At 49.2% G+C, this 233,542-nt stretch overlaps 5 protein-coding genes and 1 pseudogene across 16 annotated transcripts; 3 read left to right on the top strand and 3 right to left on the bottom strand.

Annotated features, from left to right (window-relative positions):
- Nucleotides 1-215: 215 nt before the first annotated feature.
- PCNT (pericentrin) lies at nt 216-144,403 on the bottom strand. Of its 6 annotated transcripts, none has more exons than XM_057505615.1 (43): nt 144,127-144,385; nt 141,439-141,654; nt 125,966-126,070; nt 124,585-124,819; nt 122,839-122,894; nt 121,562-121,736; nt 120,519-120,643; nt 119,113-119,224; nt 117,337-117,580; nt 116,779-116,863; nt 108,993-109,453; nt 100,533-101,073; nt 70,622-70,773; nt 68,513-68,640; nt 68,150-68,388; nt 66,056-66,218; nt 65,357-65,566; nt 62,507-62,539; nt 60,911-61,140; nt 60,394-60,486; nt 60,270-60,296; nt 59,395-59,601; nt 57,310-57,465; nt 54,895-54,975; nt 50,793-51,623; nt 43,033-43,755; nt 42,599-42,680; nt 39,731-39,885; nt 36,258-36,422; nt 35,500-35,673; nt 34,708-34,891; nt 33,364-33,586; nt 33,070-33,220; nt 32,039-32,425; nt 20,877-21,085; nt 20,037-20,139; nt 19,080-19,229; nt 6,431-6,526; nt 5,295-5,527; nt 3,789-3,865; nt 2,827-2,956; nt 1,105-1,232; nt 216-650 (listed from the first exon to the last, which is right to left on the bottom strand). In XM_057505615.1, the coding sequence occupies exons 1-43, from the start codon at nt 144,178-144,180 to the stop codon at nt 607-609; spliced, it is 8,373 nt and encodes a 2,790-aa protein (XP_057361598.1). In that variant the 5' UTR covers nt 144,181-144,385; the 3' UTR covers nt 216-606. The 6 variants fall into 6 exon arrangements, with proteins under 6 accessions (XP_057361598.1, XP_057361596.1, XP_057361607.1 ...); XM_057505613.1 differs by having other exon boundaries at nt 19,080-19,232; nt 144,127-144,383; XM_057505624.1 differs by having other exon boundaries at nt 19,080-19,232; nt 43,033-43,392; nt 144,127-144,383.
- LOC130684545 (twinfilin-1-like) lies at nt 91,812-94,086 on the bottom strand (annotated as a pseudogene).
- Nucleotides 144,404-149,367: 4,964 nt separating the features above from the next.
- C1H21orf58 (chromosome 1 C21orf58 homolog) lies at nt 149,368-161,947 on the top strand. Of its 4 annotated transcripts, none has more exons than XM_036919365.2 (9): nt 149,368-149,695; nt 150,501-150,561; nt 151,745-151,815; nt 152,508-152,654; nt 154,641-154,752; nt 159,260-159,399; nt 159,803-160,023; nt 160,444-160,507; nt 161,042-161,947. In XM_036919365.2, the coding sequence occupies exons 1-8, from the start codon at nt 149,636-149,638 to the stop codon at nt 160,487-160,489; spliced, it is 858 nt and encodes a 285-aa protein (XP_036775260.1). In that variant the 5' UTR covers nt 149,368-149,635; the 3' UTR covers nt 160,490-160,507; nt 161,042-161,947. The 4 variants fall into 4 exon arrangements, with proteins under 4 accessions (XP_036775260.1, XP_036775261.1, XP_036775264.1 ...); XM_036919366.2 differs by lacking the exon at nt 161,042-161,947 and having other exon boundaries at nt 149,368-149,532; nt 149,634-149,695; nt 160,444-160,668; XM_036919369.2 differs by lacking the exons at nt 151,745-151,815; nt 161,042-161,947 and having other exon boundaries at nt 149,368-149,532; nt 149,634-149,695; nt 160,444-160,668.
- On the top strand, nt 161,525-168,369 carry LOC130679578 (collagen alpha-1(I) chain-like). Its single transcript, XM_057488755.1, has 5 exons — nt 161,525-161,541; nt 162,053-162,660; nt 162,796-163,011; nt 163,285-163,526; nt 167,368-168,369. The coding sequence occupies exons 1-5, from the start codon at nt 161,525-161,527 to the stop codon at nt 167,572-167,574; spliced, it is 1,290 nt and encodes a 429-aa protein (XP_057344738.1). The 3' UTR covers nt 167,575-168,369.
- A 5,251-nt stretch (nt 168,370-173,620) lies between these two features.
- On the bottom strand, nt 173,621-178,273 carry YBEY (ybeY metalloendoribonuclease). The gene is made up of 5 exons (XM_036919364.2): nt 178,143-178,273; nt 177,780-178,024; nt 176,718-176,846; nt 175,548-175,616; nt 173,621-174,399 (listed from the first exon to the last, which is right to left on the bottom strand). The coding sequence occupies exons 2-5, from the start codon at nt 177,987-177,989 to the stop codon at nt 174,313-174,315; spliced, it is 495 nt and encodes a 164-aa protein (XP_036775259.1). The 5' UTR covers nt 177,990-178,024; nt 178,143-178,273; the 3' UTR covers nt 173,621-174,312.
- Nucleotides 178,274-178,276: 3 nt separating this feature from the next.
- Nucleotides 178,277-229,797, top strand: MCM3AP (minichromosome maintenance complex component 3 associated protein). 4 transcript variants are annotated; one of them, XM_057505573.1, is made up of 29 exons: nt 178,277-178,407; nt 179,259-180,584; nt 180,827-181,050; nt 183,185-183,263; nt 183,496-183,640; nt 184,676-184,866; nt 187,421-187,560; nt 188,788-188,985; nt 189,282-189,550; nt 190,618-190,780; nt 192,519-192,679; nt 193,429-193,667; nt 193,958-194,160; nt 195,094-195,194; nt 195,658-195,771; nt 196,094-196,207; nt 197,357-197,509; nt 198,592-198,789; nt 199,677-199,745; nt 199,824-199,952; nt 201,467-201,620; nt 220,958-221,216; nt 221,419-221,516; nt 222,314-222,704; nt 223,697-223,954; nt 224,404-224,533; nt 226,016-226,246; nt 228,232-228,382; nt 229,503-229,797. In XM_057505573.1, the coding sequence occupies exons 2-29, from the start codon at nt 179,366-179,368 to the stop codon at nt 229,659-229,661; spliced, it is 5,940 nt and encodes a 1,979-aa protein (XP_057361556.1). In that variant the 5' UTR covers nt 178,277-178,407; nt 179,259-179,365; the 3' UTR covers nt 229,662-229,797. The 4 variants fall into 4 exon arrangements, with proteins under 4 accessions (XP_057361556.1, XP_057361561.1, XP_057361550.1 ...); XM_057505578.1 differs by having other exon boundaries at nt 195,658-195,789; nt 226,040-226,246; XM_057505567.1 differs by having other exon boundaries at nt 195,658-195,789.
- Nucleotides 229,798-233,542: the final 3,745 nt, after the last annotated feature.

Genomic DNA, 233,542 nt, shown 5'->3' with positions numbered 1-233,542 from the left:
ACAGGGCAGGGGTCACAGCCCCGGGGGCAGCTTGGCCAAGGCGCCACCTCAGGAATAAAACACACAGCAGGGTGGGGCAAGATTAAGCAACAGGCAGGTGGCCTTTTGTCCCTCTTGGTGATGAGAGCTTCAAGTGTCATTGAAAAGCCTTCCACCCAGGAGTTGAACGTGAGCTCTGTGTATTTCTGCCACTGACCAAACAATGGACTACAGCAGAAGGGCCACTCACACGGAGCAGCTTTAGCTTTATTCTCTCTGTGCTTTTGTTTTAAGCCAGGTTCCCATCTGTGCACTGACGGCCACTCTCTTTCCTGGCTTGGAGGCAGGAAGGGTGGCCCTGCCAGCATGACCGAGCCGGGCCTGTGGCATGTAAAGCACACATCACCTCGTGACGGAGAGGGGCAGACGTGCACCGAGGCCACAAAGGAACTACTCCATTTGGCTTTGTGGCAATGCAGAGAGGCGGGACTCTGATGCGCGGCACGCAGGCTGGCACTATGGGGCGGCTCAGCATGCATGCACAAAACAAGCTCTCCTTGCAAAAAGGGGAAAAACAAGTCTTTTTCTCAAACAGAATTGTCAGAGGTAGGAGCCACAGGATTTTATTCATTGTTTAATCTTCTGGTGGCAGGAGTGCTTTGAAGTGGAATCTAAATATAAATAAAAATTAATTGGTTAGAAGTCCTCCCGTGACTTTTAAGAAGAATTTCACAATTTCAAAACACTACCACTGAAATAATCTTATTTTAGGTAAAAATAGGAATTACAATTAAAATACACCATGGTTTAAATCATGATGGTTAAGAAACACTAGACAAATTATATCCTAGTTGAAAGACAATCTTTCTGTTCCCTACGAGTGGGAGACGGAGGCGCTGAAGGCCCAGCCTACGATCCAGTCAAACAGACCCAGCACGAGGAAGCACGCTGCTCACACGTCCAAGGAGCCCTCAAGGACGGCCTCCTCCTAATACTCCACTGGAGCTCCTTACCGGGCAGGCTCACCACGCTCATGGCGCCCAGGACCGACAGTTGGCAGTCAGGCACACTCCCAGCGCACAGCTACGTCACTTCAAAGAACAGTCGGAGAAGGACCTTCATTACCTGGCGGGACCACCCCGAGCCTCTGCTGGATCATCTCTAAGTGTTGGATGTACTCTGTCAAGGAACGTTCCGGATCTTGAGAAGCAGTCAGGGACCTTTCTGATCTTGAATTCAGGGATGGATCAGCTCTTTAGGCAAACAAACAGACCAAGAAAGAAACAAAAGCGAGCTGCTCGTGTGGCGGTGTGTGTGGTGAGTGCGTAGGCGGGAGACAGCAGAGGATCCTGTCGCCCGTCGGCCGGGGGACAAGGGGAGCCAGGTGGCCGGCTGCCTCCTCGTGTTCATCCTTTAGCACAGAGGCAAAGTGCTCCATAGGGTCCCAAACACCAGCTTCCGTGGTGTCCCAGGGTGCAAGCGAGTGCACATTTATTCATTCCACGTCATCTCACCTTCGCCCCACGGGCTCACGCACCGCACTCCCCAGTGGCCTCTCCCTGATGCCCCAGCCAGCCCTTTGCTTGGGACAGGCCCGCCATCCAGTCCCTGCCCCCAGAGCCAACGCTGGTCACCTCTTCCACAGGGTGTCCCTACATGACTTTCCCACCCTGTGCCAGCCACAAAGGAGGTCTCGCCCCTCATTTCCTCTGTGAACAGGTATTACCAACCTGGACGCAGGACACCGTGGCCTCCAGACTGGGACTCTGCCCTGCCTGAACACAACTGGACCTCACAGACTCACTGGTGGGCTCCCCGCCTGGCTCTGGGATTGGGCCAAAACCTTCAGAACACATGCACTACGGTGCATCACCAGCAGAGGGGACTGGAGCCTGTCACAGACGGGCCCCCATCCGTGCTGGGCTGCCTTGCATGGCCGAACAGTGACACGTGCTGTGACATGCAACACAGCACTTCCTAAAGGGCAGGTCGCAGAGGCCTCATCCAGGGGCCCCGGAGCGAAAGGGCACACGCGGTTCGTCCCCACTAACCGGAGGCTGTGCTACGCAGTTGACGGGGGCACAGGTCGTACACTGGGAAGGCACTAACCGGAGGCTGTGCTATGCAGTTGATGGGGGCACAGGTCGTACACTGGGAAGGCACGTGTGTGTCTATAGCCATAGACACATGCAGCCTTTCTATACACTTCATGGGTATGTTCCAAACATTGGTAAGGCCTTAGTTGAAAGAGTTAAGTGACTCATAAGCTGGAATTCGTCACTCCAGCACCTGCATGGGATCATTCCACCACCCAACCTGGAGAATTTCCTAATGAGCATCTGCACGAGAAGCACTGGGGTTGGGAGAGCTGTGAACCACGCAGAGAGGATCAAGGCCACCAGACACACTCTGAGGCCACATGCCACCTCGGCCCCGACAGGGCCTCAAGGAGACCAGTGCACGTGACCATGGCTCAAGCCACCACAGCCACAAGGGAGCCTTGTTCACTTTCATTTTTAAACAAAATCGCATTCTATAATCAAACCACAAGACCTCTTAATGATCTTTTTAATTGGAAAGGTTTTTCCCCAAATAACTTACTTCACTACGTCTAACATTGCCGCTGTGGCACTTCCTCTGTCTGCTGCACGGTCAGCATGAAGAGGCCCAGTGCGTGCAGAACGCCCCAGTCCCACAGAAAGGAGGGGCCGCACGCCATCTGAGGCTGTGTGCACATGGGCGTGCAGTGGGGCTCTCCTGTGACAGGCGGGCCTGGGCACCCATGCAAACCTCCATGCAGAGGGTTACAGCCCAGGCCCTGCTGAGCGCCCGAGCTCCGTGACTCACCTCTCCCGCCTGCGTGGGGAGGCTCTCGGCACGGGGCCCCTGACATGGCTGGGGGACACGTCCCGGGTCGGCGGGGATTTGCTGGTCTTGGGTGGAGACAGCTGCCGCTGTGGCATCAGGAACCCTTCCCCTATAATCAGCAGAGGGTTAGGAAAAGAGATGGACGCATTTTATCAGGAAGGCCTATCCACTAAAATTTATAATTTATAAGCTTTTAAGAGTCTGTACAGCAACTTCAAAACATTTAAGAAGTGCCCAGGTTATAAGTATCGCATTTCTAAAAGCTACAGAAGAAGCCTGAGTTTTGACCTGTATTTCACCCCTGCAAGACCCCCGGTGTCCAAGTGGGCAGTGTCCCTGGAGGGTTGCTCGGGGCCCTGAAGGAGCCGGCAGGGATCAGCTCGGGGGAGGGCGGGCATCAGCTCCGGGGGCCACGAGGGACTCCAGGAGGGGAAAACTGAAGGCTGGCAGGCTGAAAAGCACTTTGATCTCAGGAAGTAACGATTAATGTGTGGCAACCAAAGCCTCCTGGCACCACAGGGACGCCCATGGCAGGGCAGAGCTGGGGGCTGCCTGCAGGGCCTTCACCCCACGGACTGGGGCTGCATCCTAGGCTGGGGGAAAAGTTTTGTGCACACGTTTACACTCAGGGCAGGGACGCATCTGTGCGGGCAGTCGCTCAGACAGGTGTGACTGAGCCCAGAGCAGCAGCAGTCACACCTGTCTTGACCTGAGAATAAAAAGACCCTTTATAACCCCCGCTGCCCCTGCCCCACCCTCTGCACCACTTTACTGCACACCAACAGCACAAACCGCTTGCTCCTAGCCCAAGAACCACATCCCCTGAGCCATCCCGCCGGGCCGGCAGTGGCACTGGCTGGGCCTGGGGCCCTGACCACGCATGGCCACGTCCCCGGTGAGCCCGCACTCGGAAGGGCAGGCCTGAGAGGGACGGGTCCCACCTGGGCGGGAGGCTCGGCTGAGCACGAGAGCACCTTTCCGGTCCACTTCTTGCCATTTCTTAACCAAAAATCGCAACCTACAAGGAAAAGAAGGGGAAAAAACATTGAAACCCAGAGCAGAACAAGAGTGAAAGAGTGATGGGAAGGCAGATGTGGGTGACTGCACATGGGTGGAGGCCCAGCTGGGCCCACAGCCCCACCACCTGGATGGCTGTGCCCAGGCGCCCCCAGAACCCCCACCCCCACCCCCACCAGCTCAGGTCAGAGACCCCAGTTCGAGGCCAGGATAAAGACCCCCACCCACACGCACTTTTTCAGACTGGGACCAGCACAGGGGTCCCCACCCCTCTCCAAGGACAGCCTCTCATGTCCACACTACCCCCCTCCGAGCTGGGTGGATCTGATTCTCCAGCCGAGGCCCCTCCGACTGCCCTACAATCACTAGGGTGACTGGAGGCTGGGTTTTGATCTGTTTACGGCCTCTCCCAGCATCTACAATGCTTCCTGGCACAGCACACTCTCTCTGAACCATAGCTCGGAAACATAGATGGACAGAGCAGCAGACACATGGGTGGGTGGACGGTTCATAGCCAAACAAGCCAGAGCAGGGCACTGAGGCTTCAGGACAACAGCGCAGTCCCACAGGAGGCCCCCCGCAGGTGTTGGCCTCGGCCCGACCCAGCTGGCGTGAGGCTGGGCCTGAGAGGAGCGGGACGCCCCCTGCACTTCGCAGCACTGTCCCTGTGCCGGTGGCCACAGGCAGAGATGAGCATGGCCCAGAGGAGGCGCCTCCGTGGGCACCAGAGCAGACACAGCCGCCTGATTCTTAGTGGGGAAAACATTTTAGAAATTCAGCCAATTTTAAAATCGTAAAATAATGGGTCCTCATGACCAGTACTTTTGGAATGGTCAGACTCCCCAGTCACACCAGGGAGCTACATCCCTGCCCCCAGAAATGATGCTCAGCACTAAACAGCTGCTGATGGGGTTGGGGGCGGTTGTGGTACCTTCTGATTGGGTGATGGGCAGGCCTGGGCCAGACGGACATTTGGGGGCAGGTCAGAATAGAGGTGGGGATGGCGGCTGCCTGGTACCCTGCTGCTAGGCACCCCCCTCCTGAGAGTGGGGCTCCCACCACACCTGCAGGTAGGCAGGAAAGTGCCTGCACCACAAAAGGCCTCTTTTTGAGACATAAATTTGACTGGAGTAGAGGAAACTGGAGTCAGAAGAATGAAGTGCAGTTTAAACTTGATCAGATGCGACTACAGTCCCTCAGGAAGAACCTGTGAGGGGACAGGGCGTCGTCGTATGATGAAAAGGCACCCCTAGATGTTTCTGTTTTTGCATGACATGATTTCTTGAAGACAAGCATCATGTGTATTTTCTTTAAGGCCCCACATAACATTCATCTCATAAGAGAATACACTATGGAGTCTCAAAGAGGAAAGCCACCTCAAACCACCATGCGCCCCCGTTCGCGGGACAGCAGCGCATGCTGAGTGTCACCTTAATGTTGCAGTCACCACCCTAACAGCAGTTCGGAACTTCGTAAGAGGCCGAGATGTGGCAGTTTTCTTATCTGCTTTGGAAGGAAATACTCCCAGGTGAGCGATCATTGAGAGTGTTTCTTGTTCAGAGTCCTGGAATCCACCAATCAATAGTAAAAGGTACTTCTTTTGGTAAATCAGAGCTTTTCTAAAGCTCTCTGCTCTCAAATAATGCAGGTACAATTTTTCCACCTAAAAGAAAAAAGAAGTAACACTTAATCATAAAAAAGATATCTTGCTGGCCAACCTCACATACACACATAGTCCACTTACCTCAGCCCTAAGCAGGGCACCCCCACCTCTACTCAGCTTCTCCCAAGGCAGCTGTGCCCAAAGAGGCCCTGGAGAAGGCTCGTGAATCTGACTGCTAAGCAAGGTAGTAACCAGAGGGGGCTGGGGCCTCACCTCGGGGCCCAAAGATCACAGCAGGGGCACTGTGGGGACCCCTGAGCAGCCCACAGCTTGCACCTCGTCGACAAAAATGACGGCCAGCACATTGCAGGTCTGGGGCTTTGCTTGGCTGCAGAGACTGTCCTGTGAGCACCGCACCCTTCCCTTCAGCCCTTATGAGCACGGAATCATGGCATTTGGGTACAACCAGACCAAAGTCTGCACTCTTAAACTGCCCTTGTTTGTAATGGCGTGACCGCCAGAGCCAGGGTGTCTTCTTACTGTAAACAAGCCCACGCTGGACACGCGTGCTGACAGTCATGCCCAGGCCGGGGGCCCACGGCCACGAGGAACCTTCGGCCTGCATCAGTGAGCAAACCTAGGATTGTAAAAAGCACTGCCTCGTGGGGGTGTGGAGAGGAGGGAACGAGCAGTGGGTGTTCAGGGCGGACCACACGGTGGCTACACGTCATTATATACTTGTCTGAACCCACAGAACGCCTGACACCAGGGGCCTGGCTGTGAGCCACGGTGTGGGACAGACACGGCCACACAGGGTCACCAAGCAGGGGGACATGTGGGAAATCCTGTTCCCTCCCCTTAGTGTTGCTGTGACCCTAAAAGTGCTCTGGAGACAATCTTAGAGACAAACGGAGCCCCAGCAAGGCTCCCCTCAGCACAGAGCCATCCCACGCCCAGGTTCACCTTGATACCGCCGGTGCTGGCCTCCTCACTCACGGCCAGTGTGGACCGCCCGGGCTCAGGGTGCCGGGGGCTCCGCGGGGCTGTCCTGTCCGGCCTCTGCAACAGACCAGACCCGCGGGGCTGTGATCAGGCCAGAGCCCGGGAAGCCCGTGCTCCTGCCCGGGGATGCCAGATCCGCACATGACACTGTCACCCAGATAATTAATGCTCTGCACGGAAGGTACATTTTCATTAAAACAAAAAACTAAGTATTCATGAAACAACCCCAGATTCAAGGCTTTAAGCCTATTAAGTGCCCTCCTTTCCTCGGCTCCTAGCGGATGGGAGCGCAGAGCTCCGGCCAGCGCGAGCTGGTCAGTCGCACAGCCCCAAGTTTCCCCAAGGCCCCTTGGGAGCTACGCCCACCAAAGACGGGCGCCGTGTGTGGGACACGGAAGGCCCGCGGTCCCAGAGGGGACAGAGGCGCCACCCCGCAGATGCCCACGATCGCCTGCCGCTGAGGCCGCGGGGGGCCCGAGGCGCTCACGAGGCCCACGTGTTCATGGTGTCTGCTCAGCAGTTTGCCCACAATTCCAGGGCCAGTGGAAAAGGGGAGGAGGGGGGGCGCATGAGGGCCGAAGTTCCTCAAAAGGCAGGGGGAGAAGACCGAGCCCCTGGGGCAGCTTGGTAAGAAGGCCCTGGGGGCAGCAGTCATCTCTGACGTGGAGGACAGAGCCCTCCCAGCTCCCTGTCAGCCAACCCTGACACGCTCATGAAAGCTTCCACTCCCTCCAAGCAAAGCAAAAACAAGTGGGACCACGTGTGACTGAAAGGCCCCTGCCCAGAGAGGGAGCCGCCACCACCACAGAGGTGGCGGGCTGAGAGGGGGCATTCGGGAACGGCTATTTCTGGAGGGGTTGGCATCTGAAATACATAAAGAACCCATAAAACTGAGTATCAAAAACAATCTGATGCACAGAGCACCTCAAGAGACATTTCTCCAAAGAAGACAGACGGCCAATGGCACGTGAAGAGATGCTCCACACGGCTGATCACCCAGGAGATGCAGACCCAGGCCACATGGAGGGATCCCCCCAGCGGTCGGAACGGCTATCAGCAACATGATTAGAGAGGAGGGCTGGTGAAGAGAGGAGAAAAGGGGGCCCCGGGCCCTGCTGCTGGGATTCCAACTGGGGCAGCCACTGTGGAAAGCACATGGAAGAGGTTCCTCAAAAAAATTAAAAACAGAAATGTCATACAATCCAGTAATTCTACTTCTGGGTAGTTATTTGAAGAAAATGGAGACACTAATTCAAAAAGATATCTGTACCCCTATATTCACTGCAGCATTATTTACAACAGCCAAGATGTGGAAACAAACCCAGTGCCCATTAACAGATGATGGAATAAAGAAGAGGCATTTTACACACACACACACACACACACACAGTGAAATATTACTCAGCCAATTAAAAAGAATGAAATCTTGTGGAAAGTAGTATGGAGGTTCCTCAAAATGCTCAAAATAGAAATACCATTTGACCCAGGAATCCCACTTCTAGGAATTTACCCTAAGAATGCAAAAGTCCAATTTGAAAAAGACAGATGTACCACTATGTTTATCGCAGCACTATTTACAATAGCCAACAAATGGAAGCAACCTAAGTGTCCATCAGTAGATGAATGGATAAAGATGAGGTGGTACATATACACAATGGAATACTATTCAGCCATAAGAAGAAAACAAATCCTACCATTTGCAACAACAGGGATGGAGCTAGAGGGTATTATGCTCAGTGAAATAAGCCAGGCGGAGAAAGACAAGTACCAAATGATTTCACTCATCTGTGGAGTATAAGAACAAAGAAAAACTGAAGGAACAAAACAGCAGCAGAATCACAGAACCCGAGAATGGACTAACAGTTACCAAAGGGAAAGGGACTGGGGAGGTGGGAAGGGAGGGATAAGGGTGGGAAAAAAGAAAGGAGGCCTTACGATTAGCATGTATAGTGTGGAGGGGCATGGGGAGGGCTGTGCAACACAGAGAAGACAAGTAGTGATTTTACAGCATCTTACTACGCAGATGGACAGTGACTGTGAAGGGGTATGTGGGGGGGCCTTGGTGAAGGGGGAGCCTAGTTAACATAATGTTCTTCAGGTAATTGTAGATTAATTATACCAAAAAAAAAAAAAAAAAGCCAGATGGCTCCTGACGTATGACTGTGGATTACAGAGAACTGAATAAAGTCATACCCCCTATGAAAAAAAAACAATGAAATCTTGCCATTTGTGACAACATGGATGGAACTTTAAGGGTGTGTGGATAAAATGAGAATTCCTGTGGCCAGGATCCTCACCTGGCCCTGGTTGACTAGCTCACTGCACACCTGTGGGCAATACATGGCTGTTAACTCTTTAAAAAGAGCTCCGCCCAGTGCTCTGGGCACAACACAGTGGCAGGGCTTCAAGCCTGCAGGAGAGCAGAGCAGAGGCTGGAGTGGTGGCAGCGCCGAGGACAGAGGCCCAGAGGACGGCTGTGTGGAGCAGCTGTGCAGGCAGAGGGGCCCAGAGGCAGAGATCAGCTTGCCGCCTGCAGACTTGCTCTGACTGAACGGGATTTTACTGACTGACCTGCCACCTGGAAATAAAGTTGGGTATAAGTCTTTCACCCCAAGAATGTTTTGCTGTCAATTTCTTTGGTCACATTGAATCCATAGTGAACTTGCCTGGGGCTGAAACCCATTGGCAAGACAGAGTGTGAAGCTAAGTCAGAGAAAGACAAATACTGTATGATTCCACTTATATATGGAATCTAAAAAACAAAATAAATGAAAAACAAAAAACAAAAACCGGCTCATAACAGAGAACAAACCAGTGGTTGTGTAGAGCAGTGGGGAGAAGAGGACCAAGGGGGACAAACTCCCAATCACAAAATAAGTAAGCAGCAGGCATGGATGTAGAGCGTGGGGCACACAGTTGGTGACACTGCGGCATTCTTGTACCAGGACAGTGGCCATGCTTACGCGCTGAGCCTTTAGTGATATGCCTAACCAACCAACTGCTGTGACCACACCTGAAACTAACAGGATATCGTATGTCAATTACCTTCAGTGAGAAAACATTTCACTTCCTGGTTTCTTTAACTTTCATACAGAGGATAAAAGTGGTTAAAAAAAAAAAGGCTACAACCCACCCAGGCCCAACAGGTACCCCCCACCAGGAGCCTCCACACACGTTGTGTGCAGGTCCCAGAGCAGCAGGCAGGCCTGGGGACGCATAGACGGCAGCCGCCCTGAGAGGAGGGGTGGCGCCTCTCTGACTTCTCATCAGAGGACAGAGGTCGTAGGTCTGCTCGCAGCCGGACCCAACTTCACGGGCACAGACGTTTCTCTGCCACTGCAGCAGAGCTTCAAAGGAGACAGAGCAGAGCCACGCAGATCAGAGAGGAGGCACAGCAGATATATCAGTTCTGTGCAGACACAGACGCTCTCCTCTACCGAAATGGCCCCAAAGATCACATGGGCCCTGAGCACCATCAGCCACCAGAGAGACCCACTGACCTGGGGAAGGAACACATGCTCCCCAGCACCAGAACCATCATCCCCGTCATGGAAAACCTGCTGTAGAAGAAAACCCTGGACCCCAGACGGTTTGGCTGGTGAGCTTCAACAAATATTCAAGCAAGAAATAAATACCAGCCCTATATAATCTCTCTCAGAAGACAGAGAGGAACAGTTCCCAATTTATCCTGTGAGGCTAAAACCAGACAGACAATACAAGAGCCTCCAGGCTGACAGCCCTCATGGACCCAGATAGAAAAATGTTGACAATATACTAGCAAAGAGAACCCTGCAGACCTAACAATAGTCCATCATGATGAAGTGGGATTTTCCCTAGGACACAAGGTACAGTCAACATTCAAAAATAACATAATCTCCCCATGGTAATGGAAAGCCACATCCTTATAACAACAGATGCAGAGGAAGCATGACAAATGTCAACATCCATTCATGATAAAAGGCCTCAGCAAACTAGGGAACTTCCTCAAGCAGATGAAGCGCCCCCACAGGCTTCATGCGGAAGACGGAAGTCCCACTCTGACGGGGGCCAGGCGAGGACAGGCCCTCACCAGACCTGTGCACACGTCCTGGGAGTCCCAGCCAGAGCAGCAGGCAAGAAAGAGGGACAGAAGGCATTCACATGGCAGAGCGGCAGAAAGTATGCAGATGGCACAACTGTCTAGGTGGAAAATCCTACAACAGGGCTCGGAGCTGACAGGGAGGAGAGTCCGACTCAGGGCCAAGTTCAACCTATGACAGAATGTTTGACAAGTGCCAAACGACATCCCCCTGGGAAATGAAATAATTGGGTATAAATCTAACAAAGTGTTTACATATCTGAATGCTGACAGCTACAATACATCTAATAAAGACACGTTAAAAGATTTAAATACATGCAGATAAGAAGATTCAATAAAGTTCAAACATGATTATAGTCAAGATGTCAATGCTTGACCTAAATTGTTATGATAGCTTTATTAAGATATAATTCATGGACCATAATATATATCCTTTTAAAGCACACAATGCGAGTGATTTTTAGCATATTCACAGGGTTGTGCAACCATCAACACCAAAATGTCTAACTTGAGAATTTCATGAGCCCCAGAGCCCGCGTCTTGAGCGCTCACCCCCGGCCCCCAGTCATCTACGTCCTGGACGCTTCCCGTAAGCGGGATCATACAGTACACAGCCCCTTGTGCCTGGCATCTTTCACTTAGCACACTTTCAAGGCTCATCCATGCTGCAGTGCAACTGGTCCTTTATTATTATTATTTTTTTATCATTAATCTACAATTACATGAAGAACATTATGTTTACTAGGCTCCCCCCTTCACCAAGTCCCCCCCACACACCCCATTACAGTAACTGTCCATCATCGTAGTAAGATGCTATAGAATCACTACTTGTTTTCTCTGTGTTGCACAGCCCTCCCTATGCGCCCCCCACATTATACATGCTAATCATAATGCCCCCTTTCTTTTTCCCCACCCTTCCCACCCATCCTCCCCAGTCCCTTTCCCTTTGGTAACTGTTAGTCCATTCTTGGGTTCTGTGATTCTGCTGCTGTTTTGTTCCTTCAGGTTTTTTTGTTCTTATACTTCACATATGAGTGAAATCATTTGATACTTGTCTTTCTGTGCCTGGTTTATTTCACTGAGCATAATATCCTCTAGCTTCATCCATGTTGTTGAAAATGGTAGGATTTGTTTTCTTCTTATGGCTGAATAGTATTCCATTGTGTATATGTACCACATCTTCTTTATCCATTCATCTACTGATGGACACTTAGGTTGCTTCCATTTCGTGGCTATTGTAAATAGTGCTGTGATAAACATAGGGGTGCATCTGTCTTTTTCAAACTGGGCTGCTGCATTCTTGGGGTAAATTCCTAAAAGTGGAATTGCTGCGTCAAGTGGTATTTCTATTTTGAGCTTTTTGAGGAACCTCTATACTGCTTTCCAAAGTGGTGGAACTAATTTACACTCCCACTAGCAGTGTAGTGTACACTCCCTTTCTCCACAACCTCACCAACATTTGTTTTTGTTTGTCTTTTGGATGGTAGCAATCCTTACTGGTGTGAGGTGATATCTCATTGTGGTTTTAATTTGCATTTCTCTGATAACTAGCGATGTGGAGCATCTTTTCATGTGTCTGTTGGCTATCTGAATTTCTTCTTTGGAGAACTGTCTGTTCAGCTCCTCTGCCCATTTTTTAATTGGATTATTTGCTTTTTGTTTGTTGAGGTGCGTGAGCTCTTTATATATTTTGGATGTGAACCCTTTATTGGATCTGTCATTTATGAATATATCCTCCCATACTGTAGGGCGCCTTTTTGTTCAATTGATGGTGTCCTTTGCTGTATAGAAGCTTTTCAGTTTGATGTAGTCCCACTTGTTCATTTTTGCTTTTGTTTCCCTTGCCTGGTGAGATATGTTCATGAAGAAGTTCACTCATGTTTATGTCCATGAGATTTTTGCCTATGTTTTTTCCTAAGAGTTTTATGGTTTCATGACTTACATTCAGGTCTTTGATCCATTTCGAATTTACTTTTGTGTATGGGGTTAGACAGTGATCCAGTTTCATTCTCTTACATGTAGCTGTCCAGTTTTGCCAACAACATCTGTTGAAGAGGCTGTCACTTCCCCATTGTATGTCCATGGCTCCTTTATCGTATATTAATTGACCATATATGTTAGGATTAATGTCTGGAGTCTCTATTCTGTTCCACTGGTCTGTGGCTCTGTTCTTGTGCCAGTACCAAATTGTCTTGATTACTGTGGCTTTGTAGTAGAGCTTGAAGTTGGGGAGTGAGATCCCCCCTGCTTTATTCTTCCTTCTCAGGATTGCTTTGGCTATTCAGGGTCTTTGGTGTTTCCACATGAATTTTTGAACTATTTGTTCCAGTTTGTTGAAGAATGCTGTTGGTAATTTGATAGGGATTGCATCAAATCTGTATATTGCTTTGGGCAGGATGGCCATTTTGACGATATTAATTCTTCCTAGACAAGAGCATGGGAGGAGTTTCCATTTGTTAGTGTCCTCTTTAATTCCTCTTTAGAGTGTCTTATATTTAAGTTTTCAGGGTATAGGTCATTCACTTTTTTGGTTAGGTTTATTCCTAGGTATTTTATTCTTTTTGATGCAATTGTGAATGGAATTGTTTTCCTGATTTCTCTTTCTACTGGCTCATTGGTAGTGTATAGGAAAGCCACAGATTTCTGTGTGTTAATTTTGTATCCTGCAACGTTGCTGAATTTCGACATTAGTTCTAGTAGTTTTGGAGTGGAGTCTTTAGGTTTTTTAGGTACAATATCATGTCATCTGCAAATAGTGACAGTTTAACTTCTTCTTTACCGATCTGGATTCCTTGTATTTCATTGTTTTGTCTGATTGCCGTGGCTAGAACCTCCAGTACTATGTTGAATAACAGTGGGGAGAGTGGGCATCCCTGTCTTGTTCCCAATCTCAGAGGAAAAGCTTTCAGCTTCTCGCTGTTCAGTATGATGTTAGCTGTGGGTTTATCATAGATGGCCTTTATTATGTTGAGGTACTTGCTCTCTATACCCATTTTGTTGAGAGTTTTTATCATGAATGGATGCTGAATTTTGTGGAATGCTTTTTCAGCATCTATGGAGATGATCATGTGGTTTTTGTCCTTCTTTTTGTTGATGTGGTAGATGATGTTGATGGATTTTTGAATATCGTACCATCCTTGCATCCCTGGGATGAATCCCAATTGGTCATGGTGTATTATACTTTTGATGTATTTTTGAATGCAGTTTGCTAATATTTTGTTGAGTATTTTTGCATCTACGTTCATCAGGATTATTGGTCTGTAGTTTTCTTTTTTGGTGGGGTCTTTGCCTGGTTTTGGTATTAGGGTGATGTTGGCTTCATAGAATGAGTTTGGGAGTATTCCCTCCTCTTCTATTTTTTGGAAAACTTTAAGGAGAATGGGTATTACGTCTTCTCTGTATGTCTGATAAAATTCCGAGGTAAATCTGTCTGGTCTGGGGGTTTGGTTCTTGGGTAGTTTTTTGAGTACCGCTTCAGTTTCTTTGCTTGTAATTGGTTTGTTTAAATTTTGTGTTTCTTCCTTGGTCAGTCTTGGAAGGCTGTATTTTTCTAGGAAGTTGTCCATTTCTTCTGTGTTTTCCAGCTTGTTAGCATATAGGTTTTCATAGTATTCTCTAATAATTCTTTGTATTTCTGTGGTATCCATTGTGATTTTTCCTTTCTCATTTCTGATTCTGTTGATGTGTGTTGATTCTATTTTTCTCTTAATAAGTTTGGCTAGAGGCTTATCTATTTTATTTTCTCAAAGAACCAGCTCTTGGTTTCATTGATTTTTTTAGTTGTTTTATTCTTCTCAATTTTATTTATTTCTTCTCTGATCTTTATTATGTCCCTCCTTCTGCTGACTTTAGGCATCATCTGTTCTTCTTTTTCCAATTTCAATAATTGCGACGTTAGACTATTCATTTGGGATTGTATGCCTGGATTGCTATTACTTTCCTCTTAAGACTGCTTTTGCTGTGTCCCACAGAAGTTGGGGCTTTGTGTTGTTGTTGTCATTTGTTTCCATATATTCCTTGATCTCTATTTTAATTTGGTCGTTGATCCATTGATTATTTAGGAGCATGTTGTTAAGCCTCCATGTGTTTGTGAGACTTTTTGTTTTTTTTGTACAATTTACAAATAAAACTAGAGTTTTGTACCTTTGGGGTCTGAAAGGTTGGTTGGTAGAATTTTAATCTTTTGGAATTTACTGAGGCTCTTTTTGTGGCTAGGTATGTGGTCTGTTCTGGAGAATGTTCCATGTGCACTTGAGAAGAATGTGTATCCTGTTGCTTTTGAATGTAGGGTTCTATAGATGTCTGTTAGGTCCTTCTGTTATAGTGTGTTGTTCAGTGCCTCTATGTCCTTACTTATTTTCTGTCTGGTGGATCTATCCTTTGGAGTGAGTGGCATGTTGAGGTCTCCTAGAATGAATGCATTGCATTCTATTTCCTCCTTTAGTTCTGTTAGTATTTGTTTCACATATGCTGGTGCTCCTGTGTTGGGTGCATATATATTTATAATGGTTATATCCTCTTGTTGGCCTGAGCCCTTTATCATTATATAATGTCCTTCTTTATCTCGTTACTTTCTTTGTTTTGAAGTCTATTTTGTCTGATTCTAGTACTGCAACACCTTCTTTTTTCTCCCTGTTGTTTGCATGAAATATCTTTTTCCATCCCTTGACTTTTAGTCTGTGCATGTCTTTGGGTTTGAGGTGGGTCTCTTGTAAGCAGCATATAGATGGGTCTTGTTTTTATATCCATTCAGTGACTCTATGTCTTTTGATTGGTGCATTCAGTCCATTTACATTTAGGGTGATTATTGAAAGATATGTACTTATTGCCATTGCAGGCTTTAGATTTGTGGTTACCAAAGGTTCAAAGTTAGCTTCTTTAGTATCTTACTGTCTAACTTAAGTTGCTTATTGAGCTATTGTAAACACTGTCTGGTGATTCTTTATTTCTCTCCCTTCTTAATCCTCCTCCTCCATTCTTTATATATTGGTTGTTTTATTCTGTGCTCTTTTGTTTCCTTTAACTGCTTTTGTGGGTAGTTGATTTTATTTTTTGCCTTTAGTTAGTATTTGGTTGGTCTGCTTTCTTTGCTGTGATTTTATTTTCTCTGGAGACATCTATTTAGTCTTAGGAGTGCTCCCATGTAGAACAGTCCCTCTAAAATACCCTGTAGGTGTGGTTTGTGGGAGGCAAATTCCCTCAACTTTTGCTTCTCTGGGAATTGTTTAATCCCTCCTTCATATTTAAATGATTATCGTGCTGGATACAGTATCCTTGGTTCAAGGCCCTTCTGTTTCATTGCATTAAATATATCATGCCATTCTCTTCCGGCCTGTAAGGTTTCTGTTGAGAAGTGTGATGATAGCCTGATGGGTTTTCCTTTGTAGGTGACCTTTTTCCTCTCTCTAGCTGCCTTTAAAACTCTGTCCTTGTCCTTGGTCTTTGCCATTTTATTTGTTATGTGTCTTGGTGTTGTCCTCCTTGGGTCCCTTCTGTTGGGAGTTCTGTGTACTTCCGTGGTCTGATCGATTATTTCCTCCCCCAGTTTGGGGTAGTTTTCAGCAATTATTTATTCAAATACACTTTCCATCCCTTTTCCTCTCTCTTCTTCTTCTGGTACCCCTATAACACTGATATTTTTCCTTTTGATTGGTCACACAGTTCTCTTAATATTGTTTCATTCCTAGAGATCATTTTATTTCTCTCTGCATCAGCTTCTCTGTGTTCCTGTTCTCTGATTTCTATTTCATTAACGGCCTCTTGCACCTCATCCAGTCTGCTCTTAAGTCATTCCAGAGATTGTCTCCTTTATGTAAACTCCCTCCGGACATCATCCCTTAACTCTTGCATATTTCTCTGAAGATCCATCAGCATGGTTATGACCTTTATTTTGAATTCTTTTTCAGGGAGACTGGTTAGGTCTATCTCCCCAGATTCCTTCTCAGGGGAGGATGTCTGGGTTAGTCTGGTTTGTATCAAATTCTTCTGCCTTTTCATGGCGATAGAGGCAGTTGTCGGGAGCTGGCGCGTTTGTCGGCTGGGAGAACGTCCCTTCTTGCTGGTTTGTGGCCTTCCTCTCCTGGGAGAACAGTGACCCCTAGTAGCTTGTGCTGGGCAGCTGCACGCAGACACTGCCTCTGATTCTTGCCCGGTTGCTGTGGAGTAAGCTCCGTGGTTGCTGTGGGCACGGCCTGCCTCAGGCTGCTGCTCCCAATATGGCAGTGTGGCGTTGGAGGGGAAACGGGCAGGAGACTGTTTATCTCCGTGAGGGGCCTCCGAGCTGCGCTGCCGCCCAGGAGGTTAGGGCACCTGGAATTCCCCAGGATTCCCAGCAGCTGGGCTGTGTCCCGGGACGCTTCTGTCCAGCTGTGGGGTCCCTGTCCCTTTAAGACTTTCAAGAAGCACTTGCTTTTTTTTGTCCCGGGTGCGCCAGCTGCGGGGACCTGCTCACAGGTCTTACTGTCCTGTTTCCCTAGTGTCCAGCACCCCACGCACTGTGTCTGTGCTCCAGTGTGGATGGCTAGGGCTGGGTGTTTAGCAGCCCTGGGCTCCCTCTCCCTCCCCGTTCTGACTCCTCTCCTCCCGCTGGGAGCTGGGGTGAGGGGAGCTTGGGTCCTGCCGGGCCGCGGCTTGTATCTTACCCCCTTTGCAAGGTGCTGGGTTCTCACAGGTGTAGATGTAGCCTGGCTGTTGTCCTGTATCTTCTGTTCTCTCTTTTAGGGAGAGTTGTATTTGTTGTATTTTCAAAAATATATATGGTTTTGGGAGATTTCCACTGCTCTACTCATGCCGCCATCTCGGCTTCTCCCTCTCTACTCTTTTTTTATTGCTGAATAATATTCCATTGAAGGTATGTCATGTTTTATTTTTCCATTCATCAATTAATGCACATTGGGGTTATTTCCATTTCTCACTATGATCAATAGGGTGATAGAAAAATTTGTGAACAAGTTTTTGTGGACATATATTTTCACTTCTCCTGGGTAAATACTTAGCAGTGGAATTGCTGGCTTAAGACAGTGGTTCTATGTTTAACTTGGAGGAAGTTCCTGACTGTTAGAATCTCCCCAGTTCTTCCTACATTGATCTACGGATTTAACACAATCCCAGTCTACATAACCAGCAAAATTCTGTAATTTATATCAGAGGAAGAGGAACTAGAACAGCCAAATAATTTAAGAAGAAAAAATCATAGCATTCCTAAGACCTGATATGACGATATAACATGAATTTGCATTAATCAGGCAGCTGTTCAAGGACAGACAGACAAGTGGAGCCACAGAGAGGGTCTAGGCATATGTGCACCAGTCCTGGTGCCCGGCTTTGACACAGGTGCACAGTTCAAGGAGAAAGGACAATCTTTTCAACAAAGTGAGCCAGAATAACTGGCATCGACATGAATAAAAATAATCCTCAACCTACCCACAGACCATGAACAGAAATTAACTCAAAATGGATCTTAGACCTAAGTGTAAAAAGGGAAAACTATAAAATTCTTGGTGTGATCTGTAAACAGACCAACTGATACAAAGGATTTCATCAGAATTAAAAATTGGTGCTTTTCAAATCATACAGAGAAGGAGAGAACATTGCTGAGAAAATATTTGCAAATCACCTATCTGACCCAGGAGTTATATTTGAAATATATGAAGAGCTCTCAAAACTCAACAAGAAAACAAACCAACCTAAAAATGGGCAAAAGATTGAGAATACTTCACCAAAGAAGCCCCATGAATGCCACATCACTCACCCCTCTCCAAATGCTAAAGGAACGCTGAGAACCCTGGACTCAAGGACACGAGCAGCTACCCTCTCACTGTGCCAAGGCTGCGCCATGTGGCGCACAGAATCTCCACAGAACCCTCACGGGACCCAGCAGCCCCGCTCCTGGGTGTTTACACCTGAGTAAAGGGCTCTGCACACAAATTACTCCCAGGAATCAAAAATGGGAAAAAGCATCCTTGGGCTGCTCAGGTCCATCGACGCCCATGAGGACTCAGACACACCATGACAGGAGGGAAGGGCCCTTCAAAAGGTCACACGCTGCACATTCCTCTTACTTGGACAACATACAACAGAAGCAGAGACGGGGGAGGGGCCTGCCCGCCCGCAGGGGTCAGGTGTGGCCACACAGCTGGTCACATGCCTACACAAGCATGAAAACTTGGTATGTCACCCCAACAAGTGCCAGATTTTACTGCATATCAATCAAAAAATGATTTTTAAGAAGTTTTCATTGTAAAAAAAGTAAAGCAAATCACTGACACAAAATAACCTATGTGTAAAGAGAAAGAATTAGGCATTCCACAAAAAAAGTCTGTCAGACTACAGAATCAGGAAAATTATCAATCATTAGGTAAAAGTAAAAAAAACTGAGTCAAAATTTCCTTTCACGGACAAGAATCACATTTCACCTCACGGCGAGGGTCAGCATGTCCCAGTGTGAACAGAGCAGAGAATCCACTAAAACGTTAAGACACCCGACACCTGGTGCAGCCGGGGAGGTGGAGCCCGCAGGGCATGGGCACCTACGCGCATTGCCTGCAGGGTCTCTTCGGGCCTGGACGCAGCCCCGCGTGGCCCAGCCTTCCCCCGGCTCCCTGCGCCCAGCCTCCTCCTGAGGGAGTCATTGTCCTGTAGCAGCGTGTCCACCAGCCGGACCTGGAGCTCTGCTGTCATTTCCTTCTTGAAAAGGAGAAGACAAAAATAAACAAGAAAGAATTTTATTGTTAAAAGGCACACAAGCTGCTTGTGTCTTTATTGTTGGTTACTGCAGGGTCATGATTTTAGGCGTATTTGGGGTTCAGTGGGAAGATTGTGGGGCTGGGTAGGACCGTCCGTCTAGGACAGCAAATAATAAAAACCTAACGAATCACGTTTCTCTTCAATCTTCTGTAAACAGACCTGCAAAACACCAGGCTGCCTGAAGGATGTACATCTGTACCAACAGCCAGACGGCCCCACGAACAGGGCACACACACTTGAACAGGGGACACTGTGTGTTCTCCGGAGGGGCCAATGGAAAAGGCCCACAAATGCCCATCATCCCATCATCGGTGCCACTCTGGCTGGGTCAGGGTGGGGCCGTGAGATCAGCACAGACAAGAGGGGCGGCACCAGCCCCAACTGGTCCAGCTCGGTGGGTGGGCGGGGGCACAGATCAGCTCTCCTGCTGCCCAACATGCATGCTGCTGTCATGATCAGCGTCCTATTTGCTAATGGTCACAAAACCAGGGCTTTGAACAGGGAGCTCAGCATCCCGGGGCCGGGCCGAGAGTGTTCCTCTAGCTCAGGTTCAGCCCCGGCATTCCTGGGGGAGCTGCTGGGCTGGCACAGGGCTGGGGGACACGGGAGGGGCATGGCTGCCCTGACCTGGGAGGGCCTGGCGGTCATGCAGCTGGGGGGCTTCATCCTCCACCCACCCAGCACACGGGAGAAGGGGGGGGAGGAAGTGGGGGAGGCAGCCAAGTGCAGGCTGCACCTTCCCACCTGTGAGGAGTCTGTGGCACTCAGTTCAGACTTGAGTTCCTCTAATGTTCTCAGCAAAGATGCCACTGCTTTCTCGTTGGATGATGTCCAATCATTGATTGTCCTGTAAGAATAAATGGACATTTAAAGACTCACATGGATGCCGACAGTCGTCCAAAGCCTCCAAGGACTCTGGAGAGACAGTGAGGGGGTTGGTGCGGCACCGGGAGGACACACGTGTGGACCGCTGGTGAACACACGTGTGAGCTGCTTCATCAAGTTGTGTTCTGTCCATAAGCGGGGGCTGGGAGCCTCTTGGATGACGGGGACAGCTGTGAGGTGGTGCAGCCCCGAGGATACAGCCTGAAGCCCAGAGGTTTGGGGGGCCTCCTTCTCCTTCCCACTGGGCTCCCGAGTCTGCTGCTCAGCACTGTCAGGAGGAAACTGCCCAGAGGCGATGCTGCTAAGACAGATCTGACCACAGACGGGAGAACTGTATTTTCTGAGTTGCTGTGTTCACAGAAAAGGGCAAGCAGGAATCTTTCTGGTTGTACAAAATGCCAGGGTCCCGGCTCCTTGACCATGCGGACGCATCCTGGTCATGGCCCCTCAGGGGGCAGACGCAGGACCCAGGGGCACCCCAAGCTTGGGCAGGAAGGGGCAGGCATCGGGCTGGACCCCCAGGGTAACGTGTATAAAGGCACAGGAAGAGCTTGGGCTTCTGTCACAGGACACCACTGCCACCCACCATGCAAACCCGTGGGGAAGAAGCAGTCTTGTTAGAGCAGGGACCTGACCAGACACAACTAGACCCGAGAGCGTCCACTGCCCTGGGGTGCGCCTGTGCTCTGAGGGACTTGCCTGTCTACAGCCTGGCTGATAAAGCTGGTCAGAAGCCCAGCCACCCAGAGCAGCTGCTGCCGAGTCTTCTCCAGGCCCTGCTGCTGCTCTCGGATGTGCTCGGACTCTGGGGAGGCACGGGCCTCTGCGCTGGCCTGCAGGTCCCTCACCGTCCGCTGCAGCTGCCGGATCCTATGCTCATCTCTCTGGCGCTGTAACTCGAGTTCTCGCTGGTGTTGGTGGCAAGCAACAGAGAAGTCCCTCACAGTCACACTCCAAGAGCCAAAGACCAGAAACCTTGCAGAGACACAGAGGCCCCTCCCCAGCACCGGCCCTTGGCTCAGGGGGCTGTCTGCACACAGCCCTCCACCGGGAGCCAGGACTTTACCCCCCAACACTACACACTGCACCTCCCACCACACGGGGTCAGGACAGCCCCTGCTCAGGGACACAGAATCATACTCCAGAGATTCCACAGTAAAGGCCCACCTTTCACGTTGGTGCACTATTAGGCCTCACCAGGCTCAGGTTAAGTAAGTAATCCTACCCCCAACCCAGGAAGAGGAGGTCTGGGACTCAAAAACAACAGGACGCTCCACAGGCCTGTTAGAGTCTCCCCAACACACACCCGCATGCAAACACATGTGTACTTACACAAAACATATACACTGACACATGGATAAGCATAAACAGAGCCGTGTGAGCATGAGCACAAATGCATGAGACACACACACGCATAGCATGGAGCCGGGGGCCTGAGCTCAGGGCCCTTTGGCCTCTAGGCTGGACCCAAGGAGCAGACACCTCCACAAGAGCATCACCCCCACCCTCGGGGGGGTCAATGAAGATGGCAGGACAAGAGCCCCACGCCTGGGGACACTTGGACAAGCTTGCCAAGCTGGGGAGCACCTTAGAGCCCAGAGCCAAGGGAACCCATGGCCACTCCTCCACGCCCTGTCCGCTTCCCCAGACTTCCACTGATGAAACTCTACAGCTACTTTGATGGCTATTCACCAGCACGCTACAACATGGACAGACCCTGAGAATGTTGTGAAAGGCCAGCGGGTATGTGGTTCCACATCCATCCAGGCCCACCGTGGGGAAGCTCCACAGGAACGAACAGGCATGTGGCCGCTGGGGGCTGGGCGGGGAGACGGGCGCCCGCTGGGGGTACAGGTCCATATCAGGGTGATGACCGTGTTCTAAAATCGGCAGTAGTGAGTGCGGCACAACTCTGAATACCCTAAAAACCACTGAATTGTTCAATTTAAATTGAACTCAATGGTATGTGAATTTTACCTGGGTAAAGCTGATGAGAAATATCAATCACATTCCTCATGTGAACTTACAAAGCTGATTTTGTAGCATTTTGGAATCTGATTTATCCTTGTAACATTTAGAAATCTAGTTTTGTTCTTAGAAAGAAATACTCATTTCTCAACTGTTTCATTCAAGTAAACCATTAAAAAGGCCAGCCCATTGGTTTTCCTTGTATGTTTTAAAAAACTTATTTGTATTTTCATGAAACACAAAAACACCAGATGTAAAGGTATTTTCTTACAGCTTTTAAAAAATATTTTTAAAAAGGGCAGAATAAATGTCAAACCATGAGAAGATTCAGGACATAATTTCCTCAGAAAGAAAGGCTTTTGGATACAGGGTGGGGCGGAAGATGGCGGCGTGAGTAGAGCAGCGGAAATCTCCTCCCAAAACAACATATATCTATGAAAATATAACAAAGACAACCCTTCCTAGAATAAAGACCAGAGGACACAGGACAATATCCAGACCACATCCACACCTGAGAGAACCCAGCGCCTCGCGAAGGGGGTAAGATACAAGCCCCGGCCCCGCGGGAGCCGAGCGCCCCTCCCCCCAGCTCCCGGCGGGAGAAGAGCAGGCAGAGCGGGAGGGAGACGGAGCCCAGGACTGCCGAACACCCAGCCCCAGCCATCCGGGCCAGAGTGTAGGGCCCTCGATACTGGGAAAACAGGGCAGCAAGAACAGTGAGCAGGCACTGGAGGCTGGGCGACAGAGGACATAAGAAAAGCGCGCGACCATTTTTTTTTTTTTGCTTTTTTGCTGCTTTGTTTTGGCGAGCGCTGTTTGGAAGTCTTAAAGGGACAGGGACCCCAATATTAGGGAAACAGGGCAGAAAGACCGGTGAGCAGAGGCCTGAGGCTGGCACCGGAGAATAAAGAAAAACGAACGACCACCTTTTTTTTTTTTTAAATAAAATTTTTTTTTTTTTTTTAATTAAAAAAATTTTTTTTCTTGTTTTTTTTTGTGGTCGTTGTTTTGTTTTGGCGGGTGCTTTTTGGAAGTCTTAAAGGGGCAGGGCGGGCCACTTAATTCAGAGGTAGGGAATCCGGGACCTCTGGGCACCCTAACCCCTGGGCTGCAGGGAGCAGGGAGGCCCCTTGCGGAGATAAATAGCCTCCCAGCAGCTCCTGCTCCAACGCGACTCCACCATTTTGGAGTAGCTGCCCGAGCCAGGCCATGCCCACAGCAACAGCGGAGATTAACTCCATAGCAGCCGGGCAGGAAGCAGAAACCCTGTCTGCGCGCAGCTGCGCAGCACAAGCCACTAGAGGCCGCTGTTCTCCCAGGAGAGGAGGGCCACAAACCAACAAGAAAGGAAGTCCTTCCAGCCGTCACTCGTCCCAGTTCTGCAGACTATTCCTATCACCATGAAAAGGCAAAGCTACAGGCAGACAAAGATCACAGAGACAACACCAGAGAAGGAGACAGACCTAACCAGTCTTCCTGACAAAGAATTCAAAATAAGAATCATAAACATGCTGACAGAGATGCAGAGAAATACGCAAGAAAAATGGGATGAAGTCCGGAAAGAGATCACAGATGCCAGAAAGGAGATCGCAGAAATGAAACAAACTCTGGAAGGGTTTATAAGCAGAATGGATAGAATGCAAGAGGCCATTGATGGAATTGAAATCAGAGAACAGGAACGCATGGAAGCTGACATAGAGAGAGACAAAAGGATCTCCAGGAATGAAACAATATTAAGAGAACTGTGTGACCAATCTAAAAGGAGCAATATCCGTATTATAGGGGTCCCAGAAGAAGAAGAGAGAGGCAAAGAGATGGAAAGTATCTTAGAAGAAATAATTGCTGAAAACTTCCCCACACTGGGGGAGGAAGTAATCAAACAGACCACGGAAATACACAGAACCCCCAACAGAAAGGATCCAAGAAGGGCAACACCAAGACACATAATAATTAAAATGGCAAAGATCAAGGACAAGGAAAGAGTGTTAAAGGCAGCTAGAGAGAAAAAGGTCACCTATAAAGGAAAACCCATCAGGCTAACGTCAGATTTCTCAACAGAAACCCTACAGGCCAGAAGAGAATGGCATGATATATTTAATACAATGAAACAGAAGGGCCTTGAACCAAGGATAATGTATCCAGCACGACTATCATTCAAATATGACGGTGGGATTAAACAATTCCCAGACAAACAAAAGCTGAGGGAATTTGCTTTCCACAAACCACCTCTACAGAACATCTTACAGGGACTGCTCTAGATGGGAGCACTCCTAGAAGGAGCACAGCACAAAACACCCAACATATGAAGAATCGAGGAGGAGGAACAAGAAGGGAGAGAAGAAAAGAATCTCCAGACAGTGTATATAACAGCTCAATAAGCGAGCTAAGTTAGGCAGTAAGATACTAAAGAGGCTAACCTTGAACCTTTGGTAACCACGAATTTAAAGCCTGCAATGGCAATAAGTACATATCTTTCAATAGTCACCCTAAATGTTAATGGGTTGAATGCACCAATCAAAAGACACAGAGTAACAGAATGGATAAAAAAGCAAGACCCATCTATATGCTGCTTACAAGAAACTCACCTCAAACCCAAAGACATGTACAGACTAAAAGTCAAGGGATGGAAAAACATATTTCAAGCAAACAACAGTGAGAAGAAAGCAGGGGTTGCAGTACTAATATCAGACAAAATAGACTTCAAAACAAAGAAAGTAACAAGAGATAAAGAAGGACACTACATAATGATAAAGGGCTCAGTCAAACAAGAGGATATAACCATTCTAAATATATATGCACCCAACACAGGAGCACCAGCATATGTGAAACAAATACTAACAGAACTAAAGGGGGATATAGACTGCAATGCATTCATTCTAGGAGACTTCAACACACCACTCACCCCAAAGGATAGATCCACTGGGCAGAAAATAAGTAAGGACACGGAAGCACTGAACAACACAGTAGAGCAGATGGACCTAATAGACATCTATAGAACTCTACATCCAAAAGCAGCGGGATATACATTCTTCTCAAGTGCACATGGAACATTCTCCAGAATAGACCACATACTAGGCCACAAAAAGAGCCTCAGAAAATTCCAAAAGATTGAAATCCTACCAACCAACTTTTCAGACCACAAAGGCATAAAACTAGAAATAAACTGTACAAAGAAAGCAAAGAGGCTCACGAACACATGGAGGCTTAACAACATGCTCCTAAATAATCAATGGATCAATGACCAAATCAAAATGGAGATCCAGCAATATATGGAAACAAATGACAACAACAACACTAAGCCCCAACTTCTCTGGGACACAGCAAAAGCAGTCTTAAGAGGAAAGTATATAGCAATCCAAGCATATTTAAAAAAGGAAGAGCAATCCCAAATGAATGGTCTAATGTCACAATTATCGAAATTGGAAAAAGAAGAACAGATGAGGCCTAAGGTCAGCAGAAGGAGGGACATAATAAAGATCAGAGAAGAAATAAATAAAATTGAGAAGAATAAAACAATAGCAAAAATCAATGAAACCAAGAGCTGGTTCTTCGAGAAAATAAACAAAATAGATAAGCCTCTAGCCAGACTTATTAAGAAGAAAAGAGAGTCAACACAAATCAACAGTATCAGAAACGAGAAAGGAAAAATCACGACGGACCCCACGGAAATGCAAAGAATTATTGGAGAATACTATGAAAACCTATATGCTAACAAGCTGGGAAACCTAGGAGAAATGGACAACTTCCTAGAAAAATATAACCTTCCAAGATTGACCCAGGAAGAAACAGAAAATCTAAACAGACCAATTACCAGCAATGAAATTGAAGAGGTAATCAAAAAACTACCAAAGAACAAAACCCCCGGGCCAGATGGATTTACCTCGGAATTTTATCAGACATACAGGGAAGACATAATACCCATTCTCCTTAAAGTTTTCCAAGAAATAGAAGAGGAGGGGATACTCCCAAACTCATTCTATGAAGCTAACATCACCCTAATACCAAAACCAGGCAAAGACCCCACCAAAAAAGAAAACTACAGACCAATATCCCTGATGAACGTAGATGCAAAAATACTCAACAAAATATTAGCAAACCGAATTCAAAAATACATCAAAAGGATCATACACCATGACCAAGTGGGATTCATTCCAGGGATGCAAGGATGGTACAACATTCGAAAGTCCATCAACATCATCCACCACATCAACAAAAAGAAGGACAAAAACCACATGATCATCTCAATAGATGCTGAAAAAGCATTTGACAAAGTTCAACATCCATTCATGTTAAAAACTCTCAGCAAAATGGGAATAGAGGGCAAGTACCTCAACATAATAAAGGCCATCTATGATAAACCCACAGCCAACATTATATTGAACAGCGAGAAGCTGAAAGCATTTCCTCTGAGATCGGGAACTAGACAGGGATGCCCACTCTCCCCACTGTTATTTAACATAGTACTGGAGGTCCTAGCCACGGCAATCAGACAAAATAAAGAAATACAAGGAATCCAGATTGGTAAAGAAGAAGTTAAACTGTCACTATTTGCAGATGACATGATACTGTACATAAAAAACCCTAAAGACTCCACCCCAAAACTACTAGAACTGATATCGGAATACAGCAAAGTTGCAGGATACAAAATCAACACACAGAAATCTGTGGCTTTCCTATATACTAACAATGAACCAACAGAGAGAGAAATCAGGAAAACAACTCCATTCACAATTGCATCAAAAAAAATAAAATACCTAGGAATAAACCTAACCGAAGAAGTGAAAGACTTATACTCTGAAAACTACAAGTCACTCTTAAGAGAAATTAAAGGGGACACTAACAGATGGAAACTCATCCCATGCTCGTGGCTAGGAAGAATTAATATCGTTAAAATGGCCATCCTGCCCAAAGCAATATACAGATTTGATGCAATCCCTATGAAACTACCAGCAACATTCTTCAATGAACTGGAACAAATAATTCAAAAATTCATATGGAAACACCAAAGACCCCGAATAGCCAAAGCAATCCTGAGAAAGAAGAATAAAGTTGGGGGGATCTCACTCCCCAACTTCAAGCTCTACTATAAAGCCATAGTAATCAAGACAATTTGGTACTGGCACAAGAGCAGAGCCACAGACCAATGGAACAGACTAGAGAATCCAGACATTAACCCAGACATATATGGTCAATTAATATTTGATAAAGGAGCCATGGACATACAATGGCGAAATGACAGTCTCTTCAACAGGTGGTGCTGGCAAAACTGGACAGCTACATGTAGGAGAATGAAACTGGACCATTGTCTAACCCCATATACAAAAGTAAACTCAAAATGGATCAAAGACCTGAATGTAAGCCATGAAACCATTAAACTCCTGGAAGAAAACATAGGCGAAAACCTCTTAGACATAAACATGAGTGACCTCTTCTTGAACATATCTCCCCGGGCAAGGAAAACAACAGCAAAAATGAGTAAGTGGGACTATATTAAGCTGAAAAGCTTCTGTACAGCAAAAGACACCATCAATAGAACAAGAAGGATCCCTACAGTATGGGAGAATATATTTGAAAATGACACATCCGATAAAGGCTTGACGTCCAGAATATATAAGGAGCTCTCACGCCTCAACAAACAAAAAACAAATAACCCAATTAAAAAATGGGCAGAGGAACTGAACAGACAGTTCTCCAAAAAAGAAATACAGATGGCCAACAGACACATGAAAAGATGCTCCACATCGCTAATTATCAGAGAAATGCAAATTAAAACTACAATGAGGTATCACCTCACACCAGTAAGGATGGCTGCCATCCAAAAGACAAACAACAACAAATGTTGGCGAGGCTGTGGAGAAAGGGGAACCCTCCTACACTGCTGGTGGGAATGTAAGTTAGTTCAACCATTGTGGAAAGCAGTATGGAGGTACATCAAAATGCTCAAAACAGACTTACCATTTGACCCAGGAATTCCACTCCTAGGAATTTACCCTAAGAATGCAGCAATCAAGTTTGAGAAAGACAGATGCACCCCTATGTTTATTGCAGCACTATTTACAATAGCCAAGAATTGGAAGCAACCTAAATGTCCATCAATAGATGAATGGATAAAAAAGATGTGGTACATATACACAATGGAATACTACTCAGCTATAAGAAAAGGGCAAATCCAATCATTTGCAGCAACATGGATGGAGCTGGAGGGTATTATGCTCAGTGAAACAAGCCAAGCGGAGAAAGAGAAATACCAAATGATTTCACTTATCTGTGGAATATAAGAACAAAGGAAAAACTGAAGGAACAAAACAGCAGCAGAATCACAGAACTCAAGAATGGACTAACAGGTACCAAAGGTAAAGGGACTGGGGAGGATGGGTGGGTAGGGAGGGATAAGGGGGGGAGAAGTAGGGGGGTATTAAGATTAACATGCATGGGGGGGTAGGAGAAAAGGGAGGGCTGTACAACACAGAGAAGGCAAGTAGTGATTCTACAACATTTTGCTATGCTGATGGACAGTGACTGTAAAGGGGTTTATAGGGGAGACCTGGTATAGGGGAGAGCCTAGTAAACATAATATTCGTCATGTAAGTGTAGATTAGTGATAGCAAAAAAAAAAAAAAAAAAGGGCAGTTCCTGTGTGGTAACCTCCAACGAGTTCTACACAAGGGTATAAAGGGCATATAAAAGTGTAGGCAAAGGGTCTGTTTGTGTTTATACAGAGGATCAAAGCCTAATTGGGCTACCCCGAAAATGAACTAAGATACGATATGAAAAAGAACTTCCAACATCTGCACCCTCTGGAAGACTCATGCCAGAAGATGATCATCAAAAAACCCCAACAAAGATCCACGCACTGCTACAGCTGTAGATGCACTCATCCCACCAGTTCCTGGACCTGCCATGGGAATGAGGAAGGAGATATCTAAGCTGGCCTGTGCATACAGTAAAACAACAAAATTGGACTGGATCTATACTGTTGGAACTCAACCAAGAATTTGGAGAAGTGCAAATTGTAGCGCTCCAAAGTCTTACAACTACAAACTATTTATTGTTAAAAGAACATATGGCATGTGAACAGTCCCCAGGAATGGGTTGTTTTAATTTGTCTGATTTCTCTCAGACTGTTCAAGTTCATTTGGACAATATCCACCATATCATAGATAAGTTTTCACAAATGCCTAAGGTGCCTAACTGGTTTTCTTGGTTTCACTGCAGATGGCTGGTAATTACAGATATGCTTTGGTTATGTAACTATACTCCTATTATGTTAATGTGTGTGTGCAATTTAAGTAGTAGCTTAAAACCTATACATGCTGAAGTTACTCTACAAGAAGATATATCAAAGAAATAATCAATCTTCCCATGTTTTCTTCCGCCTGCTACTTCTATAGCTTTTCTTCTTCCTTCCTAATTACAACCCTTAAATAGAATTCGTGCCTCATATCAAATTTACCGAGTATCATAATTCTTCCAAGTGGTAAAGATACCTCAAGACAAATGCTGGGCATAGAAGCCACAGGGCATAAATATGCAAAGAAGTAAAAAGCTAACTTTTTCAAACAATAAGGCTTCTCTCTCACTTACCAACTTCACATTTCCCTGTATGGCCCCGGAAGATGACTGGTTAGCCAGAGACGGGTAAGATTCCTCAAGGGAGGAACAACCTAAGACAGGCACAGTCGCAGGGGGGCCATCAGGTGAGAAATTGGGGATCAACAGAGGTGAGGCTTAGAACCTCACCCCCCCGTTCTGAGAGAAATCTTCTGCATACGTGGATGTTTTATTGCCCTGGTTTAGCTTGGATTAACACATAGTCTACAGGCACACACCTGATCATCTACATGTGCTCTCTTACAACACTAAACTATGTTTTCTACCTTTATCTTGTATCTACCTACCACTTCAGCATTTTATTAAAAATAATAATAATAAAGAGAGAAATGTGGTATCCACATATAAATCAAGTATAAAAACCAAATGAGTATTCATATTTGAACTGACTGTTTATAGTTCATAATGCATGAGCAAAACCGAAAGTTTCTGTGATGACTGCCCTTGTACTGTTCACTATGTAACTTATTCATTATGTAAGAATTTGTTCTACATGTAAAAACTTGTTTGTTATGCCTCAGAAGATTGGAGACTGACAAAAATTAGGCTTGGGGTGGAATAATGATTGTGCATTGAGCATTGACTCCCCTATACAGAATTTTATTGTCGTTAACAACCATTTGATCAATAAATATGAGAGATGCCCTCACAAAAAAAAAAAAAAAAAAAAAAAAAAAAGGACAGACTTCCAATGGTAAAATAAATTAGTAACCGGGATGTAATGTATAGCATAAGGAATATAGTCAAGATATTGTAACAGCCTGGTAGGGTGATAGCTGGAACCTAGAATTATGTATATAAATGTTCTACCACTGTGTTGTACACTTGAAACTCATGTAATGTAATACTGTGTGTCAACTACCCTTCAATAAAAAATAATTATTAAAAAAAAAAAAAAAAAAAAGAAAGGCTTTTGGACATAAAATGTATCTAAAATTAAGGCCCCCCCAAAAATAAGAGAACATCTCTTCACCATCCTGTGAGGCCAAACTCGTCTGGGCATCAAAACCACAGGACTACAGACTGGCATCCCTCATGAACACAGAGGCAAAATCCTCAACCAGATGCTGGCAAACTGTGTCTAGCACTACATAAAAAGGAACTATAGACCAAAACTGATGGGATTCACCTCAAGAATGCAAGAATGGTTCAACATATGAAAATCAATGTAATTCACCGTTATCAACACAGGATAAAACCCACAGATCTCAAAAGACACTAAAAAGCCCAATCTAGTACTCTCTCAAAGTTAAAAATAAAAAACAGAAAAGGAATAGAAAAGAACTTCCTCTGATAAAGGGCACCAACGAAAGTCCCTCAGCCACCAACATGCTGAACAGTGAGACTGAGCGCTTTCCCAGGGGGACAAGGCGAGGATGCCCACCTCCCGTTCCATGTCAGAGCCAGGCAGTCAGCTGGGAAGAGAAAAGAAAAGGCCTTCCGGGTGGAAGGGAAGTAAAACTGTCTATGAGCAGAGGACACGATCTCATACATGGGAAATCCCAAAGCATGAATTAGAAAACACTGGGGATAGTAAGCTCAGCAACATTACAGGACACAGATCAATAAACAAAAATGAACTGTACCACTACACACTGGCCACCAACAGTCTGAGATGAAGTTTTAAGATGACCATTCCACTTAACAGAGCATCAAAATGGAGAGGAACCCTTAGGAATAAATCTGACAAGAAGTGCAGTGCTCACGGCTGAAACCACCGGAGGCGGAGGGCTGACAGACGGAGACCTTCCTGCCTTGCAGGCCAGGGGCCGGGCTCTCCCACTAGAAGCCAGACTCTGTGCGGGCCCATCAGAACCCTGACAGCCTCTTCTTCTGCGGGAGTGGGAAGGCTGACCATCAAAGGCACACGGCACGGCAAGGGCCACAAACACACACACTGTGCTGGGAGAGCCGAGCCGGAGGACTGGCACCTCCTGACTTCAGAGCTCACTGCAGGGCCGCGGTCACGCAGGTGTCCCGGTTAGGACAGACATGGGAGACACCCTCATGTCTCCTACCCGCCCCCACGGTGGTCAGCGCTGACACCCAGTGCTGGCGCTCACCAGTCTCTCCTTGTCTCTCTGCCACTTCTCCGTGCCTGCATGCCTCTGCCTGGTCCCCTCTCCTCGCGCCCTGGTGTCCTCCGGCTCTGACAGCCTTGGGTGTAACCACTCTAACTGCCTGCAGCCACGCAGGCTTCTCCGCTCTTGCTCCAGACCACACCTCAGCTCCCGACTCCGGGTCTGCGGGGCCTCCACGGCCGACTTCCACACGGCACTTACCTCCTTCTCTCTCCGGAGCTCCTCGCAGCGCTGCTGCGCCTGGGCCTCCTGCTGCTGTGCTGCCTCCAGTGCGGCCCGCAGGCCCTTCAGCTCCCGCCCCAGAGAGTGCAGCGTGCGTGCCTCCTGTGTTCTGCGGCTCAGCTGTTCCGTCAGGAGGCGCTCGTGGTGCAGAGCCTCGGACAGCTCCAGCGACCGGCCCTCCTCAGCTGCCAGTGACCTCTGCAGCTCAGAGAGCCGGCCGCGCTCCTGGGCCAGCAGCGCCTCGCAGCGCGAGGACTCAATCTGCAGCTCCTTCTGAAGGTTGTCCCTGGCCGTCCGCTCGTGTTCTAGCGCGACACGCAGCTGCTCACCCTGAGCACACTCCTGCTCCAAGGACTTTCTCAACTCCTGGGAAAGGGATTAGGAAAATTCTGTCAGGAGGAAAAGTATCTCAACCGATTTCTTGCCCACATTCCTGCTGATATCCTTCAACCTAGCAATTACTCCTTTTGAAATCTGTCCTGCGGAGAAAGAAGAAAGTGCAATCATATTCAGTTATTTTGATGCTCACCCCTGGATAAAGTACACTTTTGGAAGCAACGCTCAGTGAATGCACACACGTGCCTCGGGCTCAGCCTCCCTTCGGCCTGACACCAACACTTGGACCCTAAAGACACAGCAGGCTTGCTCTGAACCAGTCTCTGTCACTGAAAGACAGCTTCACCAACCCCGGAACTGACGGTGTGCTTGTTCAGGACCTACAGGACACCTGCTGGACACGGGGCCATCAAGCTGCCAAATGAAATGCCAGTTCACACACGCAGCAGGCATCACACGCAGAAGCCGGGTCACTACACTGGCTCATTTTGACCCCGGCTTCTAAGCCTGCGGCCACCTTGCAAAAAACCAAACACCGAGGTAGCACAGTGTGGGCGCTCTGGCACCGTGCTGTCCCTCACTCCCTGCATCATGAAGGACAGCCCCCTCCCGGGTGTGCCGCCGCACACAGGAGCCTAGAAGAACAGGGGCACGGGCAGCCCACCCGCCCTCACCTCCAGGGCCTTGGTGCTCTGTGCCTCGCTCTGCAGGCGCTGCAGCTGCTCCTCCTCCAGCCGGCTCTGCAGGGCACGCTCCTTCCCACGCCCGCCCTCCAGCTCCTGCAAGGCAGCCTGCAGGCTGTTCTCCTTGCTGTCCAGTGTGGACCTGTGGGGACAGACCGCCAGGCTCTGTGTCACAGAGCGCTCTGGAAGGGACATGGGTGGCCCGGGGCTCCTGGAAGGTCAGGCCAGGACCAGCCGCACCCTCACCATCCGCTTGCGTCCACCGGGCCATGGGGCAGCACCCACCTCAGCTGGAGCACCTCCTTCTGTGTGCTGTGGAGGGATGCCAGCAGCCTTTCATTGTCCTCTTTACACTCACAGAGCTCAGACCTCAAATCCCTGACTGCCTTCTGTTCCACCACCAGGAGCTTCTGAGCATCACTTGCTCTCTCTTGCTCTTCACCCAGCGTCTTCTGTAGATTGCTAGCTATACATTTTTCCTGCTCAACTTTATATGCCAATAACTCAACTAAAAAAGAGATCAAAGAATGTAAAATAGTGTTATTCACAAGTCCAAAGGGAACCATACAAATGACTTAACAGATTAAAAACAAACCAGCAATAGGACAAGGGTGTATCAACCTGGGGGGAAATGAAATTCCCATGACCTAGAAGCTTTCACTTCTGACGGAGCCTGGACACTTGGGGACATATTCATCACAAACTGCTGGCTGGTGAGAACCTGGGACACACAGGCAGGGGGGCACACACTCTCCTAGCCTCTGGAGCTGCATCGGTCTGGGGTCTTCTTGGAGCCAGAGGGGGAGCTGGGCTGAGATGAGCCTTCGTGTTTGAGGCCACTCAGAAGCCCCCCTGCCTGGTGCTCAAAGACCAGCATGTCACCTGAAAATGCTACCACAGCCACCACTCCTAGGCTACATGCCTCCCACAGAGACAAGCTCCAAGGAAGAGCTCTCCCTGAACTCACGGATGGTATCACCTGGGTTCTACACCAGCCCTTCTGGGAAGTAGGACAGGCGCCAACCCTCCATGAAGCTGGCTAGACTCCAACACCGACACACCGACACCAGAAGAAAGCTACATGGTGTGGATGCAAAACGCCAGCAAACCAGCCAAGAAATGTATAAAGGAGAATGTGCGATGACAAGGCCTGGCCTGAACGCAAGGCCACTGCCCTTAGACTACAGCTGAACCCCCAGGCTGAGGGACAGATGGAGCGTTCCCCATGCCCGGTGCAATCGGCAAGAAAAGAGGTGGCTGGGAAAGAAAAATTTTTAATGTTTTTTATTCATGGATGACACAACAATCTGTATAAAAAAATCCCACAGAATCTAAATTAAATGCAGAAACCTGCAGCAGGCAGCTTCGGCCTCCAGCACAACCCAGATCCAAACGCTCCCAGAAGAACAGACAGAGTCACGGGCCCCACCCTGCTCTGTCTCTCAGAGCCCTACTCTCGGGGTGCTGAGGCCAGAGCTACAGTCCCTGCACTCGGGGACCTGGGGAAACCAGAAACAGGTCACTGCCACCAGACCCAGCACTGGGCAGCCAGAGAGGTTCTGCTGACGGGCACGTCGCCTCACTGAACGGGTGACGCCAGGTGGGTGGGGACGCGAGGGCAGTACCCACCCTGTCTGCGCAGCTGGCGCTCCTTCTGGCTTCTGTGGGCCTGTGTGCTGGTCAGGGCTGCACACAGCTGCTGCAGCTTCTCCTGGTTCTGCAGGTGCGTCATCCGCAGCTGGGCACGCAGAGCCTGGATCTCGCCAAGCAAGCTGCTCCTGTCTGACAGAGGCAGGTGCTCCGAGGGCTTCTCCTGCATGTTTGCCCAAGGGCGGGCAGTCAGGAACCACATGCACAGCCACTGGCAGGCGCCACCAGATAGACGGGGAGCCGGGCCAGGGCAGGAGCACCCTGCCACCCGCATGCTGTGCTCGGTCTGCTGGCTCACACCCGTTGGCCCTGTGCCCCGGCCCCCCCGGGGGTGAGGACAGCTGGTGGGAGGGCATGTGTGCCGGAGGTGGAATGGAACCCTCAGGCGCCCTGGTCTGCTTTCTGGGCCTGGTCTGTGCCTGGGGCTGCCCTGACCTGCTGCAGCTCTGCATCTGGATGTTGATGCCCTCTTATGAGGAAACAGAAAACAGGCCTCCAGGCCCCAGAGCGGATGCCCCCAGCCCTGACCCTCCAACCCTGGGCTCAGCACTCGTAGCTGGGGCTGGTCTGGGGACTGGCCTTTCACTTTTAAGGAAAGCCAGTTATTTATGGACAGAGGGACGTTGTCTGGGACACAGGCGCACTACTCCCCATTTTTGTGGGATTCACGCATAAAAACGCAGTGCTTCCCTGGACAGGGCAGAACTTCCTCTCCAGCCATGGCCACACGTACAGGTGGGGAGGCTGGCCTCTCTGTCGGGAGTAACTCACCTGCCCCCACACCACCTGCTCCCGCCTCAGCTGCAGGGAGCCGGGGTTCCCAGGGTTGGAGCTGCAGATCCAGGGCCACAACTTGGCTGGCAGCGTGTCCTGCACTGTTCCAAACACCTGCTGGGCCCCCTGCAGGAAGTCCCTTCTCCAGGTGAGGTTCACGTCAGGAGGCTCCTAAAACACGGGGACACAGGGCTTGGTGTTCTCACAAAAGCACTAGCAGGCCCAAACAGAAACTGCTGAACAGACGGGGGGGAGCCGCGAGTGCCCCCGGCCACCCAGCGGCAGGAGAGCCGGCAGGGCGCCCCGAGGAGGCACTAGGGCGAAGGGGGTGGGCAGACGCGCGGGCCAGGGTCTCGGGATGGCCCGAGGTCATCGTGGTGCCATGAGTGGGGTGCTCAAGCCCACTGCCCCTTCCCCGGCAGTTCCTGGGCCCGGCCGTGGGTGCTGCCCCTCTCCCTCCACATCCCATGACAGCTGGTCCCGTGGACGTGGCTCAGCATCTGCCCTTGACTCTGCGCTGCCCCTGGATTAGCCACCGGCTCCTTGGCTGCACAGTGGATGCTCCTGTGCCCCCGCCCTCCCCACTGCGCCTCCCAGAAAAGTGGCCACCGTCACTGTCCCCATCCCCTGCGCCCCGGTCACCCACCGCTGCTGGCCCACCTCTCACTCCCGGCTCCCACTTACTTGGCCGAGCGATTTCCTAAATTTGATTCCTGCCCGCTACTCCTCTACTGTCACACAAAGCACCCCCATACCTTCTCTTCCTTTTGGGGTGCAGCCTCCAGCAGGCCCTGGGCCTCCCTCAGGATGCACTCGAGCACCATGTGCGGCTTGTCCTCGCTCGGGGCACTGGCAGGCGTGCGGCATTCGGACAAGGCCAGTATGTGGCGGCTCTCATCACACACCATCTGCAGCAAAGCCTACAGCAGACAGGCATTTTGGGAAGAAGGAAATCAGGCACGTGTTCCTCCACTCTGGCCCACCACCACCTGGGAACGGTGCTCGCACGGCCTTCATGCCAAAGAGCAGACTGCTGTTCTGACCACGAGGCTTCCACACTCCCCTCCACCATGACCCTCAGAGACAACTCAGGACCAGCCCTGAGAGTGAATTTCTGTGTAAGCTCTCCAAGGCGGGCGCCATGATTTAGCCATTCACCTGCCCCTCCTGGTGGGTGCTGCCCCCCACACACGTGGGAGAACTCAGGACAGGGCCTCAGGCCATGGACACACCGTGGGCTTCTCTGGCTCCCCTAAGGCCACACTGCTGTGCTGCAAGGACGCCCCAAGGGGGGCCTGTATGCGCATCCCAGCCGGCAGGTCCCCTCCTGAGATGGCACGTGTGGGTGACAGAGGGCCGGCTACCAGCCACCCTGGCCCTCAGGGCCCCCATGGGGCCCAGATGCAGGGAGCCAGGAGACACCGGTGCTGTGCCCTGCCTGTGGGGTCTGTGCGCAGGAACAGGCCCTCCACGCCATGGGGGTCTGAGCTTACGGAGGAAGCAGCTGGCTGCCCCAGAGCTGTCCCCACGGAGAGGCTGGTGGCAGGACCACCGTCGAGTCCAGAGGGCCTGTGGAGGTCCCTGCACCATGTGCAAGGCTTCATGACAGTGGCACACCAGCCTTAAAGCTCAGGAAAACAGACTGACTAGTGTGCCAAGCAGCAAGATGTAGAGCCAGCAGTGAAGAGGCCCACAACAGCCAGCCAGCTAGACATAGTTCTTGCTATGATTCTGATAGTATGACCCCAAAAGGTGAAATATCAATACAGAAGTGCTACAGACCAAATCATATGTTAAGTTTACTTTAAAGGGAGTTGTCCTTAACAATCTAAAGACAATTTCATTTCAAAACAATTTATTTGATGTAAAACTGATGCAAATCAAGGCCCTGTGGTGAGAGCAGGTGTGTCCTGGCTGCAGGTGACAGGCGCTCTGTTCTTTCAACACCTTCCTGGATCTTATACGGAGGTGAAATGCACTTTTACAAACATCTCTCAAAAAGATCACTGCAGTGAGCAAGGTCGTCTGCCCGCACCAGCTCAGCTTCCTGGGGGCACTGCACCCTTCAGGGACCCAGGTCTGTGCAGATATGGGTTTTCCACAGCGGCCGTAAGAATCAATGGGGAGCAGCAGGACCCTAGGTCTGAGGCTGGTGGGGGTGCAGACCTGTGGTGGCTCAGCCTTTGAGACCATGGACACCATCACTGGGACCTCTGCCCTCTGGACGGTGGCCTTCTGTCCAGGGACCTGCTCTCCCACGGCTACCACCTCCATGTGCTGCTGTCAATCAGCGATGCACACCTGCCTGCTGCTCAGGGCCCTGTGGACGCACGGCACTTCCCACCACGGACTGGCCCATAGGGCTCCCACTCAGGCATGCTGGCGGCGTAGCCCTGGAGGTGCTGGAGCCTGGCTGCCCCATGGCCCCTGCTCAGCAACCCCCAACCCCAGTGCATGCCGGACCTTCCTCCAGGGTGCCCAGCTCAGGGGCGCCCAGAGCGTGGCCACACAACATGCCTGAGCCAGCCCTGAGGTACTGCTGGGGTTTGTGGCCGACGTGTCAGGGAGCACGTCATCACCACGCTTTCAAACAAGACACAGATCCTCTTGATGCTGCCACCCCCCCACGGTGAGCGCTGCAGCTCAACACTCCAGAAACACGGCACAGAAGGTCAGGACACAGAAGACCAAGCTTGAAATAGTATGAAAAACCTTTCAGAAAATACCTTTTTGCTATTTTCAACTGGACATAGCAATACTGAAATGACAGGTTCTGACTGAAGCAGACAGAGCGAGCGACAGGGCAACCACTTCCTGACTTACTCTCCTGCTACTGCGGCCGGGCCGGGCCGGCACCGCCAGACACCAAAGGCAGCCTCTGCCGCTTCCTGGCAGGGCTCAGGGCTGCTGCTGGGTCTTGTGCTTGTTTTCTTTTCTGACTACTAAGTGTTAAACATCAAAGCCTAAGTATAAAGAATTGTCATAACAACCAGATTTATTCCTTGAAAATTAGAAATTCCTCTAATACTAGAAATTCTTCTCTAAATACTTGGATTGAAAATGGCAACAGAAATGTCTTTAATGTTTAATGTCATAAGCAATTGAGGAATGCAAAAAAAAGGAAATAGGAAATAAAATACTAGCTAAAAAAAAATTACTCCAATTTCAATCGTTAAAGGAGTAAGAAAAAGTTTTATTCTGAACACAATTTCAGAGAACATTTTAATTAACATCAAACTTATTTTGTTTGGGAATGCGACAAGATAGTGGCATTTTATCATTTACTTATTTGATCAAACTTTATATCAATGGTTTTGCCATAAAATGATTTGCTAAAGTTGGGAGAGAAAAGAAAATCCATGAAAGTTCTACAAAAACTCTGCCTTCCAGGTGACGAAAGTGCAAACTAAAGGTACCGTGGTTAAACGGTTTTGCAACACACATGAGACATGTCACACTGTCACAAAATGCCATGTTATCAGTGAAAGCTGGGAAAAATCGAAAAGGAATTCTGCTTTCTAAGTTAAACCCCAGGATGCTGAGTGGCACCCTCCCCCCTCATCTGAGGCGAACCCAGCTCTGACCCTGGAGTGTTGTGACCATCAGCGCCTCCACAGCCCAGCCCACTGACCGGGAGGGCCTCCCTACAGGGCCAGCAGGACCGCAGCAGCAGCTGGGACAGTGGGGACCCTTGGCAGGGGGTGGGGATGAGCCCAGCCCATCAGGAGGGCTGAGGCTGCGGCCAGGCAGGGCAGCAACCCTGGAGCCTGGACTGGTGCCATGCTTGGGCTCTGCAGTGGCACAGGGCAGCCCAAAGTCACCTTAGGGAAGGCGAAAGGTCAGTCTCCAGAACCAAACAGAAAAACACAATTACTTCCCCAAACAGGGTCCAAAGTTCTGATTCTTGAACTAAATTCAGGAAGATCAAACCTGGTTTGGTCTCTTGTGATTCATTAACACAACTGTACCTGCAGGCCCAGCGTGTGCTGTGCTGTGACAGCTCGGGAGAGTGGTTACCCTCCTTGGAACCATGGCCCTAACGGGCCCAGTGGGCCAGGGTCCCACGTGATACGCCCACCCTAGTGCTCCTCACAACAGGGGCTCGGCTTCTGCAAACACTTCTCGGAGGCATGAAAGAGCTGGAGTTGGAGCATGTCTGAGCAGAGCCACCGGGCAGGCACAGAGCAGGCCAGAGAGGGAGGCCCCTCACCATGGCGCCCTGACTTACCTTCACTTGCTGGGGGTGGACTTCCTTCTCCTTCATGGTTTCCAGAGGCTGCTGGAACCTTCCAGAGGCAGGAAGAGGCACTGCAGGGCCAGCAGTGGGAGCTCTGAGTCCTCCTGAGCCTTGATTCAGGATCTCTCCAAACCCCAAGCCATCACCTAGAAACACACCACGAAGTAAGGGCCAACAACTGCGGCTCTCTGGCAGCTTCCCTGGGGATGTTCTCAGAGCACAGGGGGCAGTCAGACCCTGCTTCCCTGTGCACTATGAGGCCAGGCCCCACAACGCCCAGGACAGCAGTGGCTGAGCCCATCCCAGAAGACATCTTTGGTGAGCTACCAGATGCCACCAGTATTTTCATAAAGACCCAAGATGAGAACTACACACATTAAGAAAAAGTATACTTTGCATGTTTAATATGTTAACATCCATGATTTCAACATAAAGCTTATGAATATCTGAGCTCATTTTTACCTGGATGTGTGTTTTCTGATCCCCCAATGACAGAACAAAACCCACAGGGCCGCACAGAGAACCTGCCCCACAGACAGACATGCACGGGGCCGGTGCTCGCCAAACCAAGGGAGGCCCAAGCCGTGAGGACAAGACGGCAGGCAGGGGCTGATGCAGGAACAAGGCACACGTCTGGTCGGGAAAGGCGAGCTCGCTGGATTTGGGGGTAGGTAGAGAAAAGCCCTGAAACTAGCCATCCTGGGCTGAGGAACCCTGAAAAACGTCTAGAATTTGAGACTCCAGGAACCTCGGTCTGACGGGAAGTGGCCTCAAAACAATTCCAAACCTCTCAGAAGTGCACAGGTCCCCAAGCCTGGCAGCGCGCGGCTGATCCAAGGAGGCCTGGAAGCACAGGTTCTGGAAAACGGAGGGAGCCGCCCAGCAGGAAAGCAGGGTCAGACCTTCCGGCTGCTTCTCCCGCCAGCACGCAGCTCAGGGTGACAGAGGAGGTGAGGTCCCCGAGCACAGGGCCTCCAGCGTTAATAAGAGAAGAGTATGAATCCTCAGACGTGCCCAGGAACGTCCAAACATAAGACAGAGTGAAACAGAATGAGAGAGCGGAGGAAGCAGCAGGGTGGAGACAGCAGCAGGAGCGAACTTCAGGGGGACCGCCGTTTCCTAGAGGAGGAGGACTGAAGTATCAGCCAGAAAACAAGGAAAGACACTGAGAAAAGGGGCAGCTGGGGAGGAGGAGTGTGTTCAGAGATTCAAACAGAGCAGAATGAACAGCATTTGACACAGCTTGAGAAATAAAGTCCTAACCTACAAAGATGTAGAAAAGGAGAGAAAATAAAACTGGCCCAGGAGGTCTGGTATGTGGTTAACAGAAAATCACAGAAAAATGAGAGAGAACCACAGGGGAAATGGCCACAGGCCTCAGGAAGAACTTCCAGGGCAGAGGACACGCCCCAGGGGCCATGCTGAGGGCCGGCGCTACAGACGAGTGGGGGCGACGCTGGGTCTGGGACTCTAGTGGGGTAGAGGGCTCCCCACCTAGGAATCTGCACCAAGCCTCACTGCCGACAAATGGAGGCGCAGGAAGTTCCCGGGAAAAGGCACATGGAGCAGGCTTTCCTTCGGGAGCTGCTGGGGAACTTACGTCATTGAAGCAATGAACATACATCAAGGAGGGATGAGGGGTCTGACCAGCAGGTGGGCACAGGCCGGGTACAGCATGGGGAGACCATGAGGCAGCGAAGGGAAAGGAAGAGAGCCTTTCAAGAGACGATGCGCACCCCCCAGCGGCCCTGCGAGAATCTGGAAGGCAAAGGGAGCATCCCGGGAAGACGGGATAGAGGCCTGTGTAGTGTGTAGCCAGGAAGTTCATGCAAGTGACTCTAACTAGCAAATATGATTTGAAAATAAATCCTAGAGCAAGTTTCTGAGAGTTGCTGTGATGTCCCTAGGGAAGGGCAATCCATGGCTGCTCCTGGGACCCGCCACTCGAATCCCTAAACCACACGCTTCCCACTGGGACCAATCATGAGCTAAAAGGAACCGGCTGCTGGCCCTGGTCTGCAGATGCCAATGGCTGTGCCTCACATGGTCTCGTTCTCTCAAGTGCTGAATGAACCGAGAAAGTCAGAACCTCTCACGGTGACCGGCTCATGAACAGCCAGCAACTACAGAGGAAAGGAGGACTCAGATATCAGCTCAGGACAGCCCCCTCGGTGACGACGCAGGCCACAGCCACCAGCAAGGATCTTGTGGCTCCCAAGTCCCTCTCCGAGGACACTTGACAATTAAAAAGTGAAGAATGGGACTAAAACCTGGTGGACATATGGCCAAGGGGTCCACACTGGTGCCCCAGACCTCGTGCTGTGGTGCACCTGGAAGAACACAGCATCGCTGTGCATACTCCAGACACACCAAGATGCCTGTGTGCTGACGGCCCTGCTATAAACCCACAGGGAAGGAGGGGCTGCCTGGAATGCAGGGGCCACAACCCCTCGGGGTCAGCACAGCACGGCCTCCCAGCCCAAAACGTGCGCTCAGGCCCCAGCCTGCTTCTCGCCATTCTCCATCCTGCAAGAGGCGTCGGAGGCACTACACCAGCAGGGTGTTCTTCTCTATAAAGGGCACTAACGGGATAGGTGGCAAAACCTGAGTCAGGTCTGTAGATGTGACACGGCCACCCTGGTGTTGAGGGGGCACCATGAACTGGATGTGTTGAAATACATGGAAATTTCAGGAGCAAAGTGCCCTCAGGTCTGCATGCAACACCCAGAGCATAGACACAGAGACGGGGGAGCCCGCACACCAGTGCGGCCAGCGTATGCAGGGGGCATGGAGGGCACAGGCCCTGCTGTCCACACCACCCCCACGAGGATGAAGGCTTGCAGGGAGGGGTGCACTCACGCACTGCACTGCCACCGGGCTTTCCCGCCAGCCCAGGAGACGAATCAAGAGATGTTATGATGGCATCTTCAATGTCTTTCTCCTGTTCAAGTAGGGGTAGATTTTTAAGTGGTTGTAAAATAACAATATACTATACCAGGGAGTTGAGTTGCCAGATGGACATGCCTGAATTTATCATTTCCAAACAGAATCGAAATAAAAGTGTTTGAAGCTTGTGGACATAATGAAGTCATATGCTTCTAGTAATTTAATCAAACTCATCCACAGCTCTCTAGGAGTATTTTAAAGAAGTCACTAGCAAGTATTTTGGATTAAAAAATTTTACATGAGATGGTAGTATGCAGCTGTGACATGTGGACACATTCCTGGGGTAACGCACGGAGCCTTGGCCATCCCACACATGCCCACCAGGACAGCACCCGGGGACCACTTACCACAGCTGTCCACTGCACGTGCTGGTCAGCAAAGGGAGCCCTGACTGTGGCCAGTGGAGACGCCGCCCACCCAGGTGCCTTTCTGGATGCTGACCTGCCCGGGTAACAAAGTGCCTGGGACTGGTCAGATGGGAGCAGTGAGGCATCTGTCCTGTCTTGCAGGGCGGCATCCAGGCTGCACTGGCTCAGGGCGTCTGAGCAGGGCGTCAGGGGCAGGCTGGGTGGGGGCTCGAGGGTCCAGTCCTTCCTCACGACCTCAGGGGAGCTCCAGGAGGACAGGTCCACCGCCCGGAGGGTGGTCTTCAAGGGCTCTGCCCCCTCATTGTGGGATGAGCCGCCGGGGCTACCGGGCAAGCTCACCTGTAAGCAAAGTGAGCCATTCTGCAAATCTACCTCATCCTCCCCAGGAGCACCTGGCTCCTCACTTATCACTGAGTTCTGATTTCCAGTAACATCAACTGGATCCCACAGGGTTTCATGAATGTTTAATGCATCAACAGGAGGTGAATTGTCAGCTTCATCACCATTATTGGAACTATCACTTGAACTATTTTCTAAAACACGCCAAAATGCCAATGGCTGTTGACATTTAAATTCCTCTGCCTCAAAGCTCTGAAGGCTCCGAGAGTAGACCAGACAGTCCAGTCTTTCTTGAAGTTGTTTCACCTGAGTTATGAGGTCAGCTTTCTGCAGCTGACAATCTTCTAGTAGCTTTTCCTTACCCTGCAGGTAAAAGAAAGACATGCACATGGTAAACATAATTGAGGTCCATGGTGTCCCATTTGTCTGACGTCAAGGCTGTCTTAAGCAATTAAGGGTGAGATTCTGGGAAGGTGGTGGGGCAGTAAGCTCCAGGCGTCCGTCTCCCCACCTGGACAACACGTGACACGGCAGAATCTTGTCTGGTGCAACTACTCTGGAATTCGAGTCTGTTGAAGGCTCGCAGCTTCACGGGACGGCCTGCAGGGTGAACCGCAGTCCCTCTGGCTCTTAGCACAGTGACACCTACGCACCCCCACCCCCTGGCAGGCAGCTGTGCACCTGCTCCTGGAGCCACGGTGGGCAAAAAGGACCCTGCCCTCCAGACACTGAGGACCTGTGTTCTGAGTGCTGATTCTGCTCACAGCGGGGCAGACAAGGCGGAGGCCACAGTTGCAGCCTCTCCCCCTTTGACTAAAGGGACTTCCAGGACATTTAAAGAGCTAGTGCCCTTTTACTCCACACTGCATTTTTCTTTTGGAGAAAAATTAAAACCTACAACATTCAAAAGCAACTGAATACACAGAAAAAAGCAGAAAGTGATTGTGTGTGTCCTTAGGGAAAGGTACAAACAGAAAAGATCTGAGAAGACCTGAAGGTCACACATCAGGCTGATTCTCAGCCCAGAGACAGCAAACCGTAATCAAAGAAACAAACACAACAACCAGAACAGCAAATCCTGAGGAAGAGGATGGTTCTGATTTCCAGATTTACCACAGTATTAGTTCATCACCACCACCAACAAAAATCACAAGGCATAAAAGGAATATGGTTCATTCAAAGGAAAAAATAATTCAACTGAGACTGTCCTAAAAAATGCCTGATCACAAATCAAAACGACTGTCTTAAACATGCTCAAAGAATTAAGGATGTAGAGAAAGTCAAGGAAATGATGTATGAACAAAACCAGAAATATTGATGAGAAAACCTAAAAAGAAACCAAAAAGAAATTCTGGGGCTGAAAAGCACAATAATGGAAATAAAAAATGCACTGCAGGACTCAAAGGCAGATCTGAGGAGGCATAAGAAGCAACTGGTCAATGTGAAGACAGAACAACACAATCATTAAGTCTGAGGGAAAAAAAGAAAAAAGATTGAGAAAAGTGAGCAGAGCCCAAGGGAACCAGACCCCCCCACACACTGTGGGTGTCCCAGGAGGAGGCGGTGGGGGGAGGCAGAGAGGGCGCCAGGAGGACAGTGTGGCGGCGCACCTCCCGAGCTCGGTGAAGATACGGATATAGAGACCCAAGAAACTCAGCAAACTCCAAGTAAGATGAGCTCAGAGACTGACGCCGAGACACGGAACAATCCGACTTTCCAAGACAAGGAGAAACTCTTGAAAGCAGCCAGAGAGATGTTCATACACAAACAAGGGATCCTCAGTAAAATGATCAGTAGACTTCTGGTCAGCAGAGGATGGTGGGTCAATGTATTCAAAGTGCCGAAAGAGAAAAACTCAACTAGGAATCCAATACCCATAAAAACTGTCCTTTCAGAGCGAGGAAGAAATCAAGACATTCCCAGATAAACAAAAGCTGAGGGAGTCTGTGGGCACCACCCGTCATGCAAGAACTGCTGGGGAAGTCCTACAGGTGAGGTGAACGGATGCCAGGCAGCAACCTGAAGCCACATGGAGAGAGAAGGCTCTTGGGAAAGACACACACACATGTAGTTACAAAAGCTGGTGTTACTGCAGCAACAGCTTGTAACTCCTCATTTTGTTCTCATCATGATTTAACAAACGAATATATTTTTTAAAGACTGATGTATTTTCTAAAAAAGTAGTGTTAAGGGTTAATATTACTATAGCTTTACTTTGTAACTCCACATGTTATTTTCTATATAACTTAAGAAATTAATGTGTTTAAAAGAATTACTAGTTTATATTTTGGGGCACACAGGTATAAAGATGTATTTGTGCAACATCGCAAAAAAGAAAAAGTTGGGGATGGAGCTGTAAAGGGACAGAGTTTCTACATGTCACTCAAGTTAAGCTGGTACAAATTCAAATCAGTGTTATGATGTTAAATGTAATCCCCAAGGTAAGTACAAAAAAATAGCAATAATATACACAAATATAAATGAAAAAGGAATTTAAACATTTACCATAAAAAATCAACTAAACGCAAGAGAAGATAGTAATGTAGGAAATGAGGGACCAGAAAAAGCTCTAAGACACACAGAAACAAAAAGCATAATAACAAAAGTATATGCCTCCTTACCAGTAATTACTTTAAATGTAAATGGATTAAGTTCTCCAAACAAAGACAGAAACTGGCAGAATGTATTAAAAACATATGGTCCAACTATATACTGTCTACAAAAAGCTCACTTCAGACCCAAAGACACAAACAGGTTGAAAGTGAAAGGCTGGAAAAGATATCGCATGAGACGAGCGACCGAAGGAGAGCAAGGGTGGCTGTGCTGATACCAGGTGAAATAAACTTAAACCAAGAAAGGCTGTAAGAGACAAAGATGGAGGCTGAGCCAGTAATCAAACATCTCCCAACAAAACAAATCCCTGGACCTCATGGCCTCACTGGTGAATTCTAGCAAACATTTAAAACAGAATTAGTATTGATCCATCTCAAACTTTTCCAAAAAACTGAAGGAGAGGGAATACTACGTCCAGATGGGTTCAGTGGTGAATTCCACCAAACATTTAAGGAAGAAATACTCATTCTCTACAAACTCTCTCACAGAGGCAGAGGGAATGCCTCCTAACTCATTGTATGAGGCCAACATTGCCTTGGTACTAAACATTGCCAATGCAAGAAATGAAAACTATAAGCCATTTTTCTTTATGAACACAGATGCAAATATCCTCAATAAAATGCTAGCAAATTGAATTCAACAATATAATGAAAGGATTATACACCTTAATTAGGTGATGCTTATTCCTGGAATGCAAAGTCAGTTCAACACAGGAAAATCAATCAGTGTAATACACCATATTAACAAACAGAGGGGAAAAAAATCTCATGATTATCATGTGTGACCACCCACCACCATAGCTCTTTTCATCTTGTAAAACTGAAACTGTCCTGTTTAAACAGTAACTCCCAAATCCCCCCTTTCTACCCCCTAGCAATGACCATTGTATTTTCTGAATTTTGAATTTCATATGGACCCTCGAAGGACCCCAGTAGCCAAAAGAATCTCGAAAAAAGAACAAAACAGGAAGATTCCCACTTCCTGATTTCAAAAATTTATGACAAACCTATAGTAATCAAAACAGTGTGTTATTAGTCTAAAAACAGACATACAGACCAACAGACTACACTAGAGGGCCCGAGTAAATTCTCACATGTTGGTCAAATGATTTTTAACAAGGGTCCAAGACCATTCAATGGGAGAAGAAATGGTTTTCTCAGCAAATGGTGCTGTGAACAGTACATATTCACATACAAAGGGATTCATGAAGTTGGAACCTTACCTCATACCACAAAGAAAAATTAATCCAAAAGACATCAAATATTTGAATATAAGACCTAAAACTATTTACATTTGCTCTCTTAAACACTCAACTATGATTTCTACCTTTATCTTGTATCTACCTACCACTTCAGCATTTTATTAAAAATAATAATAATAAAGAGAGAAATGTGGTATCCACATATAAATCAAGTATAAAAACCAAATGAGTATTCATATTTGAACTGACTGTTTAGAGTTCATAATGCATGAGCAAAACCGAAAGTTTCTGTGATGACTGCCCTTGTACTGTTCACTATGTAACTTATTCACTATGTAAGAATTTGTTCTCCATGTAAGAACTTGTTTGTTATGCCTCAGAAGATTGGAGACTGACGAAAATTAGGCTTGGGGTGGATTAATGAGTGTGCATTGAGCATTGACTCCCCTATACAGAATTTTATTGTCGTTAACAACCATTTGATCAATAAATATGAGAGATGCCCTCACAAAAAAAAAAAAAAAAAAAAAAAAAAAAAGGACAGACTTCCAATGGTAAAATAAATAAGTAACCGGGATGTAATGTATAGCATAAGGAATATAGTCAAGATATTGTAACAGCTTGGTAGGGTGATAGCTGGAACCTAGAATTATGTATATAAATGTTCTACCACTGTGTTGTACACTTGAAACTAATGTAATGTAATACTGTACGTTAACTACCCTTCAATAAAAAATAATTATTTAAAAAAAAAAAAAAAAAACTAAAACTAAAAACTCTGGGGAGAATAAACTGGACAAAAGCCCCACAATGCCAGGTGTGACGATTCCTTAGGCAGCGGCAACAAGAGACAGACTGGACTTCATGAAATGTCTGAATCTGTGCATCAGAAGACACTATTTACTGAGTGAAAGTGCAACCAACAGGACAGGAGAAAATACTTATAAATCATGTATCTGCTAAAGGATTAATATCCAGAGTATACAAAGAACTCTTAAAATTCAACAAAAAAATCCCAAACCACCTGTTTTTAAAATGAGCAAGGGATCTGAATAGACATTTCTCTGAAGAAGGTACATGAATGACCCTTAAGCACATGAAAAGATATCCTATATTCCGAATCATTAGGTCAATGCAAATCAAAACCACAATGAGACTGTACCTCACACCCATCAGGATGACTATTATCAAACAGACAAAGTAACAAATGTTGGCAAGGATACGGAGAACTTGGAATGCTTGTGCACTTTTGATGGCAATGTAAAATAGCACAGACATGGTGGAAAACAGTAGGGAAGTTCCTCAAAAAATCAAGAATAGAATTACTACACCCAGCAATTCCACTTTTGGGTATATGCCCAAAGGAACTGAAGGCTGGGTCTCAAAGAGGTATCTCTACACCCACATTCTTAGCAGCATTACTCACAACAGCTAAAACGTGGAAGAAATCCAAGTGCCCATCAACTGATAAATGGGTAAGCAAAACATGGCCTATCCACACAATGGAATATTACTCAGCCTTAAAAAGGAAGGAAATTCTGACACATGCCACACATGGATGAACCTTGAAGACATGATGCTGAGTGACATAAGCTGGTCAAACAGCAAAATACTGTATGATCCACTTATATGAGATATTTAGAAGAATCCAAATCACAGAATGGTGGTTGCTAGGGGCTAGGAAGGGGGGATTTGGGAGTTACCGTGTAAACGGGACAGTTTCAGTTTTACAAGATGAACAGAACTATGGTGGTGGGTGGTCACACATTATGAATGCATTTATGCCATTAAGTCATACATTTAAAAAGGTTAAGATGTCAATCTTAACCTGTATTTTACCACACACACACACACACACACACACACACACAAGGCAACTGGTATCATCTATTTCTGTGGTGATTTTCTGAGGACATAAACCTTTTTTTTTTTAAGGAAGAAAAAGTCAACTTTCCTGTAGCTTCTGTCCTGATGATCAGAATTCTAAAACTTTGAATTCTACATTAATTACTTGCCTGCTCTTTGCTGGGAGCAGGCAGGTAAAAACATGTAGGGAAAGAAACTGGAGAAGCTTTTCCAAGACAGACAGACACTGGGGGTGAAGGTCACAAGCCACAGCGCAACTGCAACCGTGTGGGCGAGTTATCCTGAACAGAAAATCCTAGAGGTGAGGCCTGGAGCCCAGGGAAATCCAACCTGTAGCAATTTGAAGGGAGATGTAAGTGATTGCTCATTTTCCACTGAACAGACAACAGACGTGTGTTTCTAGAGAGCACTTAAAATAAGACACATAGGCAATTTCAAAATGGATCTGAACAGCACTGCCAGGAGAAAACGACAGTTTCATAGAGCATGTCACTGCATCTACGTAAGGTGAGTGTCCCCTCAGCAAAAGTGCAAGTGCCTGCAATCCGCATGTGTTCCCAAGTATGTCAACTACTCCTAACACTTCACTGAGGTCTGCCACACTCAAGTGAACCTCGTTTTTCAGCAGGAGCAGCTCAGCCTCCAGCCGCCTCTGGCAGATGGCAAGCACCGATGTCACGCCGTCTTGCTCCTGGAGGGTCACCCGGGCTTTGGTGGGCTGCAGGTGACCCTCAGCTGGATACTACAAGCAGAGAACACAGGGCCAGTGCTCAACGAAGATGCAGGAAGCGCCTCAGGAAGGCACATGTGCAGTGAGGCCAGTCGCCAGGCTGCTTGGGACACCTGGGATCTCTGGAGCGGAGGGAAGAGGAATGTCTACAGTGCGTGACCAGCAAGCCCCTCCTTCCAAACCCACAGGAGACCAGCTCAGGTGTGCTCGCGCGGAAGGCCCCAAGGGCACAGGGCCAGCTGGGGCGACCCCACAGAGCAGGTAGGCTGGACCGCAGCAACACAGCTGCCCTGGAGTGGAGCTGCAGGCGGGGAGTCCTCAGAGCTACTGAAACACAAGCTGCAGCACATTCCAGAATGGAATGAGCTAAAAACATCTTACACATGAAACAGCAGCTAAAGATAAAGCATCTGAACAGAACCCAGAAGGGACGAAGGAAGACCATCTGGCACAAAGTGACGTTTGCCATGGTTGAAGTGTCTCCGCGTCACTGGATGCCCCCACCATACTAAAGAAAGCGGGCTTTTAAAAAGCTGAAATAACTTAAAATGGTAATACGTGTAACATAGTATAAAAACAGTGAGCCCCAGTCCAACTTCACTGTGCGCATATGTTCTGACCTGAGGGTCTAGGGCTCCTAGATGCACCCCAGACTGGCACAAGCTTCACTCATTTCTCCACCACGTCATGACCACTCAGTGGGAACTGTGTGCCCCAGCACCCAGCACAGAGACAAGGCAAGTTGTTAAATTTGAAGAGCAAAAGAGTAGGAGAGTAAGAGAACCCACTCTCCAGAGAACACCCACGTCCCTCTGTCCAGCCCCTGTGCTCAGCCACCTGCGTGGGCCAGGGCCTGCAGGTGCTGTGCGAAGCCCAGCTCCCCCAGTGTGCCCCGCTTCCCCGAGCGCACCGCAGCCTCCCCAGCATGGCCTAGCCCTCCGCAGAGGCTGCTGGCGGAACAAGGCCCAGGGCCAACCACCTGATGCCCACCTCCTGTCCTGACTCTTCATCACACGAGGCCTCTTCACCCCTGGGGACCTGTCCCTGGCTGCTGCCTTCCACATGGGCCCTGCACGCCTGCTGCTTGTCCAGCTCCTTCTGGTACCCAAGGAACCGCTGGCTCAGCACCTGCAGCTGGTGGCTGAGGTGGACACACTGCACCTGGAGCCACTGAAGCTCAGGGGGCTCATCGAGGGGCTGCTGTTCCAGGTTGCGGCACAAGTGGGCAAAGGACGACAGGATGGTCCCCAGCTCAGTGGAGTGGGCCAACTTCTGTTTCTTCATAGTGTCAATTTCTAAATCCCTTTCTGCAATCTTTGCTTCCTTTGCTTTTAGAGCAGCCTCAAACTCTTGGATCTGGAAGGCCATGCCCTGAACCTCAGCCTCCCGGAGGGCCACACTGTGCCCCAGCTCAGCCAGCTGCCGCGAAGCAGCGTCCTCCACGCCCTGCAGGCGCTCCCGCAGGGCCCCCAGGGCCTGGCTGTGTCTGCACTCCTGCTCAGCAAGCAGACAGCTCACGGCCTCCTTGGCCACGAGTGCAGCCTGCAGCTCGCCCTCCAGGGCGGCATGGGCCTCGGCTCCCTCCGACCGGAGGCACAGCAGCCCCTGCTCCAGCTCGCTCCGGAGGTTCTCAACTTGACAGTCGCTGACTTCATGCACTACGGGGCCCCCGAGGAACAGCTCTCTCTGCAGCCTCTCAATGACTTCATGGAGCTGTTCGATCTCTTCGTCTTTATCCTTCTGTAATCGTTCTTGGTTCTCCTGCAGATTCTCAATAATGGATTTCAGCTCCTCAACTTCAGAACTTCTGTTATACATAACCTGAAGAAAAAACAGTTCAGAGGCAAATGAAATGTTTCAACATCACAATTTACCTCTTTCAATGTACAGTTCAGCCTGAATTCATTCTTACAGAAGTGGAGAAACTTCACAGCTTGAAAACTAAAACAGCTGTGGGAGCAAACTAACAATGTCATCAAGTGACATTAAATATTTGAGAAAAACACCCACAGTGCTGCACTGCACCTACTTCCAGGGCATCAAACTGGCCAAACGGCAACATCCCCAGCTGCTGCTAGGCCACCTGTTCAGACACGTCTGTCAAGACTGCATTTCATCACCGCTCCACCCCTCAAGCACCAAAATGCAGAGGAGGCTCCGACTGGTCACATCCCAGCCAGCGACACCTCCAGGCTCACGTTCTCCCCACTGTTTAAATGTGTACTTTGTTAATACATGAAAAACTTTGATTTGTTGGCTTTCCCTGAAGGCAGCATGTAGATTTTAGGGGTCATTCTAACACCAGAAGAAGAGCAAAGGTGAGACTGAGGCAGGGCCCTGCACTGCTGGGGTGTGTGAATGCTCAGGGGTCCACATGGACAGGGGGCCTGTGGTCGCCAGTCTTGCCCTGCCGCGCATGGTGCCACGGCAGCCTTGGAGACAACTCGTGCTGTACTGCCCAATCCTCACCACGTTTAGGGTGAGGAGCACCGTCAACCCTACTTTAAAGATGGGACATTTGACATTAGACAGTAAATATCTTGCCAAGACCCCAAAGACAGTAAATGGAAAATCAGGCTTGAAATCTATACCAATATGGCTCCGAAATGGCTCTAAACTCCATTCTTTTAAGATGACTTCACTAGTAGTGACCCAAAATTTTAAAATTTCTAACCAATTTGTGTTCTAGTTAACATTCTTCAACCAATTTGTTACCATCTGATGTTCTGCTTTCTAAAAATTGGGTTTCATAACCATTCTTGGTTATACTAATACTACTTAATAATTACTTTAAACTCAAGTTAAATCTGGCCTCTAGTAAAAACAAAAATTAAAAAACAGATTAATTTTTGGTTTTGGTTGGAGTATCAGCTGTGCACTGCACTCACAGTTGCCATATCTGAATGCCACAGTATACGGTTAGCCAGAGGGCATTGCAGCGCACAGGGCGGGCCTCACAGCCAGCCTGCTGGGTGGCACAGACTGTACCTGCCTGCTCACAGCGCTGAAGGGCCCTGCACAGGACTAAGAGCAGGGTGATTCTGCCCACACTTGTCTTGTGCTCCCTCACATGATACAGTAAACACAGAGGGGGGAGGTATCTGCTGCAAAACAGCCATAATCCCAACACAAATGTTATGCTTACAATAGTAAAGCCTGCACATGAAGGTGGCGTTAAAATGGAAAACACTAACATCTAAAGTAAGACCTCTGAGGTGCAGAGCAATAGGAAGCAGAGGGCACCACGACAGGCCAGGGACTGAGCATGGACACTGGGGCCTCCCCGAATGCGTGTGGCAGCTCCCTGTCCTGAGTAGGGCTGTCCCTTCGATGTGGAGCAGTGAGAGGGCGATCAGGCCTGAGTGTCGCCTGCCCCCAGAGCAGCCACAGGAGGCTCACTCAAACACGAGTGGCGTCTTGAGGGCATGCCCCTTGGTGAACAGGGTCTGATATCCCTCATGAACACAGATGCAGAAACCAGTGACAAAACAGCAGATCAAACCCAATAATATATTAAAAGGGTAGAATCACCACCAAGTATGGTTTATCCTAGGAATGCAAGGTTGGTTTAACCTTCAAAATCAATATAAGTAGTCTTATTAAGTAGAATAAAAGAGCAACATAATATATCTATTAGAAGAGGCAAACTAGAAATAGGAGGAATTTCCTTAATTTGATAAAAGACACTTATGGGAAACCTACAGCTAACATCATACTTAGCAGTGAAACACTGAGCACTTTCCTCTTAGATCAGGAGCCAAGAAAGGACAGCCGCGCTCTCTTGTTTCATCTGATGCTGGAAATGCAAGACATTGTTGCAAGAACAAAGATAAGAAAGAAACAGAACCATCTTCATTTGCAGACTGCACATTAGTGCACAGAAAGCCCTAGGAATCTATGAAAACACTAATGGTGTACATGAATTAGCACGGTAACAGGATACAAGGTTAATATACAAAAATTATATATATGCATACTGGCAGCAAACAACTGGCAGTGGGAAAAAATTTAAAGCCCATTTACAATAGTTCAACAAACCGTATACATTTAACAGAAGATGTTTAAGACCTCTTTACTTAAAACTATAGAATAAGTGGGAAATAAATGATAAACACACTAATCCAGGTGCTAGAATAAGCAGTGAAGGATGGGAACAGTTCATGGAGAGAACAAGGTGTCAGAATGGCAAGGAGCTGCTGGAGGAGGGAGTACAGAAAAGAAAGGGCAGCCACATCAGCAGGGCTCTTGACACTGAGCGGTGAGGACAGGTTTTCTGACAAACCTGGAAGATGTTATGATTCCAGATGAAAATCTTCACTGACATAAAATAAGGGTGGAGAAAACACATCAAAGAATGGTTTCCTTCAAAGAATTAGAAACCTAAGAGCTGGTCCTACAAATGGAGTTTGAGTTTTATTGATTATATTTTTAGTTTTATTAATATCAAAACAGACGTCAGCTATACTTTTACAAAAAAATGAGAAGCAGAATCACAAAAAACAAAAGATGTACAGGTTTGCACATGTCCAGAAATGAAAAACCCCAGAAGAAAATATTTGAGATTGTCTTTACAGTTTTCTATTCTTAATGGAACTAAAATTCTTCCCACCACATACACCATTTTCACCATATATGGTATTTTAGTATGTAAAACTATACTTGCATGGCCAATTCCAGAGTACTAAGGGCATATATCAGATATAAGCTCCTTTAAAAAATTATCACTAGTTATAAAAGCATTCCTCAAAGTAACAGAAAAGAGTATTTTTAGCCAAATATATAAGCTACCAACACAGGTTGTTAATATCCCAATAGACTCTTTCACTGCAAAACTTACGAGACAAGAACCGCAGACAAAACCCTCCTTTTACCCAACAGCACCCCACCCTGCCATGCTTACACTTTCCTCCAAGATTAATGAAGTAGCCATTGTAAACTGTACGGAAGGACATAGGCCGCGTCACCCCAGAGGCCCCTGCTGATCCCCAGGTCACAACTATGAACTACTGAGAGTGCGACACGCAGGATGCTGTTTGGTGCAAGGGCAGGAGGCTGAGCGACGTCCGGCACACATGTGCCAGGGAAGGCCTACCTCGCTGAGCACACCACTCCCCATCCCAGCCAGCTGCTCTCTCATACACATTATCTCCTTTTCTTTGTTTTGCAGAAATGCCTGTGGAATGAGAACAAGAACAAAGTATTACTGTGGGAAACAGTCCCCTGATCTCCCAGAGGTGAGATACTCTGATAACATAAGCCTGTAGTTTTAAATAGTAACACTCAATTTCAAAGTGTTTTTCTGTTAAAAGTGCTTTCTGTTTAAAATAACATTAGTTTGTCTTTTGAAAATCCATTACTGCACTTCTCCAGGTATCTATTTCAAAGTTTTAGGCAGAAAGACAGACATGAGAGGGGTAGAGGGAGAATAAAGTCAGTAAAGCTCACTAAAAAGGACTCAAAGAGTCAACCAGATACAACCAGAGAGCCTCAGGAAGGACTCACATAGTCAGTCAACTACCTGAAGTTTCGAAGGCCAGGGTGACTTGGAATGTCCAGATTATGCCCTAGATAAAGAAAAGTATCCAAGCACAGTCCTTGTCCTTCATTGTACCAATTAGATCATGCCATGTAAAATCTACTTAGTCTGCAAAAAAGGCCCAGCTTATTCTTTAACTTAATTCTATATGCTGTTCTCCCCCTTCTTCCAGCCCCTTAATCAGCTAACTTTGTAACCAGGCCTGGAGACAGGCCCCCCAAGTGTAGATGAGCCCATGTGAACAAAGAATGCTGAGACCCAGACCAACACAATCCCCTAAATGACCTTGTCCTTAGGAGAAAGCTTCAAAGGAACAACCAGTCACTTGTATACATGCTTTCTGCTGACCCTTACCCAAAAAGCCCCATAAAACCCCAGACCCCAAACCCTCAAGCACGCCTCCTCTCTGAGATCGCCCACACTCCCCTTTCTTCCAGTGTGTCTCTCTCTCTGTTCCACTCCAGATAAGTAGGCAGGGCTGCTGGGAGCTCTGACCCGGGCTGCCGATCCCCATCACCTGGGTGATCTGCACAGGACTGCAGCTGCACCACCACGCTCTTAAGCAGCCTGCCCCCAAACCCCCTTTGTTTGCCTTTGGGGAGTTCTCAGGACATAATCTCACTCCATCCAGACCCGGGTGGACGCTAGACGCCAGGTGAGCCTGGCTTTAGAAGTTGGTAAGGGATTCGCCCACTGCCGAGCGGGAGTTCAGTGAGTTGCCCTTCCCTCCCCCTGTTCTTCCTCACTCACTCTCTGCTGCCTGCGAGGCAGCTGCCATTTGCTGCTACTCTCACTTTAATGAATTCCTTCCTCACCTTGCACTGACTTACCTGTGTCTCTGAACGGAATTTCTCCCCAATAAAAGCAATCACCAAGGATGCTTCTCCTCTGCTAATTAAGGAACAGTTCCCACAGAAAGGACAGCCAGTGACGAGGACTTGCCTAAACTCTATTTTTACTGAAGTCATTTAAAAATCATGCCGCTGTGACCTTTGTGTGATCAGCATGAATGACTGTGACCCCTGAATTTCCTGTGATGCTGTTGGTTCACCGACCAAACAGCTACCGTGCTGGACAGATGCCATGCTGGACAGATGCAGGCACTCTACACTCAACACGCTGCAGGCCACTGGGGGGGCCAGGCCCCTTTACAGCTGGAAAGTCGCCCCCACTACCAGAGGCTTTTCTTTTTTGCTTCAGAAGCACAATTACAGTAAGACAGTAAGAGACAATTTAAAAACAGATTTTTTTTCATCCTGCTGGCAGAAGGGATGACAATGAGACTATGACTGAAGTCGCCTCCTTTGGAACGGGATGCCCTGTCATGGCCAAAAGCAGGCTGTGTCACTCCAAAGTCATCAACTATTTCCTCTTCTGTTTCTGTCTCTAGGGAAGTCCCTCTCCTACAGTTTCACTCCAGCAGGTGTCCTCAGAGGCTGGCAATCAGCGCTGCTGCAGGGGGCAGAGCCTGAGCGGGCGGAGCAGGTGAGCACCACCCTGCAAGCGGCTGTTTCTGCTCCCAATCCCCGGTGGCTCAGAGGTCAGGACCTTCCTGAGGCCACCTGCCAGGCCTTCCCCGTCACCGTCAGTCTGGCGTTCTCTTCCTGCAGCTCGTAGCTGCTCTGCAGGCCCAGTTTCAAGTTCAGATGGACCACTTCCTGGCTTTTGCTCACTAAGTCTTCTTTCATCTTTTCTAATTGTTCTTTTAAGTCCAAAATCTTCCATTAAAATAAAAGAAGTATTAAAAATGATTCAATATTCTAACTGACTTAAAGTCACTTTTAAACATTAAAAAATATATGCCAAAACAAGTTATTAATACCGTACATCCCACATAAGAAGGTTTACATTACAAAGAATATACAGCAGTACAAGCCCACCCTCACTGGATGGCCTGCCCTTTCCTTGGCCACGAGGGCCCAGCAGCAGAGCAGGAGCAGAGGGCGCCCCTTGCAGGCCCGCCACACCCACCTCGCCCTCTGGCTGCAGGAGCACCCCCCGCATAGCCTCCAGCTCTCCGTTGGGGTGCTCAGGAAGGCCGCCCACAGGACCCCCATCCAGTTCAGACTGCAGTGTGGAAATCAGAGGCACTTTGCTCAGCTGCTGCTTCTGTAACGCCTCGTTCTCCTTTTAAGAAAAACAGGAGGTTGTTTCAGGCAAGTATTTCTGCAATCAGAGGCCTCACTGCTGTGTTAGAGCCACACAGTCTTTGGCTCTTCCTGGAGGACACGGACACACACCTGCACGTACCTGCACGTGGTCTATAGATGCAGCAGTGCTCAGAGCAGAGAGCTGCCTGGGACAGATGCAGTCCCAAGGCGAGCACTGTGGTGCGCCCCAGGGCTCCCCTGCGAGGAGGTCCTCCCTCGTGATTACTGAACAAGGTACATGAAGTCTCTAGACTGTCAGCAATTTAAAAAAATTGTAAAGAACTTGCCAAAGAACAGGGCAATGGCTGACCATACTCCAGCACAATGAATGCTGACAGGCCGTTAAAAGAGTCTTCTAAGAACAGTTAATTTGGTAACACAGGCACAACATAGGAAGCAGGGAAGAAATGGCACACAAAGCTGGATGTACGGTCCCGCTCTGGAGGGAAACAGCATCTCCTATACCCCAGCACCCAGGGAACGTGAGGGGGTGGGCGGCAGGAGCCCCCAGTCGGGCTGTCCCCACGCAAGCACAGAAGTGGCTATGGCAGGAACACAGGGCTGTGCGGGGCACCCTCCCTGAGACAGCGAGCATGTCCCCGACGAGGGATGACTCCACCCGACAGCTCCCATCAGCATTCTCAACTCAGACGCACGTGGTGAGGTCAGCGCCCCGGACTCCACGCCCCAAGGCTGGTGCTCCCCAGGCTCACCCCGCCAGCGTGGGGTGGCCTCCACAGTGCCCCCTCATCTACAACAGGCCAGACCGGGGCATCTGCACAGCACAGGGACAGTACAAGGCCACGAGAAGGGGTCCCCACTGCAGCATTTCCACTGAGGAGCTGACAAATTCCTAAACTTGAACATCAAAATGGTCATCAGGAGATCTAAGTAATTAGTGAAGCAGGTTTTTTAAGCCTAAAGACTTGAACATTTAACTTATGAAATTTCTGAAGACAAACTCAGAGTACTGGAGAGATAAATAAGTGTCACAGAAGCTGGTGTAAAATGTTACCACACCAAACATGACATTGTGATTTCTCATAATAAACAGGTGTTTAGTCTCCCTGCTCCCAGCACAGACTCCGGGGGTTTTACCCTTGGAATTCCCTAAGTGTCCAGAGCAACACAAGCATCTTTGGTACATTGACGAGGTGACTTTGGGAAGCCCCAGGTCCCCTCAGGGTGGGGGCTGGTCACCAGGGGAGGCCGCCTGTTAGTAGAGGGCCAGGTGGGAGGGGTTGGATCAGGGGCAGCCGGGTGCTGATTTCCTCACCCTGCCCACGAGAGGGGACCTCCACGAAGACCCAGAGGACAGCGTTCAGAGAGCTTCCAGGGCTGTGCCCAGCGAAGGTTTGGGGAGAGTGGCGCCCGCAGAGGGTGTGGGAGCCCCACCCTGGGAGCCCCGCCCTCCCCACACCTCCTCCCAGGCGTCTCCCTGGCTGTTCCGAGTCACGCCCTGTGTGATGGCCAGTGACCCAGGGGGCACCCTGAGCTCTGTGGGCAAACTGGCCGAACCGAGCAGGGCCCCGGGACCCTGACCTATAGTGGAGCGTCAGAAGCACAGGGACACCCTAGACCTCCACGGGGCAGTCCTGTGGTTTGGGCCCCCCTGGGGTCTGATGCCATCTCCAGGTCCACAGGATGATAGAGTAGAGCTGTGGGACACCAGCTGGGCCACAGGGTGTCATAAGTGAGGTGAGGGGCTGGTGCAGCAGGGGACTGGTGAGGAGAAAGAGGGGGCGCTCTCCCCTGCCAGTGGAAAGCAGAGGGGTCAGAGCAAGGGCCCTACCCGGCAGTGCTGGAGCAAAGGGAAGACCAGCTCCTTGCCTACAGTGCCCCTCCTGGCCCTGGGCAACGCCTGCACTGACGAGACCCTAGGACGCCGCCAGCGCTGCAAGCTCACCTGCTCAGATTCCTGCAGGGCTCTTCTCTGTCTCTCCAGCTCTTCCTGGAGCTGGACCACCTGTCTTCTGGAGTCGGCATTCGTCTCCTCAAGACGTTTAATTTCTTCCTCCTGCATCAACACTTGTCTATCTGCCAATTGATTCTTTCTAAGCAATTCATTAAGTCCTTCCGACTTTTCTCTCAATTTTTCTTGTAACACTTCAACCTAAAACATCAAAAAATGCTTGAGAAATACAATAATAAAAAAAAAACTCTCTTCCAAATAAGAAAGCACATGATACACTGGAGAGAACACTGATCCTGTGTTTCTAGAGTGAGGGTATGCAAGGAAGCCCCATGGGGGGACGGGACAAAACTGCACCAAGACTGCATCCTCTAGATAAAAAGAACACTAATACTAATACTGTGATACACAACCATTAGTGAGATACAGGAAGGGCCCGCTACCCAGCAATGAGCAGGCCGCGGTGGCAGCCTCCAGATACGTAACAGTGCAAAAAGGGCACACAGCAGTGGGCAGAGGGAGGGAGGGCACCTGAGGGCTGCAGCGGGAGAAGGCCCTGTCTGTCCTAGCTGCGACCCTGGCCTGCTTCTGCGGGGTCACTGCGGGGGACACTGGGTGCAGGGACAAGGGAGATTTCTGTGTCTCATTTCTCACAACTGCAAGGGAGTCCCCAACTCTCTCAAAATAAAAGTAACTTTAAAAAAGAATAAGCAACCTGACTATGGCCACCTCGGACAGAAGGCCGACCATTCGGCCACAAGCGGAAGGAAACAAGAAAATCAAGCAGGAGACAGCTGAGCACCCAGACTTCCCTAGAGTAGGGCAGCGCGGGCAGGGCAGCACCTGTGAGGGAGCAGAGAGGGACCTACCTCTTCATCCAGTGGCGCCTGCTGCAGCTTTCGCGTACATGGAAGGCAAAAGTGTGTTATGAGACAAAGCTTGAAGACGCCCCAGAGACAGGCTCCCTGCAGGGGCAGCACATGAGCGACTTACGGGGCCGTGGTGGGGGCCCTGGGGCCGCCCCTGCAGCCTCTGGATCTCCTGCTGGAACTCCTCCCGCTCGCGCTCCCGCTCCGCGGCCTGTTCCTGTCATGGGAATCGGCCTGTTTGCAGGATTCCCGGGACCCACCACTTCTGCTACACCCACCTCCCCAGAAGGGAGCCAAGGAGGTGCGGCCTGGGGAGCCTGGTCTACACCTGCCATGCATGTGCACTGCCCAGGCACGTGTGACATGGAGAAGTGGGGGCGCCCTGGGACCTGCAGCACAGGCAGCTCTGGAAGCCTGTGTCCCACCGCCAGAGGCGTAAGAGGAGTGTGCGGGGCCGGCTCAGACGGCACTGCACAGCGGCACCCCAAATGTCCGCTCAGAGGCAGGGCCAGGACGGCCACCTGACCTGCTGTCCTTTAATCGTAAAATCGCAGCCTGGGGCTTATTTAATGACATGGGGAGAAGCTCACGCTACAAAGGTGACCTCCAGTGACACGAACGAAAGCCATCCAAGTCCTTACATCCATGAACTGCCGCTGGCTCCGCAGGTGCTTGTCCAGAGAATCCATCTGCTGCCTCAGCGCGCAGAGCTCCTCAGCCTGCCGCGCACAGGCCTGATGTTGAGCCAGCTGTTCCTCCAGTTCGGCCTCAAGAACCTTCATCTGGGACAGCAGCACTGAGCGGTCCTTCTCAGACTGCTGCCTGGTCTCCGTGTGCTCCTTGGTTAGGCATTCCACTTCCCTCCGAAGCGCTAAAGGTGCAAAGGACACAGGGGGAGGGAGGCCCAGCAGCTGAGGGTGAGGTGCAGTTGTGACACCAAATGCCCACCACAGACACCCTGTGCAGCCGGGCCAGCTGGGAAACAGCAGGCCCCATGCCTGGCCTCCCCTGCAGCCTGAAAAGAAGTACCGGCCAGGAGGCGATGGGGGGAGCATGGTGTCTTCTGAGGCCTCCAGACCCTGCCCCACAAAGCCAGGCCTTTCCCTTGCTGTTCCCTTTCCTGCAGCAGGAGGGGACCCAGCAGAGGCCAGAGTCCCCTGGAGAGGAGACACGCACCCTAGCAGCCAGAGTGAGCCCGTGTCCTGTGCACACCGAGCCTCACCCTAACAGGCACAGCCATGATTGGGCCAGAGACCCACTGAAAATAAAGTCAAGCACTTATGCAAAAGAAAGAAGTTACATCTTTTACATGAAAATCGGCTAAAATAAAACCGTTAAAGCCTTAAGAGTACATCTCGGTTTTCCCAAATGACACATCTGGCTACTTTTCTGTGCCTTCACCTATATTCTCCAATATGGGAAAATAAAATGTAACTTAAAACTTCCATCAGAGGGAACATGAGCCCTCTGAGGAAGCCCCCCGGCAGATCAGTGGGCAGCAAAGGCACTCACTCATGCCTGTGGCTACGATGACATCTGGGGCGAAGGGTCCAGCCACCGGTAAGTCAAAGGCCAAACTGAACTGCCTCGGGGAGGGGAAAGGCCACGATCCAAGTGGAAACTATACGCTAATGTGCATCTGTCAGAACTCATCGGCCTCTGATGGGTGTTGAAGTGTCCAAACTACCCAAAAACGGAAATATTGAATTCCTAGGTTTTTATTTACATTTCACCAGCTTTCAAAACTTGGTTTATGCGATTCTGTCAGTCATTTATGACAAACTATCCTCAACACTAATAAATATTGCCAGTTAGTTTCCATGCCAGTAAGCCAGCAGTTATGGAAAGTGAGCCAGAAACATGCAGTTAGAGCAATGTCACTGCAGCTGCGCAGACGCAGACCGAGGGCTCGCTTGTCACTGCCGCCCACTCGTCCACTGAGTAAGTGCCCTGCAGCCTGCGCGGCTGCCCCGCTGCTGAGGGGCCCTCCCTCAGGGCCCCCAGGACAGGCCCCCAGCCTGGGGACACAAGGCATGGGGTTCCTGCAGCTTGGGACCTGCCGTGAAAGCCACCAGGGAAACGCCAGCCCACTTCTGGGTATGAACATCAAAGTCACCACTTCATTCAAGAGTCTGCCGGGGAAGCTCTGAGGGACTTTTCCTCTTTAGGAGAAACTGCAAATTCTGGGGCAGGCATAGAGCGGATCACACAGAAATCACCCATCTGTGTTTACAAACCTGAATCCCTGTGTGCCACAGTCCCAGGGGTGCCTATGAATGTAAAAACAGCCTTTCAGAGAAGGAAACAAGAACATGCAGCCCAGGATGTGTGAGTGAGAAGCAGGCATGCCGGCTCCAGACTCAGCGAGTGTTCCTGGCCCCATGCAGTCTTGAGAACACAAGTGTCTCTGAAATGTGCTGCCCGTCTGCAGCCTGTGAATGTTCACCACTCCTACTCAGCTCTTCACCCCTCAAGTCCGTGGCATCAGCGGTGGGGCCTCTGGGAGGTGCTCGGGTCACGAGTGGTGTGGTGCCTTTCTAAGTGAGACCCAGACAGCTCCCTGCCTCTTCCTTCCCCGTGGGAGGACAGAGAGGGGACGCCACCAGGGACCCAGGACGCCGGCCCTAACCAGAAGCTGGCGGTGCAGGCACCCTGAGTCTGGGCTTCCACCTCCAGTCCCGTGAGTTCCCTGTCTGCCGTCACACCCAGTGTGTGACTGTCACAGCAGCCTGGTGGACCAGAGAGCCACTGCCTGCCCTCAGAGAGCAGGTCCCGGCTCCAGGGGCTTTGCTGTTGACTTTTGAAGGAAACAAAGATGACGAGACAGGTGGCATTGCTCTGAAGGTGGCCACAGAACACACCTGGCTAAAAGGTACCATGCAAGTGGGCCAGCCTCCCTGCAGGGAAAACCAGAGATGGGACAGGGAGGGCCTGCTGTGTCCTCAGGAAGGCGCATGGGAGCCAGGCCAGGTGTGGCAGGCCTGGGCAGCTGGGGAAGAGGCTGTCCTGAGGCTCTGGGCGGGGGGAACCCTGACGGCCCTGCGCCTCCCACAGGGTCCTGACATCAGGAAGAGGAGATGGGGAGAAGCACACGTCTTAGGATAACAGACACGGTCTTGAAGGAAGGGGTATGGGCCCTGCACCCAATAAAGGTGCCTGGAGGCACTTGGACCTACAGGCGGAGCAGTGACATTGCAAAGCGGGCGGGGGCCCTGCCCAAGGAAGTCTGTCCACCAGGAAGGGCAGCTGAGGAGGATTTCCATGGGGACAGACAAGAGTGAGCACAGAAGAAAAAGTAATGGCTGACAGGCCCCCAGATTTAACCAGAACCACTGGACTTTGGCTGAGACAGGTTCAGTGTGGGAGCCCACCTCGATTTGCTGTCCAAGGACATGTAAGAACCTTCCAGAAACACCTGCAGGGAAGCAAGGGGAGGTGTAGCAGCAGCTGGGACACCAGATGTGAGGGAGCCACAGTTCCAGCCTCTAGGCATTAAAGGAAGAATTCAAACCTTAATCCTCTTTCTCCAGCTATACCACCATCTAGGCAGGAAGGAGAAGAGAGGAAATTCACAGGCCCTCAGGTCTTGGCAAGCTTCCCCACACGGAGCCCTTCTCAGACTGTCCAGTCCCTGAAGGGTCAGGAAGAAACATCTAGACAACTCACTGCCCTCTGGACGGATGACTCGGGATCCACTAAGCGCACACGCTCACTCCCACCACAGGGATGGAGCCTGCTTGACAGCAGGGCGGCCGGGGGCCAAGCAGAGACAGGCGAGCGCAGCAGGCTCTCTCACTGCCGTGAACAAGGGGCAAAGAGACGGAGAAGAACTGGACCCCAGCTTCCTGGTCATAGAGCAAAGCCCCTTCTGTCTTAAAGAGAGATGGGGAGAAGAGCGGGCCACAGGAAGCCTGCAGACAGGAACTGGGTGGAGCTGCGCAGGACCCACTGACCAGCTCTGCACAGCTCACTGCGATGACATCCCAGTCAGCACAAGGAAAAGTGTGCAGAGACCAAGATACTGATGGGGCCAGGTACACGGGGGAAAGAAGGCCAGGCCAAGTCTTCTAGCATCAGAAACATACCACAGAACAGAAAGGGGGCAAAGGACCAGTTACCTGTACTGACAAAAGAAGCCAAGAAGCATGAAGCCCACGCAGGGTCACAAGCAGAGCAGGGCAGACACCAGGAGCTGCGCTGCCATCCCTGCCTTGGCATCACCAGCCACCATCTGTGCAGATGCAGACCTGCCCCGGAGTGCTCCCAGAGCCAAGGGCGTAAGTGGTGAAGGCCAGCAAGAATTGGTGAAACACAGACAGAGGAACTAGACATGAGGAATAAAGCCAAAAGGTGGCTGTTTACTAATGAGAAAAACAAGAATGAAGCGTTTGGGGGAAGAAAACGAGTTTTCTGCATTGGTCAGGGTGGCGCATACAACGTGCGCAGGAACGGTGGCGTCGGCCTCCGGGCAGGGGCAGAGCGCCAGGCTTCGGAGCACCTGCAGGCATCCGCACCACCCCTGGGGGGCGCGGCCTGGGGTACGGGACAGAGACCTGGCCAAGGACCAGACAGGACTGGACAGGGGCAGCGGTGGCCTTGGGGAAGGGACGGGGCAGGCAGGGCGCCTCCTAGAGTTGTCCTGGTGGCAGGGGGAGGAGCGGGCGAGGCCCAGGGATCCTGATGGACGAGGGCGGGACATAGCCCCGGGGGCGCCTGACTCACAGGGGCAGACCCTCCACTTGTGCTGCTGAGGACACTGCTCCCTACAAACGGCGTTTTTACAGGTTTTTGTTTGACTGATTTTATTTAAAATCTGAAATACCAAAGAATCTGAAACTATAATGAACTACTTTTGCTAACATCAGATGTCTTCCGAGGTAGGGTCAACGTTAGGCAGATTTTCCTTGTGGTTTTAAGTACAACCTCCCTTCCAGGGGCGGCTGTGACCTCACAGCGGTGTGGGGGTTGAGGAGCCGTGCCCACCAGGACAAGCCGCCGTTTCTGCGAGCGCGAGCGGCAGGGTCCATCCTATCTCCTGCCGAGCCCTCCCCAGGAAGGCCGCACGCTGTGGGGCTCGCCCGTCTCACCTGCCTCCCGCGCGGCCCCCGCAGCCCAGGCCTCCTCCCGGCTCCGCAGGGCAGTGTTCTCCGCCCCCAGCACGGCCTGCTGCTGGGCCGCCTGCCACAGCTGCTGCTTCAGGCTCTCCAGCTCTGCCACGAGGCACTGCTCGGACATCTCCTTCCGGCCCAGGGCCTCCTGCAGGCTGGCCCTCTCCACCTTGAGCCCCTCGACAATGCCTGGAGACACAGGGAGATGTCAGCTGTGAGGAAGGAGCACCCAGTGGGCATGCCCATGTCCCTCTCCTAGGGAGGGCCTGGGGCCACCGGAAAAGCCGGTGCAGCCACGAGCAGCTGCAGGCACACCACCTAGGTGAGGACCCGGCACACAGGCCTCACCGAGCACCAGTCCTGTGAGAGCCAGGCTGGCAGCAGGCACAGATGCAACTCCTCAGGGCACCCGCGGCCTTCTGCCCAGCAAGTGAGGGCCATCCTCCTATCTCCCACACTATAGAACACTCTTGAGGTTGCCAGTCCCAAAAATGGCTGCAACGCTGACCCCCCAAACTGCCACGGCCCTTCCCAGCCACGAAGCCTCTCCCTGAGGAAGGTCACTGGTGCCTCACATCTTTTCCTTTATTTCACTTTACAGTTTGCTTTAAAAATTCCTGCTGCTAATCCTGCCCTGGGCAAGGCTGTGCCCGTACACGTCCAGCCGCATGGCCTCACCCCCTGCCTTGTGCAGCTCCAGCGTCAGCCGTGTCTTGGCCTCATTCTCCTCGTCCAGGCGTTCCAGCAGCTCCTGGTGCTTTCTGACAACCTGCGCTGTCTCCTCCTTCTTACAGCTGAACTCTTTCTCAAAATGACAATGAATCTGCCGGGCTTCCTCCAGCTGTCAGAACACGTTGGAAATTGGAATGGCATGCCAAAAACAGCCAATGCTTATGTTAATAACCACAGAATTCCGTTCATGTACGATTCTGGTGAAATCATAAATGGTCCATAAGAAACAATTCCAGTGTTCAATACTGCACCAGTTACTAAATAATTAAACTTGTCAAATTTTCAAGAAAGAAAACTTCTACACACAGACACATACAACACTGCAGAATATGCATCTGTTATATGCCCTGATAGCCTGCGTTTCTGCAGGATTACACCATTATGGACACACGGGGCAAGAGCTGACCATCCAGAGCCCGGCACCCAGTCGGGACAAACCACCTGGCACTCCACAGGTGGAGAAGGGGACGGAAAAGGCCGAAGGGGTGGAGGAAAGGGCTCCTTGGGCCAGTCGCCACTGGGCAGGGACCTGAGCACCCCCATGCCCTCAGACCTGCCCTCCCTCCAGCACAAGACCCCCACTCCTGCCTTAGCCTCAGGTCCCAACCTTCCCTTCCTCCCTGTTTCCCTGGCAGGTGTGTCCAGTCTGAGGCTCTCAGGCCATCTAGAGGCTAGAGGGCCCAGATTAATCTCTGAATCCAAACACCTACACCCAGCTGCCCAGAAAACAACTCAGCCCTGGGCTGGGTCTCCCTAAGCTTCCTTGTGTATTTAACACAGCGCCAGCATTTTCCAGAAGTGGCCTCTAAGGAAATCTGTTGGTTTTACCTTGAAAACAGCTCCCAGGGCTGTCTCTTCTCATGCTCCAGCACCATCCACCTCCCCCAGCCCCTGTCTTCCTGGGGCACCTGCTCCGGCAGACTGGCCAGCCCAGGCCTTCCTGCAGCCAGTGGCCTCAGGCAGCCCCACCACCGACCCTGCCCTGAACAGGGGCCCCTCACCCTCCACAGCCACTGCCCTGCCCAACTCTGCTCAGCGCCCTCCCCAGACCTGTCTTTCCCACATGCCCTGTGCTGCCCCACAGTGGGGAGAGCTGGCCTCCCTGTGGCACACTGTGGGGGCAGGACTTCTAGTGAACAGGACACCCTGAGAGCAAGCATGGACCCGCAACAGACCAGTGCAGTTCTGCTCATGCCAGGCGAGGCCTACATATGTGGTGCCCTCCCGTGAGATGCTCACAAGGGCTTCTCTTTCCACCTATTCACACTTGGGGGTGACAAAGCGCCTGATTGCTTATCAGACAGATGCTGCCCAAATTGGCCCAGTTTTTGAGAAGACAGAAGGGTGCATGGGGAGGAAAGAGGCAGCTTAGGAGGAAGTCAGAAGAAGAAGCCCTGTGTCTTGGCACTGCCACTCTGCTCTCCTGAACTGAGTGGGGGCCCTGGCAGCATTCTGAAACATGGACAGCAAGGCTTCTCATACTTATTTTTGAATGGGGCTGACTTTGGAAAAAAGAATATATGCTTTCCATATATTCCTATGTAATGTCTTTTCTAACTGTCTAACGTGTTCTATAAAGGTTAACAAAAAAATTCACTTTCTCAGTTATAAGCTTTAAATATAAATGTCTTCAGTGCAGTTAAAGAGGCGTATGAAGCCAAGTGCAGAAAAGAAAGGGGCTGACTGCCTCGTCCACACTGCACACTAGGGTTTTTTTTCCACCCACAGCAAGCCCCCCTCCACAGAATTTCAGTTCAGAAGAAGCCTGCTGCAAGAGAACACAGGAGAAGTGCCCAGGGAGGGAAGAAAGTGCCATGAGGCCAGGCGTGTGAACTCCAGAATCAAGGATCATCTCGACACCCAGCAGAGGAGAACAGACAGGAGCTGGCTAGGTGGGACAGCGAGGACGCCCCTTCTCACCCTCCGGCTGGGGCTGGGGCATCACCTCCATGGCGCTCATCAAGCTATCCAGTCCTTTCCTCCTCCTCTAAGCAGAGGAGGGGGAACGGCAGCGGCACGGGCATGGGGCCCCAGCCTCACCTGCCTGGTGGAGGCCAGGACCATCTCCAGGAGACGGTCCACTGCCCGGCCAAGGCTCTGGTGCGCCCTCCTAACTGTCTGCTCACACTCCAGCATGCTTCCCGGGTTCATGAGAAAGCTTTCACAGACATGACTGCTGATCTCAGCCACTGATGACATCTCAGCACATTCAGGCAAAGTTCTCTCCAGGTCTAGCAGGGCCGCCTCAGATCCAGGCCAGGTGTCCTCAAGCATCGGCACTGAAAGCAAGACACGGAAAGCTGCGCATGCTGTGTGGCCAGCGGGCTGGCCCTGGCCACACTTGGCACCCTGCCTGGGGGCTGCTGGCAGGGGGCTCCCGGCAGGGGGCTCCCAGGTACTCACCTGCAGACGCCTCATCCTCCAGGCACAGCCCCACCTGCTCACCGATGCGGCTCTTCAGGGCAGCAGCAGCCTTCAGCACCTCTCCAAACAAGTCCAGCAGCCTCCTCAGGGCCTCCTGGAGAGCTCTCCTAGAAACGGGGCCCGCACGCAGCCATCAGCCAGGACCCAGCCGTGACCCCCTCGGACAGCAGCACGTCTGAGGACAGCTCTGCCGACATGAGCAGACCTTTCTGTGGCTGCTCTCCATCTTTAAGGGGCTGCATCATTGTTGACTCAAGCATACTGCTCATGGAGGTCCACATCCAGCCAACCGGTGTGGGGCAAACCCGAGCCAGCACACACCGTGTCATCTAGGGCCTTCCACACAGCTACCCTCCCCTGGCAGGGACTGCACTAACCCCATGTGCCCCCATCCCAGCCTCTCTGACCTTCAGGAGAAGAGCTGGGTATAAACATGGCCCTTAGGGTTCTGCCCTCTTACAAGAGATCAGTTTAAAAACCAGAAGCCACATGTCCCTACAGCTCACACACGCCAGGGGGCAGGGTTCCCCTGTGCCTCCCGGGGCAACAGGCCATGGCGCCTGGGGTGCTTTGTTGTTCACAGGGCTGGTCAGCTTGCACCCTGCTTTGAGCTGTGTCCTCCTCCCAGACGAGCCCTTCCAGCTGGGCTCATCCATCCACGGCACAGTGACCCCATCAGGGATGTAGCTGGGGCAGAGGGCTGCAGCTGACATGCGCGCTACACAGGCTAATGAGCCTCTGGCCATGAGAGGCCAGGGCCCAGGGGGCAGGAGATGGCTAGACTACCCGTCCATTCACTCCTACATCCCTACCTCAGGCCCAGAAAAGGCCCTGCCCATAACATAGGAAAATGCCCCAAACAAACACACGAGGAGGCCCCTGTGGAGCTAAATCCCAGGTGGGAGACAGATAAGAATAGGGTGTGGGACACTGAAGTGAGCTAAGAGGGAAGTGGGGCAGGCTGCACTGAGCTGACATCTGGGGCTACCCGACAGCTCTCTGCTGCTGCCAGGCCCACAGAGGCCACCCAGGTCACATGGTGCAGGGTGGGGGCACATGCATGTGAGGGAGGCATGAGGCCCACCATGGAGGCAGCAGGTCGGGGGCAGGTGTCAGCTCTGCTGAGAGTAAACACCAAAGGTGGCCCCACCTCCTCGCATCCCATCCATGCCAGGCCAACCCTGGTCCATGATGACCCTCAAACATGGCAAACACCTGTGGGCGTCAGGGTATCTGCAACTGTTGCTCGCTCAGCAGAGCACACCCCCAAATAAGTCAGGGTCCTTTGCTCCTGATGTCCTTCCCACACGCAGAGCCAGTGACCACTGAGCACACCATGCTCCATGCCACACTCACCTTGGAGTGACCAAGGAGTTGGCATCAAGCCACAAGGCTGCTACAGACAGATGCTGGGAAAGGCATGTGAGATCCTTATGGAGAATTACAAAGCTATGCAGAGAATCCTGGGCAGACATTCTGGCCACATGAGGAAGATGCCAGGCCCTCACCAAGCTCAGGGCTGAGCCAGGTCTAGCCGCTGGACCTGGCCTCTCCACCATGAGAGTGCGTGGCAGGGCTACTGAAGGTGAGGGTCCGGGGGCAGTGGGCACCAGGCAGGCTGGGGCTTTAGCCTAGAGCTCTAGGAGCACACGGTGCTGGGCAGAGGGGCCCCAAGGAAGACCAGTCGCAGCTGCACTGTCCAGTGTGATGCTGAGCCAGCTGCTCAGATCAACGAGATAAGGGCACCCCAACATCAGGTGTAAACAAGCAACTCAAAGTCCCAGAGCACCCAGACCACCCAAATGTAAAACTGAGAAAGCATCAGAGCAGGAAACTATTTCTTAAGTAAGACTCCCAAACGGCCAGCCAGGGACACATCACTAACTGTGCCTGCATTTGAACATCAAAGTTCACGATCTGGCAAAATGTGAGGATTTTGCAAAGCAGGGTGACAAGTGTGTGGGTGTCTGCTACCCCGTGCAACACTCTGCTCTGTGTTAAAACCTTTTTAAATGAGAAGAATGAGGTGGCACAGGGGTCCCTCCCACCACCTTCAGGGTGCGGCAGATGGGGGAGTGTGCCGCTGACCTCTCAAGGTGAGCCCGGTCCAGGTCAGCGCGGAGCAGCCAGAGGAGCTGTGAGCCTTCCCGGCTCTCCCCCTCGTGCCTCTGCTGCGGCTGCTCCAGCTCCGAGTGGCGCTCTTCCAGCTCGTGGCTGATGGACAAAATCGGGTCTTTCAGCTGTGGAGAAAAAATCATTAAAGCTTTATTTAGTTAAAACATTTGAGTTAGAGAATCTCAGGGGCGGAAGATGGCGGCGTGAGTAGAGCAGCGGAAATCTCCTCCCAAAACAACACATATCTATGAAAATATAACAAAGACAACCCTTCCTAGAATAAAGACCAGAGGACACAGGACAATATCCAGACCACATCCGCACGTGAGAGAACCCAGCGCCTCGCGAAGGCGGTAAGATACAAGCCCCGGCCCCGCGGGAGCCGAGCGCCCCTCCCCCCAGCTCCCGGCGGGAGAAGAGCAGGCAGAGCGGGAGGGAGACGGAGCCCAGGACTGCCGAACACCCAGCCCCAGCCATCCGGGCCAGAGTGCAGGGCGCTCAATACTAGGAAAACAGGGCAGCAAGAACAGTGAGCGGGCACTGGAGGCTGGGCAACAGAGGACATAAGAAAAGCGCGCGACCATTTTTTTTTGCTTTTTTGCTGTTTTGTTTTGGCGAGCGCTTTTTGGAAGTCTTAAAGGGATAGGGACCCCAATACTAAGGAAACAGGGCAGAAAGACCGGTGAGGAGAGGCCTGAGGCTGGCACCGGAGAATAAAGAAAAACGAACGACCACCTTTTTTTTAATTAAAAACTTTTTTTTTCTTTTTTTCTTTTTTTTTTTTTTTTTTTTTGGTGGTCGTTGTTTTGTTTTGGCGGGTGCTTTTTGGAAGTCTTAAAGGGGCAGGGCGGGTCACTTAATCCAGAGATAGGGAATCCGGGATCTCTGGGCACCCTAACCCCGGGGCTGCTGGGAGCAGGGAGGCCCCTTACGGAGATAAATAGCCTCCCAGCAGCTCCTGCTCCAACGCGACTCCACCATTTTGGAGTAGCTGCCCGAGCCAGGCCACGCCCACAGCAACAGCGGAGATTAACTCCATAGCAGCCGGGCAGGAAGCAGAAGCCCTGTATTCCCGCAGCTGCCCAGCACAAGCCACTAGAGGCCGCTGTTCTCCCAGGAGAGGTGGGCCACAAACCAACAAGAAAGGAAGTCCTTCCAGCCGTCACTCGTCCCAGTTCTGCAGACTATTCCTATCACCATGAAAAGGCAAAGCTATAGGCAGACAAAGATCACAGAGACAACACCAGAGAAGGAGACAGACCTAACCAGTCTTCCTGAAAAAGAATTCAAAATAAGAATCATAAACATGCTGACAGAGATTCAGAGAAATACGCAAGAGAAATGGGATGAAGTCCGGAAGGAGATCACAGATGCCAGAAAGGAGATCACAGAAATGAAACAAACTCTGGAAGGGTTTATAAGCAGAATGGATAGAATGCAAGAGGCCATTGATGGAATTGAAATCAGAGAACAGGAACGCATAGAAGCTGACATAGAGAGAGACAAAAGGATCTCCAGGAATGAAACAATATTAAGAGAACTGTGTGACCAATCCAAAAGGAACAATATCCGTATTATAGGGGTCCCAGAAGAAGAAGAGAGAGGAAAAGAGATGGAAAGTATCTTAGAAGAAATAATTGCTGAAAACTTCCCCACACTGGGGGAGGAAGTAATCGAACAGACCACGGAAATACACAGAACCCCCAACAGAAAGGATCCAAGAAGGGCAACACCAAGACACATAATAATTAAAATGGCAAAGATCAAGGACAAGGAAAGAGTGTTAAAGGCAGCTAGAGAGAAAAAGGTCACCTATAAAGGGAAACCCATCAGGCTAACGTCAGATTTCTCAACAGAAACCCTACAGGCCAGAAGAGAATGGCATGATATATTTAATACAATGAAACAGAAGGGTCTTGAACCGAGGATACTGTATCCAGCACGACTATCATTCAAATATGACGGTGGGATTAAACAATTCCCAGACAAACAAAAGCTGAGGGAATTTGCTTTCACAAACCACCTCTACAGAACATCTTACAGGGACTGCTCTAGATGGGAGCACTCCTAGAAAGAGCACAGCACAAAACACCCAACATATGAAGAATCGAGGAGGAGGAACAAGAAGGGAGAGAAGAAAAGAATCTCCAGACAGTGTATATAACAGCTCAATAAGCGAGCTAAGTTAGGCAGTAAGATACTAAAGAGGCTAACCTTGAACCTTTGGTAACCACGAATTTAAAGCCTGCAATGGCAATAAGTACATATCTTTCAATAGTCACCCTAAATGTTAATGGGTTGAATGCACCAATCAAAAGACACAGAGTAACAGAATGGATAAAAAAGCAAGACCCATCTATATGCTGCTTACAAGAAACTCACCTCAAACCCAAAGACATGTACAGACTAAAAGTCAAGGGATGGAAAAACATATTTCAAGCAAACGACAGTGAGAAGAAAGCAGGGGTTGCAGTACTAATATCAGACAAAATAGACTTCAAAACAAAGAAAGTAACAAGAGATAAAGAAGGACACTACATAATGATAAAGGGCTCAGTCAAACAAGAGGATATAACCATTCTAAATATATATGCACCCAACACAGGAGCACCAGCATATGTGAAACAAATACTAACAGAACTAAAGGGGGATATAGACTGCAATGCATTCATTCTAGGAGACTTCAACACACCACTCACCCCAAAGGATAGATCCACTGGGCAGAAAATAAGTAAGGACACGGAAGCACTGAACAACACAGTAGAGCAGATGGACCTAATAGACATCTATAGAACTCTACATCCAAAAGCAGTGGGATATACATTTTTCTCAAGTACACATGGAACATTCTCCAGAATAGACCACATACTAGGCCACAAAAAGAGCATCAGAAAATTCCAAAAGACTGAAATCCTACCAACCAACTTTTCAGACCACAAAGGCATAAAACTAGAAATAAACTGTACAAAGAGAGCAAAGAGGCTCATAAACACATGGAGGCTTAACAACACGCTCCTAAATAATCAATGGATCAATGACCAAATCCAAATGGAGATCCAGCAATATATGGAAACAAATGACAACAACAACACTAAGCCCCAACTTCTGTGGGACACAGCAAAAGCAGTCTTAAGAGGAAAGTATATAGCAATCCAGGCATATTTAAAAAAGGAAGAGCAATCCCAAATGAATGGTCTAATGTCACAATTATTGAAATTGGAAAAAGAAGAACAGATGAGGCCTAAGGTCAGCAGAAGGAGGGACATAATAAAGATCAGAGAAGAAATAAATAAAATTGAGAAGAATAAAACAATAGCAAAAATCAATGAAACCAAGAGCTGGTTCTTCGAGAAAATAAACAAAATAGATAAGCCTCTAGCCAGACTTATTAAGAAGAAAAGAGAGTCAACACAAATCAACAGTATCAGAAACGAGAAAGGAAAAATCACGACGGACCCCACGGAAATGCAAAGAATTATTGGAGAATACTATGAAAACCTATATGCTAACAAGCTGGGAAACCTAGGAGAAATGGACAACTTCCTAGAAAAATATAACCTTCCAAGATTGACCCAGGAAGAAACAGAAAATCTAAACAGACCAATTACCAGCAACAAAATTGAAGAGGTAATCAAAAAACTACCAAAGAACAAAACCCCCGGGCCAGATGGATTTACCTCGGAATTTTATCAGACATACAGACAAGACATAATACCCATTCTCCTTAGAGTTTTCCAAAAAATAGAGGAGGAGGGGATACTCCCAAACTCATTCTATGAAGCTAACATCACCCTAATACCAAAACCAGGCAAAGACCCCACCAAAAAAGAAAACTACAGACCAATATCCCTGATGAACGTAGATGCAAAAATACTCAACAAAATATTAGCAAACCGAATTCAAAAATACATCAAAAGGATCATACACCATGACCAAGTGGGATTCATCCCAGGGATGCAAGGATGGTACAACATTCGAAAGTCCATCAACATCATCCACCACATCAACAAAAAGAAAGACAAAAACCACATGATCATCTCCATAGATGCTGAAAAAGCATTTGACAAAGTTCAACATCCATTCATGTTAAAAACTCTCAGCAAAATGGGAATAGAGGGCAAGTACCTCAACATAATAAAGGCCATCTATGATAAACCCACAGCCAACATTATATTGAATAGCGAGAAGCTGAAAGCATTTCCTCTGAGATCGGGAACTAGACAGGGATGCCCACTCTCCCCACTGTTATTTAACATAGTACTGGAGGTCCTAGCCACGGCAATCAGACAAAATAAAGAAATACAAGGAATCCAGATTGGTAAAGAAGAAGTTAAACTGTCACTATTTGCAGATGGCATGATACTGTACATAAAAAACCCTAAAGACTCCACCCCAAAACTACTAGAACTGATATCGGAATACAGCAAAGTTGCAGGATACAAAATCAACACACAGAAATCTGTGGCTTTCCTATATACTAACAATGAACCAACAGAAAGAGAAATCAGGAAAACAACTCCATTCACAATTGCATCAAAAAAAATAAAATACCTAGGAATAAACCTAACCAAAGAAGTGAAAGACTTATACTCTGAAAACTACAAGTCACTCTTAAAAGAAATTAAAGGGGACACTAACAGATGGAAACTCATCCCATGCTCGTGGCTAGGAAGAATTAATATCGTCAAAATGGCCATCCTGCCCAAAGCAATATACAGATTTGATGCACTCCCTATGAAACTACCAGCAACATTCTTCAATGAACTGGAACAAATAATTCAAAAATTCATATGGAAACACCAAAGACCCCGAATAGCCAAAGCAATCCTGAGAAAGAAGAATAAAGTAGGGGGGATCTCACTCCCCAACTTCAAGCTCTACTATAAAGCCATAGTAATCAAGACAATTTGGTACTGGCACAAGAGCAGAGCCACAGACCAATGGAACAGACTAGAGAATCCAGACATTAACCCAGACATATATGGTCAATTAATATTTGATAAAGGAGCCATGGACATACAATGGTGAAATGACAGTCTCTTCAACAGGTGGTGCTGGCAAAACTGGACAGCTACATGTAGGAGAATGAAACTGGACCATTGTCTAACCCCATATACAAAAGTAAACTCAAAATGGATCAAAGACCTGAATGTAAGCCATGAAACCATTAAACTCTTGGAAGAAAACATAGGCAAAAACCTCTTAGACATAAACATGAGTGACCTCTTCTTGAACATATCTCCCCGGGCAAGGAATACAACAGCAAAAATGAACAAGTGGGACTATATTAAGCTGAAAAGCTTCTGTACAGCAAAGGACACCATCAATAGAACAAGAAGGATCCCTACAGTATGGGAGAATATATTTGAAAATGACACATCCGATAAAGGCTTGACGTCCAGAATATATAAGGAGCTCACACGCCTCAACAAACAAAAAACAAATAACCCAATTAAAAAATGGGCAGAGGAACTGAACAGACAGTTCTCCAAAAAAGAAATACAGATGGCCAACAGACACATGAAAAGATGCTCCACATCGCTAATTATCAGAGAAATGCAAATTAAAACTACAATGAGGTATCACCTCACACCAGTAAGGATGGCTGCCATCCAAAAGACAAACAACAACAAATGTTGGCGAGGCTGTGGAGAAAGGGGAACCCTCCTACACTGCTGGTGGGAATGTAAGTTAGTTCAACCATTGTGGAAAGCAGTATGGAGGTACATCAAAATGCTCAAAACAGACTTACCATTTGACCCAGGAATTCCACTCCTAGGAATTTACCCTAAGAACGCAGCAATCAAGTTTGAGAAAGATAGATGCACCCCTATGTTTATTGCAGCACTATTTACAATAGCCAAGAATTGGAAGCAACCTAAATGTCCATCAATAGATGACTGGATAAAGAAGATGTGGTACATATACACAATGGAATACTACTCAGCCATAAGAAAAGGGCAAATCCAATCATTTGCAGCAACATGGATGGAGCTGGAGGGTATTATGCTCAGTGAAACAAGCCAAGCGGAGAAAGAGAAATACCAAATGATTTCACTTATCTGTGGAATATAAGAACAAAGGAAAAACTGAAGGAACAAAAGAGCACCAGAATCACAGAACTCAAGAATGGACTAACAGGTACCAAAGGGAAAGGGACTGGGGAGGATGGGTGGGTAGGGAGTGATAAGGGGGGGAGAAGTAGGGGGGTATTAAGATTAACATGCATGGGGGGGTAGGAGAAAAGGGAGGGCTGTACAACACAGAGAAGGCAAGTAGTGATTCTACAACATTTTGCTATGCTGATGGACAGTGACTGTAAAGGGGTTTATAGGGGGGACCTGGTATAGGGGAGAGCCTAGTAAACATAATATTCGTCATGTAAGTGTAGATTAGTGATACCAAAAACAAAGAAAAAAAAGAAGGGCAGTTCCTGTGTGGTAACCTCCAACGAGTTCTACACAAGGGTATAAAGGGCATATAAAAGTGTAGGCAAAGGGTCTGTTTGTGTTTATACAGAGGATCAAAGCCTAATTGGGCTACCCCGAAAATGAACTAAGATACGATATGAAAAAGAACTTCCAACATCTGCACTCTCTGGAAGACTCATGCCAGAAGATGATCATCAAAAAACCCCAACAAAGATCCGCGCACTGCTACAGTTGTAGATGCACTCATCCCACCAGTTCCTGGACTTGCCATGGGAATGAGGAAGGAGATATCTAAGCTGGCCTGTGCATACAGTAAAACAACAAATTTGACTGGATCTATACTGTTGGAACTCAACCAAGAATTTGGAGAAGTGCAAATTGTAGCGCTCCAAAGTCTTACAACTACAGACTATTTACTGTTAAAAGAACATATGGCATGTGAACAGTCCCCAGGAATGGGTTGTTTTAATTTGTCTGATTTCTCTCAGACTGTTCAAGTTCAGTTGGACATTATCCACCATATCATAGATAAGTTTTCACAAATGCCTAAGGTGCCTAACTGGTTTTCTTGGTTTCACTGCAGATGGCTGGTAATTACAGATATGCTTTGGTTATGTAACTATACTCCTATTATGTTAACGTGTGTGTGCAATTTAAGTAGTAGCTTAAAACCTATACATGCTGAAGTTACTCTACAAGAAGATATGTCAAAGAAATAATCAATCTTCCCATGTTTTCTTCCGCCTGCTACTTCTATAGCTTTTCTTCTTCCTTCCTAATTACAACCCTTAAATAGAATTCGTGCCTCATATCAAATTTACCGAGTATCATAATTCTTCCAAGTGGTAAAGATACCTCAAGACAAATGCTGGGCATAGAAGCCACAGGGCATAAATATGCAAAGAAGTAAAAGCTAACTTTTTCAAACAATAAGGCTTCCCTCTCACTTACCAACTTCACATTTCCCTGTATGGCCCCAGAAGATGACTGGTTAGCCAGAGACGGGTAAGATTCCTCAAGGGAGGAACAACCTAAGACAGGCACAGTCGCAGGGGGGCCATCAGGTGAGAAATTGGGGATCAACAGAGGTGAGGCTTAGAACCTCACCCCCCTTGTTCTGAGAGAAATCTTCTGCATACGTGGATGTTTTATTGCCCTTGTCTAGCTTGGATTAACACATAGTCTACAGGCACACACCTGATCATCTACATTTGCTCTCTTACAACACTAAACTATGTTTTCTACCTTTATCTTGTATCTACCTACCACTTCAGCATTTTATTAAAAATAATAATAATAAAGAGAGAAATGTGGTATCCACATATAAATCAAGTATAAAAACCAAATGAGTATTCATATTTGAACCGACTGTTTAGAGTTCATAATGCATGAGCAAAACCGACAGTTTCTGTGATGACTGCCCTTGTACTGTTCACTATGTAACTTATTCATTATGTAAGAATTTGTTCTCCATGTAAGAACTTGTTTGTTATGCCTCAGAAGATTGGAGACTGATGAAAATTAGGCTTGGGGTGGATTAATGATTGTGCATTGAGCATTGACTCCCCTATACAGAATTTTATTGTCGTTAACAACCATTTGATCAATAAATATGAGAGATGCCCTAACAAAAAAAAAAAAAAAAAAAAAGGACAGACTTCCAATGGTAAAATAAATAAATAACCGGGATGTAATGTATAGCATAAGGAATATAGTCAAGATATTGTAACAGCTTGGTAGGGTGATAGCTGGAACCTAGAATTATGTATATAAATGTTCTACCACTGTGTTGTACACTTGAAACTAATGTAATGTAATACTGTGCGTCAACTACCCTTCAATAAAAAATAATTATTTAAAAAAAAATAAAAATAAAAATAAAAATAAAAATAAAAACATTTGAGTTAGAAATAAATTTCTGTAAGAGACTTCCACCATCCATTTTAATTTAAAAATATGTTAGAAGATGAACAAGGTAGTGATTAAAGGTGAGAATTATTAATATGGTTTCCACCTCTATTCACCAGCTACAAAAGTAGAATAAACATCCAGCCTGCCCCAGACACCAGGCAGGAAGGAGCAAATTCACGAGAGAATGTTATTCTCACAAATCCATTTTTCTCCTCATTCAGAATGGAAATAAGTTGCCAGGCAAGTGAAGATCCATCTTATATATTTCTAAAAACAGAGTCAACGACCATAGGGTCTCAGTGGGCTGGGTGAATAGGTACACCAACCACGCCAGTGTCCCCAGGGGCCATGGGCTCCCTGGGCTGCCCACACAGTGGCTGTGGCCACGGCAGTTCGGTCATGCAGCTCAGAGACATGGCAAGCATTTCTTCCGGCAGCAGAGCAACTTGAGCCAACCACCAGTGTGGTTATTTCTCAGGACTAGTTGAGTTTATTGATGAGAACATGGACATCCTCCCCACAGAAGACGAAAGAACAGTGGACACAGCAGAGGCGACCCACGCGCCCTCAGCAGAACTGCCAAGCAGACAGCACGCCAGTCCCACACTCCTGCCAAGGACAACGTCAGTGCCCATGGCTGCTACAGGGCAGAGGATCAGCTGGTGAGCAATGAGCTGCCGGCTGCCAGCTCAGGATCAGATGGGAGGAGCCGGGTGGTGAAGCCACGCACTGGGACAGTGCCATGCTAGCATGATGTCCCCTCATCCAAGAGCAGGGGTGTGGAGTGGAGAAAACAGGTAAGGGAACACCAGCAGGACCAGGCAGTGAAGTTAAAAGTACAGAAAGACACCAGGCCAGAGGAAAAAAGAAAAGTGTAGCTCTGAAACCAATTTACTGCAGGGAACAAAAGCAAAATGTAAACACAGTTTTAGTGTTGTGTTTGGAGGGAAATTAGAAAAAAGAGTTGTAAACCACTGGTTACATCGGACTTAAATGTATAGGTAGCTGGAAAAACTAAAGAAAATGAAATAAATAAACAGGGAACTGCAAGTTTGAAGATGGCAAACAAGGGCCAGGAAATGAACAAGAGATACAGGAGAGGAAGGAGTGGCCACAGAGCTACGGACCAGAGTGCTGGCAGGAGGCGTGGGGTGCATGGGGGACACCACGGGCCGCTCGAGGCTGGCCTTCTGGGGCAGCCACTCGGCCTGCGGGGAAGCAGACATTCCCTCTGCAGGTGCTGCTCCCAACTCCCAGCCAAACATGCACGGTGATCGGTGAAAAAAATCTTACCAGTAAACCTCTAGCAACACTGATCAGGAAAGAGAAGTGCAGATAAACACCTTAACAAAACCAAGATAAAAGAAAACACAAATAGTCCTACTGTGTTCCCAAAATTGAACTGTTACTTTAGTATCTTCCCACAAAGAAAACTGTAAGCCCAGATAGCTTTCTCCTTGAACGAGTTCACTAAACATTTAGGTGATGTTGGAATTTAGATAATTCCAAACTTATACAAACTCCTCCACACAGTGGAAAGGGTGGGGTGGGTAAGCACTCACTCTATGTATGTCACTGGACTGCAGGAGTGGAAATTATAGGTCAGTCACAATGAAACAGATTCCAAAGGCTTGAAAGGAACACTAGAAAAATAAACTCTAGCAATATCTGAAAGTTGTGTCCAAACTGATTTTATCACATAGATGTCAGTTTAATATTAGAACATCGTTAATGTAACTGAGCACATTAACAGATTAAATGAGAAAAATATCAAGAAACACAAAGCAAATATACTATCTTATTCAAGATAAAAATCCATCACAAATTCAGAACAGAGGGAAACTTCCTTAATATGAAAAAAATAATCTACAAACACCTATAGCAAACATACTTCTTGATAATGAAGTGTGGAAAGAATCCCCGTGAGCGTCAGCACACTAACCCCAGCAACTCCCAGTCAGTGACCATCAGATTTAAGCACAATTAAAGTACCTAATCTCAAGTATCAAGTACAAACTTAACACAAGATATGCCATACCTCCATGGAGAAAATGACTAAGTTTCAGAGAGAGAAATTAACAAAATCTAATAAAAATAGAGACATTCAAGAATCTTAGAATGCCTCTGCGTTGTAGAGTTCTCTTCTCCCTAAGGGAATGTACACATTCAGTGCGATTCCAACCACACTAAGAGCAGGGGATTTCTGACCAACTGAACAGGCGATCCTAATGCTCACATACAAGAGCGCAGGGGCAGCAGCAACAGCGAAGATCCTACCGAGGAACAGAGTGACGCTCGCCATGCCAAGGGAAGCCACAACTCTGTGGCATTTGCAAGGGGCAGGGGCAGAATGGGCAGAGAAGCCTGAGAGGGAGGCCCACCTATGGGCACATGGGAGCAGCAGGGATGGAGAAAACAACTCCTCTCCTCACCTCCTCCCATGCGGACTGAAGAGTTAAATTATAAAATAATCTTAGAGAACATCTGCATGAAATAGGAAAGGATTTCTTAAGGCAGAAAAAAAAACGCAAACTCTAAAGGAGAAAAGGTAATAGAGTCAACTCGTCAATCAAGAATTGTGTGCATCAAAAGGCAACAGACAGAAAGGAGAAACACAAATTAGAAGAAACCCAGAGCATACATATAAAGAGTTTTCCTAAGTGAGTAAGTAAAAGACAAAACAACTTTTTGAAAGTAGAAAAACAGCAAAAGATACAAGTAGACATTTCACAGACAGGGAAACACAATGGGCCTTAAATAGATGAGTAGGTATATGATCCTATTATCAAATAAGGAAACGCACACCAAGGCCCCTAAGAAATGACATGTCAAAGCCACGAAATCGGCAAAACTAAGAAGCAAGCACACCCAGGTACTGGTGAGGACGTGGGCCCCAGGAGCTTGCCTGCATTTCTGGTGACGTGAGGTGGTGTGACCCCACTGGGAAACAGTCTGTCTAGCATTACCGGGCTAACGTGAACACGTGCAGGAGCCTACAACCTAGAAATGTCCCCTTTAGGTGTATTGTCTCAAGAAATTCCTGCACATCTGTAATAAGAGACAGAAAGAATAAGAGTCATGGCAGCTTTATTCATGACAGCAGAAAACCAGAAGCAGCTGAGTCCCCCGATGCATCAGCTGTGGCTGGTCCCGAGACCTGGCAGAGAGACGGCAGTTTGAGAAGCACCTTGGTTACGTGTGAGGAGACTTACAGACTAACTTTGGAGGTGTGCCAGAGGGGCGCAGGTCTGCAGAAGCTTTCTCCAGAGAAGCGGCGGCCAGTAGGCAGCACTGTTTTGCTTGCCCTCCTTCAGCTGCACTGGCCAGACGCTCACAGGAGCCAGCTGAAACCCCACCTACCAAGATAGCAATGGCTGCCATGGCCCAGCTGGTACGACTCCTGCACTGCACACCCAGGGGACAGCCTCCGTGGGAACCAGCACCCCTGCAGAGCGACAACCCCTCCATGGAGAGGAGGGGCTGGTGCCGCCCGCCAGCACACCGCCAGCAGCCACACAGGGCATGAGCCCCCCGCACCAATCACTGCAGCCTCACCCACCAGTACTCAGAGTGGCCACCGCTCAGCCGCACGGGAGGGCCACAGCCCACGAGGGGCCACCCAGGAGCACCTGGTTGTGGAACCCAGGTGCTGCACTGCTGACACCGCAAGCTATCTTCCAGACGGGACTGTTTTCAAGACCAGAGGAGGTGGTGGACCCACCTCATATATGAAAACAGAGAGAAAGAGGAAATGAGGTGGCAGAGATATACGTTCGTTCCGACAAAAGAACAAGACCGAGGGCCAGAAAAAGAGCTAAATGAAATGGAGGTCAGAGCTCAAAGCGACGACCATGAAGACACGCACTGGCCTGGAGAGAAGCGCGGGTGGGCACAGTGAGGACTACGGCGGGACAGAGCACAGCAGGCGGCCCGCGGCAGACAGGATGCAGGAGAGCGGATCGGCATCAGGAAGGCAGGGCAGTGGGCAGCACCAAGCTGGACAGCAGAAAGAAAAAAGAATTTGAAAATGAGAAGATGCTAAGAGTGCTCTGCAACAACTCCAGATAAAACATTTGCACAGGAGGGTCTCAGAAGGGGAAGGGAGAAATGGGAAGAAAACTTACCTGAGGAAATAATGACCATAAACTTCCCCAAACCAGGGAAACAGATTCTAGGTCCAGGAAACACAGACAGTCCCAACAAGACAAACCCAAAGAGGTTCTCACCAAGACACATAATAATTAAAATGGCCAAGATCAAAGACAGAGAGAGAATCTTAAAAGCGGCAAGAGAAAAGCAATGAGTTATGTACAAAGGGTACATAAATCCCATAAAGCTGTCGGCAGATTTTTCAGCAGAAACTTTGCAGCCAGAAGAAAGTGGTATGAAATATTCAAAGTGCTGAAAGGGAAAGTCATATAACCAAGAGTATTCTACCTGGTCAAGTTATCATTCAGAACTTACGGAGAGATAAAGAGTTTTCCAGACAAAAGTTAAAGCTCACCACCGTTAAACCAGCCTTACAAGAAATGTTAAAGGGCCCTCTTTAGGTGGCAAAGAAAAGGTCATAATAAGAAGAAAATCAAGACAGAAAGAAAATCACAAGTAAAAGAAACACAGTAAAGGTAGTAGATCAATCACTTTCAAAGCCAGTATGAAGTTTATAAGACAGAAGTCATAAAATCAGTTATGTACACTAAAATTAGTCAATGGGTACATGGAATAAAAAGCTGTATAATATGGTGTCATATACACAAAACATGGAGGGAAGAGTAATAAAAAGTAGTGTTTTTAGGATAAATTCAAATTTAAGTAACCATCAGCCTAATACAGACTGCTATATATACACAGGATGTTAAATATGAACCTCACAGTAACCACAAACTAAAAACCTATAATAGATGCACAAAAAAAAAAAAGAGAAAGGAATCTAAGCATAACACTAAAGAAAGTCATCAAATCACAAGGGGAGAGAGAGGAAGAAAGGAACAGAGAATAACTACAAAAACAACCAGAAAACAATAAACAAAATAGCAATAAGTACATACCTATCAATAATTACTTTAAATGTAAATGGACTAAACACTCCAATCAAAACACACAGAGTGGCTGAATGGATTAAAAATACAAGACTCATCAGGGAAATGCAAATTAAAACCACAGTGAGCTATCACCTCACACCAGTTAGGATGACCAACATCAAAAAGACTAGGAACAACAAATATTGGCGAGGATGTGGAGAAAGGGGAACCCTCCTACCCTGCTGGTGGGAATGTAAGCTATTTTTTGGGGGAAAGCAATATGGAGGTTCCTCAAAAAACTCAAAATAGAAATACCATTTGACCCGGGAATCCCAATCTTTGGAATTTACCCAAAGAATACAACTTCTCAGACTCAAAGAGACATATGTACCCCTATGTTTATTGCAGCACTATTTACAATAGCCAAGATATGGAAGCAACCTAAGTGTCCATCCATAGATGAATGGATAAAGAAGATGTGGTACATATACACAAAGGAATACTATTCAGCCATAAGAAAGAAACAAATCCTACCATTTTCAACAACATGGATGGAACTAGACGGTATCATGCTCAGTGAAACAATACAGGCAGAGAAAGATAAATGCCAAATGATTTCCCTTATTTGTGGAGAATAATAACAAAGCAAAACTGAAGGAACAAAACAGCAGCAGACTCACAGACTCCAAGAAGGGGCTAGTGGTTACCAAAGGGCAGGGTTGTGGGAGGGCGGGTCAGGAAGGAGGGGGATGGGGATTGAGGGGCATTATGTTTAGTACACATGGTGTGGGGGAGATCATGGAGAAGACAGTGTAACACAGAGAAGGCAAAACAGTGAATCTGTGGCATCTTGCTGTACTGATGGACAGTGACTCCATTGGGGTATGGGTGGGCACTTGATAATATGGGTGAATGTAGTTAACTACATTGTTTTTTCATGTGAAACCTTCATAAGAGTGTATATCAATAATACCTTAATAAAAAATTAAAAAGAAAATACAAGACCCATCTATACACTGCCTACAACAGACTCACTTCACACCTAAAAACACACACAGACTGAAAGCAAAGGGATGGAAAGACATATTCCTCACAATGGAAGTTAAAAAGCTGAAGTAACAATACTTTTTCCAGACAAAATAGACTTTAAAACAAAGAATGCAATAAGAGACCAAGACGGGCATTACATAATAATAAAGGGATCAATCTGTCAAGAGGATATAACAATTGTAAATATATATGCACCCAACATAGGAGTTCCTAAATACGTAAAGCAAATATAAATAGATATAAAGGGAGAAACTGATCTTAATACAGTAACAGGAGGGGACTATAATGCCCTACTTACATCAATGGATAGATCCTCCAGACAGAAAATTAGTAAGGAAAGAATGGCTTTGAATAACACAGCAAAGCAGCTGGACTTAACAGATACATACAGCACATGCATTCAAAAAGAGCAGGACATACTTCTGTTCAGGTGCACGTGAAGCGACTAGACAGACAAAGCCAGCAAGAGGAAGAGAGTGATAACAAAGTGGAAATAAATGAAACAGAGACTAAAAAGCAACAGATAAGAAAATCAGTGAAACTTAACAGCTGTTTCTTTGAAAAAATAAACCCTTAGCCAGACTCATCAAGAAAAAAAGGAGAGTGAACTCAAATAAATGAAATAAAAAATGAAAGAGAAGTTACAACCGAAACCATGGAAATACAAAGGATTATAAGAGACTACTTTGAAAAATTATATGCTAACAAATTGGACAACCTAGAAGAAATGGACAAATTCCTAGAAACAGTCTTCCATGACTGGATCTGGAATTTGAAAAGATGTATACCTAAGCTTATTGCAGCATTATTTACAATAGCCAAGATATGGAAGTAATCTAAGAGTCCACTGATGGAGGAATAGATGAGGAAGATGTGCTTTATACACACATATACAATGCAATATTGCTCAGCCATAAAAAAGAATGAAATACTGCCATTTGCAATATTAGCAAGGACCTAGAGGGTGTTATGCTAAATGAAATAAGTCAGAGAAAGATAAATACCATGTAATTTCACTTACATGCGGAATCTAAAAAACAAACAAATGAAAACCTCCTCAAAAAATACAGAGAATAAACTGGTGGTTGCCAAGGGGAAGGGATGGGGGGTAGGTGAAGGGGATCAAGAGGTACAAACTTCCAATTATAAAATAAATAAGTCATGGAGGTTTAATGTACAACATAGGGAATATACTCAATAATATTGTAGTAACTTTGTATGGTGACAAAATGGTAACTTCGTTTACTGTGATGAGCACTTGGTAATGTATACATATGCTCAATCACTATGCAGTATGCCTGAAAATAATATGTCAACTGTATTTCAATAAAAAAACTTTAAAAACCTGTGGTAGAGCCACACAATGGGATGCTCTTTAGAAGTGAGGATTAGTGGACTGCAGACCCACACATCATCAGCAAACCTCACAGTCCACACTAATGAGAGGCCATTATAGGTGTTGCTTCTTTGAGGGTCAAAACCAGCTAAAACAGAACAATACATTGTCCAGGGATGTATCAGTAAGTGAAAAACCTGTAAGAATCAGGAGAGTGGTTACCTCTGGTGGGAAAGGAGGTACAGGGGAGGTCAAGGGGAGTGTGTGCACTCAGAGACAGGAGGTGTCTTGGTGAGTCCTTAACCCGGGTCATAGGATATGACTCCTTCCTTCATGGCATCATTTTAACTGAACATGTACATTTAAAGACACTTGTAGGATTATTTCACAATGAAAACATCTTAAAAGATTCTGGTTTTTCTCAAAGTTCATATCCCCTGGGGATGCTGCCTGGCCACAAGGCGTGAGCCCATGTTCCGGTATTAGACAGCAGAGGTAGTGACACGACTTTATGAATGTATCAAAAACCACGCCTTGGACTCTACCACAAGTGCGTGTGAGCGTGTGTCTGTGGGGGCAGCAGCCTCAGACTCGCTGATCACTGTTCTTGGTGCAGCACAGACTCTTGAATGCTTGTTGAGTGAACTAAGTCTAGCACACGGAGTCCATGAACCTCCTCCCGAGTCCTGGGCACTTGCACCACCCCACATACACACACAGCAGCACTCCCAGTGGGCTCTTGCCACCTCTCTCTGGCTTTGTGGTCCTTCCAGGCCTCATTGTCGCTGCTTATGAACAGAGAGGGCAGAAGCTGACTCTATATGGAGCCCCGGCTGAGAGGGAGAACAATCAAAGAACCAGCCTCAGTGATGAAAACCCCCTTCCTCATCTGCCCTACAGATGCACCCACAGTCCCCCAACACAGAGCTGCCCTTGGTGAAAGGCAGCTGGAAGCTAAGCGTATAACTATTTCTTAACCCCTCTTTGTTTCAGGAAGGGTTTTAAGGCAGTTTGCAGACACACACAAAGTATAACAAGAAGGACAAATGAAGGCAGAAAATCAGCAAACACAAGCGTTGGTCCCCTGTGCACTGTGGGCAGCAGGAACGGTCCTCCCACCTTTGGGGGCCTGTCCTGCCCGATGCGCACCCAGGCCTGAAGAGGGAACCTGCAGACATACACCAGGACAGAGGCAAAGGCCAGGTGTGTCAGAGTGATGAAGCCAGAGCTGAGCAGGCAGCTGCAGGTGCAGGACCCAGTGCAGAAGGGCAGCCACCTCGCACTCAGGGAAGACCACAGACAGTACCCAGCCCTCCACCCCGAAAGGCCACGCACCTGGGGATGGGCGACACCCAGCAGGCCACCCCACAACCCAACTGAACAGGTTCAGAAGTGGTTACTCATGCCTCTGCTGCACCCAGAAGACCTACTTACAATCATTTCTATTTCCAACCTTGAGTAAAAGTCTATTTAATTTCCCATGTTCTGAAGGTAAGGACAATGTAAGAAAAAAATATTTTAAAAAAGTTATTCTCAGGATTTTCTAGAGGGTATTATGCTCAGTGAAATAAGCCAGGCAGATCTATACACATAAACAGAATCAGAAATAATAAAGGAAAAATCACTACAGACACCACAGAAATACAAAGAATTATCAGAGAATACTATGAAAAATTATATGCTAACAAACTGGATAACCTAGAAGAAATGGACAACTTTCTAGAAAAATATAACCTTCTAAGGCTGACCCAGGAAGAAACAGAAAATCTGAACAGACCAATTACCAGCAATGAAATGGAATTGGTAATCAAAAAACTACCGAAGAACAAAATTCCTGGACCAGATGGCTTCACCACTGAATTTTAGAAAACATTTAGTGAAGACCTAATACCCATTCTTCTTAGTTTTTCAAAAATTAGAAGAGGAGGGAATACTTCCAAACTCATTCTACGAGGCCAGCATCACTCTAATACCAAAACTAGGCAAAGACACCACAAAAAAAGAAAATTACAGACCAATATCCCTGATGAACATCAATGCAAAAATACTCAACAAAATATTAGCAAATCAAATTCAAAAATACATAAAAAATATCATCCATCATGATCAAGTAGGATGTATTCCAGGGATGCAAGGGTGGTACAATATTTGAAAATCCATCAACATCATCCACCACATCAACAAAGAGAAGGACAAAAACCACATGATCATGTCCATAGATGCTGAAAGAGCATTTGACATAATTCAACATCCATTCATGATAAAAACTCTCAACAAAATGGATATACAGTGCAAGTATCCTCAACATAATAAAGCCAATATATGACAAATTCACAGCCAAATCATACTTAACAGTGAAAAGCTGAAAGCTTTTCCTCTAAAATCAGGAACAAGACAAGGATGCCCACTCTCCCCACTTTGTTCAACATAGTACTAGAGGTCCCAGCCACGGCAATCAGACAACACAAAGAAATAAAGACATCCAGATTGGTAAGGAAAAAGTTAAACTATCCCTGTTTGCAGATGACATGATATTGTACACAAAAAACCTTAAAGAATCCACTCCAGAACTACTAGATCTAATATCTGAATTCAGCAAACTTGCAGGATACAAAATTAATACATAGAAATCTGTTGCATTCCTATACAATAATGATGAACTAGCAGAAAGAGAAATCAGGAGAACAATTCCACTCACAATTGCATCAAAAAGAATAAAATACCTAGGAATAAACCTAACCAAGAAAGTGACAGACCTATACCCTGAAAACTACAAGACACTCAGGAGAGAAATTAAAGAAGACACCACTAAATGGAAACACATCCTGTGCTCATGGATAGGAAGAATTAATATTGTCAAAATGGCCACACTGCCTAAAGCAATCTACACATTCAATACAATCCCTACTGAAATACCAAGAGCATTCTTCAACAAACTAGACCAAATAGTTCTAAAATTCATATGGAACCACAAAAGACCCCGAATAGCCAAAGCAATCCTGAGAAGGAAGAAAAAAGATGGGGGGATTAAACTCCCCAACTTCAAGCTCTACTACAAAGCCACAGTAATCAAGACAATTTGGTACTGGCACAAGAACAGATCCATAGACCAATGGAAAAGACTAAAGAGCCCAGAAATAAGCCCAACCATATGTGGTCAATTAATATAGGATAAAGGAGCCATGGACATACAATGGGGAAATGACAGCCTCTTCAACAGCTGGTGTTGGCAAAACTGGACAGCTATATGTCAGAGAATGAAACTGGATCATTGTCTAACCCCATACACAAAAGTAAACTCAAAATGGATCAAAGACCTGAATGTAAGTCATGAAACCATAAAACTTACAAGAAAACATGGGCAAAAATCTCTTGAATATAAACATGTGCAACTTTTTCCTGAACGTTATCTCCTTGGGCAAGGGAAACAAAAGCAAAAATGAACAAATGAGACTACATCAAACTAAAGCTTCTGTACAGCAAAAGACACCATCAGTAGAACAAAAAGGCACCCTACAGTATGGGAGAATATATTCATAAATGACATATCTGATAAAGGGTTAACATCCAAAATACATAAAGAGTTCACATGCCTCAACATCGAACAAACAAAATAACCCAATTAAAAAATAGGCAGAGGATCTGAACAGACAACTTCTCCAAAGAATAAATTTGGATGGCCAACAGGCACAGGAAAAGATGCTCCACATCACTAATTATCAGGGAAATGCAAATTAAAACCACAATGAGATATCACCTCACACCAGTTAGGATGGCCAACATGGAAAAGACTAGGAACAACAGATGTTGGTGAGTATGTGGAGAAAGGGGAACCCTCCTACACTGCTGGTGTGAATGTAAACTAGTTCATCCATTGTGGAAAGCAGTATGGAGGTTCCTCAAAAAACTAAAAATAGAAATACCATTTGATCCAGGAATTCCACTCTTAGGAATTTACCCTAAGAATGCAGGAGCCCAGTTTCAAAAAGACAGATGCACCCCTATGTTTATCACAGCACTATTTACGATAGACAAGAAATGGAAACAACCTAAGTGTCCATCAATAGATGAATGGATAAAGAAGATGTGGTACATATACACAATGGAGTATTATTCAGCCGTAAGAAGAAAACAAATCCTACCATTTGCAACAACATGGATGGAGCTAGAGGGTAGTATGCTCAGTGAAATAAGCCAGGTGGAGAAAGACAAGTATCAAATGATTTCACTCATCTGTGGAGCATAAGAACAAAGCAAAAACTGAAGGAACAAAACAACAGCAGACTCACAGAACCCAAGAATGGACTAACAATTGCCAAAGGGAAAGGGACAGGGGAGGGCGGGTGGGAAGGGAGGGAGAAGGGGAATAAGGGGCATTATAATTAGCATGCATAACATGGGCGGGGGGGCCACAGGGAAGGCAGAATAGCATAAAGAAGACAAGTAGTGACTCTATAGCATCTTACTACACTGATGGACAGTTACTGTAATGGGGTATATGGTGGGGACTTGATAATGGGGGGAATCTAGCAACCACAATGTTGCTCATGTGATTGTATATTAATGATACCAAAAAAAAAAAAAAAAAAGAAATCAGAGGAGAAAACAAGCAAGCAAACCAAAATTAAAACTCAACCCCCTCAGTTGGATATTTTTTAAATATAGAAAATATGTACCAAAAACTAACGTGGCAGGTATTTAGAGTTATTAAGAGAACATTGGAAAAAACACCATGGCTGTAGGGACAGCATCAAAGAGAAATGAGAAACAAGAGAAAGAAAATTATATGCTCTATAGTGTATTAATTTATACTGAATTTGCCAAATTATAGAACTTACTCTTTTTTAATTAAAGAAAAAATTTTTATTGTGATATAAAATGCACTTATAAAATGTCCACAGAAGGTATGTATATACTTCTCCACTGCTATATAAATGTACTGGGAATGCTTCATTCACCTCCCACTGTTACGCCACCTAAGACACATTCTCAATGTTACACTAAGTGCATTACCGATGTTCAGTAATTGTTGGTTTAATGATAAAGACTCTACCATCCCATCTATATTCTGGAATGTTCATTTACTTTCATGTAGTGTAGAATTTAAGTATAATTGCACATTGATGGTACAGAGAAACATTCACTGTGAAATTATTTTATACCCTCAGGTTAACATTATTTTTGACTGAAAGTAACAGCTTCAGCTATGGCCTGCAGTGCAGTCCAGGGATCTCAGTGTGGTAATGTGTGTCTACATGTGCACCTAGGAACAACTTAAAGTCTATCTTCAGTAAACAAGTGCAACATTATTGTCAATTGTTTTTTATATTTAAATATTATAGTCCGATTATTTGTAAACAAGAGAAACCTCACACAAATACTCTTAATTCTAGAAAAAAAACATTAACCCATAATTATACTAATATGCTTTATTTGAACACACACTGAATTTCTGAAAGGTGCATATATTACCTTAGCTAGTAAGGTGTAAATATGAGCATTTCATATTTTATACTATGAAATGTGCATTTCTCATATTTGTTTTACACAGCATACAGTTTAGATAAAGAAATTCTAAATCCTGGATTCCTACAGTTCATTTAGAAAACTCATCAGAGTCACGGCTCCTGCAGCAGGTTAACAGACTTAACACGACAAAGTGCTCAGCATCCTCTACTTCAAGTAATCAAGAAAAATGAGGTCCAAAACTTCTGTGGGTTGTCACTGAAAATGCAAGCCTTTAGAATACAGTTAAAAGTGTTTTGAAAAAGATACAGATTGTTTGATCTGTACTAGGTTGATTAAGTACCAAGATGTTCAAAGTCTTCTTAAATCTGAATATTTGTGATGAACACAATCGGCCTATAAATACATGACTTTGGAGAGAAATCAATCTTGTAACTTAAAACTTTTTCAACATTGTTTAGTTTGCTTTTGAATATTAACTTAATATTCAATCTGAACATAAATATTTGGCCCCACACTACTCATAATGAAATAACTACTTTTAAAATAGAAATGTTTTGAAGCACTAGGAAGAGAATGTAGTAAAGATGTTTAAACGCTGTCTTTCAATGTCGTCAGAAATCCTGCATGCAGTAGAGAAAATATCTGGTACCCTTAAATTTCAGAGTGAGGTAATCTGAAATGTTAATGCCATTTAGAAAACCAAAAAGTCAAATAGAAAACACGGCTGCAATAAAAGCAGGGTTTCTGGAAGCTACAGAAAAGAGCCCACAGTCTGGGTGCCGGCACTGCTCCTCAGAGTTTACAAGCTCTCACCTCCTCCCAGGCATGCTAAATTTTCATCTTAGAATATAATCTAATCTGGTCCTAAACAGATTAAGTAGTATGAATATTTTAAGGTCTTTCTCCTTTACAGAAAAAAAATATGCTGTCTCACTAAGAGTAATAAGAAGTGTATCTTACTTTGAGACATTAGACTTTCTGGAATTGGCCCAACTGTATAAAATTTTAAGAATCATGTGAAATTGTGGAATCATCACTCTATGAAGATAGTGCAACAACATTAAGCATCACTATTTCAAAACCTTTTGTAGCTTTAACTCAAAAATAAAGATCACGAGTCTTCTATAACATTAGTTTTAAAAACACTCAGAAGTGAAAAGTGCTGTTTTTCAAAAAGTACAATTTTTACTCTACTATATATCAACATGGAATGATTTCAGTTCTCCTGTACTAATAGCTTGACTTTTAAAAAACTAGTATCACAGTATGTAGCTTTTAATCAGTACTGGCTTCAGTTTCAGCTGGACCCCAAATTAGTCTTCAAATTCCTCTTTTTCCTGCAGGACCTTATGAGCATGCTGCTTGGGTGCACCTCTTCACAGAGGAAGTCGGTGGTCAGCTCATCCCTACTGTCTGTGACATCCATTTGCAGCTGTCTCTCCACAATCCCCAGCAGCGGGCTCTTGCAGCTGGAGTAGAGCATCCACTCCCTTATGCTGCACGTGTACCCAGGCATTGAATAAATAAAAACTATGGACTCCAGATAGTCCCCTTCATAGGAGTGCTTATACAGAAAGAAATGGTAATGGGCTGAGTCCTTGGGGACATGCTTTGGCAAATCTTTTAGTTCTGTATTTGTTGTGTTGGCCAAAATTATGACTTCATTTTTTATATCTATTTCCAATTGCACATAGTTGAGCTGTCTGTTACTCAGTTTTTCCAAAGCCTGAAAAGCTTCTTGAGAAATTGGAAATGCTACTCCTTGTGGTGTCTGATGCTTAAGTGTCCACACCCACATCGGTCTGCCCCTCATTAATCTTAATCTGTCGTAATTCTTCCTCAGCTGCAGTCAATGGGGCAGGAGAAGACTGTGATAGCAAGTATTTATTATATCCATGTAATGATACACCTTCCCTTACTGTTCCAAATACTTCATCTTTAATGCTGCCGCCTCCAAACCCCTTTTTTAGTGTGGCTCTTGTTGCTGCATAGAACATTTTTGGACGAACATGATTATGATCTGGAGACCACGCAATGAATATCCTTTCATATCCTTGGGCATTTTGGGAATCTAAACTGAATAATATATAGCATGGTTGTTCGTCCTCCAACAGGGGTAAAACAAAGGAATCATAATCCTTATCCCAGGAATCTGAAGGTTGACTACATGACCCAATCACAAGTTTCTCATTTCTAATAGGTATCTTCAGAAGTCAGTATCTTCCATTTCTTGCTCTGGCAAAGGTATCTTTAACTTCTTCACTTGCTTGGGTGCCAGTCCGGTGGGACGTGGTGGCGGCCATGGCTCCGGCTGCAGCTCCAGCGCGTGTACAGCCCGCGGCCCACCTGGCGCCCCAAGAAGTGGCCACTCCTCCACCGGCCACGCGTCCAGAACTTACTCATTTTTATATTTGCCTATAAAGAGTTAAAATGTATACAGGTTTAAGTTATAAACTCAAATTTGTATTATTCCTTTCCTTTCATTCCGGAAAAATGTCAAAGCCACACAACCAATTTATCATAGAACCCCCAAAACACCTGGAAACTTTTGAACAAAGGGAGTGTTTGGGGGTAGTATTTTTATCATCTTTTCTTCAAAATATCACAGAACCCTAAAAGTTAGTAAACCTTATGAATACTAAAAAAAAAAAAAAAAAAAGACATATGCACCCCTTTGTTTATCGCAGCACTAGTTACAATACCCAGGACAGTGTCCATCAGTAGATGAATGGATAAAGAACATGTGGTACATAAACACAATGGAATATTATTCAGCCATAAGAAGAAAACAAATCCTACCATTTGCAACACCATGGATGGAGCTAGAGGGTATTATGCTCAGTGAAATATGCCAGGTGGAGAAAGACAAGTACCAAATGATTTCCCTCAATTGTGGAATATAACAATGAAGCAAAACTGAAGGAACAAAACAGCAACAGATTCATAGACTCCAAGAAGGGACTAGCGGTTACCAAAGAGGAGGGGTGTGGGAGGAAGGGAGAAGGGGATTGAGGGGTATTAAGATTGGCACACATGGTGTGGGGGATCACAGGGAAAACAGTGTAGCACAGAGAAGACAAGTAGTGACTCTGTGGCATCTTATTACACTGATGGACAGTGACTTCAATGGGGCATGGGAAGGATTTGATAATATGGGTGAATGTAGTAATCACATTGTTTCTCATGTGAAATCCTCATAAGAGTGTATATCAATGATACCTTAATAAAATAAAAAATAAAAGAAAAAAAAGAAATTGCATGTAGATGAAAACTTTGTAATGATCAATATTCTAAGTTTGTGTAGTTCCAGGGCCTTACTACAAGGTTTGTGTATAGGAGGGATTTAGTAAGTGTTCAGTTATTAAAAAGCAAAATTACACAGGAAAAAAAAAAAAGAAGCCAGGCGGAAAAAGACAAGTACCAAATGATTTCACTCATATGTGGAGTATAAGAACAAAGCAAAACTGAAGGAACAAAACAGCAGCAGACTCACAGACTCCAAGAAGGGACTAGCGGTTACCAAAGAGGAGGGAAGGGGGAAGGGAGGGAGAAGGGGATTAAGAGGCATTATGATTAGCACACACATAATGTAAGGGGGTCAAAGGGAAGGCGGTACAGCACAGAGAAGACAAGTAGTGACTCTACAGCATCTTACTACACTGATGGACAGTGACTGCAATGTGGCGGGGTGGGGAGGGAGGGAACTTGATAATATGAGAGAATGTAATAACCACAATGTTGCTCATGTGAAACCTTTGTAAGATTGTATATCAATGACACCTTAATTTAAAAAAAAGTTATTCTCAGGGTTTTCTAAAAATCCAGAGAATTACAGGAAAAGTGTATATGTATTTTAGTCATTAAGGAAACAATGGATATTCCTAGAGAAGAAAAAATAAGTATTCTTGCACAAAGAATACGAATACAACAATAAATTCAACTGATAATGAATTAAAGACACTCAAACTATATCTAAACTGACTACAGGTCCTCCTGATATATTCAAAGAGTATCATATAATAGATTTGGATATTTGAAATGATGAAATGCTTCGAGCAAACCAATACTGTCATACTAAGGCTTCCCACACTGCAGAACTTGCTTACCAACACAATGGTGACCCCTCCATGGGGTGACTGTCTCTAAGAAAAAGAAATCAAGCTTCCATTTCCAGAGAGCTTTTCTCATAGCCAAACCCCAAAGAGAGGTGACCTGGACAGGACTCAAGTCAGCTCACAAGTTAAATAGCTTCTGCTAAGCAACCCTGCTTTTCAGACAGGTGTTGGAAGGATGTTGGTGGCCCACATAAAACCTGCTAGAAGCAAGAACAGTTTGTCCCTGCTATTTTGGGGACAATGGCCCTGGCATCCCAGGCAGCACCCAGCAAGGCCTTCTGAAATGTTTTCAGGGCAGTGCCTGGGGAGAAGCCCCAGGAGGCACAGCCCCACCTGCAAGCGCCACTGACTGTGGACCATGGACGCTCAGCAGGTGGCAGGGAGGAAGGGGAGTGGTAGCCAACACCCCTGGAAGCAGGAAGAACAGATCCAGGGCGATGAGGCCCTGTGCGGGTCCTGATTCCAACGCCACAGGGAGGGCCTGGCACTTGGGTGTGATATGCCCTGAATTAAAGGATTACTGCACATGCTTTAGGTAAGGATGGGTTATGGTTATGTTAAACCGGGGGTAGAGAAGACCTCACTCAGTAGAGGCACACAGGGAGGTACTGCAGATGCAAATGCTGATGTGATGTCCCCCAAAATGACCGGGCCAGAGCACTGACACATTAAGCAAGTACTGTCACTCAACTGTCCTACTGTGTGTTGAGCTTATCTCCAAGAAAAAGTTAAAATGAGTGGGGACAGACACCTATCCCACCCGCCCAAGCCCAGCCATCTTTTTCTGTGAAATCAGCTAGATAAAAAAATGCCCTGAGGGAGTGTGTAACCCTCACAACCTTACCAAAGTACAGGGGTGCCCGCCCGGGCCACTTGCTGCCCAGGAGTACCGGATGGCAGCCGATGCGGGCGTCCACGCTGGGCCAGGGGGCAAAGGCGTGAGGCTTGCTGCCTACAGGCAAGAGAAGGGCAGGAGGGGGAGCGCCCAGGCCGGGAGCTGGGAGCTCCGGGGGGCACCCGGCGCAGATGGTTCAGAGGCAGAGAACGCGCAGGCACCCCAGCACATCCGCCGGCCTCAGGGCAGCGCACGGTGCCAGGGGGTCAGCGTCCTCACTGGGGGGATGAGGGGGGCACTGAAGGGGCTCTAAGGGAAATCTCAAGGGAGCTGGGAAGGCTGGGGAGACACTGCGGGATGCTGAGTGGGCTCAAGGATGCGAAAATCGCGAGTGGGAAGCCGCACTGAGTAGCGCCGGGAGGCCTGCAGAGGGCGCTCCGCACCCACCCCTCCGGGCCACCTGCAGACCGCACAGCTTTCCGCTTAGAACAGCCCCGGGCGCCCTCCTCCGTAAAGGGCCTCTGCTGCTCTGCTCTTTTGCCCTAACGTCCCGAGTTGCAGTTCTCTGCTGCCCTGCGATAAGCCTGTTTTGCTGGTGGAATAACTGAGTTTTATTTTTAAGGTTAGTAAGTCCTGCGGGGACACAGGAGACGTGAGGCGCAGTGCGAGGAGAGGACGGATCCAGCGGAGGCCTACGCGGTTCTGCTCCCCGCCGCCTGGGGGGCCTAGGCCTGCGGGCACGTGCTCTCCTTTGTCCTCTCGCCCCTTCCAACACGGGAAACCCAAAGGGCCAGAGTCAGAGCGACTGGACAGCCTAAGGGGCAAAGCTCAAGAAAAACGCCAACTCCCAGACTTTAGGAACAAACCTCCCTCTCAGGCTTTCCTTTATTTGTGTGCCCTTCTCCTTCTCACTCTGGGAACTTGCACATGAAGCAGCGCTTGAACACTAAGCTCAGGACCACACTGCCTTCACCTGGCAAATCCAGGCCTTGCTTTATGGTGAGCGTGTCCGAAAAGCCCCTGAGTAAAGTACCTAAAAAAACTCATGATCAACAAACTTGTACATGGTGCTTCACATAAAACACCAATTATCTGAATCACTGCACACACAGATCCTCACCCCCTCATCCCCAGAAAGACAGGATGTGGGAGACACAGTATCTGAAATCTAAGAACGCCAAAGCAGCAGGACTGGAGGGTGCAGCCAGTGTCCTCAGATGGACTGCAGGGGTACAAGCCTGAGGGAGGTGTGCCCAGTCACGTGCTTGTGTCTGTGCACACCATGAGCACAGGGCCACTGGCACCTCAGCAGAAAGGGCCCCTGAGGTGCGCAGGATGAGCAGAGGCTGAGCCTGGCATCAAAACCCTCTTGGGCCAGCTCCCTAGGGGTGGGTCTGTGCTGCTCCAAGCCCTGGGACTCCCAGTGCACGGAGCAGAGACCATGGGTGACAAGCAGTACAGTACTAAATGGGGCTTCGGGGAAGGGCTCACTGAGGTGCTGTGACTGAAAAGGGACAAGCACATGAGTTTCCAGGCAGGGGACAAGGACGAGTTCAGAGGTCATACCCAGTATGTTCTAGAAAGTGAGGCATCAGGTGGCTGACCTCACGAGAACAAGGGGAAGGACAGGAGACGGAGGGAGCTGGAGCTGGGGCTGGGTTGAGTTGTGCCCAGGGTCAGGCTGTGGGCCCCAAGGTACTGGGGGTGCACAGCTAGGGGCACAGGGCAGGGACAGCTGTGCAGAAGAGACCGTGTGGGAGGCTGGCAGCAGGACACCTCACTGGGGTGCTGGGACATGCTCTCCCGGGGAGGCTGAGCGACTGAGCACAGACCCTGTGTCCTCTTCACATGTCCACAGCACTCATTCCCAGCAGGCTTCACAAAGGCTGTCACAGCTGCATGCAAGCATCACGGTGCTCTGATGAGAACATCCAGGAGGGAGCCCCAGAGCAAAGTAGTTTTACCAACATCATGGCACCCAGTCGGGGCCAGAGTCCCACACCAAGGACACTCCTGAAGCCACTGCTGCTGAGGAGGAGGCACGCTGTAGCTCAGAGCCACTCACCTGTGTGGCCCCCTCCTCCGGTGCCTGCTTCTGCTCTGTGCTTCTGCATCTTGGCTGCATGCATTTTGCTGAACTCCAGGCACCTGGGTTAGGACTGTGATCCTCTCCCTCCAGCAGGCACCTCTGATGGTGCAGGGTATCCACACATGCCTGTGTCTACCACCCACACACCTCCACACACCTCTGTCCCACCAAGAACACACACCTCATATCTATGAAGTGATAAAACATTCTATATGCTTCCTACAATCAAATTTTGCCACTAAATAAAGTTAAGTCCTGGTTTAGAACACATACTTTCATGTATACATGTTTCTCCCTCTAGAATATTCTTTAAAAAATCTTTTTTTTTTCCAAACCAAATAAACCAAGAAAATCTCATTTAAACCCATGGGCTGGGAATAAGCACTGTTCTCTACAGCATCTGTCTACACGGAGAGGAACCAAAGCAGACAGCTGAGGGCCTGCAGGTGGAGGAGGGACTGGCCTGGGGGCACCTCCCAGCATCTTCAGACAGCTCTCCAAGTTCACACCAAAAGGATCAGCTGCTCCATCTCCTCCCAAGGAGGAGCCACAGACCACCACCAACACCTGTCCTAAGGCCTGAACACAAGGACAGGCCAGAGGATGGTGACCACAGAGGGGGCCCGACTGTGCCCTGCTTTCAAGGGCTTCTTTCAAGATCCCACTGTCAGGCTAGCAAAACAGGCAGAACTGAAACACAGTGAAGCCGTCACACCCACCAAAGTAAGGTCCCTGTTCCTTCAGCCCTGAACAGCTGGATGTTGGCAGACCACAAACTCACTACTGCAGCCGACTCACACAGAGCCAGACAGGCCCTCCCAGGATCAGTTCCTCAAAAAGCGTGTCCAAATCCGCACAAACACTTCCACCTGGTATCTATGTTTATATAGGCCGAACATTTCCTATTTTGTACCTGGGAATAGCAGCTTCCTAAATATTTGACAGAGTATTACCTCGCCAGAATGGTGACACTTAATTATATCCAGCCTTAGCTCATTTCCCTGCCACCCTAACACCCCAGGCACACGTACCACCCTGCACAGGCAGAGCAGCCCAACACCATCCGCCCACTCAGGAGCCTGGCACACCCACCAGATAGAGCAGCCCTGTCTGCTGCAAGAAGACAAAACCCTACAGCAACATCAGGCTCCATGACAAGAGCTCCCAGCAGAACCAATGTGTCACCGGGGTGAGTGCATGTCTGCAGGGGGAAAGGGCACCGGCTCAGAGCAACAGGGCTGCACCCAGAAATTCCCTTTTGTCTGAAACTTGAAGTCCCTGCCAGAGGGGAAGGTCCTGTGCTGATGCATGGCAGACGGTGTAGTGAAGCACCAAGAAAGGGGATCCAAGGTGCCACGCGCATGACAGGAGCCCCACAAAACCAAGCCTCACCACAAGGGTCTGAAATTTACAACATCTGACACAGAATTTGGTGCATAGGCACATCCACATTTTTCTAGGATTAAGAGACCCAAAGCCTTTGCCAAGGAGTTTGGCCAAAAAAAACCTCTAAAGCCACCGTTGTAACCCATCTCATGAAGAAAGTGACCACTCACAGTGGCAGTGCGGGAGACACACTTGCACACACACATGCACAGCCAATGGGTGGTTGAAGGGCGGGCCTCACCTGACGGGCTTCTCGGCCATCCCCATGTTCAGCGCTCACTTCCAGGCTCAGGCTGTGCTTGGCAGGAGGAAGCTCCCTGTCAGGCTCCTGCTGGAGGTGCTCCACCTCCCCGGTCAGGGTTGCTGGATGGGGAGGACCCTTTCTGTGCAGCTGCTTCTCCAGGTCTGACTGCAACAGCTCCAGGGCCCGCCTGTGCTCATCCCGTATGCCCTGGATCTCAGACAGGTAACAAGACTCCAAAGAGTCCAGGTGTGACAAATGTCTGGTTTCCAGAGCACTGATTTCAGCAGCATGTTCTGTCTGCAGTTCAGCCACACGAGCTTCCAAAAGAGCCCGCTGCTCACTCTCGAATGAAGCCTTCAGTGCCTCAACCTCGGCCTGGTGCCTTGTCTCGAGCTCCATCGTCAAGGACAGAACATGCTGCTGGTGCCTCCCCTGAAGGAGCCGGAGCTCACTGGCGTGCGTCTCCTGGGCCTCCCGCAGGACGGCATCCTGCTCCGCCGTGAACTTCTCTGTGATTTCTTTACGTTCTTCTAAAAACCTGAGATGACATGCAAAGTGAACAGACAGCAAAACACAGTCATAACAGCACGAGCCACACGGTGATGCACCTACTCACATCTCCTACAGGAAGCACCCCTTGCCCTCCTCTGGGATCTTAACTGTCCTACTTCTTATCCCTCTGCACAAATGGCCCGAGGGCATCCCCAACGGAGAGATGTGAAGAGTGAAGGCACCACGTGAAGCCAGGGGAGTTCAGAGGCCAGAGCCAGGTACCCCTGCTTGCACGCTGAAGTGGAGACACGGGATCCACAGCAAGAAACCACAGATGTGTGCACACATACACTCCCAGCAGACACCAGAGTCAGCAGACACTGCCTACCCGCAGGGACGACCTTGAAAGGAAGGGATGGCAGCATGGCTCACTAAAGTCTACAAGGCCACAGACAGTGTTCAAAAGACCCCAGAAAAACTCTCCTGTTGTGAATGAAGGGACATGAATTAAAGAGAGCCCCAGGTAGTGCTGGTAGCCAAAACAGACCCAAGCAGGAGGCTGGCTCCGAATCAGGCACCTAGACTCCCATCAGGAATGGGGGTACCTGGAATGCCCACGGGTGCCCTTACACATTGTGAGGTATCCTAACATTTGACAGGTTCACATGAATGGCAGGAGCTGCTTCTATGTGAGAGCTTCCCATCCCGCCTGGGCAGCGTTTCCACTGGCCGCACAGCCCCCACCACATGGAAGAGCACCAGTGTTAGCACCCACCCAGCTGGCACGTGGAGGTCAGGGTTCAGAAACACATTCTCAGACCCCAAAGCCAGAGCCCTGGGCACCCCCAGGATGCAGGGTGGCAGCAGACAGACGAGCAGCAGCAGAACTAGCAGCAAAGAGTGCAGGGCTCATGGGAGCCTGCACTGGCAGGCAAGGGCCAAGCCACGCTTCAAATCTGCTTAGACATGTGTATTTGTTCTAGAAAAAAGCTTATTTTAAAGACATTTCTGTTTGAGTTTCAAAAAACACAAAGCACTGTGTGTCCTGATGATAAATGAGGCCTAAGGTTTGGCCATGGAGGCTTTAAAACATGCAATCAAATAATAAAAATGCCACAAAAGATGATTCGTAGTTGGAGGATTCTCAAGATGGCAGCATGAGTAGGGTGGCGGAAATCTCCTCCCAAAAGCGTACATATTTTGAAAATACAATGAATACAACTATTCCTAAAAGAGTGACCAGAAGATAAGAGTACACGTGCCAGGCTACATCTGTGAGAGCCTAACATCTCACGGAAAAGGGTAGGATATAAAGTCGTAACCCTAGCACTCCCCCCACCCCAGACCACTGGAGGGAGGAAGGGAATCAGAGTGGGAAGGGAGTGGAAGCACAGGGCTGCTAAATAACAGGCCCTGGTGGTCTGCCCCAAGGAGCACAGACACATTGCATAGTGCACTGGATATTGGAGGAGAGGAAAAGCAAGGTTTGAGACTGAGACTATGAACAGGTTCCCACAGCCAGCTGCCCTGGGACAAAAGAAAACCAGGTGCTTTAAAAGTCTTAAAGGGACAAGGGTTTAACAGGTGCACAAAATCATCCTGGCATAATCAGCCCAGTAGGCTGGGAACTTTAAGGCACTTCAGGCACCCTAACCCCGTGGGTGGCAACGCAGCTCTGAAGCCTCTTGCGGCGATAAGCAGCCTGCCATTCCTTCCCCCTTGCTGACATTGCAATCAAACCAGCTGACCCACCATTGCTACAGAAAAGCTGGGGAGCAGCCCCGCCTACAGCAACCACACAGCTTAGCAAAGAGGCTTCTCCTTGCACGCACTTGACCAGCACAGATAGGGGAGACTGGCGCAGAGTCCAGGAGGCACAAACGGGCTTTGATCTCATGGCAGAACATGTGCCACTCATCTGCAACCCCTGTCAGTGTCCTATGCCATCGCGAGGGCCGCCCAGCCCATGGCAGCTCAGGGGATTAACCCAGAGGCTGCTCCCTGTGCGTGGTTGACTGGCACAGACAGCAGAGATGGGTGTGGAGACCGGGAGGTGAAAAGGGCTTTGCTCTTCTGCCAGAACACACACTGCTGGCCTGTGACCCCCGCCAGTGCCCTAGGCCATCCCGGGGGCCACCCAACCCACAGCAGATTAGCAGATTAACCCAGAGGCTGCTCCCTATGTGAGGTTACCGGCACAGACAGCAGAGACAGGCAAGGTGACCAGCAAGCAGGAAGGGACTTTGTTCTCCCAGCTGACACACATGCCACTTGTTGGCAATCACTCCTACTGCCATGAAAAGGCAGAAGAACCTTGTTGAGTCTAAAATCCCTCAAACACCAGAGAGAGGACTTGGTGAGACTGAAATCACCAATCTTCCTGAAAAATAATTCAAAATAAAAGTCATAAGCATACTGATGTAGCTACAGAGAAATATTCAAGAGCTAAGGGATGAATTCAGGAGGGAAATTACAGAAATGAAACAAACAATGGAAGGACTTAAGAGCAGACTGGATGAGGTGCAAGAGACTGTTAATGGAATAGAGATCAGAGAACAGAAATAGAGAAGCTGAAGCACAGAGAGATAAAAGGATCTCTAGAAATGAAAGAATATTAAGAGAACTGTGTGACCAATCCAAATGGAACAACATTCGCATTATAGGGGTAACAGAAGAAGAAGAGAGAGAAAAAGGGATAGAAAATGTCTTTGAAGGAATAATCACTGAAAACTTCCCCAAGCTGGGCAAGGAAATAGTCTCTCAGACCATGGAAGTCCACACATCTCCCAACACAAAGGACCAAAGGAGGACAATGGCAAAGATCAAAGACAAGGACAGGGTATTAAAAGCAACCAGAGAGAAAAAAGATCACCTACAAAGGAAAACACATCAGGCTATCTTCAGACTTCTCAGCAGAAACCTTACAGACCAGAAGGGAGTGGCATGATATATTTAATGCAGTGAAACAGAAGGGCCTAGAACCAAGAATACTGTATCCAGCAAGATTATCACTTAAATTTGAAGGAAGGATTAAACAATTTCCAGATAAGCAGAAGTTGAGGGAATTTACCTCCCACAAACCATCTCTACAATGTATTTTAAAGGGACTACTCTAGATGGAAGTAAGCCTAAGGCTAAATAGATGTCACCAGAGAAAATAAAATCACAGCAAAGAAAGTAGACCAACCAAATACTAATTAAATGCAAAATAAAATCAGCTATCCATAAAATCAGTCAAGGGAAACACAAAACAGTACAGAATAAAACACTTAACATATAAAGAGTGGAGGAGGAAGAAAAAGAATGGAGAGAAATAAAGAATCACCAGACTGTGTTTATAATAGTGTAATAAGTGAGTTAAGTTAGAAGGTTAGATAGTAACAAAGCTGCCCTTCAACATTTGGTAACAACGAATCCAAAGCCTGCAATGGTAATAGGTACATATCTACCAATAATCACCCTAAATGTAAATGGACTGAATGCACCAATTAAAAGACACAGAGTAAGAGAATGGATAAAAAAGCAAGACCCATCTATATGCTGCATACAAGAGACTGACTTCAAACCCAAAGACATACACAGACTAAAAGTGAAGGGATGGAAAAAGGTATTTCACGAAAAAACAGAGAGAAAAAAGCAGCTGTTGCAGTACTTGTATCAGACAAAATAGACTTCAAAACAAAGAAGGACATTACATAATGATAAAGGGGACAGTCCACTGAGAGGATAGAACCATTATAAATATCTCTGCACCCAGTGACTGTAATGGGGTACGTGGGGGGACTTGATAGTGGGGGGAGTCTAGTAATCATAATGTTGTTCAAGTAATTGTACATTAATGATATCAAAATTTAAAAATTAAAAAAAAATCTATGCACCCAACACAGGATCACCTACCTATGTAAAACAAATACTAACAGAATTAAAGGAGAAAACAGAATGCAATGCATTCATTTTAGGAGACTTCAACATACCACTCACTCCAAAGGACAGAACAACCAGACAGAAAATAAGTAAGGACACAGAGGCACTGAACAATACACTAGAACTGATGGACCTAACAGACATCTGCAGAACTCTACACCCAAAAGTAGCAGGATACACATTTTTCTCAAGTGCACATGGAACATTTTCCAGAATAGACCACATACTTGGCCCAAAAAAGAGCTTCAGTAAATTCAAAAAGATTGGAATTGTACCAACCAACTTCTCAGATCACAAAGGTATAAAACTAGAAATAAACTGTACAAAGAAAACAAAAAGGCTCACAAACACATGGAGGTTTAACATGCTCCAAAATAATCAAGGAATCAATGACCAAATTAAAACAGAGATCAAGCAATATATGGAGACAAATGAAAACAATAGCACGAGGCCCCAACTTCTGTGGGACGCAGCAAAGGTAGTTCTAAGAGAAAAGCATATAGCAATTCAGGCATATTTAAAGAAGGAAAAACAATCCCAAATGAATAGTCTAAATTCACAATTCTGAAACTGAATAAAGGAGAATAAATGAGGCCCAAAGTCAACAGGAGGGACACAATAAATATAAGAGAAGAAATAAATAAAATTGAGAAGAATAAAATAGAAAAAATTAATGAAACCAAGATCTGGTTCTTTGAGGAAATAAACAAAATAGATAAACCTCTAGCCAGACTTACTAAGACAAAATGAGAATCTACACACATAAACAGAATCAGAAATGAGAAAGGAAAAATCACAACGGACACCACAGAAATATAAAGTTTTATTAGAGAATACTATGAAAATCTATATGCTAACAAACTGGATAACCTAGAAGAAATGGACAACTTTCTAGAAAAATACAACCTTCCAAGACTGACCAAGGAAGAAAGAGAAAACTTAAACAGACCAATTACCAGCAACGAAACTGAACTAGTAATCAAAAAACTACCCAAGAACAAAACTCCCGGAAGAGATGGACACATTGCTGAATTTTATCAGACATTTAGAGAAGACATAATACCATTCTCCTTAAAGTTTTCCAAAAAATAGAAGAGGAGGGAATACTTCCAAACTCATTCTATGAAGCTAGCATCACTCTTATACCAAAACCAGGCAAAGACACCACAAAAAAGAAAACTACAGACCAATATCCCTGATGAATATAGCTGCAAAAATACTCAACAAAATATTAGCAAACGAATCCAGAAATAGATCAAGAGGATCATACACTATGATCAATTGGGATTCATCCCAGGGATGCAAGGATGGTACAACATTAGAAAATCCATCATCATCCACCACATCAACAAAAAGAAGGACAAAAAAAACCACATGATCATCTCCATACATGCTGAAAAAGCATTTGACAAAATTCAACATCTGTTCATGATAAAAACTCTCATCAAAATGGATATACAGTGCAAGCACCCTCAAAATAATAAAAGCCCATATATGACAAACCCACAGCCAACATCGTACTTAACAGTGAGAAGCTGAAAGCTTTTTCCCTAAGATCAGGAACAAGGCAAAGATGCCCACTCTCCCCACTTTTATTCAACATAGTTCTGGAGGTCCTAGCCACGGCAATCAGACAACACAAAGAAATAAAAGGCATCCAGACTGGTAACGAAGAAGTTATAAACTGTCACTGTTTGCAGATGACATGATATGGTACACAAAAAACCTTAAAGAATCCACTCCAAAACTACTAGATCTAATATCTGAATTCAGCAAAGTTGTGGGATACAAAATTAATACACAGAAATCTGTTGCATTCCTATACGCTAATGATGAACTAGCAGAAAGAGAAATCAGGAAAACAATTCCATTCACAACTGCATCAAAAAGAACAAAATACCTAAGAATAATCCTAACCAAGGAAGTGAAAGACCTATACCCTGAAAACTACAGAACACTCTTAAAATAAATTAAAGAGTACATTAATAAATGGAAATTCATCCCATGCTCTTGGCTAGGAAGAATTTATATCGTCAAAATGGCCATCCTGCCTAAAGCAATCTACAGACTCAATGCAATCCCTATCAAAATACCAAAAGCATTCTTTAATGAACTAGAACAAATAGTTCTAAAATTCATATGGAACCACAGAAGACCCCAAATAGCCAAAGCAATCCTAAGAAGGAAGAATAAAGCAGGGGGAATTACGTTCCCTGACTTCAAGCTCTACTACAAAGCCACAGTAATCAAGACAACTTGGTACCGGCACAAGAACAGAGCCACAGACCAGTGGAACAGACTAGTGAGTCCAGATATTAACCCAAGCATACATGGTCGATTAATATATGATAAAGGAGCCAAGGATATACAATGGGGAAATGACAGCCTCTTAAACAGATGGTGTTGGCAAAACCGGACAGCTACATGTAAGAGAATGAAACTGGATTTTTGCCTAACCCTGTACACAAAAGTAAACTCAAAATGGATCAAAGACCTGAATGTAACTCATGAAACCATAAAACTCTTAGAAAAAAATATAGGCAAAAATCTCTTGGACATAAACATGAGCAATTTCTTCATGAACATATCTCCCTAGGCAAGGGAAACAAAAGCAAAAATGAACAAATGGGACTATATCAAACTAAAAAGCTTCTGTACAGCAAAGGATACCATCAGTAGAACAAAAAGACATCCTACAGTATGGGAGAATATATTCATAAATGACAGATCCGATAAAAGGCTGTCATCCAAAATATATAAAGAGCTCATGCTCCTCAACAAACAAAAAGAAAATAATCCAAAAAAAAAATGGGCACAGGATCTGAACAGACACTTCTCCAAAGAAGAAATTCAGATGGCCAACAGACACATGAAAAGATGCTCCACATCGCTAATCATCAGGGAAATGCAAATTAAAACCCCAATGAGATATCACCTCACACCAGTTAGGATGGCCAACATCCAAAAGACAAACAACTACAAATGCTGGTGAGGATGCATAGAAAGGGGAACCCTCCTTACTGCTGGTGGGAATATAAACTAGTTCAACCATTGTGGAAAGCAGTACGGAGGTTCCTCAAAAAGCTCAACCTAGAAATACCATTTGACCTGGGAATTCCACTCTTAGGAATTTACCCTAGGAATGCAGCAGCCCAGTTTGAAGAAAGACAGGTGCACCCCTATGTTTATCGCAGCACTATTTACAATAGCCAAGAAATGGAAGCAACCTAAGTGTCCATCAGTAGATGAATGGATAAAGAAGATGTGGTACATATACACAATGGAATATTATTCAGCCATAAGAAGAAAACAAATCCTACCGTTTGCAACATGGATGGGGCTAGAGGGTATTATGCTCAGTGAAATAATCCAGGTGGAGAAAGACAAGTATCAAATGATTTCACTCATCTGTGGAGCATAAGAACAAAGCAAAACTGAAGGAACAAAACAGCAGCAGACTCACAGAACCCAAGAATGGACTAACAGTTACCAAAGGGAAAGGGACTGGGGAGGATGGGTGGGAAGGGAGGGATAACGGGGAAAACAGGGCATTACAATTAGCATGTATAGTGTTGGGGGGCACGGGGAGGGCTGTACAACAAAGGGAAGACAAGTAGTGACTCTATAGCATCTTACTACACTGATGGACAGTGACTGTCGTGGGGTTTGTGGGGAGACTTGATGATGGGGGGAGTCTAGTAACCACAATGTTGCTAATGTAAGTGTATATTAATGATACCAAAGAAAAAAAAAAGATGTTTCATAGTCGTGTCCATCACAGGGATGACCACCAGAGGGTGCAGATGCCATCTACACCAGGATATCTGGCTATGGGATGCCGCTTCGCCGTCACTGTTCTGGGATGGACACCGAGGGCTCAGAGCACGGTCCATCACCTTTGGCTCTGCTGCCTGGCAGGCTACTGAGAACCCAGCACACATCTTCCCAGGGGACTGGCCTCTCTCCTCTGAAGTGGGGGGCTCTCCTAGGAACCTGGCAGGTGCCTCCATACGTAACACACGCTGCAGGAAGGTCACCCACCTGCTCTGGGTCAGCATCAGCTGGAGGGCACAGTCCTCCTTCAGGTGGAGCACCCGGTCATGGTGTGCAGAGGCCAGACCGCTCCCCGGCTCCTGGCCACAGTGGCTGCACTGAGGGGACTCATCCCCAGCCAGCCCGAGCTCTAGCTGCCTCAGGCGGCCCTGCTGCTCCTTCAGGGACCCCTCCAGGTCCAGAATCTGGGCTGCCTGCCGATCCTGAAGTTGCCTCATTTCGGTTTCTCGAAGCTCGAACCTGTTTATTATTAACTCTTTCTCAGACTCAGCCTGTTCCCTCAGGTCGCGCAGCATCAGGGTCAGTTTCTCTTCAGCTTCTCTCTTGGAGGCCTCGCTTGTAGCTTTCCACTCTGCTTCTCTTTCCCTGAATTCTTCTTCCATTAGCTGAATCTTCTCCTTAGCTTTCTTCAGTTCTTCCTGGTGATCTTCAACTAAATCATGTTTTACCTGGAGAAAACACAAATTCATTGAAGAGGGAAGAAATTAAAGGGACAGATTATTGGCAGCAATGACTCGAATCCAGCTTGGCAGACAGGAAAACTCCCAGGACACAGGGGCATCGTGCCGAGCGGAGCAGTGGGAGACCTCTCATGCTGATGGGGACAGAAGGAGCTGAGCACAAGCAGGTGCAGAACTATTCGCCCAAGTGAAATGCATCCATCCTGGCACCTACAGCAACCGTTATCTCTGGAGTTGGCAGCCTAGACAGGAATTAACTGAACACATACACGAGTGGAGCAAAGACAGGGGTGGGGGGCTTTCTTTGTTGTGCCAAGAGCAGCAATAGGGGGAAATCAGACACATTACAGGTCTTCCATCGAGGGAAGGCCAACTGCCCCAGGGAGAGCAGAGCCATCATCACAAGGGGAAGAGAAGCCAAGAGAGGGTAGCGAACAGGGCAACGGGTTCAAGCCTCTGCACACGTTATATCCCAGGATATACAGGGAACTTGAGCAAAAGGATGATGAACCAACACTTATACTTTTAAAGGTATCTTGTGAAAAGGGAGATGAATCAGAAAGTTAAAGATAAGCAAAGTTCCTGATTTTCAAAAAAGGGAAGAAAGTAAATAAACTACTGAACATCATAAAAGAGAAACAATTCCATTCACAGTTGCCTCAAAAAGAATAAAATACTTAGGAATAAACCTAACCAAGGAAGTGAACAACCTATACCCTGAAAACTACAAGTCACTCATGAGATAAATCAAAGAAGATACCAATAAATGGAAATACATCCTGTGCTCATGGATAGGAAGAATACTGTCAAAACGGCCATTCTGTCTAAAGCAATCTACAGATTGAATACAATCACTAGCAAAATATCAACAGCGTTCTTCAACAAACTAGACCAAATAGTTCTAAAATTCATATGGAACCACAAAAGACCCCAAATAGCCAAAGCAATTCTGAGAAAGAAGAATAAAGCTGGACGGAGTATGCTCCCTGACTTCAAGATCTACTACAAAGCCACAGTAATCAAAACAACTTGGTACTGGCACAAGAACAGACCCACAGATCAATAGAACAGAATAGAGAGCCCAGATATAAACCCAAGCATATATGGTCGATTAATATACAATAAAGGAGCCATGGATATATAGTGGGGAAATGACAGCCTCTTCAACAGCTGGTGTTGGCAAAACTGGACAACTACATGTAAGAGAATGAAACTAGATTATTGTCTAACTCAATACACAAAAGTAAACTAAAAATAGAAATATGATTTGACCCAGGAATTTCACTCCTAGGAATTTACCCAAAGAAGACAATGTAAGATAAATTCTAGCTGAAATAAGCAGGCAAAGAGAGGCAACAAAAGGCCAGGTAATTTATTTAAATACCCCCGGGTGAGGTTCTGTGGCCTTCTTGTCACAGGCCAGAGAAGTCACACCCGGTTGGGGAGGTGGGGGGGCTTATAAGGGATTAGGAGGGGAAGGAGTGGGCAAGCTATCTTAGGGGGTGTGGAGAGGTATGATTGGCTAAAGGTGAAATAATAGACAACTAGAAACTTTTTTTCCTTCCAAGAGGGAGGAGGCTGACATCCGGATGGAATTCAGGGAGAGCTGTCCCCTTTCCATATATGGCACGGACTTTGGGGTCTGGTCTGTTCTCCCCCTATGGCATCTCTCTGTTCTGTTTGCATGTCCTTGTTTTTCCTTTCTCCAGCTTAACATTCCAGCCTTTTGGTCATAATGGGCGACGACTCAATCTGGCTACTTCCGGCTGACAAGGGGCGTCGTGGGGGTTTGAGGCTGGTATTAAGCCGAAGGAGGGGGTTCAGTGGGAAGAGGTGCGTAACAGTGAAGTAACATCTGGTTGGTGGCGACTCGGGTCATCTGGGTTAGCTGCTGTTGGAGGAACCTGAGGACACAAGGGGCAACTAAGAGTAAACCACAAACTGTTATTAAGGGGCCCAGTAGGGGCATTAGCCAGGTTATTATGGGGGACTGGAATTCTGGATCAAGTTTACATCTCAATGACAAGTATTAGGATTTAGTATAGATAAGACTGCATTATTGAAACAATACTTTTCTCTAAAATCACCCCTATTTTTATTAGAAGTAGCTAGATTAAGAAAATAATTAACAGTTGGCTTGATTATTTGTATAAGTGCAGCAAGAAGAGCAATTGATTACACAGGCTCTTTTAAATATGCTTTGCTGGAACTTTCTGCAAGGAATTTCAGATTGAACTTTTAAAGGCCTCTCTAGGCCAGAAAGCCAAGTAAGACTTGCCCTCAGGTTGTACCTGCAGTACCTGTACATTTGGGTGAATTCTTCTCTTCTCTGAGGTTCTCAAAACATTCTTGAGGTTCTTGCATCTGCCAGGCAGTGACTTTCTTTACTCACTTGGTAAGGCTGCTGGGAACTCTGTAAGCAAGGTACTAGCCCAGTTCTTTTAAGGGGCTTTGTTGGCTTTATAAAGCCAATCTTAGTTCCTTAAAGCTGTCTGTTCATATGAGTTTACACACGTGTCTCTCAGGTATGACGTTCCAGTCAAAGCCTTGGTAATATAACCAGTGATTTTAATTGGTTCTCTTACAAGGAAAGCAGATTCTTATTGAAGTTGTGCAAATAAATATACTGCCATGAAATATAAAAATAGTTACTGAGTTTTTAAATTCTGGAGGGATCAGGTAGAGAGAGATAAAGTTTCAATTCTGCTTATAAAGGCAGTCATTTACTAAACTGTTGTCAGCTTAAGAGAAAAAGCTTAAAACACTTTATCAACAACATTTGAAACAAAAAGCCACAAAATCATCTTCTTTAGTTTACTTAATCTTATGTAACTAATACTTGTTCTGCTGTAATCTAGTTTTTTACTAGCTTAAGAGTAATAAAACAGTGACTATAAATAACAAAAGACTTACAAATGACAATGGTTAAAGATCTGATGAGAGCTTACTGTAAGACAGTTGACATAAGGAAATTCTGATATTTCTGTAACACAAAACATTCAGTAACAAAGTTTAGCATTATTCTTTTTGACAGTGCTTTCTAGGTAATTAAGGAGGTAATTATATATCAGATAAATAAGCTAAATTAGCCAAATACTTTCTCCAATGAGAAAAAGGTTTTCTGACATGTTCCAGGGGCCCTCTGGAAAATATCAGAGTTAACTAGAGGTAAAAGCACTTTTTTGAATTTGATTTTGGGAAGTTGTTAAAGGTTTTAAGGCACTTGCTTAAATAGGATTATAGGTTGCTATGAAGCAATACTTATCCAATTAACTAGAATGACAACAAAGTACTTCAAAGGCAAATAAAGAAGGTTACATAGTTGTCATTAAAGTTTAGCTTTTAGTCTTTTTAATATAAAGATCTCATTTTCCTAAAGACTCTGACAACTCACTGAGACTTTAAGCATAAGAAACTGCTTTGATAAAACAATTAGAAGAACTTTCTGCAATCTTTCAATATTAAGAGCAAACTAACAGTTAAGAAAACTTTGTCTTTTTAACTGAAAACAAAATTCTAATCTAGCTGTATACTTGATACTGAGACTCATTTGCTTTAATTTTGTATAGCATGACTATATTAAATTCTTCTACAAACTTTTTACAACTTTCTTTTTACATTTAGATTTCTCTAAACAGCTGTACTTTAGAACAAAGTTACTTTCTTTTATCAAAAGACATATTTTTTAGCATGCAGAAATGTTTTCCTTACTACTTTAAGTAGTTTTGATCAGAACTTAAAACTATTACTTTAACCTTCAGTGAACACTGAAAAATAGGCTACTGTAAACTGTTACACTAGCATTTTTCAGATTGATACATTTATGAATGTATATTATCATTTTTGGAAATGTGCTTTATAGCACAATTTCTTATTAGGCACAAAATATGTCTACATAACTTAGCAAACTTTAAGAATTTTGGTTACTACAAAAATTCTCAGGCTGTTTGCATATATATATATATATACTGTTATACATTAATACAGTATTATTATTAAGATATTTATTTGCTAGGCTTGTTTACTTATTTTTAGCAACTATGCTAGATTACTTACAAAGCTTTTACTGAATGTTAGACAAAGCCAAGCCTTTAAGCATTTTATTCTTAAAAGATTTAGCAGATAACATTGACTTAAATGACCTTAGGTAAACTTAGGAAGCTGATAACAAGGACAGGCCTGCCTCAGCTAAACTCAAATTAGCATTAATGCTTAACAATTTTTACTAGATTCTCTGGAAGTTCCAGAATGCCCAATCCTCACAAGCGCTTGTTTTTAAATAAAATATTTTTCATCTATACACCTAGACACACAAACGTACATACTGAGATACAATGACTACTGTCAGCAACACTTTTTTCATAAAAACATATACAGATAGACAAACTGATACAAAGACTTGAGTCACTGATATCCAATTGCCCTCTCTCTTCTCAGCTTCTTGTCTGTGGCTTCTGGAACTAGAGGGCGGGAGGGGTGTGTTCTTGGGTGGGAAGAGGGCGGTGAAGGTGGAAGGAGAGCGGGAGGGGGTGGTGCAGCCACTGGAAGAGGAGAGCAAGACAACGGCATGGTTGAGAATGCAGGACTTTAAGATGGAGGCGACACGTGTAAAGACAAAGGACTTAAAGATGGTGGTGGAAAGAGGGGGAGGAGATTGCAAGCTGAGGGAGGTGGGCGACTGAGGTTTTCTGGCAGATCTGAAAAGGAAGGACTGAGCGGAGTAAGAAGCTGACAATCTTTAACTGGAGATTGGGCCAGGAGAACCTGAGTTATATAACACTTAACATAAAGGTCTTGACGGGAGTGCAAAGTCCAAAAAGCCTGCACATATGGGATTTCATTATACTTTCCGCTCCGGTGGCAATAATTAGTTAAGTCGGTGAGGAGACTAAAATCAAAAGTTCCCTCAGGGGGCCAGCGAGATTGATTGTCCGAGGGATACTGACGCCGATCCTCAGAGCAAAGGAAGACTAACTTCCATTTGCAAACTTCCCAGGACAAATATAGAGTAGCCAGATTAGAAATGAGATTGCAGTGGGGTCTGAGCCTCTGCTTTCATGGGCTGGTTCCCTATGTCTGCGCTACTTCCTAAAAAAAAAATCCCACTGAGAGGAGCGCCCAGTGTCCCAAGCACACCAAGTCAAAGCACACCAAGTCAGGGCAGACGGCCTGGGAGCCTGGGTGAGGGACGTCTCCCCCACCACAGGGCCAGGGGCGAGTATCCCGGATACTCGCAATGGATGGGCTGAATACCTAAGACCTGGACGTAGCTATGATTTCGGATGGACCAGGTGAAATGGAGTTAGGAAAGGAAGCAGACCGGGGGAAACTGAGGAACTCACCAGAAAATAATCTATGCAGCAGAGAGCAGGCTGAGGTCCCGGGTCGGGGAAGGAGGGGGCGGGGCCACCGGTGGCCAGTTGGGGCCCCGCGCTCACACTCCTTCCCGGGTTTCGGCACCATATGTAAGATAAATTCTAGCCAAAATAAGCAGGCAAAGAGAGGCAACAAAGGGCCAGGTAATTTATTTAAATACCCCCGGGTGAGGTTCTGTGGCCTTCTTGTCACAGGCCAGAGAAGTCACACCCGGTTGGGGAGGTGGGGGGCTTATAAGGGATTAGGAGGGGGAGGAGTGGGCAAGCTATCCTAGGGGGTGTGGAGAGGTATGATTGGCTAAAGGTGACATAACAGTCAACTAGAAACTTTTTTTCCTTCCAAGAGGAAGGAGGCTGACATCCGGGTCTTAGTTGGCACATCAGGATGGAATTCAGGGAGAGCTGTCCCCTTTCCATATACGGCACGGACCTTGGGGTCTGGTCTGTTCTCCCCCTGTGGCATCTCTCTGTTCGATTTGCATGTCCTTGTTTTTCCTTTCTCCAGCCTAACAGACAAGATCTCAGATTCAAAAAGACATACACACCCCTATGTTTATCACAGCACTATTTACAATAGCCAAGATATGGAAGCAACCTAAGTGTCCATCAGTAGATGAATCTATAAAGAAGACGTGGTATACAGACACGGTGGAATATTATTCAGCCATAAAAAGAAAACAAATCCTACCATTTTCAACAACATGGATGGAGCTAGAGGTTATTATGCTCAGTGAAATAAGCCAGGAAGAGAAAGACAAATACCAAATGATTTCACTCGTTTGTTGAGTATAACAATGAAGTAAAACTGAAGGAACAAAACAGCAGGAGGCTCACAGACTCCAAGAAGGGACTAGTGGTTACCAAAGGGAAGGGGTTGGGGAGGTAGGGAGAAGGGGATTAAGGGGCATTATAATTAGCACACACAATATAGGTAGGTTATGGGGAAGGCAGTACAGCATGGAGAAGACAAGTAGTGACGGTATAGTGTCTTACTATGCTGATGGACAGGGACTGCAATGGTCGGGGAGGGAGGAGGACATGAGAATATGGGTAAATGTTGAAACCACAATGTTGTGCATGTGAAACCTTCATAAGAGTGTATATCAATGATACTTCAATTTAAAAAAAAATTCCAAGCTTAAAAAAAAAATAGCATGGAGGGTCCTCAAAAATCTAAAAATAGAAATACCCTATGATCCAGCAATTCCACTTCTTGGTATTTTTCTGAAGAAAATGGAAATGCTAATTTGAAAATACACTGAGCCTCTACATTCACTGCAGCACTACCACAACAGCCCAGATATGGAAGCAACCCTCTGGTCTGTTTTATAAGTTCTATGGTCTTTTATGGTTTTACACTCCACACTGTGGTCTGGCAGTATATTACAGCTAGAAGAGTGCTCCCATGGATGGACAAACAGATGAAGAAACAGTGGTGCACATACATCATATATGCACATTTAGTAGACTATTACTCAGGCATAAGAAAGAAATGAAATCTTGTGATGTGCAGCACTGGGGCCCTGTGCTAAGTGCCGTAAGTCAGACAAAGACAAATGCCATATGACCTCAATCATATGTGGAATCTACAAAGAACTGAGCTCACAGGTAAGCTGGTGGTTGCTGGAGGCAGGGCGTGTAGGCTGGGTGAGATGGGCGAAGGGGGTCAAAAGGTACAAACTTCCAGTGATAAAGACCTAAGTCCTGAGGATGTATGCACAGCATGGTCGCTACAGTGAATAATGCTGCATATTTGAAAGCCGTTAACAGAGATCTTAAAAGTCCTCCTCATGGGAGAAAGCCGTAACTATGGATGGTGATGGATGTTAACTCGACTCCCTGTGGTCATTTCACAACACACACGTCACATCATGTTATACACCTGAATCTAATGTCATGTGTCATTTACGTCTCAATTTTAGGAAAGCTGGCCCACACCTCATGTTGCTCCAGAAGGTTCAGTCTACCCAGGTGGCCCGTTCTTCCTCTCTCAGATGATTCTTCTAAAAATCCACGGGATGAACTAAGAGAGAAGATATGTTTTAAAACTTCACACATGGCCTTTTTCCACAGAGACCCACTGTCCCTGAGGGTCAACAGCATAAAAGGATACTTTCCTACTCTTTCCACCACCCTCCCATGCCTGCACTGAGGTTTGGATGCCTGCGGCCAAGTGAGCCACATCTGTGACAGCAGAGCAGGTGCTGAACTCAACTCAACTCAGCCGAGTGTCACAGCCACAGGGTCACCAAGGTGATGTGGGATCCTGATAGCTCATGCCCACCACTGCCCACACACTGCCGTCTGTGGCCTGTTGCACACATCAGATTCAGCTCCTAGCTTTAATGTCTTTTTTGAGGCCCCAAAATAAGACATGTTTCTGAAACAAAGGGCTATTAGACTCCCCTGGCATGAAATGACAAACGAAACTCGATTGCAGTCCTGCTCGAGGTGCCACACTTCAGAGCCGTATTTAAATGACACAGCTTCCTTTACCAGCTTCCCGCAGGTTCCAGGACACAGTCTTCCTTCATCTCCCAGAGCCGCTGCTGTAGGAGAGTCACATCTTCCTGGTAATTTTCTTCAGCATCCCTCAACTTCTCCTCAAAGCAAAGTCTCAGCTGCTCCAGCTGGGACTCGTGCTCGGCTTTCTCCCGTCGCTGCTGCTGCTCAAAGTCTTGCTTTAGCTGTTCTAATTCTTCCACGTGAGACACTCGAGCCAGGAGCTGCTCATGTAACTCTTTAAAAAATGAAATTATGCAACCATCTTAAAATGAACACTAAGGAAAACTCAGGAGATAGTTAAGACCCTGAAGTGTGATAAAGGAGCAGGACCCTAAAAACGGTCCCTAACCCCAGAAACTGTGAAGGGGAAGCAAGACCTCTTGTGGCTCACACAATGCGGCACACGCTATGTGGCACAGGGGCCTTATTCAGGGTGATGACCATGGCGGCCTCAGCAAACCCCTCAAGTCTCTTCAAAGCAGGTAGCTTTCTCAGACTGGTGGTAGAATTAAGAAGATTGGAAGCATGAGCAGCCCTCCATATGCTGCTGGCAGCCCTGAAGATGGGGGGTAGCAGGGCAGGGAGTGTGGGCGGCACAAGGAAACAGGCCCCAGTCCTACAGCCACACAGACTGGATTCTGCCACTGCCTGAGGAGCCAAGCCCTGCCAGAAAGTCCCGCCACACCGTCTCGGACTTTACCCACATGTCTGTGAGCTGTTACACGTTGTGGTTTTAAGCCACGAAGGCCATGACATTTTGTTAACAGTTACACACACCATAAAAGAACTTGTCCCCATCACTATCTTAATCAAGACAACGCTGCCAGCTGGTCTGCAAAAATTAATGATTAATTAGCTTTCCAGTAACATGGACATAAACAGATCACTATCCCAGAGATTTCAAAGTTCCCTGGAAGGGTCCTCAAATGCCAGAGCGAGGACTCTAGTGGAACACTCAGGAGCTGGCACGCCTGAGTGCATGCGTGAGGCCCTCTGCAGGGGAGGCCACCAGCTTGCACACGGCCTCCATTAGCACACAGCCCGAGAAAACACAAGGGCTGAGCTCCACGCAGGGGGCAGGGAAGGGGACATGCAGCATACGGGCATGTTTCTGGTCCTCTCTGTAGCTCTGCTCTTTACCCAAATGACATTTGCCAGGGAGGCAGTCACCCATTCAGAGGCCCTGTCTGGAGACTGGCAGGAGAAACCACATGTCTGCCAGCCAGCGGTGCTGCCTGCAAGCAGAGAAGGCTCTGACTGGGGTCCTGTCGGAGGGACCCAAGTAAGCTCCCCTCTCCACAGGTGGCCACGTGGCTAGGGCCTGTAGCCTTAGGCCTCCCCCTCACCCTTCAAAGCACAGCTTGGGCCACAGGAGCCTGACAGCACCTGCCAGGTGAGCTCTCAGGATCTTCGAGGTCATGGCAAAACACACCCGTGTCCCCAAATGCCAGCAGGGCGTGTTTCCATGGCACTCAGCCACAGCTCCCGGCACATGTGAGCACCGCTGTGAGCTTTGTTTACTTGACACCTGCAAAGGGCCCCAGTCAGCGAGAGGATGGACGTCCGTTTCTGCAGCCATTACTCAACTAACTTGCCTAAGGATGGAACTAAGGCTCTCCACCACCAAACATTTCTATCTCAAAACTACATGTCAATCTTCAGGGGAATTTCCAAAATCACTTTTTTGTGCTTGCTACCATTGTTAAACTCTAGTTTGGGGTGTTGTTAGCTTCAGAGGGTCTGAATTTTCACCCTGAAATTCCTCACCACTCAGCTCTTGTCTGCTCGTTCTCGTGGACTCGAGCTGGGACCACAGGCGCCTGATTTCTCCTTGGGACTGAGCCTTCAGCAACTCGTATGATGCCTGCAGGTTCTCTAACTGGGAAAGGAAGGCGACAAGGTGAGACGTGACTGCACCTGCACCCAAGGACAGTGCTCACATCCCCCATGCACAGCAAGCCTCTGCTGGGCACGAGGCGAACACAAGGGAGAAAAAGCCTGAACCCCAAACCCAGGGGAACCAGCCGTGGTGGCGCCAGAGGAAAGGCCTGTGCTGCCCAACAAGCTGCTACCTGGCTGCAGTCCTTGGGGCCCTGCGTGTCTACAAACTACCTGCTCGAGCCCATTGCCTGTTCCTGGAAGACATTTATTTTTTTCTCATAAACAAGGACAGGAACTTCCTCTGTTGTCCTAAACACACATCCCTCTAACTGTGGGGGCAGTGACGGGGACTCACAAAACACACCACTGGCCCCTGCCAGGCCTCCCTCACGCCCAGCACCCGTCAGTCCTGTGGCGGAGTTCAGGTTCTGTTCCACGTGGAGGTGACGGGCCCTTCCGTCCACCTCTGTTCACAGCCCTCCCTCACCCCTCGTGGGGTAGGTTTCAGTTTTCTCCACTGTTTATGGTCAACTGGCTTGGGAAGCAGCTACTTCGGGGTGAAAGGGGCTTGCATACCAAACATGGGCCAGTTCTGGCCTGCCCGCACCTGCCACTCTGAGCAGCTCCCCAACTCAGGGGGCTCGAAGCCTGGGGGTCACTAAGCTGGGGGGTAAAAGCACGGGGCCAAGGGCGGGGATGAGTGCCCCAGCTGTCTGCAGCCAAACGGATGGCCCTTCAAGCCTCTCCCATCCAGCCAGAGCAGAGGCGCCCTTCCACCATCTCTTTTCCACTCACTGGAAGGGGAGAACTGGCCGCCAGGACTGCCGAGGGCTGCAAGGCAGCACACACACTGTCCTCACATCTGTGGGCCAGGCACCACCACAGCCAACTCCACCTGGAACCCACCTGTGGGCGCTGCTTGCTTCTTGGGTTTAGAGATAAAGCACCTGAAGTCTCAGTGAGATGGGGCCACCTCTCCCACATCCTGAGACGCAGTGTTTCACTGGAAAGAGTCTGAATTCTTAAGCAGCAGAAATGCCTGTTTATGGCTGTAGGGCTGGGGGATAGGGCCTCACACCTAAAATGTGTGGATAAGCCTGACGGGACACTGGGACCCAGCACCGTTTCTACACAAGACTGGGCAGAACTGTTAACCGCACAGACTCCAAAGCCTTACATTTTCATTTCCAACTCAACCAAGCAGGAGAGTCTCAGGGGGCAAAGACAACCCAGCCCAAGTCTTCCAAGATGGCCCCCCAACCCCATCATCAAACACATGTGCTTTTGCCCACCTCTAGCTGCTTCTCTCTGAACTTCAACTCTAGGTCATCCACTTGCTGGCCATGCTCAGTCTGTAGGTCCTCATGCAACTTGCACACAGCTGCTTCCTGTGGGGCCTCTAGCGCCTTCGGGGAAGCTGAGAGCAGCACAGACCGTACTGGTTGTCGCCCCAAAAGGGACGCCTGCAGCGCGCTCAGCGAACAGCAACAGGGCCGCAGAGCAGCACCTCCCAAGAGCGGGCCCAGCTGCTCCGGCACCTGGCACACCCAGCCTCCTGCCCTCCTGGTACCTACCCCCTGCCCAGCACCCAGCCCCACAGGCACCCTGCCCTCCTGGCAACTGGCCCTCCCGGCACCCAGCCCCTGGCCCCCCTGGCATCCTGCCCTCCCGGTACCCAGCCCCCTGCCCTCCTGGCACCCAGCACCCCCAGGCCCCTGCCCTCCTGGTACCTAACCCCTGACCACCCAGTACCCAACCCCTAACACTCCTGGACCCCTGCCTTTCTGGCACTTGGCACCCCCAGCCCCCAGCTGCCCCAGCACCCAGCCCCCCAGGCACCCTGCCCTCCCAGCACCCAGCCTTCCTGCAACTGGCCCTCCCAGCACCCAGCTCTCCCATCACCCAGTCCCCCTGGCATCCTGCCCTCCTGGCACCCAGCACCCCCGGACCCCTGCCCTCCACCGGCACCCAGCCCTCCTTGGCCGGGCTGGCCAGCAGTCTCCTGATAGTGGGCATCGCTGTGTCACAGGCAGCCCAAGATGAGAAGTGAACAGCTGTGGTGCTTCTGGTAGCAATTAGCAAGGGAGCATGGGAAACATTGCTGAAGCAAGGGTTTCAGGAAGACTTAGGGCGCCTGACAGCCTGTGATAGACAGGCAGACCCAGGCTGACAGGCCCACACCTCCAACCCCTGTGGGTGTCACACACTCAGCTGAGTTTAAACACACCGGAAATTCATGTTCAGTCACAAATCTGGTGAAATCACACACCACTCATTCTAGTGTTGAAAGGAAAAACAGCTTCTGCAAGCTTGCTCATTTTAATTAGATACTCACACTCAGCCTGACTTTTGGCTTGAAGAATATTCTCCAACTCAGCTTTCTGCTCTGCCAGCCCTCTCTTCCACTGGCTTTGTAAATTCTCCAGTTCTGACTGATGCTTTTCCGACAGTTCTTTGCGTAGGTTTTCTAAGCAAACCTCTTTCTCTGATTCCCAGTCTTGCTTCAAGGTCTGATTTAAATAAGGAAAAAGGAGACTATAGCCCTTAGCTGATTATCAATGTGTGTTTAAAAAATATAACTGCACATTTGAAAACCAAGACTGGGCAGCTGACCCCATCCAGACGACACTGATGCAGGGAGCCAGCTCGGCCACCCAGCCTGCCTACATCTGGAGCTATGAGGGGAGAAGCAGAGGACAAGGCCCACTTGCCCAGCACGGCACAGGCACACAGCCCCATGAGATGCAGGGGGTGCCTCCCAGGCTGCTGCCTGACCCCTGCTGGGGCCAGATGCCATCCTACACCCAGAGCCCCCCCTGTGAGTACAGGGGCAGGGGTTGGGCATGAGATGTCTGCCACCAGCTGCCTGACCAACACAGCCAGGACACTGATGCCCATATACCCTAACACCGACAATGTCCCCTGACCTCACCACCCACATCCCCTCGCGTCACTCACTCCTCTGCTGTCACTGCCACAAAGGGCCCTTCTATAGACACAGACTTGATAAAGGGACTGGTCATGAGGACCTCAAGTGCCAGGGAGACATCTCCTTAGAAAAGAACGAGTTCTGTGATGCCTTAAAAGAGAACTCACTCCCCCAAAATGGGAGTGTGAGGTGGGAGCAGCAGGACAATTACAGGACAAGCTGCTGTGGTCAGCATGACAACTGGAGCCGACGGAAGCCCTCAGGGCAGACACTGCATGGACACTTGGCTGGCTGGGGCCTGCGGGCACACCCTCCACCCTACTGCCCCTTGCCCCTCTCTGCTTCCCTGGAGCACACCATGCATTTTGCTGAATGGCCATTGTCCACCTCCCTGTGCTGGGCTGTCCACCTGGCAGAGGCTTGTACAAGAGGCCAAGCGCAGGGAGGTCCTGAGGTTTCACTCAGAAACCAGACTTTGCGGGATGGGAGAGCGCTGTCATGCTGACAAACAAACTGCACCAATGAAGGATCGCGACACAACACCCTCCCCATCAGCACACTCAGGGAAAGCTGTGGTGGGACTTCGAGTCAGGGGGAGAGGCTTTCCTGTGGGGGCCGTGGGATGTGGAGGGGTGGAGGGGAAAGGAAAACGGTGCTCAGAGCAGCACTCTGGCCACACACACCTCGACCATCTGCACGTTTTTCTCCACTTCTGACCGCAACTTCTCCTTCAGCTCGGCTACAAGAGACATCAAAAGTGGTACAATCCCTGAGCTCCAGACTTTTCCGCCATCTGACCACCCAGGAGGGAGGGCTCCCCTCCCAGCACCTGCTGGCTGCTCCCAGAGCAAGCGCTGACCTTAATGGACAACAGGACACGTCTGTGAGGGAGCAAGTGTCTAGTTCAAGTAACAGATCGGATCTGTCCTCAGCCAGGGTAGCCAGATTTTCAGCCAGCACACCGTGAAGGCCAAAGCCAGCACAGGCCTTAAAGACCCCAACCCCATCGCCCCTGGCCATGAGGGCCTCGGCCTGCCTGTGCCAGATGCCAGGCCAGTGGCTGGAGGACAGGCGAATCAGGGCATGTGGAGATGCTCTAGGTCTTCACAGCTCCCCACCCCAAGGAGGAAGAGACTCCAGGAGCTGAGGCTCACACCTGGGGAATCTGGGCACCAGGGAGAGGTGGAAGGGGCCTGGGAAGGCGCCAAGGTGGAGCTGGGGGGAGGCAATACCAGGTGACAGCTACCCTACACGTACACAGTGAGGGTGGCCTCAGAAAGGTCAGAATTCAAGCAAAGGGCCAGATGCCACTTTTGAGGGCAGGTCCCATCCTGGCCACAGGGGCCCAGCCCTCAGCAGAGCCTCACAGAAGGTAGGGCAGGTGTGGCCTCTCGGTGGACCTGTTTCCAGGGGTGCATGTGGAGAAAACAGCATTGAAAGGGGACTAAGGCAAGTGTGTTTTCAGTTTTAAAAAATACACAAAAATGGGGAGACACAAAACTGTCCACCCATATTTGCCTGAATTGACATAAAAAAGCACAGGAAGGCACTGCAAGGCCCTAAGAAGACCAGCTCCCTCTCGGGCTGGGGGGCCCTGAGAGAAAGCCCTGGCACCTCCGAGGCTGGGCGCACTGCTTGCAGACAGTCTCACCCAGCGGGCAGAGCGCAAGCACTCACACCGGCAGGGCAAACGGCATGCAGTTCCTTTTCAGGGTGGTGACTGATGTCTGCATGACTCTGAGTGCATTAAGCCCCCAGAGAGCTCGTGGTAATCGGGCCACTGTGTGATGTGGATCACAGACGCACAGAGCTATCGCTTGAAAACACACATTCACAAAAAGCAGCACCTACTTTGCCCAAAAATGTACAAGAAAGCACTAAAATGAGAACATAAAAATCCATTTAGACATGAATAAAGAGCTCGGTCTAGGCTGGAGAATCGTCCTATTAAGAGGCAGATGGGCAGCTCCCAAGAGCGCCGTGGCCCCACTGGGCACAGAAGAAGGAGTGGGGGCTTGGGGGCCTGGAGGCTTGTTGAGACCAGGAGCGTCTTGGTTGGTCTCGACAAAGCCAGGCCACGGCCAGAGTCCTCTCAAAGACATGGACAAAACCTCCAGCACCGGGCAAACCTCTGACAGCATTGTTTCAGAGACTGACATGACCACTGGGCACTGCACAAGGCAGGGGGCACAGAGCACAAGGGCACGTGGGGCCCCACAGGGCAGAATGCACAGCTGCCCACCTGCGGACAGACAGCTCCCCAGAGCGTCCATGTGTGGGACTCTGAGCAAGCCCACCATGTGCCATGATGCCTGTGGCACGGAGCCTGCTTGCTGGTGGGCACCTCAGCCAGGAGTTGCCCACGTCCCCAAACCCAGGAGCAGGCTCTGTGGCCGGTTCCCACGAGGCCTGCCCTGCCATGCACGCACCTGTCTCCTGGTTGCAGCGGTGTGCCACCTCCTCCCTGGCGAGCTCTAGTTCCCGCCGCTGCCGGCTGTGCAGCAGAGCCAGCTCCTGGGCGTGCCGGCCACGCAGCAGCTCCCGCAGCTCTGTCAGGGCTGCCTCCTTCTCCCTCTGCAGGTTGGCCTGTGTCAGCTCCAGCTGCGCCGCATGTGCGTCGCTCAGACTCAGGCGCAGCGCCTCCAGCTCCAGGGAGGACACCGGCTGTGGGGGTGGGACACCGTTCCCACAGGCACCAGCGTCCAGGTGCCCGTGACTGCCAGTGGCTGCCCCGGCTCCATGCACGCTGCTCCCATGGCCTCCTGCTCTCCGCAGGACCCCAATGCTTCCTGCAACCTCCAGGCTCAGCCCACCAACTCCCTGATCACCCACACCAGCTCACCTGATCCTGCCTCCAGCCCCTCGGCCCCCCATCCTCTTCCTCCAGGACAGGGCCCAAGCCACTCTTCATTGCTCCTCGAGCACACAGGGTGGCCCCCAACCTTCCTCCCAGGCAGGGCCCACACCCAGGGGCCCATCAAGGCTGGGGGATGTTTCAAGACCCCCATGAAGAAACATGGGATGACCGGGAGCTCTCGGACAGACAGTCAGGACCAAAGAGGCTGTGACAGGTGGCCAGACAGGGGCCAGCGACAGCTACCAGCACCAACAGGCCCCACACCCCAGAGCTGGCCATGGGTGACGCTCTGGCCTCACTGCCTGGACAGGTGGGGGAACAAGGAGCCACGAGGGGCTGCAGGGAGGCAGAGGCAGGCCAGGGGGCCAGGCACCCAACACTTCTAATGCAACAGGAATGACACTTTATTCCCAACTAACACAAATAACAGTAAAATGTGCTTAGAAGCCAGCACTCCAGGGACACTCAGAAAAGCATAAAAAGACAAACAAAGAAGAGGAACAAGGAGAACACAGGTCCCTGAAGAGGCCTACAGGGGCTCCCAGGCAGGGCGGGGACACGGGCAGGAGCAGGGGTCTGGGGCTCCCTCACTGCACCCTGCACTTCCAGGGGGGCCTGACCTGAGGCCCACAGCAGGCCAGCCACCCAGGGGCCTGGGCTGTGCCTCCAGGATGGCCTCGTGTCAGGCACCTCACTTCACAGGGCCCGTCACCACCAGGCATGCAGCAGGCGGGGAAGCATGAGGGCCCTCACAGCTGGCACCTGGCCAGACTCACTGCCATCAGGTGACCATGTGTGTCCCCCCACTTGTGCTTTTGATGGCCCCACAGGTGTGAAAACAAAGCAGAGAGCAAGGCTGCAGCAGACACCGGTCCACTTGGTGACAAATCTCTCCTCCCTGCCACCCTCCCAGACCCCAAACACTGTGACTGACAGGCATCAGGCCAGGTCACCTGGGTCTGCAGCTGGCCATCCACCGCCTGCTGCTGTCCTCCAGTCTCGTCTCTCTGTCGGCTCAGCAGTCCCACAATTTCGGGTTTACGTTCTTGTTCATGTTCCTAGAGAAGAAAAGCAAAGGATGTGCCCCAGAGGAGTCACACAGAGCCTAGGAATAAAACAGAGAAAACAGAGCCTAGGAATAGTCGCAATGCACAGAGGGAGCCAAAGATACATCCGGAGAAGACTCGCCAGAGATGCTCAGTCGCCAAAAGGTAGAAGCAGCCCAGATACCTGTTAACGAGCGAACAGACACACAGGACGTGGCCTAGGAAGCTCTGAGGGCACTCAGGTAAGTGGACATGCGCTGCACAGGCCCGTGTGCGAGAAGGTAAAAACTGTAAAATGCAGAAAGACACAGACTAGCGGGGCCAGGGGCTGGTGGAGGGAGGTGCAGCAGTGACTGTGCACGGGCTCGCGGTTCCCTTTTGGGTGATGACGTGTCCTGCAATGGGACGTGTGATGGTGGCACACCACAGGGAGGGCACTGAGGCCACCGAGGTGTGCTTGCATTTTACACTGTGTGAACCACTTCTCAATAAAGACAGTAACCATGAAGGCATCCGACCTGCTAAGTGGCTCAGGGTGAAGCTGAAAACACAAGCAGCAGAGGCTGCAGGGGCGGCTGCTGATGAGGCGCCGAGCAGCAGGCGAGCACCCTGATGGAAGAGGACGTGACATGGGTGCCTGCAGGAGCCTCTGCCAGCGGAAGCTCAGCAAACCCAAGAGGTGAATCTAAAGGTCATTTTATGGACACTGAATCAGCGGGAGTTGGCAGTAGTAATACGGACCCTACCTGTCCCCAGGGTCAAGGGGAAACAAATCAAGGGTCGATGCCTGAACAAGCTGGTACTACTGTTTCCTTAGGGGCCACTTGGCCAATGGCTGCCAAGAGCCCAAGAAAACGTTTCAATGTTAACACCCCACCTCTGAGAACGTTTCCAGCATCAATGACCTGCCCGGGAAAGAGAAGCTCCAGCCTGTCTGAACACGGCGTCCGGTCCCACGCCCTGGGACATGGGCAAGCCCTGCTCTGACCAGGCCCACGGCCAGCCCAGTCTTCTTTCTGGGGCTCCCGGCTACCTGCTCGTCTACATGGCACCGCAGACTCAAAGTGTCCAACATGGAACAGACTTTTCCTGCCCAAACTGGGGCTCCTCCAACATTTGCTACCTCAGTTAACAGCGCCCCAAACTCCCGCAGTCCCGCTCCTGCCTCCCCACAGCACATCAGGACCTGCCCTGCTGTACCCCATGTGCAGCACAGTGGATGATCCCCCCCAGTCACTGGGCCACATGCATTGTCGTTGGCTTGGAGGCCAGGTGACGCTTCCAGATCAAATCTGATCTTGTCACACTCTCCTTTAAACTGCCTCCTATGCAATTCTGGGTGTCATTGCGCAACAGCCCAGGAACAGCCAAGTACACCCTTCCTCCAGCTCCTCCACACCTTCCGGCCTCTGTGACGACATCAAGCCGCATCCCAGCAACTCTGCCCAGGCTCCCACTGCTCTCAACCCACCAGGAGTCTGTGATGCCCAGAACTGACCAGGCCACAGGGAGACCCTCCGTGCTGTTGCAGAAAGTGTGCGCAGAGCATCAAGCATCCCTGTGTACGAGGGCAGCTGCGTGGAGACCAGCCGTCCGAAGGGGGAGTGCCCTGCATCTCTTGCAAACGTAAGACCACTGCTGCTCACAGCCCAAAGTCGTGAGAACGATGTCTAGCTAAAATCATACATCTAACAGACTTTTATGACAACACTTAGAAATTAGTCAATTCACTATCTGATAAATTTTCTCCCAAATGCTAAAAGCCAAACCAATTAAATAAAAGTAATCGATTCAACACATATGGAATTCCTACCAGGCACTGTGGCATAAACTGGGGCATTAAGACTGAGCCCAAACGCACAAGCCTGTACCCGCTCACAGCTCTGGGATGAGACTGCCCCCAATCACACACTGCAGACCCCCACCCACACCACTGTGTTGCGGGTGGGCGCCCAGGACATATGCGCAACAGTGAGGGCCACCAGCCCTGCAGAACAGCCATCCTCAAGGCACGAATGGCCAGGAGCAAAGACTGCAGGCCACGAGGCAGGCAGACATGGGCTGTCAGAGTCTGGAGAGAGGCCTTCATGCCACATGGCTTGCCTCCAGCTTCTCTCGCTCTGGGCCTCCACTTTACAGAGAGAGGCCCCCCGAGTATGAGGTCCCCCAGGCTTGGATTCCTCCCACACAGGGAGAACCCGCTGACAGCAGCACACCTTCGTGGCGCCCTCAGGCTGCTCCGCGCAGTCACCAGATCCTCTGGGGGAACTCAGGGCCCACCCGCTGAGAGGGGCAGGAAGCGCAGTCACAACAGGGCACAGCCTCCCGCCAGCACCGGCCCACAGCCCTGAACAGATCAGACTCACCACCATAAGTGATTCTCAAGCTCTAAACATTCTTCAGCAACTCATCTCCCAAATGATGTTGCTGCCCCTCTTCTTAATGAATCCTGCTTCTTTAACTCATTCACTGTGTATTAGAAACTTAAATTACTAAATTTTAGCTTCATAACAAATTCTAGTCTTTCAGATGCACGCATATTTTTCTAAACTCTTAATTTTATGTAAGTTCAAATATTTCATCTTCAAGATTTTCTTTTTAGATACACTTTTTTTCTTAATAATTTACACAAATGGTATTTTTAGTTTCTTTTTGTAAATCATCTCAAACATGAGTTTAAAGTTTTCCAGTAAATTCTCCCCCAGTGGTTTTTTTTTTTCGGTATCATTAATTTACAATTACATGAAGAACATTATGTTTACGAGGCTCCCCCCTTCACCAATTCCCCCCCACAAACCCCATTAGAGTTACTGTCCATCAGTGTAGTAAGATGCTGTAGAATCACTACTTGTCTTCTCTGTGTTGTACAGCCCTCCCTATGCCCCCCCACATTATACATGCTAATCGTAATGCCCCCTTTCTTTTTCCCCGCCCTTATTCCTCCCTTCCCACTCATCCTCCCCAGTCCCTTTCCCTTTGGTAACTGTTAGTCCATTCTTGGGTTCTGTGATTCACCTGCCATTTTGTTACCTCAGTTTTCTTTGTTCTTATACTCCACATAGGAGTGAAATCATTTGGTATTTGTCTTTCTCCGCCTGGCTTATTTCACTGAGCATAATACCCTCTAGCTCCATTCATGTTGTTGCAAATGGTAGGATTTGTTTTCTTCTTATGGCTGAATAATATTCCATTGTGTATATGTACCACATCTTCTTTATCCATTCATCTACTGATGGACACTTAGGTTGCTTCCATTTCTTGGCTATTGTAAATAGTGCCGCGATAAACATAGGGGTGCATCTGTCTTTTTCAAACTGGAGTGCTGCATTCTTAGGGTAAATTCCTAAAAGTGGAATTCCTGGGTCAAATGGTATTTCTATTTTGAGCTTCTTGAGGAACCTCCATACTGTTTTCCACAATGGTTGAACTAATTTACATTCCCACCAGCGGTGTAGGAGGGTTCTCCTTTCTCCACAACCTCACCAACATTTGTTGTTGTTTGTCTTTTGGTATGTATGTCTTACCTTACCGGTGTAAGGCAATCCTTACCGGTGTGAGGGGATATCTCATTGTGGTTTTAATTTGCATTTCTCTGATGATTAGCGATGTGGAACATCTTTTCATGTGTCTGTTGGCCATTTGATTTTCTTCTTTAGAGAACTGTCTATTCAGCTCCTCTGCCCATTTTTTAATTGGACTATTTGCTTTTTGTTTGTTGAGGTGCGTGAGCTCTTTATAAATTTTGGATGTCAACCCTTTATTGGATCTGTCATTTATGAATATATTCTCCCATACTGTAGGATACCTTTTTGTTCTATTGATGGTGTCCTTTGCTGTACAGAAGCTATTCAGCTTGATTTAGTCCCACTTGTTCATTTTTGCTTTTCTTTCCCCTGCCCGGGGAGATTTGTTCATGAAGAAGTCGCTCATGTTTATGTCCAAGACATTTTTGTCTATGTTTTTTTCTAAGAGTTTTATGGTTTCATGACTTACATTCAGGTCTTTCATCCATTTCTAATTTACTTTTGTATATGGGGTTAGACAGTGATCCAGTTTCATTCTCTTACATGCAGCTGTTCAGTTTTGCCAGCACCATCTGTTGAAGAGGCTGTTATTTCCCCATTGTATGTCCATGGCTCCTTTATCGTATATTGACCATATATGTTTGGGTTAATGTCTGGAGTCTCTATTCTGTTCCACTGGTCTGTGGCTCTGTTTTTGTGCCAGTACCAAATTGTCTTTATTACTGTGGCTTTGTAGTAGAGCTTGAAGTTGGGGAGCAAGATCCCCCCCCCACTTTATTCTTCCCTCTCAGGATTGCTTTGGCTATTCGGGGTCTTTGGTGTTTCCATATGAATTTTTGAACTATTTGTTCTAGTTCGTTGAAGAATGTTGTTGGTAATTTGATAGGGATTGCATCGAATCTGTATATTGCTTTGGGCAGGATGGCCATTTTGACGATATTAATTCTTCCTAGCTAGAGCATGGGAGGAGTTTCCATTTGTTAGTGTCCTCTTTAATTTCTCTTAAGAGTGTCTTACAGTTTTCAGGGTATAGGTCTTTCACTTGCTTGGTCAGGTTTATTCCTAGGTATTTTATTCTTTTTGATGCTATTGTTAATGGAATAGTTTTCCTGATTTCTCTTTCTATTAGTTCATTGTTAGTGTACAGGAAAGCCACAGATTTCTGTGTGTTAATTTTGTATCCTGCAACTTTGCTGAATTCCGACATTAGTTCTAGTAGTTTTGGAGTGGAGTCTTTAGGGTTTTTTATGTACAATATCATGTCATCTGCAAATAGTGACAGTTTAACTTCTTCTTTACCAATCTGGATTCCTTGTATTTCTTTGTTTTGTCTAATTGCCATGGCTAGGACCTCCAGTACTATGTTGAATAACAGTGGGGAGAGTGGGCATCCCAGTCTTGTCCCCAATCTCAGAGGAAAAGCTTTCAGCTTCTCGCTGTTCAGTATGATGTTGGCCGTGGTTTTGTCATATATGGCCTTTATTATGTTGAGGTATTTGCCCTCTATACCCATTTTGTTGAGAGTTTTTATCATGAATAGATGTTGAATCTTGTGGAATGCTTTTTCAGCATCTATGGAGATTATCATGTGGTTTTTGTCTTTCTTTTTGTTGATTTGGTGGATGATGTTAATGGATTTTCGAATGTTGCACCATCCTTGCATCCCTGAGGTGAATCCCATTTGGTCATGATGTATGACCCTCTTGATGTATTTAATTTGGTTTGCTAATATTTTGTTGAGTATTTTTGCATCTATGTTCATCAGGGATATTGGTCTGTAATTTTCTTTTTTTGTGGGGTTTTTGCCTGGTTTTGGTATTAGTGTGATACTGGCTTCATAGAATATGTTTGGGAGTATTCCTTCCTCATCTATTTTTTGGAAAACTTTAAGGAGAATGGGCATTATGTCTTCTCTAAATGTCTGATAAAATTCAGCAGTGACTCGATCTTGTCCGAGATTTTTGTTCTTGGGTAGTTTTTCACTACTGATTCAATTTCATTGCGGGTAATTGGTCTGTTTAGATTTTCTCTTTCTTCCTTGGTCAGTCTCGGAAGGTTGTATTTTTCTAGAAAGTTGTCCATTTCTTCTAGGTTATCCAGCTTGTTAGCATATAGATTTTCATAGTATTCTCTAATAATTCTTTGTATTTCTGTGGTGTCTGTCGTGATTTTTCCTTTCTCATTTCGGATTCTGTTTATGTGTGTAGATTCTCTTTTTCTCTTAATAAGTCTGGCTAGGGGTTTATCATTTTGTTTACTTTCTCAAAGAACCAGCTGTTGGTTTCATAGATTTTTTTCTACTGTTTTATTCTTCTTAATTTTATTTATTTCTTCTCTGATCTTTATTATGTCCCTCCTTCTGCTGACTTTAGGCCTCATTTGTTCTTCTTTTTCCAGTTTCAATAATTGTGACTTTAGACTATTCATTTGGGATTGTTTTTCCTTCTTTAAATAGGCCTGGATTGCTATACACTTTCCTCTTAGAACTGCCTTCCCTGAGTCCCACAGAAGTTGGGGCTTTGTGCTGTTGCTGTCATTTGTCTCCATATATTGCTTGATATCTGTTTTAATTTGGTCATTGATCCGCTGATTATCTAGGAGCATGTTGTTAAGCCTCCATGTGTTTGTGAATCTTTTTGTTTTCTTTGTACAATTTATTTCTAGTTCCACCTTTGTGATCTGAGAAGTTGGTTGGTACAATTTCAATCTTTTTTAATTTACTGAGGCTCTTTTTGTGGCTTAGTATGTGGTCTATTCTGGAGAACGTTCCATGCGCACTTGAGAAGAACGTGTATCCTGCTGCTTTTGGGTGTAGAGCTCTGTAGATGTTGTTAGGTCCATCTGTTCTAGTGTGTTGTTCAGTGCCTCTGTTTCCTTACTTATTCTCTGTCTGGTTGATCTGTCCTTTGGAGTGAGTGGTGTGTGGAAGTCTCCTAAAATGAATGCATTGCATTCTACTTCCTCCTTTAATTCTGTTAGTATTTGTTTCACATATGTTGGTGCTCCTGTGTTGGATGCACAGATATTTGTCATGGTTATATCGTCTTGTTGGACTGACCCCTTTATCATTATGTAATGTCCTTTTTTTTCTCTTGTGACTTTCTTTGTTTTGAAGTCTATTTTGTCTGATACAAGTACTGCAGCACCTGCTTTTTTCTCCCTATTGTTTGCATGAATTATCTTTTTCTAAACTTTACCTCTTGACATGGGGAACTGCGTAAACAAGACACTGGATGAAAAGGGTCAGACTCAAGACATACATACTAGATTATCCCATTTATAAAAATGTTCAAAAATTAGCAGAACTAAGTTATCTAAAAGTCAGAGAACTCAGGAAAAAGTAACTTGAGATGGATCACAGACTTAAGCATAGAAACCAGGACCACATATTTTCACAACCTCAGGGAGAGGACAGATATTTTTGGACAGAACACAAAAAGCACCAATCATAGGAAGAATTTATATTCAACTTCATCAAAACTAAGACTGTCTGCTTATCAGAAGATACCATTAAGAAAACAACTAAGCAAGTAAGAGTGGGGAAAAATACTCACATTACATTAACAAATGACAAATATGAAGAGTATTTGGATCTCAGTATTTTAATATATTAAGAATCCCTACAAATCAACAATGAAAAGATGGGAAAAAGAAGTCAAATGCTTACCAAAACAAAGCCAAAACAGCAGAATCCAGACATTCAACAATGTGACTGACAATCCTTGGCATCCAATCAAAAATTAATAAACATGCCAAAAGGTAGAAAATGCGACCCACAGCTAAGGAAAAGAGCAGTCCATGGAAATATATCCCAAGATAAAAGAAAAAATTAGCAAACAATGACATTGAAATAGCTATTATACTGATCCATAATATTTAAAGGAAAACAGGAAAACAATAAGGGATGAAATGAATGATGGAAAATATCTAACAAAAAAATTCAGCATATTGCATTAACAGATTAGACAGTACTGAAGAAAAACATCTGGAGACGTAGCAATAGAAGTCAACGAAAATGAGTCACATAAAGACAGAGACTGGAAAAAATGTTTACTGAATCAATAAGCAGACGCACAAGGTAACAGCAGGCAGTCTGAGTTCATGTATCTGAAGTCACTGAAGGTAGAAGGGTGGGAGGAAACAGGAAAAGAATCTGAAAAAATAATGGCCAAAAATCATCCAAACTTAATGAAAACTAGGACCCAGAGTTCTTCCCATGGAGGCCACCAACCTCCCAGTGGTGTCAATGCAAAGGCAGAGCACCTGGGCACAGCACGGGGACACAGCCCAAAGCCAGAGACAGCCAATGTAAGAGTGCCTCAAAGACAAAAGGAAGAAGAGTGAAAGTAAGAACAAAGCAGACTTCTCCCCAGAGCTTGGCCAGCCAGGGGACAAGGTGGGGACATGGGCAAGCGCCAGGGGACAGAACCGTCAGCCTGGCCAGTAGAAACCTCTGCACACAGGAAGATAAAAGCAAGTCATTTCCAGAGACACAGACGAAGTTGAGCAAATCCACCGGCAGGCCTGGGCTGCCGGAAGAGCTGCCGCAGGAAGGCCTTGAGGCTGCAGGAAGCGAGGTGGCTGCTGCCAGCAGGCTCCACACACATGGACAAAGGCACATGGCCAGAAGCGTTGTCAGGAAACATGCATGGCTCCTCCTGCTGAGCTTCCCACATGAAACAGAGAAGACCCCCTCCGCCACTGAGCTGTCCCTGCCCAAACGGAGCAGGTGGGACGGCGAGGTGCAGGGGGATCGCGGGCCCACCACTGTGGGGAATCTGTGCTTATTGGCTTCTGCTTTCACGAATATGCTAATAAACAAGAGACAAATCCAAACGGTTACCTAGACAGCAAGAGAAGAAACAGGATAGAGGGGAGAGGCATCTATTAGATTACCTGGATATACCTGACTTTATAGATTTAGTCTTGGAACCACAGTGATGTTCTATGGTTATAAAACAAAATTAAGTCAAAATGGGGGGGGGTAGGGGAGTGAGCCCTAAAACATGAAAAGAAAACAAATGTACATAGCTATATATTAAGTTGATGGCTTGATTACAGAGAGGGACTTGAAAGTCACCTGCCTGTCCCTGAAGTGCCCAACGAACAGAAATAATGCAAAGAAATAGCCCAGCCAGCACTGACACCAGGACTGTAGAGCCGTGCTGGGAGAAAAGCAATTATGTTAACGTAAAGAACATGTATGTGAATATTGAGACAGAAATTTCAAACTTAGGCAGAAACTCTGTAATCCTACATTGCTCCTATGAAACCCATCAGAATTAACTCAAAAACTGTTAAGAACAAAATCCTATTCACTGGAATGACCTAGGACCATTGCCTCATCCAGTACTACCGAAATCCATACCATCTGGACCACCTTTCTAAATGTTGTTTCCCCTGAGACTCACAGAGCCGGGCTGGGGCCAGGCCCAGGGCAAGACACACATATGTGGGCCTGGAACATGTTTTCCAGAACAGGCTGCAGTGGGTCAAAGTCAAGTCACTCTCACTGGCCTGACATGGGAATCCAAGCAGCACACAACAGACAAGGGCTGCCGTGCAGACACCGTAAAATGAGGCAGGCTGCCGCGATGCTCACATTTGGAGAAGTGCAGCAAAGCACAAAGGCCAAAGCACCTTGTCTACATGAACTGACACAGAGGGATGGGAGGGAACAGAAAAAGTATTTGAAAAAATAATGGCCAAAAATTATCCAAACCTGATGAAAACTACGACCCACAGTTCACTTATTATAAAAGGGATTATAATTTCGATTATAAAAATTAATGCAAACAACACATTTTTCCTTTAAAGAGTCCATGCAATTGAATAAGCAGAATGAAGAATGAAGTTGCAGGTATAATAAACAAGGGCAGCAGAAACTGGGGAGTCCATAAACCCAAGAGCAGAGGTGGGCTCTGTGACCTGACAGGCGAGGGGACCCTGGCATGCAGCAGGCCCACAGCTCCTGCCTCCTTGTGAAGGGTTAACCACAGTCCCTGTCAGAGAACAGCCACTGAGACCAAATAGGATACATCTTGTACAATCATGTCGGGCACAATATTTTAAAGAAAAAATATTTAAAAATAAATATCAGTCATTATAATTGTAAGTGAAAATGTAATTGCTTCCATTTCTTTTCACTGCCCAAAAAAAAAAAGGAGGGGTATCTAGTACCTAATCACACTGCCAGGCATTCTAACAAGTAAGACTATGAACAGAACCAAAATAACATGAAACTGTGCAAAACAACACATAGTTTCCTTTAAAGATACTGGGCATCCCGTCAATCGTGTGACCTGACTTCCCCACCAGGCACATGTAGGTAGAACGCCAGCAGCCTCCAAGACTGCATCCCGCTGCAGCTGGAAGGTCATAAAAGGCAGCCACATTTCAGTACAGGACCGAGAAGAGTGCGGCGAGGAAGGTGAAAGGCCTCCAAGTCTAGGGGACACTGAAGCCCAGAGAAAACACATCTGCACCACCGCTCCCCCAGGTACTCCAATGGTTTGGGTAACTGGCAGCTACCTGAACTCCCTTAATTTGAGAAACCAGGTCATGGCAATTGTGTCTCCACTGAAAATGAAGTGAAGCTGTAGGCAGAGGGCCAGGGTGGCATCACTGTCACCCTGGGAGCCCGGCTGGCATTGGCAGGGCTGCTCAGGGAACTCCAAGCCTGCGACAGGCCACCGCCCCCGACCCAATGCTCTCAGCACACAGGAGCACCGGACGCATCACCGGGTGATGGGGTGATGGGTGTCTTCCCATCACAGCCCAAGGAAGCCCACCCAGAGCTCCCTACCCTCTCCGCAGGCACCTGGCCTCATGCTAGTCTTTAATTCAGGCAAGGGAGTCACTCCCTGACCATGGTTCAGTCATCATAACGGACCCATTTAGAGGGTAAGTCCAGCCTCAGGACTTCACGTTAAACAAGAACTTCATGTTAACTTGCCCAAATGATGCAGGCAAGTTAACAGCGAGCCTGCTGGGAGGCAAAGCCAGGACCCGGGCCAGGTGGCCTGAAGTTCCTCCACCTCAAACCAAGTCTGCCAATGCCTCCTGCTTGCTCAGAACCCTTTCCTCCAGCTCACGTACCGCCCCCACAACGGGCTTCTGCGTTTCCAGATGGTCCACAGGCAGACACATTCTGCCCTTGAAAGACAGAGGGTATGACCTCATTCCCTTCAGAATTCAAAGCTCACCCATTCCTTCCTGCCACCCCCAAAGCAAACAGCAGTAGCCTTTCTCGAAATCCAACCTTCAGACTGACCGCATCTTCCCTCCTATTATGGTTGCCTGTTATTGGCTGACTTGTCTCCAGAATTCCTGTGTGGAAGCCCTAACCCCTGCCATGTGCCGGTACTGGTCATGTGGCCTGGAGGGGATGATCAGGTTAAATGAGGTCATCAGGGCGGCCATGATCCCCTGGGACTGGTGTCCTTCTATGAGGAAGAGACACCAGACAGCACGAGGGAGGACACCGGCAGGAGGCCATCTGCACACTAGGACGGGAGGCCTCACCAGAAACCGACCCTGACAGCACCTCCATCTCGGACGTCCAGCCTCCAGGACCACAAGGAACAGATGTCTGCTGTCTAAGCCGCCCGCCCATGGTGGACTGTGATGGCAGCCTGAGCAGATGGAGACGCTGCCTCTCAATCTCTCCCTCCCTTCCCACCAGCCATCCCATGCAGCCCAGACCCCATGGGCCCTCGCCTTTGACACTCTCAAGGTCAGCCCAACCCAAACACCGACCAGCTGCATGAGCACGTCATGAGACAATGGGACACTGAGTTCCCACACCCACCATCCGCTCCTTAACTGCCAAGTCCCACACACACACAGCAGGACCAAAATCGTTAGCCCTCACCCCCAAGACAGACTCATCACCTAGAGGACAGTGCCTATATACAGTTATGAACTCACAACACAGTGACTGCAGCCTTCCCCCAACACCTGAAGGCAGCTTCTTTGGACATTAATACAGTTATTACAGGGTCTTTTATGCAGTGTGCCTTTCACCCTGGGATCCCCCAATCTCCTACATTATTGTTTTTATTTTTTGTAATTTACAAATATTTTTTCATTTGATTTTTAAAATTTACATCATACAGAATAGTTTCATTGCCCTAATAAATCTCGAGCTTCCCCTACTCAATGCCCCTCCACCAATGTCTGGCAACCACTGCTCTGTTTACTAGCTGCACAGTTTCACCTTTTCCAGATGTCACATAAACAGAATCACACAGGATGTAGCCTTTCAGAATGGCATCTTTCAGCTCAGAAACATGCATTTAAGGTTCTTCTGTGTCTTTGTGTGCCCTAAATGCTTTTTCATTTTTGCTGCCGAATTTGATTGCTGATGGGAATGCAAAATGGCACATCCACCTGGGAAACAGTTTGTGGCAGATGTTTAAGGATAAACACACACCAACCACAGGACCGAACCACACCACTCCTGCATCCTAACCAGAAGTAAAACCGCTGAATGCCAAAAATTTCAAAAAATGCCCCAAATTTCAAAGAGTAACAAGATACTGTGTTGGAAGGGGTATCAGGAAACAGGCAGTCATACTTCACCAAGATAAATCCAGCTGGCACGTCCCAAATGGAGGGGAGCCAGGTAATGTCAGCAAAGCCACATGGGTCACATCCTTATGACTACTTCCAGGAAGCTTCCCTGAAAACACACCTCCTCTGATATGAAACTGTATATGGACAAGGCTGCTCACTGTTTATAAAACGAACGGGAACAACCTCAATGCTCACTCATAGGACAGTGGCTGGATAAACTACGGTGCATCCATCCTTTCAGTGGTGTGCTACACGGCCCTAAAAATGAACAAGGCAAGGAGTGACCTCACAGTGCACTGCCACAGCAGACGGCCAATCTACAATCAGCCGGAGTATCTACACTACACTACCTTTTGTATAAGAAGGGATATAAGAAGAGAAACACAAATTTACCCCTTTGTACAAAAAGAAATACAGGGAGGACAAACCAGAACTACAGAGAAACTCTTCTCCTACCCGAGGTAGGTGTTGGATGGAACGGCAGGCAAAAGGAGGAAATGACCTCTGATAACAATTATGATTTTTAGGACCTTGGTAATTAGTGTTTCATTTACTCAAAAAATAACTGAAAAAAATCAACCAGGATTTGAGACGAACCAAAATAGAATACAAACAGTAAAACAAAATAAAACCAACCCTATTACAAGTGAATAAAAAGAACCACAGTTAAGAAGAAATAAAGGAACTAACCTAAATAATTTTGGAACACTAAACAATAAACTATGGGATGATAAAAACAAGAAGAACCATATACAAGTATTCTACTCTAGTTAGTAAATTTGTTTGTCATGGGTGAGGGCTAGCAATTTTGAAACTAATTTGCATGTATTTGAGCAAATCAGTAAATACATTGTAGATAAGGAAGCCAGTTTCTTCACTATTGGAAAAAGGATTTAAAAATTAGAATTCTAAAAAAACTTAAAATACTAAATATACAATGATTAAAACTTACTTGAAACGTAAAAAAAAAAAAATTAGAATTCTATAGTGCTGGATTGGAATCAAAATATTAGTGTGAACTAATGGTATTTATTATATATACAAATAGAGAAAAAATAGATACGGATGTGTGTATAGACATATATTAAGACCTGTAGGTCTTAATTCTGTCCGAACACCCTAGAAGCAGACACCCCACTAGCCACGGCACAAGATCCTGGTCTCTAACTACCACTCTCCACAGGACAGGGCATGTCAGGGAAGGGAAAAAGAAGCCTGGGACATCCTGGTGCCAGAAATGAGGGCACATTGAAAGGACTCGGACACCAATTCAAAGCACTCCCAAAGGCCTATGTATTTCAGTTACAGAGTAAACACTGACACGGCTGATATGATGGATTAAAACACACAGAATAAATATCCATGCATCCATACTGATATAACTAAATGAACAAATAAACTGGAGAAAAGCAACAGTTCTTCCCTGGGGAAGCATGCCCGTTAATCTACTAGATGGAGTGAAGGAAACAAGCCCTCACCTGGCTGACGCCACCATGCCAACTGCTGCAGGCAAGAATGGTGGCAGAAGCTGGACCCAGTGGAGGGTGATGAGTGACAGCGTTTGTGGGTCTCGAAGCACCTTGGTGCAATGTGCCTGACTGCCTAGGGAACAGCAGTGACTCTTCTACCCAGAGGAACCGACAGGCCCCATAACTAAGTGATCAATGTGGCAGTGCCAGCAGTGAGCCAGCACGGAGCCCCGAGCACCCCGTGTGCCCCCTGAGCACTGAGGCCATGCACTGGGTGGGGGCCCCGCTCCCGTCCAAAGCACACCACGTAATTTTAACGAGGAGGGAACGTTCAACAAACCCACTCTGACAGGAGTTACAAAGCAGCCAGTACTCTTCAAGCCCCAAACTTGTAGAAGAGGAAGGAAGACGGAGCAACCGGCCCAGATGGAGGAGACAAGGTGCCATGGCAGGAAAAGGCAATACCAAGTGCTGGACCGGAAAAAGCAGCATCAGTGGGATGGGGAGGTTGAGTACGTTTACCAAAGAGTTCAGTTTCCATCTGGACCGAGACAGACCGGCTGGGACGACTGTACTGTGACCGCCCAAGGCGAGGACTTTTGGGAAGCCAGGGGAACGGCATCAGAACTCTGTGCTATGCTGTGCAAATTTTTTATAAATCCGACATTTCAAAATGAAAAGTTATAACATATAAAACTTTTAATTTGAAATAAAAAAAAAATCTCTGACTTGAAAATAAAATGAAGACTAATGAATGCTAATTATATAATAAGGGTTTTCTCTTCAAGGAGCCCAGGAGGAACACACAGAAAAATGACCCCAGGAAGAAATACTTGACCCTCAAAGTAGCTGCCATTTTCTCAGTTGTGACAGAGACACACTGCTGAGAAGTGCGCCCCTCGCAGGCTGGGTGCCCCCGAGTCCCAGTCAGCTGGAATGCCGCCAGGACAGCACGGGGACACCAGGGCTCAGTCTTCCAATTTTTCAAAATGAGTAAAATTCCAGACTAGTAAGAAGAAAATCATAAACTTCACATGCTGACAACGAAGCCCCTTTTCTCAGGAAGGCAGGCCAGGTACATCCTGCTTTTGAGCTGACTTCTGTCCTCAGCCACCAGTGTGCCAGCTCCTTCCAGCAAACACCTGAACGTGCGCCGCCCTGTTGCACACAGTGAGGGGTGCTCTCACAGACCAGGGCCCACCTTTATAGAACAAGAAACAGCCCCAAGGGGAGCCCACCCACGGGCACTCGCAAGCCCCAGGGAGGCCACCAGGCCCAGCACGCTCAAAGCACATGTCCACTCACCCACCACCCTGACCCCTGCAGCTCCCAGGGCCTTGGGCAGCAGATGGCGGCACCTCCTCCAAGACTCCATCTCTGCAGCACCTTCAGCCCTCCCCTCCTCACCCCTCCTTCAGAAAGAAGATGAAGGGCGAGAACGACAAGGAGGCGGATCTGAGAGTGGATGAAGGAGCATCGCCGTCTAAGTGTGCAAAGCAGCACCTGTTGGAGAGGCTTACACACAGCCCGGTGGAGGAACGCAGGCTCTGGAACGTCTATCACCAGAGCAAGCGCAATGCTGACGCCTGTTGTGAAGCAGGCAATCCACAATTTCTCAACCACATATACTAAAGATAAAAAAACACTGATTAGGAGTAAAACCACAAAAACAGGCTCCCTTTTTGTAAACTAAAATAAAACCCTCTCTCCCCACTTTTGACAGGCAAAAGCAGACCAAAGATCACTTTTAGTAAACTATGCTAACACTAAGTAGATGGTAAGGAAAATGTTAGAACAGGAATAAATGTACCTGAGCCGCTCCTGCCTCACTGGGGGTGTGGCTGCATGACAGGCTTCTGCAAATGTCCCCTCTCCCCAGAAGTCCACCGTCCTCAGCAGCTACCGGACTCGCCTCCTGGCCGGCTGCACGGACAGTCGCATGGACAGTCAGGCCCAGCCTCTTCGCCGGCTTTTTCTTCGAATGCGCACAGTCACCTTTTGTTTTCCTCTGTCGGAAGTGAGCAAGCTGTGCAGAAACATAGAGAAGTAGTAGAGGCAAAGGTAAATGAGAAAAAAGCAGCAGAGCCACACGGCCACCAAGCTCGTGGGGAACACAAGGCTCTGGGGCAGACTCTGTCAGCCAGGCCAGGCTCACAGCAACCCACTGCTCTCGCCCCACAAACGCTGCCTTCACCAGTGTCTGTGACTGAGGATTTAAGTTCAGAGTTGCATCTGAAGAGTCTGACAATGAGAACTGTTAATTATGCCTGTATAGAGACAAAAGAAAGCAATAGGGCCAAGGGGTAGAACAGCTTTTCTAGTGCCTGGCAATTCACAAAAAAATTAAAATTTTAAAACTTTATTTAAAAGTTTGATATCTTAATCAAAGCATGTTTAAGGTTTAAAACTGTAAAAGCTGTCTTCTTTTCAGTCCCCAATTTCCCCCTATCAAAGAAATATATAGCCTAGTCAAAACTTCCTAGCTATAGATTCTGAAACAAGGTACAGAAATAGCAAAAAATGAATTAAGCCAGGTCAATCTAATATTCTCCTTTATGGAATCAGATGTTCTATTTTCATGATACACCTCTCCAAATCACCAGGGGCCTCCAGAGAACGTCACCCATCAGAAGGCACAACCTAGTTCAGTCTTTCAAATCTGAGGGTCTTTGGACCTGTTCATACACCATCTCCCACTAACACCTTATTTGGGAGGTATGAGGTTAACATCAGCTTTGCACAGTGGGACATCAGTCCCTTGAAATGGCAGCTGTGGTCAGAAAACTAAGCACATTTAATGTTTTTGCAAATGGTAACAGAAGTACACAATTTCATGAACACAGGAAAATACAGACAATTTAGTGTGAAAAACAGTCTCCTGAGGACAGACCCTACCCCCAAAGCCAGCCTGTCTCGACCATCTGACCCTGTGAGCCCCTGCACCATCCTGTCTCTGGCCTGGGGCTGCCCAACAAGACGGTCTTGTTTCTTCTTGCAAAGAGGCTGATCTTCCCACCCCCACCCCCAGTGCCCTTCGTGCACCTACACACATTTACAAGCCACGGCAAGCTTGGGGAACGCACAGTAAATACTACACTCCGGCTCCTTCATCTCTGGCCTGTGAAAGCGCCAGGCACAGACTAAGAGAGAAAAAACACACACCTCCCTCTTCAAACCCACCAGAAGTTTCAACTTCACAGGAAAACTGAACAAGGCCTCTGCCTGTCACTTGGCCACTAGTCATGGCCTCACACCAGTCACTATGTGTTCTGGTCTCATTAAGCACTCGCCCTGTAGTTTCCTACCAGCTGATCCATATTAAATTCCCAATGTTTGACCATGTTCCACCCCAAACACGGCAGCCCATGTGCCCTCCTGATGCTGGTTGGCACTACAGAGATCCTCATTCATTGCTGGAGAGCAGTAACTCCCCCACGGTGGCGGGGAGGTGGAGGGCGGCACAGGGGAGGCAGGGAGACCCAGCCAAAGTGGCTACTGCTTGTTCCACTCTGCTTCGAGAGCCTGGGCCTATTCAGCATATGGCATAATTCCCACAAAATGCACCCAAGACAGTGAGTACCAGACGGCGTTTAGTGAAAACTGGAGAAGAAGGGCGATGAAAGCGTCCCTGGAGATACATCGCTCCAGGGCCACAGCGAGTTCACCAGGCCACCACGAGTAACAGCGGGACCCGGGCAAGACCTGGACCGGGGGGATATTAGGCAGTAGGTCAGAGGGAGGTATTCAGCACTGTAAACAAGTCACGTGCTCCTAGAACACCTTCGGAGGCTTTTTCTATTTTAAAAAACCCGCATAATTCCAAGTAAAATAAAAATCTGCGTGTAGCTTTAAATGCGCGGAAGCGGCGATGAGCCCCCGTTAGAGCCGGCCGCCGCCGCACAACAGGAAATTACAGGTCCTAAAAGTCCTCCAGGAATCCCGGGTTCCGACGAGGTGGAGCACAAGTGCCAATAGGTGCAACAAGGTCATGTGAGCTCACGTGAGCACAGGTGGGCGACCTGCTGGCAGCCTGCCCGCCACTCTACAGGGCGGGACCTTCCGTAGGCCTCCTTAGGGCGCCCGGTCACAGCGTCTCGAACACGGCTGGCGGAGCCAGCTTCCCAAACACTGGAAATGCGCGGCGATTCCCGCGGGGCGGGGCAGGGACCCCCGCTGACCCCGCCCCCAGACTGGCCCCGCCCCACGCGCGAGCGCAACCATGGGACTCCCGGCGTGCTCCGCGCCTGGTCTCCCCGCCAAGCGCCGCGCTTTTCCCGCCGCTGATTGGCTGCGCTGCAGAAGGGGCGGGCCCTGGCCAAGGGCGGTGGATTCAAGATGGCGGCCGCCAGGAGGCGGTTTCCAGCCGAGTCAGAGGAAAGGGCAAAACCAGCGGCAGCGCCCCCTGACTGTGCCTGTACCTGGCAGGGGGTAGTGGCAAGTGCAAGACTTCCCTTAAGAGTCCACGCCGGGGCAGAGAGGAGGAGGCGCTGTCTTTTACCTTCGCTCTCCCGGCCTCCACCTTTCTGCGCCGCTGTTCCTGCTCATCTTCCATTTCCTTCCCGGGCTCCTCTCGGGCCACCCGGGAGGTGACGGGACCGACGCGGCGTAGCCTTCGCTCTATTTACACTCCCTCCGGTCGTCTGGGTTTGCCCTCCCCCCGCGACAACTGTCACGCAGACGTGGGTCCGCTCCCCGCCGGGCCCAGCCTCCGGGCGTGCGCTGTCGTCCCCGCAGCCAATCAGAGAGCCGCGTTCCTGCCCTTGCGCACGCGCGCCTGCCATCCGCCGGCCTCCGATTGGAGCTGGCGCTCCCGCCTCTCTCCAGAAAGGACCAATGAGGGAGCGCGGAAGCAGAGCATCTCACTGTGGTTGGCCAATTTTAAAGGGGTTGGGCTTTCCCTCTGGGGCAGCTGGGCTGTGTGGCCACGGTTTGGTCCTTGTCCTGCAAGGGTTCCCGGGCCGGAAAAGTAAGGCTCCTTCCTGCGTCAGCGTGGGTCGCTGCCTGAGCGCCCTGGACCGTCGGCCCCGCACCCGGTCCTCTGGTCTATGTCTTACAAAGCCAATCGTGGCTTTGGACCGGTCTAGGACGGCCCGTCCTCGCCATGAGATGCGCTTCTGCCTCCGGGCGGCTGGCGCCTGTGCTCGCGTGCTGGAGCGGCGGGGGGAAGGGTCGGGCCCCAGCCCGCAAAGCCCAGAACTGCAAGGGCAGAAAGCCAGTGGGAGTGCTGCGGCTGCTAGACTCATGTGTTCTCACTACTGAGGACACTGCGGAATGGAGAAACCAGGTTTAGTGCATCAGCCTCAAGTTTGCAGCCATTGGGCTGTGCAGCGTGTGACTTGACCAGTGGTCCCACAGTCATGGTCCCCTAGGGCACCGCTGCCTTAAAGCAGCCCCCTGGACCAACGAGTGTTAGGAAGGATCCCTTGCTGGGAGGGAGCTGTGGAGAAGGGCAAACCCAGACCTGGGACACACACCCGCTCCTAACAGGACAGCCTCGGACCCCAGACTGGATGGGTCTCCTCTGACCGACTCACCAGGCGGCCTGTGGTCTCCTTGAGGAAAAGAATTCCACGAGAATGTAGTTTTAAATGATAAACAGATAAGGAGAGGGAGAGAACTGGTCCAGCGAAAGGAAAAAAACAGTCTTTTCTCAAATGGAAAAGGATTAATGCTTTGAAATATTTAGGTCAGCGTTTCCAAATATAGTATAAATAGCTGTTAAAAAGGAATTTACTGTAATTCCTGCTCACTTTGCAGTGAATCCAAAACTACCCTAAAAAATAAAGTCTTAAAATTTTAAAAAGAAGAATGTGACTTTTGTTATGATTGATGGTGTGTGGGAATCTGAAGTCCCATGAAGTCATTGTTCCTTAACTTCAAACTTTACTTGAACCTGTTTGTCCAGATAAGGAAACAATGCAAGGGTTTTATTCTGGGCCTACAGTTTTGATTATGAATCAAATGCTGTCAGTAAACAAGCTCAGTGGAAGCTAATAAGCCCAACTAGTTGGCATTAACCCAAAGCATCTCACCTGCAGTATAACTGCTGCTTGGGGAGTGGCCCCCGGGAGCAGCGATGCTCTGCAAGTGAGTCCGTCACCTAAATGCCACGGCCCCTCGGTGCCTCATCTCATCACTGTGGGTGACACCTTGGCAACCATTAAAAGGAAAATGCAAGCAATGGTATGTTAGAGTAAACAGAACACATTTAAGTTGCTGGACTAGGAAACCAGAGTTCAGTCAGATGACCAGAACAGGATGGGAGTCGAAAACTCCAGAAGAGACATGGGAAATCACTGAACAGCTGTGCCTCGGAGTCCCTGTGTGAGAAGTGAACCTCGCCCACTGAGGATCCGGGCCAGCTGAAGAGCTGGATAAGATGACAGTACTGCAGGTGGCCTGCACTAGAGACAGAGGCATAAACAGCCTTGTGCCGGGAGCGCCAGGCAGATGTCACAGGCTACTGTCTCACCCACCCATCCCCAGCCTTTACCTGAGCAGGGCTGTGTGCTCCCTTCCACTTCAGACTGAATGAAGGTGATGATGATGCCCCGCCGTGAATGTGCTGTGGTCACGCCTGACACATGCTCATCTTTCAGCCTTAGTGAGAGTGGATTCTCGGCAACCCTCACAGAGATGTCAGGGAGAACTGGAAACTCAGCCACTGGAAAGTGTTCCTCCTAGTCAGACCCAGCCCTTGGTGTGAAGAATGGTGCGAAGAATTGTGTGGTTAAAGAAAATATGAGGTGGGTCTCATAAAACCAGGGGTCAGCCAGGCAGCGCCACCAAACCACAGAGTTTGCTCTCATACTTCCAGAACAGTAACCCTAACCCAGGTCTATGCCTGAGTCTCAACATCTGTGTTTCACAATACGTTTAAAACCGCATGGGGGCCCAGGAGCAGTTTGCCCGTGTCGTTTGGTCAGTGTTTTTCCGACTGTGTTCCTCGGAACTCCAGGATCATTTCCATGGCCATTCCAGACAGGTTCTGTAAGTGTAGGCTATGAGTCTTAACATTTTTCTTTAATTTTGTTATCATTAATCTACAATTACATGAAGAAAATTATGTTTACTAGGCTCTCCCCTTCACCAAGTACCCCCCACACACACCCCGTTACAGTCACTATCCATCAGCGTAGAATCACTACTTTTCTTCCCTGTGTTGCACAGCCCTCCCCATGCCCCCCACATGCTAATTATACATGCTAATCTAATACCCCCTTCCCCCCCCTTATCCCTCCCTTCCCACGAGTCTTAACATTTTTAACAATTGAAAAGCTGTCCAAATAAATTCCCTTAGCCTCAAGGAGGGAAACACTCCTAGCAGCTTCTTCCCAGAGGACAGTATGGAAGGAAGAGAAAGACTGTAACTGTAGAGTGGAGACACCTGACAGACACATCTCAGCCGGGTGGCCCAAGGTCAGCATCACAGCGAAGAGCAGGCTAGCCACATGCACCTGGGCAGGATGGGACGAGAAGGGCACCTCAGTCTTCCAACCTGAGCCTTGAGTCCAGTCATGAGAAAACATACAAATCCAAAAAGCTAACCTTTCAAAGAATATTGCTTCTCTCTCACTTACCAACTTTACATTTCGCTGTATGATCCCAGAAGACGGCTGATTAGCCAGAGATGGGTTAGATTCCTCAAGGGAGGAATAACCTAAGACAGGCACAGTCGCAGGGGGGCCATCAGGTGAGAAATTGGGGATCAACAGAGGTGAGGCTTAGAACCTCACCCCCCGTTTTGAGAGAAATCTTCTGCATCCGTGGATGTTTTGTTGCCCTTGTCTAGCTTGGATTAATACTTAGTCTATAGGCACAGACCTGATCATCTACACTTGCCCTCTTACAGCACTAAATTATGCTTTCTATCTTTATCTTGCATCTACCTACCACTTCCGCATTTTATTAAAAAAAAAATAAGGGAGAAATGTGGGATTCACATATAAATCAAGTATAAAAATCAAATGAATAATCATATTATTCTGATTGTTTATTCTGACTTGATTGTTTATAGTTCATGGTGCGTGATCAAAACCGAAAGTTTCTGTGATATGACTGCCCTTGCACTGTTCATGTAAGAACTTATTCACTATGTAAGAACTTGTTCACCATGTAAGAACTTGTTCGTTATGCTTCAGAAGATTGGAGACTGTTGAGAGCTAGGCTTGAGGTTGATTAATGATTGTGCATTGAGTCCCCTATACAGAATATTGTTGTTAACAACCATTTGATCAATAAATATGAGAGATGCCTTCTCAAAAAAAAAAAAGAAAACATACAAATCCCAATAGTAAAGGGACACCCTACAGAATGTATGGCAAGCACTCAATGCTGTCAAGGGGACCAAAAGCAAAAGGAGCCAAAGAAACTGTGTTGGCTGAATATCACATAGTGCCCGGATGGTTCCTGGGACAAAAGGGGCGACAAGATTGCAAAAAAATCAAAGGAAGTGTGGACTTGAGCTCAAGACAGCGTATCAGTATAGGTTCATTGTAACATATCACAGTAACATGAGATGTTAGTAATGTGGAAACTCCAGCTTCTCAATTTTTCTGCAAATCTAAAATTGTTTTAAAACACGAAGTTATTTTGTTCAACCACCTAACAAACTCATACCCCCTGGTATGTGTTATGTACACCACTGGGATCACCTCCCAGCTGCCTTGAGTGGCTCGGCTAAGTTAACCAACTTTTGTGTTCTGTTCACATAAGAACTTATTCTTACGTGACCTCCTGTTTGAGTGGTAGAGCCATGATACCTATAAAACCATAAATACTGAAGGATATAGGCCATTTGAGGGACTTTTAGCCCAATTTTGGCCATGGGATGCAAGTTTCTGGGTCAGTTGCGTTGAGGAGGGGGTGTGTGCTGGCCCCTGCCCCTGCCCCAGCCCAGGTCGGCTATCACCAGTTCCAATCTCAAACCTGTTACGCCCACTTCATTAGTCAGGCTGACTTTTTGTAAACTTGGAATGTAAGCCCACCAGGTGAAGGGTTACTTTGATCTGTTTTGTGCCCTCAGTGGGCAGCACCGTTTATAGAAGGCTCCCCTTGCTGGGTGCACCCCTCCCCACCCACAGCCCTGCAGATACACGCTCCAGCTGGCGGGTGGGTAGGCGTGGCTGAGGGTTCTGGCCTCAGGTGCCTCAACCTCTCAGCCTCCAGGACCACCCCACCCTCTTTGGGCTGGAGTCTCTGCCAGGCAGTGCCAACACAAGTCACATCCCTGCCTGGAGGGGTGGTGTCCCAAGTGGCCCCAGGGCCTGCGAGGTCCAGCTGGCTGTCTATGGGGGTGGGCCCACTGTGAGCCCCCACCAGGGAAGCCCCTAGGCAGGTCGTTGGCCAGCTCCCTGATTCTTCCCCTTCTGCCACCCAGAATTTCTTCAGATCTTCCATCCCCACTCTCCTGGTGTCTGGGCTTTGCTCCATCTGGCCTGAGGATATCTAGGAGGGGCCAAGGGTTTGCTGGCCTCCTGGAGGCAGAAATGGATGGGAGCAGCAGGTCCTGTGGTGCATGGGGTGGGGTAGATGCCCCGCACCTCCCCCACCCTACACCCTCTGGCCTCAGTCCTGGGGGTAGGTGGTGCATGGTGGCACACTGGGGCTGTCCTCTCTGCCGCACCTCTCTCTGCCACTCTGGCCCCAGCTGCTGCCCGCTTTTGCCTTCCCCAGGAGCCCTGCCTGGCCACGCCTGTGGATCAGCAGTGTTTACAGGTAAACCCTGCATGGAGACCAGGCAGTACTGGAAAGCCCTCTCAGTGGAAACCTGGCAACCCGGGGCCTCCCTGTGTCTGTGTCACCTAGCAATTGCCATGGCAATGGTGTAGTGGCCCCAGAGCCCACAGGCCAGGGGATGTGGCCACCCTCCCGCACACAGCACAGGCACTGTTCACTGCACCCGGTGGGGCTGCTTCTCTGAGCTGAGCAATTCTTTCTTGCAGGTGCCCACAGCTGGGCAGGGAGGCAGACCCGCAGGGTCCCCTCTCCTCTCCTGTGTTCCAGGGATGCTGGACTCCTCGGTGGCAGATCAAATGACTCGACTGACCCTGAAACTCTTGGAGAAGGTGAGGCGGGGGGCTTGTTCAGACACGCGGCTTTAAAAGGGAGGAAGTTGTTGCACCCATGAGCGTGCTGCTCCCAAAGCAAACCCTTTCCAACCATTCTCATCTCGTGGTCGTATTGTGGTTTCTTGCCTTTCTTCTTTGTTTTATCCAGAACCAAGTAGGTTCTTCTGGCATTTTCTGCCAATAGGTGGCAGGCACTCACCCACAGGCAGAACTCAACTAGGCCCACGAAGCCCCCCTGCAGAACCTCCTGGCTTCATGTTTAAGGAAGGCAGAGAGGCTGCTGGGCACAAGCCCCAGTCTGGCGCACCTGTGCTTGGCTCTTGTCCCCACCCCAAGGCACCGCTGTGTGGTCAGGTCCCCTGCCGCTTTGTTCTCTTCTGCTGCCATGCCCCCGTTCCTCTCTCTATCCAGGTGGCCCTTGGAGGGGCTGGCAGAAGTCACCCCCGCACAGCCTGGACTGGCTCTTCAGCCCAGGGCTCACTGGGGCAGTCAGGGTGGCCTGGGTCAAGCTCTTCAGAATGCCGCCTGAAGGGGGCTGGATGTGTCAGAGCGTTAGAATTACATTTCAAGGTGGAGCAAGGTGCGGAGAGGGTGACCCGCACGTCCTGAGAGCATGAAGGTCCTAGCCGCCTGTGCTGCACCTCAGCCGCACAGCACTTCCTGCCCCATCACCTCCATTGGGGTGCTGGTCCCCTCAGAGCCCTTTGAGTCATTGGGGAGCCCAGGGTGGCCCAGGCCAGGCCCCACCCTCATCAAGCCTGGGACTGGAGCCATTCCCTGTCTCTGTCTCTTTTCCTCACAGAAACTTGAGCAAGAAAGAGAGAATGTGGAAAGGGATTCAGAGGACCCCCGCCTCACTCTGGGTAAGGGCACCAGCCACTTGGAGCAGGCCCTTCCCTCCTGTTTCTGGCAAGGCTGTCTTAATGCTTTTCCTTTACATTCGGGGAAAGGCTTCTGTTTTCTTCTTTAAAATGTATGCGTGCGTACACACACACACACACACACACACACACACCAGCTAAGCACACCCTCAAGTCTTATCAAACCCCAGGAGGGGGTACATTCATCATTCCCATTTTGCTGATGAGAAAGCAGAGGCCTAGAGAGGTATGATAATCTGCCCCAGGCTGCCCAGTTCAGAAGTGGATGCAAGGGATCAGACCCACATGGCCCTGAGCTTGTTCAGGGGGGTGGGGGGCTTGTCTGTCCACGTTTTGTCTCATATCCTCTGGCCCCCAGACCACATACCCCATGCACCCGCCAACCCTTGCCTGTGGTCAGATGCTCAGGCCACAGGAACCAGTGGCGGGTACAGCCTTCCTGGTGATGGTGTCTGGGATCAGGGACATCTGGTGAGGTGCTGGGAAGGCCTACAGGCACATTGCCAGTTCTTCAAAGCTCAGGGTAGCCCTTGGGCTATGGGGGCTCTGGGCAGCTCCCGAGGGCAGCAAGCAGAGCCCAGGGCCCAAATCCAGATAGAAAATCCCAAGCCAGGTCACCTAACCAAGGGGCAGGAGCAGATCCATGGAATGCCAATGGGCCAGGGAACTGGGGCTCCTGGGCCCCTACAGGGGACAAGCTGCTTCAGGCACCCAGCTAGGGGGACGGGTCTGTCATGCCCAGAGGAAAAGATGCCAGAGCCCCAGCCGGGCCCAACAGACCCTTTCAGAGCCTTCTCTTGAGCGGACCCTTCGGGGAGGTGTGGACTCCAGGATGCCGTGGACAGCATTGCCTGATGCTTGATGACCACCGGGTGGCTCCAGACAGCCGAAGCCCAGGCTCAGAGTCCCGTGAGGGCCTCCTTCCTCTCCCCAGAGTCCAGTGGAGCCTGGGGGGCTTTCTATCTCAGCACTGCAGGGGCACCCTGGTGCCGTCCACATGACATGACTTCCAGCTCTTTCCGGGAATGAGCCTGAGCTTCCTGGAGGCCCCAGGTCGGGGGTGGCCCCTGCCCACCCTTCCCCAAGGCTCTGGCCCCTCCTCTGGGACAGGTCACCCCAGGTCCTGGTTGGGGGTTCTGGAGGTTCCTCGGTGCGCTTCCTCCAGGACACAAGGCCAGGCCAGATGCGGCCCTGAGGAGCGCCCTGAGGAGGAAGGACGCTCTGCAGAGACTCCGGGTAAGTGCTGGCTGTCGCCTGGACCTGGGCCAGCTCTCTGGGGCTGAAGCCACTGGCCCAGACCGGTGGCTCGGGAGGCCTTCCATGCCCAGCCCTGGCTCTCTGATGCTGGTGACTTGGGGCAGATAATAGAATTGTGAGCAGGGGGGACTTCACACCTAGAACATGGACTTCAGGGATCAAGTAGAACATGCACACACACGTCCTGTAGCCAGGGCTCAAACAGCTGTTATTAGCTAGAAAACTTGCTGTGGCTGCATATTGTCCAAGGCAGAAATGCAGGTTAAAGAGTCCATTCCCACAGAAAGAGGAATTCTAAGATGCCCCAGGGCTTCATCCAAACTAAATCTACCAGTAGCACACTGACCATGCAAACAGGTCACTGGAGTCCAGTGGGCAGTTGTGGCAGATACCGCTCTGCAGTGGGAAGAGCACACGCTCTCCTGGCTGGTGACAAAGGGCACCCTGAGCCAGTTCCCATCATCTGCTAAATTGAGAAGGAGTGTTATTCTCATGTGTGTCCCATGAGGGCCCCGGCTCCAATCCCAAGAGGCTGTGCCCCCCAGGGAAGGGCACCCGGGATGGTCAGCCCGAGCCCTGTGCACAGTGGGCCACACACATGTGCACCGCCTGCCAGGCCTGTCACCCAGCCTCCCCCAGCCACACCAGCCGGCTCTGCACTGGCCTTGTAGGAACACCACCTCCTGGATGGAGTCTCCCCGGCCCACACCTGGAGGGGGCTGCACAGAGGAGCCCTCGGGCCCACGCTGACCCCGGGCACCTCCCCCATCCCTCCACCTCCACCAGCCCCTGAGTCACCCCAGGTCATCCGACACTGGGTAAGTCTTCATCATGGCGGACCAGTGTGGGGGGAGCAGAGCCTCGGGCCCCACCATGCCTGTCACTGTGGTCCACAAGCAGCATTACGGTGTGCTCTGAACGGTGCCAGTTGGCTAGGAGCCGAGCCAGCAGGCGACCGCCTTGTCCCAGGTCCTGTTTGGTGGCTTCTGTGGCCCCTCTTAGCCACGCTCTGAGACCTGGCTTCGGGGAGGGGGTGTCTTACCTTCTCGTCACAGAGAAGAGGCTGGGATTCCAACTTGGCCTTCCTGCCTCCAGCCGCAGGGCCTGACCTCTGCACTAGGAGCACAATTAATGGGCTCAGAGGTTTGCCAACTCTTTTTCAATACTTACTCATGATGAGGAGAGGCTTAAGACCTACTACAAGGGCAGAATGTAAAAAGGTAAAAGAATTTTCCAGCTCTGAGCCTCATACCTTATCCAGCATTCTGAGTTGCAAGCAATGGAAAGCAACTCTGACTTTCTTAAGCACGGGGGACGTATCAGAGGGCAGCTGGGGGCAGAGGCAGCACAGAAGTCTGGGACCTGGCACATCACAGCGCAGGAAAAGTCGGTGTGACTGGGAGGAAGAGAAGCCCGAAGAGGTGGGCAGGGCCATGTAGAGAAGGCTCTGCACTGGCAGGCCAGGGCTTGATGGTGCCAGCAGGCAGGATCTGTGGCCTGGAGGGCATCTGTCCTTGGGGGGAGGACCTGGCAGCAGGAGTCGGGGGAGAAGTGGGCTCTGTGCTAGTGGAGCCCTGGGCCATCTGTGTCCAGGTCCCAGGGATCCCCACTGTGCCTTCTGGTCTTCCAAACCTGGAACCTCCTTCCAGGATTGGTGGAGGGGTGGGGCATAAGTGCCAGGGGTCCCCCAGATCCAAACACATCCACACTTACTGCAGTTCCCCAGGGCCCAGACATTCGTGTGTGTCTCAGCCCCAGCCCCAGCGATCCCGGAAAAACAAGAGTTTTTCCTCACTTTCTCGTGTCACCCCGAGAGTCCCCTGGGATCTGGACCCAGAGGTCCTCTCAGCCGGGACAGGCACAGGGCTCCGAGGGCCTCTATGCAGGGGCTGGCCCGCCACAGCCAGGGTCCAAAGCTGACCTGCCATCTGTTTTTGTACAACTTGCAAGCCAAGAATGGTTTTACACTTCTAAGTGTCTGGGGGAAAAAAATCAAAAGAATAATGAACCCGTAACACATAAAATGGTGTGAAATACCAGCCTCCTGTCATGTTCGTAATTGAAGTTTCATAGGACCAGTCTCATCATTTAACTCAGGAGAGAAGCCAGAGGTCATGGCCAGGAAGCCAGAACCTGTTTCCATGACAGATTCCTTGGCTGCCTCTGTGAGGGCAGAATCACTGAAACCAGGCGTTACTCAGCCTGCTGCAGACAGGAAGCCCGGGAAACATCAGAATTGCCAAGTGGCGGACAGCTCAGGCAGCCGAGACGCAGGGCTGCAGATGGGCGGTGTAGGCGGCATGAATGTGTTTCTCACGGCTTTTGGAGGCTGGAAGCCGAAGATCAAGGTGCCAGCCCACCCAGTACTGGACAGGGCTCTCGCCCTGCCTTGCAGACAGCTGCCTTCTGCGTGGCAGAGAGAGAGCTCTCTGGTGTCTCTATCTTTTTTTGTAAGGATGCCAGCTCTATTAGATCAGTTGCCCCTAAGACTTCATTTAACCTTTGTCACCTCCTCACAGGCCCTGTCTCCAAATATAATCACACTGGAGAGGAGAGCTTCAACATATGGATTTGGGGGTGGGCACAAACATTCAGTCCATGACATGCCACGTCCTGACAGACAAATTTGAACATCTGTCTATTCAGCCGTCTATTTAGATAATTTAAAGATCCTCTTGGAATGGTGGATGACTGGAGATGTGCGGGTGGGTGGATGGGGGGCCTGGAGGGCGACGGGAGGGCAGATGCCACAGGACACTGTCCCCAGGGGCCGTTCAGGTGACTCACCGTCACCCTATCCCCAGGCGCCCCGTCCTCCTGCCGCCAGCAGCCAGCAGCTGCCTCCGCAGCCACTCGTGGCACAGGTTGCCCCTCCCCAGGCCTTCCCCACTCAAAGGTCCGGAAGTATCAAGGAAGGTGAGTGTTCGTATTAATATTGTTATGGGCTTATAACATTCTCTACAGAAAGAAAATATATTTTTGTAAGCAGGATAGTCATTCAGGGCCAGCTTTTGGCCACTCAACTGAAACTATGTATTTACAAACATGAAAATAATCATAACTTTAAGAAATCCTTATTTGATGGCTATCTCCAAGGTAAAAGAAAGACTAGACTAGGAATTGAAAGAACTCATCAAAGTATTAGCTATGTGAAAACCTTAGTTAAATTGCTTTTTAAGTAACTTTTAAATACTTGATTTTTAAAGCAGCTTGTTGAGATGACATGGAATAGAATGCATATAAGATGTGGTAAGTTTTGACATAAATACTACCCATGAAGCCATCACTAAGTCAAAATTGCAAACACACCCCTCACCCCAAAGTTTTCCTCCTCCTTTTGACCCCTACCTTCTGTCCCCCACAAACAGCTGCAGATCAGCTTCTGCTGCTATACATTACTTTGTATTTTCTCAGTTTTTATACAGCCACAGTCACAGAGTGCATACTCCCTTTTGTATGGCTTCTTTCAGCAAAATTGGTGTAAGACTCACCACTCTAGCTGGGCACACCAGCCGTGGGTCCTTGTGGCTGCTGGCAACAGTCCACTGTGTGGGTGTGCCATGTGTCCACCCTCTCACTGTTGAGGGACATTCTGGTTGTTTCCAGTGTCTGGCCAGTGGGTTTCAGCCCCAGGCAAGTCCACTATGGATTCAATGTGACCAAAGAAATGGCAGTAGAATGTTCTTGGGGTGAAAGGGTTATAACCAACTTTATTTCCACAGTGGCAGGTCAGTCACTAAAATCCCATTCACTCAGAGCAAGTCTGCACACAGCAAGCCGGTCTCTGCCTCTGGGCCCCTCTGTCTGCACAGCCGTCTTCTGGGCCTCTGTCCTCAACACTGCCCACTCCAGCCTCTGCTCTGCTCTCCTCAACCTTGCAGCCCTGCCACCATGTTACACCCAGAGCACTGGGAGGAGCTCTTTTTATAGCGTCAATAGCAACATATTGCCCACACGTGTGTAGTGAGCTAGCCGACCAGGGCCAGGTGAGAATCCTGGCCACAGGAGACTTCACTTTATCCACACCAGTTTTTAGTTATCACCAAAAAAGCTGCCATGGACATTCTCCTCTGAGTCTTCCTGTAGACACGTTTCCATTTGTCTTGGGTAGATATATAGGAGTGGAAGGGCTGAATCAGGTGGCAGATGTGTGTTTAACTTTCAAAGAAACTGCCCAACTGTCCCCAGGTGGCAGCGCCATTCTGCACTTCCAGCCCCAAGGCATGAGGTCTCCAGTTACTCCGCCTCCTCACCAGCACTCAGCACGAACAGCCTTTTGAACCTCAGCCATTTTAACAGGAGGGGTGGTAGTTTACTTGTGTAGTTTGTATCTTCCTGACAAAGTTAGGAGTCTTGGGGCCAGATTGTGTGTAGAGTCTGATCAGTGTCTCACTTCTGTCCCGGGGACTAATACCAGCTCATCTAATCACACCTTATAATGTGCGCCCAGCCTGGCCCCGGGTGCAGACCCACAGAGGCGCTCTGCCAGCCTCCCACCACCCCCCCTCAGCTTTTCCGGATTAACCTGGTCCAGGTGGTCTGTCAGGTTCCAAGGCAACCTGAGCAACCATGTATATGCTTTTGCGTGTCTGCACGTGTGCATTCGTGCGCTGGCATGTGTGCACGCTTGTGGGTACAAATGCTTGTATGCCTTCAAAATGAAAAAGTGGCGTTTAAAATCCATGGGAAAAAGTGAAACACTCACTTTGCAGCTAGCCATTTACACAGAGTAAAGTCAAGTTCCTTACCCTCTCCTCCCCACCCAAACAAATTCCTGCTGGATCGAACACTTGAATACAAACACACAAAATTTGTCAAGATGACTACAAGCCCTCTGGAGAACTGCTGGCTCCTCCCCCATGGCTGGAAGGAACTCGCGACACCACAGCCCCCACTGCCTCCCCGCCTCCCCCAGGCTGCGCTCTGCTTCAGGCCTACATTTCAGGCGATGTCACAGAAACAGACACTAGTGTGATCCATATAGAAAATGTCGTCTGAGTTCACCTCACATCTTTACCACCCTTATCGTACATGAACTGTCCTTCTGGGATCATTTTCTATCATCTTGAAATATATCCTCTACAAGTCCCCTCAGAATGGGCTATTGAAGCCCCTTGGTGTTTACTTTCTTGCCCATTTTTTTCTTCTTGTTCTTAAATCCTGGTCTTGCTGGATATTCAAATCTACTTTGATAGTTATCTTCTCCCAACAATGCCTAAGGCTCCTGTGATTACATTGCACCCACCCAGATAATCCAGGATAATCTCTCCACCTCAAGATTATCTTTTAAAATTAACTAATTTTTAAAGTGGTGGGAAAATTTACCATCTTAACCATGTGTTCGTGGTGTTAACCATGTGCACCTTACTGTGACATATCTTGATGTGCCTTCTGCCATGCACGGGACACATTCACGGTTCTGGGGAACAGGATGCAGGCGCTGCTGGGGGCCATGACCTGCTCACCACCCCTCGGTCGTATGGTCCCATAAAGTGTGGGCTGTTCTTTTGGGGCTGCGTGCCCAGGGCCTTCTGCCAGGGCTGCCGTGACAGTGCTGCTCCGAGCAGGCCTCGTCCCCTAGGGGTGGTCACGCGCATTGCCTCCGGGTCAATGCCTAGGAAGGAGGTGGCAGGGTCAGGAAATACTCGTCTTCCAACATGGCAGGACCCCGTTACATCCCACAGGAGTGAGTGAGACTTTCTGGTGCTTGCAGCAAGTCACCAGCACTTGGTGTTTGTGATTTCTCATCTTGCCTTTCTGGTGCGCTGGTCATGGTGACTCATTCCGGCTTTGGCTTGCGTTCTGTCTTTCACGTGTTTATTAGCCATTTGGATACCCTTTCTTATGGAGAGCCATTCAGCTGTGTGGCCCACTTTCCTTACAGGTTGTCTGCCTCTCTTACTGATTTCTAGGGATTCTTCACATATTCTAAAATGGGCCCTGCTTTGTTCTCTGTACAGCAAATACCAAGCCCTGTGTGGCCTGGCCCCTCCCTCTCTGCACAGAGGTTCAGGCTCTCAGGCTCTCCCCTTTAGGTCAGAGCCACTGTCCTGTTTAAGAAGTCCTTATGAGAAAGGTCCTTTCTATTGGCTTCTGAATCGTGGCCTTTCGCCTGTAGATTCACGACCCATCTGGAATAGATTTGTGAGTCATGCTGTGTTTTTGTAGGGGTATGGGGCATGCTTTGCCCTGTACCATCCATCGGGACTGCCTCCCTGCGCCGGATCGCCCTTCACCCCAGCCCAGAGCAAACCGCAGGCCCGCTTCTGCCCCCTCCTCTCAGTGATCCCTTCATGCTTGATGCTGCCCAGCAGGAATCCCTGGGCCTGGCCAGGGAGCTTCCCTCTCAGTGGGTGCTGCTGTGTGGCAGACCGCCCCTGCCAGGCCCGTGTGGCTCTCTGCCCAGACTGGGCGGCCGCTCACACCCCATGTTATCTGGCGGGGACAGGAGTCCCCGCAGCTGTGCTGAACACATCTGGCTCTAACACCCCCCCACCCCGCCCCTCTGCTCCAGGCCCTCTGGCCAAATGTGTGTCAGTCAAGGTGTTCCAGAGAAACACAGCCGACAGGGTGTGTACATGCGAAGGTGTAGGAAAGGAATTAGCCCAAGTGATTATGGAGGCTCACCTAGGCCAAAATCTGCAGGGTGGGCTGGCAGGCTGGAGACCCAGCAAAGAACTGCACTCGGAGCAGGAAGGCCGTCTGCCAGCATGCCCAGCTCATGGCTGTGTTTGTGGGGTACCCCCAGCCCTGGTCCCCAGGCTCCTGCATGCTTGACTGGGAGCCCCGGTGCCCTAACTGCTGTGGAAGTAGCATGTTTACTCTCACACTGACAAAACACACATGTTGGTGAATATTCTCATTTCCTGGGGTTACCAGGGTCCTAAAACAACAGAACTGGACTCTCATTCTGGGGACCAGAAGCCCCAGATCAAGTGGTTGGGGCCGCTCTCCACCCAGAGGCTCCAGGGAGGGTCCCTCCTGCCTCCTCCAGCTCTGGGTGCTTCCCTTTGTCACTCCGTCCCCACGTGGCCTCTCCTCTGGGTCAGTCTCAGACCTCCCGCGGCCTTACTCACAGACACTCTTGTCCTGGGATTCGGGGCCCGCTTGGACAATCCAGGATGACCTTCTCAAAATTCTTAGTTTCTGCAAACACCCTTTTCCTAAGGCCACATTCAGAGGTCCTGGGGATGAGAACACACCTTTGATGGCCACCAGCAGCCCAGGGGCACTTGAGGAATCAGCAAGGGTCAGGGCAGCGGCAGGAAGGGGGAACAGCCGCCTGGGCCCTGGGGCTGGTTGGGACACCTGGGCTGGGAGGCTCTCTGCTGCTCCCAATGTGCCATACCGGCTTCTGCAAACACGACACCCGCCAGTCCACCAGCCCTCTGTGGACGTGGAATGCAACTGCCTCTCCTTGCAGACGTGGTAGAGCTGATGCTCTTGCAGAATGCTCAGCTGCACCAGGTCATCATGCACAGCTTGATGCTCAGAGCCCTGCCCCCCTCCAAGCTCGCGCCTTCCCCGGGACCACAGGCTGCCCCCCTGCACCCCACTCTACAGGTAGGCTCCTCTGGGACAGACACCAAAGCCATAAGGCCATGGAGAGAGACCATCCAAATCAAAACCAGAAGCCCTGGGTGGCTTTTTTTCTGGAAATGTGCGCACCTGTGTAACTGAAAAGCACATTTCTGGCTCCAGGTTTGTGATCTGGCCACGAACCTGCAAAAGTTCCCCAGCACCCCCAGAGGAGGAGCGGTGTTGTGCAGTTCAGGGTCCAAGAAGCTCCTCCTTGAGCCAGATGAGCTCTGCAGGAGCCTGGCCCTCCTATCCCCTCCGTGCCCCCTGCCATCACTGCCCCCCATTGCTGCCCATCACCCTAAGTCGGGAACCAGGTGGAGGGAAAGGGGCGGCCAGAAGTGGTCTGTGGTCCCTGCTGAAGCAGGCTGGTGTGTGCTGTGTTGAGGACCCACAGTGGGCTAACCCCGCCGTCCTCCGAGCTGAGAGGCAGAAGCCGCCCTCTGTGCACCACCACCACCACTACGCACCCCCAGCTCCCCTGCAGGCCGTTCCTGCCCCTGGCCCCTCAGGGGCTTACTCCATGTGGCCCTCCGTGGTCTCAGCCACCACCCTCCCGCCTGCCACCGGCTTCCTGCCTGCAGTGCGCCACGTGCCCGGCCCCTCTGGGTAAGTCAGGTCCAGCTTCCTGGGCCTGGGGGGCAAGAGGATCCCAGGCCCTGGGCTGCCCCTTCTCCTGCTTGCTGAGAAGCCAGTGGGTGTCCGTCATTGTTGGGTCCCTAGGCTGTGGCAGGGAATCTGGAAAGGAGCCTGGGAAGGCCCTGCCATCTCCCAGCAGGATGTCTGTGGGGCCATGGCAGCCCCGGCTCCGGACGACTGTGGGCTGAGTGGGGCCCCACCCCAGCCTCCCCGGGGAAGCTCTCCGTGGCTTGGCTCATCTGTCCACCCAGGGCACATGTCCTGGGGATGTGGAGCGAGCAGGGCTGTGAGAGCCCTCGCCCTCGCCCTGGCAGGGTGATCGCCTGCGGTGGGCGGCTGCGAGCAGGCAGAGGCGGTGACTACACCCAGGGACACCCTGCCCTTCCTTAGGGTGGCGCCTGGAGGTGTGCTGCCCCGAGAGGCCCTGGGTCTGTGAGCCTCTGACCGGGCCCAGGTAAGCAGCAGGGCCCTTGTCTCCCCCGGGACAAGGCTGGGAGAAGCCTGGCAGTCCTGGCCCCTGGGTGCAGGACACGGAAGGTCACAGGAAAATAGAGGGGTGTCATCAGAAAAGACAGCTCTGGCGCCGTAAGAGGACAGAGCAATAGATCCAGCCACATAAAACTTTTCAGGAGAGGAAAGGAACAGTTTATTAATTTGCCGGCAAAAGAGGGAGCGGTGGGCTAGAGCCTTAAAGAGCCCCTGCCCCCCGGAAGCATAGCAGTCAGGGTTTTAAAGGGGAATTGTGGGGCAGGCCGGGCGTTCACGAGCATCAGCCCTCCTCAGAGCCCCGGGTCAGGGCGTCTTGGGTCCTGCAGAATCACTGCACTGCCTCTGACCTGAAACAGATAATAGGGAGAACAGAAAGAAACTGCCCTTTGTCAATCGTTACAAGGTTTCGGGGGCTGAGTTCATTTTCCAGTTAATCTTCCTGTTGAATTCTAAACCCAGGGATTTAATTCAGTTTTCCTCTGCTATATCGCCCCTGCAGGGGACCCAGAACTGGGTCAGGACCCCACATCCCCTTAGGGAGAGCGAGCCCCTGCTCCTGCACCTGCCTCAGGGGACCCAGGGCCCACTGAGGACCCTGCACTCCTGCAGGGACAGCCTGTTCCAGCCCCACCCTCAGTACCAGCTCCCCAACCACTCGGTCCACCTGCTCCCCTACCAGAACAGTCCTTCCCTCCCGTTATGTTTCTGTTTGCCTTTGGTAGAATTTTGTTTGTTTTATATAGTTAATGGTTTTATCTGTGATAAGTTTTAAAGAAATTGTGCTTTTACCACTTTAAATTGAATGCCTCCCGGGCACTATGTACAGCACAGTGTGTGCAACATCACCACCCGGTCAGAGTTGTTCTTCCCCAAAAGCAACCCCTGTCCCAGGGCCCTCACTACCCACTGCCCCTCCCAGCCCACACAGCCCCCAGTCCGCTTTCTCTCTCTGCTCCTTCCTCTGTTCTGATGTTTCCCGTCAATGGAATCAAAGGACAGGTGCTTTTTGTCTCTGCCCACATATTTTACGAGGGCTCTGGTTAATTTCTGTCTTTACTTGAAATAGCACTTTTCTATTTGGAAAGAAGTATCCCAGGTGAGTTAAAGATTAGGTGCCTAAGTGAAGCCCTCTTAGCAAATACATGCACGGTGTGGGGTAGAGACCCTGGTGTACTTGTGACACCAGAGCCAGAAGCCAGAAGGGAAACGGCCGCCGTTCTGTGGCCGAAACAAAACCAGAAAAATGTACAAAGCTGGAAAAACAAACCACAGACCGTAGACCTCAGCAGCCATTTGTCGACCCAAGGCCAGCGCCCGGCATGACATCCCCGTGGTCCACAGGGTCTCAAAAGTCAACGTTGCAAAAAGGGACAAAGCAACGCAGGTGATCCCAGGCAGACGGCAGCGCGGGGGGGGGGGGGGGGGGGGCGGGGCGCGGGGGTGCTCACGGCGGAGACGCCCTGGAGGGCCTCTAGTCTGGGGACGCCCAGCCCTGGGGCCCCGCCAGCAGGCAGGGGCCCCGGGATCCCCAGCGCACAGTCCTGGTCCCGGCGGTGGGGGAGGCTGGTCCCAGCACTCAGAGGGCCCCAGTGCCCAAGGCTGGCTGCCCCGGGCAGACGGGGTGGCTCTGCCCGCAGAGCTCAGAGGGGGCTGAAGGCTGGGAGGGCACAGAGGCCAGGGAGGCCGGGACCTGTGCCCCGGGAGGCTGCATACGGAACGGGCGCTGGAAGTGGTCCGGAGTCAGGGACGGGGGTCCTCTACCCCGCTCACCCTCCTGCCGCCGGGCAGCCCAGGACGGCTCTGAGCCAGTTTCCCCATCTGTGAAATGGGCGAATAACTGGGCCCTCCTGCTGGGCTGTCGTGAGGTGACCTGTCAGGGGCCTGGGGGACACGGAGCCACGGGCCAGCCGGTGACAGCAGCGCTGCGGGGCCGGTGGGCCGTCCCTGCCCAGGAGCCCCCGCTGTGCTCCGCTCCCCAGCACACCCAGCAGGAGCGCCATTCCAGGAGGACGGAGGGTCCGGAGGGGAGGCAGGGCGAGGCTCAGCGCCGCAAGGCCAGGGGGACGCGCTCCCCGCCGTCCGGGGCCTGTGCTCTGACACCCTCCGGCCCCACCCCAAGTACGGGGCCCCTTGGGCGCCTCCAGGGTCGGGGCTCCGCGCCGTCAGCCAGTCACTCAGCAAACACTTCTCCGGGCGAGGTGCTCAGAGTTCCGTCCTGGAGCCCGACCCGCCGCCCTGCCCACTGAGAGACAGGAAAGGGGCTGGTCCACGGGGCGGAGGGCGGAGGGCGGAGGGTCCTCGGGAATAGCCCCTGGTTGTCGGGCCGGGACTGCGAGAACGGCGGAGGGCGCGCACTCGGCACTTGGCCTCAGAAACAAGCTCGAAGCCATGACGAGGAAGGGCGCCCCGTGACTCATAGGCCGTGGGTCCTAATCGCAGGCCTACGCCGACGCCCAGAACCAACACAGGGTGAGCCGGGTGCTGACGGGCTGTCGGGACCCACTTTCTGATGGGCGGGAGCATCTCGGCAAACCTACCCCAGGGCCGCGGGGCTTCCGCAGGGCCTCCGGAATCCCCGCTACGGAAACCCTCCTCCTTGGAAGCTGCGTCCTCTCGTCCTCCTCCTCGTCATACGGTCCTCCTGCACTGCCCGGGGACCCACGCCAGGCTGCCGCGTTCCGCCCCGGCCCTCTGGCAGGGTCTCGGGCTCCCTCCGCCAGCCCCGGGCCCCTTTCTCTGCAGCGGTGTGCGTCTTCCTCGGCTGCGATGAGCACGGGCAGCTCTTCCGTCTCTGTCCTCCCGGGCTGACGCTCGCGTCCACAAGACCGGACGATCCGTGCAAAGTCACAGGCGGTGTGGAGCCGCCGCAGACCTTGGGTCCCCAAAGCAGGCGGGGAGCTGGGGGTGACTGGGGCAAGCGGTGTGCTTGCAGGCGGTCCCAGGCCCCCGAGGAAGACACGGGAGAGCGCGTCTGGAGGAGGAAGGTCAGTGTAGGGCCCTGAGGAGTGGGCGCCGGGGTGGGCACGGGGCTCAGCCTCTCCGGGAACCCACATCCCACCCGGCTGGGCTGAGTCCCCACCAGCGGAAGGTCATCCCCCGAGCACCGCGCTCCCGCGCCGAGGCTGACACCTGTTTGCAGAAGACGAAGCAACCCCGGGTGGGGGAGAGCCCTCAGGCAGGGGGGGCCCTGGGGGCTCCACGGGACGCGCCCACCCGGCCGCAGGGGGACTCGGGTGCGCTGAGGGCACAGCAGCGCGCTATCAGCGGCCTCTGTAGCTGGGGTCTCCAAGCAGACCCACCCTCAACCCAGAGACCGGCGGGTCTGCAGGGCGGTTCTCCCCCAGTCAAGGAGCGTGGCCCAGACCACCTGCCAAGCCCACGTTCCCGATCCTTCCCACTCAGCTGAAGCCATAAGAAAGTCAGAGCGTTCTAATTGGTGTCGGGTGCCCAGAGACGTTTGTTTTCTGGCCCGGATCGTAACAAAGACATCAGCGCCTTGCTTCAGAAAGCAGGGGGCCGGGGGTCCCGGGAGCTTCCTGCAGCGAGCTCAGTGCTCTGCGCCACTGCCGACCGGCCCGCCCGTCTCAAAACGTCCCCCGCCAGACGCACCCTCCGGGTCCTCGGGTGGCCGACGCGGTGACCTCCCACGGCTGCGCAGCAGGGGCGGTGGGCCTCACCAAACGCAGGAGGTCAGGTCCTCTTCCAGAGGGCAGGGCTGCCCTGCACAGGCTCAGGACGCAGCCAGCTCAAGACCTGGCAGAGACCCCATGGGCCCCGAGGGGCACTGGGCCCCTGTGAGAACACTGAGATTGGAGGTGCTGTGCCCAGGGCGGCCCCTGTCCCACAGGCTCCCAGGAGGATGGCTCTGCAGGGCCGGCAAGCCTGCAGGCATGGCTTCCCTGACAGGGGTCCAAACGGGAGGCATTCCCAAGCGAGGCAGGCCCAGCCCCTAGGGCTTCTGGGGAGAGCAGCCACCCCTGGAATAGCTGAGGCGGGAGGAGGGCTCTGCAGCCGCCTGAGGTCAGGCAGAGGGGCAGAGCAGCACACAGGCGGGACGTCCCAGCCGGGGCCAGAGCCAGACGGAGCAGCCGGGACGAGGGTGCGCACACCCCGGGCTCCGGGGGGCTGTGTGCACTGCAGCCTCTGCCCCACAGGAAAGAGCAGGGGGCCCCAACTCTCCACTCTCCCCCCAGCTCTGCAGGGGGCCTCAGTGTGAGCACCTGCGGGCTTCAGGCTCAAGACAGGCGCTCATTTCAATGCCCTGCATTCGGCTCGGGGAAGGAGCACAGAGCCCTGCGAGCCCAGCCCTGTGGGAGCAGAGAGCCCAGGTGGGGGCCCCGGGGCTCCTCTGGGACCCACGGCATCAGCTGCAACATGGCCCGGGCAGGGACCAGGCAGGGGCAGCTGGCCCTGTGGGCTGGGTGGTCAGCCCTTTCTTCCCCAGGAGGGGACGGCTGTGCTGGGGGGTCCCAGGGCAGAGAGGTGGCAGGACATGTCCAGACTCAGGCAAGCGGGGCTGGGGGTCCACTGGTGGGGCCCTCAGGGGTAATCAGGACCCGAGGCTCAATCAGCACTGACACAGAGGGGATGGAGGGCTTGGGGCCGGGGCCCTGGGAGGAGGGACGGTGTCTTGCCAATGGGTTTCAGCCCCGGGCAAGTCAACTATGGAGTCAATGTGACCAAAGAAATGGCAGTAGAACATTCTTGGGGTGAAAGGGGTTATTACCCGGCTTGTTCTCCCATCGGTAGGTCGAACACTAGCGTCTCTGCCTCCACCCAGAGCACTGGGCCAAGCTCTCTATATAGCGCAATAACAGCTTATTGCCTAAAGGTGTGGAAGCGGCAGCCTAGCAACAGGCCAGTTACATCATCAGGTGGTTTAAGTTCAGTGAGGATCCTGCCCATAGGAACCCCAACTTCCCCACAGACAGGTATGCCAGGGCACCTCCCGCTCACCCTCAATGGCCCTGGGCATTCCAGCCACTCCCTGGAAAATGCAGAAGGGCAGGACGTGCTTCAGAAGGTCCCTCCATGTCCTTCCCATGCCTTTTGGTCATGTGTGGACATGACATCTTTAATGGGACTCATCCACACGAGACACTTTAATAGAAGAAAACTTAAGGAAATGGTCTGAAGTGACAGTGATCCACTTGCCACAGAGGGGCAGTGACTTGCTCAGGATGCCCAGGTGAGGCTGGTCCCAGGGGCCGCAGCCCCTCAGCACCACCTCTGACCTGGGACCGCGGGCTTGGGCTCCCCGCGTATGTCCCGGCCCCAGACCATGAGCTGCACAGGGAGGGGCACAGGGCCGCCTGGGGGCCTGTCGAAGGGCTCCTGCCCCACCCCCTGGGGTGTGACCCCAGGTGCGGCCACAGGCTGACTCGAAGGCTGCGCTTCCTCAAGGAGGCCCTCAGGACTGCACAGCACGCCGTGTCCACCAGCAAGGAAGGGGACTTCGGGGTTCCACCTATCCAGACAGGAGGGGCTCTCAGGGCACGAGGGGGACGCTCTGCTTCCCTCTGACCTGACAGCCTCTGATGTCTGCCCAGGAAGGACCCGCAGGAATCATCAGCCCCCACCCTTGTCACCAGCCTTCCTGGGGACCTGGGTAGGACCCCGAGTGTGACTGTGGGGCACATCCTGCGGTGGGCAGATTGGGGGACCTCAGAATGCACATGGCTGCCTCTGGCCCACCCTTCAGACCCACATGGGGCAGCCATAGTCCACTGGGCCCCCAGGACACCTGCAGCCCCACCTGGGATGCTGGCACCCTCCCCTGGGAGGTGAGCGCATAGAGGAGGGGCAGGGCTGGCTTCCTGAGGACAGGCTGGGCTGAGCCAGGACAGAGGGGACCCACCGCCAGCCCGGAGGAGGCCGAGTGCCCACAGGCAGGAGTGGCGTGGGAGCCAGAGGCCTGCTCGCCCTGCCTGCTCAGCGCCTTCTGTGCACAGCCCCGCCAGGCAGCTGCCTCTCCATCCCACCACCAGGGCCTCCTGCCCTCCCACTTCCTGCAGCTGGGAAGGCAGGACGGACCTTCCCAAGACACCTCCAGGGAGAAGGTAACAGGGCCGTGTCCTGCCTGCCCTCTGCACTCCCCATGCTGCACCTGCCTGGCCCTGGGCCTGCGCCACCGGGATGACCAGCCAGCAGGGGGCCTGGTCTTTGCTGCTCAGCTGCTGAGGATTTGTGGAGCACATCCTGAGGGGAGGAGGCACGGGGACAGCTGACCGTCGTGTGTGTGGAGGGGCAAGAGGGCGAACCCCTTTTACTGCAGACCCAGAGTCAAAACTGCCTGGACGAGGGCTGTTGTGGGGTCCCCGGGCCCAGGGTCTCCTGTGAGGCCACCTCCCCATTCCCCTGAGTAGCTCTGTCTGACCGGTTTGGTTTCCTGGGACATAGAGATCAGGTGCCGGGCACGTTTGAAGATCTCAGCTTCGCTCACCCGGCCTCTGATACCTGAGGAAAGGGGCTCCTGAGATGCAGGCCTCCTGTCCCAGGGAGGCTTGAGCGCCCACCAGGCCCTGCCTCCCACGAGGTCCCGCAGCTGGGGGGCAGCGCCCGGCCCTCGGGAGCTTCCGTCTGCCCCGGTGCTGCGCGGAGCCAGCCCTTCCCACATGGAAACTTCTGCCCGAGTCCTTCCGAGGGCACATTCGCAGCAGGATATCAGGCAGCAGAAAGAGGCACCATGATCACAACCCCAGCGCAGTCGGCCCGCAGTCCCACCTCCCCCGACTCGCAGACCGGCTTCGGCGGGTCCGCGTTGGGTCCAAACTGGCAAATGTGTGCTTGCTTTTGACGGTAACCCCATCACCCGCCCGAGTCCAGGCTCTGCAAGGTGAGGTGGAGCAGACACATGGAAGGTGTGGGACTCCCACGTGCACAGCACCACCATCATGCAGGTGCACAGCGGGAACAGCAGCCACGAGAAGCAGCCCACGTCCCTGGACACACCTGTCCCAGGCCCGCCCTCTCCTCAGGGGAGCCACTCTCCTAACTGCTGAGTTCTCGTCCCCCTCTTTGAACTTTATTTAAAAAGAACCACCCCAAATGTCTTCTTTCAAGTCAGATTCCTTCATTATGCTTGTAGACTCATGTACATTATTCGAGCACGTATAACAATGACGTATATCCATATGTATACACACAATGTCATCTGCTCTTTATCCACCCCATGGCTGATGCAGAGTCGCTTCCAGTTTGGTGACAGGCGCAGCAGCCCTGCTCTGAACACCCCGTGCAAACATGGGTGCTGCGTGCCAGGTGCGTCCCTTGCGGAGGGCGTGTCGGCTCACAGAGGGTGTGTGTGTCTGTCCTCAGCGAGTCCTTCCACGGCGTTCGCATAGCCGGCCCGCCCGGCCATGCAGAGGGCTCTCGCCACCCCGCCTGCACATACACTGGTCCAGCTAGGGGCTCTGACTTGCCCCACTGCGGTGCGTCCTGGGATGCTGGGCGGTACTGACTTCGTCTTCCTTCGGAACAGTGATGTGGGGCACCTATTCAGGTGCTTAGTCCCACTTGGGCATCTTTTTGGGAAGTGCCTCGTCCAGTCTTTGCCCATCCTTTTCTCATGGACTGACTTTCTTACCTTCATGGGCGCTAGTTACCTATCCTAGATGAGGGTCCCTCTCAGATTAGTAGACAGCAAGTGCTTCTTGGGCACACTCCTGACACACCATCCAGCCACTGAGCTCCACGGTATTTTTCCAAGGGTTGAAAATTGATGTCCACCCAGAAACCTGCACAAGAAAGGTTAAGGTAGCTTTGCCCCAGTGCAAAGACCCTAAATGTCCTCCATAGGTGAGGGTAGAAAACCCCGGTCCATTCAGATTATGGATGACTAGTCAGCGAGGATCAGGGGCTGACAGTCCTCCACCCAAATCTGGAGGGTCGGAGACCGAGGGACTCCATCTATAGACATTCCCCAAGTGACAAAATGAGAGACGGAGGGCAGCAGGGGAGTCGGGCTGGTGCACTAGAGGCAGGATCAGAGGGGGCCGGGTGGCCGGGGAAGCACTGTGACGAGGGGTCGCGTGAGCACAGACCTGAGGAGGTGGGCAGGCAGCGGTGCACACACGGACGGGAGGCCCCTGTGCACACGGGAGGCCCCTGTGGGGTCAGCTGAGGCCCGGAGGCAGGAGCAGCCTCGGGGTTTGGAGGAAACAGTCACCCAGGCCGGCTGCCATGTGCTGTGGGAGGCAGTGTGCGCCTTCCTTCATGATAGGAACACCCAGGGTTGCCCCTCAGTGCATATGCTTTTCTATGAAGAGCCCCAAACTCTAAGTGTGGGGCCCCAAGCTTGGGGGTCAGTCTTCCAGCGGGAGTGAGGACAGCCAGGAGGTGGGGGTCATGGAGGTCACAGGGACACGGTGGCACGGGGAGCCCCAAGGGACCCAGCAGGAGCCCACCCGGGACCAGCTTCATGATCTGTCCGGCTGCTGAGGGACTGGGCCCCGGCAGCTCCGGGGGAGGCAGGGCCGGTGGGTGGCTGCTCCTACAGGCCAGGCCATCAGAGGTGGACGGTGGTCACCAATGGCCGGGAAGGGACAGCTGGCAGCCTTTGTGGACAGTTTGGAGATGGGGCTGCGAAAAATGGCAGATGACCCCCAGGGGTCTGGGCTTGGCGTCTCTGCTCCTGAGTTGGAGAGGCCTGAGGGAGGGGCAGGTGCGGGCAGGTGCAGGGAGCAGGGACCTGCCCCAGGTGTGTATGCGGAGGGGACAGGAGCCACCGCGGCTCCTGTTCTGTCTTCAGCCTGGGGGTGGGTGGGATCAACAGCCCCCAGGACTGTGCTGGGGCCCCGTGCCCGGGGCAGGTGGCGACACAGCAGGGGGCACCGAGGAGGCACCCGAGAAACAGGAGCCATAAGGGAGGGACGGGGCTACTCGGTGGGGCACCTTGGGGCCACACCCACCTGCAGGAATGGTCTAATCGGGGACCTCGAGGGGCTGGCCTGCCTCCCACAGCCCCTGCACAGTTTCTGTAGGCCCTGGTGATTCGTGGGTATGTCCCCCACACACGGGGACAGTGCTTCCATACACAGGCAAGTGTGCTGAGCCTCCCGAGACCCCGAGTCTTCCGAGCAGGCACTGAGGCTGCTTCCCCTGTGCTGGCCCGGGAGAGAGGGTCTGGTCGGGGCCTCCACAGCCCCATCCCCAGGACCTGGAGGAGGGATTCTGGGTGCACTTGCTGTCCCGTTGCCCCCCTTTTCCCACTCCTTCCCCTGAAGTCACCTGACCCCAGGTCCTGGGGCCTCCCACTCAGCTCCTGCTCAGGGGTCTGGGATGTGGGACCCGGGGCTCTGCGTGGCCTGGCTGCCCCCTTGCTGCCCCCTCACCTATGTCTGAGCACACAGGGGAGGCCAGTCTGCAGGCATCACTTCTACCCCAAGGGGGCAAACGGCTCCCACCCTGCTGCTCCTCTGGGTGGTGGAGGGACCCCTGCATCCTGTATGGAGGGTTCATGGCTGCTCCTGGCTCAGTGGGACAGCAGGATGGGATCACAGACCAGCCTGCGAACCCCAGGGTGGGTGCGGGGTAGATTTGTGCCGCCCTCCTGGGTGACACACAGCCTCTTCAGAAGGAGTGTGGTGGTGTCCACTTGGGGAGCCCAGCAGAGAACCCCTGAATGAATGGACCCTCATATCTACCCCCAGGAGGACAGGGAGGGGGAAAGGGGGAGGGTCCCAGTCCCACCCCACTCTGCCAGGACACAAGGGCAGACCCGATGTCCCTGGTCACCCCCACCTCCTGTCACTTCACCTACTTACTTTTTGGTGGCAAACACAGTCCTGCAGTGACTTTCTGGGGCCAGAACTGCTCATTCAGGATGTCAGTGTTGAAAGTCCCCTCCCAGACAATGGGGACTGGCCAAGGGGTCAGGACGAGGACATCTGTCCCACTGCACCATGAGAGAGCCACGGGGCAGCACATGAGCTGGCAGGTGGGGGAAACACACGTGGGCCCTGTGCTCAGCACCCCAGCCCCGACCCCACTCAGCCTGTCCTCTCAGGGCCCCTGGGCTGACTGTCCTTCTAGGACTTGCCTTTGGCAGGAAACCAACGGGATGCAAACGTGTGCACATCACTTCCAGCCTTTACCAAACCCTGGAAGCTGCTGGGCCCCAGAATGGGAGCCAGGGTTTGCCCCAAGGGGTGGATGACTCCCTGGGAAGGACAGAGTGCCCCTCACACCTCTACAAAAAGGGACAGGAAACAAGAAAGCCCCACTGGGGAAGGACAGAGAGTACGCTGTGGCTCTGAACTCAGAACTCAGATTTTAAAACTTGCCCTTTGGCCTTTAGAAGAGTGCCCAAAGCTTTGCTAAATTTCAGTCAATTTACTCAGGGGGCTGTCAGACCCCTGGGCTGGCACAAACCATCCCGAGAAAACAACACACCATGCGGGGAGTCTGCAGGAATTCTCTGTGGAGGTGGATGACCCCAGTCAGCGAGGCTGGTGCAGCTGGGGAAACATCGCTGAGCTTCTGGCACCTCCCAGGACAAGCCATCCCACAGGCTGCTCTGTGGCTGCCAGGCAGCTCCCTGGCCCCCAGTCCCAGGCCTGGGGGCGCAGAGCCTCTGAGTCTCAGTCTCACCCTGTGTCCAGCGGGAGTGGGACCAATAGACCTCAGGGCCAGTAGCCTTCTTCCTCGTGACTTAGGAGGAAAGCAGGGGTCCTGTTTAAATTCACAGTGGTCTGTGGGGGCTGGAGTGGCCACCGTCCGGAGTGTTCCTGCAGGGGAGCAGCTGGGCCAAGGCAGGGGCTTCCCTGGCTGGGTGACAGGGCCGGGCCTCCAGGCTCCCTGTCTGCAAGTGCACAGAGGACCCGCCTGACCTGGGAAGTGTGTGCTTAGCGGCCCGGCCTGGCCCGACTGGAGTGTTGTGAGCCCCCAAGAAAATCAGCAGCAGGTCAGCCACCATCTTGGTGATGACTGCGATCTACTCTTTCTGGGAAGGCACTGGAGAGCACAGTGTCAGCCTTCAAAAGGGAAGGAGATCATGCCGCACGCTACACCGTGGGGGAGCCTGCAGGACAGCGTGCTCAGGGAAGACAGCCAGTCACGAGCGGGCAAAGCCTCCAGCCTTCCACTCATCGGGGCCTGGGGAAGGCGAGCTGGTAGACAGGCAGGTGAGCCATGGGCGCTGGGTGCTGGGGCAGCTGGCGGGGGAGGGCGGGGAGTGTCCAGTGGGGACAGCTTCAGTTTGGGAAGATGAGAGCGTCCTGGTGATGGTGGGGATGGCTGCACAGCCATGCAAATGTGCTAAATGCTCCTGGGCTGTACACTTGTACAGGGGAAGATGGCAAATTTTAGGCCACATATATTTGCCACAATAAACAATTTTTTTTAAAAGCAGGTCACAGGCTTGTTCTGGCCTGCCCCTGACTTCCCCGGATCAGCTCTTAAACACACCCTGGGCCCAGGAGCCCCTGCCCTCAGCCCCAGCAAGCCAGGTCAGTTGGTGACCCTCTTTCAGAGCCAGAGGCCAGGCAGTTGGTAACAGAAGTGCCAGCCACCCCTGGATGTTTCTGTGGCTGGAGGAGGGCAAGGTCAGACCCAGGACTAGGGATGGGGACAGTGGCACGGTCTGAGGGGCAGGTGAAGCCTGTCCCACGTCCATGTGTCTCTCCCCACTTATATGTGCTCAGCTGTGGCAGCTCTGACAGGTAGGCACCAGGCGAAGACATTGTACCTGGACAGATTCACTGCTGGCAGGCCAACCAGTTCTCTACCAGGCTCGCTGTGTGAGAACACAGAGGGGGCTTGACCAGGAGAGCTCAGGGCACATGATTAGAGGTCATGGCTGGGCATGCTGTGGAAGGGGCAGCAGCGGCCAGACTGCAGAGACGGACCCTGACACACACCAGAACAGCTGTCCTTGTGGGCAAGGAGCCTGGTGCTGGCCTGCATCCGACAGACATGCAAGACTCACAAAGGGACAGACTGCACAGGGATGGCGTCCTCAGCCAGCCTGCAGATGAAATCAAACGGGCATCAGGACTTCAGGCTGTGTGGGGCACACGGCACTGAATCCAGGATACCCGCGGCAGAGCAAGGGTGGGGAACGAGGACTCCCAGAGCAGGAGGAAAGCCACCCTGGCAGACATGGGTTTGTAGAAGCCCCAGGACACGGGCAGTGAGGGCCGCTCAAGGGTGCACAGAAGTGGCCAGAGGACTCTAACAGCCAAGATGGAGCTCCATGGCCACCTGCTGCCTGGACAGTGGGCAGTGGTGCCTGCTTCTCCCTCTGATGCAGCTGGAGCAAAGGATGGGCTTTGCTCAGGACACTTGCTCACATTCTCCAGTGTTTTCACTGATACAGAGAAACACCTGAATCAGGAAGAAACAAGAAAACCCAGTAGGGAAGTGAGCATTAAGACACAAGCAGTCAGCAGGGAGGATGCTAACGAAGAGGGTCACTGGTGACCAGCAAAATGCAGAGCAGTCGAAGGGTGCACACGAGGGGTCGGGTGTGCCCAGACTGGAGTCTGGCCCTGGGGTCACTGCTGCAGGCTGTGGGGAGATGAGAGACCCAGCCTCTGAAAGCATCAGGCATCACCTGTGGACCCCCCACTCCTGGCCTTAAGTGCTGCTGAGATCCACGTCTGGATGAATCATGCCTGTGCCCCAGTGTGACGAGAGGTTTACAGGGATCGTGCCGGTGGCAGATGGGGGAGCCTTCAAAATACCTGCCAAGAGACCAGGTCTCAGGACCCGTTCAGTCTCCTGAAAGGGACCATGGAACCCAGGGCTCTGCACGGTCATCTTGGCTGTGTCAGCCTCTGGGCGCAGAGCAGGTGTCACTGGGCAAAGCAGGCTGTGCACGGCCCACAGCTCAGGAGCCCAGAGGCTCCCTGGGGAATGCAGATCTGCGGGAAATGAATGTTCCTGTTTCTAAATTCGATTCATAGGGGAAACCAAATTCTCAGAACCATAGTTTCCTGGGTTTTAGGGCCAGAAAAGGTCCCTAAGAAGCTGTTTTTCATGACCTCTTGAGAGGGCTTCACCTGGGGGGCAATGGAAGCCTGGCTGGCTGGGCCTTCAGATGCTCCCCTTGTGCGCCCTGCTCCAGGACAACTCCAGACAAAGTTTCGAGCTTTCTTATTTTAATATTTAGAAGACAAACAAGAAATAGACAGGAGACCGCTTCCTTGGGGAGGACAGCATGGCTGGCGGTGCCACCCTGGAGCCAGGAGATGCATGATTGAGCTCAGCGGTGGTCAGGGCTCGGGACCTACGCAGCGGCCATGTGTGTGCAGTCCCCAGGCAAATGCTCGGATCCCGGGACATGACAGGTCTACGCTGTGGGCCACATGGCTGACTCATCCTCGGCCTGGCAGCCACCCCAAGGCTCAGCCTTACCCCTCTCCACCCTGGAGCAGAGGCCCCAGGCATAGTGCTCCTGGGTGCAGACCCGGGTCCAGTTGGGTTCTAGCAGGAAGGAGGTGAGGGGCACCCCACCCGGGCTGCATGTTCTTTTTCCGGCTACAGAGGAGGGAGAGGCCTGCTCCAGAGGCCGACCCCTGGAGGAGGCTTGTCTCCCCATTGTAAGAGGTCAGAACTGTGTTTTGTCTGATAGTGAAACTAGCGAGTCTGCCATGTCCCACATGAAGGTGTGGGGAGGGGGTTCCCTTGTACTTGAAGAAAATCATCAGGGTCCAGGAGTGGAATTTAGCTCAGGCAGGATAGCATTTCTGCAGCCCTGCAGGGCCCAGTGGGAGGGAGGTGCACCTTCCACTCCCACGGCCTCCAGTCCTGGTCTGGGGTGGCCCCCCATCAGAAGAGGTTCCTGCTCAGGGGCTGGAGCCTGGTTCCCATGAGCTGGCCCAGCTCCTCGAGCACCTGCTTCTCCCTCTGGTACATCTGGAAGAAAGGACAGGAATGGCTGTAGGGACCCATCAGGGTAGACTCTTTGGGCCCTTGGGAGTCCAGCTCAGCTCAAGTCCCTTCTTCGGGGAGCCCCTTCCCAAGGCCTGCGGCTGTGGAGCCTCAGCTGTAAGGCACTGCATATGGGCCCCTGCACCCACGCACACGGAGGGTCTAGGCCCCTGCACCCATGCACAGGGAGGGTCTACACGGGCCTTTCGGTGAACCACAGAGCTAGCAGGAGGGGCTGGGGGCTGGGGCTGGGAGTGGTGGTCTCAGGAAGGAAAGACAGAGCTTGCCTGGGGTTGCAGAACAGGCTGGATGGGAGGATGGCAGCTGGGCAGGGACGCAATGTGGGGGTCAGGGGGGGATGAGGACAGCTCCCCAGGGGAAAGGGCAGCCAGGGGAGGTGCATGAGGAAACCCTGGGTGGGCTGGAGTCCCGCCCTGGCCCAGCTAGAAGTGATGGTCTCAGGCTTGATCCAAGGTGCCCTATGGCTGTGGGTGTGGGCGGGCCATGCGAAGGGGTGAGGCCACAGCGGGTACCACCTGGTGGGGGAGGCAGAGCCAGGGCGTAGCCAGGGGGCCCAGCTCTGGCCGTGCACGAGCACTGCATCAAGGGCTAGTGTGTCAGCGAGGAAAGCTTCCTGACACCCTTGAGAGGCTAGCGTGTCCGATGACATATACAACCTGGCTAAGCACAGCCTGGTGCATGTACTAACATGGGCCCTCACACGCGTCTTGGTGCCTGACCCTCAGAGGGCCTACACAGCCGGGCTGTGGACTGGATGCCTGTGCGTGCTGAATCCTGGTTCCAGGTTATAATTATCACGATTTCTCTCATAGAGATTTTTAAACTTAACCTATTGGAATTTTGCAGAATTTGCAGAATTCATACAGTCTCTGCTCAGAACTTCCTTCAACGGTGATAAATAAACAGCAACATCTGGGGAGCCTGATATATGAGACAAACACTGTGAGTCTTTCTTTATAAAGCAGGCATTTATGAAGATTCCTTAATTTACTATGTTGTCCAATTTTCGTTTTGGCACTTGGCCACAAGGGGCAGGCGGGATGGCTCTGGCTGGGGGACACAACGCTCACCCCAGCATTCCCTCCTACGCGCCCACAGGACCAGGTCCCTACCTTCTGCCATTCAGCCTCCGTGCCATGTGTGAAGCCCAGCAGGTGACAGAGCCCATGGGTGGCAGTCACCTGTCAGAACAATTAAAAAGCTGCCTGAGGGGCTGACCATGACCAAGCCTGGAGGCAGGGAGAGCTTCCCCACACCTGCTGGGAGGCTGGGACCCCCCCTGGGCCTGCGCAGAGCTTGGGAGCAGGTAGCAGCACCAGGAGGATGTGAGCAGGCGGGACAGAGGGCGGGATTCGGGGGGCAGCAGGTAGCCTGGGGCCCTGTCCAGGGAGGTGAAGACAAGGAACCCCCTGCGCGGTGGGAGGGGACACTGCTCTTCAGGGCAGGGGGAGGAGGTGGAAGGAGACATGGCGGACGAGGAGGCAGGTGGAGAGCTCCTGGCTCTGCTGGCAGGTGCTGACATGCAGCTGGAGCCGGCTGGGAGGGAGGCCTGGTTCACCTGTGCGGGGGATGAGGGTCCTGAGTGGTGGGCTGGCCTCCCAGTATGGGTAGTGGGGCAGTGCAAGTAGATGTCCACAACTGTCCCCAGAGCCCCCAGGGGCACCACTGCTGGACATAGAGACCCCAGAGCTGAATCTCATGCTGGCCAGTCCACAGTCCACAGTGCTGGGGCTCCTGTCACTCAGAGTACAACCCTCTCCTCCCGGGCTGAGGAAGCAGGCCCCCAACACCTGCACACACAGTCTCTCTGGGAAGCTCTGCTTCACTACAGAGAAGCACTGGGATCCCCCAAAGATGATTCAGGGCAAGGCTGTCCTGCCAAAGGAAGATACTGCAACTGAATCCATGGGGAAGTTAACTCGATTCAAAAATCACACACTGTGCTTTCAGCACCCCCTCCATTTTATCTGCATCAAGCTGAGGAGAGACAGACCTGGTGGGCCCTGGAGGCTGGCATCTGCCCGACTGGGGCAGTCTGTACAGAGACCGTTCAGCGGGTCCGAGTCTGCTAAGCCTGCTGAGCTCCAGAGGCAAAGCTAACACAAGGCCACCTCTGGGAACTTCCGTGCTCTCCTGTCACCCAGGACTGACACCGAGCACACAGTCTCCAGACCGGAGGGGAGAGGGTGCATCGGGCTTGGCCCTACACAGGGACAGTGCGTGTGAGGTCTCATCGGGTCTGTTTCACCAGCCAGGGTCTATCGTCTCTGCACTCCACTTACAGTCAGAAGGTCGTAGTAGTCTTCATTTTCCTTGCACTGCTGGAAGATATACTCCACTCCTAGGAAAATGTCTCCCAAATTATAATCATCTGGAAAATGAGGCTGGGGCATTTCACCTGCTTTTAGATTCTGCAAATGAGGAATACAGATTTGGAGAACCTGACTTCAGGAAAGGTAACCCACCACGGGCCTGGAGATTTCCAGCTGGAAGACCCTACTGGCTCATCTCAAGGCTGGGGTGGGGGTGGGGATGATGGCAGAGCAGCGGCTCACAGGTGACGTAGGACGTCCCCACCTTGTTTGCATCAGTTACCTTCCCTTCCTTCCATTCTTCCCAAGGCACATCACACAGACACTCAGCTTCTACAGAGCTCTCCACCACATTGGCAGTTTTATATTTCTATTCTTTCTGCTTGTTATTTTGTCTCAAACAGTCTTTCCCACTTACCCACACAAGGACTATAAACGTCAGTCTGTTCACCAAGCTAGTGCCTATGGTTGGATATTTGAGGTGTTACTTTTTCTTCTTGTGAGAGAAAATGTGAACATTTTAATACATTTTTTCAATTATAAACTTGACATTTTATCTTCTTCCTTTTGATTTACTTTCATAGATGTGACAGGAATGGATTAAAGAGTACAGGTGCATCTTAAATGCTTGTGAGGTATTGCCAGACTGCGTTCTCAAAGGGGCTCCAGTCTGTGCTACCACTAACAACGCGTAAGGCTTTGCACTCACGTAGCACAGACAGTAACCAGATCGCTGTCCCATCTGTTTTTTAATTTTCAGTGTTAAATTTTTTCAGCCATGCATTTCATTATATAATTGCCTTTAAAATCGGAACACTTGTTTTCTTTGAATTGGCTAATAGCATTTGAAGGGGAGGGGGGCCTGGTCATCGTTTCTCCTCTGACTGGCACTGGTCAAAGCGGGTGGTCATACTGCGTTCTACTTGGGCGTACAATTGAACGTTTTCACGATAAAACTTAAAAATCATATCTGTAGCATGATCAGTTCAGGAGATAAAGTTGGCTAGATGGGAAGAGGAAAATACTTTTTACCTCATGGTAAGGAAAAGAAAGCACATCCGTTGGGACATTTTTCTCCCGGTAGGTTTTGTTAATGTGCTGAATATTCTTGTTGTCGACACAGATGACCGCCAGGTCGAACTTCTGCACCCCCAACACGCCCCTCACGAGCTCCACTGCCCTGCGGAGCGGCGCCCGCCTGAGGGGCACGGCTCGCTGCGGATTTCTAAGCACCAAACTCATCTCAGGAACGCCGGGCCAGAGCCGTGGACAGGAACCTGCGGGTCAAGGTCACGAGACAGGTCAGTACTGGAGGGCGACGATAAGCTAAGGACGCGCGCACAGCCCCGACCCTCCGTCCGCGGACTCGCTGAAGGCCTCGGGGAACTCACTCACCGCCAGGAGGACGGAAGCAAGAGGAGGTGCCGAGGAAGCCGCGGTGGCCGGAAGCCAGCCAGCCGGAAGTGCCGGGGGGGGGGGAGGAAGGGGCGCCCACGGAGGGCCGGGCCGGGCGCGGCGCCCGCGGGGAGGAGGGGGCCTCGCAGCTCAGGCCCTGCGACGCGCGTGCTGCTCCGGAACCGCGCCGCCGCCGCCCGTTAAGTGGAACTCGAGCGCGGCCGGGCCGTGCCGGGTCGAACCGCCTGGCACTGACGGGCAGTTGGTGAGCCGCGTTTTCCGTCCGCCGCGCGCAGGGACGCGCTGCTTCCGGCGGCTGCGGTCGGTTCCTGCGCCTCCAGTCGGGCGCCTACGGTGCCCCGGGCGGTGGCGGCGGCGGCGGCAGCGGGCCTCGGAGTCCCCGAGCCGGACGGTGAGCGCGGCCGGGCGGAGGCCGCCCCTTCCCCTGCGCCTCTCCCCGGCCTCTGTCGCCCTCGGAGCGAGCCGGGCGGGGCCGGCGGGCGCGGCCCTGCGCAGACCGGGGCCGGCCGTTTTCGGGCCGCGCTGCGGCCGCTCCCGGTTCTGGGGCAGCCTCTCCGCCTGGGCACTCCCGTCCTTTGAGCCAGTTCCTGGGTGGCCGCCTGGGTAGAAAAACAGTTTATTTCATTGTCTGGAAAGAGTATTTACTGCTCTGGCCTCTGGCAGAAAAAATAGATGAGAGGAAACACTGAAACACTAGGGTTGAAACAGTGTTACATTGTAATTCTCTGGCTGAGGTTACTAGTCAGGACAAAGGCCTCTCTTTAAGCAGCAAAGCCTAACGGCATTCATTTGCTTCTTAACTCTTGGAGGTTTTTCGTGTATTTACCAATTCAGTAACATGATTCGATACTTTTTTAAAAATCTTAAAGTATCATGTTTTAAATCTCTGTAGCAGAGTAATTTATTTGTACCACCCTTATCACTCACTACCGAAGAATACGCTGGCTCTCAGAAAGTAAGAGTACTCAGCCCTTGTTTGCCTGACATTTAAATAAATATTCATCCTTGTATATTTGTCAGTGATAATAATGTGATTAATAATGCTTAGTCTTCCCGCAGGACACAGCTGTGATGATGTGCATTTTTGTCTTTCAGCTTTTCATGAAGATGAAGGGGAGCTCCCTTGCTGAACAGACTGTTTGAGGAAAAGGACTATTTTTGTACACATATTATTTACTACTCTACATTAATTGGATCAGAAGATGAACCCAGTTAATCCTTTCAGTGGGCAGCAGCCTAGTGTTTTTCCATCATCTTCCAGTAGTTCCATTGGAACATTTCAGGCTAAGCAGCCATTTCGATTTGGTCAGCCTTCCCTCTTTGGACAAAACAATACATTAACTGCAAAAAGCTCAGGATTTTCACAGGTAGCTAGCTTTCCAACATCTTCTGGAGTAAGTCATTCTTCTTCAGCCCAAACATTAGGATTCTCCCAAAGCTCAAATGTTGGACTCTTTTCTGGACTTGAACACACTCCGGCCTTTGTAGCTACTTCTGGGCTTTCAAGTTCATGTGTGCCTGGAAACCCAGGATTTAGTTTTAAATCACCCAACCTTGGGACTTTCCCAAGTACTTCCACTTTTGGACCAGAAACTGGAGAAATAGCAAGCTCTGGTTTTGGGAAAACAGAATTTAGCTTTAAACCTCTGGAAAATTCAGTGTTCAGACCAATATTGGGGGCTGAATCTGAGACAGAGAAAACTCAGAGCCAAATTACTTCTGGATTTTTCACCTTTCCCCATCTGGTTAGTAGCGGACCTGGGGTACCGGCCCCATTTTCTTTTTCTCAGGTGACAAGTAGTTCAGCTACCAATTCCAATTTTACCTTTCCAAAACCAATTGATAGTAACAATTCATCATCTGCCTTTACCCCTGCTGTGTCAAACCAAAACGTGGAGGAAGAGAAGAGAGGCCCTAAATCACTATTTGGAAATTCTAATAGTAGCTTCACTAGCTTCCCCATGTCTTCTTCAGGGGCTTTGGCTGAACCCTTTGCTGTTAGCAAAACAGGTGTCAGACAAGAATGTGAAGAAGCTGTTTCCCAGACAGGGCCACTTCCCAGCCTCATGAAAGGCCTGAAAAGGAAGGAGGAACAGGATCGTTCCCCAAGGAGATATGGTCATGAGGCAATAGAAGATTTGGACCCTCTTCCCAGGGTAGATCATCCTCCAGATAAAAGGCCCGTCCGCCTGAATCGCGCCCGGGGAGGCACCTTGTTTGGTCGGACAATACAGGATGTCTTCAAGAGCAATAAAGAAGTCAGCCGCCTAGGCAGCAAGGACCCTAAGAAGGAAACTGGCTGTGTGGAGTCTGGGGAAAATGACCACATGGCCGTTCCAGGAGGGAGTCAGTCTGCCCTGTCACCTTCCCGGCTTCCAGGTGTGAATAAAGAGGAAGAAATTGAAAGTAGAGATAAAAAAGGTGAGCTCTAAAAATGTGCAACACATGGCAAATTCTACTGGAAAGTTCTCAGTAAGTTTTCCTGGGTATTTGATTTTTTCTGGTAAATCACATGTAAACATTAGGGATTCTAACATACCACAGGATCTTGGAGCAGGTCTTAAATCCATGAGAACATCTTTTGCTGTTACATCGTTGGTGCCTCCTACTGTTCGAAAGTGTTCCATCTAAAACATTTCTGTACTTGTTCTCTGATCCCCTAGATTGTCTAAGAGGAGCTCCTGGGCGTCAGAGTAAAAGAAGTGAGAGCATAGACAGTCTTGGGGGCTTCTTTCCTGCTGAGATCACGGCCATCCAGTGCAAGAACGTCCCTGACTATCTCAATGACAGAGCCATTCTAGAGAACCACTTTGGCAGAATTGCTAAAGTGCAGCGTGTCTATACCAGGCGCAGCAAGAAGCTTGCAGTGGTGTATTTTTTTGATCATGTGAGTACTCCCAGCAAGGTTCTCTTGAACTTTGTCATTTTGAAACCTATATTTGAATCTATCATTGTTTGCTTCCTAGAATTTAGGTAAGTACTCATCATATTACCTTGGAGAGGCTGGAGGAGCACTGTTTATTTCATAACTTGGAGTCATTTGTGAAAAGCTTACAGCCCCTACAAATGCAGTGTTCTAGAAATGCTGGGTGAGCGATTCCCATGCAATCACATTCCTCTGAGTGGCTCTAATCACACAGCATTTTTTCCATCTTGAGTTTTCTTGTTTTGTTTTTGATTTTGGGTTTTTTTGGTCATAGTTTATTATCACTGTAAACCAATTTAAACAATACAGAGAAAGTAAAACCCTATTGTAGTCTCATCCTTCAGAGTTAACTGCTGTTAGTCCTTTGACTTATACCTTGACTTGAAATGTGTGTGTAGCACATACATGCATAACACGTTGGTTGTCATGTGTATGCATACATGGACTGTTCCTGTTATGTAGCTGTATAGCTTTATTATTGTTTCTGAATATTCTTGCAGGGAAAAAGTAAGTTTTGGGAATTTATAAAGTAGAAAGCGTATTTTCATACTTTTTAAAAATGACAGAAGTATTTATTGCCTGACAACTTGGAAAAACCAAAAAGTCCTATGGGAAGAGGCATAAAATCTCCCAAATTCTATCCTCTTGAGATAACAACTATGAGTACTTTGGTCAATGTCTTTTCAAACACATAGTCATGTTGTTTTTACACAAATGGGATCACACTGTCTATCCTGTTTGGTAGCCCCTTTGTGTAGCAATCTTCAGTGTTTTCTGAACCTAGTCAGTAGGCTTAGATTAGCATGGGATTAGGTGCTACATGACATGCTATCCTGTTTGCTTACTTACTTAGCCAATATTTTCTGTTGTATATATTTCTGATTAGTTTATGTCCCTTGTTTAAATTCCTGTGAGTAGAGGTTCTGTGTCAAGATACTGGGCAGAGTGTTAGGGCTTTTGCTATTTGATTCTTCCTATTTTTTTCTAAGTCTGCTGGCACTAATTGCATTCATGATGGTGTGCAACCAGCACCATTGCCTATTTCCAGAACTTTCTCATCAGGGCAAACAGAAACTCTAACTGTTAAGCAATAACTCCCGAACACCTCCCTCCCCAAGCCCTCGGGGACCTCCAATGTACTTTCTGTCTCTGCAGTTGCTTACCCTAGATACCTTAAAAAAGTGTCCTTTTGTGTCTGGCTTATTTCAAATCAGTATGTTTTTAAGGGTTGTCTGTGGGGTTTGTATTTCATTTCTCTTTATGACTTAATAGTATTCCATTGTATGGATCTACCACATTTTGTTTATCCATTCAACTGTTGATGGACATGGGTCATCTGCACTTTTTGGCTACTGTGAATAATGCTGCCATGAGTATGGTGTGCAAGTATCTCTTAAAGACCCTGCTTTCCATTCTGTTAGGTCTATACTTAGGAGTGGAATTGCTGGGTCAGATGGTAATCCTCATTTTTTAAAAGTAATTCTTTGGCTACTGTAATGTGCTTATTCTTCCAGCTGAACCCTAAAAAGTGCTTATATAACAAATGTATAATACATAAATACATTGTCACTGTGAGCAATTCATTGATCCATACATAGCTGAGGCCCCTGACCACCTCCATCTCTTGTTACCCAGGAGCAAGCTGTTGCTAGTGTCAATTATATTTTCCTAGGTATTTCCATAGCTGCGGCTATAGTCATACTAACAGGGAGTTGGTTTTGTGTCTGTGTGTTTTGTGATACATTGTATCCCATGTGTATCATTCTGCAGCTTTCTTTTGTGTTTAAGTGTGACCTAGCAGTTTTCCCATTAATGTGTGTAATGTGTGTACAATCTGATGGTGAGAATCATCTCACCAAATGCCAGTGAGGACATGCTCATAGGTTGTATCACGGTAAAGCCATTAATTTCAAAACAGAGATGAACAAATGCATGCTTGTCAGACAGGCAAGGGAAGCCAGACTGTGGTCAGACTCGGAGCAGACAGAGGTGCCACCCTGCTGTACGGAATTCTGCTCGCTGCATTTGAAGTTTTAATCCCATTTCCTTTGGTCTCCAGATGGCCTCATACTTTGTGTTGTGGACTGTTTTCCAGGCATCTGCAGCCCTGGCTAGGAAGAAGGGGAAAGGTCTGCATAAAGACATGGTTCTCTTTTGGCACAAGAAGAAAATAAGTGAGTTTCCAGCTATACTTTGCAGGCTCTAATGCCTTGCATGCGAGGCCCCTTGAGCTTCGAATGTGAGCCCTTTTCCCAGGGCCAGTGGGTTCTTGCGTCTCACTGTGTTTCCTGGGATCCTTTGTAATCCCCTGTAACAACTATGAGAGTATTTCTCAAAAGAAAGTTAAGAAGTCTAGTGCCCAGTGACTTGTGACATCATAAACTCCGTTCTGACTTGTGTCCTTAGGCCCCAACAAGAAGCCCTTTCCACTGAAGGAGAAGAAAGCCCCGGACGGTGAGGCTGGCCGGGGCGCCGAGGACATGTTGTTCCAGCACCCGCCCCTTGGCAAGCCTGCAGTGAGGGCCGTGGCTGGCAGCCTCCTGAGTAAAAGGTGTGACTCCTTCTAGTGACTATTCTACGTGGCATGTGGTATTTTGACTTTAGAGGCCACAAAGTGGCAGAGACTTTGCAGCATCAGGCCGCAGCATGAAAGGGAAGTGGGTAGCATGCTGGCCCCTGATAGGGGCCACAGGAGGACAGGTGGGCACGGGAACACGGGGGAGAGGCCTGGGGAGGGCAAGAGCTTGGGAAGAGCCCTGGGGCTCCTGGCTCATCTAGCTTGGCCCCCATCCCATGGACAATGGATGAGCAGTAACTTTTCCCCTTAAAATGTTTAACTGGCTGTAGTAACCATGAGTTCTGAATAACCACGTCTGGCAGTTTCCCACACACCCCTTTGTAGGTCCAGCTTGTCACGGTGAGGGGGTCTCCCCCTTGCTGCGTTCTAGCTGGGGAGCTGCTGTGCGACCCTCAGGCGGGGCTGGTGTGCTGCACTTTGCCAGGCCTGTCTGGGGTCTGTCCCTGCTCCCTGTCCTCCCCTTCCTGTCTGCAGCAGGCCTATTTTCTCTGTTTCATCCCTCTTCATACATTTGACCAAGGTTTGTTTTCTTCATTTTGCACTTCACAACTCGACTGCTGATTCACATTAGCTTTCCCTTCTCACTTGGCCAGTGTCCGCTCTTCATGCGCACGGAATGTTGAATGCCAGCTAGGAATGGGGAGAAGCCCTGGCCTCTGCAGTACACCCTTCTGCCGAAGTGAAGTCGGGCATGAGAATGCACAGCCATGCTGCTTCCTCCTGGTGTTAGAGTGTTTTTTTTGCAGGCTGAATTTAATTTCTTTGAGCTAGAAATCTATAGATACTTCAGCTGCTGAAATGGGTCATCTCATTTTTTAGAAGTGCAAAATTTTTCAAAGGTTAAGAAGCACAGTGAGTAATAGGAGCATCATCAAAGCCTGTCTCATTTCGGTGCTCATAGTTGATCAGCTTTAGAGGAACCGACGGTCTTCAGCACAGGGAGGTGTCTGGGGATGGGAGTGACATGAATGCCTGGTCACATGGACTAACGCGCTGTCCTCTCTGCAGCTCCCCAGTGAAAAAGCCTGGCCCTCTGAAGGCCCGCCAGCCCGAGGGAGGCCCCCCAGACTCAGGCTCAGAGGGCGTTGAGGGCCTCGGGCAGTATGTGACGCCCCTCAGCAGCCTGATCGGCACCGTGGCCGAGACGTCCGAGGACAAGTACCGCCTGCTTGATCAGAGGGACAGAGTCATGCGGCAAGGTACAGTGGGTGTGTTCTGGCAGAGGCAGTGGCCCTGCTGAGGCCACAGTGAGGCCGTCTTTGGGAGCCACGAGGGAGTGAGCCATCCTTGTCCCTGGGGCCCCACTATGCTGGGGCCTGTGGTGCGCCATGTCCAGGCTCTGTGGTCTGCTCACCTAAGGGGGGGACACAAACATGGATATAATGCAGATACGTTTTTTGTGTAATTTTATTTTTGGAAGAAAATCTGCAAACTATTGATCCAAGCTAATTAAACAATTTTAAGGGCAATTTTTAGACATTCATAAAGCATGCAGAAAAGAATCAGATTTTCTTTTTGACTGAAGTCATGACAAAATAAAACGAAGCAATATCAACCCAGGGGAAAAACCTTATAATTCATATCACAGACAGAGGACTGATCTCCCATTACAGAAAGTGCTATAGAAGTCGCTATGAAAAAGACCAAGCCCAGTAGAAGAGTGAGTCTACAGAAAAGGAAGTGTCACGAATCACCTCAAAACCCCGTCACCCAGCAAGAGGTGCAGATCACACCATGGAGATGGCATCTCCCTGCTGCGCCTGGTGCTGTGCCTGGGGCAGGCTGCACTGGCCGGCCGTATCTGTCAGACTCAGGAGAGCTCGTGCCTTTGACCACCCTGCACTCTGTGCCTGGGAGTCAGTCCATGCCACGTGCGTGTGACTCACACATAAGGTTGTCTGTAATGACAACGACTGGGACCCAGTCCACAGAGTGGGGTTCTATACAGCCTGAAAGAAGTCTGAGTTTCTTTATGGAAAACTCGTCAAGATTTGTGGAGGGATGAAAGCAAGGCGTGGAAAGCATGTAGTGTGCTGTTGTTGTGCACAGAAAAGGGGGACGTGTTGTGTTCACCTGTGACTGTGCTTGGGAGCGTAAGTAGGCACGGAGGAGTGAAGGGTCTGCTCCCATGGATCATATGGAGAGGGCAGCAGGGTGAGTGGGGTGGTCCATTTTGGACATTTTTAGTATCTTAGGATATTGAACCATGTGAATGTATTACCTAGTCAAAAAGTAAGTATTCTGTGAACATTAAAAAAATTGGTGCAGTGACCAAAAATGAAAGGAGAAAGCACATGTGCTCTTCTCTGTAAAGTTCTAAAGTTCTTAATTAAAATACTCCCCCAGAGCAAGCCTAAAAAAAGTTTCAAAATGGAAACCAAGATGTCTTCATTTATTGTATTTATATAATGGTATGAAATGACTGTGGTCGTAGATGAAGGGAAGATGCAAGCTGGCCTGTGGTGTTCACCTGGGAAAGCTGGTCTGGTGCTGGGGACGGGAGGAGGACGGGGAGGGCTTTGGGCCCTTTGCAGTCTGCCCCTCTCCTCTGGGCAGGAAACAGTCAGTTTGGGGAGCCTTGGGTTGGAGGACTCATGGCACCACCCAGGTTGAGGAGGGTGGGCACAGCGCCTGGCAGGATGGAGGACGGGTGGCCCCTGGGAGATATGGGAGGCAGGAGCCAGAGGGTGGGGGCGAGATCTCTGTATCAGAGCTGCTGACTCCTGACCAGGCCCTGTGGACAGGAGGGTGGACAGGCTATAGTGTGGGATACCCTGTCTAGAAATGGCCCTTGGGGCAGGGCACAGAAGGCATCCACTGAGGAGCTGCCTGCTTCCTCACAGGGCAGGAAAGGGAAAGGGAGTGAGGACTGGGTGTTGGACTCCTGGGGTTAAGGTGGCAAGCTGTGTCAGCTTCAGCTCCGACAGAGGAGGGTGAGAGCTCTTCGGGGAAGAGCCAGGCCCGAGGGGAGCCCCGGGCAGCTGCAGAGAGGGGCGGTGGGACGTGCCTGCTCCCCAGTACTTTCTCTAATTCTCAGGGTGGAGGCTAGAGACAGACCTATTCAGCTAAGTCCTCTTCCTTCCTCCTTTGGTGCAGATTTTTTTGAAAATTAAATTTTAGCTGTAAGAATTTCCTCTTCTAAGAAGCAGTGAATAAGTGCGATAATTACAGTGCCTTCTTAATGCAGTAATAAAAGCTGCCATCATACATTATGTCATTGACCTAGAGATTCTTATATTCAAAATAAAATTTAGGTACTGGTATCATTCAAAATAAAATGAGATGCCTGTACTTCAGATTGTGAAGTTGCATTCCATTTCATGTGAAGGATACTTCTGTAACTGTTCTGTGGGTGGTAATAGTGGTTTGTTCCATTCAGGACTCAGGAGACTTCCATCATGTGATAGAAGCGTGAGGAAGCACTAAGAGTTCTAGAATACTGGTGTGTACTGAATATTACGTTCAGCAAAGCAATCCTTTTAGTAAACACCCTGCCACACAACCATTGATCACAGACGCTATTTGAAGAGCCATCCACTCCCTTCACGGCCTTGGGGCACAGGGAGGTGTGACTGGTCCTAGGGGTCCTGCCGCCTGGCGCAATGGGCCATGCTGTCCTTGCCCTAAGGCCTAGGGCTTTAAAACATTTCTCTTTTTTCCTTTGTAATATGCGTGTGTTTGTTTTTCTTTTCACTTCCCCTTTATCACCATGAAATGCGCCTCTCTGGGTGCCTGGTAACTGACGTCGTGCAGCTCGGGTGAAAAGAACAGAGCTGGACAGAGCCAGGACTTTGGTTGGGACGTGCCCCGATATGTGTCCTGAGAAGGAGCGGTACATGCGGGAGACCCGGAGCCAGCTGAGCATATTTGAAGTGGTCCCCGGGACCGACCAGGTAGAGAGAGCCCTGGGCCCCCGCCGTTCCTGTCTAGGCCACTGTTTGTGTTTAATCATTGCTGTGGAGGTGGAGTGTGCGGGGAGCCTTATTCTTCTCTAGTTTCTGAAAATACTGATACTTGATTTGGGTGTTTACATTCTCAGAGGGTGGGGGTTGTGCGCCAGCAATCAGACTAACTTGCGTTGTGACATGTATACTAAGCACCTTGTGTGAGTCAGCCGGGCACATGGTGTCCCGAAGGAGAGATGTAGGTACTAATTTGTTGCATAGACTAAAATTTTTTTCTTTTTTTTTCTTCCCACAATTTTATTCCTATTCTTTTCAGTGTTTATGTTTTGCATATTTGAGATTATGCCCTAGACACAATTTTGTATGAATCTTTTTCACTTAAAAATATGAACATTTTCTTCTCCTTTTAAGCATTTTTAAATGATGGCATGTTATTTGATTATGTGGCTGTGTCAAAACGCCCCATTTTGCAGTCATTAGATAGGCTGTTGTTAATTTTTTGCTTTTATTAGTAATTCTGTCAGGCATATTGTGTGTAGTGCTTCTAGGGTATTTAGATTATCTCCTCCCGTTAGGTCCTAGGAATTTAGTTCTCACATTGGGGTGTGACCTTTTTTCATTTTCCTGGACAGGTGCCAGTGCGTGTTCCCATACGGCCCCCCCCCCCCCCCCGTTTCAGATCCCCTTAATCTTTGTCAGTTTTGCCCGTGGGCCTCCTCCTCCCGGCTGGGGGCTCTGCAACTGCCTTCTCCCCACTGGGCATGGCCTGTCCCAGCAGAGGCCCAGGGCCCAGGCCTGGGATGTGCCCCTGCCCCTGGCTGTGAATTCAGCTGTAGGCCCTTGCTGCTGTCTCATTTCCTTTCTGGCCTACATAGATTTGTCTGATGTGTGAGTGTGGCTGAGACCTTTGAACTTGCTTCAGGGTCCCTACCTGCCGCCTCTGTGCTTGGAGCTGAGCAGGTGTGTCCTCACTTCTATTCTGCTTCCTGATGTGATAGCCTCTCATCCTCCCTGCTTATCAGATATGCCCCCTCAAGTGTCTCTACTGTGTCTTTGAATTCTGATTGTCACCTTCAAACAGACATTTTATATTTAAAAATCGTTGTCTTGATCTCACATGAGCGTGTGTGATTTCCCCCCTCCCTTTAAGGCACAGCTGCTGGGAGGCTGGCCCCTCGCCTCCCCCCAGCTGCCTGTCCTGGCTCATGTCCTCAGGTGGACCACGCAGCGGCAGTGAAGGAGTACAGCCGCTCCTCGGCCGACCAGGAGGAGCCCCTGCCACACGAGCTGCGGCCCCCGGCTGTGCTCTGCCGGACCATGGACTACCTGGTGACCCAGATCATGGACCACAGGGAGGGCAGCCCACGGGACTGGTACGACTTCGTGTGGAACCGCACACGCGGCATCCGAAAGGTACCAGCCACCCCACCTGGAAACCAGACGTGTGTGAGTTCCAGGGTGGAAGTGAGAGATCTGTCCATCTTACCCAGTTGTGTGTCCCTGTAACAGAAAGTACACTGTCATTTAAAATGATTCCAAACTCTGTTTGGATGTGTTTTGTGGGCTTTGCTTCAGATTGTGATAGGAGAAATTTGTGTAATAGCATGGTCTCTCAGAGCTGATTTCCTGTGTGTGCGAGGCATGTGTGCAGGGCCACTTGAATGTGTGTGAAGTGTGTGTGCATGTGTGACGTGCCCCTTTGTGGCCAGGACGTCACGCAGCAGCACCTGTGCGACCCCCTGACGGTGTCCCTGATTGAGAAGTGCACCCGGTTTCATATCCACTGTGCTCACTTCATGTGTGAGGAGCCCCTGTCCTCCTTCGACGCTAAGATCAACAATGAAAACATGACCAAGTGCCTTCAGAGCCTGAAGGAGATGTACCAGGACCTGAGAAGCAAGGGCGTGCTCTGTGCCAGCGAGGCCGAGTTCCAGGGCTACAACGTCCTACTCAGTCTCAACAAGGGGGACATCCTGAGGTACGTGTGCAGACCTTGGAGTGAGCCTGGCTGTCTGGAAAGGCAGGGCTTAAACAGGAGACAGCAATCGGGGTTTGTGGGGGAGATGACTCTGTGCTCTCTCTGGTGCGGAATGCTGGGCTGACGGTAAGACACCCGGGCTGGGCCCTGCACTCCATTGACAGGAGCAGAGGATCGGGGTGCTGGTATAGCACTTCTGAAGTGGCCCCAAACCCTTTCTCAGGACAGTTTTTCCTTGTCAGTGAGAGAAGATGAGGAAGGACTGGACCCTGTGGGCAGAGCAGGTGGGGGACCAGGGCAGGGAAGGCCAGGTACCCGCAGGCACTGTCAGCAATTGGCTCTGTCCAGGCGTGTCTCCTCATACACGTGTGCACCTTGTTAAAGATAGGAGAAGAAAAATTGGGTGAAACAAAAATGTTGAGGGTGGGATGTTAAGAAAGAATGGACTTCAAGCCCTGGTCTGACCCGTGTGGACGTGCATAAGAATATGACAGGGCCCTGGTGTCTCCACCTTACTGTTAGCGCACGGGCCTGATGGCACTGGAGTCCCTCGTTTGTACAGAGACTCTTAGCTTGGTGTTTTCCCCAAGAACTTTGTTGCAGAATACCTGGATGTGGTCAATTTTGAGTTTTAAAATTAAGCTTTGGGGAGAAATTAGGTATGGAAAAAGGCTGTGCAGTCTTTTTGTGTGTGATAGGCGTTTGTCTCCTTATCTTGAGTATTCATCTGGGTCAGCTTATTTCTAAACAAAACAAAGTTAAATTTTGTTTCTTAGACATCGTGGTGAAACATAGTTGGCATTAGATAGGCTGTTGTTAATTTTTTGCTTTTGTGTGGCTTTGTTTACTTTCTTCGTCATCTTTTTAAACCAAACCTCTGCCTCCAGCCCAACCCAAAAGTGGCGGCACTGAGGTCAGCACACTATGGATGTAAGGCCCCCGTGCCGCCGAGACCCTCTCGCAGTGGGGTCGGAGTCTAGTTTTCTTTTTTATCAGATTTCTTTTCATGGAAATTTTGTTAAATTAAAAATGAAATTCTAACCCCTTTAATCTCTTTTAATTAACAGAGAAGTGCAACAATTTCATCCTGCTGTTAGAAATTCCTCTGAGGTGAAATTTGCAGTTCAGGCTTTTGCCGCGTTGAACAGTAATAATTTTGTGAGATTTTTCAAACTGGTCCAGTCAGCTTCTTATCTGAACGCCTGTCTTCTACACTGTTACTTTAATCAGGTGAGTGTACACCTGTACTTGCAGATCTGGGAGAAAGCAGGTTGTTACTTACGATATTTAAGTGCTGCTTTATTTCAAGAGCATCTCAGCAGGTCCTGAGCTGACCCCTCTACAACCCATGTGGTCGCCCCCGACTTTACAGGGCTTGGCACCGTTGGCTGCCTGCGGGAAGAGCTATGCCATGGCAGACGTTCTCTGTGGTTCAGATAAGAGAAGTCCCTTTAGAATAATATCCCCTGAGTTTAGCACTGCTATTTTCCATGGAAACAAAGAAACAAAAACCCAGAATTGCATGCACAAAATCCCTACATTAGGAATCCTTAGCATTATTAATCTAAGTCGTTAGAGAGGGCCTGGTGCAAGTCCATCTCAGTGAATGCCTCGTTGGTGCCTTGTGCACGTTATCACAGAGGCAGGACGGCCTCTCCTGGGTTCTGCATGTGAATGACTGGTCTCAGAATGTCTAGGCCACATCTTTAGCCACAGCCTCCTGAGGGCACTTGGGGGTGATGATAAAGCTGCTGCTGGGCACTGGGCGGTTGGCTGGTTGGGAGGAGGCTGAGTCTGGCTCCAGGCTGTCTTTCCACTGTGGTGATGGAAGGTCCTTGACCACATCCCAAGCGGCAGGTCTGCACATCTGCTGGTCTCAGGTCTGACGGCTGCTGACAGAACTGAGTTTGGGGACACATGAAGAGGTTTCTAACAGCGTGCCACTTAGCAAACTATACAGCTGATAAGTAAAGGTGGTAGTCAATATTTAAAATAATGATTATTTACTGTTATTAGAAATGTTGGTCATTAGTGCCTAAAATGGGCACAAATACCTAGTTATTAACATGACAACTTTGAACAAAAGAGAAATCTAGTGCTTTCCCTTTACAAAAACCAAGAGTTTCACCAGCCATGGCACCCACAGCCCCACTGTCCTGCCCCTCTCGCTGAGCTCCACTTGCTGCGGTGCCGCCCTCTCCACCCCAGCACATGCCTGCTCAGGCCTTGGACCTGCTGCCCTTGCCCTGTGCCTTCTCGCAGTGGGAGAGCTGAGCCCCACTCACCCCTGCCTGCCACGGCAGGGCCGCTCATGTCCACCCAACCCCACCTATGTTTCCCTGCCGCCCCCTCCATCCATGCAGTTGACACACCTGCATCCTGCTGCTCCGTGCCGTCTCTCCTGGGCACGCCTGTGGGGACAAGGTCTTACTTTGCCCTGTTGCACTCCCAGCTTTAGCAAACACTTGGTGAAACTTGACTGAATCAGTTGAGGACACTGAAGGGGAGTGAACAGTAGGCAAGTCACCCAGAGTTCCGGCACCCACTCTTGTCGGCATCTTTGTCTTCCTCGTCTCCTCCGAGCGCCTGTGACAGTGCTGCGAGGCAGTCCTGTCCCCTGCTGCTTAGCCTGCTGCCATGCGTCTCCCACGGCACCCCCTTGTCTCCGTGGTGACCTCAGCAGCTGTGCGGCCTTTTGTTGAGTGGGTGGCACACCCTTTACTTTCCCTGCCTGCTTGTGGATGGGTTTTTAATTCTTATGGAAAACCCTTCGTGGTGTAACATTTTCTGTGTGGGAAATGGATTGCTTCCTGTGCATTTTTTGGCATCTTCCGCCCAGAAGATGGCCTGATGGTCGTAAGCCTGGTGCCGGTTGCCATGAGCGGGGGGGCTGTAGTGGAGCGCCGTTTCCCCCCTGCCTCGTCTCTGTGGCCGTGGGGTGACTGGCCCTTAGTCTGGTTTCTCTCAGATCCGCAGGGACGCGCTCCGGGCACTGAACGTTGCCTACACTGTGAGCACACAGCGGTCCACTGCCTTTCCCCTGGATGGCGTGGTGCGCATGCTGCTCTTCAGAGACTGTGACGAGGCCACAGACTTCCTCAACGACCACGGTCTCTCCGTTTCTGATGGGTAAGGGCAGGCAGGAGCTGCAGGGCCTCTCCTCTTGCTCTTTAATTCTAGTAAAGGGCTGGGAATTGCCAGCTTGTGCCAGGCCTGGGGAAGCACGTTCCACACGCTGCCTCCCTGTGGTTCAGGTGAGCAGGACAAGGCTCAGAAAGGTGGGCAGCACCCCAGGTCAGACCTGCTTGTCAACAGACTGGGGCTTAGGCCCCCTTCTTTGTGACTCCAGAAACAGTACTTTTCATCAGTTATTGAAGAACCTAACAGTGAAGGGGAGGTTTCCTTATCCTGTCCCTTAAAGACGGCTTCTGCTGGCCCATTTATGATAGCCAGACAGGTATTGGTGGGCCAGGCCAGGGCTTCCCCTCTGCTCAGAGTCAGAGTGTTCTGAGAACCTGATGAAACTCAGGGACCCTGTCCCAGGAAGTGGCACTATAATATGTGATGTGTTGTGTCCCAACTGTCCCCTCCCCTAACTGCTCGCTACTGGCCTCCATGGGCCTGCTACCTGCTGTCCTGTCTTCACTGAAATGTGGTGGCTTTGGAATGAGACAGGAGCATGGGGTGTGCACGGCTCTGTGCTGTGGCTGTTGGCCAGGCCAGGCGGCTCTGTGTCAGAGGATGCAGCCCAGGCGCAGTGTGGTGTTGCGGGCTCCTCGGCCGGACCAGCCTTGAGCAGTGCTGGCAGGTGCTGGGACGGCCAAGGCTGGCTTCTCACTTGTGTATACCTCTCTGTGGGTTCTCTGCTGTCTGGGTAGCTGTGTCGAGCTGAACCGGTCCTCGTTCCTGGAACCAGAGGGGTTATCCAAGGCCAGGAAGTCGGTGTTTATCACCAGGAAGCTGGCAGTGTCTGTCGGGGAAACTGTGAATGGAGGGCCACTGCCCCCTGTCCCTCGTCACACCCCTGTGTGTAGCTTCAACTCCCAGAACAAATACGTTGGGGAGAGCCTGGCTGCAGAGCCCGTGGGCACTCAGAGACCCGGCTTGGAAGCAGCAGGTGAGTGAGCCGCGGTGGTGGGAGGGAGCCGGCTGTGGCCCCCGGGAAGCCCCTCAGCAGCCAGAGCATCCGTCTCGTCCTGGGGTTGGGCATGGCTGTTGGCTCAGGGCTTGGACCTTGCTCCCCAGGAGCAGCTTGAATGGCTCCCTGGTGTCACAGAGCATGGCCCTGTGACATTGCTCTGGAGGCATCCCAGGCCAGTCTGCTCTGGGAGGGTGGCCAGCTCAGAGGGTCACTTTGGGTGGCCTGGGGGTCATCCTCAGTGCCCTCATATGCCCATTCCCTCCCAGGTGTGGGGCGAGGGGAAGAGTGTGATGCCGAAGTGAACGTGCCCCCACCTGCTGCCTTCCTGCAGCCGCCTCCTGCCCTGGCGCCTGCCCCAGCTCCTCCGCCTCAGCTCCCAACCACCCTGAGTGTGGTGCCCAGCCTCTTCCAGCCCCCTGTGCAGTCCGAGCTGCTTACTCCCAGGCCTGCACCTGTGTACACTGACTCGGTAAGGGGTCTTACACACCGGGGCTCTGAGGCGCCTGGCTGCATGGCCGCCTAGCAGCGTGTGGCGTCCAGCCTGACTGTTGTCTGTGGATCGAGCCCAACCAGGTGGCTGTGTGTGTGACTCTAGAACGCCCCAGGGCCTGCCGTGCTGGGCCCTGGGATCTTGGCCCTTGAACCTGTCTTTCTGGGGCCCCAAAGTAAGACCACACGCAGTTCTGTGGTTTGTGGCTTGTGTCTTCCTTTGAAAGGGTCACTGTCGAGACTTTGGAGAGTGAGCGAGCCAAAGGGTTTCCTGGACAGGCTGTCTGCAGGGCTGGCCACACTGCCTGGTGGCACAGGAAGGTGGCGAGGCAGCAGCTGGGTAGGGACCTGCCCACAGTTGTCAGCTCAGGTGGTAGCTGGGCCTCCCTCAGGCTCACTGTCCATCCTGCCTTCCTCACAGCCATCAGAGCAGCACTTAAGTGCCCAGCTCGTGTGCTCTGTGGCGCTCGGCACCTGTCATTGCAGAGAGCCAGTGGATGTGTCAGCACCCCGTGTCCACTGATGGGTGGGCCCTGGGGTCAGGCAGGGCCTGCCCACGGCTGTGAGATTCAGCCTCACCACCTGCCCTGGGCAGCAAGGGGCCTGTAGCACTAGAGCAGAGCCGGGGCGGCCAGTGTGCTCGCCCATCCTCCCCAGGCCCTCTGTTCGTCAGAGGGATGGAAGCACACAGCCTGGGTCCCGAGGCGCCATGAGATCCCCCGGGAGTGTCCAGGGAGGGGGTCTTGGAGGGACTTGGACGCTGGGCGGGCGTCCTGGGAGGGCTCCTTGGTGGTTCCATGGAGACCTCTGTCCAGCCCCTCTGGCTGCAGCGCAAAACCACGTGGCCCTGAGCCGGGATGGGTGGAGGTGGTGTTCCTCATGCCTGTGCTCTGGACGTGTGGCCTCTCCTTAGGACCTGGTGCAGGTGGTGGACGAACTCATCCAGGAGGCCCTCCAGAGGGACTGCGAAGAGGTGGGCGCTGCCGGGGCAGCCTTTGCAGCCACCGCACTTGGGTAAGCATGGCTCTCTCCCGCCTGCGGCATCTGCGCTCACGGGGCCACCGGGTCACTCCCTGTGTCCTCTCCTCAAGCTGCTGAGGGCTAGCAGGCCGCTGCGGCCGCCCGTCTGTACAGGCTCGCCCGTGGGTCCTGCTCCCTGGGGGTACGGCTCCTCGTGCTTCTGACCAGCTGCGCTGCGTGTAGTCATCTGGGGGTGCTCTTTGAGTGGTGTTAGGGTTATTAAGGTGGTAAACAAACAGCATTTACCTTAAACATGATTTCAAAATCTAACGAAGTACACATTTTTAAACGTTCAGTCAGTCTCTTTTCTAGTTACAGATCTATTTGGGTCTTCTGTTTCTTCAGTTTTGATAGATGGTGTGTTTTTTTTCCTTGCCTATATTAGAGTTTAGTTCCAAGGTTTGTTTGGCTTTTCTTTCGTTCTTATTTAGAACAACATCCACTTTGTTCTGTGTAGTGTTTCCAATGCCGCTGTGGAGGAGCTGCTGACGGCCGCCACTGTGGGCATCCTGAGGCATGTTGCTGCTGAAGAAATGACTGAGGAAATGGAGCGGCAGGAGGCGGCAAGGCAGTGGGTGGAAGAGCAGAGGTGGGCTGCCACACGGGCGTCAGGGCGTGGTCGGCGGGCCCTGCCTCGGCCCGGGCCCTCTTGCTGTTGTCTGCTGGGCCAGCGCCAGGCCCCCAGCACCCCCCAGCACCCCCACACACAGCGGCCAGCTCTGGGGGAGCTAGTGGTCTCGGAGCCAGAGTGGGGTTGGCTGTGTGCCTGTCTGGCGGGATCGGAGGGCAGGGCCTGCCGACGCAGGCAGCAAACTCAGATTCCAGTGGGGAGGCCGCGGGTATGCGGTCTTACTCCAAGTGTTACCCTTGCGCTGTCTCTCTTGTATCCCTAGGCTGAAACAGGAGAGAGAACTGGCCTTGAGTCAGCTGAGCCAGGGCCTGGCTACAGAGCTGACAGAACTCGTGCTGACGGAATGTGTGAGGGAAGCCTGCGCAGGGGAGCTGAGGTGAGGCAGGGCGGCTCCTGCTGGGGAGGGAGGCGCATGACTGGCGGGCTGTGCAGTCGGCTGCACTCTGACAAGGACATGCCTTTGGGGGGCTAGACCTAGGCCTGCGGCTGCGTTCCTGCAGAGGCCCTGCCCCTCAGGGTGTGTCTGTCGGCAGAATGGCAGGCAGTGTCTTCCACATGGCCACTCTGCTGGTTTTTCTCATGTGGAAGACCCTTTCCCTTGTGGGGTATGTTAAGTTGTCTTTGAGGTGTCTCCCTTAAGTTAATAGCTTCAGGGTCAGGCTCCAGGGAAGGAGGCCCAGGTGCACAGGGAAGCCTGACTTGGCTTAAGCTCCCCTGAGATGGCCCGGGAGGGGATGGGCGGCGAGTGCTGGGATCATAGCTTCCTGGAGGCATGAATGGATTGTCGCATTAATGTCTCTTTGAGCCACATCTGTTAGTTGGGAGTCCACATCACTGCTTGCTCTAAGCAAAAGACCTCACAGGTGACAGGAATATGTCTGTCCTCAGTCCCAGGAAGGGGTGTTAGGAGTTGAGTAACGTCGAGGTCACTGGCTGTGCTCTCCACAGCTCACATTTGGATTCCAGCTCAACGCTATCCTTTCCACCCACCACAGAGGGTGGCTATAGGAAATGGGTCTTGCTTGGCTTGAGCGGCTTGGATTTTGTGACTGAATGTACTGGGCAAAGTCCCTCTGTGCTCCCTTGTTTGATAGGAGTCCGTCGTGGAAACCTCCTCTAGGTACGGGTTCATCTGAGGGGCCACTGCTGCGTGCCCGCGGGCTGTCAGCCCCAGCAGCTGCCAGCCGTCGCACGAGACTCTCTTGGCTTCATCATCGGATACTGCTGATGGGAAGATGGGGCAGTTGCCTTAGTGGTCATTTAAAAATTAAATTTCTCACTATTTCATTAAATGAAGGTTTATTTCCTGACTGTTTTCAAGGCCCGGCTGGACCCGTGATCCAGTAGGTGGTGGTGCTTCCGTTCTTGTTTCCATCCTCCCAGGAATCTGCATTAAGCAATAGGCAGAATCTTAAAGCTTCCCTTGTCATGAAGGTGCACTCATGTTCTGGTGGAGGACTTGGACTCCTGCACCTCCAGGCCACTCTGAGTGTGGCCCCCCCATACTGACTGCCCTCTTTCCTAGGAGTGCCATGGAGGCCGACCGGAAGGTCCGCGTGGCCCGCTGCTCGGAGGCTGTCTGTGTCCACTTGGTGGACTTGTTTCTGGAGGAGGAAGTGTTCCAGACTGCAAAGGAGACCCTCCAGGAGCTTCAGTGCTTCTGCAGATACCTGCAGCGGTGAGTCCCTGTCCTGGCAGGTGACACTGATGTGCAGGGGAGGGCCTCCACAGGCGTTGTGCGCTCAGAGGCAGCCAGTGTGTACATCCGTGTAACACGGTCCTTCCCGAAGGGTATAAACTAAGGGAATCAATGAGGAGTTAGGCCGGGAGGCAGTGTTCTATTTCAGCACAGACTCACAGGTTGTCTTCTGTAGTTTACCCACTAGGCACAGGGCATTGGCCATGAGCAAGCCAAATGACACCTGTATGCACCCACATGGAGACATTTCTAAAATGATTTATAGTGGAGAAAAACAATTTTGGGGGAAGTGTACACAACATACAGTGTATATTCAAACTAGATAGATTGTTCTGGATTTTCACGGAGTAGTATAGTCACTGAGCAGGCCCACAGGTGTCCAGCGCTGGTCATGGCCATTGCTTCCTGGTGGATGGAAGCATGTGGCTAGTGACTTGTTGTTAGTCTTTGAACCGGGCATGCATGGTGTGTGATGTGTGTTGTATGGCGGGTCACAGCAGCGAGCAGCAGTGTGCTTGGGGGTGACTGCCACCTAGGAGGGGAACAGTGGGGAGTGAGCCTCACTCCACGGGGTCCTTGTCTCCCTCCCCAGCGGTGGCACTGCCTGTGAGCCTGCCTTGTGGCCGCCAGCCCGCGTGGGAGCACGTGCCTCCTCTCTGCCCAGCCCTCCTGTTCCCCAGCCGCTGGGCAGAGGCAGGTGCCTGGCCCCAGCTGCGTGCGGGCCTCTGGGCGGTTGTCAGGCACCACCACGACCTGCCTGCTCTGCTGTAGGGCTTCCAGCGGTGCCTCTCCAGCCAGGACAGAGTGCCGCAGTGACGTGCTTGTGCAGGCGTCTGCTGGGTCAGAGGTCGGGTGCGGCTGGTATTCGTGTTGTGTTGCCCACTCGGCCGACAGGTGGCTCAGTGTCAGCTCCTGGGTCTGCTCGCCTCTGTGCTCCCACTGTCCCTGTGATGCCAGGCTTTTGCTCTGCTTGGGCTTTAATTCTGATTCGTGTCTCCACTGGAGGCCTGTTGTTTGTTGGATTTGCAGACGCCCCTGAGAGTTTCCCCTGTGCTCTCCAGGTGGAGGGAGGCCGTGGCAGCCCGGAAGAAACTGAGGCGCCAGATGCGAGCCTTCCCCGCAGCACCCTGCTGTTTTCACGGGAACGACCAGCTCAGGGCACTGGCACCCAGCGCGGAGTGCCCCATTGCGGAGGAGAACCTGGCCAAGGGCCTCCTGGATCTGGGCCATGCGGGGAAAGTGGGCATCTCCTGCACCAGGTCAGCACTCAGCCTGCCACTCAGCCTCGAAGCACTCCTGCCCCCCAGCTCTGTGGAGAATATGGTCAGCCTGTATGTTTGGGGGGAAGACGGGGGATCAGGAAAGTGGAGACCACCCCAGGATTGCGTTTTTGAGGTCGTCTTTCCCTCCGGGGACTTGATCTTCACGGTTTGATTGCACTTGCTCTCTCCCCTCAAATGTTCTGGGTCCTGGTGGTCAGATTCTCCTGAGAACACTTGTTGTTTCCCAGGTTTAAGGACACACTGTGTCTTTTCTGTTTGCGAAGCCAGAGGGCACGTGGCTCACTCCACCCGCGCCCTTCTGCTTCCAGACTCTTTGCTCTGCCATCACCTGCTTGCACTGCCACCCTGTCTTCTGCAGCATGTCCGGCTCTGTGGCCCTCCCCAGGCCCTTGCCTGAATTATCCAACCTGGCCATGCCTGCATGACCTCTTGAGAAGGGTCTCCAGTACAGGGCTGGGGTGGGGAGGCAACATGGAGGGGCTGTGGTCTTGTGCCATGCTTCACCCTCCCTGGGCTGTTCTCTCTGAAAACTGCCTCCATAGGTTTCATGTGGCTCCAACACGCTTTGTGTGGTTGTCTTGGTTCCTGGGATTCCATTCCTGCATCTGTAAGTGGGGTGGGGGATTGTGCCCGGATGCTGTATGGCCAGGTGTTGAGGGCTCTGACCCACAGCAGCTTCGGTGCTGGCCTAGCCCCCTTCTGGAGCCCTGGCCGCTTCACCTGAGTCAGGAGAGCCCCCTCTGTGTCCCCCGCCACACCACTAACCAATTACTTTCGCTCAGAGCATCAGTGAGTGCCAACCAAGTCCCTTCCCTGGGCGCTGAGCTGGCCTCACACTGGACAGTGTTGTTCTTTCTTCGTAGGTCAAGGCGGCTCAGGAACAAGATGGTGCACCAGATGAAGGTCCAGCATTTCCATAAGCAGCTGCTGAGGTTAGTCGTGCCCCTGCTGCGTGCTGCTCCGTCCCGGGGCTCAGGCACGGCTCACCCCCTGTGCTCTGTGCCTTCCAGGAATGCAGCATGGTCCCCTCTGGACCTGGTGTCCCTCGTGGCCGAGCACCATCCTGGGAGGCAGGAGCGTGTATTCTGGAAGCTGGTGCTGGTGTTGCCTGACGGAGAGTCTCCAGGGAGCCCCAGCAGGTACAGGGTCCCCTCTATAGACCCTGATGCCAGAGAGCAGCTAGGATGATGGTGTGTGCTCCTCCCTGTGATGGGGACCCTGCTGAGGAGGCTTGTGTTTGATGTTTAGGCTTGTAGTCTGCTCAGTGCCCTGAAGATGACACTTAAACTTTTTGTTCTGTGATCGCTGCCATAGTCCAAAAGCATTTAAGATATGATAGTTTAAAGCTATGCTGAGGTATATTCATAGAGCCGCTTCGTTGTAGACTCTTGGGGAAGACAGCTTACAGTTTGTCTACTATAGTTCTTTTTTTTCTTAGGAAAAAAACTTGGCATTTTGAAAAAGAAATCCAAAATATTTCTCGTAACCAAATTGCTTCCAGAAACCATACTTTTAAAGCAACTGCAGAACATGCTACTTTTCTTCTCTAACAGCATTATTGAGATGTAATACACATACCACAAATTTTGCCCATTTAAAGTGTACATTTCACTGGTTTTAGTATATTCAGAGTTGTACAACCACCATCACTGTCTCATTCCAGAACTTTCCTTTTACCTGAAAAGAAGCCCCAGCCCAGTTAGCAGCCCCTCTCCATTCCTCCCACCCCCACGCTGGCAGCTGCCAGTCTGCTCTCTGCCCCTGCACTTACCTCTCCTGCATCCTGTGTACATGGGACCACACAGTGAATTGTTTTTTATGACATAGTGTTTCCTAGGCTCACTCACACTGTTGCCTGTGTTAGTCCTTCCTCCTTTTATGTGGAGGAATAATATCCCCTTGTGCAGCTGTGCCATGCTCTCTTCATCTGTTCATCACGCCTGACAGGTGGTGTGGGTCACTGTGAACAGCGCAAACGTCCTTGTGTAGGTGCTTGTGCAGACATGTGTCTGCAGCCCCCTCAGTTACACACCAGGTGTCTGGTAACTACATATTCACGTCTTTGAAGAACTGCAAACTTTCCACAGCAGAGCACCGCCTCACATTCCCACTAGGACACGTGTGGGTGTTAAGCTCTCTGAATACATTACGTGTTAGGCAGTTCCTATTGGAACAGATGCAGGCTTAGGAAAAAGAAAGATTTTAAAGATTATCTCATAAGATACTTGAACAGAAAAGGGAGTTGTGATGCTTTATAAGTACTCAAATGATGATTGATTTCTTAAGAGCTGTTTTTCTGATTTGTCAGTAAGTTTATTAGGAAACATATCACAGGAATTCTTAAGGTCTTAGGCATGAGAAATCTGATTCTATAAAACATATGTATTTCAAACTTTAAGGACATCTTTTATTGCTTACAATCTTATCTGAGTGCTTCAGAGCCCTAAATCCCATTAGAGTGGGCCAGTCCCTTGAGTGCCCTCTCTTAACTGGACCCAGAACCCAGCATAGTTGCCCCACTTAACCCACAGCCTGTGTGAGGAGGTGTCTGTGAATCCACATCTGGGTGATATTTCTCTTTCTAAAAATCTTTTCCTGAAAATCTTTATAGTTCAAATTTAGAATTAGATTCTTTGTGTTTTCTTTTCTTCAGTCTCCTAGCAAACTGGCTAAAAGTCAAGTTTATGGGAGATGATGGCTGGGCGGACGATGCACATGGTGACACTCGTGGGATTCAGACGCTCGCACTGTTTAACACGCTCGGCAACCAAGGGGGTCGGACAGTTTCTGTCAGTGTGTGTGTAAAGGTCAGTGACAATCACTTTATGTATTTACTTCTGTGGTTTTCTTATTTACACAAGTCTCAGACATCACTGGAGTCATATAAAAGCCCTGAAGTGGTTTAAAAGAATGTGAGATGCTCAGAGCAGGTGCCACATCTGCTCGTATCTTGATGGCATCGCACGGACACCTGTGTGGCGTGAGGTGACAGGCCTGACTGCGAGAGTGCAGCCTGCCTCACCTGTTCCAGGGCACAGATCTCTGATGTCATGGCTGCAAACTCAGGCCCCCCTGAAGAGGCATGGGGGCACCTGTGCTGTTGCACATGTGACTCAGAAGCCCCAGACTTATGGGCGTTGGGCAGGTTGCCCGAGAGGGTCAGACACAGCCTTCCGCAGACTCGCTCTGACCATCACATCTCACACTTTGCCTACTGCTGACATCCTCTTGACACAGCAGGTCTCACAGAAGACCAGCGGCTCTGCCCACTGCTGTTTTCGCTGAATTTGACCCCAGCTACTCTAAGTTCAGGGATATACATTTCAGGTTAGTTGTTTTGTTTTAAATGCAGTTTTCGATAAGTGCTAATTTTTTTCTTCATAAGCGTTTGTACAATACTGACCTTAATTTTTGGTTCTCTGAGAGATTCTTGTTTAATGAGAATCTATTTCCTCATTAGTTCAAACCTGTATAAATAAATTTTGGGCTTCAGTTTATTTGTTCAGAAATAAAACCCAATGTTATTTTATTTACTTGGAAAATGGCAGTGCAGGACCGCAAGTGTGGGCTTCAGCATTCCATAGGCCCGGTGCTCCACCAGCTCTCTGCCCTGGTTGGGGCACAGTCCGTGATATGGCCGCGACTGCTGGGCTGCATGCTCGGCGGGGCCCAGTGAGAGTCAGCCCGCCCCACTGAGCCTGACGCGAAGGCCTAGATGCCCCGGCCTCTCCCATTGTGGCAGGGCCCCTGATGCCACAGTCCTGTCCCCTCTGCCTTTGGAATGCTTTCGAATGCTAGTGTGCTTACAGGGCTTTTGTTTCTTTTGTTTTTCATTTTAATGTCGTTGATTGTGCTTTCTAAATGTAAAAGTAATATGTGTGTAAACCTATAAGAGTCTAAGGAATTACAGAGCTGCCCAGGCTCACCACTCTGAGGTGACAGGCACGTCGTGATGTCCTCGTCCTTTTTTTCCTGTGGTTGAAAGTCAGTCCTCACCTGCTGGACACGTAGTTTGTTGTTTTTCTTGCTGTTAGTCTTATAACTTTTAATCCAGATATTATTTGCATGTAGTTAAGAAGTCAGAGAGCATTACATGATTTATAATGAGAGGCAGCATCCCCTGCACCCTCTGCCGACCCCTTTCCCCATGTTTTCCAGTCATTTCCATCATGTTTCCAAATCCCATGCTTACACTTCTATTTCTCAGTTTATCCACTTTAGATGTTCTCTGCTGACTTCCCATTAAATTAGGTGTATTAGTTATCTGTTCTGCTTAACAAAGTAGCCGCAGACTTAGCAGCCTCAAATGACAAACGTCTGTTGTCTCATGGTTTCTGTGGGTCAGAAGTCTGGGTGTGGCCTTGCTGGGTCCTCCAGTCTAGGGTTTCTCTCAAGGGGACGTTGGCCAAGGCTCTGGTCTCATCCGAAAGCTCGACCAAGGGGGACCTCTTTCTAAGTTTATCCTGGGGGTTGCCGGCAGGGTTCACTTCCCCGTGGCCCATGGCCAGGGGCCTCCCCAGTCCCTGCCATGTGGGCCCCTCCTCTCCATGGGCAGCTCTCCACATGGCAGCCAAGATGGGAGCCCATTTGTAACCTGATCCTAGAATGACATCTGCTCCCTGGAGGCGAGTTATGGGCAGCCCACACTCAGGGCAGGGGACTGTGCATAGGTGTGGCACTAGGAGTGGGTTGTGGGGCATTATGGTGCTGCACGCCACATGGAGCACCCCACTCAGCCTTCCCTGGCCCCCAGGGTGGCCATGTGCTCGTTTATGTTACCTGAGTAGCGGCCGCATCTGCCCGGCTGCACGGCCACTGTGCCCCAAGCCAGCAGTTCTCCTTGACAGCCTTCCTTCATTATCCTGGAAGTAGTGGCTGCTTTCTCTTCCCGTCTGTGTAGTTTTGTGTCTCATTGATTTTTACCCAAATATGCCTGCAGATGGACGCTGCCCATCTTAGTGGGTTTTTCCAAATGCTCTGTCCCTTCACCTCACCCCCACCCAAAAGGGGCTGTCCTCCTGCCCCTCTCTGGGCGACCGTGTGTCTCAGGAGGGTGACTGCCAGCAGCCTGGTCCTGCTTCCCCGCTGCTCCCCCTGGCCCTGGGCCAGGTCCCTGTGTGTCTGCACTGCCTGTGGACAGGTACTCTTAGGACCCTTGTTTACTGCTGAGGCTTAGGGAAGTTAAAATGCCCCAGCCCTACAACTTGTAGGTGGTGGTGCCATGCACAGGAGCCCTTGTGGAGAGGCGAGGTCAAGTGTGGAGTGCTATTGGCAGCAGCAGTGTTCTTTCTTGGTTTAGTGACGGGGACGGCCTTTGCCTTCCCCCTTGTCTGAATGCAGCACGGGGAAGCACCAGCTTGAAAACAACAGGTGCAGTCCTTGGAAGTTATCTGCTCACAAAAGCATATCTCCTCCTCAAAAATGAGCCAAGACGCCTCATGCTGAAAACAGGGAGGCCTTGGGGATGTGTGAAAACACCACCCCTGCTTACTGGGAAAATTCTAAGAAAATCAACAAGATGTTCTGGCCTGTTTGTCCTGAGAGGGGAAAGATGAGTATAGCACTTAACTGGGGTCCGAGAAAGGCTGTATAAAAATAAAAGAGCTGTGCCACATCGGGGCTGCAGCCATTGCCTGTCTGTCTTATTGTCTGTGTTTTTTGTTCACTGCCATTTCACCCAAGCAAGCGGCTCACAACATTCAGTCTCTTGATTGATGGCACCTGTCTTTCAGTTTCTTGCAGAGAAAGCGTGTGTGGGAGAATTTTCTGAGTCCTTCCTGTCTGAAAATGTGTCTACCTTGCACCGCACATAGTTTAGCTAGCTGTGGAGTTCCAGGGGCAAGCGACTTTCCACCCAGTTTTGCCCCACTGTTGTCTAGCAACAGGGGTGTTGTTGAGATATCTGAGCCACTCCTGTTCCCTTCTCTCTGGCCAGTTTTGTTTCTCTTTGGAAGCCCATGCTCTCTGTCCCTGCGGTTCTGAAAACCCACTTTGGTGTCCCTGGGGCCAGCTTCCTCTCTTGTGCTGGGCTTCGTGGGTCCGTCTGGGCTGGAGACTCCCGCTCTTCTCCTGGGGTGTTGCATGTCCTGCTAAACCTGTACTCCTCCTCTGTCCTGTTCCCCCTCGAAACCCTATCAGGTGTTAGATCTCATCAAGTTGGTCCTCTGAGCCTCTGATCCTTACTGTCCTATTTTCTGTCTTGTTTTTTATATTATTTTTGGAGAGGTTTCCTTTTTTTTTATATTCTAAATGTTGTATTGAATTTTTTGTTCCATATATATATATTTTTTTATTAAGGTATTATTGATATATGAAGGTTTCACATGAAAAACAATGTGGTTACTACATTCACCCATATTATCGAGTCTGCCCCACATACCCCACTGCAGTCACTGTCCATCAGTGTAGTAAGATGCCACAGAGTCCCTGCTTGTCTTCTCTGTGCTACACTGTCTTCCCCATGATCTCCCCTCCACACCATGTGTGCCAATCATAATACCACTCAATCCCCTTCTCCCTCCCTCCCCACCCACCCTCCCCACCTCTCCCCTTTGGTAACCGCTAGTCCCTTCTTGGAGTCTATGAGTCTGTTGCTGTTTTGTTCCTTCAGTTTTGCTTCATTGTTATACTCCACAAATGAGAGAAATCATTTGGTATTTGTCTTTCTCTGCCTGACTTATTTCACTGAACATAACACCCTCTAGCTCCATCTGTGTTGTTGCAAATGGTAGGATTTGTTTCTTTCTTATGGCTGAATAGTATTCCATTGTATATATGTACCACATCTTCTTTATTCATTCATCTACTGATGGACACTTAGGTTGCTTCCATATCTTGGCTATTGTAAATAGTGCTGTGATAAACATAGGGGTGCATATGTCTTTTTGAATCTGAGAAATTGTTTTCTTTGGGTAAATTCCTAGGAGTGGAATTCCTGGGTCAAATCGTATTTCTGTTGTTAGTTTTTTGAGGAACCTCCATATTGCTTTCCACAGTGATTGAACTAGCTTACATTCCCACCAGCAGTGTAGGAGTTTTCCCCTTTCTCCGCATCCTCACCAGCATTTGTTGTTCCTAGTCTTTTCGATGCTGGCCATCCTAACTGGTGTGAGGTGATAGCTCATTGTGGTTTTAATTTGCATTTCCCTGATAACTAGCGCTGTGGAGCATCTTTTCCTGTGCCTGTTGGCCATCTGAATTTCTTCTTTGGAGAAGTATCTGTTCATATCCTCTGCCCACTTTTTTTTTTTTTTTTTTTTTTACAATTCAGTTTTTTTATTTTTATGACTTCAGGACTTATTTCTTTTTTTTTTTTTTTTTTTTTATTGAAGGGTAGTTGACAACAGTATTGCATTACATTAGTTTCAGGTGTACAACACAGTGATTCAACATTTATATACATGATAATTCTAGGTACCAGGTATCACCATACCAAGTTGTTAAAATATTTTGACTATATTCCTTATGCTATACATTACATCCCGGTTACTTATTTATTTTACAATTGGAAGTGTGTTTAAATATATATATGTATATATATATATATATATATATTTTTTGTGAGGGCATCTCTCATATTTATTGATCAAATAGTTGTTAACCACAATAAATTTCTGTATAGGGGGGTCAATACTCAATGCACAATCATTAATCCACCCCAAGCCTAATTTTCGTCAGTCTCCAATCTTCTGATGCATAACGAACAAATTCTTACATGGAGTACAAATTCTTACATAGTGAATAAGTTACATGGTGAACAGTGTAAGGGCAGTCATCACAGAAGCTTTCGGTTTTGCTCATGCATTATGAACTATAAACAGTCAGTTCAAATATGAATATTCATTTGATTTTTAAACTTGATTTATATGTGGATACCACATTTCTCTCTTTATTATTATTATTTTTAATAAAATGCTGAAGTGGTAGGTAGATACAAGATAAAGGTAGAAAACAGAGTTTAGTGTTGTAAGAGAGCAAATGTAGATGATCAGGTGTGTGCCTGTAGACTATGTGTTAATCCGAGCTAGACGAGGGCAATAAACATCCATGTATGCAGAAGATTTCTCTCAGAACATGAGGGGGGAGGTTTTAAGCCTCACCTCTGCTGCTCCCCATTTTCTCACCAGATGGCCCCCTGCGACTGTGCCTGTCTTAGGTTGTTCCTCCTTTGAGGAATCTTACCCATCTCTGGCTAACCAGTCATCTTCCGGGGCCATACAGGGAAATGTTAAGTTGGTAAGTGAGAGAGAAGCCTTATTGTTTGAAAAGGTTAGCTTTTTACTTCTTTGCATATTTATGCCCTGTGGCTTCTATGCCCAGCATTTGTCTTGAGGTGTCTTTACCACTTGGAAGAATTATGATACTCGGAAAATTCGACATGTGGCACGAGTTCTAATTAAAGGTTGTGATTAGGTAGGAAGAAGAAAAGCTATAGAAGTAGCAGGCAGAAGAAAACCTGGGAAGATTGATTATTTCTTTGACATATCTTCTTGTAGAGTAACTTCAGCATGGATAGGTTTTAAACTACTAATTAAATTGTGCACACACATTAACATAATAGGAATATAGTTACCTAACCAAAGCATACCCCTGTAATTACCAGCCATCTCCAGTGAAACCAAGAAAACCAGTTAGGCACCTTAGGCATTTGTGAAAACTTATCTATGATATGGTGGATATTGTCCGACTGAACTTAAATAGTCTGAGAGAATTCAGATAAACTAGAACAACCCATTCCTGGGGACTGTTCATATCCCGTATGTTCTTTTAATGATAAATAGTCTGTGGTTGTAAGATTTTGGAGTGCTACAATTTGCACTTCTCCTAATTCTTGGTTGAGTTCCAACAGTATAGATCCAGTCCAATTTTTGTTTTACTGTATGCACAGGCCAGCTTAGATATCTCCTTCATCATTCCCATGGCAAGTCCAGGAACTGGTGGGATGAGTGCATCTACACCTGTGACAGTGCGTGGATCTTTGTTGGAGTTTTTTTTTTTTTTTTTTTTTTTTTTTTCTGATCATCTTCTGGCATGAGTCTTCCCGAGAGTGCTGATGTTGGAAGTTCTTTTTCATATCGTATCTTAGTTCATTTTCGGGGTAGCCAAATTAGGCTTTGATCCTCTGTATAAACACAAACAGACCCTTTGCCTACACTTTTATATGCCCTTTATATCATTGTGTAGAACTCATTAGAGATCACCACATAGGAACTGCTTTTTTTTTTTTAATCATTAATCTACACTTACATGACGAATACTTTGTTTACTAGGCTCTCCCCTATACCAGGTCCCCCCTATATACTCCTTTACAGTCACTGTCCATCAGCGTAGCAAATTGTTGTAGAATCACTACTTGTCTTCTCTGTGTTGCACAGCCCTCCCCTTTCTCCCACCCCGCTATGGATGCTAATCTTAATACCCCTCTTTTTCTGCCCCCCCTTATCCCTCCCTACCCACCCATCCTCCCCAGTCCCTTTCCCTTTGGTACCTGTTAGTCCATTCTTGAGTTCTGTGATTCTGTTGCTGTTTTGTTCCTTCAGTTTTTTCTTTGTTCTTATATTCCACAGATGAGTGAAATCATTTGGTATTTCTCTTTCTCTGCTTGGCTTGTTTCACTGAGCATAATACCCTCCAGCTCCATCCATGTTGCTGCAAATGGTTGGATTTGCCCTTTTCTTATGGCTGAGTAGTATTCCATTGTGTATATGTACCACCTCTTCTTTATCCATTCATCTATCGATGGACATTTAGGTTGCTTCCAATTCTTGGCTATTGTAAATAGTGCTGCGATAAACATAGGGGTACATTGGTCTTTCTCATACTTGATTGCTGCATTCTTAGGGTAAATTCCTAGGAGTGCAATTCCTGGGTCAAATGGTAGGTCTGTTTTGAGCATTTTGATGTACCTCCATACTGCTTTCCACAATGGTTGAACAAGTTTACATTCCCACCAGCAGTGTAGGAGGGTTCCCCTTTCTCCACAGCCTCGCCAACATTTGTTGTTGTTTGTCTTTTGGATGGCAGCCATCCTTACTGGTGTGAGGTGATACCTCATTGTAGTTTTAATTTGCATTTCTCTGATAATTAGCGATGTGGAGCATCTTTTCATGTGTCTGTTGGCCATCTGTATTTCTTTTTTGGAGAACCGTCTGTTCAGTTCCTTTGCCCATTTTTTAATTGGGTTATTTGTTTTTTGTTTGTTGAGGCGTGTGAGCTCTTTATCTATTCTGGACGTCAAGCCTTTATCGGATGTGTCATTTTCAAAGATATTCTCCCATACTGTAGGGTTCCTTTTTGTTCTATTGATGGTGTCTTTTGCTGTACAGAAGCTTTTCAGCTTAATATAGTCCCACTTGTTCATTTTTGCTGTTGTTTTCCTTGCCCGGGGAGATATGTTCAAGAAGAGGTCACTCATGTTTATGTCTAAGAGGTTTTTGCCTATGTTTTCTTCCAAGAGTTTAATGGTTTCGTGACTTACATTCAGGTCTTTGATCCATTTTGAGTTTACTTTTGTATATGGGGTTAGACAATGGTCCAGTTTCATTCTCCTACATGTAGCTGTCCAGTTTTGCCAGCACCATCTGTTGAAGAGACTGTCATTTCGCCATTGTATGTCCATGGCTCCTTTATCAAATATTAATTGACCATATATGTCTGGGTTAATGTCTGGATTCTCTAGTCTGTTCCATTGGTCTGTGGCTCTGTTCTTGTGCCAGTACCAAATTGTCTTGATTACTATGGCTTTATAATAGAGCTTGAAGTTGGGGAGTGAGATCCCCCCTACTTTATTCTTCTTTCTCAGGATTGCTTTGGCTATTCAGGGTCTTTGGTGGTTCCATATGAATTTTTGAATTATTTGTTCCAGTTCATTGAAGAATGTTGCTGGTAGTTTCATAGGGATTGCATCAAATCTGTGTATTGCTTTGGGCAGGATGGATATTAATTCTTCCTAGCCATGAGCACGGGATGCGTTTCCATCTGTTAGTGTCCCCTTTAATTTCTTTTAAGAGTGACTTGTAGTTTTCAGAATATAAGTCTTTCACTTCTTTGGTTAGGTTTATTCCTAGGTATTTTATTTTTTTTGATGCAATTGTGAATGGAGTTGTTTTCCTGATTTCTCTTTCTGTTGGTTCATTGTTAGTGTATAGGAAAGCCACAGATTTCTGTGTGTTGATTTTGTATCCTGCAACTTTGCTGTATTCCGATATCAGTTCTAGTAGTTCTGGGGTGGAGTCTTTAGGGCTTTTTATGTACAGTATCATGTCATCTGCAAATAGTGACAGTTTGACTTCTTCTTTGCCAATCTGGATTCCTTGTATTTTTTTGTTTTGTCTGATTGCCGTGGGTAGGACCTCCAGTACTATGTTAAATAACAGTGGAGAGAGTGGGCATCCCTGTCTAGTTCCCGATCTCAGCGGAAATGCTTTCAGCTTCTCGCTATTCAATATAATGTTGGCTGTGGGTTTTTCATAGATGGCCTTTATTATGTTGAGGTACTTGCCCTCTATTCCCATTTTGCTGAGAGTTTTTATCATGAATGGATGTTGAACTTTGTCAAATGCTTTTTCAGCATCTATGGAGATGATCATGTGGTTTTTGTCTTTCTTTTTGTTGATGTGGTGGATGATATTGATGGAGTTTCGAATGTTGTGCCATCCTTGCATCCCTGGGATGAATCCCACTTGTTCATGGTGTACGATGGTTTTGATGTATTTTTGAATTTGGTTTGCTAAAATTTTGTTGAGCATTTTTGCGTCTACGTTCATCAGGGATATTGGTCTGTAGTTTTCTTTTTTGGTGGTGTCTTTGCCTGGTTTTGGTATTAGGGTGATGTTAGCTTCATAGAATGAGTTTGGGAGTATCCCCTCCTCCTCTATTTTTTGGAAAACTTTAAGGAGAATGGGTATTATGTCTTGTCTGTATGTCTGATAAAATTCCGAGGTAAATCCATCTGGCCCGGGGGTTTTGTTCTTTGGTAGTTTTTTGATTACCGCTTCAATTTCGTTGCTGGTAATTGGTCTGTTTAGATTTTCTGTTTCTTTTTGGGTCAGTCTTGGAAGGTTGTATTTTTCTAGGAAGTTGTCCATTTCTCCTAGGTTTCCCAGCTTGTTAGCATATAGGTTTTCATAGTAGTCTCTAATAATTCTTTGTATTTCTGCGGGGTCCGTCGTGATTTTTCCTTTCTCATTTCTGATACTGTTGATTTGTGTTGACTCTCTTTTCCTCTTAATAAGTCTGGCTAGAGGCTTATCTATTTTGTTTATTTTCTCGAAGAACCAGCTCTTGGTTTCATTGATTTTTGCTATTGTTTTATTCTTCTCAATTTTATTTATTTCTTCTCTGATCTTTGTTATGTCCCTCCTTCTGCTGACCTTAGGCCTCATTTGTTCTTCTTTTTCCAATTTCGATAGTTGTGACATTAGACCGTTCATTTGGGATTGCTCTTCCTTTTTTAAATATGCTTGGATTGCTATATACTTTCCTCTTAAGACTGCTTTTGCTGTGTCCCACAGAAGTTGGGGCTTAGTGTTGTTGTTGTCATTTGTTTCCATATATTGCTGGATCTCCATTTTGATTTGGTCATTGATCCATTGATTATTTAGGAGCGTGTTGTTTAGCCTCCATGTGTTTGTGAGCCTTTTTGCTTTCTTTGAACAGTTTATTTCTAGTTTAATACCTTTGTGGTCTGAAAAGTTGGTTGGTAGGGTTTCAATCTTTTGGAATTTACTGAGGTTCTTTTTGTGTCCTAGTATGTGGTCTATTCTGGAGAATGTTCCATGTGCACTTGAGAAGAATGTGTATCCTGTTGCTTTTGGATGTAGAGTTCTGTAGATGTCTATTAGGTCCATCTGTTCTAGTGTGTTGTTTAGTGCTTCTGTGTACTTACTTATTTTCTGTCTGGTGGATCTGTCCTTTGGAGTGAGTGGTGTGTTGAAGTCTCCTAGAATGAATGCATTGCATTCTATTTCCTCCTTTAGTTCTATTAATATTTGTTTCAGGTATGTTGGTGCTCCTGTATTGGGTGCATATATATTTATAATGGTTATATCCTCTTGATGGACTGAGCCCTTTATCATTATGTAATGTCCTTCTTTGTCTTTTGTTCCTTTCTTTATTTTGAAGTCTGTTTTGTCTGATACCAGAATTGCAACACCTGCTTTCTTCTCTCTGTTGTTTGCTTGAAATATCTTTTTCCATCCCTTGACTTTAAGTCTGTGCGCGTCTTTGGGTTTGAGGTGAGTCTCTTGTAAGCAGCATATGGATGGATCTTGCTTTTTTATCCATTCTATTACTCTGTGTCTTTTGATTGGTGCATTCAGTCCATTTACATTTAGGGTGATTATTGAAAGGTATGAATTTATTGCCATTGCAGGCTTTAAGTTTGTGGTTACCAAAGGTTTAGGGTTAGCTTCTTTACTATCTTACTGTCTAACTTAACTCACTTGTTGAGCTATTGTAAACACAGTCTGATGATTCTTTATTTCTCTCCCTTCTTATTCCTCCTCCTCCCTTCTTCATATGTTGGGTGTTTCATTCTGTGCTCTTTTTAGGAGTGCTCCCATCTAGAGCAATCCCTGTAGGATGCCCTGTAGAGGTGGTTTGTGGGAGGCAAATTCCCTCAACTTTTGCTTGTCTGGGAATTGTTTAATCCCTCCTTCATATTTAAATGATATTCGTGCTGGATACAGTAGTCTTGGTTCGAGGCCCTTCTGTTTCATTGCATTAAGTATATCATGCCATTCTCTTCTGGCCTGTAGGGTTTCTCTTGAGAAGTCTGATGATAGCCTGATGGGTTTTCCTTTGTAGGTAACCTTTTTTTTCTCTCTGGCTGCCTGTAATACTTTGTCCTTGTCTTTGATCTTTGCCATTTTAATTATTATGTGTCTTGGTGTTGCCCTCCTTGGATCCCTTGTCATGGGAGTTCTGTGTACCTCTGTGGTCTGAGAGGCCATTTCTTCCCCTAGTTTGGGGAAATTTTCAGCAATTATTTCTTCAAAGACATTTTCTATCCCCTTTTCTCTCTCTGCTTCTTCTGGAATACCTATTATTCTTATATTATTCCTTTTTGATTGATCACTCAGCTCTCTTAAAATTCTTTCATTCCTGGAGATCCTTTTCTCTCTCTCTGCATCAGCTTCTCTGCGTTCCTGTTCTCTGTTTTCTAGTCCATTAATGGTCTCTTGCATCTCGTCCATTCTGTTTTGAAGTCCTTCCAGAGCTTGTTTTATTTCTGAATTCTCCTTCCTTAGTTCTTGCATATTTCTCTGCAAGTCCATCAGCATGGTTATGACTTTTGTTTTGAATTCTTTTTCAGGAAGACTGGCTAAATCTATCTCCCCAGATTCCTTCTCAGGGGAAGATGTAGCAGATGCCGAAGCTGTCTGGGTTAGTCTTGTCTGGATCATATTTTTTTGCCTTTTCATGTTGACAGGTGCTATTGACTGTCAGCTGGGAGGGCCAAAATTTTCACTTGCTACTGGCCTTTCTTTACTGGGACAACTGCGACCCCTAGTGGCTTGTGTTGGGTAATTGCGTGTAGAGTGGGTCTTTGTGTCTTGCCTGGCCGGAAGGGAGAAATTTCCCTTTCTGTGGGCGGAGTTTGTCTCAGGCTGCTTCTCTGCTTTCGCAGCGCCCGGTGGGGTAATGGATGGGGGAGCTGCTTGACTGTTTGCCTCCGTGAGGGGTCTCAGAGATGTTGCCCAGGGAGTTAGTGCACCCGGTTTTACCTGTAATTTCCAGCTGCTGTACTGTGACCTGGGTTGTTTCCGTCAAGCTGTTAAGTCCCTGTCCCTTTAAGACTTTCAAAAAGCCCCCGCTTTTCTTTGTCACAGGGGCATCAGCTTCAGCACCCGCTCAGAGGTCTTACTCCCTGTTCCCCCAGTATCCAGGGCCCCCTGGGCACGTACTGTGTCTGCGCTCTGGCCCGGATGGCTGGGGCTGGGTGTTCAGCAGTCCTGGGCTCCGTCTCCCTCCCGCTCTGCCTATTCTTCTCCCGCCGGGAGCTGGGGGGAGGGGCGCTCGGGTCCCGCCGGGCCGGGCCTTGTATCTTACCCCTTTCACCAGTCGCTGGGTTCTCGCTGGTGTAGCTGCAGTCTGGCCACTCTGTCCTGTGTCTTCTGGTCTCTCTTTTAGGGCTAGTTGTGTTTGTTGTATTTTCAAAAGTATATATGTTTTTGGGAGGAGATTCCCACTGTCCTACTCACGCCGCCATGTTGCTCTGCCCACTTTTTAATAGGGTTATTTGTTGAGGTGTGTAAGTTCTATATATATTTTGGATGTTAACCCTTTGTTGGGTGTGTCATTTACAAATATATTCTCCCCAATACCACAGGGACAATGAAGGAAAAAGAACCCAGATAAAATGGGGGAAGGAATGGAGCCAGAAAACCTCAAAAACTAAGCCACATGTATTGTAAATTTCACAGATAAGGAAACTCAAGAGTTATGAAATTAGAAAAAAATTTTTGTTATGTCTCCTGTCTAAAAGTTCAGGGAAAACAGTTTTGAATACAAATGAGCAACAGAAAAGCAGTTGGGTGGAATCTGATACCATGTTCATATACAATATAAGAAGATGAAAGTCTAAACAAGAGAACATTAACACACACATAGATTATGCATTAAAAGAAGTAGAAGAAAAACAGAAACACAAATTTAATATGTGAAAATGAGATGAAGAAAAGAATTAGGTAAAAATGAAAATATCACCGATGAGCAAAGTACATCCGACTTCCCTATGTTAGGAATACCAGAGGGAAAACAATGCAAGTCATCAGACTGGAACTAAAATCTTAGAAAGATTTATAAAAATAAAGAAGATCTGAAACTCTATATTGAAAGAATACCTATATCAAAGGAACCACATACCTGGAAAAAAATCTATTCATAATGCTCATAAATACTCTGGTAAATTATGGATATAAAAGGAAAAAACCTTTGACCAAAGAGGTAAAGAAGTGACTTGTCCTTGAGAACCATGATTCTCTGGGAGAAAAGGAATAATACATATGAGTTCAAGAGTTATGGAAATACTATATAGAATTTAAATTGGCAGCACCAATTTGAACTTATGATGTATTTTAATCACAAAAAGAAATGTATTTTATATGTTAAAAAAACACTTTCCTACCTCCATTTACATAAAAGGTGTAGGAGCAACGACATATTCAGTACTAGTGATTGTCTATCAGCCAGACCAAAGTGCCATTAAGTAAAAGAATAAAACAAGCTTTGGGGAAGAAATCATGGATTTCAAGACTGCAACAGAAAATGGACCAAAGAGGCTTAGAAAACCTTACTGTTTTCTAATGTACAACTCCATGAATCATGTAGTATTTTTTTCCTTTTCATTCTTTATCCAGTTAGTCTCTAAAAGTGAAATATTTTTTTACACTTTTTTCTTCTTTTTGTATACAGTCCATGTGTTGAAACATATATATGGATTTGTGTAACTACCTCCACAATCAGAATACAGACCGCACCCACAAGCCCCTCACAACCCCTTCAGAGTGTCCTTTTATAATCACATCCACCCCAAAATTGTTGGCAACCACTGACCTATAGTTTCCATCACTATATTCTGTCTTTTCAAGGATATCATATAAATGGATTTATATAATAAAAGAAACAAAAAACAAATATATTCTCCCATACTGTAGGATACATTTTTGTTCTGCTGATGGTGTCCTTTGCTGTACAGAAATTTTTCAGCTTGATATAGTCCCACTTGTTCATTTTTGCTTTTGTTACCCTTGCCCAAGGATATGTGTTCAGGAAAAAGTTGCTCATGTTTATATTCAAGAGATTTTTGCCTATTTTCTTCTTAGACTTTTATGGTTTCATGACTTACATTCAGGTCTTTGTTCCATTTCGAGTTTACTTTTGTGTATGCGGTTAGACAGTGATCCAGTTTTGTTCTCTTACATATAGCTGTCCAGTTTTGCCAACACCAGTTGTTGAAGAGGCTGTCATTTCCCCATTGTATGTCCATGGCTCCTTTATCGTATATTAATTGACCATATATGTTTGGGTTAATATCTGGACTCTCTATTCTGTTCCACTGGTCTATGGCTCTCTTCTTGTGCCAGTACCAAATTGTCTTGATTACTGTGGCTTTGTAGTAGAGCTTGAAGTCGGGGACTGTAATCCCCCCAGCTTTATTCTTCCTTCTCAGGATTGCTTTGGCTATTTGGGGTCTTTTGTGGTTCCATATGAATTTTAGAACTATTTGTTCTAGTTCGTTGAAGAATGCTGTTGGTATTTTGATAGGGATTGCATTGAATCTGTAGATTGCTTTAGGCAGGATGGCCATTTTGACAATATTAATTATTCCTATCCATGAGCACGGGTTGTGTTTCCATTTATTGGAAACTTCTTTAATTTCTCTCCTGAGGTCTTGTAGTATTCATAGTATAGGTCTTTCACTTCCTTGGTTAGGTTTTTATTCCTAGGTATTTTATTCTTTTTGATGCAATTGTGAATGGAATTGTTTTTCTGATTTCTCTTTCTGGTAGTTCATCATTAGTGTATAGGAATGCAACAGATTTCTGTGTATCAATTTTGTATCCTGCAACTTTGCTGAATTCAGATATTCTAGTAGTTTTGGAGTGGATTCTTTAGGGTTTTTTATGTACAATATCATGTCATCTGCAAACATTGACAGTTTAACTTCTTTACCAATCTGGATGCCTTTTATTTCTTTGTGTTGTCTGATTGCCATGGCTAGGACCTCCAGAACTATGTTGAATAAAAGTGGAGAGAGTGGGCATCCCTGTCTTGTTCCTGGTCTTAAAGGAAAGGCTTTCAGCTTCTCACTGTTAAGTATAATGTTGGCTGTGGGTTTATCATATATGGCCTTTATTATGTTGAGGTACCTGCCCTCTATGCCCATTTTGTTGAGAGTTTTTATCATGAATGGATGTTGAAAATTGTCAAAGCTTTTTCGGTGTCTATAGAGATAATCATGTGGTTTTTGTCCTTTTTGTTGATGTGGTGGATGATGTTGATGGATTTTCTAATATTCTACCATCTTTGCATCACTGGAATAAATCCTACTTGATCATCATGGATGATCTTTTTGATGTATTTTTGAATTCACTTTGCTAATAACTTTGTTGAGTATTTTTGCATCTATGTTCATAAGGGATATTGGTCTGTAATTTTCTTTTTTGTGGTGTCTTTGCCTGGTTTGGTTTTAGAGTGATGCTGGCCTCAGAATGAGTTTGGAAGTATTCCCTCCTCTTCTACTTTTTGGAAGACTTTAAGGAAGATGGGTATTAGGTCTTCATTAAATGTTTGATAAAATTCAGTGGTGAAGCCATCTGGTCCAGGTATTTTGTTCTTAGGTAGTTTTTGAATACCAATCCAATTTCATTGCTGGTGATTGGTCTGTTCATATTTTCTGTTTCTTCCTTTGTTGGCCTTGGATGGTTGTATTTTTCTAGAAGTTGTCCATTTCTTCTAGGTTATCCAGCTTGTTAGCATATAGATTTTCATAATATTCTCTAATAGTTCTTTGTATTTCTGTGGTGTCCGTAGTGATTTTTCCTTACTCATTTCTGATTCTGTTTATGTGTGTTCATTCTCTTTTTTTCTTGGTAAGTCTGGCTAGGGGTTTATGTATTTTGTTTATTTTCTCAAAGAACCAGCTCCTGCTTTCATTGATTCTTTCTTTTGTTTTATTCTTCTTGATTTTATTTATTTCTGCTCTAATCTTTAGTATGTCCCTCCTTCTACTGACTTTGGGCCTTATTTGTTCTTCTTTTTCTAGTTTCATTAATTGGGAGTTTAGACTGTTCATATAGGATTGTTTTTCCTTCCTGAGGTAGGCCTGTATTGCAGTATACTTCCCTGTTAGCATGGCCTTCACTGCATCCCACAGATTTTGCAGTATTGAATTATTGTTGTTATTTGTCTCCATATATTGCTTGATCTCTGTTTTTATTTGGTCATTGATCCATTGGTTATTTAGGAGTGTGTTGTTAAGCCTCCATGTGTTTGTCCAACAAGAGAATATAACCCAGCATATAGATAAGTCTTGGGTTTTATCCATTCAGTGACTATTTGATTGGTGCATTCAGACCATTTACTTTAGGGTGATTATCGATAGGTATGTACTTATTGCCATTGCAGGCTTTGGATTTGTGGTTACCAAAGGTTCAAGGGTAACTTTCTTACTCTCAAAGAGTCTAATTTAAGTCACTTAGTATGCTATTACAAACACAATCTAAAGGGTTTTTTTTTCTCCTCCTTTTTCTTCCTCCTCCATTCTTTATATATTAGGTATCATATTCTGTACTCTTTATCCCTTGACTGACTTCGGGGGTAGTTGATATGATTTTGCATTTGCTTAGTAATTAATTGTTCTACTTTCTTTACTGTGGTTTTATCATTTCTGGTGATAGCTATTTAGCCTTAGGAACACTTCCATCTATGTCAGTCCCTCCCAAATACACTGTAGAGATGGTTTGTGGGAGGTAAATTCTCTCAGCTTTTGCTCATATGGAAATTGTTTAATCCCTCCAGATTTAAATGATAATCATGCCGGGTAGAGTATTCTTGGTTTGAGGCCCTTCTGCTTCATTCCATTAAATATATCATGCCCCTCTCTTCTGGCCTGTAAGGTTTCTGCTGAGAAGTCTGATGTTAGCCTGATGGGCTTTCCTTTGTATGTGATCTTTTCTCTCTCTCTGGCTGCTTTTAATACTCTGTCCTTATTCTTGCCCTTTGCCATTTTAATTATTATTCTTCTTGTTGTTGTTTCCCTTGGGTCCCTTTTGTTGTGAGATCTGTGCAACTCCATGGCCTGAGAGACTATTTCCTTCCCGAGATTGTGGAAGTTTTCAGCACTTACATCCTCAAAGACACTTTCTTTCCCTTTGTCTCTCTTCTTTTTCTGGTATCTCTATAATGCGAATATTGTTCTGCTTGGATTGGTCACACAGTTCTCTCAATATTCTTTCATTCTTAGAGATCCTTTTTTATCCCTGTGCCTCACCTTCTTTGTAGTCCTCTAATTTCTATTTCATTTATTGTCTCCTTCCCCGTATCTAATCGGCTTTTAAATCCCTCCGTTGTATTCGGTAATAATTGGATCTTTGTCCTGAATTCATTCCTGAGTTCATGAATATTTTTCTGTACCTCCATGAGCATGTTCATGATTTTTATTTTGAAATCTCTTTCAGGAAGATTGATAAGTTCAGTTTCACTTGACCCTTTTTCTGGTGCTGTGGGATTTTGGTTTGAACCAGATTCCATTGACATTTCATATTTGTATGTGGTGCCCTGTAGTGCCCAGAAGCTCTACTCTCCATAGCTGCTTAGCCCCTGGCTCAATGTTGGGGGTCGCAGGAGAACAGTGCTGGTGCCTGGGGGGAAGAAAGAGCTGTTTCCTGCTTCCTGGCTGCTATACCTGTCTACTGCCAGAACCAGTGGGCTGAATACTGTGTAAGCCTCTATGCTTTGTGTTTGTAGCTGCCACAGGTGGGGCTTTTCTCTGGCTGGCCTGATGGCAAGGGCAGGAGCTACCGGTTTGTAAGCCAGGTGCGGGCTGGCTGGGAGGAAGGCGCAGCAGGCTGCATATCATGGTGGGGGGCCTTGGAGCTGCTTAGCCAGCCAGGGGGATGGAGCCCCTGAAGCTCCTGAAAGTTCCCAACCTGCTGGGCATAGTACGCCCAGACAATTTTATCTACCTGTCCTTTCTCCTGAGCAGCAAGCTCTGTGCAATCCTCGCCCCTTTAGCAGCCCTCTCGCTCTTAGGAAGTCTCTCAGACTGCCCACCTTTCTCTTGTCCCAGAGCAGCCGGATGTGGATCCCTGTTACCACAAGTTGCTGGAATCTCAGTCTCTCCAGGTATTCTGCCTGTCTTAACTTTCCAATCCCACTAATCACCAGAGCACCATGCAATGTAGGTTCATGCTCCCAGAGTACATCTCCAGGGCTAGGTGTTCAGCAGTCCCAGGACTCCACTCCCTCCCTGCTCTGTTTCTCTTCCTCCCACTGGTGAGCTGGGGTTAGGGAAGAGCTTGGGTCCTGCCAGATAACGGCTTTGGTACGTTATCCTGTTTCCTGAGGTTTAGTCTTTTCTCCAGGTGTGTGCAGTCTGGCGTAGCCTTCTTTCCTGTTGCTCTTTGAGGATTAGTTGTGTTAATTATATTTTTGTATTATATGTCAGTTTGGAAGGAGGCCTCTGTCTCACCTGTCATGCCACCATCTTTAATCCCACCCCTTCCATATATATTAATTTCCTTTTCCTTATCCTTATTTGAGTTTTTCATATCTTGTGACAAATTTGGGATGCATCATCAGAGGAAATTAGGATTTTTGAGTTCCAAGTTTTCTTGTGTCCTTTGAGATTTCTTTTTCTGGTCTTTTGTCAGACACCTTTACATGAGACTGCCTGTACCTGAATGAGGCCTTATAAGCTGGCTGTAAGCTCTGTGTCTGGGGTGGGGTGGAGGTGACTGAATGGCAAGTCAGCCTTCTTTGGGGGATCCCCAGACGTCAGGATCTGGGTATCTGGGTGCAAGACCACTCGCTGTCTGGAAGGGATTTCTCTTGCTGCTCCTTGAGCGGCTGCTTGTGCTCTCAGGGTGGGGAGCAGTGCTGAGACCCCTCCACTGAGCGTGACGTGTCTGTGGTGAAGATCCTTTCAAGGCAGGATGCCTGCCTGCCGAGGGGCTTAAAGGCCACCTGCAGATGGTAGGTGACCTGGAGGTGCTCTGCATGTGACCCCTCTGGGCCCTGCACCTCTTGGTGCTTCAGAGTCTGGGCTCTCAGGGCTCCGGCGGGCTCAGCTACTCAGTTTCCTTCTGCACCTGTGTCTGCAGCCCTTCATGTGGGGCTTTCTTGCTTCCTTAACCCGGAGGCTATTCCCATCTCTGTGTCCTCTTCCTAATATGGGCTGGAATTCCTTGTCCACTGCTGGCTGGTCTCTCTTCTCTTCTGTCATCTGGACTTACCTGTTCCTGTGCCTATTTAAGGGTCAAAGTGACATGCCGACACAATGCTGGCTGCAGACCGAGCTCCCTGTTGACTTGGAGGAGGCTGGCTCAGAGTGTGTGGGCTTGCTGTGCTCGCCCTGGGGCCAACACTCCCTGCTCTTTGCCCTGGTGCATCCCTGCTGATGGCCTGGATTCTGTTCCAGGTGGCCCATGGCGCGCTCAGTGACTGTGCCCTAGATGCCGCGGAGACGCAGAAGGAGCTGCTGGGAGCCAGTGGGCTCATGCTGCTGCTCCCGCCCCGAGCGAAGAGTGAGGCCATGGTGGAGGAGGATGTGGAATGGCTTTTGGCCCTGCTACAGCTGAAGCAGCTCCTGCAGGCCAAGCCCTTCTGGCCAGCGCTCCCACTGGTGGTGCTTGTGCCCAGCCCTGGAGTGGACGGCGCGGACAAGGGAGTGGCAGATGGTTTGTGAAGGCAGCCTCATTTCCAGACTGCATGTTTAAAAATGGGTCAAGCTGCAATCTGAGGGAGTGCTGGCAGCATGGCCTAGGGGGCGCCAGGGCAGCAGGGACCGGGAGTAGGCTGGGCGGGATCAGCATGTGAGAGGCCATAACTAGTTCGCAGACTGACAGTGGGTGACAGGCAGCTCCCTCTGTTCTCCCAAAGGTCTGATGCTGCAGGACTTGGTTTCGGCTGAGCTGATCTCAGACTACACCATTGTTGAGATCCCCAATTCCATCACCGATTTACAAGGCACCACTAAGGTATGGTTTCGTCATTTTTAAAGGCCCAACAAGATATTTCAGTTTTTCTTTTTTTATTGAAGTATAGTTGCTATGCACTTATGTATTTGTTTCAAGTTGACTTCTTTTTTGCTCTGTCTTCCATTAGTGTATGTTACTACTTGAATTTTTAATTTTATATTTTGACAGGTAACTTTCTAAAACTATAAAGAAATCAAAGTAAAAGATAAAATTGGCTCATAGTGTTATTACTTATAATAAATTGTTTATATAAACTTTTTGAGAGGTTTTGTTGTTATGGATTTAAAACATAACCACTCATGTCTCCTATCTGGAGGTCAGATACATAAATTACTTTTGTAGGGTGTTTGCCCTTAGAATATGAAGGAATATTGTTGTCAGAAGCTTTCTTCCAAAAGGAAGTCTGTGCTGAGTTGCATTTAGGGACAGCAGTGCTGGGTATAAAATAAAAGTAGCTGCAGGATGTGAACTTGTCCCGGTGCAGTGAAGCTGACAGTCCTGAGGACAGAGCATGTGGGTCCCCTTCCTGGGGGTGAAAGGGAATTGCTTTCTCGTGGGCCCCAGCCCTTCCTGAGGGTTCTGTGGACCACACTCATTGGGGTGGTTTGGGATCTGGAGCCCCTCTCGGGGGGCTCCAATGGGGGTCTCCAGATCCTAGAAGGCTGAACTCAACTGCAAGGGAAGCTTCTTTCCTAGCATGGTTGAGAAGCTGGTGCTCTGGTGGGAGGGACTCCTTCAGGAAGCTTCTGAGAAACAGCACGAATTGTTTAACTGAGTCTCTCCTGACTGCTTCTCAGGTTTTGCAGGCTGTGCAGTGGCTGGTCTCCCGCTGCCCCTGTGCCCTTGACCTTTGCTGTCAGACGCTCATTCAGTATGTGGAAGATGGGATTGGCCGAGAGTTTAGCAGCCGGTTTTTCCACGACAGAAGAGAGAGGCGGCAGGGTGGCCTGGCCTCTCAGGAGCCTGGCGCCATCATTGAGCTGTTCAACAGTGTGCTGCACTTCTTGGCCTCTGTGGTGGCCTCTGAGCAGCTCTGCAACCTGTCCTGGCCTGTCACTGAGTTTGCCGAGGCAGGGGGCAGCCTGCTGTTGCCTCACCTCCATTGGAATGCCCCGGAGCACCTGGCCTGGCTGAAGCAGGCTGTGCTTGGCTTCCAGCTGCCGCAGATGGACCTTCCTCCTGAGGGGGGTGCGTGTAGTGCTGGGGAGGAGGGTGAGGCAGCTGGGCCCCTGTTTCCTTTTCACTATAGTGACAGCCTGGCTGGTATTGGGCACCAGTATGCGGTGGTGTGTATCTCCTGTCCTCCACTGCACCCATGCACACCTGCCTGTGGGTTCAGGAGGTGGAACAAGCTGGGTTCTGTGAAGCTGGCCCCTCACCACCAGCAGAGCAGTCTGTGGGTGTCCGCCAAGCCCTAGGAGAATCACCAGCCCCAGGGTCCCATCCTGCCCACCCAGAGTGCGGGGGCCGAGAGCACGGGGACTGTGCGGTTCTGCCCGGAGGCTGTGGGCTCTGCTGGGGCTCTGGCGCTCGGTGCTCACTGAGCACAGGGCCCTTGTTTGCCAGGGAGCCTCTGTCCCGTGACTGGCTGTGCCCAGTGAGACTGTTTGGATGTGATGCAGCCCCTGTGGGTCCCTGGCTGGACTCGCAGGCCTCCCGGTCCCTTGCTGACGCTGTTGATGGGAACGGGTCTCCCCACTGCTCATGTGGCCCGTGCGTGGCCTCGGCAGGGCCACTCTCCTTTGGGCTGTGTGCAGCAGAAACCTTCGGGGTGTGGTCTTAAGTAGGCCTGAAAGATGCCCATTGAAGGAACCCAAAGAGAAGCAAACTGCACCATGGAGGGTGAGGTCAGGGTCCACAGGAAAAGCCCAGGTCTGTACCAGACTCACATGGGTGTGTTTTCAAACACAGATTCCTGGCTGTGGCCCCAAGCCTGCACAGCCAGAGTCCACAGAGTGGGCCTTTCCTTGTGAATTCCGCCCTGGGTGGCTGGATGCCTCACGGGGGCATGAGGAGGGAGGTGCTGCCCTCAATAGCCACAGCCCTACTGGGTTCGGATCCGGAAGGAGGCTTCTCGCCTGCGTGGTTGCCTTCTCCTAAGACAGTGCAGAGTGAACATTCCGTGTGGATTTCCACCTGCGCCTGGCCACACCTCGTGCCTCATGGTGCCTTCTCCGCAGCTCCCTGGCTTCCCGTGTGTGCCATGGTCGCCCAGTACGCCAGCCAGATCCCCAGCTGTCACGAGACACAGCCCGTCCTCCAGTCCCAGGTGGAGAGCCTGCTCCGCAGGACGTACAGCAAGTGGACAAGCTCAAGCTCCTCCCCAGGCCCGGAGGCAGGGCCCTCGGTTGCTGAGATCCCGTGGGACGATGTCATTGCCCTGTGCATTAGCCACAAGCTGAGGGACTGGACTCCCCCCAGGCTTCCGCTCAAGTCAGGTAGTTTGTGCTCTGCGCTGTGGGGCTGGCTCCTCAGGGGCCTTTCCTGCTCTGATTTCAGCAAAGAAAGATACTGTCTTGATGTTTCTTTTCCTGTGGGTCCTGGCCCTCCCTCTCCTTAGGACTCCCTCACTGAGCCAGTGACTTCCAGGTGACATATGAACAGTTGGGAGGAGCCAGGAGGGTTCCGGGGGGCCTGGACTCCCCTCCCCTGGCTGTAGGGTAGCGAGGCCTGTGTGGCCACACCACATTCTGGACACGAGCCTGTCTGGATCTTGAGGGACCCATGGACCCGTGTAGCGTATTTGGCTCAAACACAGGAGTCATGTAATTGTGTGACTTCACTTACTCTGAGGGCTTGTTCTTAATTTAAGTCAGAGAATTTAAGCAAATGTCACATGGTCACCTGTTGATCTTTTAATATTCTTGTTTTTGTATTGTTTTTTCAGAGGCCCTGAGTGAAGATGGTCAGATATGTGTGTATTTTTTTAAAAAACATTTGAACAAGTATGATGTCCCTTTGTCGTGGGAACGAGCCAGGATGCAGACGCAGAAGGAGCTGCAGCAGAGCCGTGGCCGGTGAGAGCTGTGTCTGCAGCGAGAGGGCAGTGCGTTGTCTCGCAGAGCTCACAGGCAGGCCTCAGAGTCCTCCACGCAGAGTCCAGCCCGCCGTGGGCAGGCTCGGACAGACACTTGGGAGCGGGGCGTCATCCCCTGTAGTAGATACCGCTCTAGAGGGAGGGAAGCAAGCGCCTCGTCTCATTCATCAGGTGAACCTGCCACTGAAATTAGCATAACCAGGTGGCTGCAAAGCAAGGCTGACATCTCACTCACAAACCTGGTTCAGAGAAACACTCACACATTAGCACGGCAGGCAGTCAGGCTTTACCCCAGGACAGACAGCATCGACAATAGAAATCTATTCATGTACCTGCTGCCGTGACAGGAAAGAAGCAGTCATTTCAGTAGGTGTTGAAATGCTTTTCTCACACTCATTCTTGCCCCCCCAAGTAAATTTATACCCATTCCTGATTAATTTTTCTATCAAACTTGGGTAAAAAAATGTCTTAGCTTGATGAGGCTGTTTACCTAAAAGTACCCCCAGAAAACCTATGCCTCTTGGTAAAACATTAGAGACACTGAAGTCAGAACCAGGCTGAGTTGCCCCTGCTGTTCAGTGTTGTCCTGGATATCCTGCCCAGTGCAGGGACACAGACACAGCATGAGTGCTGAGAGGGAGAAGAAACCGTCATTTCCAGTCAGTTCAAGATCCTCAAGTCATGCTTTAGGCCCACTCAGAGTCGAGCAAGGTGATCGGACAGATAGATTTACAGCATACAGAGCTCCTCATTCACAGCAACAGCCAGCCCATCATACATGGACGAATGAGCCGCTGTGAGGGGCAAAGACAGCGTTGGGGGCAGGCAGAGGGGACAGTGCTGCAGAGGCATCAGTTCTCAAGCTGGAGAGGCTTTTCCAGTCAAGACCCAAAAACATTTCTACTCCTGGTCTTGATAAGTTAATTCTAAAATTAATCAAAATGACACAATGTGTAGCAATTGGTGAGAAAATTCTGAAAAAAAAAAAAAAATAGCAAAGAAGGTCTCTGCTCTGCCTGATACCAAAACATCGTGGCGTCATACCAGCGCAGTGGCTGAGTAGGAAGTCTAGGAAACACTGTGTGTGGCACAGCGCTGTGCCAAGCCAGTGAGATCAGTGGCAAGAGGACAGACACTGCATTGGTTTGGAAAAAGCATCCGATCCCCTGTGTCCTACTGTTTGTAGACATTACTTCCAGATGGATTTAAGAGCTAAATATGGAAACGAGAGCCTTGCAGTATTAGGGGGAAATGGCTTGTGGATAAGCCTGTGACAGGAAGCAGAACTCGGGTGGAAAGCCCCTGGGCCCACTGGCCCGGAGAGCAGAAGCGTCTGTGAGGACCCGGCGCTGCACCTGCCTGCCCCAACGGCCGAAGCGGGCAGGGGTGGGTGTGAGGCTCTGGGCACCCACAGCCTACCTGGTGCCGGCAAACCCTTCCTTCCTCTCTGTCCTGACCACAGGCGTTTCAAAACTTGTACTTACAGTTTGGGGAGAAAGTCTTCTCATCCTTCTGCAACCAAGTTTCCCACTCCGTTACTTCACGTGTACGGAAAACGGAAGAGGAGTGTGGAGCGGGGCCGGGAGGGGCGGCCTCCCAGCTCGGAAGATCTGACACGCGGAGCCTCTGCCCAGGAGCGCCTGGCCCAGTGTCTGTCCCGTGGTCTGCTGCTGGAGAAGGGGGAGAGCAAGAGGTGAAGACCCTGCCTTCGGGTTGTCCTTTCGGCCACTTTGTTCTGGGCTAGCAAGGGTCACGTGACGGGGCTAGTGGAGGAGGAGGCCTGTCGGACACGTGGAGTGCAAGCTCCCTGAAGGCAGAGGCAGGGCCCTGGGCAGCATGTCTCGGACTGTTGTATTATCCGACATCGGTTTCATTCATTCATCCTTCGAAGTCAGTCCTAAGTTTCCTATGGGAAGTGCATGTGGCTGGCTGGCTGGTCGGTGGATAGGGTGCTGAGTGTGGGCCTGGCACTGGCTCTCTGCCCTTTGGCAAGCCTGAGCAGCATGTCCGTGGGCAGGGAGCTGGAGCCGACCTGCCTCCACATGTCCCACCACCACGGAACCAGGAGGAGGGGGGTGGCCTGGACCACCCTCACGCCTCTGCTGCCCCTCCGGCCTCCCTGTTGTCCCTCTTGGTTGGGAGCTCATCTCCTGCCCTCCGTCAGCAGGAACAGGAAAGCATGCTGGCATTCCTCCCAGGCTCCTCCCCTCTCGTGTCACTGCCCCATGTGTCTATGGCCCTTACAGGAAGCCCACGGACGGAGTGACTATCCTCAGCTGCCCTCGGCCCCACGCTGCTCTGGTCAGGGTGGCCACAATCTGCACATAGTCCCCAGCAGCGCCCCACACTGTTGCTCCCCCAGCTGCCCTCCCCCCCGTGTGCTGTACCTACTCTCCCAAGATTTCATGCAGCGTTGTGAGTTTTTAAATAACATCAATATTCTGATGACTTCAAATTTATATTTCCATCTGTGAGTTCTGTGAGCTCCAGACTTGAATGTCCTGCTGCTGCCTTAAGTCTTTCTTAGACATCATCTGAGGCTAACGTGTCTCGACCCAGGTCCCCGTTCTCCCCCCACTAGCCTGCTCCGTGGCCTTTTCAGTTGATGGCCACTCCATTCTCATGGCTGCCCAGGCCGAGTGGTTTGGAATGGTCCCTCCACATCGGTCCTTCACAAATCCTGTCAGCTCTGTTCAACTCATGGTCAGATCAAAGCATTTCTGCAGTGGGTTGTGGCCAGTGTCGGCAGACGGAGATTCAGACCGAGCCCTTCAAGTGTGAGGCAGAGGTCATGGGACTCCTCTGGCCTCGGTGTCTTCCTCTCACCCAAGTCAAAGGCAGAATCTGCCTCCCATTCCTTTCTGGCCGCTGCTCTTCCCTCCAGCAGCCAGGCAGCTCACAGCAAAGCCTTTGCGTTTGCTGTTCCTTTCGCCTGGGACCCTACAACCGCCCCTTACCCCCAGGGCCCCCTCGCACCACTTCCAGTCCCTGCCCAGATGTCCACTCGGGGAGGTAGTCCTTGCCCAGCCCCCAGCCCTCCCCTAAGCTTTGCCTATCTCGGCATCAGACCATGTTTCCTCGTGTTCCCTGTTTCCCCACACTAAGTATACAGCTGGGCTCTGTCTGCTGTGGGTCAGTGCTGTGTCCCCACACCCAGACTGGTGCCCAGCATGTGGTGGGGGCCTGATTAATATGTGTTGGGAGAGTGACTGTCATGATTTCTAGAGTAGGTTCTAGGTCTCTATCATTTAAGCGGTTTGGGTCAGATTGTTTTTTTGAAACAATAAGCAAATGGAGAGTTTGTTGGCAGTTTGTTGTTTTAGTCATTTTAAACTATAAGCAGTAATCCATACATTTGGATAACCCATCAAGGTATACAGTTCACTGTAGACACATAAAACCAAAATAATCCAGAGGAAATAACACAAATGAGAGAATTACGAGTAACATTACTAATATGTAAAAGTTGTTTTTGGATAAATGCCACCTTTCTCATTAAATATAAATTGGGTTTATAAATTAAAGAGAAGGTGTTGAAATGTTTTAGAGTACACTTCTCCTCAGTTGATGGTGTAATTTAGTTCTACCCTTAGTAAAGGCAAAATCAAGACTTTAAAGTAAATACAACAGAAATGTGAATGATAAAATTTTTTGCTTCCTAATGCTCACGTGTTTCAGGTTTGAAGATCAGCTTCAGCAGTGGTTGTCTGAAGACTCAGGGGCATTTACAGATTCAACTTCCCTTCCCCTCTACCTGCCTCAGACCCTGTTGTCTCTGCCTCCGACTATCCGACCTGTAATGCAAACCTCCACAGCTACCACAGTGCAGGTGAGAGGGGAACACGTTGAGCATTCATACCGGGATTGCAGACAGAGTGGCTGGGAAAAAGTGCCATCTTGATTCATCACATGACGTCATGATGCACATTATAGCTTCAGTTGGATCTTCTTTTAATCTGTCAGAATTATAGAGGCCCAGCTACTTTGGAGGTTCTGCATGTGAAATGAAGAATAGAATTGAAATATGCTTAAGAACTGAACAAACCCTGTAACTGTGTGCTGACATGCTATAAGGGTATTGGGGGCGGATAACAGAGGTGATGGCGGGGGCTTCTGCTCATAGAGCACATTGTCCAAGCCTTGGCATGGACCTGCCCCCTGTGATGAACTATCCCTGAGCAAAGTGATGGACGAGTTGGTCAAGCTCGACAGAAGTCGGTGCTTTCCCCAGAGTGTTCAGCTCATTGGTGGCGGGCTGCTCTTCAAAGGCAGACCTGGGGCCAAAGCGCAGTGTCCTTCTATCTCACCGTTCTTCCTTCAGCAGTAAAAGAAGCAAAAGCAGTTTAATTATAGATATATAACGCTGGGCAGGTAAAATGAGGCTCCTGGACTGGCTTCAGGGAGCCCTTCAATGGGGGAGGAAAGCAAGTTAAGATGACACACTTTCTGCTTATCAGTTTGTCGGGTACCTTAAAAACATTTGTACCCTTTGACTTGGCAATTCTGCCTTAAAGAAATTACTATATATGACAAGAATTAATGTATTTTTGTTCACTGTGGCATTAATCATGCTGCCTAAAAAAGGAAACAATTACCCAAAGATGGGAGTCTGGTCAAGCAGTTACAGTACACATGATGGAATGGTTCATGCATAGCCTTTATCAGTGCTCATACGAGTGACTGACACTGGGAGTTGTTCATAATAGAATCAGAAGAGAAACATCCCACGTACAGGTGGACCACCCATGTGTAAGCTGGACCAGGGTGGAAGGATGGGTGATGGATGCCACAAGGGCGTTTGTTGAGCCCAGCAGGCCCAGACAGGGTTTCTAACATGAGTCAAATCTAGCTCACAAAGGCAGGCAGACGAGGCACAAAGCTTTGCAGAAAATATTTCCTGGTTTGTGGGTATCCCCAGACTATTTTCAGGTTCTCTTTTATTCAAATAGAATGAAAGGGCAGGGGAGCAACGGCAGTTGTCAAAGGCAACAGGCACATCCCTGACCGAACGGCTCAGACACCTGGAAAGGCTGCTGCAGAGCTCAAGGGAAGAGGAAGTTGCCTCTGAGCTCCATCTTTCCACACTGCTGGACATGGTGGACATTTGAGTGGCCGGACCTGAGAGGGGGAGGGTCTCTCCAGAAGATTTTCTGCTTTTATTCAAAATAATGCTACACTCAAATGTTTAATGCACTGTTGGAAATGAGATTATTAATCATGCAAATAAATTATTTTAATGTGTAATTCAGTGTTGCCCGGTTTTCAGAATCAAAGGCTGTTTCTGTGTAACATCTTTGATAATCTTACCTGTTTTCATGATCTCAGACTGTCACACACCAGCATGTGCTCTGAGGGATTCTGCAGCTTGCATTCCTGTGTGACCAGCCACCCGCTGTTGCAGCAAAGTCAGTTTCTGGTGTGCCAGACGTCAGCAACGCAGGGAGAGATAAGGAGCAGGAACCTGCCCGCCAGGCCTACCCAGTTCACATCTGGGAGCCAGCTGGGACCCATGGCGCTCTCTGAGGACAGGCACGGGGCATGCGCCTGCAGTGGAGGCTGGGAGACAAGCTGATTGGGTGGAGGAGGGCAGAATCCCTGGGGAGGAGAGCAGCGTGCATCAGGGGAGAGGGCGCCTGGGAGAGTGTGACGAAGCCAGGAGGTGCCGGTTCCACAGTGTTACCAGGTGAGGGGATAGGCCAGGCCTGCTGCCTTATTCGGAGTGCTGTGTGAATCAGCCATTGGAGGCTGTTAGGCAGAGAGGTCACTCTGTCACGTTTTCTTTTCAAAATGTAATATGGGGAAAGTTAGCAAGACAAGGCAGGGCTCTTGAAAGGGTTTCTGAGCCATCCAGGTGAAGAGGAAGGGCACGGGCCTGAGTTCACCAACTGGTGCTGGGAGAAGGCATGATGTTGAGCCATGTGCAGACAGACTTGGTGACGCCGAGTGGAACGACCACCAGCCTTGACCTGGTGCACAGCACCTCCCTGCCATATCCCCACGTCCCCTAGACGCTCCAGGAAGACTGCTTCGCATCTTCTCATTCTCCTCAAACCTCCAGCATTCTCAGGGGGGCGAACTTCACCAAGAAAACAAGCGGTAGAACAGAACTGCCTCATCCCACCACCATCAGATCTATCAGCAGATCCCTGCTTCCGCAGAGCAAACCTTATTAATCTCTTTAAGGCATTTCTTCAGTGATTAATTTTATGCTTACCAGTAAAGAAGTAATGTTATTTCCTAACTTTCATTTTAGACATTATCTGTTGATTTCCTACAAGGGAAGGAGTTGGCTCGCACACTCTCTGCCGCTTATGTCACCCACACATGTATGTCTACATGTTCTCTCCTAGTAGTCTTCCAAAGCAGTTTGATATAATGCTGGTTGAAATCTTCATTCACAGGTCAGTATGACTATATTAAGGTAGTTTGCTATTGAGCCCTGTACCAGTTTATGACTGCATCTCCTTTAGGTACAAGTTTTTGCCAGAGTCAGTTGCCTTGTTTTTCATTTCCTTGGTTTCCTGTGTTCCTATCACTACTTCATCCAAAACTCTCCACCCCAAGAGTAAAGCTCCTTCCAACCATGTCGTGTGCACAGGTAATGTGCTAACTCCACTTTCTTTTGGAGATGACCCTCCAGGAAACCCCTGTCTGTCTTCCTGCCAGAGCTTGGACCTTTCCTGGATTCTGAGTCATATTTCTTCCTCTTTCTTGGTTTGCTTTCTCATTCTGATGGGCCCCATCTTCTAGCAGCCTTCTGAGCTTGCATGTCTAAAATGCCTTCATTCTACCTTTAGACAGGCACACCTCAGTTAGTAGGAGTCTGGTTCCACACCACTGCAATGAAGTGGATATTACAGAGTGGATCACATGCATTTTTTGGTTTTCCAGTGCATAAAAAAGTTTGGTTTATACTGTAGTCTATTAAATGTGCAAAAGGTTTATACTGTAGTCTATTAAGTGTGCAAAAAAACAATATATATAACTTAATTTAAAAATACTTTATTGTTAAAGATGCTAACCATCCCCTGCAATGTCAGCCAGTCACAGTCATCACGCTGGTGGAGGGCCCTGCTCTGTGAGGTCACCTGTCACTGTCTGCCACACCTGGCCACCCTTTCTCAGGCCTCACTTTACAATTCCTTCAAAGCCTCTGCATAGATCACGGGGCCTTCACTTGGCCTCCCCAGCCCCACTGCCCTGGGGCTGCTCCTCCAGACCAGAAACATTGGTACCTCAGGGGCCATCCTGGAAATTCTTTCCGGAACACTCACTCCACCATGTTACCTTCAGACATTACCTAGAAACGCACGGCCCCCATCCCTCCTTAAGCTACATTCCTGCTTCTGAACGATAGCGTAGCCAGCACCAGTCTAAGCTGAAACCTTCACCAGACTCCTGACTCTGGTAAATGGCACCACCGTGTGCCAGTGTCCACGCCAAAAGCCTTCATCTGCTACTTATTGAACGAGCTGGAAGGGGCAGAGGGCAAGCAGGTGGGACAGTTTTTTTCTCATGACCATCCCTGGAAACTCTCATCTGGGAATTTTCAGATGGATTTTAGTTTTTTTCTTTCTTCGATATTTACAAAAAAGATTATTATTTTGCTCATAAAAAGTTCATTTTGGAGAGGGGCGGAAGATGGCGGCGTGAGTAGAGCAGCGGAAATCTCCTCCCAAAACAACATATATCTATGAAAATATAACAAAGACAACCCTTCCTAGAATAAAGACCAGAGGACACAGGACAATATCCAGACCACATCCGCACCTGAGAGAACCCAGCGCCTCGCGAAGGGGGTAAGATACAAGCCCCGGCCCCGCGGGAGCCGAGCGCCCATCCCCCCAGCTCCCGGCGGGAGAAGAGCAGGCAGAGCGGGAGGGAGACGGAGCCCAGGGCTGCCGAACACCCAGCCCCAGCCACCCGGGCCAGAGTGCAGGGCCCTCGATACTAGAAAAACAGGGCAGCTAGAACAGTGAGCGGGCACTGGAGGCCGGGTGTCGGAGGACAAAAGAAAAGCACGTGACCATTTTTTTTTTTTTTTTTGCTTTTTTGCTGTTTTGTTTTGGCGAGCGCTTTTTGGAAGTCTTAAAGGGATAGGGACCCCAATACTAGGGAAACAGGGCAGCAAGACCGGTGAGCAGAGGCCTGAGGCTGGCACTGGAGAATAAAGAAAAACGAGCGACCACCTTTTTTTTTTTTTTTAATTTAAAATTTCTTTTCTTTTTTTTTTTTTTTTTGGTGGTCGTTGGTTTGTTTTGGCGGGTGCTTTTTGGAAGTCTTAAAGGGGCAGGGTGGGACACTTAATCCAGAGGTAGGGAATCCGGGGATCTCGGCACCCTAACTCCTGGGCTGCAGGGAGCAGGGAGGCCCCTTACGGAGATAAATAGCCTCCCAGCCGCTCCTGCTCCAAGGCGACTCCACCACTTTGGAGTAGCTGCCCGAGCCAGGCCACGCCCACAGCAACAGCGGAGATTAACTCCATAGCAGCCGGGCAGGAAGCAGAAACCCTGTCTGCACGCAGCTGCGCAGCACAAGCCACTAGAGGTCGCTGTTCTCCCAGGAGAGGAGGGCCACGAACCAACAAGAAAGGAAGTCCTTCCAGCCGTCACTCGTCCCAGCTCTGCAAACTATTCCTATCACCATGAAAAGGCAAAGCTACAGGCAGACAAAGATCACAGAGACAACACCAGAGGAGACAGGCCTAACCAGTCTTCCTGACAAAGAATTCAAAATAAGAATCATAAACATGCTGACAGAGATGCAGAGAAATACACAAGAGAAATGGGATGAAGTTCGGAGGGAGATCACAGATGCCAGAAAGGAGATTGCAGAAATGAAACAAACTCTGGAAGGGTTTATAAGCAGAATGGATAGAATGCAAGAGGCCACTGATGGAATTGAAATCAGAGAACAGGAACGCATAGAAGCTGACATAGAGAGAGACAAAAGGATCTCCAGGAATGAAACAATATTAAGAGAACTGCGT

This window comes from Manis pentadactyla, chromosome 1, assembly GCF_030020395.1.
Source record: "Manis pentadactyla isolate mManPen7 chromosome 1, mManPen7.hap1, whole genome shotgun sequence".
Lineage (NCBI taxonomy): Eukaryota > Metazoa > Chordata > Mammalia > Pholidota > Manidae > Manis > Manis pentadactyla.
Note: the sequence above shows the minus strand (reverse complement) of the source record. Positions and strands in the feature narration are given on the sequence as shown.

Bases quoted from the DNA above. Each gene is read 5' to 3' on its own strand.
- YBEY (XM_036919364.2), bottom strand. From the start codon at position 177,989: ATGAGTTTGGTGCTTAGAAATCCGCAGCGAGCCGTGCCCCTCAGGCGG. The intron at 176,847-177,779 runs GTAAAAAGTATT...CCTCATTTGCAG, and splicing joins TTTCTTTTCCTTACCATGAG to AATCTAAAAGCAGGTGAAAT. The intron at 174,400-175,547 runs GTAGGGACCTGG...CCTTTCTTCCAG, and splicing joins CGGAGGCTGAATGGCAGAAG to ATGTACCAGAGGGAGAAGCA.
- PCNT (XM_057505613.1), bottom strand. From the start codon at position 144,180: ATGGAAGATGAGCAGGAACAGCGGCGCAGAAAGGTGGAGGCCGGGAGA. The intron at 35,674-36,257 runs GTATGGGGGTGC...CCCGTGTTTTAG, and splicing joins CACCCCAAAAGGAAGAGAAG to GAGCCTCCTGACGTGAACCT. The intron at 19,233-20,036 runs GTGGGAAGGTGC...CTCCTTTTCAAG, and splicing joins GTGCCACAGACTCCTCACAG to AAGGAAATGACAGCAGAGCT.
- C1H21orf58 (XM_036919365.2), top strand. From the start codon at position 149,636: ATGCTGGACTCCTCGGTGGCAGATCAAATGACTCGACTGACCCTGAAA. The intron at 154,753-159,259 runs GTGAGTGTTCGT...CTCTCCTTGCAG, and splicing joins GTCCGGAAGTATCAAGGAAG to ACGTGGTAGAGCTGATGCTC. The intron at 159,400-159,802 runs GTAGGCTCCTCT...TGCTGTGTTGAG, and splicing joins CCCTGCACCCCACTCTACAG to GACCCACAGTGGGCTAACCC.
- MCM3AP (XM_057505567.1), top strand. From the start codon at position 179,366: ATGAACCCAGTTAATCCTTTCAGTGGGCAGCAGCCTAGTGTTTTTCCA. The intron at 181,051-183,184 runs GTGAGTACTCCC...ACTGTTTTCCAG, and splicing joins TGGTGTATTTTTTTGATCAT to GCATCTGCAGCCCTGGCTAG. The intron at 201,621-220,957 runs GTCAGTGACAAT...ATTCTGTTCCAG, and splicing joins CTGTCAGTGTGTGTGTAAAG to GTGGCCCATGGCGCGCTCAG.
- LOC130679578 (XM_057488755.1), top strand. The intron at 162,661-162,795 runs GTACGGGGCCCC...ACTGAGAGACAG, and splicing joins ACCCTCCGGCCCCACCCCAA to GAAAGGGGCTGGTCCACGGG. The intron at 163,527-167,367 runs GTCAGTGTAGGG...GCCCGAGTCCAG, and splicing joins AGCGCGTCTGGAGGAGGAAG to GCTCTGCAAGGTGAGGTGGA.